We start from the raw sequence: 288,358 nt of genomic DNA, 5'->3' as shown, positions 1-288,358 counted from the left end.
CACTACCCTGATGTTGACAGTACTCCCCTCTCCCAGACCCGCTCTAGGGCCTGGCTTGCCTGGATTGAGACGATGATAACGTCTCACAAGTAGTGGAGCATGGATATCAGATGCGGAAACCCATGAGTTACTTTCAGGGCCATAACCTTTCCAGGAGATTAAGGGGGTCATTCTGACCCTGGCGGTAAAATCCGCCAGGGCCAACGACCGCGGGAGCACCGCCAACAGGCTGGCGGTGCTCCCTTGGGCATTCTGACCGCGGCGGTACAGCCGCGGTCAGAAACGGAAAACCGGCGGTGTACCGCCGGTTTTCCGCTGCCCTGGGGAATCCTCCATGGCAGCGCCGCCATGGGGATTCCGACCCCCATACCGCCATCCTGTTCCTGGCGGTTTTGGCCGCCAGGCACAGGATGGCGGTATGGGGTGTCGTGGGGCCCCTGGGGGCCCCTGCAGTGCCCATGCCAATGGCATGGGCACTGCAGGGGCCCCCGTAACAGGGCCCCACCAAGATTTTCAGTGTCTGCCATGCAGACACGGAAAATCGCGACGGGTGCAACTGCACCCGTCGCACCCCTTCCACTCCGCCGGCTCCATTCGGAGCCGGCATCCTCATGGAAGGGTGTTTCCCGCTGGGCTGGCGGGCGGCCTTCTGGCGGTCGCCCGCCAGCCCAGCGGGAAACCCAGAATACCCGCGGCGGTCTTTTGACCGCGCATCGGTATTCTGGCGGGCCCAGAATGACCCCCTAAGTACCATAGGTTACGCCCTCTCAGTTTGGAATCCAATACCTTCTTGACTTCGTATTCCACTTCCCCCTGTACTAGAACTGGAGCTGGATGAGGACGGACCTTCAGGACTGCCTTTTTCAGGAGGGAAGTGTGGAACACTGGATGAATACGTAATGACCTTTGTAATTGCAGTTTATAGGTCACGGGATTGATTTGCTGAAGGACAGTGTAGGGACCTATGAATTTGGGATTAAACATGTGCTTTTTCTTGAAGTCTATATGTCTTGTAGAAAGCCACACTTTATCAGCTGGTTGATACTGAGGTCCCTCACAATGTTTCTTGTCGTAATGCTTTTTGTATTTTTGTTTGGCTTTTTCTAAATGCTGTTGAATCAGTTTCTGGGTTTGGTGAAGGTGTTGAATGGTTTCCGACACAGCTGGTGTAAGAGAACTTTCTTGAGGGATCATGATGGGCAAGGTGTCAGGATGATAGCCAAACAAGCCAAAAAAGGGTGTAGCGCCAGTGGAGGTGTGAAATTAGTTATTGTAGGCTAACTCAGCTAACCAGAGCATTGATGTCCAAGAATGAAGTGCCTTCTCAGCGTAAGCACGCAGGTATTGCTTCAATGTCTAATTTAATCTCTCAGTTTCACCATCTGTTTGAGGATGATGGCTAGTAGATAGTGTGGACGTGACTTGAAGTGTTCTGCACCATGTTTTCCAGAAATTGGAGGCAAATCGCGACCCTCGATTGGAGAGAATCATTTTCGTCAGCCCGTGATAACGGACCACTCTATTCAGTAAGATGGTTGCCAGATCGCTGGCGGTGGGCAATTTCTTACAGGCAATGAAATGTCCATATTTCATGAGACTATCTACTACCACAAGGATTACTGAATGTTGTTGAACCACTGGTAGTCCTGTAATGAAGTCTAAAGAGATGTGTTCCCAAGGTCGACATGGAGTTGGGAGCGGATGCAACAACCCTTTCGGTTTTGAATGACTTGTCTTGATGTGAGCACAGATTTCGCAGTTGTTTACCATTGTTTTGACGTCTTTTGTAAGAGTAGGCCACCAAAATTTGCGCTGGATTAATTCAAGAGTTTTAGGAGTACCTGGATGACCTGCCGTAGGTATAACATGCAACCAATGAAATACTAACTTGGGAAGCTTGGTAGTGGACACGAACAAACGAGCGTCATGGAAAGGTAGTCCTTGCTTGATTGACCTTTTGGGATCTGCTTGAGCCAATGTCTGCCATTTCTCAATGGGGGAGGAAATACAGATGTCTTCAAAGAAATCTACAGTTTTTATGATGCATAGGACTTTGTCTGGAGCAATGATAGCTCTGGAGGGTTGGACTGTGGGCAACATGTTAGACTCTTGGCGGGACAAGGCGTCTGCTTTGCGATTGTCTTTACCAGGACGGGAAGTTACCACAAAATCAAATTTGGCAAAAAACAACATCCAGCGTAATTGCCGAGGAGTCAAAAGTCTGGCTGAACTCATGAACTGGAGATTGCGATGATCAGTATATACTGTGACAGTGTAGTTGGCACCCAACAAATGATGCTTCAATTCTTTAAATGCGTCACGAATCGCCAGAAGCTCTTTTTCAGCAATGACATAGTTCTGTTCGGCTTCGTTCAGCTTTCAAGACATGTAAGCTACAGGATGAAGTTGGCCAGTGTCTTTGCTTCATTGTGGCAAGACTGCACCAATTGCCACATCTGAGGCATCAGCTTCCACTATGAATGGACGATCCATATCAGGGTGAGTCAAGACTGGGGCAGTGGAAAAAGCTTCTTGCAAAGTTGAAAAGGCTTGATCAGCTTCTGGGGACCATACTCATTTTTCTTTCTTTCTCAATAACTTAGTGATTGGGGCCACTGTTTGTGAGAAATGGTTTATAAACCTGCGGTAAAAGTTTGCAAACCCCAGGAAACATTGTACATCTCGAACAGTCTTTGGAGTGGGCCAATCAGATACAGCTTGTACTTTCTTTTCTGCCATGACCATACCTTGAGGGGTAAGGATAACCCCTAAAAACTCAACTGTGGTAACATGAAACTCACACTTGGTTAGTTTGCATTATAAATGGTGCTTTCAAAGGGCTGCGAGAATTTTCTTGACATGTTGCACATGTTAGGTTTCATTGTCAGAGTAGATCAAGATGTCATCGATGTAGACTATTGCAAATATGTCGAGATACTCTCTAAGAACGTCATTCAGGAAAAATTGAAATGCTGCTGGAGCATTACACAGACCAAAAGGCATGACGGTGTATTCAAAGAGACCGAGGCCCTCATTACAACCCTGGTGGTCGGTGGTAAAGTGTCGGTAAAACCACCAACAGGCCGGCGGTAAAAAAAAATTTTTTATTATGACCGTGGCGGAAACCACCAACATAGACAGCCACTTTAACACTCTGACCGCCACGGCGGTACAAACAAACAGCATGGCGGTCACCGCCAACAGACAGGTGGAAGGCAATGTACCGCCCACACTATTATGACAGGCCAATCCGCCACCTTTTCCGGGGCGGATTCAACACGAACAAAAACACGGCGGAAACAGGACTTGGAAGGGGAAACACTCACCTCTACACATTCCACGAGGAACCAGGACGCCATGGAGCCTGTACTCCAAATACTCCCTGCGATTGTCTTCCTGCTCCTCTACCAGGAGCACGACGGACGGTGGCGACGACCACGGTGAGTACTGCACCTACGACACAGGGGAGGGGGGAGGGAAAAGAGAGTGACACACACAGGCAACACGCAACACCCCCACCCCCACCCTCACCCACAACTACACACACACCAATATATGCTGAAACATTACATTTACACCCCCAAGCCCCCCTGAAAGAACACAAAGACAAAAGGAAATGACCTGAACGATTGTAATCATGTAAAATCCATTAATCCAAAATTTATATACACTATAAACAAATATGTACACCAAAAATTAAAGTCCAGGTACTGAACCAATATAGTCCGTGGACCACTGGGCCCAAAATGCATGGGCGAAGCCCACACAAGATGCCCAATCGAAACGGAGAGAACACTGCAGGGGCATCAGATCGAAAAAAACACAGGCACCTCAGGGGGAAGGGAATGGGGGGCACCTCAGCCGGATGAGTGCACGACGCCAGCTCCACGAGGGGGCTCCATGCCCATTGATGTATCCTGAGGAGTGCAAAGCCACAGTCCCTCAATTCTCTCCAGTGGGTGGTTTGCTCACTGCTTTATCCTGGGGAGTGCAAAGCCACAGTCTCTCAAGTCTTTCCAGTGGGTGGTTTGCCCACTGCTTTATCCTGGGGAGTGCAAAGCCACAGTCTCTCAAGCCTCTCCAGTGGGTGGTTTGCCCACTGCTTTATCCTGAGGAGTGCAAAGCCAGTCTCTCAAGTCTCTCCAGTGGGTGGTTTGCCCACTGCTTTATCCTGGGGAGTGAAAAGCCACAGTCTCTCAAGTGGATAACACTCTCCACTGGTTCTGGAGGGGGCTTTGTGCCCAGAGTGCTTCATCCTGCCAAGGACAGAGGTAGTGGGTGCCTTTCTCCACTGGTTCTGGAGGGGGCTTTGTGCCCAGAGTGCTTCATCCTGCCAAGGACAGAGGTACTGGATGTGATACTCCACTGGTTCTGGAGGGGGCTTTGTACCCAGAGTGCTTCATTCTGCCAAGGACAGAGGTAGTGGATGCCTTTCTCCACTGGTTCTGGAGGGGGCTTTGTGCCCAGAGTGCTTCATCCTGCCAAGGACAGAGGTAGTGGATGTGATACTCCACTGGTTCTGGAGGGGGCTTTGTGCCCAGAGTGCTTCATCCTGCCAAGGACAGAGGTAGTGGATGCCTTTCTCCACTGGTTCTGGAGGGGCTTTGTGCCCAGAGTGCTTCTTCCTGCCAAGGACTGAGGTAGTGGATGCCTTTCTCCACTGGTTCTGGAGGGGGATTTGTGCCCAGAGTGCTTCATCCTGCCAAGGACAGAGGTAGTGGATGCCTTTCTCCACTGGTTCTGGAGGGGGCTTTGTGCCCGGAGTGCTTCATCCTGCCAAGGACTGAGGTAGTGGATGTGATACTCCACTGATTCTGGAGGGGGCTTTGTGCCCAGAGTGCTTCATCCTGCCAAGGACAGAGGTAGTGGATGCCTTTCTCCACTGGTTCTGGAGGGGGCTTTGTGCCCAGTGTGCTTCATCCTGCCAAGGACTGAGGTAGTGGATGTGACACTCCACTGACGGCGGTGCAACATGCAAGCTGGCCAGGCCCCTGGAACTGACCACCAGCCTCGTGCGAATGACCACTGGGAATGGCAGCCATGTCTGCGGTGGTGCCACTGGCTCAGGATGTGGCGTGGCCACTGGCGGTGCTGGCGGCGGGCTCAGTAGCGGCGATGCTTGCGGCGCTCATTGGCCAGCGGTGCTGGTGGGGGGCTCACTGACCTCGGTGCTGGCGAATGTATCCTGAGCGGCGGTGCTGGTGGGGGGCTCACTGACCTCAGTGCTGCCGACTGTGTCCTGAGCGGCGGTGCTGGTGGGGGGGGCTCACTGACCTTGGTGCTGGCGACGGTGTCATGAGCGGTGATGCTGGTGGCGGGCTCACTGACCTTGGTGCTGCTGAAGGGCACAGTGTCTGCGGTGCAGGTGAAGGGCTCAGTATCTTGGGTGCTGGCAGCGGTGCCCGTGGTGGCGGTGCCTGTGGCAGTGGCGGTCTTGTCCGCCGTGCAGGTTGGCGTGACGTTGACTTGCCTTTCTTTTTCAGGTCCTTTCCCACCTTGGATGGTGGTGCAGCTACCTTGCCACTCCCAACTGTTGTCCTGGCTGAGCCCTTGGTGGCAGGTGTTTTGGCCTTCTCCCTCTGGGATTTGGGCAACTTCTTCTGTTTTGGAGGTGGGGGAATGTCCTTGGCCTCGCTCCTTGGGACACTGGCAGCCCCGCTGCTTGGCGCACTCCAGAATCCAGTTACTGCTGGCACCACTGTGCCCAGTGATGTGGTGGCTGAGGTGCTGGGTTGGGACCTGGAAAGACAGGCCCTAGGGGACAGAAGGGGGTGGGGGAGGTGAAGGGAAGAGGTCAAGGTTTGACAGGAAAAGCTTTTTTAGACACACTGGGATGGGTAGATGGAGGGGGTTTGGAAGTGGAGGAAGAGTTAGTGGTTGTAGGAGGTGTTCATTTGCTGACTTTGGGTGAAGGTGCATGGGCTGTTGGGTGGGTGTGTGACTGCGTTTGTGTACTTTGGGAGGAGGGCTCACAGACACACTGGTAGAGGACACAGGGGATGTGTGAATGGTAGTGGGGGTGGTGATTGCACATGAGCGGTGTGTGGTGATGGGCGTGCTGGTGATGGAGGTAGTGGCTGAGGATGTAGTGCATGCAGGTGTGAGTGGAGACGTGACAGGGAGGGAGGAGGGAGACGTGGAGGAGGGGGACACAGTGGAGGCAGTGGATGTTGGTATGTGTGCATGGGTATAATGCTTGTGTGAGTGTCTGTGGGATGTGTGGTGCTTATGTTTGCCAGAGCTACCCTTGTGTGTTGAGATGTGTTCATGCTGGTCTGATGGTGTGCTTGGGATAGGCCGGAGGTACTGGGGATTGGGTCTGGGTGGAGGAAGTTGGAGGGGGGAGGTTGGGCACAGGGACAATGGCTGCCATCGGTGCTGAGGCCAGAGTCTGAAATACTCGCTGTTGGGCTGCCTGGCCAGAATGAATGCCTTCCAGGTATGCATTTGTCTTTTGCAACTGCCTCTCTACACCCTGGATGGCATTCAGAATGGTAGACTGCCCAACAATGAGGGATCTCAGAAGGTCAATGGCCTTCTCACTGAGGGCAGCAGGGCTGACTGGGGCAGGGGCTGAGGTGCCTGGGGCGAAGGACATGCCCACCCTCCTGGGTGAGCAGCCACGGGGCACACGCTGAGGGGCTGCTGGGAGGGCAGTGCTGGTAGGGGAGGTGGCGGCTGTACCTGTAGATGCGGGGGCACAGAGGGGCCCGCCACCGCAAGGGAGCCCCATCAAAGGAGGAGTCGGTGTCGCTGGCCTCTGCTCCAGTCCCCGCCGTGGAGCTCCCCTCGCCCTCCGTCCCACTGGTGAATTCTGACTCTGTAGTGTCGCCCTCCAGGGCCATGCGGGATGCAGCTCCCTCCTGCTCCGGTGGCACAGCTCCTCCGCCTGATGATGCTAATGTACACAAGAACAGGGAGACCACAAAAAGGTGGGGGAAAGAAAGTAGAAAGACATGTTCAGTACATGCAATACCACTACCATTGGCGGACACTACAGACACAGCTGCCCTCATGGAAGTCACAGGAGCCTGACTAGGTGTAGATGGCTCTTACTACTTGTGGGGTTGGGGTGCCACTTAGCCTGCCTCACAAAGGGTCCTTGCCTACAAGGCTCGCCGTAGCCTAGGGGAACCCACAGCCCACCTACCACACCCAGACACCTCCAATGCGCGCAGAGTCAGATGGATGTGACTGTACTCACCCCCTGGAGGCTGCTGTGATGCCCTCAAGCGCCCATCCAACTCCGGACACGTCACCGCCAGTGTCCGGAACATCAGGGGGGTCATGGTGCGACGGGCACCCCTCCCACATTGGGAGACCATCCCCAGCTGGGCCTCCGCCATCTTCTTGCTCCAGCGGCAAATGTCCTCCCATCTTTTATAGCAGTGGGTGCTCAGTCTGTGGTAGACCCCCAGGGCCCGGACGTCCTTGGCGATGGCACGCCAAATATCCTTCTTCTGGTGGGCGCTGACCTACAGGAATAGTACAGGGGAAAAGGTACAACATTAATCGTCCGGACCGTCACAGTCATTGGCCCACGTTCCCACCCTTGCCCTGACGCACATCACTCACCGTCGGATCATGCACGCCTCATCCCCCCCCATCTCCCATCCACACCACTCCAAACAGGCATTGCCCATAAAGCATGCTCACAGTGTACTCACCTGTTTGTCTGGAGGACCGTAGAGTAGCGTGTACTGGGGGAGGACCCCATCCACTAGTTTATCCAACTCCTCTGATGTGAAGGCAGGGGCCCTTTGCCGAGACACATGAGCCATTGTCGCTTCCAGACTGAGGTCACAGCACTACTTGCAGTGTAGGTCCTCTCCTGTTGAAGATCAGGTATCAAGTGAGTGAACAGAGATAAAATGGTGGTCATGTCTGCGGCGGTGCGTACCATCACCGCCGGCGTACATCGTTATTGGTTCCTGGGACCCATCGGTTCCAATGTTAACCAATGCAGGATTGCGCCGCGGTCTTCGACAGCCTACCGCTACAGTGTACAACGCCAGCGCAGTTACCTCACATCCCCTTGTCCCACATTACAGGTCAGGCAGCCGCCATTTCAGGGGGCCACATGGCATTATGTTTAAATGTGTCACACATATCTAGGCCGTGCATACACACTAAGACAGGCACATAGCGGATTGACAAATGTGTGCAATGAAGTTGTTGTTTTAGTACCTCAGTGTTGGCTGACGCTCTGCTCGCTGTTCTCATTCATAGAGCACGTCCGCTGGGGCAGGTGATGAGATGGCGGCATCCTCCGGTGTACAGACCACTGGTGGACCTGTCGACAATGGAAGAGCGACATGTGATTGTCACCTACAGACTTGATCGTGCCACAATCCAGGAACTGTGTGCCCAGTTGGAGCCAGACCTGATGTCAGCTATCCGCCATCCCACAGGAATCCCCCCTCTGGTGCAGGTCCTGTCAGTACTCCATTTCCTGGCAAGTGGGTCTTTTCAAACTATAATGGCCATAGCATCAGGGATGTCCCAGCCTATGTTCTCAAACGTGTTGTCCAGAGTGTTGTCTGCCCTGCTGAAACACATGCGCAGCTACATCGTTTTCCCTCAGGTGGAGGATTTACCTACAGTGAAAGGTGACTTCTATGCCCTGGGACATATCCCCAACATCATAGGTGCCATTGATGAGACACATGTGGCATTTGTACCCCCCCCCGCCGCAGGAGTGAACAGGTGTACAGAAACCGGAAGAGCTACCATTCGATGAATGTGCAGATGGTGTGTTTGGCCGACCAGTACATCTCCCATGTGAATGCCAAATTTCCTGGCTCAGTGACGCTTACATTCTGAGGAATAGCAGCATCCCTTATGTGATGGGGCAACTCCAGAGGCATGTGTGTGGCTAATAGGTGAGGACAAGGACCCTATACAGTGTCAATAGTTGTCTGGGTCTGGCGTTGTCCCTAATGGTTACTGTGTGTCTAACAGTTGTCCCTCGACATTTGCAGGTGACTCTGGCCACCCCAACCTGTCATGGTTACTGACCCCAGTGAGGAATCCCAGGACAAGGGCAGAGGAACGCTAGAATGAGGCACATGGGCGAACTAGGAGGGTTATAGAGAGGACCTTCGGCCTCCTGATGGCCAGGTTCCAGTGCCTCCATATGACAGGTGGTTCCCTATACTACTCACCAAAGAAGGTGTGCCAGATCATCGTGGCCTGCTGTATGCTGCACAACTTGGCTTTGTGACGACAGGTGCCTTTTCTGCAGGAGGATGGTCCAGAAGGAGGTCTTGTGGCAGCTGTAGAGCCTGTGGACAGTGAAGAAGAGGAGGCAGAAGAAGAGGACATAGACAACAGAAATACCGTGATCCAGCAATACTTCCAGTGAGACACAGGTAAGAAGACATCACTGCCTCCTACATCTGATAAAATTGTTTGACCTATCATCTGTCTGTCACATTCACCCAGTGTATGGACCCTAATTTGTCACTTTCCATTTCGATTTCACAGATGTGTGTCCCACTGTGTGACCTCTGCTATGTTACCTCATGGACTAGAGCTTTGTGACATACTTATGTTGACAATACAATGGACATTGCTATTTCCCTCAGTTATTGCAAATACACATTTGTGAAAGCACAGACTGACTCCAGATTGTTTTGTCATTCAAGGGTGTTTATTTAAGTGCTAAATAGTGGAGTGTGTTGTAAAATGGTCAGGGGTGAACGGTGGTGGAATGTCCATGGCAAAGTCCAGTTATTAGTCTCACAGGTGCATTGTTCAAAGGGGCATAGGGAGTGGAGCTAGGGCAGTTTTAAGATGGACAGGGTGACAAAGTGGGACAGAAGGATGACATTCAGGGTGGTCTCATTTCTTGGCAGGGGTCTTGGCATTGTTCTCTGTCTTTGTCCTGGATCTCAGGGACCGCTTGCCGGGTGGTTCTCCATCTGCAGGGGGTGGGGTGCTGGTGTCGTGGTCCTGTGGCGGTGCTTCCTGTCCACTAGCGCCGGCGGAGGTGGTGGGCAGTTCATCATCCAGGCTAGTGTCAGGGGCCCCTTGTTGTGCCACAGTGTCCCTCCTGGTGTTCACAAGGTCCTTCAGCACCCCTAAAATGGTGCCCAGGGTGGTTTTGATGGACTTGAGTTCCTCCCTGAACCCCAAATACTGTTCCTCCTGCAGCCGCTGGGTCTCCAGGAACTTGGCCAGTACCGTTGCCATCGTCTCCTGGGAATGATGGTATGCTCCCATGATGTTGGAGAGGGCCTCGTGGAGAGTGGGTTCCCTGGGCCTGTCCTCCCCCTGTCGCACAGCAGACCTTGCAGTTCCCCAGTTTTCCTGGGCCTCTGTCCCCTGAACCGTGTGTCCACTGCCACTGCCCCCAGGTCCATGCTGTTCTTGGGGTGGTGGGTTAGCCTGGGTTCCCTGTAGTGGTGGACACACTGCTGCTTGACGTGTCCTGGGGACAGAGGTATGGGCCCGCTGGGTGGGTGCTGTACTGGTGTTTCCTGAGGGGGGAGGCTCTGTGGTGGCCTGTGACTGTGTGAGGGGAACCGACTGTCCTGAGGTCCCAGATGGGCCGGGCTGGTCATCTAGATCCAGTTGGACAGAGCTGCTGTCATTACTGTGGGCCTCTTCTGTGGGGGGAGTGGACATGTCTGGAACCTCCTGTCCGGTGACGTTGGATAGGGGTCCTGCAGGGGTGTAAAGGCATGATTATTGCATCTGTGTGTGCCATGGTGTGCAATGGGTGGGTGACCCTGTACCCCAGTGCTTACATTCTTGTGTAGGACCTTGTGTGATAATTGTTTAGGGGTCTGTGTGGGTATGTGTGGTGGACATGCATTGGTGATGGGTGTCCATGCTTTGTTGTTGCATGCAGGGCTTGGTGTTGGGATGTGTGGTTTGTGATAGTGGAACATATGTGAGGAGTTAGAGTGATGGGGTGAGGGCGAGGGTGGGGGTATGTGATAGCATGCAGTAGGGTGGGGGATGAAGTGGTTAAAGATTTGACTTACCAGAGTCCATTCCTCCAGCTACTCCTGCGAGGCCCTCAGGATGCAGTATAGCCAAGACCTGCTCCTCCCATGTTGTTAGTTGTGGGGGAGGAGGTGGGGGTCCGCCGCCAGTCCTCCGAACCGCAATGTGGTGTCTTGAGACCACGGAACGCACCTTCCCCCGTAGGTCGTTCCACCTCTTCCTGATGTCATTCCGTGTTCTTGGGTGCTGTCCCACTGCATTGACCCTGTCCACAATTCTGCGCCATAGCTCCATCTTACTAGCTATGGAGGTGTGCTGCACCTGTGATCCGAATAGCTGTGGCTCTACCCGGATGATTTCCTCCACCATGACCCTGAGCTTCTCCTCAGAAAACCTGGGGTGTCTTTGCGGTGCCATGGAGTGGGGTGGGTGATGTGTGAGGTGGTATGTGTTGTGATGTGTGGGGTGATGTTTAGGGGTGTGTGGTGCTTTGTGCGTGGATGTGTATGAGTGATGGTGTTGTGTGCCTCTGTATGCTGGTGTGGTCTTTGCTTTGCTGTCTCTCTGCTTCTTCCAAATTTTTGGTAGCAAGGGTTTGTGGGTAATGTGGATGTGTGTTTTATATTGTATTGGGTGTGTGGGAGTGGTGTGGGTATGTGTATTAGGTGTGTGTATTTCGAATTGTCCAATGTGGTTGTGTTTTGTAAAAGTGTGTGTATTTTGAACACGGCGGTGTGTACGCCAATGGAATACCGCGGTTGAAAGACTGCTGCATGGATTCGTGGGTCGTGATAGTGTGGGCGTATTCCTGTTGGCGTGACGGTGGAGGTTTTGTTATCGCCAGTTTATCACTGACTTTTGGTGTGGCGGACTTGTGTGGGTGTCTAGATTTTGGTGGATTCTGAGCTGTGGGTCGTAATAGCTGTGGCGGAATTCCACGGCCGCGGCGGTGTGTTGGCGGTCTTCTGCACGGCGGTAAGCGGGATTTACCGCCAATGTTGTAATGAGGGCCCATATCTTGTCTTGAACGCAGTTTTCCATTCGTCGCCCTCTCTCGTTCTGACTAAATGGTAAGCACCTCGTAGATCGAGCTTAGTGTAGATTTGAGCTTTTTTTACTTGTTCCAGCAAGACAGGAATCAGGGGCAAGGGGTATTTATTCTTGATGGTGACCTTGTTCAAACCCCTATAGTCAATACAAACTCGAAGGTCCCCATTTGCCTTAGGGACAAAAAACAAAGGAGAGGCTGCAGGAGACTCGGAATGGCGGATGAAACCATTCTCCAAGAATTGATCTAGATACTTTCGTAAATGTTAATTTTCATGTTCTGACAAGGCATATTCACGACAGCTGGGGAGTATCGCACCTGGTATTAGATCAATTTGACAGTCATAAGGTCTATGAGGAGGCAAGGTTTCAGCTTCTTTGTCATCGAATACATCTTCATAGGATGAATATTGTCTGGGCTTTACTTCTTTCTCCGCTGTAGTGGTTATGTAAGAGTTGCAATCTTTGGTTACTTGAGACATCTGGAAGCATTTTTCTTTACATAGAACTGAAGAGAACACGACCTTCCGTTCTGCCCAATTAATCTCAGGATTGTGATGAGTTAACCAGGGTAAGCCAAGGATAATTCCATACTGAGGAGCATGGTTCATGTCAAGGATGAGTTTCTCTTTATGTATGGTTCTTTGGTTCTCCCCCTCACAGATCACCGACAAGGGGACAGTCTGAAGAGTTACTGGGCCTCCAGTCAAGAGTTTTCATTTACTGCTTGTATTATTTCTGGAGTCTTCTTCTCGATACATGGGATCCCCCATGCACAAACCAATTGGGCATCATCAAAGTTCCCGGTAGCCCCAGAATCTACGAGGGCCTTCTTGAAATAGTTATTTTTCTTTACTTGAACTTTTATGCCCAGATTGAGATGTCTAGACTGTGAAGGGTCAACGGTGACACCCAAGAGCAACCCTTCTTTACATCTTGGGTGATTTAGTTTTCCGGCTCGACTTGTGCATTGGCTGCAAGTTTCTGGACAGGACCTCGTTTGCTCTTTGGTTTGATTGGACACTCTTTGGCGAAATGACCCTTGCACCCGCAATAAAGACCTTGTCCATTCTTTCTACGTAGGTCCTTTTCGTCTTTGGTCAAAGGCCTCCTGATTGTTCCGATTTTCATAGGTTCTGGAGTTCTTTCTTTCTGGGTTCTTGATTTTCTATTATCGTGAACACGCCAGGAATATTTCTCAGTCGTTTTGCGTGTTCCCCTTCGTTCTGCTAAACGATGATCCAGTCTCAAAACGAGGTTTATTAGATCTTGACAGTCTGTAGGCTGCGGGTCTGTTTGAGCAAGGATGTCTTTTAACTCATCCTTGAGTCCTTTGTAGAACAAGGCTGCTTGCTTTTCTTCAGGCCAGGATGTCTTGGCTACCAGCCAAATAAAGTTAGCTAAGTAGGACACTAGATCCTGGTTACCTTTGTCGCAAGTCTAATAGTTCACGATCTGCCTACAATGTCACAGTTCTACGATCAAATACTCGTTCAAATCTACGAACCAAATTTCTCCAATTGTAAAGCAGGGGACTGTCTTTAAGCACAAGAGGAATTGCCCAGGTAGCTGCGTCCCCAGTCAGGTATGATAACAAGAAAGCCACCCTGGATTGGTCATCAGGGAAAGTGTGTGGTCGGCAGGTAAAATGTAATTCCACTTGAACCAGGAAAGATTGCGCTTTCCAGGGATCGTCTGAGAAACGTTCTGGAGGAGCTAGGGGAATGGCCGAAGGAACGTTGAGGGAAATGCTCATAGGAGGATTACCTCCAGAAGCTTGAGAAGAAGGACCAGGCCAAGACACACCTAAGGGATTTTGTTCCTTCTTCTCTACCCTTTCCTGTAACTGACTCACTCTCTCAGCTTGGCTGGCTGCTATATCTTTTGATGACACTACCTCTGCTTGGAGCTGCGTGATAACCTTGACTAGCTCGTCCAATGTGGCCATGCTGAGAACACACGCAAAAAAGGAGGATAATTAATTTGTGGGCTCACTATTCTGTCAGGGAGACCAGATCCTCGTGGTCTGCGAACGTTCCCAACATGTCCACCACTAGACAGCTCCAAGACTCTGATAGATAAAATCACAGAGACTGAGAGAGTCCAAGCGGGGGAAAAGGGGATTAGGAAGGGAAAAGCTGGGAAGGAGACCTGTAGGAAGCAAAAGGTTAAACCACACAATATCAAGATTATATCACATTGATTTTTACTAGACTACGATTCTAAGCATTGTCATACTGTAACCATGGATAACTTAAGAAAGGACTAATAACTAGGCCTCAAGACGTCTGGGTACCTGGAAAGGAATCAAGAATGGTTAATACAACTTCTCAATGAAACTTTTCATGAAATGCTACACATTGTCTAGGAATATAAGAACCTTCTAGAATTATGTTTTCAGAACAAACATGGTCTTTTTACATGAGGACAAAAAGTAATCTGAACATTTCCTGGAACACAATAGGAATTGTATTAAGGACTTAATATGCACATATAATGTAACATCTTCAATTTTAACCCCTAGTTTTAAATGGGGGAAATGAATCGCGCACATTGCCGATTTCAACAAGGATATGTAAATGCCATGAAATGATCGCGCACTCTGCAAGCGATCTAAAACATGAGTTTTAAATGCGGGAATGAATTGCGCATCTTGCCGCTTCGAATACCACCATGTAAAAGCCAAGGAATGGTCGCGCACAATGATTGTCAAGGTTTTAACGCAAGGAACGAATCGTGCATCTTGCCGATTCGAATGCCACCATGTAAATGCCAAGAAATGGTCACGCACAATGATTATCAAAGTTTTAATGCAAGGAATGAATTGCGCGTCTTGCCGATTCGAATGCCACCATGTAAATGCCAAGAAATGGTTGTTCACAATGAATATCAAGAGTTAAAAGCAAGGAATGAATTGCGCGTCTTGCCGATTCGAATGCCACCATGTAAATGCCAAGAAATGGTTGCGCACAATGATTATCAAGAGTTAAAATGCACGGAATGGATTGCGCGTCTTGCCGATTCAAATGCCACCATGTAAATGCCAAGAAATGGTCGCGCCTCCGGAACAGGAGCTCAGGAAATTGCTGCTGCTCTGCACCGGACCTCTGAATAGTGTGCACGTGGAGCTGGACTGGCTCCCTTATATAGAGTCTGGCTCAACCCACAAACCACACCCAGTCATGCAGAGAAAGCTTCTAGAAGGCCCTGGAAAGGGACCACACCCTGACACACTCTGAAATCCTGCAGCAATACATTGCAAATGAACAGTATTTACAAGCACCTTGAATATAAGTCTTCATGATTAAACTCTGCAATGCAAAAGGTTAAACAACAGCATATCAACATAATGCATGAATTACGTTATCTCATAAGTGTTGGGTTTTTGCATTCCAGTCGCCCGTAGAGCGCGCACTGCCCTGATGTTAACATAACCCCCACAGATCTCCTAGCAGACTGTAGTTGAAAGGGGAACTGGTGCACTTCAAAACCACTCTTTGAAGTTTCCCCCACTCCAAAGGCACATTTGGGTATTGTTGGTCTTTCTTTTGCTTATGCAGGGTCATCCCCAGTCTTTTTGCCTCCTGCCTCCTATTTTTTCTGACCTGTTGCTGTTGGCTTTTGAACTCTGAGCACTTTACCACTGCTAACCAGTGCTAAAGTGCATATGCTCTCTGTGTAAAATTGTATGTGATTGGTTTATCCATGATTGGCATATTTGATTTACTAGTAAGGCCCTAGTAAAGTGCACTAGAGGTGCCAGGGCCTGTAAATCAAATGCTACTAGTAGGCCTGCAGCACTGGTTGTGCCACCCACATAAGTAGCTCTGTAATAATGTCTCAGACCTGCCACTGCAGTGTCTGTGTGTGCAGTTTTAACTGTAAATCCGACTTCACAAGTGTACCCCCTTGCCAGGCCTAAACCATCCCTTTTCTTACATGCCAGACACCCCTAAGGTAGGCCCTAGGTAGCCCCAAGGGAAGGGTGCAGCGTATGGTTAAGGTAGGACATATAGTAATGGCGTTTATATGTCCTGACAGTGAAATATTGTTAAATTTGTTTTTCACTGTTGCAAGGCCTGTCCCTCTCATAGGTTAACATGGGGGCTACCTTTAAATCTGATTAAAGTGTAGATTCCCTTTGGGAGCGGATGGACATGTGGAGTTTGGGGTCTGTGAGCTCACAATTTAAAAATACATCTTTTAGTAAAGTTGATTTTGAGATTGTGTGTTTGAAAATGCCACTTTAAAAAGTGAGCATTTTCTTGCTTATACCATTTCTGTGACTCTGCCTGTTTGTGGATTCCCTGTCTGGGTCAGTTTGACAGATGGGCTGGTTGCACCTCACACTAGACAGTGACACAAAAGGAGCTGGTGTGTAGTCTGCATTTCCTGATGAGCCATCTGTGCTAGGAGGGAGGGGAAGAGTGGTCACTTACACCTGAAAGGGCTGTGTCTGCCCTCACACAATGCAGTCTCCAACCCCCTGGTGAGTGTCTGGGGCCTGGCCTGGGCAAGGCAGGATTTCACATTCCAAAGAGACTTTACTTTGAAGTAGGCCTACTTCAAATGAGAAATTGGGTATAAAAAGGGCACCCAAAACCACAGACTTTAGAAACACTTCTGGAACCAAGAGGAACCTCTGCCTGGAGAAGAGCTGAATAGCTGAGGAAGAAGAGCTGCCCTGCCTGTGACTGTGCTTTGTGGAGCTATCCTGCAGTTGCTGCTTCTGCCAGAGTAAGAGGGCAAAGACTGGACTTTGTGTGCCTTCCATCTTGAGAAGAAATCTCCAAGGGCTTGATCTAGAGCTTGCCTCCTGTTGTTTACAGTCTCAGGGACAGCAAAGACTTCTCTCTGCCAGCACCTGGAGTCTCTGTAGAGACTCCTACTCTGCCCTGTGGTGCCCATCCAGTTCCTTGGACCCTGAAAGGAGAAGCTGGCAGCCTAAAGACAAGGAAATCCACGCACAGAGCGCCGTGCGGGGAAAAGATTGACACGAATCCGATCTGCAGTTGAAAAAACGACACGCCGCCGGCTCCGCAGCTGAGAAACGACTCTCGCAGGAAACGCGGCCACAGAATCGACGCACGGAGCAGGAGAAACGACGCGCAGCATCGCTGCCGGAGGCTGGGAGATCACAACCTGCGCTGCGGGGTTTTCGGATCACCGTGCGGCTGGATTTCCGACTCACGTACCGCCGTGCAGAGTTATTATTGACAAGGTACATTTTCACGCTAGCAGCACTAGTTTGTGTTTAAAACTACTTAAAGACTCTTTTTGCATTTTTATTGATTACTTGACTTGTGTATGGTGGATTTTTGTCGTTTTGGTCATGTTTTGTTTAGATAAATATTTCCTATTTTTCTAAACCTGTGCTGTGTCATTTTGTAGTGTTTTTCACTAAGTTACTGTGTGTGTTGGTACAAATACTTTACACCTAGCACTCTGAAGTTAAGCCTACTCCTCTGCCAAGCTACCAAGGGGGTAAGCAGGGGTTAGCTGAGTGTGATTCTCTTTTACCCTGACTAGAGTGAGGGTCCTTGCTTGAACAGGGGGTAACCTGGCTGTCAACCAAAGACCCCATTTCTAACATTGGTGATCTGAGGGTGATTCTCTTTTACCCTGACTAGAGTGAGGGTCCTTGCTTGAACAGGGGGTAACCTGGCTGTCAACCAAAGACCCCATTTCTAACATTGGTGATCAGCGGTTGGGATTTGGGCTTGTATTTGTACTTGACATACAATGATTAAGTGTACACTACTGTTTGAGTTCAGACCACTACGTGACCACATACTACTTTTCTGGTGATCTTTTGCTTTTTCTCTTAAGGACTCCTTTTTTTTCTACTTGCATGATTTTGCTGATCCCTTGACTGATCCTTTTTACTTCATTGGGAACTTATTTTCTGCCTTTGGAACTTTGCACTTGTGACCATCATGTCTCAATCTGGAGATGCATCAGCTGGAGCTGTGTTTGAAATAGAGAAACTGAAGGAGTACTCAGTTGCTCAATTGAAACAGTTCCTTAAAGATCTTGACTGTCTCACTGAGAGCTCCACCAGGGAGGGGGAGCTCCAAAAGGTACAGAGGGCCTGGGTGACAGTCAGGAAGGCTGGAGGGCACACAGAGGAGGAGAATGTGGGTGGGGAAGTGCAGAGGATACACAGTGGTATAGTGGAGGTACCTGTTACGCCTGGGGGGAGGGTCCCCAGCAGGGGTAGCAGTGTGTCACCCAAGGGTCTGACTCCTGAAGAGTTACAGGACAGACAGGCAGAAATGGCTCGCCGGTTGAAGTTCAAGGAGTTGAGGATACAAAGGGAGAAGGAGTAGGAAGAAAGGAGGAGGGACTTAGAGATCAAAAAGAGGATTTGGGCTTATGAGCTTAAATTGAAAGAGCTGGAAGTCATGAGGGCTGAGTCCAGCTGGAATGGTGGCAGCAACAATTTTATATCCAGTGTTGCTGAAGAAGTGCACATGCCCAGAGATGTGGTGCATATTTAAAGGAGGGAGTTAACACACGCCAGGAGGTTCAGGGGTATGAGGTAGCTCCAGTGATGCACAGGGTCCCTGAGGTAGATTGGGGAACTGTCATGGGGAGTCATATTCCTACTGGTGGGAGGGACACTCTACTGACTCTAGGTGAGGGTGACAGGGAGAGGGGTTCTCCCCAGGTAGAAGTCCTGGTTATGGAGTGTGAAGACATCCCAGAAGAGTATGGGTTGAGGGTCAGGGACAGTCAGGTACTGTCCCACCAGTCTCAGGAGGGTGATGTGGGGTGCTTTTTCACAGCTGAGTCACTGAATGGTTGGGTGAAGGGTACTTTGGTTAATTCATGTGAGGGGCTGTGTGATGTAATTGCTGGAGAGCATATGTCTAGTCCTTATTTTCCAGAGCTACGCCAACACCAGGTGGAGTGTGGGTTCTCTGACCCCAGGGAGCTTACAATGGAGGCAGACTTCTGGGTGAGTACCAGAGGGTCTGAAGAGACATTTGGGGGTGCTCCTGACAGGAGTGGTCTAGGTGTTTCCCAACCAGGTGAGGTAGGGAAGGATTGTAGTTTCCCAGGTAGGTCCTAATGTAGTGGGATGGGTGAGGGACCCCATGTCCAGTCTCAGAGGAGAGGGAATGGGGATGGGTTGAGGCCCAAAGTGCCCAAGATCCGGTCCCACGTCCTGGAGGGTTCCATGAGGGAACACCAGGAGGGGAGCCTAGCCTGTGCCATAGGGCCATCTGTTGAGGGTGACCCCACAGTGTCAGGAGAACTTGGGGAGGAGGGGGGCGCTGTAGCCAGCGTCCCACCAGTTGTGGTGTCTGGCAGTACCACTCCTAGTGAGGGGGTGCAGAAGTCCAGACAGAGGGTTGAGAGGGGGTTGCGGACCCCAGTGGAGAACCTGGAGAGTCAGGGGTCAGCTCTGAGAGCAGAGCCCCCCAGGAATGACCTTGGTGAGACCATTTCTGGGTTGGGGGGAATCCAGACTCTGTCAGATGGGCAGAGGTCAGGAGACCTGCACCAGCCAGACTCTTGTGTGGCCCTCGGGGACGGTGTGTCCCTTGAGGGGGGTAAGTGTGCCCCCCTGGAAGTCCTGGTGCACCAGGCAATGGTTCAACCGCAGGGTGGTGACCTCTGGGTTGGATGACCAGGTTCAGAGGGTAACCTCTGGCCTGGTGGGGGGTAGTTATGCCCCCCCAGGAAGTCCTGGGTTGCCAGGCAGTGGTCCAGTCTGTGGGTACAGACCCTGGACTGGAGGATCAGGTGCAGGGGGTAAACCCTGACCTGAAGGGGAGGGCGGTTTGCCCAATCACTCCCCCTGGTGTGATTTCAAGGGGTACTCTCCCTGAGGGGTGGTGCAGAACCCTGAGAGTAGGGGCAGGGGAGAGAGAGACTCACCCCTGACCACAGTGCAATCTAAGGGTACAGAACCTGGATTGGAAGGCCAGGTTCAGGGTGTCCCCCCTGACCTGGAGGAAGGGGCTACTGCTAACAGTGCCCCTACCATGTTGTCTTCTGGGGGGGGCACTCCTTGTTGGGGGGTGCAGGACCCCAGAAGGGAGGGCAGGGAGAGGGAAGCCTCACCCCTGGTCCAACCTGAAGGTACAGACCCCAGGCTGGATGACCAGTTGCAGGTTTACATCACTGTACTGGTGGAAGAATTGTGCAGGACTGCTTATACAAGCACCCTGACAATTTTGGACTCTGGGGGTGCCGCTCCTGCAGGGTGGGTACAGAGCCCCAGAAGGAAGGACCAGGGTAAGGTTGTCATCCCTGACCTGGTGGAAGAGAGAGTGTCCAAAGGGTGCCAGGCACCTTGGGCTACCGCCCCCCACTCTCCACAGTCACAGTGGTTGGAGAGGCCTGAGGTCGGGCTCTCATCCCTGACAGTTGTCAGGGGTCCCTGTGGCTTGCTGTCCTGGTGGACAGAGTTGCCCATGGGGGGGACGGGACGAGAGTCACACCCCGGGGGTGGAGTGGGCAACACCACTGTGTTGGCCCTGGTGGTACTATCTGCCCATAGGGATACATCTGTGAGCAAAGTAAAGTTAGGTGCTGCACAGATGGTATCTGCAGATGTGGAGAAGGGTTCCCCATGGGTTAGCTTAGTGGGCCCTTAGAGTATGGACAGAGGGATACAACTGGAGTCAGGAAGGTGTAGAACTGGAACATGCCCCTGCTGTTGTGGGCCTGGGTCCTTGTTCTATCGCCCCAATCAGGGAAGTACATAAAGGTATTGATTGTTCTCCCCTGGCTTTAGGCTGGTAGGGGGTCGCGTTGGACTTTTTTTTGCTTATGCAGGGTCATCCCCAGTCTTTTTGCCTCCTATTTTTTCTGACCTGTTGGCTTTTGAACTCTGAGCACTTTACAACTGCTAACCAGTACTAAAGTGCAAATGCTCTCTGTGTAAAATTGTATGTAATTGGTTTATCCGTGATTGGCATATTTGATTTACTAGTAAGTCCCTAGTAAAGTGCACTAGAGGTGCCAGGGCCTGTAAATCAAATGCTACTAGTGGGCCTGCAGAACTGGTTGTGCCACCCACATAAGTAGCTCTGTAATCATGTCTGTGTGTGCAGTTTTAACTGTAAATTCGACTTGGCAAGTGTACCCACTTGCCAGGCCTAAACCTTCCCTTTACTTACATGTCAGACACCCCTAAGGTAGGCCCTAGGTAGCCCCAAGGGCAGGGTGCAGTGTATGGTTCAGGTAGGACATATTATAATGTGGTTTATATGTCCTGACAGTGAAATATTGTTAAATTCGTTTTTCACTGTTGCAAGGCCTGTCCCGCTCATAGGTTAACATGGGGGCTACCTTTAAATCTGATTAAAGTGTAGATTCCCTTTGGGAGCGGATGGACATGTGGAGTTTGGGGTCTGTGAGCTCACAATTTAAAAATACATCTTTTAGTAAAGTTGATTTTGAGATTGTGTGTTTGAAAATGCCACTTTTAGAAAGTGAGCATTTTCTTGCTTATACCATTTCAGTGACTCTGCTTGTTTGTGGATTCCCTGTCTGGGTCAGTTTGACAGATGGGCTGGTTGCACCTCACACTAGACAGTGACACAAAGGGAGCTGGGGTGTAGCCTGCATATCCTGATGAGCCATCTGTGCTAGGAGGGAGGGGAGGAGTGGTCATTCACACCTGAAAGGGCTGTGCCTGCCCTCACAAAATGCAGTCTCCAACCCCCTGGTGAGTGTCTGGGGCCTGGCCTGGGCAAGGCAGGATTTCACATTCCAAAGAGACTTTACTTTGAAGTAGGCCTACTTCAAAGGAGAAATTGGGTATAAAAAGGGCACCCAAAACCACAGACTTTAGAAACACTTCTGGAACCAAGAGGAACCTCTGCCTGGAGAAGAGCTAAATAGCTGAGGAAGAAGAGCTGCCCTGCCTGTGACTGTGCTTTGTGGAGCTATCCTGCAGTTGCTGCTTCTGCCAGAGTAAGAGGGCAAAGACTGGACTTTGTGTGCCTTCCATCTTGAGAAGAAATCTCCTAGGCCTTGATCTAGAGCTTGCCTCCTGTTGTTTGAAGTCTCAGGGACAGCAAAGACTTCTCTCTGTCAACACCTGGAGTCTCTGGAGAGACTCCTACTCTGCCCTGTGGTGCCCATCCAGTTCCTGGGACCCTGAAAGGAGAACCTGGCAGCCTAAAGACAAGGAATTCCACACACAGAGCGCAGTGCGGGGAAAAGATTGACGCAAATCCGATCTGTGGCTGAAAAAACGACGCACCGCCGGCTCCGCAGCTGAGAAACTACGCTTGCAGGAAACGCGACCAAAGAATCGACGCACGGAGCAGGAGAAACGACGTGCAGCATCCCTGACGGAGGATGGAAGATCACAACCTGCGCTGTGGGGTTTTCGGATCACTCTGCGGCTGGATTTCCGACTCACGTACCACCGTGCAGAGTTATTTTTGACGCACACCCACAAGTGCGGGGTTAATTTTTGACGCGCACCAGGTACATTTTCACACTAGCAGCGCTAGTGTGTGTTTAAAACTACTTAAAGACTCTTTTTGCATTTTTATTGATAACTTGACTTGTGTATGGTGGATTTTTGTCATTTTGGTATTGTTTTGTTTAGATAAATATTTCCTATTTTTCTAAAACTGTGTTGTCATTTTGTAGTGTTTTTCATTAAGTTACTGTGTGTGTTGGTACAAATACTTTACACCTAGCACTCTGAAGTTAAGCCTACTCCTCTGCCAAGCTACCAAGGGGGTAAGCAGGGGTTAGCTGAGGGTGATTCTCTTTTACCCTGACTAGAGTGAGGGTCCTTGCTTGAACAGGGGGTAACCTGGCTGTCAACCAAAGACCCCATTTCTAACAGGTATACATATACTGGGTCTGTGACCCTTTCAAATCATACAATTCTGGACCCACAACTGAACTCTGTCAGAAGGATTGCTGTGCTGCCCAAAGGACTCATCTGCACTGCTTCTCTGAAAGGACTGCTCTCCTGCTTGTTGCCCTGCTGCTCCCTGACTCTACTGGAAGGACTTCGCCTTCCCCCACAAGTGATCTCCAAGGACTTGGACTGAACTTGTCTACTGTTAAGAAGTATCAGGGCCATCGAAGACTTCACCAGAAAGAGAAAATCCACTGCACCGGAAAATCAATGCAAAGCCTGCAAAAATCAACGCAGCGCCTGTCTCACAACTGAAAAATCACTGCAGCACCTCCCGAATCGATGCAGCACCTGTTTTATCATTGCAGCATGCTTTGGATTTTCCATGCATTGTACCTGGGTGTCAAAATGTCCCCACACCGCAGTAAGGATCCAAGGCTGTGCACCTGGATATCGATGCATCACCTTGCCCGCGAGGAAAAAATCAACGCATCACCTTCACCGCACCAGGAAAATCAACACATCGCTTTACTTTCCGATGTATCACTTCCTCTGTGGCCCTCATTTTGGCGCATCCCAGGTACTTTGTGCTAAAAAGATACATTAATTGATTCCTATTGATTAAGACTTACCTAAACTTTTAAAAAGGGACAATTTGACGTATGCATATTGGATTCATCTCATATTGGTCTTATTTTATTCAGATAAATAGTATCTATTTTCCTAAACTGGTGTGGAGTACTTTTTGTGGTGTTTTCACTGTGTTACTGTATGGGTTATTACACAAATAGTTTACACATTTCCTTCCAAGCTAAGCCCGCCTGCTTTGTGCCAAGCTACCTGAGGGTGAGCACGGGATAATTTAGGTTGTGTTGTTACTTATCCTGAGTAGGATTGTGGTCCCTACTTGGCAGGGTACATAACTCTGCCAACTAGAGACCCAATTTCTAACACACACAGTATTCCTACAGGGAAAAAAGCCACACTCGTCCTCAAGCACCAAAGCCCGCATGTGGCTTAGCAGTCTTGTAGCCAATAATTTAGTAAATATATTAGCATCCACATTAAGCATAGAAAGGGGGCGACATGAGGAGACCTTCTTAGGACCTCTGACAGATTCAGGCATTGTAACTATGATTGCCTGTCTCATTGAATAAGGCAGTCTCCCCCTCTTCAATGCTTCCTGATAGACTACCAGTAGGCACTCCACCAAATAAGTAGCCTTCTTCTGATAAAGCTTGGCTGGCAAGTCATCCCCCCCCGGGCATTGGAGGTCTGAAATACATGAGTAGCCAGTACAATTTCATCTTTAGTAAGTGGTGCATCTGGCTGCATTTTATCTTCCTTGTATAGACTAGCCATCTGTATTGCTGCTAAGAACTCTGATATGACAGTGGCTGCGGCAATGTGAGGTGGCACAAACACCTTCTGTAGGTGTTAGCCAAAAAGATCAGTTATGCCCTGTTGAGACTAACCCTCCAGACCCACACAGTCCTTCAGTATTACCACTGAGGATTACTGGGTTTCAGAGTAGAGCAACATGGCCAGCATTCTGCTGGCTCTATCCCCTTCTGCGTATGGGAGCTTGTCTATGTGTGCTGTGCACAAATGTATCCAATCTATCCCACGTTTCCAGTAGTTACTTCTTAATTTCTTTCCATTCTCTCAGCTTCTCCTCCAATAGCCTCAGTTTTTGCTTGTGTAAATCTAACATATGGAGAAGCTGCATTTTTACCCCACAGGAGACTTTCATACATTCGCCCCTGAGGATCACTTTCAAAGCATCCCATTCTGTTGCTCGAGAGCCGCTACTCTCCCAGTTTCTGTTAAAACAGTGAGAGCTTCGGCCCTCATCCACCAAAGGAAGACACTTGGAACCCTCCTGTCGGTCCTAAAGGAAAACAAGAGCAGGGAGTGATCTGATATATAACGCGCCAAGTAGGGTATACCAACATTATCATGCATTAGTGTTTCAGTCACCAAGCAATAGTCTAGCCTACTGTAGTCCGAGCCGCAGGGGTATAACAGGAGTAAGCGCACTGCAGAGCATGATGTTCTCTCCATACATCTTGTAGGTTAATCATAACTTCTCTAATGGCCCTAGTCAGGCCAGGTTTCGTGTCATCCCTGGGAGGGTCACGGTCTAGCTCTCCATTATGCACATAGTTAAGGTCCCAAGCCATTATCTCTTCCAGGCCCAGGAGAACTGCTGCCACCCTCATTATCATGCATAGAAGTCACCATAATCAATATTTGAGGCATAAACGTTAATAATGCAGAGCAACCTGGAATCCAACATACCAGCCACTATCACAAAACAAACCTCTGGGTCCTGCACAACTATGGAGGCCACACATGGATTACCAGGAGACACCCACACCAGCACCCTCCACGCATAGTTAGAATAGGAGGTCTCAAAAATTTGACTTCGCCAATGATTGCGTAGTTGCCCCACAGAGTCTCCCTAGGTGTGCTTCTCTTAAAGTAGGACAATTGCAGTGCCATATCTTTTCAAACACTGATGTACTCTCCTCCTCTTTACCTGCTGCCCAAGGCCTCTCATATTCCAGATCACAACTTTCCAGATCTGATCCATCCATCATTTGATAGAGATAAAAACAGCCACCATTGCTCCCAGGGACCCCACCCACAGCTCGCATCAATGGCGTATACCCATTCATATCTGCACCCAATCAAGGTAGAGCTCCCCTCACAGCCCCCTAGAAACCACTGAACTAATAACCACAAACTCAACAGTTCTCTCCCAGGCAGTGTGTTCAAACAACTGAAGCCTAGCAGAAACAGGCTAAAACTCAAAGCCCACCAGCCCACCACTCCCATGCGGGCCTAAGCCTCAACCTTTACTGTGCTGTTCACTGAGAGTCTATCATCATGCTGGCTCAGCGAGGGAAGATGTAGTCGAGCTGCCCCCTTGGGATCGAAACCCTCTTTCTCTCTAACTATTTCTTTGCACATCCCCTGGCTGCCAGTTTAAACATGCGGACAGTAGGAAAGCATTGTTGACAAATACATGACCTCAGCAATTCCCCAATCCAAAAGTAAATAGCTTTTGTATCAATCAATCAATCAATCTGAATATTTGTAGAGCGCGCTACTCACCTGTGAGGGTCTCAAGGCGCTTTGAGGTGGGGGGGCTGCTACTTCTCGAACAGCCAGGTCTTGAGGAGACTCCTGAAGGTCTGTAAGTCCTTGGTCTGCTCTAGGTGGATGGGGAGGGTGTTCCAGGTCTTGGCCACGAGGTAGGAGAAGGATCTGCCGCCGGATGTTGTCCTGTGGATGCGTGGGACGGTGGCGAGGGCATGTTCGGCGGAGCGGAGCTGATGGTTCGGGTGTAGAAGGTGAGACGATTGTTGAGGTATGCTGGTCCGACGTTGTGGAGTGCTTTGTGGGCGTGGGTTAGGAGTTTGAATGTGATTGTTTTGTTTACGGGAAGCCAGTATAGGTTTCTCAGGTGGGGCTGTGGCGGGGATGTTGAGGATGAGGCGTGCAGATGCGTTCTGTATCCATTGCAGTCTTTCCTGGAGAGCTGCTGTGGTTCCGCGTAGAGAGCGTTGCCGTAGTCCAGTCTGCTGCTGACGAGGGCCTGGGTAACTGTTCTTCTGGTTTCGGTAGGGATCCACCTGTAGATTTTGTGGAGCATGCAAAGGGTGTTGACACAGGAGGACGAGACAGCGTTGACTTGTTGGGTCATGGAGAGCGAAGAGTCAAGGATGAAACCCAGGTTGCGGGCGTGGTTGGTGGGTGTTGGTGCAGCTCCCAGTGAGGGCGGCCACCAGGAGATGTCCCAAGCGGAGGGGGTGGGGCCGAGGATGAGGACCTCTGTCTTATCTGAATTAAGTTTTAGTCAATTGTTCTTCATCCAGTTGGCTACGGCCTTCATTCCCTCGTGGAAGTTGGTTTTGGCTGTGGCGGGGTCCTTGGTGAGGGAGAGGATCAGCTGGGTGTCATTGGCGTAAGAGAGGATGTTGAGGTTGTGAGATCGGATGATTTTGGGGAGCGGTGCCATGTAGACGTTGAAAAGTGTCGGGCTGAGGGAGGAGCCCTGTAATATACCGCTGTCGCGCCGCTGCACAGTAGGACGTGCCGGGCCCCCGCACTTTATTATGTTTGACGAGGCCCCAAATTGGCCATGGGGCATCGCTACAGAATTGGCGCGACGCGCCCCTGTTAGTTCCTGCCTCTCCCTTTTTACCCCACTTACCTCCTGTTTCTTTTTCTTTCTTTGTGTCTTCCTCGTTTCTTCCTGACTTTATGCTTTTCTTTCATACCCATGATTCCCTTCTATTTCCCAGCATGCCTTCCTTTTCCCTGCATGCCTTGGAGCCTTACTTAATATGGTGCCTTTCCCGTGGAATTCTACGTTGTGTTCCCAATCCAATATGGTGTCTTTTACTTCCTGCTGGTCACTTCCTGTTCTTTGGGTATATAAGGTGTGTGATTCCTGTCCTCTTTGTGCTGCAACACTTCCTTTGGGTGGTGAACTTCGCTCCTGTTCTTCTGCATCGGATCTTTGATTTTTCACTGCCTGTTCCAGCTTTTTTCTTTGTAATTTTTGCCTTTTTGCTCAGATTTATTTTTATCTTTTGTTTTTTTTGTTTCAGGAGTTCTTATTTGAGGTTTTTACCCTTTTGGGTTTTTTTCCCTCGGGGACTCCTTCTGAAGGGCACGGACTGCCTTTGGCGTTCCCTCCGTCAGCAGCACCGTGGTTACCAGAAAGGGTCACCCCTATTTGGGCCAAGGCAGAACCTATAAGAACAAGAACCTCGCCACATTTCCAGTGGGCCACAGACACAGACAACGAGTAGGTCATGACAGATTGCATCACCAAACGAACCAGACTTCGTCAAGCAGAATGGTAGATACTGCAACGGCGGCTGCAGACCCTAACCAGTCCCTACTCGTAACTATTCAGCAACAGGCCCAGGAACTGCAACAATTAAGAATTGAAAATGCGGCTCTACGACAAGCCTTGGCATCCCTGATTACTGATGTTCCTACTGTTTCTACTACTACTCCTCAGTTTTCAGGAGACCCAAATAAGCTGCAGGAATTTCTGGATGCTCTGGCTGTCTACTTTGCCTTCAGACCCACACACTTTTCACAAGATAAAACGAAAGTGGGTTATCTCATCAGTGCATTGTCAGGCCCTGCTTGGCCTGGGGAACTCCGAGAGTAGCCTCCAACGACCCGGTGTTGTCTGATTACTCAGCTTTTGTGAACAGATTCATACAAATGTTTGAACGCCCAGGATTGGACGCATCAGCTGAAGAAGCGCTCTGTGATATTTAACAAGGCACTCAAGATGTTCTCCAATTCATCACACGCTTCAGACAATTGGCTGCCGAGACAACATGGGTAGAGCGTACTCTGGTAACTCTTTTTCGCAGAGGGTTGCGAGAAGAAATTAAAGACGAATTAGTACACTCTACCAGAGTAGAAGATCTTCGAGGTCTGATGGATTTAGCTCTCTCTATAGAATACCATCTCCAAGAACGTTGTCTAGAGAAAAGAAAGAATCGTGGACCTTCCCAGTCAAGCACCTCACGTGTCTTGGTACATCGCCCTGAAGAACCTCGACCTATATCTAGAGAGATAGGAGGAGAACCTATGCAGTTAGATACTGCTTGTGGTCCACTCTCAACTAGCAAACGTGAAGACAGACGGAGAAGAGGATTGTGCCTTTATTGTGGTGCAGCTGGTCATCTGCTCCGTATTTGTCCAGTTCGTCCTATGAAGACCTCGGGAAAATGCTGCTACCCGTCCTCTGTGAGAAGGGAGGGGACGGGGTCTTCTGCAATACCTTCCATCAGTTCTTCCAAGGAAAATGCCACTATTCTATTTATGTTACCTGTTATCCTGCAATTACCTGATGGTCGTGAAGAAAGAACCCTGACGTTATTAGATTGTGGAGCTAGTGGCATTTATATGGATATGACCTGGGCTAAAACACTACAGATTCCAATACTGCCTAAAGATGTTCCAGAACAAGTGCATACTGTAGATGAATCCTTATTATCCTCCGTTCCTGTTATTAATACCACCTCGATTTTAGGTCTACACTTTGGGAAACATCAGGAACATGTCTCTTTTGATTTAATTTCCTTCCCCAATCATTCTATAATCCTAGGAATCCCATGGCTCATAAGACACAATCCGTATATTAACTGGGAAACCAGAACCATTTCTTTGTCTTCTCAGTTCTGTCACAATCATTGTAAAGCGTCGGACACCTATTGTTCTCCCAGAAAGATAATAACCTCAGAACCAAATATAGGACTTTCCATAAATTCAGTCCAGGAGGTACCAAGCCAATATTTGGAATTTCTAGACGTATTTCAAAAACCATCTAAGCCCATACTACCTCCACACAGAGACTATGATTGTGCCATTCCCCTGGAACCTGGAGCAATTGTTTCTTTTGGGAGAATGTATTCTCTCACTGAACCAGAAAGAAAGATTCTCAAGGATTATATTCAAGAAAATCTACAGAGTGGTTTTATTACACCATCTTCTTCTCCGGCAGGGGCTCCCCTCTTCTTTGTACCTAAAAAGACGAAATATCTTCGTCCCTCTATAGACTTCTGTGGATTAAATAACATCACCATAAAAGATCAATATCCACTACCCCTCATCAAAGACATTTTGGAGGCTGTCAGAGGGGCACAAAGATTCACAAAATTAGATCTTCGCAGAGCCTATCATCTCTTGCTCTTTAAGGAGGGAGTTGAGTAGAAGACTGCCTTTCGGACTCCTTTTGGACATTATGAATATAAGGTAATGCCTTTTGGCTTAACAAACGTCCCCTCAGTATTTCAAAGATATATGGATTCCATATTTTCCGACTTGTTAAATCACACTGTAGTAATTTATTTAGACAATATATTCCAGACGCCCTGAACTTCATCCCACACATGTTAAGCGTCTTAAATAGACTCAGGCAACATCAACTTTACTGTAAACCGGAGAAATGCGAATTTGACAAGACTGAGGTGAAGTATTTAGGCTATCATATCAGTCCAATTGGTATCTCTATAGATCCGGAAAAGGTTCAAGCCATTCTAGATTGGCCATCCCCTTCATCAATCAAGGAAACTCAATGTTTCTTAGGGCTGCCAACTTCTACCGTCAATTTATCCTGGACTTTGCGAAACAAACCAGTCAAATTACACAAACTCTCAAAAAAGAGAATCTGCTAAACAGGTTCATCTGGACAGACATGGCTGAGACTGCTTTTCAAACCCTAAAACAGGCCTTCACTGAAGCACCCATACTGAGACATCTGGACACCAATAAACAATTTATTGTTGTTCCGGATGCTTCCGAAAGAGCCATCGGGGTAGTTTTACTACAACAACAAGACGATGATGGTTTAGAACATCCGATCTTTTATCTATCCCATGTGCTCTCTGATTCTGAGCAAAATTATTCAGTAATGGAAAGGGAACTGTTGGCTCTAAAGACTGCCTGCCAAGAGTGGAGACAATTCCTCATCGGTTCCAAGGAACCTTTTGAAGTAAGAACGGACCATCAAAATCTGCAATGCTTACGCAATTTTCAGTGTTGAAACAGTCGACAGGCTCGTTGGGCCTTTTTCTTTAGTCAGTACGATTTCTATGTTACCTATATTCCAGGATCTCAAAACATTCTGGCCGATGCCCTATCTCGCCGTTATCCTGACAGTTCTAATACCCCGTCACAATATCTACTTGAACCAGACAAGATAATTGGTGTAATCTAGTCCTTCCTAGATGAAGTACGATCTGAATAATCAACCCTTTCAGAACAAGAACTAAAGGATCTGCGTCCCAAGATACGCAAACATAAAGGATACTACTATTACAAGGACACCTTATTTCTCCCTTCTAAAAAAGTGTAAGAAAAGGCACTTCAGATGTGTCATGATTCCCCAGTAGCTGGTCATCGGGTATTAAAGCCATGCAGGAATTACTTCTCCTCTCCTTTTGGTGGCCTACGTTGAAACAAGACGCCGAAAGATAAGTGAAATCTTGTCCTATGTGTGCCCAACTGAAAGTACCCCGTACTAGGCCCGCAGGACTACTTCAACCTTCACCAGTTCCACCAGCTCCTTGACACACGATATCAACTGACTTTATGTGCTTATTACCTCCATCAGCAGGAAACCGAGTTATAATGGTGACAGTAGATTCCTTTACTAAGATGGCTCATTTCCCCGCTTTGAAGAAATTACCCACCTCACAAGAATTGAGTCAGATCTTTATTCAACACATTTTTTGTCTCCATGGTCTCCCCCAAAGCATTGTGTCAAACAGGGGACCTCAATACATATCGCAGTTCTGGAAACTCTTTTGTAAGATCTTGAACATCAATGTAGCGTTATCATCTGGATTTCATCTCCAAACCAATGGGCAGACCGAACGTCTCAACCAGGGACTTGAGCAATATCTTTGTTGTTTCTGTAACTCCACTCAGAGTAACTGGAGCACTTATCTTCCCATTGCAGAGTTTTCTTACAATAATACTGCCCATAGTGCCTCCAAGGTAACTCCTTTTTTCTGTTCATATGGATTCCATCCCACTTCTTTTCCTACTACTCCTAAGACCTCCTCTACACTTCCCGCTACCACCTCTCTTTCCAAAAGACTACATAGAATTCAAAGACTGATTCGATCTCACCTATTAGTCACTAAACGATACATGAAAAGACTGGCTGATAAGAAACGCAGTTAGGCTCCAGCTTATCACGTCCAGGATAAGGTCTGGTTGTCTTCAAAATTTTTGCGCTTACATCTTTCCCAAAATAAGTTTAAGCCTCATTACTACGCACCCTTTTGTATTCTTCAGAAAATTAATCCTGTAACTTTCCGTCTCCGTTTACCTCGAACCTGGAAAATCCATCCAGTCTTTCATGTCTCTCAGTTAAAACCTTATACACCTGATCCTTTTTCCCAGCATTATACATGTCTTCCCCCTTTGTTGGTGGATAATGAACCTGAATATGTGACTCTCGTATATTCCGGAACCATCTTCAGTATCTTTTTCATTGGAAAGGCTATCCTCTTAGTGAATGTTCTTGGGAAGATGCCTCTTCTGTTCATGCCCCTCTTCTGATGCGTACATTTTTTTGGCTGTTTCTGCACAAACCAGAGGCTCCGGGGGGTGAACTACTGTCACGGCGCGAGCCGACCATTCGGCTCGGGACGCAGCGTGCAGCAGTTGGACGCGCCGTGCCCCTGCACTTTATTATCTTTGTGAAGGCCCCAAATTGGGCATTGGGCCTCGCTACAGAATTGGTGTGACGCGCCCCCATTAGCTCCTGCCTCTCCCCACTCTCTCTTTTTTCCCCACTTACCTCCTGTTTCTTTTTCTTTCTTTTCTGTCTTCCTCGTTTCTTCCTGACTTTATGCTTTTCTTTCATACCCATGATTCCCTTGTCTTTCCCAGCATGCCTTCCTTTTCCCTGCATGCCTTGGAGCCTTACTTAATATGGTGCCTCTATGTTATGTTCCCAATCCAATATGGTGTCTTTTATTTCCTGCCAGTCACTTCCTGTTCTTTGGGTATATAAGGTGTGGGATTCCTGTCCTCTTTGCGCTGCAACACTTCCTTTGGGTTGTGAACTTCGCTCCTGTTCTTCTGCGTCAGAAATTTGATTTTTCTGAGCCTGTTCCAGCTTTTTTCTTTGTCATGTGTGCCTTTTTGTTCAGATTTATTTTTACCTTCTGTTTTTTGTTTCAGGGGTTCCTATTTGAGGTTTTCCCCTTTTGGTTTTTTTTTCCCTCAGGGACTCCTTCTGGAGGGCATGGACTGCCTTTGGCGTTCCCTCCGTCAGCAGCACCGTGGCTACCAGAAGGGTCACCCGTATTTGAGCCAAGGCAGAACCTATAAGAACAAGAACCTCGCCACATTTCCAGTGGGCCACAGACACAGACAATGAGTAGGTCGTGACAGCCGCAGATGGTCTTGGTGGCTTCAGATAGGAATGGTGGGAGGTGGACTCTCTGTGTTCTGTTGGTGAGGAAGGACGTGATCCAGTCCAGGGCCTTGCCGCGGATCCCTGCGTCGTGGAGGCATGTGCGCAGGGTATGGTGGCAGACAGTGTAAAAGGCGGCAGAGAAGTCCAGGAGGATGAGGGCTGCTGTTTCACCTTTGTCCAGGAGGGTCCGGATGTCGTTGGTTGCAGCGATGAGGGTGGTCTCGGTGCTGTGATTGCTGCTAAAGCCGGATTGAGGTGTGTCCAGAGTGTTGCTTTCCTCCAGGTTGTGGGACAGTTGCCTGTTGACGATCTTCTCGAGTACCTTTGCAAGGAACGGGAGCAGGGAGAAGGGCCGGTAGTTTTTGAGGCCATTGGGGTCCGCCTTGGGTATAAGCCACACGTCTGTAGCTATTGCCCACTCTTCCACCCCAATTGTAAGACACACAAAATCCTAACCAACACCCAACTCACATCAATAGTTAAATCCAAGATCACACATTTCAGTCCCCATATACCTGATCACAATTGTGATACCCACTCAGGGATTCTAACACTTATAGTTTCACACAGAGAAAATAACTGGAAGACCTCGCTGTTTCCAGGGCAGTTCCAGTCTCAGGTTGGAAACACCCTCACCCCAGACAGCATAGCCCCAAGGCCCCCACACCCATACTATTGCAGGGGCTTTTGCTCTCCCCTCGATGCTGGTGGAGGGATTCCCCTGTATTTGGAACACAGTTGGAGTCCTCAAGAGTGCCATCAGGGCAGACCACTATCCGTCCCATATGCCTAGACCCAGACTGAGCCGCTGATCCGGCAGAGTTCCACTGTGATCTTGCAAGCCATTGTGGTGCAGTTGGGGTGTCATATTTCTGACCAGAAGAGGTCTTTCATTTCACTCCCCCCAGCATGTCTAACCATTCATTGAGTGCATGCGGGGACTCACAAAAGTTAACTTTACCGTTGTGTTGCACCCTGAGGCTTGCAGGAAATATCAATCCATATCTGAGACCAAGGTCTCGCAATCACTTTTTGGTGAACATGAAACTTTTGAGTAGCTCCTGCACCTGTCAGGTATAGTCCGGAAATATCATAATCTTCCATAATCTTCCCCCCCTCAAACATAGGCATGCCATGTCCACTTATATGTTGTAGTATAGAGTCTTGGTCTCTGTAATTGAGCAGCCTGACAATGAGGGCACATGGCGGTGCAAACGCACAATGGGCCCTTTCAGTGGTGAAAAATTTGGAAAGTTTCTAGGGTTTTAAGGCAGTAGTAATCCAATCTTCCAAAACTTGGTTCTGCGGATTGCCCCTCTGCCCTCTGTGGAAAACCAATAAAACATTATTTAATTCTGGGTGATCGCCCTTCAGCCTCCTCGATGAGGCCTTCCACCTGAGCAGTAGTACCACTGAGGTCTGTAATTGTTTTCCTTAACGCCTCCACCTCTCACTGTAGCTCAGTAGTGTGTCCCTCCGTCACCGTCACTCGTTCCAACGTATTCCTGAAGTCGGTGTGGAGCACTGTATCTATTTTAATTACCCTGGCCTCCTTAGAACTGGTAATGGCCACCATAAAGTCTGTCATCGTTGGAGGACTCTGAGCAGTTGGTGGGACCCTTTCAGCTGCTTGTTCCACAGTCCCCTTTGGAGGCACCGGGTGAGTATAATTATATATTTTGTTTGACGGTACAGCTTTACCGTGCTTGTCTTTCACCATTATGGATCCCAGATAGGCGCCGTGCCTCTGCCATCCCAGGTTGATGGTACCAGGGGTATGTGGCCAATGGGCACAGCTCCAGCCCAGGAGAAATACACGGCCTCCCCAGCACAAAGCTCATTTGAGTTCACAAGCATCCACAAAATCGCACCTTGCAGGAGACCCACTCAAGGCCTGCCAATGCTGGATAATGGCAATATGCATCAACTTGGGTAATCCTCCCCAAAGAGAGCTTCCAGGTTATCAACAAGTCTACAGTGCCACACCTGGGATGCAAGACCAGATCAGCCGCACCTCTTGTATCCCCTGACCAGTAGCAGGTCCCCAGGCAGTCACCAGAGGAGTCCAGACCCTGGGAATGTGTCACAAAAAAGGTGGTTGTGTGGGCAGGTCCCAACTGCCCCTAAGCATGGAAGAATCACTGCTCTCCAGCCCCATGGGTCCCAAATTGAATCAACCTCCTCTGTATCTCTGACCCTCCACACATTGTTCTTCAGCGCAATGATGGTGCCCCTGAAGCGCACATAGAGCTCCAGACCCCATTCCGGCCCAGGATGAGCAACGGCAGGCTGTGCAGCCGCTTCAGGACCTGCACTGCGCTATATCTTGCATTCACTGTTCCTCCAGGCACAAGTCCAGCCTGGGCCTCTGTAATACTGCACCCGTACTTTAGTCGGCACCCCTGGCCGCCGCAGAGGAAACAAAGGCCTGTCGGCCAGTCATGCGACCGAGGCCCCTCAGGCGGCACGGCCCCCACTCAGTGCGAGCTGTGATCCAACGGAGGATGTCGCTGACTCCTGCATCTGGGAGTGTCAAGGCCCTCACTAGGGGGTTGGGAGAGCAGCAGGCAAGGCAGGATTAGGTAGGATGATGTGGCGGACGGTGAGAGCTCACCGAAAACACATCTAGGCAGCCATCTTTTTAAGTTCCGCCCCTCTGGTTCATTTAAGTTAAAGAAAGAAAGTAGCTCTGGTGTTCTGCACAGCTCACCTTTAGGAATACCTTTATATTTAAAGACATCTTGCATCAAAAGGAGAAAAAGTATGATAAAGTCTGTAAGAGGTAAGTCTGTTGTTATGTGCACTATTGGGTAGCTTGGGTTTATATTATACATGAATAACATGATTTATTAAATTGAACGCAGGAAAAAGTTTTCTTCAGCACACATCACAAAGTCATATATGTCGACATCCTAATATGTAATAATGAAAAAGGAGGGAAAGTGAATTAAAACAATTGCCTAGGTTCACAGAGTTTAGTTAAGTAGAAAAGCTGGGATTAATCCTAAGCTTTTGGTTTCACATTGCACAGTTCAGACTCCAGATGTATATGGTTCGCTTCACCTACACTCATCTTGCCCTCAACCCCTGACTGCCACCCTGCTGGCATCAATGCGGCCCTCCATCACATCACTGACCAAACTTTATGGCCCTTGGAAAAATGTTAGCGAGTACACATGGACTAAAGAGTCTGTGCAAGCTTATTAAGAACAGTTGATGCAGGTTTTCTGGCGGCACAGTGGTGTTATAAATCCTGAAAGGGGAAATCTCAATATGTTTGGCCCTCATTACAACCCTGGCGGTAAATGCCACTTACCGCTGTGCAGAAGACCGCCAACATACCGCTGTGGCCGCGGAATTCCACTACAGCTATTACGACCCACAGCTCGGAATCCGCCATAATACAGACACCCACACAAGTCCGCCACACCAAAGGTCAGTGATAAACTGCTGATAACAAAACCGACACCGTCACGCCAACAGGAATTCACCCACACTATCACGACCCACGAATCAATACGGCGGTCTTTCAACCGCGGCAAACCATTGGCGGTACACACCACTGCGCTCAAAATACACACACATATACAAAACACAACCACATTGGACAATTCGAAATACACACACCTGATACACATACACACACCACTCCCACACACTCACAACACTATAAAACACACACCCTCATTACCCACAAACCCTTACTACCAGAAATTTGAAAGCAGGCCAGAGAGAGACACTACCTAAAACAACACCAGCATCCACAGACACACAACACCATCACTTACACAACATCCACGCACCTCAAACAACACACACCAACACATCCCCTCACACATTACCTCACACACCACCTCACACATCACCCACACCACATCATGGCACCTCAACGACACCCCAGGTTCTCTGAGGAGGAGCTCAGGTTCATGGTGGAGGAAATCGTCCGGGTAGAGCCACAGCTATTCGGATCACAGGTGCAGCACACCTCCATTGCAAGGAAGATGGAGCTATGGCGCAGAATTATCGACAGGGTCAACGCAGTGGGACAGCATCCAAGAACTAGGGATGACATCAGGAAGAGGTGGAATGACCTACGGGGGAAGGTGCGTTCCATGGTCTCCAGACACCAGATTGCTGTACAGAGGACTGGAGGTGGACCCCCACCTCCTCCCCAACAACTAACAACATGGGAGGAGCAAGTCTTGGCAATTATGCATCCTGAGGGCCTCGCAGGAGTAGCAGGAGGACTGGATTCTGGTAAGACATATCTTTATTGCCATATCCCCCACCCCACCTGCATGCCATCACATACCCACACCCTCACCCTCACCCCATCACACCTCGCATATGCCCCATGATCACAACCCAGCCATCCCAATACCAAGCCCTGCATGCAACACCAAAGCATGGACACCCATCACCAAAGCATGTCCACTACAGATACCCACACAGACCCCAAACCAACTATCACTCAAGGACCAAGCCAAGAATGCAAGCACTGGAGTACAGGGTCACTCACCCATTGCACACAATGGCACACACAGATGCAATAATCATGCCTTTACACCCCTACATGACCCCTACCCAACATCACCGGACAGGAGTTGCCAGACATAGCCAGTCCCCACACAGAAGAGACCCAAAGTGATGACAGCAGCTCTGCACAACTGGATCAAGATGACCAGCCTGGCCCATCATGGACCTCGGAACAGTCGGTTCCCCTGACACAGTCCCAAACCACCACTGAACCTCCCCCGCAGGAAACACCAGCACAGCACCCACCCAGCGGGCCCACCCCTCTGTCCCCAGGACACGTCAATCAGCAGAGTGTCCACCATTACAGGGAACCCAGGCAACCCCACTAACACAGGACGATCAGGGACCTGGCGGCAGTGGCAGTGGGCACACGATTCAGAGGATAGAGGCACAGGAAAACAGGGAAGCTGGGAGGACTGCTGTGCGACAGGGGGAGGACAGGCCCAGGGAACCCACTCTCCACGAGGCACTCTCCAACATCATGGGAGCTTACCATAATTCCCAGGAGACGATGGCAACGGTACTGGCCATGTTTCAGGAGACCCAGCGGCTGCAGGAGGAACACTATCTAGGGATCAGGGAGGACTTGAAGTCCATTAACAACACCCTAGTCACAATTGCAGGGGTGCTGCAATACCTTGTCAACACCAGGAGGGACACAGTGGCACAACAAGGGGCCCCTGACACTAGCCTGGACGATGAACAGCCCTCCACCTCCGCCGGCGCTAGTGGACAGAAGGCACCACCACAGGAACACAACATCAGCAACCCACCCCCTGCATATGGAGAACCACCCCGCAAACGGTCCCTGAGATCCAGGAACAAGACCGAGAACATTGCCAAGACCCCTGCCAGGAAATGAGACCCCCCTGAATGTCACCCTTCTGCCCCACTTATTCACCCTCTCCATACTTCAACTGCCATTGCTCCACTTCCTATGCCCCTTTGGACAATGCACATGTGAAACAAATAGACTGGAATCTGCCATGGACATTCCTCCACCATCCCCACAGCCCATTTTACAACACCCTCCACGTATTTGCACAGAAATAAACACACTTCAATTGCAAAACAATCTGGAGTCAGTCTGTGCTTTCACAAACGTGTAATTGCAATGACCATGGAATAAAGCAATGTCAATTTACTTGTGCACATAACCAATGTAACACAGCTGTAGGCCTGGAGGAAATATAGCAGAGGGCACAAAGTGGGACCCACATCTGTGAAATGGAAAGGCAAAGTGACAAGTCAGGGTCCATACACTGAGTGAAAATGACAGACTTATGCTAGCTCCAGAAATTGTATGAGATGTGGGAGGCAGTGATATCTTCTTACCTGTGTCTCACTGGAAGTATTGCACGATTATGTTGTTTCGGTTGTCGATATCCTCTTATTCTGCCTCCTCTTCTTCACTGTCCACAGGCTCCACAGCTGCCACAAGACCACCAGCTGGCCCATCCTCCTGCAGAAAAGGCACCTGGCGTCGCAAAGCCAGGTTGTGCAACACACAGCAGGCCACGATTATCTGGCACACCTTCTTCGGTGAGTAGTATAGGGAGCCACCTGTCAGATGGAGGCACCGGAATCTGGCCTTCAGGAGGCCGAAGGTGCGTTCGATCACCCTCCTAGTTCGCCCATGTGCCTCATTGTAGCGTTCCTCTGCCCTTGTCCTGGGATTCCTCACTGGGGTCAGTAGCCATGACAGGTTTGGGTATCCAGAGTCACCTGCAAATGTCGAGGGACAACTGTTAGACACACACTAACCCTTAGGGACAGCCCCATACCCAGACACCTATGTCAACTGTATTGGGACCTTGGCCTCACCTATTAGCCACACACGGTGCCTCTGGAGTTGGCCCATCACATAAGGGATGCTGCTATTCCTCAAAATGTAAGCGTCATACACAGAGCCAGGATACTTGGCGTTCACATGGGAGATGTACTGGTCTGCCAAACACACCATCTGCACATTCATAGAATGGTAGCTCTTCCGGTTTCTGTACACCTGTTCATTTCTGCGGGGCGTACAAATGCCACATGTGTACCATCAATGGCACCAATGATGTTGGGGATATGTCCCAGGGCATAAAAGTCACCTTTCACTGTGGGCAAATCCTCCACCTGAGGGAACACGATGTAGCTGCGCATGTGTTTCAGCAGGGCAGACAACACTCTGGACAACACGTTAGAGAACATTGGCTGGGACATCCCTGATGCCATGGCCACTGTTGTTTGAAAAGACCCACTTGCCAGGAAATGGAGTACAGACAGGACCTGCAGTAGAAGGGGGATTCCTGTGGGATGGCGGATATCTGACATCATGTCCAGCTCCAACTGGGCACACAGTCCCTGGATTGTTGCACGATCAAGTTGGTGTGTGACCAGGATGTGTCTCTCTTCCATTGTCAACAGGTCCCCCAGGGGTCTGTACACCAGAGGATGCCGCCATCTCATCACCTGCCCCAGCGGACGTGCCCTATGGAGGAGAACAGCAAGCAGAGAGTCATCCAACACTGAGGTATCACAATGTCTTATTTTCAGAAACATTATTAATCCGCAATGTGCCGGTATCTGTCTATATTCCCGCCCTAGATAGGTGTGACGCAGTTAACATCCATCCCATGTGGCCTTCTGAAATGGCGGCTGCCTGACCTGTAAGATGGGACAAGGGGATATGAGGTAACTGCGCTGGCGTTGTACACCGTCGTGGTGGGCGGTCGAAGACTGCATTGGTTAACATTGGGCCCCATGGGTCCCAGGAGCCAATGACGATGTACGCCGGCGGTGATGGTACGCACCACTGCGGATGTGACCGCCATTTTCTGTCTGTTCCCTCACTTGATACCTGACCTTCAACAGGAGAGGACCTACACTGCAAGTGCTGCTGTGACCTCAGTCTGGAAGCGAAGATGGCTCATGTGTCTGGGGAAAGGGCCCCTGCCTTCACTTCGGAGGAGTTGGACAAACTAGTGGATGGGGTCCTTCCCCAGTATATGCAACTGTACGGTCCTCCAGACAAACAGGTGAGTACACTGTGAGTATGTTGCATGGGCAATGCCTGTTTTGAGTGGTGTGGATGGAAGATACATGGGGGGGCTGAGGCCTGCATGTGCGGATGGTGAGTGTATGTGCGTCAGGGCAAGGGTAGGAACTGGGGGGCAATGAGTATGACGGTCCGGACGGGTAAGTAATTTCCTTTCCCCCTGTACTATTCCTCTAGGTCAGCGCCCACCAGAAGGAGGGTATTTGGCGTGCCATCGCCAAGGATGTCTGGACCTAGGGGGTCTACCACAGACGGAGCACCCACTGCTGGAAAAGATGGGAGGACCTGCGCTGCTGGAGTAAGAAGACGGCAGAGGCCCAGCTGGGGATGGCCTCCCAACGTGGGAGGGGTGCCCGTCGCACCATGACCCCCCTGATGTTCCAGATCCTGGCGGTGGCCTATCCGGAGTCAGATGGGCGCTTGAGGGCATCACAGCAGCCACAAGGGGGTGAGTACACTCTCATTCAGCTGACTCTGCGCGCATTACGAGGTGTCCGGGTGGGGGAGGAGGGCAGTGGGTTCCCATAGGCCAGGGCGAACTTGGTAGGCAAGGTCCTTTGTAAGGCAGGCTATGTGGCACCCCAACCCCACCAGTGGTAAGAGCCATCTACACCTAGTCAGGCTCCTGTGACTTCCAGGTGTCCAGCAATTGGTCTTAGGCCTCGTACCACATGGTCAGCTGAAATTTCTAGGAACTGTTAGTGCATGGCGTAGTGCAGAGGGCTGCTCCATGTGTGTTGTGTCCGCCAATGGTAGTGGTGTTGCATGCACTGAACATGTCTTTCTTCTGTCTTCCCCCCCTTTTTGTGGTCTCCCTGTTCTTGTGTGCAATAGCATCATCAGGCGGAGGAGCATTGGCACCGAAGAAGGAGAGAGCTGCAACCCACTTGGCCCTGGAGGGCGAAACAATGGAGTCTGAAGCCACCAGTGGGAAGGAGGACGAGGGGAGCTCCACGGCGGGGACAAGAGCAGACAGCAGTGACAGCGACTCCTCCTCTGATGGGAGCTCCTTGCGGTGGCGGGCACCTCTGTGCCCACCGCATCAACAGGTACAGCCGCCACCCCCCTACCAGCACCGCCCTCCCAGCAGCCCCTCAGCATGTGTCCCGTGCCCGCTCACCCAGGAGGGTAGGCATCTCCTTCACCCCAGGCACCTCAGGCCCTGCCCCAGTCAGCTCTGCTGTCCTCAGTGAGGAGGCTATTGACCTCCTGAGATCCCTCACTGTTGGGCAATCTACCATTGTGAATGCCCTCCAGGGTGTAGAGAGGCATTTGCAACAAACAAATGCATACCTAGAGGGCATTCATTCTGGGCAGGCAGCCCAACGGAGAGCATTTCAGGCTCTGGCCTCAGCACTGATGGCAGCCATTGTCCCTGTGTCTAGCCTCCCCCCTCCAACTTCCTCCACCCAGAACCAATCCCCTGTACCTCAGCCTATCCCAAGCACACCATCAGACCAACATGCACACTCATCAACACACAAGAGTGGCCCAGGCAAACATAAGCACAACACATCCCACAGGCACTCACACAAGCACCATCCCCATGCAGACACAGCAACATCCACTGCCTCCACTGTGTCCCCCTCCTCCACATCCTCCTCCTCCCTCCCTGGCTCGTCTCCACTCACACCTGCATGCATGTGGTGTGCATCCACCTGCATGCTCACCCACTGCCTCCATCACCAGCATGCCCATCACCATACACCGCTCATGTGCACTCACCACCCCCACTACCATTCACACATCCCCAGTGTCCTCTCCCAGTGTGTCAGTAAGCCCTCCTCCCAAAGTACACAAACGCAGGTACACACCCACCCAACAGTCATCCACCTCACAACAGCCTCCGGCCCAGGCACCTTCACCCAAATTCAGCAGACGTACACCTCCTACAACCACTACCTCTACCTCCACTCCCAAACCCCCTCCATCTTCCTGTCCCAGTGTGTCTAAAAACCTTTTCCTGGCAAACCTTGACCTCTTCCCTTCACCTCCCCCCCTGTCCTTCCCCTAGGGCCAGGCTTTCCAGGTCCCAGCCCAGCACCTCAGCCACCAAATCCCCAGGCACAGAGGTGCCAGCAACTGCGGGGTCATCGAGTGCACCACACATTAGGGCTGCCAGTGTGTCACATAGTGAGGGCAAGGACATTACGCCACCTGCCAAGGTGAAAAAGGTGCCCACATCCCGGAGGGAGAAGCCGAAAGTACCAGCCACAAAGGGCTCAGCAAAAAACAAAAGGGATAGTGGCAAGACAACTGAGGCACCATCAAAGCTGGGGAAGGGCCAAAAGCTGAGGAGCAGGTCAGGAGAGGGTATGGTGGCACCAACTGAGGGACAAGTGTCACACTTTCTGTCCACGACCACGCCAACCTGTACTGCGGCGAACACCGCTAGCTGCCCCGCCACCACAACCGCCACCTGCACCGCCACCTGCACCCCACGTCTACAGCCTCAACAACAGTCCCCAGCCTCTTCCCCAGTGGGCAGCTGTCCGAGGCTGCAGGAGACGTCCTGCTGTGTCCCTCAGCAGGTGCTGACCCATGCACCGCCGCCAGAACTGCCGCAAGCACCGCCGCAACAGACACCGCCGCAAGCACCGCCACCTGCACCGCCCCCGGCACGTCTACAGCATCAGCTACAGTCCCCAGCCTCTTCCCCAGTGGGCAGCCATCTGAGGCTGCAGGAGATGTCCTGCTGTGTCCCTCTGCAGGTGCTGACCCATACACAGCCGCCAGCACCGCCGCAACAGACACCGCCGCAAGCACCGCCACCGGCCCCGCAGCATCCTCGGGCACAGGCACCACCGCTGACATGGCTACCATCCCCACTGGTCAGTCGTCTGAGGCTGGAGGAGAGTTTCTGGACCCTGGGCAGCTTCTTTGAGACATTTCTTCCATCACTGTTTGCACCTGCAGGTGGACGGCACAGCCGCAGCAGTGTGGGGTATGTCACTGCCTCCATGGCGTATCATGTTACCTGAACCTTGCAAATCTCGTGGCACGCACACCCAGGTGAGGGAACTGTACCGGCCACACTGCACGTGGAGCACTCTGGGCACCAGGCCCCCTCCAGAACCAGTGGAGTATCACATCCACTACCTCAGTCCTTGGCAGGATGAAGCACTCTGGGCACCAGGCGCCTTCCAGAACCAGTGGAGTATCACATCCACTACCTCAGTCCTTGGCAGGATGAAGCACTCTGGGCACCAGTCCCCTCCAGAACCAGTGGAGAAAGGCATCCACTACCTCAGTCCTTGGCAGGATGAAGCACTCTGGGCACCAGGTCCCCTCCAGAACCAGTGGAGACTGTTATCGACTTGTGAGACTGTGGCTTTGCACTCCCCAGGATAAAGCAGTGGGCAAACCACCCACTTGAGAGACTTGAGAGACTGTGGCTTTGCACTCCCCAGGATAAAGCAGTGGGCAAACCACCCACTGGAGAGACTTGAGAGACTGTGGCTTTGCACTCCCCATTATAAAGCAGTGGGCAACCCACCCACTGGAGAGACTTGTGAGACTGTGGCTTTGCACTTCCCAGGATAAAGCAGTGGGCAAACCACCCACTTGAGAGACTTGAGAGACTGGGGCTTTGCACTCCCCAGGATAAAGCAGTGGGCAAACCACCCACTGGAGAGACTTGTGAGACTGTGGCTTTGCACTCCCCAGGATAAAGCAGTGGGCAAACCACCCACTGGAGAGACTTGAGAGACTGTGGCTTTGCACTCCCCAGGATACATCAATGGGCATGGAGCCCCCTCGTGCAGCAGTGGCGTTGTGCGTTCATCAGGCTGAGGTGCCCCCCTCCCCCTGAGGTGCCTGTATATTTTCGATCTGATGCCCCAGCAGTTTTCTCTCCGTTTCCAGTCAGGTATCATGTGTAGGCCTCGCCCATGCATTTTGGGCCCAGTGGTCCACGGACAATGATTAGTACCCTATCCGGACTTGTGTAGTTGGTGTACATATTTGTATATACTGAATTTTGACTAATGAATTTTTAATGATTACAATGGTTACAATCATTTCCTTTTGTCCTTGCATTCTTACAGGGGGGGGGCGTATATGTAATGTTGCTGCATGTATTTGTGTGTATGTTGTTGTGTGTGAGGGTGAGGGTGGGGGTGTTGCGTGTTGCATGTGTGTGTCACTCTCTTTCCTCCCCCACTCCCCTGTGTTGTAGGTGCAGTACTCACCGTGGTCGCCGTTGCCGCCGTTTGTACTCCTGGTAGAAGAGGAGGTAAACCAACATGGTCAGTATGTGTAGTTCGGGCTCCATGGCGTCCTGGTTCCCCGTTCGGTGTCGAGAGGTGAGTGTTTTTCCTTCTGTGTACTGTTTCCGCTGTGCTTTTGATAGCGTTGGTTGCGCCCCAGAAAAGGTGGCAGATAGGCCTCTTGTGATACATGGGTGGTACTTTTTCTCCCGCCTGTCTGTTGGCGGTGTCTGCCACGCTGTTTGTTTCTACCACCGTGGCGGTCGGAGTGTTAAAGTGGCTGTCTATGTTGCCCATTTCCGCCACGGTCGTAATCCCATGTTTTTTTCCGCCGGCCTGTTGGCGGTATTACCGCCGCTTTAACACTGACCACCAGGGTTGTAATGAGGGCCTGTATGAGTTATTGTGTGGTAACAGGCAGCAAACAGACAAAAAGATATGCCAAATCCACGTTATTTAATTCAGGTGCATTTATTAGATCCTGTTTTTTGAAGGATTCTTAAAGGTTGTAAGAAGAGACAGCCAACACGTGTTTCGCCCCTTGTGGTGCGTACACCTAGGGCTTTCTCAAGGCATTACGTTATTCATCAGAGTGTATTCAAATTTTAACAGTGGATAATCCGATTTTAAGAATCGGAAAGCCTCATAATGGACAAAAAAACAAAGTAGCGGCGTGCTGCTGTGGCGCCATATTGAATGCGGTCCAGTGTCCTTGTACGATGGGAAAATTGAGTTATGTTTCTGTATCGTCAACAGGGTGTCTCAGTGGAATACAAGGGTGACACATCAGGAGAGGTTCAGTTTCTGGCAGCGGGTTAGGTCTTGGCATCTGCTCCAGCAGAATGTCTGGGTGGACGTCTTTGACGGGGGGTTCTTCAACTACAAAGGGAGGGGTGTCTGAGGCATGTGGTTCCCCTGGCAGGGCCTCCAAATCCAGTAGCTGCTGAAGATGTAGATTGGGCTGATGTAAAGTTGCTATTGGAAGGGCCTGATGTTGTGAAGAGAAGGGCATCAGGGTGGTATTGATGTCCCTCTGCACCCTTGCAATGGTAGCCATGTGGGCATTTTGTGCCTGCCATTGCTACATGACAAGCACAAATTAAGCACTGGACCCACGGAAAAAACAAATGTACAATCAAAAGTGCAAGTGGTAATGAATAAACAGGCATAACTGAACATTTCCTAGCAGCATGCGATAACAACTTTAGCAATTTATTCAGGCTTACTGCAATTCATAAGGCCAGGTAATTTGTCCAATCTAAAATTCTAAAAAGCACTAAGGGTTTGATCAAAAAGCACTAAGTGTTTGATCAAATATTTAGCAGAAGTATGTTCAAAACCTGTGCAATTGCGCTACACTGCATAATGTCAACCATGAACCATCAAAGATCGTTTTAAGGAATGAAACAAAAGCATTTGTAATACACAGATTTCAAATACAGAATTGATTTGTATGCACAATAGATTTGATACGCTATTGCGATGGCTCTTGAATAAACTAAGCATATTACAAAGTAAATTCATAAGTCCAAGAATCTAGGGCCATTGAGTATCTGACCAGGCGTTAATTAGCAGTGAAAACATGTGCCACACGTTCACAAGAACCTGTGTGAAGGTGCCAAGGTGAGATCTGTTTAACAATTTTCCTTCTTCAACCCTGTAGTAACTCAAACATTTGTCATAAAGTACAAGAACATAATGGGCATTATAACCGATTGCAAGGAGCATTTACTCATCTTCTGTCGTGATTATGAATCCTACAATTATTTCTCGGCCTTAGCCAAAAACTTAGCAAATTGGCAAATAAGCGGGATGGAAGTGCCAGACAATCGTAAAATCAGAGCTTGATGGCACGTTCTCACCCCTGCTTCCAAGTAGGATCTCAACATGATTTTACGTAAGTTTAATAAAACTGAACCAATACTTACTATGTGAAGTAGTGTTTCCTCCAACTGCATTTGTCATTTGGCCAGGCTTTTATGTGGAGATCAAGAGATGTTTCACGAAGTCGAATTCATGCATTGTGCTGACTTTATCAAACTCGGTAATTACTGGGTTCGATAAAGTCCACAGCCTAGTTAAATTTCAGTAAGTCAAACCCCAAGGAATTTAACAGAAGGAAGCACCATGGCAATTACTGGGCGTGGTAAGCACCAACATCTACAAGTTATGTTATATCTTTAGGGCAAAATCTATCATCCCTATAAATTCTGAACCCCATGGTGTTAAATTTTATGTAGGTATGATAAATCCCACACACATCTCCAGGGCAATTGTAATCAGGGCCACAGTGAGACTTTATCTTGACCAGTCACATATGTTTTCTACTGGATCCAGTTGTAAAATAAGTGACTTTGGATAATGGACCGTGTGTGTGTAGCAGTAAAAGAAAGGATTATGAAAAATAGAAACTGAACTGGCAGACAATGGTAAACTGAAATCAACTGCAATTTAGACAGTGCTTAATTTGTAAATAAATGTGCCGGTGCTCAGAGTCCTCCTCTTAAACACGCGGCTGCTGCAATTAAATGTGCGAATACGGAACACTGAGGCGGCGTAACAATGAAGCCATATCTGGCCTCTTCAATCCATATAAAGCCACTCCCTGCCCCTTCAGGTCACTCTTTCAGCTTTCTACTTTCTCCCTTTGTGACACTTTGTAGTTTTTACCTTCCTCCTTCTTTCCCATATGTGTCTTTTGCTCGCAGCAAATGGTTGAGGCAGAAGAATAAGCTCCGGCCCTCAAGAATAAGTGCCGGTACTCAGAACCGGAAACAACAAGCACAAATTAAGCACTGAATTTAGATCACTGTGTTTCTTTTTAATACCGAAATTCAATATTCTGCCAACTGGATCCAGAAGAAGCTATGGAACCTACGAACTGTCTGAGAAGTTAAATACAGCTAACACAGCTAAAGTCTTCCGATGAACAGCAGGGGGCGGTGCCTCGCCACGTTGAATCAGACAGTCCCCTCATTTCCTTTTCGCCAATATTTTTACTTCCGTGTACAGAGCTGGTGTCGGTCCGAATATTAGATGATTTAACATTTGAGTTTGGAAAACAAGGCAAGAGAAGATAGAACAGGTAATCTGGCAAGGGAGGTACGTGCTTTCACCATTTGATTCTGATTCTAACAGTACAAGTACTTTCGATTTTTCTCTTCTCAGTTGTGCACATCTGAGTGTTACGCTTACTTTGGTCTTTCAGTTTCAGGATTGTGTTGTCTCTTTAGGGGTAGCCACAAAGCCAGAGATTACAGCGAAGGGAAGCATAGTTCTTTTTGTGTGCTGCCTTACAGTATGTGATGAAGTTCTACAATCGGTAACAAAGCGATGTGTTAATCTATTGATTTTATTCCATTTGTGAAGCAGATAGATCCCTCCTTGCAGCCGTGACACCCACCATTCAGCTTGTCGCTTTTGTGAGTCTTCCTGTGTAAACCAGCTTTGAAAATAACCGAGCTATGAAGATTTCCGTTAACACGATAGTGCTAAAACAAACTTTTTTTGTAGCCAGCAAGGTACTTTTAGGCAGTAACCTTCGAGGCTTCCGGTTATGCTCTCTCCTGACTAGTCCAGATGTTCGTTTGAGGAGGCCAAGAATCTGTTTTAGAAACTGATGTTTTTACTGGTCTGTTCTGAGCTACGTGTAGTCTCCAGTGGTAAGTGGGGCAGCCCACCCAGGTAGGAATAAGGCAGGGTCGGAATGGGACAGAACATTGGCCCGTGCACCAAAATATAAGCTGCCCCCATTAGCGAATTGGATAGCTAAAAAAGTGTCCCATGTTTGACATTGGGCAGTTTTGAAATTGTAAAGACGCAGTGTAAGCGTTTTGCAAGTTGAGGGATACTACGTCGATTTCAGTTTGATGCAAGTAACGTTGAAGTAAGTATCAAGCCGTTCAGGTAAGTTTTGAATCCAAGTTTTATTGTTACAAAGACACCCAAAACCAAGCGCGTCCGGCGTCAGCGGGTGAATCAAGCAACTGAGCATCGTCGGGTGAATCAAGCAACTGAGCATCGTTGCTTGATTCCGCTTAACCGCAACCTCCCGAACGAGGAATTGTGCATAAACGCATCTTGCTTCACGCTCTGGAGAACTTTTGTATACGTTTAAAAGAAACACTCTCGTGAACATACTCGAGTCTCACGCACAGGGCCCACAACTTCATTGTATTACATATAACAAACGTCTCCTTCAATATCAGAAAAAATCTACCTAGCAGACTGTAAAGAATGCCTACAATCAGCCCAAAAAGCGGCCCACACACTGGCCTGCCAGAGCAGCCCTTCGGGCACCGCCTAACACTATAGATCAGTCGGACCCTAGAGTAGGGTGCCAAGATAATTGCAGTGCTTAATTTGCAAATAAAAACTTGCTAGTGCCCAAAGCTCTCCTTTGAAACACGCAGCTGCTGCATTTAAATGTGCGAGCACAGAATACTGAGGCAGTGTAATCCTAAAGCCATCCCTGGCCTCTTTAATCTATTTACAGCCACTCCCTACTCCTTCCGCTCACTCTTGCCGCTTTCTGCTTTCTCCCTTCATGACGCTTTTTCATTTTTCTCTTCCTCAATTTTTCCCATATGTGTCTTTTGCTTGTATTAAATGCCTGCTCCAGACACTACGTTTTAGACCTCAAAAATAAGTGCCAATGCCCAGCTGCGGAAACCACCAGCTCAAATTATGCAGTGGATCAGTGGAGTGCCAAATTCGAGTAAAATAAGAATAATAAATAAAAAGGAAAGAAAAAATGGGGAGGGTACTGATTGCATGGTTCATTTATGGCGCCAGTTGCTGACAGATAGTTTGGCGTCACCCCTGATGGTAGGTCACCCATAATTTGTTCAGTGCCTCTCCTCTTAAGAGCAGATCTTCCTCAAAAATGGGGGCTCTGACTAAGGCTCATGTTGCTGAAGGGGACACCTTTTTGCTCTTCAGTATAATTTGTCACTTTGTTGTAAAATATAACTCAGTGTGGTTTAGTCTGGAGTGAAAATATGTAGATGGAAAAAAAAGTAATTGTGCATATCCTTGCACTGATATTCTCTTGTGCCTTTTAACAAAATAATTCACTTAGATTTTCTGAAACAGGTTGCGGCTTGTGTTTCATGGGATTCTTCACTTTGACACTGTTAAGCACAAGGCCTTGAGTAACACATGAATTCATGACATGACTACCATTCCAGTTGTTAAGTATGGCTGCCATAGTCATGTCCTCTGTTGTAAACTCAGTTGGCTTCCTGTCTTGGATTGTCAGGGGTCTTGGTAAACCTGACTGAAAAAGGAAAGTGCCAGAGTTTGCTAACAGCTGGTACAGTCAGAAAGTGAAGTTCCAGGGCATGCTTCTGGCGACAGTAAGCATTTGCCCATGGTGCCTCTTGGTTATACAATGCATACTTTGCTGGGACTACTTGCTATGTGTTCTAATCATCCACCAGTTGTTACCCACTATAACCCCTGGAATGGGTCGTGACAAGTCATGGTCACGTGTGGAGATGGTGACAGCTATCTAGGGAAGTGCTAACTGCGCAAGGAGGCACAAGGTTGTCTCGATTATAGTCTGCCAAGGTTGGGCAGAGGTTGTCCCATTCATAAATGATTGGGAATTTATGCAGTCTGCGTGTCTCCTCTTTATGTAGAGGAGCGCTTTTGCTGGCAGTGAAATGGTCAGCAGCTGTCATATATGAGAGCCTGTGACAGATTGCCAATGTAAAGTGATGACTCGCATTGGCAGTACCAGCAGTAAATCTTCACATTTTGTGCCTGCCTACCTTGTTCGACAAAAGCAAAAAGAACAGATGATGGATGGAATGCTTAACAAATCAAGCATTCACACCCAGTCACATTATTGGGTTTAATCCATCATTTGTTTGCTCACCATTCCACCATAGTTTGGACCCAGCATTAAGCAAATCAGCCTTGACTCTGCTCCCATAGGAACAGTCCAGCCTGTACTGACAGTGTCTCGAAAGAGCTTAATGCTTTACTCTCCAACAAGTCCCTGATTGTTGAGAGGCCAGGGTGTTGCCATCTAGCCATTGTCGATCTGCTCAGCGTTGGTGTCAGAGAAGCCAGCAATGTGAGGGAGGATATTGCATGAATACGAGGGAGAATGGCGATTCTGAGAGGTTTACTGTATAAAGAATCATGATTTTATTAAAGAAAAGGAAGCGAGCATTATGCATACACCTTTTATTTAATTCTTCTGAGCAGCAAACCATTTAAAGAAACCAATAGAACCTCAACAACATCACAATGAAAAATCTGAATGTTCAGGTCCATAAAAACAGTGTGCCCTCCATTTTCTTCCTCTTTTGTTTGAAATCTTCTTCATCTCCAGAATCCTCCCAAATTGAAAATCATCCTTTCTCACAAGTCTGCAAAAGGAAACCGAAACACGAACAAATAACTATCTTCCTTTTTTTTTTAAACATATAAAAACTGCTCACCAAAAAAACCTTCCTTTATTTTTATTCTTAAATACAATTCTAAAGTACACATAAAAAACACACTTCCCCCACTCCTTGGGAAAGGAAGGTGGGATAATGCTAGCCTCCTTGTCTTTAATAAAATCACGATTCTTTATACAGTAAACCTCTAAGAATCGCCATTTTATGTCAAGACAGGAGGCTAGCATTATGCATGTTTAAAGTCATACAACACACATTTCGAAACATGCTCTATATTTTTAAAATAAAATGTCCTACACATTTCTGCTGAAGACCAATCTGCAGCTTTCAGAATAAGATCCAGATTTTCTCCCAACATATAAACCTTACTTGCCATAGCTCCTCTCGCCGAATGTGCTGTGAATTTTTAAATATCTACACCAGCCTCCTTCATTGCACCTTTCACCCACCTTGCAATAGTAGCACTTGATACTCCTTTAAATGGTTTTACATAAAAATCAAAAGTTGCTCAATACCTGCTCCCCTTCTTTCTAACATTCTAGATTCATACTCCTTCATACAATGCACTACACACATTTTTGGACATCCATCAAAATATGGCAAAAAAATCGTACTAGACATTGTCTTAGTATGTTTACACACCTCAAACAGAACTCCAGTTGGTTGATAACATCTATGATTAACTTCCAAAGCCCTTACATCTGAAACCCTTCTGAATGATATTAGACAAAGTAAAGTAGCTATCTTCCAAGAAAGCTCTCTGTCACCCAAATATTTATTAACTGGGCACCTTTGAAATAAATCAAGGACAGTGAACATTCCAAAGTACTTGATACTTCGTAGTCGGTGGACGTTTCAATCGAATTCCCTTCATGACTTCACAGATCAAAGGACTCTGACGAATCGAAACTCTCTGACAAAGGACGTGACCTGCCGCAATAGCAGATCTGTAACAATCAATTGTTCTGTAAGACAAACCCCTATCAAACAATTCTGCTAAGAAATTTACTACTTGAACTCCATCCGCCTCCACGGTATCCAAATCCCTTTGTAAGCACCAACAAGACCAAACTTTCCAAATACTTCTATATCTCTTTTTTGTTCCTGGTGTCCACGACTCATCCAATAATCCTGCAGCTGAATCTGAAAGGCTTCTGAATCCTCCTGAATCCCTGAAATCCTCCAAACTAGAAGGTTCAATGAACCTGACTCCACTAAAGGATGTTCTTCTCCTTCCGCCCCTGACAAAAGACCTTTGCAACACCTTATTAAGATCTGAGAATCTACAATCATCTTCATAACTGTTGGAAACCAAGGCTGTGTTTTCCAAAAAGGAGTTACTAGAACTAACCGGCATCACTGACGCCTCACTTGCAATAAAACACTCTGTATCATCGAAAAAGGAGGAAAAGCATAACCTTTCATCCTCGACCAGTCCTGCACAAACGCATCCACTGCCATAGCACCCGGGTCGTGTCTCCAACTGACATACTTTTGCAACTGACAGGTTATCCTGGAAGCAAAGAGATCTACTTCCAAAGGGCCCATAGCAAGATTTATCTCCTTGAATAAATCCTCGTTTAATTTCCAATCGCTGAAATCCCTCATCTGACGTGAGTTCCAATCTGCTATCACATTTTGTACACCTGGCCAATACTCCGCTCTTAAACTTATTTTGTGCTCTAAACAAAAACCTCACAAATCATTTGCCAATTCTGCCAAATTCCTCTAACGAGCACCTCCCAATTTGTTTATATACGTCACCGCAGTAGCATTGTCCATCTTCAAAAGTACAGATTTCCCTTTCAAGACGTCCCTGAAACTCTGTAAAGCAAACATTCCTGCCTGCAACTCCAAACAATTTATATGCCTTTCTTTCTCGAAATAAGTCCACATTCCACCTGTCTCCAAACCCAGACAATGAGCACCCCAACCAAACTTGCTTGCATCTGTTTCTAATACAAAATCTGTTTTATGCCAAAAATCGCTCGACCATTCCATGCCTCCAAATTTTCCTTCCACCAAATTAACTCCTCTCTTGCCTCTTGTGAAATAGCTACCCGTACCATACCATAGACCTCTCCTTAAACCTAACAACTTTAAGTGCTGTAAAGCCCTGTAATGTAACGGGTCTGGAAAAATCACCTGAATGGACGAAGACAAAAGCCCAATCGCACGTGCTAGATCTCTCAGTCGCTTCTTGCTTCCTTAACAATGACTGTACTTCTTGTTTTATTTTCTTCACCTTCCTTGTTGGCAACGCTAATTGACATAAATTTGTGTCCACTATAAATCCCCAAAACTCTATCCTCCTCACAGGAATCCACACAGATTTCTCCAGATTTATAATGAAACCCAGATCTTCCAATAAATCCTTCACAAGACACAACTGTTCCTTCAAGATTCCTTCTTCCTGGTTCAAAATCAAAATATCGTCCAAACAAATTATCATTCTCACACCTCTTTCCCTGAGAAAGCCAACCACCGGTCTCAAGACTTTTGTAAAACACCATGGCGCCGAAGCCAGACCAAAAGGTAAGCTTTGAAACTGAGAAAACTGGCTCTTCCACCTGAACTGCAAAAACCTCTGACTGCATTGAGCCATCAGAATTGTAAAATATGTGTCCTTGAGATCCAATTTCACCATCCAATCCTGTTCCTGCAAAAGATGAATGCCTTCCATCTTGAAATGATTGTAAGTCACAAACTGATTCAGGTTCCTCAGGTTGATTACCTTTCTCCAACCCTTGTTTTTCTTTTCCACCAAAAACAAAGTGCTTATGAAACCCTTCTCTTGATCCCACAACTTCACAATCACATTATTTTCCAAAAACTGACTTATTTCCATACAAACGATCTCTTCCAAATCTTTCTGAAACACTAATTCTCTTGGCTCTATCACATGTACCGGCTCTTGATCGAACTCTATAACATAACCCTGAACCGTTTGCAAAATCCACGAATCCTAAGTAATTAATTCCCAGTTTTCTTTGAAATACTTCAACCTTCCTCTTACCCTTAAAGGGATAGAAGTAGAAATAGTCTTCATACTCACCCTGATTTTGCACCTGTCCCAGGTTTCCACCTCTCGTTCTCGAAGACCGAGCACGTCCCCTTCCTCTTTGAGGGTAAAATTGTGTACCTCCAAGGTTTCCTCTGAAATTATCTACCCCATGATATTGGGCTCTAAAATTTGCCCGGCGGGTAAGCTGTCCTCTCCTACCAGCCCTTCAATATAAATTATTATTTGAAAAAACTCTTTTCATTGATTAATGTGCTTTATCAAGACTAGTGAAAGTGCGTACATATTTTGTCAAAGGTTTCACCATGCCATCCCCGAATAAAAGACCACAAGCCTCTTCTGAAGATTCTTTGCTAGCTAAATCAGACAGCTTTGGGTTTATACACATCAAAATCGTTTTCCTCCTCTCCGCCAAAAGCCCTGCATTGGCATTACCAATAAAACAAATTGCTCTTTGACACCAACCCCGAAGAAGGTGCACATCCAGTTTTTTTCCCTTCAAATAAGCGTCCTCCACAGTATTAAAAATCCTTGCCAAAGGAGCCAAAACATCAACCAATTTATCCTGCACCTGTTTTAGGGATTTTTCCAAACCCTTTCTAGGGTCTCTTCCTAACTTAAACAAGTAAGTTATCATTTCTGGGTCCAAATTAGGAGTCAAACACACTTTAGCGTCAATCACGGGTCTAGAACATTTTGCCCTCATAACATTTCTCTCATCTTTCTCGAGAGGCTTACGAAGCCTATCTTTAATATAACTTGCCACATGTTCCATAGGCCACCACTCTTTCCCTTGAGGGTGCCTAATATTCTTGGGCTCAAACAATTTTTCTCCTAATGGATCCAGTAACTCATCACTACTACTCGCTCTAAAATTAATTCCCAGTTCGTCCTCTAGTTCATCCTTGTACTCCAGATCTAACACGTATTCGTCATCCTGCTCATTCATAAAATCTCCACTAAAACCTTCCTTTTCAGCATCAAGCTGACTCTCCATTGCACCGTTTAGGGTACCTTTCTTTTTTGAGCCTCTAAGGACTCCAATCTGTCCCAGAGCTTTCATCAAATGCCTCCTTTTATTCAAACATTTACCTCCTGGGCCTCTCAAACGGTCCTCATCCTCAGAAAGAGTATAAAACTCTTCCTCATCTACACCTTTTCTTTTGCCCAAGGCTAGCTTCACAGACTCCTGGACCACTGCCTTAACTTCTTCACAAACAATCTTACGAATTAAGTCCTCTTGAGAACCTCCCTTTTCCACATTGATCTCAGACATAGCTCTAAAAAAAAAATGTATATATATATATATATATCTATCTATATCCTACCACAATCAGTAACCTTTAAAATATATTTTCTAACAAGCCTGACCAAGAATAGTCTAAAAATAAAGTCTCAGTCGTAACAGTGCACCAATGGTGAATGGTTACTATGGAAACACCTAACAAACAGCAATCCGCTTTAGAAATAAGCTGAAATGCTTAATAATGGGGCCAACTCCCCTAAAGAAAACATAATCCAACAATCTTCCTCAAAGGAGAAATGACGTGCTCGTGCGTTTTCCCAGAACAAACTGCGCATTCAAAAAACAACCAGACGCACTGAACCGCAACTTAATCCGTAAACAATAGATGCGCTGAAACTACAGCGCATCTACTCATTAATGAAAAAATCAAACACGCTTGTTTGTCTTGTGAAACAGCGCGTCTATAAACACACTCGTTCACGGTCATTACACCCAGACGTACTCGCACCAAAAATAGACGCACTGAGAAAGCAGAGTGTCTAGTCGACAACACAGCAACTGACAGCGTTCATCTTAAATGAACGCTGTTGTGAAACTGACCTCTACTGGGAAAAAACAAAAAAGAAAGTCAATTTCCTCATTCTCAGCCACGAATAACACTCGCTCTCACACAAAAAACCTAAAACATATAACAAAATAAATACCTAACACCACACTACCCATAAATTGGGTAACAACAAAAACAATTATAACAAAACTGCTAACCAATAACCATAGAAGTATTCAATGTGCATATACTTATCCGCTCAGAAGCAGCAAACAAAAGAGGGAGAAAATGGAGGGCACACTGTTTATATGGACCTGAACATTCCGATTTTTCATTGTGATGTTGTTAAGGTTCTATTGGTTTCTTTCAATGGTTGCTGCTCAGAAGAAGTAAATAAAAGGTTTATGCATAATGCTAGCCTCCTGCCTTGACATAAAATCGGCTACATGATAGAGAAGATGCCAATGACAGCGTTGCGTGACCTTTTGCAAGCAAGAAAAGTCCCTTCGTGGTTTAGCGGGTTGGAGAGCCCAGTGGGCTAATGTAGTCATTTTGCTGAATGTTATGGTAATGCCTAGTACCCCCAAGTACAGTCGTGAGAGCCAGCGCAATAGCCACTGGGTTTGTGCCACCAAGCAATATAGTTTGAAGTCCGGTACTTAAGTTCCCACCTGGTCTGGTTTCCAAGTCAGGATCAACAGGGCCACCCATGGCCACCGCCTACTGCTTATCAGTTCTAGGAGCAGACCATCAATTGTCCCGAAGTACAATTTAGCCAAAATGCTTGGCAGGGTTGCGTAATAGTAAAGGAGCCAAGGGAGAAACACCATTTTCTTAAATGTAATCCTGTCCGCTGTGGTAAGAGGCAGAGATCGCTAAAACTAAAGGGCATATTTATGAGGGTCTTACGCAGCTGTTGCATCACTTTTAGTGATGCAGCAGCAGCTTTACCCTTTCAACCTTATATATGAGGCCACGCAAAGCCACTTTGCATGGCTTAGAATGGCCTCATAGAGATGGAGTAAGGCAAGGCAGCGTAAATCGCTGCGTTGCCTTACTCTGCACCAGGGAGGCATTCCATGGGTATTGCGTGGGTTTTCCCATGCAACACTGATGGATTCTGACATATCCCTAGAAAACCTGGGGATGCGCCAAAATCGTACGCCTCCTCAGGGGAGGTGCAATGAGGAGAAATATCTTCAATTCTCCTCGTTTTTTCCACTTTCTATGTGTGCTGCATTTTGAAGTACACATAGAAAAAGGAAAAAGCCTCTCTGGATTGTTTTTGTGGAGGAATGTGCCCCTTCCTGCGCAAACACAATCCTGCCAACAATGGATACACTCTAGCACCATGATGCAAGGGTGCCTGCGTTGGGGCTAGGCAGCCAAAAGTGTGCCAGCACAGTCGGAAGGGACAAGAATGCACTGTATCACATATATATGGCACATTCCTGCCCTTTCCTTTTGATGCAGGGCAGCTCAGCAAGATGACTTGCTGCGCTCCTCTGCGCTTAAATTTGAGAAATTTGGCCCAGAATTTGAGATTAAAGGGAACGAGTTGCTCTGCCGCTATTACCATTTATGACGTTGGCAGCAGTGTGGTAAGTCCTAACCCATAGTTATTTGAAACAGGTCCCCCTCCCAATTGGGAAGGGTTGTCGTGATGTTCCTCCACTTCGTGGAGGCACCGGATTGCTGCCATTATTGTACTTGATCCAGTTGAATGTGGGTGATTGGCGGACAGCTGTCGGACATTAGAATAGGCGCAGTAGTGTAAATAATCTTCACTCGCCCATGCAGCAAACTGCTTCTAGAATAAATCACCTATTGCAGTATGAAGGCGTCACCAGCTGGATTGGCCACTGTGAAATAACCTTTGTTTACTGACTTTCCGATCAGTCCATAGTGAAATTAGGGCTTTGTATACCTGTATATCCTGTGATCCACCATCAGTGGTGTTTTACAAGAGGCTCTGTTAATCTCTGTATTCGTTGTAAGATCAGGGTGCTATCGCCAAGACATTGAAATACCTACAGTCTCCTAGAATGCCTTTGAATTCTATTTACAGGATGTGCGCAAACCTAAGGAAGCTGGGATTCTAAAGTCATTAAGGTCTCCAATATCAATATTGATGTGAGCTCAAAACCTTGCAAAGGGAGCATTAGCTAGTCCCCTAATTCACATATCGAGATGTGCCAATCATTGCAGAGATTTTCAGAAGCTGTAGACAAATTCCTGGGTCAAAAAATCAGTGCCACAAAACGTATTTTGTGACACAGGTATGAATGGTGGTCGGAGAGCATGGCTGCTCTACAATCTGGTTGGCTATGAGTGTATTCTGAACAAAGAGTTGGGAATACATTTGGTTGTCCATAGTTCTTATGCCAATCCGTACGGTTTGCATTGTAATTCCCCGTAAAGTGATGTCAGTTTTATAGCTGAATTCGATTTAGCAATCATATAAAATCTTAAATCTGAAAGTGTGGGGTTAATCCTGGACAAGCCCATTACAATGGAGGTGCTGGCTGCTGTTGCTTCTTACTTGGTGACTACATAACAATTTCAGCTGATCGCCTCTTGCCATTTCACTAAAATTTCACCTCCTGTCTTTCAACTCACCTCCTGCTTCTTACCAGATTTCTCTTTGCATCCTACCCTTCCCTGTACCCTGTTCGACCTTCGCTTCCGCTGCTACATTCCCATGTTTTACACCTACTGCTGTATGTTCCCTGTAAACCTGTTTTATGATATTTACATTTGGTCACCTAAATTATGAAACAGGTCTTCCTGTTTCATAATTTAAGTGCTATCGGAGCTCTCTGCAGTCCTGTTGTTAGGAATTCGTTAAGATATACATAATGTGACTGGGTGTGCCCGAGGATTGCTACCCTCTCATCTCATACTTTTGTTTGGCTGTTTAGTGTATCATTATATATGTGTTCCATGCAGTGTTTGCACTGCAAAGCATGAAGGACTATTTTACATCGCAAAAGTAAACTGAATCATCACACATTACATTTTGTATCATGTACATGGCTGTATACAGAAACATATACTTTTATGTCTTGTTTTTTCACTGCAGCAGATTTTAGAGCGTGATTTAGAATTTAGCGAACAGGTTACTCCCAAAGACGTCAATTGACCAAAATGCCAGGGGTAGCGTAAGTGACATCCCATGACATTTCATCTTTACATTTACACACACACACATGCTCACACAACCACACATTCACTCATATGCTCACAATTTTTTACGTAAGCACACTCTCACCTACAAGCATCCACACAACATACATTTAAAAGTGTTTTTTACTTACCTCTGCTACCAAGAAGGGCCATATTCCAGTTAACTGTACATTGTTTTTTATTACACTAACAGTTAATAAAATATTATTCACTATTAGTGTAATACAAAAACTGATAGAAAACAAGGAAGTGGAGCCCCAAGCAAGTCCATAATAAGGAGATGCCACTGTGTTCCTGGTACTGATTTTGCCACCTCTGAGCCCCGGGTCGCAGATGCAGTGCCAGGGGTCGCTAGGGGCAAGCCAGGGGTTGCAACTGCATCCCCTGGACACCCCTCAATGACATCCATGGTTACCCCATCAAAACAGTGAAGGAGCAACCCATACGCTAAGTTCCAAATCAGGCCCTTGGTCTTGAGTCGCGAGTGAACCCTTGTATGACCCTTTCAGAGTAACCTCCAGGCTTTTGTAATTTTGCATCTGTTTATACTCCTATTGCCCACTTTCAATTTAACTGTCACAGGTGATCAACATGTACCCATATCGGAGGCATACATTATTCCCTATCTTGATGTAATTTCACAAGATGTACAGATAAATAAAATCTGAGTAGCTGTAATATCCATTCATGTTTTGGAAGCAGCACTGAAGTTGTTCACTTGATGCTCTGGGCATAATCACCTGATGTTGGGCCAATTTTATACCCCTTACTCTCCTTTTCTCCTCTGTCAGCACGTTCTGCAGACTCAACTTGACTTGTTAAACATCTTTTCGGTTGAAGTGCCACCATCTCATGGATGATGGCCCGTCAGACATTGCAGCGCCGGTCTGACGAGGAGTCAGCCCGATGATGATACCTAGCATCCTACTGTGATGCTTGAGGGCACTCCTACAATATCTTTTTCTCAGTCTACCTTTCGCCCTCTTTGACAATCCACCCTGGAACAGTGTACTCATTTCTATTATAGGTTCACGCACAGGGAGAAAGTACACTGGACCATTAATCTCCCAGTCCCTCTTGTGTTGACCAGATATTTCACTGACTTTTGACAGTACTGCAATTTCAAAGGTGACACTTTATGTCCGAACTTTCCCAAGTGATTTAACAGGGCAATCGAGTCGTACTTACACTCGTCCCTCATTTTGGATGCAATTAGTAAGTCATCAATGTATTGCACCGGAGTCGATTGGTACAGTAGTTCCAATGACTCCAGATTCTTTTTCAAGATCTGGGTGAACAGAGACGGTGACTCCGTGTACCCTTGAGGAATCCTGCACCAGCTGTAGACTCTGTCTAGGAATTTGAAACTAAAAAGAAACTGGCTATCCCCATGGAGAGGCACAGAAAAGAAAGCTTGTGACAAATCAACCAATGTGAACCACTCTGCATCGCATGGAATCTGAAACAAAATTACTGCTGGGTTCGGCACTACAGGACAACACTTGACCACCAGGTCATTCACTTTTCGCAAGTCTTGCACAATTTATACTTTCCCACAAGGCTTCTTTAGGCCCATTATCGGTGAATTACATGGACTGCTCAACACTTCCTCAAAACCCCTTGTTTCAGAAAATCTCCAATTATCTGCGCTACTTTCATCAGAACATCCTGTGCCATGTTATACTGTGGAGCTGCGGAAACACTACATTTGGCTTCAAAGTGATCTTAATCGGCTCCACTCCCTTGATCAAGCCCACTTCTTTACCTGTCAGGTCCCATACGTTCTCCTGTACTGTTCCCTGCAAGTCTGCATGCAATTCTTTCACAGTAAACATCGGGAAAAATTCAATCAACAAGTTCTCTTCATTAATTGTTTCAATCTCAGTTTCAGGAGCTTGTTCTTCCTCATCATCATTATTCGTCTGAACCTCTATTCCAGCAGTTGAACAACTAATCGAACATCTGGTCTTGCACAACAAGTCCCTTCCCAGTAGAGATACTAAACTTGAGTCACAGACTACAAACTTATGCAGTCCCTGGAAGTTGCCAATCTCAACCTGTACTGGATCTTTGATTGGATTTATCAACTCTCTGATCGCTACCCCTACAACCTGCACTGTTCTTCCTGAAAGAGGTAAATTCAGAACTTCTGCACTTCTTACTGTAGAGCGCGCAGCTCCTGTTTCCACTAGAAATGAAACCCTATGACCCATCACCTTTGCTTTCACAAAAGGTCCTCTCTGATCTACCTCTAGGGATGCTGCAAGCATGCATGGCTTCTCATCCGAACTCTCACACATCCATTCGTCGTTTATTTCATTCTCACTATGTAATGGGAATTGGTGCACAGTGTCATTATTTCTGTCTTGTCTCTGACCTGTGACCTGCTGAGTAAGCAGCATCTGTTGCTGTTCCATCGGGGCTTGAGGCATCTGCATTTGCTGTCTAGGTACCATAGGAACCTGCAGCTGCATTGATTGCAGCTGTGTCAATTGTACATGTGGCATTTGCATCTGCTGCATGGGTTGAAAGTTCTGCACTTGATTCATGTTATTCTGAAAATTTGGATTAAGTCCTCTCAGTCTAGGGACTTTCACAGTTTGAAATGTATTGATATCACCACTTTGCTTAACAAAACCATCCTGCACCATCATAGGACACTCCCGCTTCCAGTGTCCCACATTTCCGCAAAGTTGACATGGTAACATCTTTTTCATCCCTTGCACACATTCTGAACCACTACAGTACTCAAATCCGGACCACGATTCATATTGATTCCACGACCTCTACTTCTCAGTTTGAGGTTGGAACATGACAGTTCCCTGCTGCTGCGGTATCTGTTGCACTAAAGCTCTCTGCACTCCATTTTGAGCTGCCTTAATCTGCATCACCATCGCCTTCTCCTTCAGCTTTTTCTGCTTCAATTCAGTCTCATCACTACAGTATTTTGCATACTGCAATACCTCATCAATTGGCTTCACTTGCCAACACATCAAATGACTCTTAATCATCTGACCTATTTCAGGTCGCAATCCTTCCACGAACCTGAACACAAAGTGCAACATGTCTTTCGGCTCAATCGCTTCCTTACCACTGTTCTCCTTGAACGCCTTCAACAATCTTTCATAGTAAGTATGTATCGACTCCTTTACTTCTTACACTGTCCTGTCAATTCTCTGCCAATCAATATTTTTAGGCGAGATTCTCGTCTTCAGGAACTCAATCACCTTATAATAATGTTTCATCACTTCAGGTGATGGTGCACCTGTAATTCTGTCCCTTTCTGGTTCACTCGTCGGCCAATCCACTGCTCTCTTGCACTCAACCCACAAATCACCGGACACTGCTATCTCCAACAGAGTATACAAGTCTTCCCACAGACGTTTCGAAAGCTTCACAAATCTATCTGTTTATCTACTCAACCGGTTTATCTCTCAGTTTTGGATAATCATTTGTGAATGACAGAATATCACTCCTGTGCCAGGAAACATGAGCGAATTGCCCTCCCGGAATTTCCCTCATTGATAATATTTTTATTGGTTCTTTTTCTTTCTGAACACTTTCAGACCCTTCTTGTGAATCTCGTTTCCATTTATTCTTTTTCTTCACCCATCTGCCTTCCCACTTCTCTAGTGCTCCCCAAATCTGAGCACTCTACAATAGCTCTTTAAGATGCGCTTTCATCCCTGCTGACCGTCACTTGAGGTGGGGCAGTTAGAGCAGAACTAGTACTTGGACCCCCTTCATGTATCGCATATGGTGGAGGTCGGTCCCTCAACACCTGAGTAATAGGTCCTTTTCTTCTTCTTACCCCTTGACAAACTCTTATCACTCTTGCTAGTATCCTCTTTCTCTTTGACTCATCTTCCTCTGTGATAGCAGGAAACAACTTAATACCTTGCAATGTTGTCTTTCGCCACTTCTTCTGTTCCCAATCCCATCTTACATCTGCTAAATACTTCTCTACCTTCCTTATTCTCCTCTGGAATTTCATTTCTTACTGCTGTCTTGCAATGAGCTCCCAAACCGCTAATGCCTCAAACTGTGCTGGCCTCGGAAGTGGCTTTGTTTCATATAATTTCATTTGCAACTGATCCAAAATTCTCAAATTAAATGTCCCATGCTCTGGAAACGCTAAAGCTCCCTGTTTCTCTGTGAATTTGCACCACTGCTTTAACCATAGACATGATGCAACACCTCTCTCCTCCATCACAATATATGCTGGAGAATTTTCCGTTGGGGTCGGGTCCCCCACTGTCACCTTAATGTAGCTATCACCCTTCACGGCACTCCTAAACTCTTTGAAAAACTTCATCTTCTCTGTTGTTTTTATTTGATTCAATAAGGATATAACTTTTACTCCCAAGATTCCCTTCACCCGCTTTCTCAACCAATTGTCTCTTACGGACGGCTGCCAGTCCGCTTGAGACTCTTCTCACTAACCAACCTATCCCAGCGCTGCTCACTTTGATGTCACACTCACACACTGCAGCTGACAGAGTCTTGCGGCTCGTCCTCCTAATCTTCAACTCATGCGAAACTAATGCAAAAGTATTGTGAGCACTAACCAATATCCAAAACAAATCAGCTGGCTTACTACAGGAAGGTACACAATCGCTTCAGAGACTTTACGGATTTTCACTGATGGCCCTTTGTCTCATGCAGCTATTCCTTTTTCTCAGTCTCCCACATTCGCAAATAAAATTCGACCCGCAAATTTTACTCTCAACTGATCAATGGGTCTGTCCTGGTGCACATAGGACTTGCCAAATCTCAGTAAAAATTTTCTATTACTCAACTTACACACCGACTTGTTGACCAGGCCCGATCAACCTACTAAACCAGACAGATTACAACATATAACCAAGTGTCTCCTACACTTTCAATCTACTCAGGAGTCTTAGACCACGCAGGGTCCGTACATCACTAACAACCACATGGACAATTTTTTAGCACGAAGCGCCACATACAGCTGTAGTTCAACGACTTCCCTACTCTCACACTGCGGAGTACGCACACTCCTACTAAACCTCAAATGTAGTACACAGACTACCTACTTTCCTCACAATTCACATGCGGTCTGCATAAGCCTTTGGAAACGCAACCTACCACTTTCATACTATCACTAGAATGCCAAGAACATACCCAACTTACTAGCGGGATCCAGGACATGGGAAAGTCACTTCTGGTCTTAAGGGGACATCATCTTTGCTACAATTGCCATTTCAGAAAACAAAAATTCAAACCTCATAAAATGAATAACTAACCCTAATTCAAACTACCACCATAACCATCGGTCACCACATAACTAGTTCTCCAAGGAAACTAATCATCAAGCTGCTACCAAAAACTGCAAGCGCCTGGTCCTCAGTAAGTAAACTTACAAGGGGACGCGCATAGGTCGATGAACCTTTTGATTCGCATGAAGTATCCTAGCCATGTAGTAATCGATGACCATCAATAATCAATACACAAATCGACAACCATTAAGAAAAACATTAATCATCAGTGAATAGCATCAACAACTCATGAACAACCACAATTCAATTATATGTTTTATCAATGTTATTCCCCTATGTGTTACAATACTAAGTCACAAGGTTAATTTAAACTTTATTCAATTCACTCAAGATTAATTCATTAGTGACCACCAATAACATAAGCTAATACGAACTTGGGAAAACATATGTTCTAATGCCTCAACATAAGACAATAAAGAAGAATATGTTAACATGTGCAGCAGAGTTCAGAAAATCAGTCAATCAATCATTTGTCACTGTATATGTCAACGTCTCAGAATAGGAACCCTACCTAACCCAGATTAGCGTTGGCATGTGGGACTTCATGCGAAAACAATTTAGAACATGAAATTGAAAAAACATCTTACTATGAGAAAAACTATAAAACAGCGCAGTTGGTACCTAGAAAGAAAAGGCACAACAAGTCAATCAGTCACATTGTCATAGCTACCTATCCACGGTATGGATCAGCAACAAAGTCAGTCTTCGTCTTCAGGTCATCAATCGATCAGCAACGCATCAGGCTCTCAAGACCTTGAGCCCAGTGACAGAATCTCGAATCTCTTCTCCCCAATATTCACATCAATTTCGGAATAAGTTCTCTCCCCGATCAGTTCTCTCTCTAGCATCTGAAGTTTTCCCCCTTTGTGACGACATTATATTAAAGTTACCCAGCCTATCCCCCATTTCCTAATTGGTCAATTAGTCACCACATATGACGCTGTCCAATAATTTTTATTTTACAAATCTATGAATTCTAATAGTACGCTGTTCTCAGGGTGTCGATTGGTTCACTGTACAATGTCCTCTTCATCTGGCTCATCAGGTATCGAAAATGTTGCATCTTTTTTCCCCCCGTCAGTGTCTCTATTGTTTGAGTCCTGGGAAAGTACATCTTGTCTGCTTTACACTGAATTAGTTACGTACTCTAGTCCCTCATCTCCTGTCAGTTGGTTCATTGCAGAATATTCCAGCTAAGCAGATTTTATTAACACAAGTGGTTCAGGGTCAGTTCAACACATCAGCTTTCTACATTGCATGATTATTCAGCTTCTGCATGCGGCCTGGCAAAACTAGGCCACAACTTCAGCTAAATTAGCTCTACTGTATAGTGCAAAACATACGTTATATCTCTCAGTATGACATATTACTACATTATTATTACGCATTTTCAACATTTTCACATATTCCTAGTCATTTTTAGTATAATTCGTGAATTTTGGTAGCAACTCTCCGTGGGCACATTTTCAAACGTGCACAATATTTTTCTACATTCATTATTAATTTTCTTCTACACTTTATTATTATTATTCAAAATGCATAAACACTCAATTTTAATTAACATATCTGCTTCAGCACCTGATTGTTTTAAGAATGCTAACTGAATAAAATTGAAGTTATTAGCGCATTAAGAAATGTAGCATATTTTAATACCCATCCCATCTGTGAGGTGGCTGGTTTTGATTTATCAATTTTGTAATACAACTGCAGCAGTTCAACTTCAACAACTGACTTTGTCTAAGTTTCTGTTACAGGTCAGGGGGTATGGCCGGATGGCCGGCGTGCTTTGGTTAATGTGAAGTTCTAGCCCGGACAAGGCGCATAAGGAACCGGAGAATCAACCCAGCCCAGGGCCCTGGCACCTGATTATGGTGCACCAATGTGCACAAATTTGTGGAAAAGTTACTCTCCCTCTTTCTATATTGCACAGGAAGGAGAGGGCAGAGGTCAGGAAGCCAAAGGCACTACTAAGCTCAACAAAGCAGGGGCTAGATCCCCTAGAAAAAAATAAGTGAAGGTGGGCAGTGGTTTCATTGGCGGCGACATTCAAAAGTCTAATCAGGGCCCTTGGATTCAACAATTTAAAGACCCACATCTGGCTCGGGCACAGCATTGATGGCAGGATGTATGCCCCAGCCACCTGGGCGTGGGAAAGGGGCAAAGTGAAATGCGCACAGAAATGTTAACTCTCAGATGACCTCAGCGGTAATCTAACGATCAGAATCGTGATTCCAGCGCCCCCAAATCATAAAGCTGGCCAGAGAGCGGGCTGGCGTTAAACTATGTGAGTCCTGGGATGCCAATTGGCTGGACATGGAACACAAAACTCAAGCTCAGTGGGAGGTTGACTAGCATGGATAAAGGGATTGGTTAGCAAGCCGAGCCTAGAATCTGTAAGGGTGTACCTCAAAAATGGACTCATGCCAGAAGAGACGTGTACTTACTTGATCTTTTTATGAATGATAATTGCATAACATTCAAGTTATAAATGCATTATGGAATATAACATATTTTAGAATCCACCCTGCCTGCGAGCAGGCCGTTTTTAATATAAAATAATTGTACTAGTACAGCAGCCGTTATACTCCAGCAATGTGGCTGTGTCTAAGTTTGTGTACTGGAAATAGGATTCTCCCCTGAGTGGCTCAAGAGCTTGGGTGTACGTTTACATTCAATTTCTGCATTTTAAGGTAGGCGCTTTGAATACTACAGAATGCGTCAATGTGTGCATTAGTAAATGGCAGTGCGTTTGTAAATTGATGAGGCAGTGCACGGTTTACCTTTACTTCCATGCTAAACAGGACTCTTATTATAGTGTAGAGATGAGACATGTTTGGATATTGAACCATGGAGGTGAGCTTCCATGGCCCCACATGCGACAGACAGAGAGCTGGGTACCACTGCTCAGAATGCGTTACTCCATTCTGCTACGATTTGTCATTTTACCAGCCCTAGTTGCACAATCATGGCACATTACTCACAAGGGTTAGAAGTTGATAAAGCAGACAGAGCAGGTATACTTATGTCCACTGACCCGCTCACAGACTGTGCTCTTCAGAAAGCTTGGCTTTACCTTCTCTTTTCAGTCCATGCCAGACTGTCAATGTTAACCAGGCTTTACAGATTTGTTCTTTGTGGGGTTAATATTTGAAGTCTCAAAAATTAAACAGCTTCAGAACCTCAGGCCCATATTTATACTTTTATTAGCGCCGCATTTGCGTAATTTTTTGACGCAAATCAGCGCAAGCTTCCAAAATACAATTGTGGCCCATATTTATACTTTTTTAGCACTGCATTTGCGCTGCTTTTTGACACAAAAATGGTGCAAACTTACAAAGTACAATTGTATTTTTCAAGTTTGCGCCGCTTTTGCGGTAAAAAAATTACGCAAATGCGGCGCTAAGAAAGTATAAATATGGGCCTCAGTGTCTGATAGAGCTTCAGTGGATACAAGGGCTTCCCACTGTATTCCAGCTCATTCACCATTGTAGCCGCTCCGCTTCCTGATCTATATTTAAGCATCTCTCTTAACTTCTGGAATGCGATCAGGCATATCCATGAGAAGGGGAGTTTATTTCCTTTATTTATATAACAGACGTGTATTCTCAGTGCATACCCTCCTGATTTTCACAGCCAGTGCTTCTACAGCAGTGTCTCGACAGCCCTTTTAGCATTTCTGAGGTATTGACGCTCTTGGGGATGGCCATGGGCAAGAATGAAGATAGACACCTCCTGCGGAAGCTCTGTGGTCCTGCCCAGGGAAAAGCTGATACCAATAACTGACGGCAATCATTAGCGACTTCGGACCTTAACCTGCTGTCACAGGCACTGTGGCCCAGATTTACTAAGCCCTTGCATTGCCCCTGTCTCACATAATGCGATGCAAGGGCTTAAGAGAGAATTATCAAGTGACGCTGGAGTACTCCTGTGTTGGTTTTTGGGACTTACGTGGTACAAGTGTTGGCCTGCATTATGCAGATATTAATGTATGTGCGATGGGTGTTCCCACACAAATCCCAATGCAAAAGTAGCACAGTTGGATTTATAAACACATTACTGAGTAACACATCGTCATGCAGTGTAACACAGCAATGGAAATGTGCCAGAATGGTACACATGGCCAACGCAGGCGCACACATCAATGTAAGGCTATTTGTATGGGAAGACCCTCCACTTAATACACTCCGACAAGCTCATCTAAGCTGTGGAGGTAGTTATTTTGCAACTGGGAGTTGGTGAGGGATGACAACAGCGACATCAATGGAGGAAGGAGTGGATATTTGGACAAAGGATCACCATCATTGATGTCAGGGACGAGGGGTTGATTCAATTATATTGACAAGATGGAGAACATCCTGGAGTTGTTGGAGAAGATTACTGCAAGTCTTCAACCAGCAACAGGACACTCCAAGGCCGTCCCACCACATGTGATACTGATGGCAGTACTACACATTTTTGGGCTCTGGCTCTTTTCAGAAAACATCTTGTATGTTGGCTGGTATCTCACAGAATGCTTTTCCTGCGTTTCTGCCATTTGTGATGGATGCTGTCATAAAGCTAACTCCACAGTGCCTACAGTTTGCCAAGACCAGCCAACAACAATCCCCACCAAGAGTTTTAAAACATTGCAGGATTTCCTCTTGTTCGGGGAGAAACTAATTGCACCCGTGTGCAGTTGGTGCCACCTGCAGCTATTGCACATATTTTCTGCAATCGGAAATACAACTGTTCCATCAATGCACAGACAATTGTGCACCATAATGGAGTCTTCACCAATGTGGTAGGCACGTACCCAGGAAGTGCCCATGATTCCAGTATTTGTGGAACAATAAATGAGCGTTTCCAGCATGGAATATATGGTAATGGATTACTGATTGGTAAGTCTAATTGCCCAGCTATTTATTTGTATATGGTTGTGAAATACAACTGATAATATCCAAATATAGGATTCCGTAGTGTTCCATGTGAACATAGTGGGTGTAATTAAACCAAACAGATAACCAAGTGTGTATCATTAGTGGTCATATTTATTTATCTCTCATGCAAGCAGTCCAGCGACAAACGTTGCTGTAGTGTGTTGCTTTAAAGGGAGACAGGACATTTCCACTATATCTACAAAGTTATAGAGCATTTGTAGGCTCTCCTTGGGCTAGGGCACTGTGTGCAGCCTACCAACGACCCAGGTGTAAGGGTGTCTGTGTTACGTCCAGAAATATTTTGACCAGGAAGGGATATCTTCCTCCTCGAATAAAAACCTTAAAGGCATTTTCGTGTCTCCACTTGTGCTGCAAAATGTATTACAAGTTGAAAGAGAAAATAAATAGGAGTGCTAAAGGTGTTTAACATTGTGACAAGGCGGAAATGTTTTGGCCAGGAAAAGATAACTTCCTCCTCAAAACAATCCTTAATGGCATTTTCCTGTTTGGACATGTGCTGCAAAATGTAGTACACATTGAAAGAGGAAACAACTAGGAGCGCTTAGGTTGTTTCACATTGTTACGCCTGAGTCTGTGAGCCACACTATTTTCATAATTCCCATAGTTAGTAGATGCATTCAGAATGGCAATGTGCAAAAATCTTTGGCTTGGTGCATGGAAATGGCCATGGTCCATTCATGAAACACCTCCCAACCTGAAATGTTATGTAAAGCATCACAGGGTGCTGGCTTGCATTACATTTGTGTACAAACCCACTCAAGGCCACGCAAATGTGGCCTTTGATGGTTTTCTAAATACCACTGAAGTTTGCGTGTTATCTTGCTGTTACCTATGGAAACACAATGACAATGCAATGGGTTCTTTTGCACATAGTATGCCCTCATCTTTGTGGCTTTGTAATGCTAACTCATACACCCTTGTACCAATGTAACATTTCCTGTGTGTCATGGCGAACTATGTTCCTACTCATATAAGAAATGTCTACACGTAGACACATAAAGCATGCTATGGGCACATGTCTGTACGCGACTACAATTATTCAACCCTCAATATTTTAATTAAACAAGGTCCTACATTGGTTTACTCATAGTCTCTATATTGTATGTGTTACTTTACAACTATATCAGACATAACTGTAGTGCTGCAGTATGAAGAAGAGTAATCTAAGGAATATGCTGCATGAATAATAATGGTCCATGTTTGAAACATTAAAATGAAATGTTTTCTCCAATAACTTAATCTTTAAAGATATGTGTTTGGCTAGATGAAACCAAATACTATGTAGGTCTAACTCAGTTTGTCTCTGTCACTCCTACCAAAAGCCATAAAGGACTATGGGTATCATTCTGACCCCGGCGGTGAATGAAAATGTGGCGGTAGTACCGCCAACATGCTGGCGGTACATTCCACCACATTATGAGAACGGCGGGTTGGCTGCAGCTAACCCGCCACTCCTCCACTCAGACCGCCATGGCGGTATCAGCCATCGGGCCGGAGATGTCAATCTCCAGCCCGGCAGCCGGCATAGTACCACCGGCGGCATTATTAGCCTGCCAACCACCATGGTTTTCGTGGTGTTAGCAATGCCATGAAAACCATGGCGGTAGGCCCTACTGGTGACAGGGAATTCCTTCCCTGTCACCGGTAGGCAGCTCCTCCACCCCCCAAACACATACCTGACACACCCCACCCACTCTGATCCGCTCACTCACCCCCCCCATACATGCACACACTCACAGACATGCACCAGGCATGCAAACACGCAAAAAACACAACACACACAGATGCATTCACACACACATACACCCACTCAGACACACACACACAATAACGCCCACCCTCCCACCCTCCTCCCCTGTCGGAAGCCCGACTTAACTTTGTCAAGGAGGTCTTCCGTCAGGGAACAGAAAGGGGTGCTGCTACCGCCCGCTGCGCCCCACCAGCAGAACACCGCCAGGCCGTATCACAGGTCATGATATGGCTGGCTTCGTTCTACTGGCATGGCGGCGCTGGTGGTAGCAGCGCCAGCTTACCACCATCCGCCAGTATAATCAATGCCGGATTTCCGCCCTTTTTGTGGTGGAAGTCCGGCAGTGATCATAATATGGCAGACGAATGGTAGCTGCGGTGGCGGTATGTTGGCGGCTGTAGGCATTTTTTTATCGCCATTGTTATAAGCAGGGTCTATATGTCTTGTGACATACCACTAAGCAAAATCTGTGTAAAACATTGGATCAATATATCCTTAATTTGTAGAGATGCGTAACTTAGTCTAGGCCCATTCTGACATGCAACTATGGAAACTCAACATATGGTGAATGTACACTGTAAAACAGTGGCTAACTTACCTTATTCCCAACTATAATCAAACTACCATAAAAAAACTAAGAAAATGTTTAATAGTTTACGTCCACTGTTTCCACAACTATCATTTATTCAGCATGCACATGTAAGTTGTCAACTTTTCCCAATATGTTTTCCATCTCTCTCATCAGGTGATCAAGGCTATGGCCTATAGAAATGGTTAATGGCCCTGTTTTCCATAACAAACACTGAATAACAGAAAAAAAATCAGCTTTTAGAAGAACTCTCAATGTTGTGGAGCGAACCTTTGGAGTCTGGAAATGACATTTTAGATGTTTGGACCAATCTTGTGGGAGATGCTTGTAAACATCCCCAGTGGTCTGTACAATAATATTGGTGTGTGCAATTCTGCACAATATATGTTTAAAAACACATCCTCAATGGGACTCTGAATGACCAACACAATCAGAAGAGAAAGATGACCTATTTTCTCCTTCTCAACCTGCACTCATTGGAAAGCCACACAACAAGAAATAACGTGGTCACTATTTTTTTCAATTAGATTTATAAAAATGGTATTTAAATATGTGTCCTTATTTTACACAAGTCTAGTCTATAAACATGTATTTTCAGAAGAAATTCTAAGTACATTTGTTGTATTTTGTAAATTAAAAACATGAAATGTGCAAATGTTGTACAACAACCCTTACAGTTATCCATAAATCACTGAAATCACTTATCAGTATATCAAGAGTTTGAGTTGCAGTCCACTAGCAACGTCACACATCTGGAGTTTAATCTGTGACTGTATGATGGGCTGATTAGAGTAATTTAAGATGCATCAGTATAGTTATATATAAGATTCATCACGCATTCTAAAGCCATCAGAGTAGTACTGCAGATGTTGTCACAGTGCCATGATCCAAATAGGCTTTCTGCATCATCCATGCAGAATGTGTAGACCACAAACAAATCAAAAGAGGTGATGTTTGTTGGTGTATATGTCGAGTATCAATGAAATCTCTTAACACGCTTCCTGTGGTTCACAGAATATGACCGGTGCAAAGAATCAAGTTACTTTCCTCAAGAAAATATAATATGTAAAATATGTAGTAGTAGCCATGGGCTCATAGGGGCATGTAATTAGGTGATTATTAACATAGTTGTTGAGTTACTTAAGTGTTTGAATTCCAAAGCTACAAAAATGCTTAGATGTACTAAGCCATGCAAACCCTCTTTGTGTGGCTATGTGTGTGTTGTTAAGTCTAAACAAATGTTTCCCAAAGCAGGCTGCATCCGTGGGCTACCTGGCGTTGCGAAGGACTTCCATAGTGTGATTATGGGTGTACCTATGCATACACCTATTTACGTGTCCAAAATCATAGAGTGCCATACCATCAGCTGCAAATGATTTCACTATGTTTTTTTTGTATTTCTTTATTGCCATTTAGAAAGCAGTTACATACAATATGTCCGGAGCATTGATGGATAAGAGAACTCACATTGAAGTATTGATAACATTGTATCAAAACATTGTAATAACTGTTAAACTCAAAACCCCTAGATCAAGTCACTTCTTGGTTATTAAAGGATACAGCTTCCTTCTTCCTGTGTCCCCATTACTGTGTGTGATGCTGGTGCTGGTGTTATGTTTAACAAGAGTTTCAACAAGGCACTTTCACAAATCAGTATATCATTATTGTGGATCATGACGTCTGGACTTAAGAAAACATGGTAGCTTTATAGGACCTGTTTGTACTCAATTTGTACAAAATCCACAGCCCATTAAACCCACCCTACAACATATGTGACTAATTGTATGGGTCAGAGACTGTTATGTTATGCCCACAGTAGAAAGATGACAGTTGATGTTAACTCAGCTAAGGTAGGTAGGGCCAGGTTTCAGGGGTTTTGCCTGGCGCTAGCTCCTTGGTTGCTGCTTTTACCTTATCCACACAGTGTGGTTTGGATGTAGAACGTTGAACCATGTACAACTCCCGATAAAATACATGCAGGCTATAATTTATCTGTATCTGAGTGCTCATTGTCTGTCCAGTTGAGGATGCCAGTGCCATGATCGGCTTCCTGTCGTGCCTGCCTCGTTATGTTGCCTAGATGTGAAATGTCTAAAATCACATAGGCAAAGGTATTCCCATGTGTCGTTAAAGGTTTTTTTTATGTGGAACAGGTGAGATCTGATCCATTCCTGCTTTGATTCCGTAACATCTTGTTGCCTAATCTCCCTTTCCAATCTGAGGGTGTCCTATTGTAATGTTGTTCTCACCCCATAAGACATCTGCATGCCTGACCCACATAAGCAGACCTTAAATGCCTCCCCTTTGTTTCTAATGTCACCTGCCCTTCCTCTGTTATCTGAAAAGTACTGTTAAATATGCTTCTTAAATGTTTTGTGGTACACTTAAATGTTTTGCGGTACAAAGCATCAAGGAGAGCTCTGGTCTGAATTGTCCAAGTAGGAATCAACAAGGTCTATGGGACCCAGTGCAGATGCAGCAATACCAAATTGTGATCTGATGTTATTCTACAGAGGTGTTCCACATGCTGCATGGCACCCCACAGATGTGTCGAGCAGAGCATCACGTCTTCTCTGGAGTGTAGATCATGCACCGATAAGTAGTGTGTATTCCATGTCTGTTGGATGCAGCCCCCACCATAGTAAATGGGTTTCCATCAAGGCTACCTCTGAGTCAGTTTCAATGCAGTGTACACCATATGCCAAACCGGCTTAAACCATATCAAAGGACCATGCGCATAGTCGAATGACGTTGTGTAGAATACTTGACCCCTCCACCTCTTTTTAAGTTTTCTTCCCTCTTTTTTGTTTGTGTGTCTCCTGTAGACGTGCATCGTCAATATGTCTGTCATTGTAGTTAGGGGTAAATTCTGCATCTTTTAAACATGTTCCCAATCCCCCTAATGTTCCAGGCTAGTATCCCACATCCATTTGTAGTCATCTGTGGTGCTTAGTTTGATGTCGCCTATGTTTTCTGCCATCCTCACATAGGCCTGATGCGACACAAGCCCATGTGTTTAACAGATTGTAACTCACATACCCATTAGAAGGAATTTGCTCTGTTGCCATCATCTTCAATATTGAACGCAGCTGTGACACCCTGCCCTGGACTTGGTTAGAACTGGCTTAGCCCTACCTATATAACATGAACATCTTGACATTTAAGATGAACAGGTCAATCCTCCCAGGTTGAACTGTGGTGTGGAGATGTGTGGTGATAAGGTATGGGCTCACCTCCCAGAGCACACCAACTAGGAGCATTGCTGTTAAGAATAATGTCAAAGGGATAGACTTGAACACTTGTGTTCGTTGTGCTACCCCGGCGGGTCTGGCTCCCCACCAAGCAGTTGCCATGTAATTAGATTATGTCTTAATCTATCATGAAAAGCAGTGATGTACCAACTTGAGGGGAAAAGATATATAACAGAGTTATATCAGTTCCTCAGCAGACAGGAGTGTGATCTTTGGCAGTTGGTCTGCTACTTCATCCTCTGCACTGCACCCTTTGGAAGATAACTACTCCTCTTCCTCAGAGTCAGTTGTGTCAGATCCTTTTTTGTGCATCACTGTCCTCTCCCTTATTATCTTCTCTGTGGTCTCTTGTCATTCAGTGTCTTCCTGTACCGGCTTTAGTCACTCACATCATTTTGCCCTATCTCCTCCTGGATGTCAGTTACCTGGTACAAGGGAGTTGGACGCTTCTTTCTGCTATTTTGTCTGTCCATCCTCTGGCTTCTTGCGGATCTATGAAGAAATAAGAGTCCTTGCCATCTATCACCTTCAGTGTGGCTGGGAACATTAGAATAAACGTTCAAGTTCAGTATGCACAGGACCTGCTTAACCTCATAGGACATGTGCTGCTGGACAGCATGATGTAATCCAGGATTAGGAAGATTTTGCTGTTTAGAGGTTATTGTGGGCCATTTTCCTGCACTAGTTGCATTGAGGTGGCACGTATTTAGGAGACTGACCACAAGGGGTCTTGGGGTGTCCTCACGGCCAATGGATCCAGCTGCATCCTGCAAGGTAAACCAGTCTTTGACGAACAGTTTGATTGACGGACCCTCAAGTTTTTTTCAGGACGGCTAATATGTCTCAGGTTGTTCCATCTAGAGTGCTGCTCTGAGTTTTCTGCACCGTACTCCAAAAAGCAAATTTATTTTACCATACTGTAGACCTCCTGCTGCAGATCGCTCACAGCCAGCTGTACTTCATAGAGGGTAAGCTTGTTGTCTTTAATTTTGTCCAACAATCTATGCTGATCAGCAGCCAGAAGGGACAGATCAATAGCAATAGTGTAAAATGTAAGTTCAAGAGCCTCCCTATAGTCCTTGATAACACCGAGGATGGCATCCAATTTATCCTGTGAAGATACGTCAGATGATGCATAATCCCCACATAGGTGGGCACTTTTGCTCCTTGGGCATGGAAGTTGCCTCCTTTCCCCTCACTACCCTCCATAGATGCTCTCTACTTAGCACAGGTGCTGCGGTTCGCAAGTCTAACCTGTGAAGCACTGTTATCCACAGCCACAAGATAGTTTTCTTGCAGCAATCTGCAAGGCTCCGAACTGGGACTAAATCACAGCCAGCAATGAAACAACCACGGCCTCAGCTGTGCACCAACCTGTGCAATACTGATGCCGTTCCAGGAAGAGCATCAAGGCCTAAGACCCTTGGCAAAGATCGGTGTGTTTGCAGACCTGGGTAGGGGCCCCCTCATCGCAAGCGATATGTGTGGCCTGCTCCGCACAACCTCTCTAACTTGCAGTCCAGCACCAGGTTGGATGCCAAGGGAGCAAATCTATCATTACTGATTAGCAGCAGGCGACCGTTGGTGCTGCAGCAAGCCCAAAGAAGTTAGGGAGGGGCAGCGGAACTAAATTCAGGTTGCAGTAGGATTGCTCAGTAGGACTGCTTTGTGGCTCGGATGCTATAGAATTTTCACTGGTGGCCTAGGAGCTTGCAGGCATTGCTGCGTCTCTTCTACGTTGTCAGGCTACGTCCCCCATTGATGTTATTTCATAATCTTGAGAGTGAATTGCATGATGGGAAATCAAGAGTAGTAAAACCGAAAGACCAATCATAGCGGCGCAAGTAATGCATTATGGTTATACTATATTTAGGGTGGTACAGTAGGAGATGTCAGAATTTTTGAAAAGGATTTAACGGTTAGGGAATCAAATATAAATGCATACAGTGTGATTATAGAGTTGTGCTGAAAGTGAAGAGAGTGAAGTGCTTTAGTTAGTAAATTATCTTTTAAATGAAATTATCAACTGGGTAATTTTAACATTGATGTTACTGACTGTATAGAAAGAAAGTTGCACAACCAAACTCTCTCCAGGCAGTTGTTGCTGAGGCTCTTTATCAATGAAAAATGCTGCTACTAAAGAGGGAATGAGAATTAAAAACTATGGGCCTGATTTATACTTTTTTTGGGCTGCGTTTGCGTCATTTTTTGACGCAAAAGTGGAGCAAATTAACAAAATATAATTGAGGGCCATATTTATACTTTTTGACGCAAAACTGCGCCGAAGCAGTTTTGCGCCAAAAATGTTACCGCCGGCTAACGCCATTTATTTGCACCACTCGGGCGTCAAATTTATACTTTGATGCACAGTGGCGCAAACCACAGGTGTGAGTAATTTTTTTTACTCAAACTAATGTGGCACGTCGTAAAGAAAAACGATGTTAACACGGCGAAAATGACTGAGCGGGTTTACGATGTCGCAAACCAGAAACGCACTGTTTTTTTATGCAGTTGCATCAAAAAGCGGCGCAAACACACCAAAATGTGCTAAGGAGAGCCAAAATGGATCCCAGATGCTTGCACAGACCCCAGGAAGATGACAACAGACCAGGAACCAGCCAGGAGGACCCACACAAGACCCAGGACAGGGAGAAGAAGACAAAAAAGTGTTGCTTCTGTGCAGAGGAGCAGGAAATTCTGGTGAAAGAGGTGACAGAACACCAGCACCAACTGTTTGTCACCTCTAAATTGCCAATTAGTAGGAGAGAGGCAAGATCAACAGTGTGGCAGAAGTACAGAGAACAGTCATTGAGTGAAAGAAACGTTGGCATGACTGCAAGCACAGGACCAAGGAAAAGATAGACAGGAACAGGAAGGCAGCACTGCAGACTGGAGGTGATGGTCCAGCACCGCAGGAGGGCCTGGACCACATGGAGGAGATGGTGGCAGCCGTCATCCCTGAGGAGATCGTCACAGGGATTCAAGGACAGGACAGCGCAGACTACCAGGAGACAACACAGTAAGTCGCATAGGGAACTAAAATGCCTAATTGTTAACTGCAACTGGGGGGGGACATACCTACTACACAATGCATGTAAGTCATGATATTCAGGGAGTGTTATGGGTAAAGGGGCACGGTACGGGGGCATGGCCCGTTCAGAGGATACCTGGGGCACAGTACTACACTACACCAACATCCTTTGCATGGGGGTATGCTGCCATGCCAAGGATGTTGGAAAGGTAAAGCCAGACCAGGAGGGTAGGGTACAACGTAAAACTGGCATGCTGTCACACATCAGCCAGTATTCTCCCTACATGAACTAGGGCCCAATTAACAATCTCAGGCCATATCTGCAAGTGGAATTTAACATTGACAACAGTTGCCACTACCACCTCTGCTGTGTGTGCAGGTCTAGTAGCTAATGGCAGTAACGTCCCCATGGATCAAAAACCCAAATTAGAGGGTTCAGGATGACAACCTTATCAATCCCCTGAAATCAATACAAATATTCCAATCCTGTCAAATGTGATTGTCCATAGTTGCTACAAACATCAGCCATTGTCATAAACATTATGAGGTACACAGCACTAATGTGATACCCATGCTGCATATGTCAGGGTCCACCCTATGCCTGGGTCACAATAGCTCCAATGACACCATGCAACATCCCAAATATCATACTGCTCAGACAACAGCATTGAGGGGGAGGACATATGTAACTGGCTACAGAAATACACCCGCACAGTCAGAGGAGGAAATGGAACACTGCTAGGACCATCAGTGCAATCCAATGTAGCACACATTTCCCAACAGCAGCAGTACACACTACCAGTGCTGACACCCATATCATGCCATGCCAATGCAATACATAGTATATGCTAGGTCTCACCAACATATAGGTGGATGTGAAATATCTGAGACTGGGCCAGTTCCAGAATGTTAAGTGTGGTGCAAGTGCCATCAGATCACCCTAAGCCAGTGAAAGGCCTCACCATGAGAATGGAAGTAGACGGAGGGTTGGTAGGACAAGAAGGTGGAACTTCACAAATAGGCGAGAACCAACACCTAGAGGATGTGATGCTGACAAGTCACCAAACTGGCCACAATACATGTGACATGCAGGTGGGGCATAGGCCTGGGAGAATGCTAATATGAAAGACAGAAACAATGAACAGGAACCAGGATCACAATTTGAAACTAATAGGAAGGCAGGCACGTCACATTACAAATCCCACAACACAGACACACTAATTGTACCATATCTCATTGCAGAGGACGATGGCTCTCCTGCGGATATGCCTGTCCAGGACTACGCTGATGGCATGGATGACGAGCTGACAAACATCAGCCAGCAGACCCTCCAAGATGTCCTTGGAACCCTCCAGACCCCACCTTCAGTCACAAGGATGAGCACAGAACTAGCAACCATCACAGAGGACCCACCCACCACCCCAATTGTATGACCTGCCAGCTCCAACACAGCTGAGGACTCTGACGACACTGGCACCAGCTTTGAGAGAACTGTAGTTGGAGTACAGCGGGAGCTGGCCAAGGAGGTGAGGGTGGGGATGCAATATATGGCAGCCAGCCTAGAGGGGGTGCGTTTGTGCATGATGTCAACTGCAGAACAGGCAGCAGTCATGCAAGGGCAAACATCTATCTTGCAGGAACTTGAAAAAAGGTTGAAGGAAATCAGCACAGCTGTAAGAGAGTTGACACAACACCTACAACAATCCTGTCAACGCGTGCACAAATGCAATATTGAACCCCTCAGGGCCGACCTGGCTGCCTCCCACAGTGATGTGGCTGCTATACTGAAGAACCAGCAGCTCCTCCTTGCTGCAATACTGCCCTTAATAGCCCCACAGTTGGCAGCTACCGGGATGTCTGACTCCACGTCTTCAAACACTGAGGTGTGTTTTGCCCCTTCACCACCACCACCACCAAGGGCAGAGAAAACAACACACACATCAGAAGATGAAGACGTGGAACAGATCACCTTCACCCGTAAGAGTATCCGGTAGCACTAGTCCCTGCCACATGGCCACCTATTGCCAAGGTCTTGTGCTTTGTAACATGCCAGTCTTGCAACAACTGTACTCAAGTACTGTTCTTCAGCCCACTGTTTATCTTGTCACCCTGCCCTGTGATTGTCTCTCACTAACTCATTGGCAAATCCTGTCCCTCTGCACTGTCCAACACTTCACCCCAGCATGTCCAATGACATGTCCTTTTGCACTTGTGTAGGATCACAATGGACTGTGTCATACTAATGGACTCACAATCATGGACAATGTACATATAGCACTACAGCACTTTCCAATAAATAGCACTTACACAACAACTTTGTCTCTGTGTAATGTGACACATCAACCGTGAGGCAGATCAGTGATGTTTACCTCAGATCAATGATTATAGATTGTCGATACACCTGACCTGAAAGAATGTTGGCTGATAACTATTCACAGTGGTCTGGATTGTACCATCATTTTCCCTTCCTGAGGCTTAATTCTGAGGAAAATAGAAACTATCTTCCATAATGCTGTGTTGGACAGAATAACACTTCCTCAAGGGATGGCTAAGCCACAAATTATTGCCTTCAACTTTTTCTTCAAGCCAAAACTTACGTATATGACATTTGACCCAAATTTTACCTAACACACACCATACTGCATGAATGGATGTGTATGAGTTTATGTACAAATATATAATCAGGCTGAACATTGTAACAAATGATAGGTGTGAGTTATGTATACCATATTACATGAGAGCATATTACCACTCACCTTATAAGGATTCGCTTGGACATCAGGCTGCAGGCAGACTTAACACAGTGTCCTCAATACCAAATCTGGTAGCAAAGTATGTGACATTGAAAACATACATCAAAAATTATCAACACTTTGGGATCCATAGTAACCTTGAGTGGTGGGTGCAATGGATGGCAGAATCTTAGCAAAGTAGCTTTGGTGTAGCTGCCAATGTAACAGCTCAGTTGGGATTTGGATGCAGGATGGGACACAAAAGCTAATACTAAAGAGACACTGTTCACTCCTGCCAAGGCCCTGATCCCCAAGCATGTGACACAGCCTATTCTAACCTAACACTAAGCCCCCTAAAGTCACTAATGAAAAGAACCAGGAAAGAGGGGGGAGGGAATCATGGCTGAAGGTATATTGTTTACAGGTTTGTCCTCCGCAGGGTCTTTTTTATGGCACACACCCTCCTATTTACTTGTGCCACCTCCTACTGCAACCTTGTCACTTTTCTCAACATACGGTCCAAGTTAGATTGCATCCGCTGAAAATCTGCTGGGTCAATGACTGAAGCAGGGGTGGTCTGGGTGCCAGTTGAAGAAGTATGTCCCCTTGTCGGTGCCATGCCTGTAGGAGGAGGTGCAGGTGGTGCTGTGACAGGTCCTGGAGCAGTGGAGGTTGACGGTCCTGCAAAGGTGTCTGCTAAGGTTGGTGCCACCTGGGTGGTAGTGGTGGTGCTGGTTGTGGTGGCTGTGTTGGACACGGAAGGGCCCCCTTGTGCAAATGCCCTCCACACGCCGGAGGCTCTTTCATGGTGATAACGCCTTGCCATGTTGCGGAACCCAAACTCCACATCCAGAATGTGGCGGTAACGCATCGCCCTGCGCTGAAACTCCCAAATTTGGATGGAATTCATATTGGCAGCTGTTAAAACAAATATAAAACCAAATATTAGGTACTTCATTGTGTGATATGGCTCCAGAAGTAAATCACACAATACATCTAATGTACCAGAAACAGCCCATATCATCCTACAGATCACTGATTGTCCCTGAGGAAGTACATGCCAATGCAGCCTACACATGTCCTATAAAACAGCACAGCAATACTCTAAAAGATGGGTAACAACTTGAATGACCTATGCATCATTGTTCAGCCATTTGTCACGTAAACAAAATGCTGCAAGTCCTCCACCAGTGACAGGCCAACTAATGACTATCTTCTGGATGACAATCAAGGGCCACAAGATCTGCGAGTTGTAAATGGATTTGCCAGGATAGAATGCAGTTGCTAATCATGAGTGGGTATCCTAGGTTTGTACAAGTGACTTACAGATTTACATGTCTGTGTATTAAACTTGGATCATCAGTCCTAGGTACACTTTTCACAACCCTATGCCTGTGCCTGATAGGGGTGGTGGACAAGCAACAAATACTTTCATACATCAAGGACGCCCAGGAAGCTTTGGACAGCTGTACATGGGTTTGGGTAGTCCACCACAGATAAGGAGGATGTCCAACTAGGATACACCCAAACCTTGGACAATCCCATCCACACTTATGTTTGGAAATGCAGACAATTGCCAACATCATTTCCTACCAGTAACACATGACTTACAACAAGCAGATAGATGCAAGCACACATCTGGCCATGAGCTGCATGCACACCTAGGCCATTGTACTCAAGTGCCTCATACACGTAGCACAACATGTGGAGCTACATGCTGCTACGAAGTCAAACATATAGTCAAACATGTTCATTAGTGAATAAGGAAGCTGAAGTCTGTGGGTAAGACTTTGGCATCCCTATTCTGTGAGAATCAGGGTCTGACTTGCTGATTAAATCACAAATATGGTCCTCTGCTACATTTTCTGAATTTAAGTTTTATCCACAAAAGTCATCCCTATTCACATGGCTGTGCCTACAGGACTGCCCTACAATCCCAAATTATGACTATACGCTAATGATTGCCCAACTCAAAGATGGGAAAAAATTATACTCCACTCAAGCAACATATCCGATCATTGACCAGCCCATCACACCTTGCTATGTGTCCAACACACAGGAGTCAATCACACAACAGCAGCAAACACAACACAGAACAGAAATATCAACACTTACTGGAGATGTCTGGGTCCGCAAATCGAGCCACCTTTCCTATAGTGTAGGGGGCAGGTTCACGTGTAAAGCATGGAAGGGAGAAATGTGCTCAATGTCTGTGCACTGTACAACACTTCCAAATACGAAAACTATGTGTAAGATTAAATCAGAAAGTCAAGCCTCTTAGACCTGATGATACTTCATCTGACATACCACTGCAAACATGTACAGACCCGGGCACTCCAGTGAGTGATACACACATATCTGCACACATGCAGTAGCCCTAACTATCATGTGGTGGCAAACATGCTCCATCATTTGTTTGCAGACTCATTCATGGAGTGTATTCCTCTCATCATGTATAAACATGAGAGACATGCAAAGCCACTTTCCTGGAAGACTGCAATACCAGTCGCCCCAGACTGTGACTAAGACCAATGTAAAACACACAGGTACAATGTACAGAGGGCCAGGGACAGTTGTTACCCCTCAATTTGTATCATTTGCTTCATTTTATGTGCCACAGCTATGCCAGGTTGCACCAAACATTGAGATATGAACCCGTGTGCATTACTTTTGGCATCCATCCCTAATTTAATTGTGGCACAAAAAAGTCCACATATCAATCTAAGATGTTACCTGAGGTCAGCTATAATTTGTTACTTATGTGTCAGAATCCAGTTCAGACATGTATCAGATATAATTGAGGGACACATTATTTCTTGAAAATATCTGGATTTAAAACATGTCTTTCCTGGTACACTCACAGACCATGCATAAAACATATGTTAGAGCCACATTTGCATCATCTATTGATGTGAAGGCAGCACTAATTTACAGGCTCCTGTTGTGTTTTGTAAGTTAGTGCAGCTGTTGCGTCAACAAATGACAGTAATGTGTAGGAATTATTGTATAACTCACGGCAACTGTATGTTTAACTTGCATTCCACATGTCCAAAAACATTGCCTGCAGCATATGAACAAATCTGCTACTGTCACTACAGAGCATTTAAATGTGCACGTTACTCTGAATTGTACTCACCAACATGGCCACCAATCACAATCCCCAGGTGGTCCAGCAGGTCTTGCTCCCTGGCAACCAGCTCAGCCCAACGGTGTTTCAGATGGTGGTCGTAGCGCGGTGTGTTGTAGATTTGCTTGAGATGGTACAGGACCATGCCCCCCGGAGCCTCCTTGCCTCTGTGTGATACCCCTGTATTACACGCCCACCTGCTTCTATCATTAAGGGTAGGAAGTGGCACACCAGCCACATAAATCCCCCAGCTCCTCCCATCTTGCCAAGACGAGGCCTACCCAACATGCTTGAACAAAAAAGGGAATAAAGGAGTACAGAGGAGAATGAAGGGAAAGTAGGAGAGGGAAAAGTAAAAAAGAAATACAGAAAACAGCCCAACTATCCCCAAACTAACACTACCACAACAAACTCCCAATAGTACAAAGACAAATTTATACACCAGAAATGACAAATAATACACTTACTCAGGATACCACAGACACTTAGGAAACACAAAAAGACAATTTAAAGACCACACAGGAGACAAAATCACAAAATGCACAGAGAGACAGGTCAAAACACAGCCACACAGTCAGGAAATATCACAGACTGAAAAGTGAAAGTACACCCACTGTACCAATTCTGTAAACAGGATATCCTATTACATCACTTCTTGCCTCAAATGCGGGGCGTTTTTATTCTTATGCATCAAAAAATTATAACGCTTACAGTCTGTGCGTCATTTTTTTTCACGCACATGCTTAGAAATAACCCAGCATCCATATTTTCAAATATGTTTCATACTTAACCAATTACATGGGGTACACTGTGGAAATTACCGCTCAGGGCCAATGGATGTATCATGGCAATGAGCGTCATTTTTCGAGGTATATGCATCATTTTTGCTACATGTCCGTCTTTTTTGATGCGTATGCTTCAAAATTTCTGTCTTTGACTGGGTTTGGGTCATTTCTCATTTGTAATAGTACATGACAGGTGTGACAATACAGAGATAGGCTGATTGCACCTACATTGTGCATTCTGGTGTATGGGCACATGTGACAGATCATACTACTGCGGACCATGATTCCCTAGTTGTTGCACTATTCACTGACGCAATAGATGGCCAAACGTGTGGAATACAATTAGTTATTACCCAGTTTGGGCATGTTTTGCGTCAATAAAGAATAGCAAGGCTACGCAACTCAATACAGTAACTCAATGCCCATGTGTCAATGTGTGTGAATTGGCTCTTACCAATGTAGATGCCCGTGTGTGAACGTCACAAGACACGTTTTCTCAAATCTGCTTGTATGCATGTGGAGTCAGTATGGCCAACCATCAGATGCTATTCAGTGTGGAAATGTGTTTGTCATACACGTAGCAACAAATGCTGTGTGAACTTCCTAGGTTTTTTGGGACATAAGCATCACCAATGACAAACCATGCACAGGATATATAGAAGACGGTTGATCATGGCAATGTTCCAAGACTAAGCCATCACATGTCCTGCAATGTTGGATACTGCTTCCTAGGCACTTGTTTGTATACTACCCATGAGTCAGGCATTGGATAATGCTATGTGGGTACGGTGTTTGTGATACCGAGTCCCAAATACAATCCACAAATGTCATGTCACGCCACAGTTGGAGTCATATAAATGAGCCATGTTTCTCCTGTGGCAGTGGAGGACCAGCAGACCAAGCAGCATGTGTGCACATATTTCCAGTGGTAAATTGCACAAAGGTGTCCGGTTCAAGTGTGTGGGGCATGTGTAGCCTGAGTCATTATTGGGGTCCATGTTGTCACAGTTACGTGCAGGTCTAGTTATGAGTCTGTGGAGCCATTTCCTGCATTTACAAAGTATCCTTCACAGCTGAATTGAAGGAAAGCCGAAAAGGAATTGGGAACACAAATGGGGATAGTCCAGCTATGGCACTGCAAACGTGTTATGAGACTGACAACAGGGCAACCTTGGTGTGCTGACAAAGTTAATGGATCAGGAATTTTCAACCAGCAGGTTTACTCACAACATTTGTACATAGGGTGGCCTCTAAAATTCCCACTGCAGTCGGGAACATCAGTGCCTCTGTGCTGATTAATCTCACAGCTATTCACCATGCAAGCCCCATCAATATGTTGGGAGAAATGTGAATCAGCGTGTGGACTGTCAGGGTCCTAACATGTGTTCACATTTCATGCACATTATCTGACGTTGTTTGTTGTGCTGGAGGCACCATACCCAATCCATGCATACAGCCATGGTACACTGTCACTATTTGTCACTCATGCATACATGAAACCCAGACAAGGGATGGGCCATGAGTAGGCTATTTGAAGACAAGTTCCACCCATGATACGATAAGTAAACTGATTATGCTATGCAATGTATTTGAGCATTCATTGTAGACCTACCTGACACTATACCCCAGTAGGAAAGTGAGGGCTTGGAAAGCAACTATGTAACAAATGTAGCCACAGGGAACCTTTATGGTAACGCAAAGACAGGAACCAGTCAGGCTAACAGGATGCAGGGTCAATCCGGGACAAAAATTTAACAAAGCAAATACACAGTGAGCAGACTGAGACTGGTCAAAGCTGGAACAACACTGTGGAAGATGAAAACTGTGTTTATCCTGTGTGTTGGAACGTAACACAATAACCCAAGGCATGTGTTACACAAGTGATTTATACGGCAATGCATAACGGTGTTATACATAAAATGGCAGCTTCAATGCTGTTCTAGGCAGCTGCAAGGGCAGTGCATGTTCAAATGGCTGGACTGCATGGAGGTGCTCACAGGTGTGTACAGCGTCAGTCTCTCACAAGTCCTGTAGGTGAGAATCAAGTTCAAAGGGCCAACAGTACCTTTCACATGGGAAGCAATGTACAGGTGATTACAGGTCCTACAGACTACAAGGCAGTGCATTATTCAACCAGAAGTCCATGCAGACAGCAGAACAATGACTATGGCATACCATACTAAAGAGGGAAGCACACTGGATTCAGAATGTGAGTCTGGGTGTGTGTAGATGAGGGATTATCTGGGTACACATATTCCATTTCCAGGGCACTCTGAAGAAGGGTGGGGTGAGACAGGGAACATGGCAGTGGCAGGACTTAAGACCTGGGCTGGCATGTGTAGGGGATGTCTTGTGAGCAATGCTAGTCATACCTGGGGCACTCGTGCTATCCGTTTGCTGCTTATATGGAATTCTTGTCACACATACTCCTTGCAAAGATAGCTGATGTAACACTTACTGATGTCAAGGGTCTGGTCATACCTTCTTGTCACCAATGCAATAGCACATCCACTGCCTCATATATGAGGCATTTTGTTACCTTATTGACTGATGGTGTCTTAGTTGTGTGCCATATGCTGAAATGAACCATGTTGCCAACATGTATGTGTCAAATAGCTGTGCTCTTCTGCTATTGCCCTTCAAATGTGAAATGGACAGGATATATGTCATTTACAGTGTGTGTGAAGTTGGGTGCACATTCATACCCATCAAATATGATGTGGATTTTTCTGTATCCTAATCTGTATTTCTGCAATGCTCCATGAGGCTACACTCTGATTCTGATTGTTAGGGATAATGTTATGCAAAAACGATTACCCAGACCATGATGTAGTGAATAGTATAGGTATTTATTGACATATGGTAAGACAGTGGTGATGGATGAGTATAGTTAAAAGATATTTTGGACAATATGTTATTTCCGACGTAATCCTGCAGCTGTGTTTGGATGGTCCCCCTCATGTTGATGGACAGCATCCTCCTCTTCCTCCTCTTCAGGCATTTATGGGTCGGGTTCATATAGAGGAATGTTCCTTCTTACACATATGTTGGGCAGGATGGCACAGGTCAAAATGATTTTGCACACCATTTCAGGTGAGTATAGCAGGCTGCCTCTGGTGATGTCGAGGCACCTGAATCTTGACCTGAGGATGCCAAAGGTCCTCTCGACTATGGTGCGTGTCCTCCGATGTGCCTCATTATAGGCACGCTCTTATGCTGTGCTCGGGTTTGCAAATGGGGTCATGATCAATTGGCTGGATTCCATACCCCTGACCAGCTGAAAGAGAAAATGGGTGAGAACATGTTGATGTTGCTTGCACCATGATTATCACTTTGCATGGCAGTTGTTCTCTTGTGTTGTCTGTGACTCATCTGTGTTTGTGTTATTGTGTGGAATCCTAGGCTTCTAGGATGTACCATCAGCATTGGGTTGTTTCCTTATCTGAGCGGGTGTTTGGCTGATTGACCGGATGTCAGCAGTATATTTGTAGACTTGCAGTACATTGTGTACTCCCTTGCATTATGTCATGTGTAAGAGGTGTTCATGTGTCTTAACTGGGGGTGACATGATACTTCCATACACATAATCAATTCACAGTGGTGGTAACACGGTTGCATCTATATACCCTGGACATCCCATCCAATTTCACATATGCAATAGAATTAGTTAAACATCAGTGAGGCCCTTAGATTTGGCAATGTGACAATGTACAACACATCTCCGTACATTGTCAGCACTGATGTGTTGACAATTGACTATGCACAAATTTCACATGTGTGACAAATTCTCTGCAGACCTATTTCTCTGCCCTTGCCAAGTCGACTACGGTTCTAACATGTACCTATACTACTAAACATGTTCTAGTTCAGCTGGTTAACTTGGTTGTGAGGTTGTCATTTGGAGTGTCAGAAGGTCCGTATGCCTGTAGATCTGTTGTGTGTGTGTGAAATTGTCTCAATCCGTATGACTAGGAATGTGCACTTTCAATATTGTCACATCAGTATGTGTTCTTCACACAGTCCACCTGCTTATTGGTAGTGGGCAATGTGAGAGCAGGAGTGATGTGAGATATTAGTACAGCCTCAATGATTCTATGTCACCTTCATAGTAGTCATCATCATGCTATGTGTGTCATGGTGTTTGACCTGCAGCAAAACACATTACACACCCCTTACACAGTATGTATTGTTTGGAAGGGTGTTTGATTAAGTGTTATTAATGTGATATTGAAAGATTAATCTTCCAAGTTGTATTGCCAGTTGAGGCCATGTCATTGTCATTGTGTTGTTTTAAATTGTTCCCTGGTGTCTGTGGAGTGGCATCTGTTGTTATTTGGGTCTGTCATTTGTCCATAGGTGTGTATCCAAATGGGTCAGGATATCACACATGCTGTAGGAAGGTAGCCTCTTTCTAGCCTTGTTACCCGCACTTTTGGCCTGTTTGTGGGTATATGTCAGGGTGTTTTTACTGTCTCACTGGGATCCTGCTAGCCAGGGCCCAGTGATCATAGTGGAAACCCTATGTTGTCAGTGTGTTTGATATGTGTCACTGGGATCCTGCTAGCCAGGACCCCAGTGCTCATAGGTTTGTGGCCTATATGTATTCCCTGTGTGGTGCCTAACTGTATCACTGAGGCTTTGCTAACCAGAACCTCAGTGTTTATGCTCTCTCTGCTTTTAAAATTGTCACTGCAGGCTAGTGACTAATTTTACCAATTCTGATTGTCACACTGGAACACCCTTATAATTCCCTTGTATATGGTACCTAGGTACCCAGGGAATTGGGGTTCCATGAGATCCCTATGGGCTGCAGCATTTCTTTTGCCACCCATAGGGAGCTCAGACAATTCTTACACAGGATTGCCACTGCAGCCTGAGTGAAATAACGTCCACGTTATTTCACAGCCATTTTGCACTGCACTTAAGTAACTTATAAGTAACCTATATGTCTATCCCTCACTTGGTGAATATTAGGTGCAAAGTTACTTAGTGTGTGGGCACCCTGGCACTAGCCAAGGTGCCCCCACATTGTTCAGGGCAAATTCCCCGGACTTTGTGAGTGTGGAGACACCATTATAAGCGGTTGCACTACATATAGGTCAATACCTATATGTAGCGTCACAATGGTAACTCTGGACATGGCCATGTAACAAGTCTAGGATCATGGAATTGTCACCCCAATACCATTCTGCCATTGGGGGGACAATTCCATGCATCCCTGGGTCTCCAGCATAGAGCCCGGAAACTGCCAAACTAACTTTCCGGGGTCTCCTCTGCAGCTACCGCTGCTGCCAACCCCTCAGACAGGTTTCTGTCCCCCTGGGGCCTGGGCAGCCTGGTCCCAGGAAGGCAGAACAAAGGATTTCCTCTGAGAGAGGGTGTTACACCCTCTCCCTTTGGAAATAGGTGTCAAGGGCCTGGGGGAGTAGCCTCTCCTGGCCTCTGGAAATGCTTTGAAGGGCACAGATGGTGCCCTCCTTGCTAAGCCAGTCTATACTGGTTCAGGGATCCCCCCAGCCCCGCTCTGGCACGAAACTGGGCAAAGGAAAGGGGAGTGAGCACTCCCCTGACCAGCACCTCCCAGGGGAGGTGCCCAGACCTCCTCCAGTGTGTCCCAGACCTCTGCCATCTTGGATGCAGAGGTGTGAGGGCACAATGGACAGCTCTGAGTGGCCAGTGCCAGCAGGTGATGTCAGAGACCCCTCCTGATAGGTGCTTACCTTTCTCTGTAGCCAATCCTCCTCTGTGGGCTATTTAGGGTCTCTCCTATGGGTATCTCACCAGATAACAAATGCAAGAGCTCACCAGAGTTCCTCTGCACTTCCCTCTTCGACTTCTGCCAAGGATCGACCGCTGACTGCTCCAGGACGCCTGCATAACCGCAACAAAGTAGCAAGAAGACTACCAGCAACATTGTAGCGCCTCATCCTGCCGGCTTTCTCGACTGTTTCCTGGTGGTGCAATCTCTGAGGGATGTCTGCCTTCACCCTGCATTGGAAGCCAAGAAGAAATCTCCCGTGGGTCGACGGAATCTTCCCCCTGCTAACGCAGGCACCATTCATCTGCATCACTGGTCCTCTGGGTCCCATCTCACCCTGACGAGCGTGGTCCCTGGAACACAGGAGCTGGGTCCAAGTGTCTTCGACAGTCCAGTGGCCCTTCTGTCCAAATTTGGTAGAGGTAAGTCCTTGCCTCCCCACGCCAGACAGTAATCCTGTGTACTGCGTGAACTGCAGCTGCTCGGGCGTCTGTGCACTTTTACAAGACTTCCTTTGTGCACAGCCTAGCCCAGGTCCCCAGCACTCCATCCTGCATTGCCCAACTCGCTGAGTTGGACTCCGACGTCGTGGAACCCTCTTTTGTTGCTGAGTCGACCGTCATCCTCAGATCTTCTGAGTGCCTGTTCAGGTGCTTCTGTGGGTGCTGCCAGCTTCTGCATGGGCTCTCTGTGTTGCTGAGCGTCCCCTCTGTCTCCTCCTCCAAGGGTTAACCTCCTGGTCCTTCCTGGGCCCTGGCAGCACCCATAATCCTCAACCGCGACTCTTGCAGCTAGCAAGGCTTGTTTGCCGTCTTTCTGCATGGAAACAACTCTGCATCCTCCAGCACGCCGTGGGACATCTTCTGACCAAAGGAAAAGTTCCCGCCACCTTCCGTTGTTGCAGAATCTTTGGCTTCTTCCACCCGGAGGCAGCCCTTTTGCAGCTTCATCCGGGGTTTAGTGGGCTCCTGCCCCCCTGGACACTTGCATGACTCTTGGACTTGGTCCCCTTCCTTTACAGGTCCTCAGGTCCAGGAATCCGTCTTCAGTGTTTTGCAATCAGTTGTTGTCCTTGCAGAATCCCCTATCTCAACTTTACTGTCTTTCTGGGGTGGTAGGGTAACTTTACTCCTACTTTTCAGGATCTTGGGGTGGGGTATCTTGGACACCCTTAGTGTTTTTTTACACTCCCAGTGACCCTCTACACACTACACTAGGCCTGCGGTCCATTTGTGGTTCGCATTCCACTTTTGGAGTATATGGTTTGTGTTGCCCCAGGCCTATTTCTCCCTATTGAATTCTATTGTGTTCTACATTGTTTGCACTACTTTTCTAACTGTTACGTACCTGATTTTGGTTTGTGTGTATATATTTTGTGTATATTACTTACCTCCTAAGGGAGTATATCCTCTGAGATACTTTTGGCATATTGTCACTAAAATAAAGTACCTTTATTTTTAGTAACTCTGATTATTGTGTATTCTTATGATATAGTTCTAAGTGATATAAGGGGTATAGTAGGAGCTTTGCATGTCTCCTAGTTCAGCCTAAGCTGCTCTGCTATAGCTACCTCTTCTCAGCCTAAGCTGCTAGAACACCTCTAATCTACTAATAAGGGATAACTGGAACTGGCACAAGGTGTAAGTACCACAAGGTACCCACTATAAGTCAGGCCAGCCTCCTACATTGGTGGTGCAGCGGTGGGATAAGTACTTGTAACTGCTTTACCACTTTGTCATTGGTGCTTTTCATGAGAAAAACATATACCAAATATTTCAATATAAACACATTGAACCAAACAGTTTAACTCTTCTTCTCTAAAACTTTCTAAAAAGTTTCTGAAAAGTTCTGAAAACTTTTCAAAGGTTTCAAAAAGTTTTTTTTCCTCTGTACTTTCAAAAGTTCTAAAACGTTTTCTCTCTCTCCCCTAAACCTTTTCTATCATGTCTGCAGTAGAGCTCACTCCCAAAATTGTTCAGGCAACCTATGAGAGTTTAAACTTTAAATGTTTGAGGGGTCTCTGCATAGAAAGAGGTTTAAGCATTGGCAAGAATCCTACCAAATACTTTCTCTTTAACCTTCTCCTAGAAAGTGACCAGAACCAGTCTGGCCCATCCCAGGAACAGGAGGTAGGAAGGGAGGGTGCCCAGTCAGACTCAGAGCAGTTCCCTGAAGAGACTGGAGAGGGTTCATTCAAAGACCTGCCACCTAGCAGGCCACCTAGTGACAGTGGTAGTGGGAGGGGATCACATATTAGTAGGGCACCTTTCACTCCTAAAGGCCAGGTTACTAGGGTCCAGCCAGTTAGGGACAGGTCTCTCTCTGCCAATTCCCACATTTCCTCTGTATCTCACAATTCCCAAACCTCCCACCCTGAGGATAACTTAATGGAAAGGGAACTCAGAAAGCTGAGGTTGGAAGAGGCCAGGCTGAAGCTTAAACAGCAGCAGCTGGCCTTAGACGGGGAATCTCTGGATGTAGAGAGGAAAAGGCAGAGATTGGGGTTAGTTCCCCATGGTGGCAGCAGCATTGTTTTTGATAGCAATCCTGTTAGAGAGCAAGATTCCAGAAACCTGCATAAGATAGTCCCCCCTTACAAGGAGGGGGATGACATTAACAAGTGGTTTGCTGCCCCTGAGAGGGCCTGTATGGTACAGTTGGTCTCTCAAAGGCAGTGGGCTGCTATTTTGTGGCTATCTTTCACTGGCAAGGGTAGGGATAGGCTCCTTACTGTCAGAGAAAGTGATGCTAATAACTACAAAGTTTTGAAGGATGTACTCTTGGATGGATTTGGCTTAACCACTGAACAATACAGGATTAAGTTCAGAGACACCAGAAAAGAGACCTCTCAATACTGGACAGACTTTGTAGACTGTTCAGTGAAGGCCTTGGAGGGTTGGTTGCATGGCAGTAAGGTAACTGACTATGAAAGCCTGTATAATCTGATCCTGAGAGAGCATATTCTTAACAATTGTGTGTCTGATTTGGTGCACCAGTACTTGGTAGACTCAGATCTGACCTCTCCCCAAGAATTGGGAAAGAAGGCAGACAAATGGGTTAGAACAAGAGTGAACAGAAAAGTTCATACAGGAGGTGACAAGGATGGCAAGAAGAAAGATGGTGAGAAATCTCAGGATAAGCATGGGGATGAGGGTAAAGCTAAAGATCCTCTTCAAATCCTAAACACTCTTCAGGGGGTGGGGATAAATCATCTCCTTCCTCTTCTTCACAACCCACACACATTAAAAAGCATTGGTGCTATGTGTGTAAAAATAAAGGCCAGGGGATAAGTCCTGCCCAGGTAAACCCCCTGAGCCTACCACCACTAATACATCAAACTTTAGTGCCCCTAGCTGTAGTGGTAATAGTGGTGGGACTGCTGGCAACAGTCAAAATAAGGGTGTAGCTGGGTTCACTTATGGGTCCATCATAGAAACTGGGGTAGTCAGTCCCAAGACAGTTTCTGTCACACCTAGTGGCATTGGCCTTGCCACACTGGCTGCTTGTCCCCTTACAATGGATAAGTACAGGCAGACAGTTTCAATAAATGGTGTTGAGGCTCAGGCCTACAGGGACACAGGTGCCAGTATCACTTTGGTGACTGAAAACCTAGTGTCTCCTGCACAACATATCATTGGACAACAGTACACGATTATTGATATCCATAACTCCACTAAGTTCCTTCCCTTAGCTATAATTCAGTTTAGTTGGGGTGGAGTTACTGGCCCTAAGCAGGTGGTAGTATCACCTAGCTTACCTGTAGATTGTCTCTTAGGTAATGATCTAGAGGCCTCAGGTTGGGCTGAGGTAGAGTTTAATACCCATGCAGCCATGCTGGGTATCCCTGAGGAATTGCTTCCTCTCATTTCAGCTGAAATGAAAAAGCAAAGGACAGAAAAAGGTCTGAACACTCAGGATCCTTCTCCAACAACAGGTAAACAGGGCATCAAAGTATCCCCTACCCACCCTACCATTCAGGATACCATTCCTGTGGTGGGAGAAACCTCTCCTGGGGTGGCACCTGTACCAAGGGACTCATCCGCTAACATAGCTGTACTCCCTGAGGTAGAAATACCTCTCTGTGGGATAACTAATATTGGTGAGAAAAAGTGCACCATTTTAGTTAACATGGAGCATCCCTTCATTCCTCCCAGAGAAACTTTAGTGCAGCAACCCTGCACTGCCTCACAACACTTAGGACAGCAGCCCTGCCCTAGCGTGGAGCTCATAGGACAACATCCCTGCCCTGCTCCAACTCAAGAGAAACAGCAACCCTGTTCTCTCTTACAGCCATATGGACAAAGTTTTTGCCCAGCTATGGCTTTACTGAGACAGCATCCCTGTCTGGCATTCTCATCACTTGATATAGGTCCAGTGGACAATTCCCACTGCTCTAAACTAAAACTTACTAACAGGAACTCTGAGAATATAACTTCACATTGTTGGCTAGCTAAAAAAGTTCAAACAGGGTGGTTCACATCCCCACAGGGAAGTAACCATATAGTAGATGATAAAGGGAGTAACCAATCTATTGCAGAGCTACTCTCCAGTTATCACCACTTGGACAATAAAGACTCAACTGGCCAAGGTTAGCCTTATTGTCCTTCGTTTGGGGGGTTGTGTAGGAAGGTAGCCTCTTTCTAGCCTTGTTACCCCCACCTTTGGCCTGTTTGTGAGTATATGTCAGGGTGTTTTTACTGTCTCACTGGGATCTTGCTAGCCAGGGCCCAGTGCTCATAGTGGAAACCCTAAGTTGTCAGTGTGTTTGATATGTGTCACTGGGATCCTTCTAGCCAGGACCCCAGTGCTCATAGGTTTGTGGCCTATATGTGTTCCCTGTGTGGTGCCTAACTGTATCACTGAGGCTCTGCTAACCAGAACCTCAGTGTTTATGCTCTCTCTGCTTTTAAAATTGTCACTGCAGGCTAGTGACTAATTTTACCAATTCTGATTGGCACACTGGAACACCCTTATAATTCCCTTGTATATGGTACCTAGGTACCCAGGGTATTGAGGTTCCAGGAGATCCCTATGGGCTGCAGCATTTCTTTTGCCACCCATAGGGAGCTCAGACAATTCTTACACAGGACTGCCACTGCAGCCTGAGTGAAATAACATCCACGTTATTTCACAGCCATTTTACACTGCACTTAAGTAACTTATAAGTCACCTATATGTCTAACACTCACTTGGTGAAGGTTAGGTGCAAAGTTACTTAGTGTGTGGGCACCCTGGCACTAGCCAAGGTACCCCCACATTGTTCAGGGCAAATTCCCCGGACTTTGTGAGTGTGGGGACACCATTACACGCGTGCACTACATATAGGTCAATACCTAAATGTAGCGTCACAATGGTAACTCCGAACATGGCCATGTAACATGTCTAGGATCATGGAATTGTCACCCCAATACCATTCTGGTAATGGGGTGACAATTCCATGCATCCCCGGGTCTCCAGCATAGAGCCCGGGTACTGGCAAACTAACTTTCCGGGGTCTCCTCTGCAGCTACCGCTGCTGCCAACCCCTCAGACAGGTTTCTGCCCCCCTGGGGCCTGGGCAGCCTGGTCCCAGGAAGGCAGAACAAAGGATTTCCTCTGAGAGAGGGTGTTACACCCTCGCCCTTTGGAAATAGGTGTGAAGGGCCTGGGAGGAGGAGCCTCTCCTGGCCTCTGGAAATGCTTTGAAGGGCACAGATGGTGCCCTCCTTGCATAAGCCAGTCTACACCGGTTCAGGGATCCCCCCAGCCCTGCTCTGGCGCGAAACTGGGTAAAGGAAAGGGGAGTGACCACTCCCCTGACCAGCACCTCCCAGGGGAGGTGCCCAGAGCTCCTCCAGTGTGTCCCAGACCTCTGCCATCTTGGATGCAGAGGTGTGAGGGCACAATGGACAGCTCTGAGTGGCCAGTGCCAGCAGGTGACGTCTGAGACCCCTCCTGATAGGTGCTCTGTGGGTTATTTAGGGTCTCTCCTGTGGGTATCTCACCAGATAACGAATGCAAGAGCTCACCAGAGTTCCTCTGCACTTCCCTCTTCGACTTCTGCCAAGTATCGACCGCTGACTGCTCCAGGACACCTGCATAACCGCAACAAAGTAGCAAGAAGACTACCAGCAACATTGTAGCGCCTCATCCGGCCGGCTTTCTCGACTATTTCCTGGTGGTGCATGCTCTGAGGGCTGTCTGCCTTCACCCTGCACTGGAAGCCAAGAAGAAATCTCCCGTGGGTTGACGGAATATTCCCCCTGCTAACGCAGGTACCAAACTTCTGCATCACCGGTCCTCTGGGTCTCCTCTCATCCTGACAAGCGTGGTCCCTGGAACTCAGGAGCTGGGTCCAAGTGTCTTCGGCAGTCCAGTAGCCCTTCTGTCCAAATTTGGTGGAGGTAAGCCCTTGCCTCCCCACGCCAGACAGTAATCCTGTGTACTGCGTGAACTGCAGCTGCTTGGGCTTCTATGCACTTTTGCAAGACTTCCTTTTTGCACAGCCTAGCCCAGGTCCCCAGCACTCCGTCCTGCATTGCCCAACTCGCTGAGATGGACTCTGATGTTGTGGGATTCTCTTTTGTTGCTCTGAGTCGACCGTCATCCTCAGATCTTCTAAGTGCCTGTTCAGGTGCTGCTGTGGGTGCTGCCTGCTTCTGCATGGGCTCTCTGTGTTGCTGATCGTCCCCTCTGTCTCCTCCTCCAAGGGGCGACCTCCTGGTCCTTCCTGGGCCCTGGCAGCACCCAAAATCCTCAACCGCGACTCTTGCAGCTAGCAAGGCTTGTTCGCGGTCTTTCTGCGTGTATACAACTCTGCATCCTCCAGCACGCCGTGGGACATCTTCTGACAAAAGGAGAAGTTCCTGGCACCTTCTGTTGTTGCAGAATCTTCGGCTTCTTCCACCCAGAGGCAGCCCTTTTGCACCTTCATCCGGAGTTTAGTAGGCTCCTGCCCCCCCCGGACACTTGCGTGACTCTTGGACTTGGTCCCCTTCCTTTACAGGTCCTCAGGTCCAGGAATCCATCATCAGTGTTTTGCAGTCAGTTGTTGTCCTTGCAGAATCCCCTATCTCGACTTTACTGTCTTTCTGGGGTAGTAGGGTAACTTTACTCCTACTTTTCAGGGTCTTGGGGTGGGGTATCTTGGACACCATTAGTGTTTCCTTAAACTCCCAGTGACCCTCTACACACTACACTAGGCCTGGGGTCCATTCGTGGTTCGCATTACACTTTTGGAGTATATGGTTTGTGTTGCCCCTAGGCCTATTTCTCCCTATTGCATTATATTGTGTTCTACATTGTTTGCACTACTTTTCTAACTGTTACTTACCTGATTTTGCTTTGTGTGTATATATTTTGTGTATATTACTTACCTCCTAAGGGAGTATATCCTCTGAGATACTTTTGGCATATTGTCACTAAAATAAAGTACCTTTATTTTTAGTAACTCTGAGTATTGTGTTTTCTTATGATATAGTGCTAAGTGTTATAAGTGGTATAGTAGGAGCTTTGCATGTCTCCTAGTTCAGCCTAAGCTGCTCTGCTATAGCTACCTCTATCAGCCTAAGCTGCTAGAACACCTCTAATCTACTAATAAGGGATAACTGGACCTGGCACAAGGTGTAAGTACCACAAGGTACCCACTATAAGTCAGGCCAACCTCCTACACATGCCTAGCAGAGTCACAACCTCATTGTCTTCCTGGCCACGTGTCAATGTAGTGGTGTATGTGTTGTGTGTCCTACAGGGTTGCTGTGCTGTGTCTATATAAGTAGGTTTCTGTACTTACCAACAAGTAGGCCATTTCCATATTGCCCATCCTGAAAGTGTTGATTGATGGTGCAGTGGCAGAAGATGAATGAATTATGTACACTCCCAGGATACTTTGCCACGATGTTGGTGGTCAATCCCCGGTGATCGACAATGGCCTGCACATTGATGGAGTGTGTGTGCTTCCTGTTGCGGTATAGATGTTCGGTTGCAGCAGGTGGCACAAGGCGTACATGTGTGCAGTCAATGGCACCAAGCACGTGTGGGAAGCCGTTGATTTGATAGAAGCCCTGTTTGGTCTCCTGCTGCTGCTGCTGTGTGTTGGGGAAGCTCATTTTAACGCCTGCCCTGACCCAGGCGTTATTTTTTTACGCAAATCAGGCTGTGCGTCATTTTCTAACTCAGCCTCCCGGCCATGCAGGATTTTTGTGCGGTTGGATAAATATGGCGCACGGGTGTTTAAGTAATTTTTTGGACTGGAACGCCTACCTTGCGTGTCATTAACGCAAGGTGGTTTCCCGCATCCCGAAAATGACGCACACGGCGGAATTTTGGCATTCGGGGGCTCGGTGTCAAAGTTTAAATATGGGGTAAGGTTTGCGCCGAATGTGCGTCAAAATTCTTGACGCACATTCGGCGCAAACAGAGTATAAATATGCCCCTTAATTTTGTACGTTTTTCGCCGCTCTTGCTTCAAAAAAGAACACAAACACGGCGCTAAAAAAGTATAAATCTGGCCCTGTGTGTGACAATGTAAAAACATCAGTTTTTTCAGGACCTGCCAAAGATGAGTTAAGGATTAGGATATTGTTCAATTACTTAAATTAGGAGGCTCTCTGACCGAACTGAAAGTGAAATTACTAGCTATGCCGAAGAAATTTTTAAAATTGAACTAAGACCCATATTTATACTTTTTTGCGTCAAAAAGCGGTGCAAATACAGCGCTAAAAAAAGTATAAATATGGGCCTAAATTTGGTGGCCTCACACACATTGCAACTACACTTGTGCCAACATCTGGAGCACACAAATTTAATCTATACAAAGAATGCAAAATAGCCAATACCTCAGAGTAAACGCAGCAAATTATAAATGATTTAGTACACTATAGGTATTATTCGTTTAGGAGGACCACAGGGGAGAATTATCACTGCAGTTCTGTTTTATAAGGTTTGCCTCGTTGCCAGCTGTGCAAGTTGTTTACTAGAATGTTTCTAAAAATATATTTTTGAATGTTCATATATTTAAATGCTGATATAGTTTTTGGCTGTATAGCTGCTTGCACTCTCAGCTGGTATTCCAATTCCTTTTACATTCCAATTTATTTTCATTCAGTACTTGCTTTCATTTCGTTATTATTAGAGCACATTGAATCACTTGACAGTTGTCTTTTTGGAGGTTCTGTTCGAGACAGCTTGTTTTCTGCCATTTGCTTGGTTAGCTCATGGCGCTGGTATTTACATTGGTCGTATGCAAATCAGCGTGACTTACCCAGACTTGCCAACTCATACGATGCCACCGTGTGTCCATGATATCGGCTCCTCTCACACGATCACCTAGTGAGAAGCCCATTTCACACAGTGGAAGGAAAACAGCTGAAACCAGCTTTTCAGCTGCTTTTAGAGGCTCTGAGTAACTGGTGTCAATTAAGGAGTGTGAAAACACCCCAGGACATCAGCAGCAGCAGCCTCAGCAAGCTTCCTGCTTTTCTGACGTGTTAGTATATATCTGGACTTTTAACCACACCCACCACACGCCCATCACTATCACTCGTTCATGGGCTTGCCTTTCAAAAATCCTTTGTTTTCGTTGGTAACTGCTGTACGTTTGTCCCTCCTTAGAGCGGTTTTGTTACCGCCTTGGACATCGACCCTGTTACATGGTTAATTGCACTTTTGACGATAACTTTGACTGTGAGCAAACTTCTTTTTCCTTTAGTCTCTCTCCTTCCCGTTTACTGCAGCGCTTTGAATTGGCTTCCGTATGTCAACTGTTTTACTTTTTATTTTCAGTTTGTGTGGCAAGAAAAGTCCAGTTAGGAATTTACAACGCTAATAGCTCTAACTCAAGCAAACGCAAGACCCATTGCATTGCAAATGCTTGTTTTGTTTGTTTGCTTTTTGGAGTATGGGGCAATCGAGGGAGGAGGGGGCAGAAGTGCCTCTGACAGAAGCAGTTTTTTTTACAAGAGACCCCTCACTTTTCACAGCCATGTCCTACTTCAAACAGTGAAACATTTTAAGTTGGAAGGTCCGCTTACCGCTTGGCACCAAACAGATAGCTCTGATAATGCAGCAGTTGCTTAGTGTGTAGAGTGCATCCATGGGCCTCGTCATGCATTAGAGGAGATTGCTCTCGAAAAAGAGGACTTGGTGTAACTATTTGTTTGGGCCCATTGGTCTGGTGCTGTACACCTGAAACTGGCATTAGAACGGCCACCAGCCCCCTTGATTAGGTGTAGTGTGAAATGCATGTTGTCCCAAACCTTTAGACACTACTTTCTGTCACACACTCTGAACCCTTCAACAAGGTGGGTATATTTGTGGTTACTGGCTGGGGTAACTTTCTCAAGCTGTCTTGCCCCTGCCCCACTATGTTATTGAATGGGCTAGCAGTTAAACCCACTTGCAAGTGCTAATGCAGTAACACCTGAACAGGGAAAGGGAAGGGAAGAATAAGCAGGGCAGTTAAGATTAAGAGAAACATAAACCAGCCGGATTACACTTTAACAGGCAGGAACATTGGAAATGCTGTAAACCATGTATAGAGAACTTCTCTAACTTTCTGTTCAGCTATGTACCCAGCTACGTATTCATATTTGGAGTGCATAAAGCAGTATTTCTCTACGTAATCCAAAATGCAGTTCACAAACCTCTGACTGGTGTCTCTGCCTCTCCTATCGTTCGTGTATGGAGCAGAGATCTTCTCACAAGTAGGTAGAGGATTTAGTAGTAAATGTGTGAAGGACAAAGTTGAGTGTTTGGAAAATGGGGACTATTTGCTACAAAAGAGGTAATATAAAGGAAATTGAAGAAAGGGTTCAGAAAGGTACACGCAAATACAAAGCATACGGCTGCAGAAGAGTAAGTCAATTGCAATTCACAAAATACATATTTAAATCTGCTACAGTAGTACTACTGGCAAACAGCCATTACTTACAAATAGAAAAAAAAAAAATACATTAAATCACATTTTAAATTAAACCCAAAGTGTACTATTAAACGTTTTTTACAATTGTAAATGTAAATTTTTAAATATATGTAATGCCATTAGGTTCACATATATTGTAAATATATTAGTTTTTTCACATTTAAATCACCAATAAAATTGTTCATAGTTTGCATCCAAGATTGTGAAACATTCCACATAAATGATAATGTGAGGAATGAGTGGGGGAAACGAACATTAACGTTAAATTAATTTAATTAAGAAAAATAATTCATAAATACAAATGACATTAAAATGTAATAAAATAATATGTTATAGTGCAGGTGTGTTGTCCCTCGTTGCTGTGGTAGTCTAAGGTAAACAGGGGTAGGGAAATGTGTTTGAACGTTTTTTATATTACAAAATAAATAGTCTTAATTTTGTAAATGTTCTATCGCCAGCAATAGGCAGAGCGTTACTAATAGTAACTTTTCAGCTGTACATTGAGTTGTAGGAGTCTCCACTCCTTCATGTGGGTGTAAGATTGAAAGTCAACATCTAGGTAAAGACCTACCCATGGAAATTTGTGAAATCCACCCATGAGGAGACGTACACCTGTATGTGTATATATACATTTGAGGAGATCTACACATGGATACTTATCTTTGTGAAAAGAGTCCTTAATTTTTTCTTAACACTGGTTTATTTCTTATGGGTCACTGTGGTGCTTACTCAATGTGAAATGGTGAACTTTATACTAGAGCACAATCAAATCAAAATATGATTATAACTATTGTTCCAGAGTCAACAAAAGCTATAAGGATTCATTAAATTGCTGAGCTAATTGTGACTCATTTTTCTTTTAAAAGATTCTCTCTGCAGGGTCTCGTGTTATCGTCTTATCCTTTTGAATTATCTTGAATAGTTCTTTGGTACAATATTTACCATTTCTATAGAATAGTTTTATACTTTGAGGACACGTTGAGGATCAATCTGTGGAATTGCTGCCAGGTACATATAACTGATTCTCTCTGATTTTAGGTGCAAAACTCTACTGAGTCCTGCTGTCTTACCCATATTTTGCTTCAAATATGGGGTTAGAGATAGGAGTAGCAGAAGTCATGTGAATTAGTTTAAAAGGAGCTTTCCATGCTCCAATGGCAGTGTGAAAGGGACATCTGATTGCTGTGGAGGCAGGGTGTGTGTAGTGATTCCTGGGATGGAGGGTACAGAGACAAAAGCCTGCGATCATGCATGCCAAACATGAATAGCATTAGTCATAGTACAACTAATGGAAGCTTACCATTCCGAGATTGCGCCTGGGACTGCTGTGCTTCCTCTTCTGTTTCCCATATGGAAACTTTAGTACATAAGGAAGACCAAGCCCCTGAATACTTCATCCGGCAAGTAGCACGTTAGTGGCTATTCCACTAACAATTCTAGTTTACACCTGGTATTCCCCATTTTTTGCACATCCTTTATTTTCGCTCATTTCTTTGGTGGTAGTGTTTAATAGTTTTCCTTCACTTCCAGTGCTACTCCTCCAATTGTTCACCTTCCCGGCAACAGTGAAGTTCTTCCCACTTGTCATCTTCCTTGTTTACCTTGCCTCCTGTGATGCATACTTGGATGTGGCCCTAATTATGTTTAATGTTGGTAGGTGTATGCTGATATTTATATACTGCATGTACTATCTTTGTGTGTGCCATGCGCGCTGATATGAAAAATGTTTTGCTTTCTAACGGGATCCAGTCCAATGGAAAGGGCTAGGCAGGTCCAGTGTTTGTATCTTCCCTGCCAGTATTCCTTGTTTCCTCCTTCATAGTGGTAATCAGTGTATGTTTTTTTGATTGTATTCTGACTTTCATATGGCAGAAGGAAGTGACCATGACTGCAGGATTACTCTATGCAGGCACCATGGCCAAACTCCAGAAAAGGCTGCAACGCATCCAGAACGCCTTCGCACGCCTCATCCTGGACATCCCCCGCCACTGCCACAACACAGGCCACCTGAGAGACCTGCACTGGCTCTCCGTCAACAACAGAATCACCTTCAAACTCCTCACCCATGTTCACAAGGCACTGCACAACACCATACCAGAATACCTCAGACGGCTCTCCTTCTACACCCCAACCCAACAGCTCCACTCCGCCAACCTCTCCCTCGCAACCGTCCCACGCATCCGCAGAACAACAACCGGCGGCAGATCATTCCTGCACCTCACCACCAAGACGTGGAACACTCTTCTCACCCACCTGCGTCAGACCAAGGACCTCCTTACCTTCAGGAGACTTCTCAAGACTTGGCTGTTCGAGGAGTAGCAGCTCCCCCTCCCCCCAACGCCTTGAGACCCTCATGGGTGAGTAGTGCACTCTACAAATTCCTTGATTGATGGATTGATTGCTATCACATATGTTAACAGTATGTTGGCACATATTAGTATAGCAATGGCTGAAGCTAACCTATCTAATGAATGCTCAAACGTCCTGAGGCGATTGTCATTGCAAAGTTGGTTACACCTCTGCAATTTGTCTACACACGTACTTAACAACCTGTGAAATTTCATGGAAGACCAATCAAATGGCTACATTTCACTTTGACATAGTCTTGACAAGTTTAGCAACCCTTCTAATTAGATCTTTTGTAGCTCTGTGCTACTTTTGATGTATCTTTAGAAATGATTGTTCCAGTGCATGGAATTGTGCAGCATGTGGCGTACTTTCTCTTCCTCCATTTGGTCTGGATCATATGCTAGACCTTAGGGGCCTTAACTGAACAACTTTCCTTCTGCCTTTTTGTCTGGGTTCCGAGAGTTAATGGATGTGTGAGGATGAACTATAGTTCTCCTATTAGTTGCTTTATGAATCAGGTTTCTTTATTAGGAGTTACAGAGGCAAAAGCAAACACATGGAAAGCAGTAACGCCTACAACCTAGAGGCCGACTCAAAGCACTGAACGCTAACCGACATCCCCACCCTACCTATTTCCTGTCCCTCCCCTGGAATCCCATGCTGTTAAATGTACTAGGGCACACATTCTTTCACAGTGTTAATACCATGGTCGTTTAGACCCATCTAATCTTCTAACACATTGCATGCTTCCAGGCCTATGATTTTCTGCATGACATCAAGTACTTCTTTCCAGTTTTGCGTCAGTTTAGGTAAATGCCAGAGCAAATGGATGAGCGCGCCTGTGTTCCCACAGTTTCTTCAGCAAAGATATGGTCTTCTGGGGGACCATTTATGAATTCCATTGAGGGTGTAATACCAATATGAAACATTTGTCATTGTTTCTCTGCTGGTCACAGAGTATGCAGACGTGTGAACTCTACAGAATATATCTGCATACTCTTTATCTGTCAACTCCTGTCCCAATTTCCCCTCTCATCTCTTTTGACTCCCGATTTTGGTTCTTGGGGAGGTTGCCTGGAGCAAAGGATGTACATCTGAAAGCATACTTTTGTCATTTGTGTCAGCTAATAGCCACCCTATGTATGTTGTTAGAGGCCTAATAACTGCCTCTTTTGACACTTTGTTTGATATTTAGTGTCCAGTCTGGGCATAATTAAATTGCTCCATCTCCAGGAGGATCCAGTCTGTTTTGGATTGTTCAACGTATTAACTCCCTCCCCACCCACCAAGTCCGAATTGCTTTTGCACCCTGCTTTTTTGCCACTCTTGAAACTGGTTGGTGTAAAGTCTGGGTTGTCAGTGAATGGAGTAAGTGGGAAGGGAAAGACAGTGATGCTCTTTTACTTTGCCACTGAATCCCACAGCAGCATTGTGGCCCTGGCGACATGGAAGAGTGGAGGCCTCATGGTCTATCTCTTTTATAGAGCCACTCAGGTTTTAGAATATAGACTCCTGCAATTTGCTGGTTCATGAAGCACCATTGTTTCTCTGTTCGGTCTCCAGACCACTCTACCATGTGCTAGAGGCTTCCAGCCTTATAATATTGCGCAATGTTAGAGGTACCCAGGCCTCCAACCTGTGGATGTTGATAAGACAATACAAGGGGCATGTGGTTTTTTTTATCTTCCCAAATAAGAGTTAGTTTCTGGTTGGAACATTTGTTGCATGTTAGGGGGAGGCTGCATCAAGAGTGCTTTGGTACACAAACAATATCCATGGGACGCCGAACATTTTAGGAGCTGCAATGCGACCCAACCAGGATAGTCCCAGTTTCTCATGTCATTTTGGACTTTTCCATAGGAGTTCTCGATAATCTTAACTGTGCCTTGTATGGTACTAGCTATTTGAATCCCTAGGTATGGTACATTGTTGATGCTCCATGTGACTGGGTAGAGGAAGTGTAGGGCCTCGTGCTGGTGAGCCAGGGCAGTAAGATTAAGCATCTGTGACTTCTATATATTCAGGGGGAATCCAGAAATCTCACAAATGCCTGTATTTATTTTACCACTGCTGGTAAGGAGCATATGGACTTGCTCAGAGTTAGGATCACTCTATTGGTGTACGCGCAAATCTTGAGCACGTCTCTCCCAAATGAAATGCCCGAAATGCCCTTTACAGAATTATGTACTTTGACTCTCTGCACTAGGGGCTCCATATACAAGGCAAACAAGAGTGGATACAGGGGGCATCCCTGGTGCGTTCCTAGCTAAATAAGGAAGTGGGCAGAAAGAACACTCTTTACCCCTATTTGATCCTGTGGAGATGAATGCCCACATTGAATCCATCTTAGGAACCTGCCTCCAAATGCACAAAGGGTCTACTTCAGGTAGGGCCAGTGAACCCTGCTGAAAGCTTTTCTGTGTCATTGGTTAGTAGGACATCCAAGTTTAGCCCTATGGCCTTTATCTATCAGGTGTAGGAGTCTTGTATTCTCTAGATATTGCCTTTCTAGAATGAAGCCTGATTGGTCTGGATCAACCAGGCCCTGCATGTAGGGTTTGAATCATGATGGCAAGATGCTTGTCAATAATTTGACATTAACATCGATGAGTGTGATGAGCTGGTATGACCCACACTGTGAGGGATCTTAACCTGGTCTTGGCATCACTGCAATTGTGGCGGTGAGCATGGTAGGTGTCAAAGACCCCCTTACTAAGAATGAGTTATAAAGGTCCGTGAGGATGGGATCAGCACATGGCAAAATGCTTTGTAGAAATATAGTGAATACACATCCATTCCAGGTGCCTTATTAGGTTTTAGTCTAGCTACAGCAGATAAACCTAATTTTTTGTGATCAGTGCATCTGGTGATTACACTGGAGTAGCCATTAGCTTGGGTAAATTGGTGTAAGGCGCGAGTGTAAATGTTTGTTGTTTAAAATTGCCCTTTAGACAGGGTCACCCCAAATGTTTTGCCTTCCTCCTCCTCTTTATCTTAGCTTTAGGATTCTTAGCACTTTACCGCTGTTAACCAGTGCTAAAGTAACATTGGTGTATAAACAATAGGCATATTTAGTTTACTTGATAGTCCCTTGTAAAGTGGTATACCATATAACCAGGGCCTATAACCTGCAGCACTGATTGTGCCACCCACACACGTAGCCTTTCAAACCTGTCTCAGGCCTGCATTGCAGGGCCTGTGTGTGCAGTTCAGCACTTCTCCGACTTGGCTTTTCAAATCCCTTGTCAAGCCTTGAACTCCCTTTTTATTTCATATGTCACCCCTAAGGTAGGCCCCTGGTAGCCCATACCACAGAGTGCTGTGTAAGTAAAAGGTAGGACATTTACCAAGTTTTACCTGTCCTAGTAGTCAAGGCCTCACAAAGGTGTTTTTCACAACTGTGAGGCCTATTCCTCTCATATGTCACCATTGGAAATTCCTTAATACACTTCTAGGCTGTAATTCATGAGTAGTTACATCATGTTTCATATCTTTGGAATGGTAATGATAAATCCTCTTTAATCGTTAAGTTGGATTTAACAATGCTATTTTAGAAATGACACTTTTAGAAAGTGGGCAATTTCTCTGCTCTTACTGTTCTGTCTGCCTTGCGGCTTGTGTACAATACAGGTCAGGGGTAGGTGATAGCTACACTTTGTCAATTCCCAACAGACAGCCACAAACACTGGAAGGGTGGGTGTGACAGAGAACTCATCTGCACTCTGATAGCTGTTCCTGGACAGAGAGAGGGAGGGGGAGCTAACACTTACACTTCAACAGGTAATGGCATCTGGCCCACACACAGGACTGATTTCCCCTTACTGATAGTCTGGAGCCAGGGCTGGGATGGAAGGGGGACTTGTGCATTGCAAGTCCCCCTGCTTCAAAGGCACATTTGGGTATAAGTACTGTGGCTCTGACCCTACCAAGACAGATCACTACAGGACCTTTGAAGAACTAGGCCAGGAGTAAAGACTGATGTGCTATAAGGAGTGCCACTTTGCTTGACTGACTGTTCTGAGGGACCGCTTCACTGCTTTGCTGAGCTGCACCTTCTGCCTGTTGATCTCCACCTTGCTGAGGACAAGGACTTGACCCATCTCATTTGAACCCAGAATGACTCCAAGGGCTTTCTGGCTTGTCTCCTGTTCATCTGCAGTCTCAGGAAAATCAGAGACTGTCTGCAACTATGCTTAAACTGATGGGCTCTGCCACCTATGAGTCCTACTTTTGCCTGAGGTGCCTGGGCCTCAGATGTGGGTTTTGCAGCTGCTTTTGCAAGAATCAATGCATCCGGGCTGTTTGTGCTGCTCGGAACCGATGCAATGGCCATCGACGCAGTGTGAATTCAACGATGACATGGGACGTGACTGCGAGGTTCAGCGATGACGCAGTGCCGATCCGAGGACATCGCAGTGAGGCTCGATGCCAATGTATCTACCAGACTGAATGAATTGAAACCTACGTATTGAGTCTTCGAGGCCGTCGATTGCTCCATCCAATGTACTCTTTCAGTGGGCTCTGTATGAGTCCTTTAGCTGGCCTGCTCTCCATCGCGGTCGGCCTGAACTTTGGATTTACCCAGGTCTAGTACGAGCTCAAGTAACCTTTGAGTGCTATTGACTTCTAAGCACTGATTTTGGATTTAATCTTTAAAAAGTCATATGTTGACTTCTCCAGATTGGATGTTTGTCGTTTTGGTCTTGTTTTACTCAGATAAATATTCTCTATGTTCTAAACTTGTGTGGAGTCTTTTTGTGGTGTTTTTGTTGTGTTACTTTGTGTGTGTGTGTGCGCACAAATACTTTACACATTGCCTCTTTAGATAAACCTGACTGCTCTGTGCCAAGCTACCAGAGGGTGAGCACAGGTTATCTCTGGGTGTGTATCTAGCTTACTCTGACTAGGATTGTGGTCCCTATTTGGATTTGGTGCATACCTCTGCCAACTAGAGACCCACTTTCTAACAGTTGTCTGGCAGAGTCTGCGCCAAATACAGCTTTTTGTAAAATTGTCTGAATTCCGCTGATATGGGGTTCCTTCCTATAATTGTGGGACTGCTGCCATATTTTAGATGATTGACCCTATCTTTATTAATCTTCCCTCACAGTTTTTGTACTAGTAGCGTTCCCGTCTTAATTTTGCCCAGATAGTATTGTGCTTCAACTGGACCAATGCATATTCTGCTCTGCCTTGATCTAGAAGTCTGAATTGTGCATGGACTGCTATTAAAGAGTGCCAGTTCATAGGGGCACAGGTATACTTTTGTATCTGTTCTGATTCTTTGACTTCTAGCTCAATCTTGAAACACTTGTTCCTTAATTTCTTATTTTTACTGGTTGCATTGGCTATCAACTACCCCCTGAGCACAACATTTAGCGTATCCCATAGCGTGGGACCTCCTTGTACCTTTTTCTGATAGAAAGCATGTGATTACAGTTTGAAGGGCTGCCTTATTGCAATCCATCCCAATGAGAGCATTCCTCTGTCTTCATGGATGCTCTCATGTGAAGTCCTTTGAAGTTCTAAAAAGGCTATGTCTCTGAAGTTCTAGAGAGGTTATGCCTATGGAGATTAGTGCATGATCAGGCATTGCTATGGGGTGTATTTCCGTGGTCATTTTACCCTTGAGTACTGTTAGTGTCTTGAGCAAGTGATCAAGTCTTATGAGATACTGAATAATTGGTGTAATCTGAAGTGGTGGGATAGGGTTTCCTCCAAAAATCTATCATCCCAACCTCCCTAATCTATCCGAGCCCCCTTGCTGTAAGAGCAACCAACGACCCATATCTCTGGCACGGCTTATCTTGCTCATTATTCATATGATGTTAAAGCCCCCCTCCCAACTTCCCCAACTAATACTTGGGTCTATTTGGGTTCTGATGTATATCCGCTACTGCCCAGGTCAGAAAGGGTTCTTGACCTATATTAGGGATGCATATAGTAGCAACTGTGAATCCCTCACCCTTATCCTAAGCCTAAAACCCAGGACCCTCCCTCAAATCTCCCAACCCTGTCTCCCACTTTGCCAGCGAATCTGGAACAGATCAATAGACCTATCCCCTCATTTTTTTAACATAGCCACAGGAGACGTATTGCCTGAGAAACCACTTGGATCAGAATCTGTGCCAATCTTTGGCTACCAAATGTGTGTCCTAAATCAAGCATATGTTACATTTGGTCTCACGAACTATAGACAACACTGCAGTACGCTTCCCTGGGTTCTTTAATACCCCAGTGTTAAAACTGACTATTTTAACCTGCTCCATGCATAATTCTGACCTTTCGGAATAAAAGTGGATCAGATTTGACCATGCATATTATCACAGGTACACTGGACTCCACATACCTGTGCTTTCCTAGTGTGTATTGTCTCGGTGTACATTCCAGTGATTCAAATCTCCCCAATTCAGCAAAGGTCAAACATTGAAACAAGTAAAGAGAACTAAGGGACTTATTTACAAGCCCCTTGGACCGCCGTAGCATCACTTTTTGTAAGCTGCAATGGTGCAAGCAGTCCCTTTCAGAGCACCATATTTACAAACTGGCGCAATGGGACCATTGCTCTAGTTTATAAAGCCATGCATCACATTATACCTGCGCTAGGGATAATGTATGCAGGGTGGGCGTTCCCACGTTAAAAGCCACGCAGGACTGGTGCAGTGAAATTTACTACATTTTACTGCATTGTTCCGCAAATTCACTGCGTCAAAAATGTAACGCCTGCTCAGAGCCAGGCTTTTTAACATGGGAGTGTAACCGGGCGTCTATCGCCGCGGTTACTCTCTCTCCGACAGAGCCCGTAACACCATACCCCCGGGGCGGATGACGTCAGACGCGGACGGCGTCTCTTTTTGCCCTGAAATAGGCAACGGACAAGAAAACCTGTGTTCAAGGAAGCAGGAAGGAACCCTGCAAACACGGACCGAGAGGAAAGACACGCCGCTGCAAGGAAGATCCCAGGAAGCACGCGAAGCGAGTGAAAAGAAGCCGGAGAAAAGGGAAAGTCTCGGAGCGCCTCCCGCAAACGCCGAGGAGAAACCAGTATACCACGAAGGGGCCAGCCACGTCCCAGGAGGGGCGTGGCAATCACAGGTACGATCGTACCTAGCCTTGGTTTTCTTGCCGGCTTGGCTAAGGGGAGGGAAGCTGAGTGAAGGAAATACGGAGAGTAGGGAGGGGAGGTGCTGCAGCGAAGGGGAAATCTGCTGACCCCTAGCAACTAATCTCACTGCGAGGGAAATCTCTCTTAGCTAAAGGAAGATAAAAAGGGGGGGAAAGGAAACAGAAAGGTTCACGGGAAGGTGAAATGCACTACTGAGTGAAGTTACCCAAACACAAACCTACACCGTCCACTCCTCCCACCAGCCCTTTTAACCCTATTAAGTCCCCTACCTTACCTCTACACTTACCTGTTGTCCCGTTCTTCTTTTTGTTTTGGGGAAAAACCTGGGCTGTCGCCACGAGAGAGAAAACGGTGGCCTCCTTCTGCCAGGGGACGGGCTGCACTGGAACCTCGACCCAGAAACCTACAAGAGGGGAAAGAACCCGGATGAATACAATACCAAGCCAACCTGAAACATAAGAATCAAAGAGGACAACCTTAAATACATATCAATAAAACAATTATCCCCTAAGTCCTGAGCCTATAGAGTTATTCCAATATCCCTCCCCCCTGGAGGCAAAGAACCCATTACAGGGAGCCTTCCACATATTGCTGGAATAGCATCATTCTTTTGAGGTTAATCTAACAATGCGTCAGTTTAGTGCCACAGATGTGTCAGAATTTCTGACGCATCTGTGGAAATGTGTGCCATGGAGCGCTGCATCATTAATACAGCTCTTCTATGGCATCGTTAAGGGCTCCAGGGCTGGCGCAAGAACACCGGCACATCGATTCTGATGCAGCATTTGCTTGTAAATGAGGCCCTAAGTGTCAAACCAGTGATGACATGGAGTTTAGTCCTACCCAAAGGTGGGAATACTCTGGATGAAAAGGCGCCTTGATTGGAGACCCGGGGCATTGCGATGACTAGTATCCCTATGAGCAGCTGCTCTTCTATCTCAGTGTCCCATCAAAAGGGTTGTGCTAAAAGACCTAAACTTTCTCCTTTCGATCCTTCATGTCTCAGACAGGGCACTGTGTCTCTGTAGACCATGGGTACTCACAAACATTTTCACAGGGGCCATAATGTTTGTTCTGGGATGTGACTAGGGCAGCATTGATGCCAGCAGGGTGGTGGACACTAGTTAGCTGTAAGGTGAGCATAGGGGAAGCGAAGCGTATACATTTTGTGTCTGAACTGCACAATGTAAAACCAGTAATTTGGGATTAATTCTGGCTTCTCCTCTTAAAAGTGTGTGGTCTTAGGCACTTGTTTTATTTCAATTTCCATCCTTTTTCTTCATTATCACATGTGAAAGGTCGCAAAATACATGACTCCTGGCTGTGTGCTAAACCTTCTCCTTTGCTTGATTTAATAAAATGTAATGTTGGTCATGTATAATAGGAACCCAGGCCACCCAAAGAGGGGCACATAACTGACTTGCCTCTTAGTTCCCTATTGGCATTGTTGTCAGGGTGGGGTGAAGAATAAATGTTTCAGAAATCAAATTTGAAAACTATCACTTTAAATAAATACTTCTCAAGGCACGGATATAATCTGATGTGCTAAGGTCAAATGATTCTGCATGATAATGAAATACACTTTTTGAATTTTGAAAAGCCTTTAGTTTTATATTTTTACTGCAAGATAAAAATAAAAGTATTTCTCGAGTTAAGAATTGCACGACACCCTGATTACTTTCTTCCTTTAACTTCAATTAACCTTTAAAGAAGTGTTGCATGTTTATTTAACATTTTAACGTTACTGCTGAGCCAAGTAAACTGCAACCCAGTGCTGCTGTTGACAAGGGGGCAGGGGCCATATGTAAAGGTCAAGAGGGCCGCCTGAGTCCCCCGGGCCATACTTTGAGTATCACTGCTGTAGACTGTCCAACATAGCTTTTCTTACTTGTCCCGTGATAGAGGGATCCAGCCACATACTTTTGGGAGAGTGGCCCACCTTTTGCCAAATGAAGCATTGTGCGGATACTTTCTGCTGTTGAGGTTAATGTGAGCCACCCACATCTGGAACACCCAGTATCATGCGTGCCTCTGTCAGCAAGCGCATTTGATACAGGCATTCTTGCCAGCTGAAGATAATGGATGTCCCATCCGTACATGATATTTTGTTCTTTAAGGAAGGCGATAATAGGCTTAAAGTCTCTTCTGTGCTGAACGATCATTGTTGGGGGGGGTCTTGAAAAAGTGTAATTTTAGGTCCTTGAAATTAGACCATTTTCCTATGCTGCTGTGAAATGGTGTACACATGGTAGAAAAACAGGCACTCGATCTCTCATGGCTATGGCTCTCCCAACTCTGTGCAATCTGTTACTCTCAATTTCATTGCTGTTGTCCATGGACAAAGTATGACAGAAACGTTTTGGCACATAGAGCAGGATCTTTGGTCATTCAGCATTGGGTTGAATCCCTCATATTCTTATATTTTTTCTTCTGGAGCAGTTCTTTAAATCTTCGGCATGGGCTTGAAGATCTGTGTGTGCCTAGGTAGATGCTGCGTTTTCTTAACAGTTGTGCACCGCGTAATTGGGCTTTGTTTTTCTGCTGCTCCCGAACTCTTTTCAAATTTTGGTACTTATTGGGGGAAACTTTGTTATTTTATTTGGGGGGAACCCTGGTCTTTTAATTTTACTTTGAGGACTAGCACAGGTCTAGTTACTGCTCCTCGTTTTGTGATGGCCATCTTTTGGTGACACCAGGCATCATGGGTCTGCTCTCTAGCTCTCGAAAAGACAGCCCTATTTAAGGTGGCCAGGGAGCGGTCGTGCAGCACCTAGGTAGGGTGCTTCACAAAGTATATATTGATGTGTTTTCCTAATAGTTGTGCACTGCGTTATTGTGCTTTGTTTTTAAATTTTGGTACTTATTGGGAGAAATTTGTAATTTTATATGGGGGGAACCGGGCCTATTAATTTTACTTTGAGGACTAGCATGTGCCTAGTTGCTGCTGCTCATTTGGTAGCAAAGAGACGGCCCTATTTACGGTGGCCAGGGAGCGGACGCGCATCGGATGCGTGGAGCAGCGCACCAAAGGTAAGCCAGTCTGCGCCGTCTGCATCCAGCTGGGGCCAGGAATCCTGGTTCGTGGCAGCCAGAGGTAAGGTTATACGTTGCACAGCTTTTAAAGTCATTGCGACCAGTCGGTAACACAATCTGTCAGATTATTAACCCTTGGGAGAGCCCTCTGACATGCAAAACCTGCAACTTTGCCTGACCCGCTTTTATCAATTGTGAGGATGGCCACACTCCACACCACTTGGCTGTTAACCACTCAAGGATTGACGAGAAAGGTGGCCTGCAAACTAAGATATTTCATTTCTTTAGTTTGAATTGCCATTCTCTCCCCAAACACCAGCAACATTTATTAAATTTTCAATATGACTATAAGCAAGATGTGCTGTTTCTTACTGGGACCTGGCTGCACGCAGATTCCGTGCCAGACATAGTTGCGGCACTTCCCGCTAATTTTTCTCAAATCAGGATAGATAGACAAGATAGGGTAGGGAAAGGTATTGCCATCTTATATTAAAAGGATTATCAGTGTAAAATTGAAGAAGTTTTGGTCCCTGATTGTGAAGCTCTGATTTTTACACTTGCTCTTACTCATAATTTTACATTTTGTGGGGCCTTGATTTATCGTCCCCCTGGGTATGCTGGAAAGTGGTGTGCCTCCTTACCCAACTTATTGTCTCCTCATATCTTGAGAACTGCTAATTTCCCTTTACTTGGGGATACTATTCTTCAGCTCGATGTGAAGAACAACTTGAACGCCTCTGTCATTAAGGATCTGAGTATACTTAATTTGGTACTTTATCATTCTGGGCCCACTCATGTTGCGGGGCATCTCTTGGATCCTATTTTTTCCAATATAATAGTCCCTCCACTTCAACTTTGCTGGTCTGACCACTTTGCTGTGCCTTTTAAGGTCAAGGTCTCTTCCCATTGTCCTACAGCATGGTCCAACTCTAAATTGGAATTTAGGAATTGGTCCAAATTTGACATTTCAGCAGTAAATGAGCAGCTGTTCAGTACTAAGCCTATTCTACAACATCAGACCGATTTGGACCATGTCGCTATTCATCACTGGCTGAGGCTATTGGTGTCAACTTGCCAGCTACTGCCAAACACGCTGGTAGAATCCATCCCCCAGCTCCCTGGTTTACTGGTTTACTTAAACTAGAAAGGAATTGATACAAAGCATTGGAACGACTATGGAGGAAGTCATATGCTAATGAGGACAAGCTTAAATATAGGGAGTCTTTAAAAGTCTATCACACCCTCTGTAAGTCCACTCTACACAGAAAAGATAACTAATGCTTAGAATTGTCTGAAGACACTTTTTAAGGAGGTGAAAGAACTATCAGAAGCTAGTAATGTCTCTCCTGCTTTATCTGTCTCGCAGAGCCATTATCATGATCTAGCTCTTTTCTTTACCCAAAAAGTTGAAAACATTCACTCCCAGTTTGTTAGAGACTCTCTGAAAGTTGATCCCAACCTAGAAAGACAGGGTGTGTCTCCAAATTAAGCAAGTGGCCCATTCTAGATTTTGCATCTTTTCTAGCTGTCTTACAGTCCTTATTGGATCCTTTATCACCTGGACACGGCCTGTTTAACTATGTCACTGGAGCTTTTTAACTCTTGTTTGACGGAAGGGTTTGTATCTCAAAGGTGGAAGCATGCCGTGGTCCTTCCTCTTTTGAAAAAAGCTAATCTGGATCCTTCTAACCTTCAGCCCATCTCCTTGCTACCTGTCTTTTCTAAAGTCCTGGAAAAGCATGTTAATGCACAGCTCCTGCATTTGTTGAGGCCCATATTTTTTTCAATCCCTCACAGTCGGGCTTCGGGGCTGGACATAGCACTGAGTCCACCCTCGTGGGTGCTGCTGAACATCTAAGACAACACCTCGATGATGGTGGCACTGACCCACTCATTCTGCTTTCAACACGGTCTCCCATTCAATCCTGGTAGAAAGACTAGAGGCGTTAGGCCTTGAAGGCTCAGCACTAAGATGGCTTGTTTCATTTCTAAAAAACCATGGCCCAGATTTATGAAAAGTTTGCGCCACCTTTACGTAATTTTTTTAATGCAAAAGCAGTGCAAACCTACTGCCATATTAATATTTTGATGCTAGACCCATCTAGCCTCAAAATAACTGAGTTAGCGTCATTTTTTGGGTGCGCCAACCCACCTCGCGGAGTATTGCAACAATGATATGCAAGGTAGGCGTTCCCTTCCAAAAAATGACGCTAGCCCTCCAGCGCCATATTTACCCCTCTGATGGAAAAAAAGACGCACAAAAATGGAGCAGACCCAAAAAATGACGCAAAGGCCAATTTGCGTCAAAATTTAACACCTGGTCAGACCAGGCATTAAAAAGAGGCCCACACACCACCACTTAAGAAAAACACACAGAAGGAACATTGGCAACCTCCAGGACAGCATGGAACTGTTATTGCTCCAGCTTGGCACACCCCGCAGACGTCAGCGACGACAACAGGTCCCTCCACCACCACCGCAGCAACCCCAAACACCACCACAGCAGCCACAAAGGTAGCGCAGATGGCGGGAGAGGATCATTCGTCAGCGTACAACCATCCTTGGGCTCAGGGAACAAGATGTCATCAGGAATTACTGTCTGAACAGGGAGTCAATAGTGCGCCTGCTGCACTACATTGCGCCAGACATCATTCAAGGGTGGCAACTCCAACAAAGATACCATCCATGAGCAAACTCCTCGCTGTCCTCCATATCAAGATCTTTTCAGTCAACGGGTGCACAAGTGGCTGGTATCTCCAGCCATCCTTCTCGGTCTTCCTTCCAAAGGTTCTGGACGCAATCATATGCCTCACCCCCACCACATCTGCTTCCCTAATACCCAGCAACTGCAGCAGGAGACCAAGCAAGGTATCTAATTGCTGGGTTCCCACATGTGCTAAGTACAATGGACTGCATCCATGTCTAACTGGTGCCACCTGCAGAAACTGAACACCTATACAGGAACCGCAAGCACACCCATTCCATAAATGTGCAGGTCATTGTGGACCACTGTGGGCTCTTCTCAAACATCCTTGCCAAATATCCCGGCAGCATACATAATGCCTACATATTCCGGCATTCCACCATCAACGAGCGGTTCCAGGATGGGAAATATGGCAATGACCTACTCGTAGGTAAGCCACTATACCAATCAGTACACAGACAACACAGCTACCATGTAGGACAAACAAGACATACATAACACTAAACACACATAGGCCGAGGAACACAGATGTACAGGCAACAACACATATGCCACATGCCACACTACACCGCAATCATTGCACATCACACATATACACCCACATGTACGTAAAACAGTCTCAACCTGACTGGCACACCAGGTGAGGACAGGTGGAGCTATGTCCCCTTCGCATACAGAAGCTGGGCACTAACCACTACAAGTGTCAACTGGTTGACAACTAAATACAGATCCCACACACATTACACCTAATAATGTATAGCTCAGCAACGTGAATGGCATAGGCCATGTCAATGTAAAGAAAGTCACATATAGGCACAGCCCCACATCAGTCATGGGGTTCAAACCTCTGGCAGCACCAATATTAAATGCCACCCAAGTGTTGCCATGACCAACTACATATCACCTACACACACCTGACATACCTGTAGTGTGCACATTCACCTGTCTGCTGCATTGTGTTGCACATACAGGAATACATTACCTGCCATGAAAGACCATGGGGCAGAATGAAGAGAAGTTGGGCAGCACCCAGTCCAGTGCGACTTCACATGCGCCCCTTAGAACCACCTAACGCCACCATGTGTGTGCTGTATACAATAAACGGTCCACCATGGCGCAGAGTTTGTGCAATACTGTAAAGATCATGGATTCCATAGTAGGACTCTGTAGAAGTATAGAGGACATACATACCTGACCTTTCATGCACTGTGCATAGGGAACCATGTAACATAATGGTGTGCCAACTCCCACCACCTGCACTTTGCATGTGTTGAAAGTGTCTGTGATAAATCATGTTTAGGAACTTAGGAAATTCCACTATAGCAACTTTTGCTCCTCCTCTAATTATGTGAGTCACACCCTAGTACACTTGATGGCTCCGACAGCCATCCTCTGCCACAAAGAGTCATTATGTGTTGCACTGCATGCCTAGTACCACATGGTAACATGGAGGCCAGAGTTTGGCTTTGTAGGGCTAACATGGTGTCTCTACATATGACACCACCATGGTGCAAGGAGATGGAAGGCTCCACCAATAGTAGGACACTGGCACAAATATGGAGACCACAACACATATTTGCAATGGCTGAACCATCAGTCTGGATTGAATATTCCAATACCCAGATCCCTGAGCCACAACCCAAGTTTGTCATGTTCATCAACACAGACCTATGAAACCATTTTACAAAACAGGAACATACACTATACCTGAAGCCAGTCTAAGTCACCACTCCACCTAAAACTAACAACTGCCAAGGTACATACCAAACCACCATCAAGCATTACCAACACATCTTCTCTCATTCCTTTGCAGCAGACCAAGGTTACGGCATACAGCCATGGATGATGACTCCATTTGGCAATCCCACAACGGTGGAAGAGCTTGTGTATAATGAGGGCACAGAAGAACACAAAATATGGTGGAGAGGACATTTGGGCTTCTGAAGTCAAGGTTCAGGTGCCTGGCCCTGACAGGAGGAAGCCTGTTGTATGCCTCACCATTGGTATGTAAGATGATAATGGTATGTGCAATCTTGCATAATATATGTATACGGACCACTGTTTCCTGGGATGAACAGGTAGATGTCCCCAACGAGGAGGAGGATGACAATGGTGCAGCACATTTGGAGGGGCAACTACAAAACACTACTGCAGGAGTTTGCAGGAGGCTACAAATTGTACAGAACGTCTACACATAGTCACTGTACAAATATTATCACTTTGTAAATATCACCAATAAATTACTTGGCACTTGAATCTCCATGGGCTACTCATTCTCCACTACATATACCAATGGAATGTAACTCATACCTCAGAGAGCAGGAAAGAAACACACCATTTACAAGTATGGTTGCAACATAGTTTGTGATGTAAGAGGATCTAGTGCCTCCATGTCACACATCAGTGTCACATAACTCATGGGCATGTGGCTCTTGAAGGCCTAGATCCATTCACCACAAAATATAATGTGCCGCTAAGTGGCCAATGTGCAAATTCCTAGCAGTTTCCCCACATCATCAGTACGCCTGGCAGCATGCATGCAAGGGGGGCATACATATGGTAGGGGCTTTTATCAAATGGTGTTTAAGTGATGTAGAAATGCAAAAGTGTCACATCTCAGGCGGATTGCTGCTACCCCAGCACTGTACATGTGTGACAAGGGGGGACATCATTGGTAACTATGACCTTCATTTACTGTTCAGGGTTAGTAACCATAGTTAGAGCCAGAGCCTCCACTGTATGTCAAGGGCTTATGTCCTGGCACTTCCATTGGGCCCAACCCTGACACATGGTGTGCAGTACCTCACTTATGGCACACACACATTGGCTGTGGAGTGCGCTATGAGTTGCCAGACAAATGAATCAGCAATGGGTGCTGAACCACTATCCAAACATATGGCCCATTGTCAGGATTTAAGAATACAATGGTATCATGCACAACCAAATTAATGTCTGGGTGGATTGTAGGCAGAGTGTGTTCTACTCCCTATGTACATTCTATACACACTTGTCACACAAATCTGCTGTCTTGACACATGCCTACAGCAAATCCAGATATACATGTGAAGACTGATGTACAGGTGTATGGCCTAGAGAGCAAAGGGTTTGCAAGTACCAACAATGGTTGACATGTGTCAGCAAGGTAACCTAGTATAGTTTTTATTACACCATCACACAGCACATATCAATACACACCACTCATTTTCACTCACATGCCAGACCAAGAGAAAGTTACCAACAGTGACAAAATTCCCTAATATGTCTAGGTCTCCAACTTGCCGATCAGGGGTGGGATGTGCCAGTACGTCCAGCAATGCCCAAACATGTCACAGAACCATTCAAAAATGAATGGGAGTAGAAGTAGACAGATATGTTGCATGTGCCTAATAAAAAAAAGCAGCACTGAGATGATTTCACACACTAACATCATACACTCATGGTAAGAGTGACATAGGTTGTGGAATGCAGGAATAAATACATACCCATGTTCAACAAAGGATGTGGATGGACAGCTGAGAGATACCCACAGATACTTGGAGATATAACATGGGAGGTCACTTGGAGAGGACACAAGTGCTGTGGCAGGTGTAATGTTATGTGCATGTGGAAGTCATTTAATCTCACAAAGCCAGGCAATGGGACGGTAACTATCATGTAGCCAGTAGTAGATGTGTACATCTACAATTTACACAAGTCACACGTTGCATCCTGTCCATGTATGACCGGACAGTGTTGCTGTAGAAGATGATTACAAAGTGTAAGCAGCCTAAAGACTGGCAGCGATGTAGGACACAATGTATTCCTAACAAGTTATGCAGTAAAATGTGGAAAGGTACACACATAGACCAATACTGACTGTGCAACACATCAATGTCAACATGTGATCACCCATCATATGTACAGAGAGGATGGCTAGGTCAGTACATAACCCACTCATGTTTGCCACTACAATAACCCGTTAGTTGCCCATCGCATACCAACATGACAGGAGCAGTGACAGATGAAACCATCTGTCCCCCGGCACATTCCCATATTAGAAGTCACAACAGAGATACAACCCTTAGCCAAGCTGCCCATGGAAATTATACAGGACATAAAGCCATGTCAGTCAGACCATGCCATATGATGAGACATGCCCTACACATGCAAGTAGCCAGTCCTCGATATATGATAGGGGAAGGCTGACATCAAGTACCCCAGAGGAAAAATTATATCCCAGTCATTTTGATCTCAATTGTGCATGTGTCTGTCTGCAGGGGACAGTGCATTGCTCTAGATCCCCACCAGACACCCTAACACCACTGCGCAGGCTACATAGACTATTGACATTGTCAGGGCCTGATGCATGTGCACAGTGGACTGAGTAGTGTGGAACTATGTAAACCTGCACCTAAACATGCAACCATGGTCTGTGTGGGCATAAAGACTCCCACAGTAGTGATGATGAGTAGGCTGCCATCTTTGCCAGACTGTAGCACTGCTACACAGTGGTGTGCCATTCTATGTGACAGTCATAACAAACATGATGTGATCGATTGTGAGTACATAGTTGGTGGCATGCCCACATATGCCAGATATATCTGCACACATGTACCACTTAAATGTCACAGGCCTGGTAATGTGTATTCGAGTCTGAACAAAAGGCAACTTTCCACAAATGTAAGTGCATATGTATCACAAAATAATTGACCGAAAAAAATTACCTTTGCATGTGTTCCGACATACAGAAACACACGTGGCACTGATATGACTACACTGGCATTTTTCAAAGTTCAACATGTGTCCATGCAAGAAGATAGATATGTGAGGTATTATATCCCATGAGCACACTGATGTGGTCATATGCTACTGAAATGGCACTACACGTCTTTCCACACACACAGCACATACAACCTTCCATTGACACGTGTGTTTATCATCTCCTGCAACTGAGATCCATGGGGAACTATATGTCACACCTGTTGCACAGCATTATGAAGGCTAAACCTAAAAACACACCACAAAGTGGACACACATGCACACACACATTGCCAGGTGTTATGTGAATTCAACCCAGCCGTAGTCCAATGCATCCTCTGAGTACAATTTGTCATGGCTGTCCCATGCTTTACCATGTATTGGACATAGCCCATCATATCTACTGTGTTGTTGGTATAAGTACATTTGTATATCAGACATTCCAATGTAGTATACCCAAAAATATGTGTTGGAACACATATGCACACTCATAGTACACATGTGCTAACATGTATGTGTCGCGGCGTGGCGGACGGCTGCGCGAGCTGAGCATTTGGCTCGGGCGCGGCCGCTGTCCGTGGTGTCTGGGCATGCCGCAACCCTGCCATTCTTTACTTTTCTCGAGGCCCCAAATTGGGCATGGAGCATTGCCGAGTGACGGGCACAGCGCGCCCTCACTATTTTCCTGGACACCTCCTCCCACACCCCTCACTTACCTCATGAGTCTATCCTTTTTTCCTTTCTTCTTTTCCACCTGTATTTATGCACTTCTCCAGCTGCCATGGTTCTTTCTTCTTCCCAGCATGCCTTCTTTCTCCCTGCATGTCATAGGAACCGTTTTTAACATGGTGTCTTTCTCTATATGTTTCTATGGTTGATTCCCAATCAAATATGGTGCCTTTCTACTTCCTGTTGGTCACTTCCTGTTCTTGGGTATATAAGGTGAGTCATTCTTGTTCTCCTTGTACTGCAACACTTCCTTTGGTGGTGATCTTCCCTCCTGCTTCTTTCTTTGCCAGTTATATTTTTTCCCTAACCTGTTCCAGCTTTTATCAATACTATTTGTTGCCCTGTTGGAAAGATTTACCTTTTACTTTTTTTTCTTGTTCCAGGGAGTTCCTGCTTAGAGGTTTTTTCCCTTTTGGTTTTTTTCCCTCTGGGACTCCTTCAGGAGGGCAGGGACTGCTTTTGGCGTTCCCTCCGTCGGCAGCACTGTGGCTACCAGAAAGGGCCACCCCTACCTGGGTCAAGGCAGAACCTGCAAAAATCAAGACCTCTCCGCAGTTCCAGTGGGCCAAAAAAATAAATGACGAGTAGTCTGTGACAGTATGTGGGCACAGTCTAGCTACACATGCACATATGCACACGGTATCATTCATTGCATGCATCACACACATATATACAAAAATATAGGTAAAACACACCGATGTCACCGTCAAGATATGAGCAGACATGCACACACATGTAGCCATACCATGCTGACAACATAATTGCATAGCCCCTGTAACATGGTATGTGTATCTGGGTGCACTGGAAGCCTTTCTAAATAATTTCCATGCATTCCTATCTTGCGTCAAAATATTTTGAGACAAACGGCTAAATTCCATACTCTGCAAGCCCATAAAAATGACGCCTTGCACCTGCGCGTCAATCCCACAGCCACAGGCTTTGTTAGGCTGTATGGGAAGGAATACCATGCATGACCGTCATGCGTCAAATATTTAGACGCAAATGCCAAAACGTCATACTTAACTATGCAGTAAAATGACACTTGCCACCTGAGCGTCAATCGCAGGTCCACAGGTCTTGTCAGGCACAATAGGAAAAAATTGATGCATGACTGTCATGCGTCACAAAAAACGACGCATATCTGAAAATGTGCTCCATAGGCACATGAAGTGATGAAACAGGACATCCTGCCTGCATACATGGTACAGTGAGTTAACTTTCACTTCACAGTCTAATTGTCTGTGACTGTGTGAAGGTGTGTGGAGCTGGTGTTGTTGGTAGTGGATTGGAGTTTTTGGGGTGTTTTTGTGCGTGTCCTGTTGCTGTTGTGCCAAATATTATTTTTTAATCAGCCTTTTGTAGTGTTTTTGTACTGTATGGGAGGGTAAAGTACATGGCTGTGGGAAATATGATACATTTCCTATTGCCGTATTTCCTGCACTTTGAATGGCTGCTCAGAGCAGGTGTTAAAAGGGGGCATACCATTGTATAAGATGGGCCGCTATGTACTCAGCAGAATTCATGCTAATCTTTTGGTTGCTACTCCTGCTCAGTGCATCATTTGACAATAGCCAAATTTGGGACTGTATCCTGCAGCACTGACAGCTGCCCGTCACTGATTAGATTAGCCTCTGCTGTACCACACATATTAGTTGTACTGGTGCTCCCATCTTGGTACATTACCACTGACTTGGTTCTGACCCATACATGCCACATGTCAACTTCCAAGCATTTCTGTTCAATACATGTATTGGAGACTCTGTAAGTTGGTTGTAGCCCACAACACCATCATTCACCTTTTTCACATTAGGATCCTAGTGTGTGGCTTTGTGTCTGACAGTAATGCACTCATGTAAATATGTACTGTACTCATTGGCACGGCTTCACACAATGCATTCATTTAGCTGAGTTGATGAATCACAGTAAACATAGAAATGTTACATGTTAACAAGGCGCTTCATTTACAGGTTCAAGTGCATTTTCCAATGCTAAACAATGTCTAATTCACAGACCCCATGAGAATACCTTAGCCATTTGTTATACAATCAGAGTCCAGGAGTGAGGGACATGTAATGAGACATGGTTAGGAGAAGTGTGCATTTGTGAGGAGGTGTCCAAATTGCCAATAGGTAAGATTTGAGACAATGACACTTGCAATGACAGTACATAGCAGACAAGTCAACAATGGTTGAGTGAAGAGGGCACATGTCCTGCTGTAACAACACTGGCATGATCTTAAGCTCAGAACTATGGAGATACTGTCAATGTGGCACAGACTGGTGCCACTGGGTGGTTTTCCCTGAGAAGGTTGTTCCTTCCACATCTTCATCTTCATCCTCTGATGTGTGTGGTGCCTCCTGTTCCATGGGTAGTGCTGTTCTTGAGGTTGAAGGTGTCACACACACATCAGGGGATACAGATGTGGAGTCAAAGGTCTAGGCAGCTGCCATTTAATGGAACACATAAGCTTTCACTGCAGCAAGTAGGAACTGGTGATTTCTCAGCACTGCAGCAACATCACAGTGGTAGACAGCCATGTTTTCCCTGAGGGAGGCCACTTCCTGATGTATGGACTCCAGGGTATTCTGTATATCTCCCAGCCTGTTGTCTATCATGCTGCTGCGACTTTGGGAGGACAGTTGTTGAAGCCTCTGCCTCATGACAGCAACTATGTCAGCCAGGGACTGCTGGAGGCCATGGAGCAGGGAGTGGAGGCCTCTGATGGCAGCTGAGTTGTCCTTAATTGGACTGAGGGCCCCCTGTACTCCCTCTTGGCTGCCTGCCATGGTCTTCATCCCCACCCGCACAGGCTTGGCCAGCTTCCACTAGACTCCTACCACTGTCCTCTGGAAGGAGTTGTCTGGGTCCTCAGAGTCCAGGGCTGTGTCATGACTGGCTGTGTGTTGGTTCATGTGAAGACCCCGCAACGCTGTGTGTCCTCCCTGCGACTGGAGGTGGTGTCTGGAGGGAACCTAGGACATCCCGGAGAGTCTCTTTGTTGATGGTCAGCAACTGGTCATCCATGTCATCTATAAAATCCAGGACAGGCAGGTCAGCAGAAGGTAAGGCATCATCCTCTGCAATGGGATAGTGAAATGTCAATCTTGGATTGTGGTGGCTGTTGACATAGCACATAATTTACTTGCTGCTGTAGGGTTCAGTGACATGTTACAGACCCAAGGTTGTAGTTGTATATTCTGTGTAGCATTGTGCTTCACATATGGGGCAAGCTCACAAGGTATTTTGGGGCATATTTAGGAGCCCCTAGTGCCACCGGAGCATCATTTTTCATGACTCTCTGGTGCTGCAATGCCCTGTGCCGGATTTACGAGGTGTTGCTAAGCGACTTATTGTGGCTTAACACGACCTTGTAAAAAGGGCCCCTTCACACACTGCACATTGTGTGGCAGGGGCTTGCAATGGGTGTTGCTATGGGCATGCTACAGCAGCACCCATTGCATTTTGACAGTGCCTCAGATTTACGAGTTTTTTTTGAGCCAGAGTCATTGCCAAAATATAACGCCACTCCAGGTGCGGCGTTGGCATGGCACAACAAAGTTAAATGACATATTTTCTCTTCATTTTTAACTTTTTCTATGTGTGCTGCATTTTGCAACACACATAGACAGAGCTAATAGCCTTTTAAGAATGTTTTTGTGCAGAAAGGTGTCACTATGGTGCAGGGGTTGCTGTTGGCCCATATCAGCTAATTTAGCTCTGGCGCAAGGAGTAACACAGAGATGGCCCGTATTCTAGTAAATACTGGGTATCGCTGAGTTTTGGAAATGACGGTGCGGAACGCTGCCAAATTTGGGGAAGCGTGTCACACCATCATTTATCAATACATCTGGCCCTTTGTGCTTTGATCCCACACCTCCTACTTCCTTGCAGGCTGCTTGACCCTGCCGCTGACACCATGGTGGCATGTAATTAGCCTTCCTATTCACCATGATGGACATTGCCACAGTAGTGTAATTTGTGCTGTCACTCTTTTTGTTGCTGTGATGCATTGGCACCATGAATTGTGAGACTAGTGCAGCATACAATGCTTTTGTTACATTTTCATCTGCCTGTAGCAGGTCTCACACATGTGCTAATCGGAAGAGACAGTGCAACCATTATGGATTGTGTGCCCCATTCTATTGTCCCTCCCTAAATTTGAAACATTTCCTTGCACACAACATATCGACAACAGGCATGTATTGGTGTAAGGATGTTGAATGTGGATCAATGCATGCATTTTGTGACTTTGTTAATGTGGCACAAGGGGAATGTGCAGCTTGGTTCCACATGGTCTACTATTTGAATGATAATACAGTTGCATTACGGGCTAGTGACATTATGCTGGTAGCGCTACATTGATGCCACTTGTGGCAGTTCTTCCACATGCTGATGGTACCATTAAGCAGTACATCAAACATTTACACAACACACTCTATCTTGTCAGATGGTGTGATTGCAGCTACTTTTACAGTTGCACACACGATGTTCACAGACATGCCCAATGTGTTGTATGTGTTGAATTTTGTGGCCATTCCCAAATGACACATGGAGTTGTGTGAGAGTTGTTGTTGGTTACCCCGTGTGGTTTTTCGTTCCACAGATTGCACACTTTAGGCCTGATTTTTGCTCAAGTGGCACAGCTCAGTGCAGCTGCAATATGTGTTGCACAACGCTGCACCAGTTTTGAAACGCAGGGATGTGCCATGTTTGCTGAAATACGGTATATCCCTGCAATTCCCCCTGCGCATGCGCAAATTTGTTCTCCCTGCACCGACGCAGGCATTGCTGCAGCATGATGAAGGGGTGCCTGCGTTGAGGGGATAGATTGTTTATGTGCAGGGAGGTGTCCCTTTCTGTACAAGCTATTTTTGCAAGGATGCAGCACACATGAGAAGGGCAATGACACAAGGAGGAAGGGAAGCATTTTGCCCTGTTACGCCATCTTGACACCACCTCCTGGGTGGTATTGACTTTAGTCCCAGTCTCTAATGTACAAGTTGTGTTTGATCAGTGGCTATGACAATATGCAATGGGTGTTGTCGTGGCACAGCCACACTAATTGCATGTCACTTCCAGGTAATGTGCTGCATATTTACATGGTGGAGTATAGCCATAGTGAGTGGTTTATGTCCACGTTGTGTATATGTTGGAGTGCATTGCGCAACCAGAGCGTCAGTACCAGTGAGGCTTGGGTGGGGTTGCGGTGTTTTGATTCAGGGCCTAAGTGTCCTCATGCAACCCTTTAGCATGCTTTGTGTCCTACGTGCCTCCCCCTTCTGCCATTTGTGAGATTCCAGATATTCCCCGCCCCCCTGCAACTTACCCTTCATTTGTGGTAGTTCTTGGTAGTCTGCGCTGTCCTGTGATTCCATAGACCATCTCTTCCCGGATGACCACTGCAACCATCTTCTCCAGCTCATCCAGGTCCCCCTGTTGCGCAGGACTTCCACCTCCATTCTGCAGTGCTGCCCTTCGTTTTTTTGCCAGTTTCTCCTTAGTCCTGCGCTTGCAATCATGCCAGCACTTCTTGCAATCGGTGACAGTCATCTTTACCACTGCCTCACTGTTGACTTTGTCTACTATTGCCTGCCATATGGCGTCTCTCCTACCGACTGGCAATTTGAAGGTGATGAAGAGCTGGTGTTGGTGCTCCATCACCTCTCTGACCAGGATGTCATGCTCCTCCTCACCAAAGCGACACTTGCACTTACTCTTCTCCTGGGACTTTGCTGGACCCTCTTGGCTGGTACTTGGGTGATTGGGGTCTCCCTGGGGTATCTCCTGGCCTGCATTCTCCATCCTGTCTTTGCAAACGTTTTTTTTGCTGGTACTTTTTCTTTTAATGCTAATGCGGTTAGATATGGCGCTAACCTGTTTTGCGTCGAGTACATGCCGCAAAGCGGTCTAGCACCACTTCTGCAGCATTAGTGTCATTTTTTTCTTACAGCATGTCACAACAATGATTAGCATCATTTATTTTTATGCTAACCATTCCTTAGCGCCATTGTGCGTCATTTTTTCAATATGGCGCACGGATGGCGCTAGGGAATGACGGTAGCTCGCATGCAAAATTTTGATGCACAACTGGGCCCTGTGTTTCAGATTTTTTCCGGCTAATGTGAAATCTAAACCTCAAGCGCTGACCTCAGGAGTTCCTCAAGACTCTGGCCCTCATTCTGACCTTGGCGGGCGGCGGAGGCCGCCCGCCAAAGTCCCGCCGTCAGGTTACCGTTCCGCGGTCGAAAGACCGCGGCGGTAATTCTGACTTTCCCGCTGGGCTGGCGGGCGGTCGCCTTCAGACCGCCAGCCAGCCCAGCGGGAAAGAGGCTTCCACGATGAAGCCGGCTCGGAATCGAGCCGGCGGAGTGGAAGCTGTGCGACGGGTGCAGTTGCACCCGTCGCGTATTTCACTGTCTGCGCAGCAGACAGTGAAATACATGTAGGGGCCCTCTTACGGGGGCCCCTGCAATGCCCATGCCAGTGGCATGGGCACTGCAGGGGCCCCCAGGGGCCCCGCGACCCCCCCTACCGCCATCCGGATCTCGGCGGTCCGACCGCCGGGATCTGGATGGCGGTAGGGGGGGTCGGAATCCCCGCGGCGGTGCAGCAAGCTGCGCCGCCGCGGAGGATTCAATGGGGCCGCGGTACACTAGCGGGACCCCGCCAGTGGTGCCGGTCCGACCGCGGCTTTACCGCCGCGGTCGGAATCCCCATTGGAGCACCGCCGGCCTGTCGGCGGTGCTCCCGCGGTCCTCCGCCCTGGCGGTCAAAGACCGCCAGGGTCAGAATGACCACCTCTGTCTTAAGTCTCTTGCTATTTAACATCTATGTCCGCCCACTGGCAGACCTAATTGACAGTTGCGGGCTCACCCTTTTCTCATAAGTCGATAACACACAGATCATCTTTTCCTTGTCATCAAGACAGAGCCATGACCCATCGATCTTGAACCTGGGCTTGAGCAGAAACTTATGGTGGATAAATAAAAACTCTCCCAAGCTTAATGTGAAAAGACTGAGGTCATGGTTCCGGGCATGAACTCCTATATTTGGGCCCCTAGACATTGGCCAATATTTTTAGAGACTTTGCCCATCCCGTCCCCTAAGGTGAAAAACCTGGGCTTCCTTATTGATGATATATTGTCCATGAAACCACAGCTGACTAGTAACTGCCACCTGCTTTGCAGTCCTCAGTTGGCTGAAAAAGATGATTTGGCTAATTCCCCTTGTGGCTCAGAGGACTGTAATTCAGGCTTTAAATATATCCAGACTGGATTACGGCAATGTGCTCTACTTGGGTGCTGATAAGACTACAATACATTGTCTACAGATAGTCCAAAATGCTAGTGCCACGGAGCTCTTTCGTTTACCAAAATTGGCTTAAGTTTATTTTCTATTACAGGGGCTACATTGGCTCAGGATCAATAGGCGTATTGAGTTTAAGGACCTACGGGCTAAATGTTTCAAGGTTTGCATTAGGGAATAACAAATAGCGATTTTTAGCAAATCGCTAACTGGGATTTGCAAAATGTGATGTAGCAACACCATTGCAATTTTTTTTGTAATTTCTTTAAATTTACATTCGCAAATAGCGAGTACCAAATTGCGATTCAGTAAAATAGCGAATCGGTATTTGGAAATCACTAATTGTGATTTTTGTATTCTGGAGCAGCTTGATGACCTCACAACCAGGAAGTGAGTCAATGGATGCTGTTTCCAGAAGCCTTAGCCACACGAGCAGACAGAGAGACCCAGCACAGCACCAGGGAGGCACTCAGGAGAGTCAGCCAGGACCAGAAAATACTATGGCCACTGATGGGAATGGGAAGGACAAAGGAGCGAGAAAGTGCAAACTGAAATTCAGTGGGCAAGAATTGGAGGTGCTCACAGAAGAGGTGGTCAAGAACCATGACCAGTTATTTGGAAAACACTCACTACAAGTCCCAGAAATTGAGAAGAGAATAATGTGGACTGACATCCAGACCAAAATGTGCGCAGTGAGTGTTGCACAACGTTCCATCGAGGAGTTACGCTCGCACTGGTACAGCTTGCGTTCACGTGCCAAAGAGAGGGTAGCAAGCAGGCTGAAGGAGGCAAGGAGCACTAGAGGAGGACCACCCACCCAGACACCGTCCACCCCCATGGAAGACATGGTGGAGTCAACACTGCTGCCTGAAGCTGTAGTGGTGTCACTGACATTGACACCTTAGGCACACCCGGCACCAGCAAAGGTAAAGGTAGTAATGATTTGAATCACCATATGTGAATGTTCAAATGCCCCTTAGAAAATAGCAATGACACTATGCACAGTGATAAGTAGTCCATGCCACATATTACATGCAACACAACAATGCCTTATGGGAGTGGTAGTCCATACCCCTAAAGTGCATCTACTACATAAATAGCAAGATAGTGTAAAACTAAACAGATAAATAACACAACAGACAAATAGAAATACTATGCCAGGGAAAATGTTTATCATTTAAGTAACTGTGAGAGTACATATCCAAGAATGACCTGCTGTCCCTTGTTGTTGCAGATGTTCTGGGCCCTAATGCAGCAGAAAGTGGACATGGGGGGAATGACAAAAGTCAGCCACAGTCCGATTCAAACACCAGTGAGTCCATCATACAAGCACCAACTAGACCCAGGGCAAGAGTGCTACCCCTCCCTGAGTTTACCCTGGACTCCGATGAATTGGCAGAAGAAGTATCCACACCACCTTCAGAGGTTAGAAGCACTGACAGACAGCAGTCCCTGTCCCAGCATCAGTCCACTCCCCTCAGGAGGCGTCGCAAAGAAGGCAGACAGTGCCCAGAGGAAGGTGTTTGGTGGCTTTGAGGCATCCATGCTGAAAGTGCAGCACCTGCAACGTAAACACATGAGATCAATACACAGGCAGTTGGTGTCAATCTATCACAACATGGGATCAATGCACAGGCAGTTGGGGTCTATCGATGACAACATGGGATCAATGCACAGGCAGTTGGGGGACTATCGATGACAACATGGGATCAATGCACAAGCAGTTGGAGTCTGTCTCTCAATAACAACATGTGCAAGCTGCATGAGGGACAGCAAGCTGCAGCAGAACACTAAAGGGAGATGACAAATGCCATTAGGGAACTCTGCATTGTAATGCAGCAGGAGCATGTCACCCTCCGTAGGCGCCATCACCAATTGATGGGCAGTTAGGGTGGGTTCAGCAGATCTGTCAATCGGCTCACTACCACAGCTGCTTTAGTGTCACGACGTGCAGTGGGCATGCAAGTGGAGATGGCACATTGCAGTCGGGACATTGCACGAGGATTGGTGCAAATCACCAATGTATTGGAGACAATGCAGACATCCCGGAATGCTACAAACAGCGAACTGGATGGTGAGGATATTGAGGAACTCTCTAGCCTCAGCAGTGTCACAGCCCCTGTGATGGATCCTAGGTGTCGCAGTTCCAGACATAGTACTGTCTCTGAACCCGCACCAGGAGGTGCCACTGAGACCACTGAGCATTCAAGTGGAGTGCATGGACATAAAAAGTAAAGTGGAGAAGTACAGGGGGCTTGAATATCATGTAGCAATGCAGTGATACTATGATGTTAGTGTCACATTATAACTGGGAGCTTATTGTGTATACCGTATACCTATGTCCTATTCACACATATATTACCTGAAGTCAAGGCAATAAATGTGCTACCTACAGCAATAAGTGAAAGTAGGTGTGGGGTTACTTACATCAGAAATAGTTGCGCGTGATCTCAATACATCTTTCTCTGCCCTCTGGTGCACTGATTCTGTCTGCTGGGTGAAGAGGTGGCATCCTCATCTGAGTCAGGCTCTGTGGGTTCCACTGGTATGCCTCTCACCGTTGCGATGTTGTGCAACATAGCACATGTGGCCACGATTTTGCAGGTGTTTTCCAGACTGTATTGCAGTGCACCCCCACTCTTGTGCAGGCATCTAAAACAAATCTTCAGCAGGCCGAAGGTCCTCTTTATCGCACTACGTGTCCTCCTGTGTGCTGCATTGTACCTCCTTTCACTTGGCGTGGCAGGATTGAGATAGGGTGTTAAGATTAAGGACTGCACTGCATATGCACTGTCTCCTAGAATGACAAGAGAGTAAAATTAGTTATTGTTATCTGTGACATCACATAGACATTATGCAGCATTGTTAACTGTTACATTACCAAGTAGGTATCCTTCGCCAAACTCCTCAGCAAGAAATCTTGTTTGTATTCCACTTTGCCTAAAGATGTAGGAATCATGTGTGCTACCCGGGTATCTCTCCACAAGATCCTTTATTACATTGGAGGCATTGCATACAACTTATATGTTCATGGAATGTGTACTCTTTCTGTTCCGATAAACATACTCTGTGGCAGATGGTGGACAGATAGCTACATGTGCCCCATCAATGCAGCCAATGACATGTGGAAATTGGGCTTCCTGGTAGAAATCAAATTTGGCTTTCTGCAAATCCTGTGGGGTGTTGGGGAATTTTATGTGCAGATGGATTTTGGTTAACATGGCATTTAGGAATGCATTAAATAAGTGTGAAAGTGCACTTTGAGATACACCTCCAGCTGCTGCTATGACCCCTTGATAGCTTTTTGGGGCTAAGAGGTGCAAGGAGCATAATACCTGCACATGAGTGAGCATGGCATTAGTTCTGTGTGTGTTTCACTGCAGTAGGGGTTGTAAATCAGCTATCAAGTCAAGTATTATGGCTGAGTTTAACCTGTACTTACCAAATAATCTCCTCCTCTGTCTGTTCAAATAGGGTAATGTGCACTCTAAAAATGAGCTCCTGTCTCCTCCTCCCCCTCCTCAAACCTGCCAGGATCCTCATCCTCCTCGCCATGACATAGAGTGCAGCCATTGTGGAAAAGGGCTGATGCATTCTGGGCCTCTTTATATAGGCTGCACATGTTTACCACCTGATTTCAATTTGTGGTAAATTGCACATGCAAAAACCCATTTTGCAACTAATCACAATTTGCGAATGCTTGATACATTGAATTGCGATTCGGTATTTGTGAATCGAAGAGTGCAATTCCCATTATCCACTCACAATTTTAAGGAATCGCTATTTTACAGATTCCTTAAATTTGCACTGCGAATGCCTTTCATACATCCTGAAAGGTGATTTTGCATTCGCAAACGTTGGATTTTACCGATTCACACCGTTTGCGAATACAAAATTATTTGATAAATCTAGCCCTACGTTACATGTTCAGGGCCCAATAGGGCCTAGGGCCACGCTATATCCAGAAACTGGTGGTACCCTATCAGCCGATATGCTCCTTAAGATCTTTGAACCAAGTTCTGTTCATGGTACCAAGATTCCATCTAACTGTATGAAAGGATGCTCTTTTGTGTACCTAAGACCTAAACTTAGGAATTCCCTTCCTGAAGCCTTAAGAAATTGTAATTCACTTCTGGCCTTTCACAAAAGCTTGAAGACCTGGCTATTTTACCTTAATTTACTTATACACCCTACCTGCACCTATCCTGTGCCCAGAAACCCTTTTGGGTAGCTGTGCGGAGTACAAAATTAATAATAATAATAATATTTATAATAATAATAATATGTTGATCCTTTAGTAGGAGTATCACTTGTTGCAACATTTAAATTTCCTCTTCCCATACCACTCCTGTATCTTTCAGTGCCGAAGCCCTGATGCCTTATGTCTGTCAACTCGTGTTTTACTTTCTTGAGCTCATTTGTGAGCGCTTGCTTCTATTAGCTGCTTTATAGAAATAGTTATGTCTGGCTGTGTTATAAATAAATAAATCATACCAGTTCCCAAGTACAACATTATTACATGTTAAATCTTTTAAAGACACTTAGGGGGTGATTCTGACCGCGGCGGACGGTGGTCGCCGCCCGCCGAGCGGTTCCCGCCGAAAGACCGCGGCGGTCATTCTGGCTTTCCCACTGGGCTGGCGGGCGACCGCCGAAAGTCCGCCCGCCAGCCCAGCGGGAAACACCCTTCCCACGAGGAAGCCGGCTCAGAATGGAGCCGGCGGAGTGGGAAGGTGCGACGGGTGCAGTTGCACCCGTTGCGAATTTCAGTGTCTGCAAAGCAGACACTGAAATTCTTTGTGGGGCCCTCCTACGGGGGCCCCTGCAGTGCCCATGCCATTGGCATGGGCACTGCAGGGGCCCCCAGGGGCCCCACGACACCCCATACCGCCATCCTGTTCCTGGCGGGTGAACCGCCAGGAACAGGATGGCGGTATGGGCTGTCAGAATCCCCATGGCGGCGCAGCAAGATGCGCCGCCATGGCGGATTCCCATGGGCAGCGGAAAGTCGGCGGTATACCGCCGGCTTTCCGCTTCTGGCCGCGGCTGTACCGCCGCGGTCAGAATGCCCGGCGGAGCACCGCCAGTCTGTTGGCGGTGCTACCGCCAACCTCCGCCATGGCGGTAATTACCGCCAGGGTCAGGATGACCCCCTTAACTATGTTTGCTATACAACATGATTGACTATAAAAGTCATGAAGGTCACCCAGAGGTGCATGTAAACGGAGTAGAGCTAGTATAGATGTAACACATGGATTGCATTTCCCATAATACACTGTGACAGATAAGTAAAAAACAGCAAAGATTGCATGGACAAATAACATTGTAGTCCTAAAATCTACTTGTTTTTAATAGTATGTTAAATAATATTCTTAAAGAACTGTGTACCTGTGTACCCCAATAATATTTATTGCTAAGGTCACTTATGTGAGAATCTTAAATTTTAGGAAAACAAACTCTTATTATATATGTGTGGTTGCACTTACATTGCCGTGCTGTACCTGCTCAATGCATGAAGTTTGCAATCATTCTGTACTTCAGAATTATTATTTTTTTTGCCTTTTTGGGTGAAGTTTGCATTGCTGCTTGCATTGTAGCTGTGGTGTGCATGAGAGGTTAATTTGTCTGTTTGCCTCTTTGGCGGGACGAGAGGTAGAAGAGCAACGTTTTATTAAAAATTACTCCTACAAGAAGTTAGGATCATTGCTAAATGGCATCCCTGTGAGAAAAAGCAGACAATTTTTTCTCACTGTATTTGCATGGATCACTACTTTCTTATGAAGATGTGGTACAGTCTAGTTGAATGTTTACCAAACAGTTGAATAGACTACTGCATTCTGAAAAAGTGATGATTACTTTCAGATGTTTAACATATGTACGTGTATACATGTGTCTCCCAGTCGCTTGTCAATGTTTCCCTAAACTGCATTAAACTATCACTGTGAAGTAGTTGTTGCTTGCATGTTACTACTGTGCACATTTTGTCACCGGTTATATAGCGTTCCCAGGCAAGATTTCCCCTTTTATAACTTTAAATATCTTCTCCACTGCTAAACTGTTATTCTTGAATTTCCTGCAAGTCCCTGCTTCTTGTGCACTTCTGGTGACTGCTCAGTTATCTTCACATCTTGATTGAAGCAGGGAAGTGAGCCCTGCATACACAAAGGCAGATGAGGGCATCAATTATCAGAAGAAAGGATTTCATCAGCCCTACCCTCTTTTGCATTGATATATACTGGATTAAACTGAAGACCATGGCAGTGGGTACCTGAACAGATCACAGTTAAGGTCTGTATGCAACAAAATTAAAGGTTTGGTGGGTCCATGTTTCTCATTCGTATGAGCGCTTTAGTTGAACTTAAAGTAATCTGCCAATCTTTGTTTCATTAGTAGAGCAATATTTACGTTGTCAACAACATTAGTATGAATCAAAACGTATTTTTGTCTAAAACAGGTGATTTGTGGATCAAATCATCTAGAATAACCCATGATTTATTGGGTGTAGATGCTCACTCGAGTCAAATAAGAGACTCTGGTGGTCATTTTGACCCTGGCGGTACTAGACCGCCAGGGCTAAAATGACGGAAGCACCGCCAAAAAGCTGGCGGTGCTTCCTGGCCTATTTCGACCGCAGCGGAAGCGCTGCGGTCGCACCGCCGGGGCCGGCAGTATACCGCCAGATTTGCCCCTGCGGTGATAATCCGCCTGGGCAGCGCTGTTAGCAGCGCTGCCCAGGGGATTACGAGTCCCTGACCGCCAGCTTTTTCTGGCGGTCTGAACCGCCAGGAAAAGGCTGGCGGTACGGGGAGTCGTGGGGCCCCTGGGGGCCCCTGCACTGCCCATGCCACTGGCATGGGCAGTGCAGGGGCCCCCTGACAGGGCCCCATGCGGCTTTTCACTGTCTGCACAGCAGACAGTGAAAAGCGCGATGGGTGCAACTGCACCCGTCGCACGTCCGCAACACCGCCGGCTCCATTTGGAGCCGGCTCCCATGTTGCGGCCCACATCCCCGCTGGGCCGGCGGGCGGAAACTTGGTTTCCACCCGCCGGCCCAGCGGGGATGCCCAAATGGCCACCGCGGGAGTGCGGCCGCATTGGCGGCCGCCCGGCGCGCCAATGTTGTAATGAGGCCCTCTGTTTCTTATGATTAGTAGGTTTTTCCTTTCTGTTTGTATGAATGAGCCGATGCAGTGGTTTCCCTATTGTGGAAGAAATCCCACCGGTGAATTCTCTATTTTTCAGTAATTTTCGTTACCCCTTTATCTCTAAATCATTATGGTTTCTTGATTAACTTTTATTGAACACCATTTTCCACTTGATTCCAGTCGTGTTATACGTCCTTGCTTTGTAACCTTTGAACCGACATTCATTTTTCTTGATTTTCTACAATGTTATAATAAATATTTTATTGTTTTATATGAACTTGGTTTAGACCATACTATTCTTTATTTTTTAACCTCTGTTACTGTGTTTGATTGTTCCTCATACCACTTCATGCATTTAATCCTCATGCACATTTTCAGTGAGGACAAAATGCTTCCTCTTTAGTTTGGTTCCCTATGCAAGTGCACCTACATGCACACCTCGGCCTGGAGTTGGATGGGACTACCCACAAATAATTCACTGATAGCATATCCACAAGAGCTTACTCTTTCAACTTTAAAATCGTGTCCTATTGGAAAAAGTCGCTGTAACCCTGACACATCGAGGGCCATCAGTATACTCTATGTTATTCAGTCTATATATTGAACTGTTGAACTATATAGATCTGTAAGATGAGGACAATAAATGGGAATTTACCATTATGGACACAGAACACAGGGCCTCTTTTCTTCACTATATGCACACTTTGTAGTTGTCTATACAGCTGTGAGCATGTAATGTCTTCTCTCTTATTGAAACTTAATCACTCCAACAAAAGAATTCCTCTGCTTTAGCTAGGGAAGTTGCCCATTTCATTTCAACCAGTACTGGCCAACAACTGTAAACTACCTACCCTGGTTGCTTCAGATAAGTTTCATGACTTCATACTACACCCTTAACTCACCTTTCATTCTCACCTTCAGGGTGGTTTCTGCTGTAGAGTTGTGCCCCTCTGAAATTCCTACATCTTATCTAGAAAACATATTGAATACATTTCTTTTTCCTGAGATATGATCTCAGATCACAGGGCTTACCTTTCGAAAGCCCTTCAGCGCAATGGAAGTCTTTGGTGATTTTCACTGTAGGTCAGTGACACTGCTGGCGTCACAGTTTTTGGCACTTCAGGCTGCATCCCTGCATGAGTCTAGACATCGTTCACAGTCATAGATCCCACACTCATCACACAATAGGGTTGCATGCAAGCGCTGTAAGTGAGATTTGGCACCTTGCCCTCGTTAATGTGAGAGTGTTACTGCTAAACTTGTATTAGGTATATTGTGCTGAGACTCCTGGTCATGTTGATCTCCCCCACTGTGACATCCCAGACAGTGGCTGTTGGGTGCTGGCACTTTTTAAAGTGGAGATGTGATCCTGGATTTCAGCAGGGATGGATTGCGACAGAATTGAAATGGTGGTTTCATGTTGAAGGAGCTGGGCATATTCGCCCCAAATCATTTACACTGGCTGAGTGCAGTTTTTATCCCTGGAACGGACCAAATAATGTAACGGATTGTTAGGATACCGTGTTGTGCTCGTGATGGATACTTGGTCATGAGAGACATATGACAGACAACAGCTCTGATGAACTTGTAGGGCAGGACACCCAATCGACAAATCACGTGTTGGCAGAAGCGAAGAACCAATAACGATTGGACTCTTAGTAATAATGGACTTTGATATCTGATGAATAATTTCACAATTTAGTGGATGGCTTAAGTGTGCTTAAGACTTTGTTGTTGAAGTGGAGCTGCTCTACTGGTTCCCAGATGAAGTTGATCCAAAAGTCGTGCAGGGCTTTTGTTCCCTGGTAAAGTTGATCCAGGTAAACTCAGTTTTTGAGGGATTCAAGCACAAAGGGAGAAAGAAATATCTGCATATATTGTTCTGATTTGTGGAATACCAGAAAATGTAAAAAAAAAACATGAAATGCTATAAGTATGTTACAAACAGTTTGTGCATGTCAACGGTTTAGTTCCTGTTAATATTTCACATATTTTTCTAAATCTTGTATTCCCTAAGAGTGTTAGCTTTTGCCATCATGTGTGTTTCTGTGTTTTTTTCCTGCATACCTTGAACTGAGTCCAACCAGGTGTTTATGAGGGCTATGAGTGAGAGGTCTGGTGCTGTGGCTGAAGGCAGTGCTAGTTTCCCACAGTGCCTGTCAGTGGGTTGGTCTCTCTGCAAAGTAATCAGAACAGTGGCATTCTGGTTACAACTGAAGGTCTGAGTAAATGTGTGTGAAGGGAGTACACAGCTGTCAAAATATTGACAAGGTGAAAGTTAAAGAAAATAAAGTACTTAGTGAGTGCAGTGTGTGAGTAAGATGGGTGGAAGCGCATTCAGGAGAGAGTAAAAAGTGTTTGCTGAAGAGGAAAGAGGTGAGGTTTAAGATATGTAGATGAACGGGATGCAGAGAGAAAAGGGCATACACTTGTAACATAAAGTGCACATAACTGAAGATGAATACTCCCTCCATTGGTCTCAATAATACTTAATTCGCAGTCTCACAATTTTAGAATTGAAACATTTTCAAAACCAATTATTTGCAACAAAATCAATATCCTAAACAGCTAGCAACCATTAACAAAGCAAATAGACCTCGCAGGGTTTTGCTGCATATCAGTTGTTGTGTTATATATCTGGATGCAGAAGCAGAACGCTCAAAGAGAAACCAAAATACCAGTTGGGAGGCACACTATTGGAGTCACAGACAGTTTACATGCTTAAGTCACACCCTTTTTGAAGACTACCACTTTTTTCTTCCCACTTAAAGCCCTGCTTGCACATATTTCTATATGACTGATTGCAGCCAGCAGCTGCGAGTGATTCCTCAGGCCTGGTTAGATAATTTCCTTTCAATGATGCAAGACACAGGACAAGCAAACACTTTAAAGGGCGTGAAGTTGTCACACACTGTACAATTTGCACACTACAGTAACTGTTGAGTGTAATAATGGAGTACGGTACGGGGCAGTTTTTGATGTGTTTAAATATTTAAAGACAGCATGTTTAAAACTGCTTTAAAAAGCTTCTTGCTTTCTCACTAAATTCTTAATTAAAACGTGCTTTCAAATGCATCACCTGCCAATCTTTTTTTAAATTTTTCCGCATTTGTCCATCAATCTTGCTTGCTTCACTTGCTGCATAAAAGTCATAGCAACCTTTTACGCTTCACCACTTTGAAGTATCACTAGCTGCCACTGCTCATGTTGCCATTAGATAGCCTTCTTTACAAGGCCAAATTCCTCTCATTCCCTCAATGACTTCACACAAGTGATGCAGCATCTTGTCCTCTCCCACATCGATGGTGGTAATGCCATTTAGATAGTTCTCCCAAAAACAGCATCCCATCCTAGAAAGTCTTTGCACCACACACAGGTCGTCATCACTACACAAAGAAATCAGATGATAATATTCCAAGGGTCAGTTGGCTGACCTCCTGTGTGGCTACAGGTATACAGAAATCTGAAAGAGGCCTTTTCCTGGAAGTTTCCAGATGACCAGTGACAACTCAACTTGGACTGAACTTTGCCCTGGGCCTCTGTGTGACACAATGAGAGACTCTATATGTGCTCCTCTGAGCTCTTCTGTCCCATAGAAGTGTAATTCTGTGTTTGTTAGGGAGCCAGAAGAACGTTTAGAAACTCAGAAAAACTTTTCCTCCAAAACTTCTTGAGGACCTAAGGGGAAAAATGATTGGACCAGCAGCCCCACAGCATCAGATTGAATTTCAGCTTTGTCCTGGTCAAGGCTCCATACAGCTCCAAAAAACGACTGAGTCCCATTCTGTATCAGGAGTTTAGAAATTTCAGCAAGAAATCTCCAAAGCTTCATAGCTTCAGGGGATCAACCTGGTTCAAGTATCGGTCTTCAGATCCAAACTTTTTGCTCTCCAGACTGTAACCTGGACCAGTCCACTAGACGTAACCAACCAGGACTCCATCATGTCGTCCTCAGATCAACCAGATCGAACTGTAAGCAAAATAGTTTTGAAACCATCATAAACCACAGTTTAATCTGTACTTCTAGGTCACATCCCATTTGGAATGTAACACTCCAAGACTTGTTTAAACTTTATTGGTCCTCGGTGTGGTACAGCTTCACTCCTTACACACAATAGTTGTAGACACATATCCAGGAGCAGGGGCGCAACCAGACCTGAACTTTGGAGGGCTAGTACATCAGATGGCAGTGGTGGGGCTATCACTTCACATAATGTGGGAAGAGATATTCTCAGATATAGTATAAGAGCACACATAGCCAATATGTCAGCCTTTAGTGTGCTAACACATGGAAACAGCATTCATACATGCCTCTATTTTCATGCATTGACACATTAAAGCCAGATTCACTGCCTTTGCCAATAATTTCTACTCAGACACTAAGCACTGCTGGAACTTTGAGAGTATCCACCAGATCTGAGTATCAGATGTCTGCAAGATGTTTCGTACCAAGCAAATCTTGTGCTTGTGCGTATGTCTGACACACAGAAAAGAAAGCCTTATTGTGAAGTGTCTTTTCTTACTGGAAGCAAATGAGACACATAATAAACAAATGCTTCACGGAACAAATATATTTCTATGAGGAAATAAACACAAGAAAGTACTCCGTCAGACACCGAGGAGACTTATATGAACCCTATTACAGGGGTGGAGCATTTACTGGGATAAAGAAAACTGTATAGGGCTTCTTTGTGAATTTCTCAAAATGAGGGGTGTTAACAAAAAGCCCAAAAGGAAGGGACATTCACAGAGCGGAATAATATCACAATATAAAAACATGTCTGAGTTTATGTTGTTCTAGCAGCAGAATGTTGTATGTTATGTACCTCTTCCTCTACAATATATTTTCTCAATCCTTTCTCTATCATTCTCATCCTGTCTCCAACCTTTTCCTCTGGATTCCCTATCATAGACAGGCCATGTCAGAGACTAACCTGGGTGAGAGACCTGTGGTAGTCCCACTGATTAAAAGCTGGTCACTGGCATCTTAGCCCTCACAGAAGTACAGATTTTACATTGTATTAAATAATATTGAAAGCGCAGAACTGTGCCTGTGAACAGGCTCAATACAATGAACCAACATGAATCATGCTGTGCAGGGGCTGAGCTTTTTGTATACAGTTACCCTGCTCTGGTTCAGTGGAAGAAATAAACTGTCTGTAAAGAAACTCAACAGAATATCTTTAGGAGCTCAGCTCCACCTGTGCATAAACTCAGTTCTGTCTATGCAGGGGCTCAGCACTATGTATGCAGGAACTCAAGTGTGGCGCTCCAACCAGAGATGGTGACTTTGGAACTAGGATATGAAGTTCGAGTCTCATCGTCAGCTCAACCTGTGATCCTGGACAAATCACTTAATCTCCTGTGCCTAAAAAAAGAAGTTGACATAGAATAGTAAAAGGCAGGGGCAGCACCAGCTGACTACAAAAGTGGGTCAGCTTGAGATACAGCAAGGTCCACGAGTTGCGCACCCCAGATGTGTTTCAATTAGACCTTTGAAATGTGTCTGTGTGTTTGATTTGGCGATAGGCATCCTTTTCACCATTATTTCCAACCACCAACTACCACTTGCAGAGATGGTAAGGAGGCCAAATAGGTAAACCACACAAGGGAAATGCAGATTTGGGGCACACCATGCTGCTGCACCAGAAAGCTTTGGTGGATGCAGTGCCCGGTGCTGTCCATGCACAGTTACATATTGTTCCTCTCTGTCAGTCTATTATATGTTCAGCTACCAAATACCCAGGGCAAAAGGCACACACAGCATTTTATGAAGTGGACTCTGAGACATAAGCACCCAGCAGCCTGCGACAAGGCACAGTGGAATTTTGAGCCCAACATGTGTCCCTAATGTGGTGCACATGCCCTGCCCTACCTAAATTGAGCTATGTAGTAATAGTGAGGTAGACTAGCACAGTGACAGATAGTTCTCCTCTGCTGCCTGTGTACAGATGTTTAGAGTAAAATGCATGACTGTTAAATTAACTGTGTGACATGATGTTATTGTTACACCATCTCTGTGATACAAATACTGCCTGATAGGCCAAGGCTGGCCTTTTTTCTGAGATAGAACAGGCAGTAAGGAGCATTTTACCCAGGGACTGCCTAAGGAACCATTTTTAAAAAGTCCCTGTCCCCACTCATAAGTGCTGGTGCCACCTACCATGAGTCACCAAAATAAACTGCTGCCCGGACCCCTATTTGCCAATATCACTTTGCACACTGTTGGGACCAGATTTAATAAGGACTTGCGTTGCCCTGACGACGCAAGTCATCGCAAATCAACACAACACAAGACCTTTTTTGGTATTTACTAAGCCATGCTGTGTGGTTTAATAAATCCAAACTAATGCATTCCATGGGAGGAATATGGGCATTCCCACGCATCTACCAGTGGATTTTGACACAATCCCAGATTTACAAAGGTCTGTGAACCGGGATTGCGCCAAAATGGTGGTCTTCCCTGTCCTAGGCTTAACAAGGAGAAATATTATAATTTTTCCTCGTTACTTCCTTTTTGTATGTGTTCTGCTTTTTGCAGCACACTTACAAAGAGGAAAATACTTTTAAGGATGGTTTTTATACAGGAAGGTATCCTGTTACAGTGGGCTAGGTGATAAGAAGGACTCTGAGGCACGAGTGGGTGAAAGTGGTAATTTATGTATAATTCCTGAATAATGTCAAATTTATGAGTTGGTGTGTCCTTATCCCGTAATGTGTCTCTCTTGTCTTCTCTTCCCAGCTCCCCTCTTGACCGGCGACGATCCTCTGTCAGATTCCCAAAACGTACCGGAAAGGAACGAAAGGGAAGGTAAGTCAGGGTATGGAGTTACACAGAGCATAAGAGCGTTAAACTAGAAGAGAGAGAGAGAGAGAGAGACCCGAGTGCGTGTGTGGTAAGGCCAGAACAAGATGGTGTAAATACAGTCACCTTTTTTTGTGTCTTCACCAGGTAGAATGACTTGTCTTTAAGGGCTCAAAAGGGTATTACTAGATTCACTGTTACTACTGCCTCTACTGTCCTTTTCCCTGTCTTTCCCATCTCTTCCCTGCCCCCTCCCCGCTGCTCCCCTCTCAGCTCCCTCCTCACCGTCCCTACCCTCCTCCCCTCTGTCCCAACTCTACTGTTTTTCAATAAGCTGTCCTTTAAAAAAGGACCGTACCTTGCTCAGCCACGCCCCTCCTAGGACGTGGCGGTTTCTGCGCGTCTCCTCGAGTCTTCGTTCCTCCACGGGGTCCGCTGCCTCCCTGGGAACATCGATGTTCCCAGCTCTTCTCTCGGTTTGTTCCGCTGCACCGTCCGCCGTCTCCACAGGTTTCTCCGCGTCCTCCTCCTCCTCCACACCTCCCGGTAGTCCTTTCACTCTTTTTACAACCCCCGGGATCCGGAAATCCGGGGTCATCGGGTAAGCGCCGTCCTTCCTTGTCACCACGGCAACGGGGAACGCTCTCCTCCGTAGCGCGCGAACAGCGCCAGTCGGAGGAGTCGATAGCCGCGTTTGAAGACAACCGGCTACACACCCCATCCCAAGATCGGGACTGATAGAGTACCGCAGGATCCGGAAAGCGGGACAGGAAGTCGGCCGGGCCTTGTTGAGAGCCTGGAATATGCCGGATCTGAAAGGAAAAGGGTTGGAGTTCCATAAACCAGCGAAGCACCCGGGAGTTGGAGTCTTTATGTGGAGCCAACCAAGTTAAGGGGGCATGGTCGGTGAACAGTACAAAAGGGCGACCTAGAAGGTAATATTTCAGACTATCCACTGCCCACTTAATAGCCAAGCATTCCCGCTAAATAATGGGATAGTTACTCTCCCGGGTAAGCAACTTCCTACTGGTGTACACAATAGGGTGGTCATGTCCCTCCTCGTCGGGTTGAGTGAGAACAGCCCCTATCCCTACATTGGAAGCATCCGTATACAGATGGAACGTTTTGGAAAAATCAGGACATCGCAAGAGTGGCTCCGAAGTGAGGGAATTCTTCAGCTGGTGGAAACTAGACAACTGTGAATCAGACAAGGGAGGTAATTTCGACGGGTATTGTTTCTTAAGGAGATCAGTGAGGGGAGCGGCTAGCGTTGAATATTGGGGAATAAAACGACGATAATACCCTACGAGACCCAAAAAGGAGCGAAGCCCTTTCTTGGTCGTGGGTATTGGTACCTGTAGGATAGCCTCAACTTTATTTTTTTGTGGACGTAGTTGACCATCTCCTATGAAGTACCCTAGATATGCAATGTGATTGTTCCCTAGGTTGCATTTCTTAGGATTGGCCGTGAGGCCTGCCTTATGCAAGGTGTGGAAAATATTATGTAAGTGTTGTAGATGTTCTTCCCATGTATTACTGAATATTACAATATCGTCTAGATATGCTGCCGCAAAAGATTGGAATGGTCTTAACAGGTGGTCCATTAATCGTTGGAACGTGGCAGGAGCCCCGTGTAGACCGAAAGGAACAACTGTAAAGTGATAGAGCCCTGACTGAGTGGAAAAAGCTGTTTTCTCTTTATCTGCGGGTGCGAGTGGGATTTGCCAATACCCCTTTGTTAGGTCTAGGGTTGACATGTATTGAGCTTTCCCCAACTTCTCTAGTAAGTCGTCAACCTGGGGTATGGGATAGGTGTCAAATAAGGATATTTCGTTAAGTCCACCATTGGCTAGTTGAAGGCTCAATAACTTTTAGTTTTAGCATCTTTTGTACTTCCTCTTCAATAAGGTGTCTACGGGCCTCAGGAATACGGTAGGGTCGTAATCGTATCGTTTTTCCCTCAGGGGTCCTGATATGGTGCTGAATTATCTTGGTTCTTCCGGGGCTTTCTGAAAAGAACTGTTGATGTGTTTTTAATAAGCCCCAAGCTGGGTTTTCTGCTCTTCTGTAAGATTGATATTGATATGGGGTGTTTCCCTTCTCTCGCTCAGATTTGTAGGAAATAATTCCATTCCTAGAGTTGTCTCAGGGGTTACCAAAAACCCCATAGCTGCTTTTGTGGGAGTCTCATTGGGTTCTTCCCATTTTTTTAACAAGTTGACGTGATATATCTGTGTTCTTTTGGGGTGTCGGGAGAGTTCGATCAGGTATGTGACCGCGGAAATGGGTTTTAAAATAGTGTATGGGCCCTGCCACCTGGCTAAGAGTTTGTTTTCAGAACAGGGCCTTAATATCAGGACTTTATCGTTTGGTTGAAAGGAACGGGTTCTTGTTCCTTGATCGTAATATTTCTTTTGAGTGCTTTGGGCTTTTTCTAAGTGTCTTCGGACATCCTCCCATACAGACTGTAGCTGAGTTTTCAACTTGTTTACATATTCTAACAGGGGTTTCGCCTCCCCCCCCTCATCTTCCCACAGTTCTGATGCCATGTCTATTAGGTTGCGGGGTTGTCTCCCAAAGACCAGTTCAAAGGGGCTGTGTCCGGTGGAAGCCTGCTCGTGGGTCCTTATAGCATAGAGGACTTCAGGGAGTTTCTGGTCCCAATCTCTTCCTGACTCAGAGACAGTCTTTCGGAGTAGGGTCTTGATAGTACGATTGTAGCGTTCGACTAGGCCATCCGTTTGGAAATGATAAACCGAGGTTTTTAATTGCTTGATCCCAAGGATCTTACAGATATGATTTATTAGGGCGGACATAAAAGGTGTTCCCTGGTCCGTCAGGATTTCCTGAGGAAACCCCACTCTAGAAAAGAAAGTGATCATCTCTTGGGCCACTGCCTTAGTGGTCATGCTAGTGAGGGGAATGGCTTCGGGATATCTCGTAGCATAATCAACTAAGACTAGTATATATGTGTATCCCTTGGTGGAGGGTAATAGGGGTCCCACCAGATCCATACCGACCCGAGAGAAGGGAATATCGATAATAGGAAGTGGTTGAAGAGGTGCTTTCCTGTGGGGTCCTGGATCTATCAGTTGACACCGAGGGCACTGGGCACAGTATTGTCTGAGTTGGGCATAGACCCCGGGCCAATAAAATCTTCTTAGTAGGTATTCCTCTGTCTTTTCCCTGCCATAGTGTCCCCCCCCTGGTTGGTTGTGTGCCAAAAAAAGGACCTGGACACGGTATGGTTCTGGTACTACTAGTTGTTTCTTTTCAATATTGTTAGTTTTGACGACCCTATATAGGAGTTTCTTTTGGATCAGAAAGTATGGACCCACCTCATTCGTGGATTCGGATTTTGCGGTCCTCCATGCATGACATAGCGTTGGGTCTTCTCGCTGACTAGCTCGAAATGACTGTGAAGGAGTGGTTGTACTGGCCACCACTTTCTCTGACCTTCCCTTGTCCCGTGGCCAGATATTTTTGTTTTGCCTGTCTCTTTTCTCGTCTTGTCAGTCTGATACGACATGGGTTATTTTCGATGTTGCTGTTATAAAAGGGTGCTTCTGTCCACCAGTCGGTGGACAGGGTGCGAAATTTAACCCTGTCTAGAAGTTCAGAGAACCTTATATAGTCTGTCCCCAGAATACACTCTTCTACTAATCGGTCCATGACCCCAACCGGCAGGAGATCTTGATGCTCTTCTCATTCTACTTGTACGAGTACCAAAGGGTAGTTGTTTTTGTCCCCGTGGATGCAACAGATGGACACCCATTGGTTGGTAGTTTGCTCTGAGAAATTTAATATATCTGCTCGTACCACCGATTGACTGCACCCTATGAGACTATGAGGGCCAGGATAACCCTACCATTTATTTTAATGGTTTGTTTGTACTTGGGATTACCTTTACCGGTACACAAGACCCTTCCCCTAGTGACCCCGATTTCCATGGGTTCCGCTCTTTCTCCTTTCCTTGGGCACAGTCTGGCTATGTGGCCCCACTCCCCACAGCTGTAACATTGTGGTTGTTGCATGGGAGGGAGATCTCCACTGCGGCTAGGCCCTGTTTCTTCTGGAGATCTTCGGGGAAACGATTTGAAGGGTATAATAGTCGGTTTGGTTGTTATCTTAGGGCTGGGGTTCTTGAAATCGGCTGACCTATGGTAGGCACAAGCTTAATCCACCGCCATGTCTGTGTTCACATTTGGGTGTTGTCTTATCCAACTCCGAGTAGATGAGGGAAGAGATTCCAGATATTGTTCCAATATTACTGCCTTGATTACATCCTCCCTCTCCGTTCCCAGGGGTCCTAACCATTTTAATCCGAGGTCTTTGACTCTAAAATAGAAGGTTCTGGGATCCTCGCTCTGTCCCCACTTGATCTTCCGAAATCTCAATCTGTAATATTCGGAGTCATGGCCTACCCGTTCTGATATACTCCGTTTGATCTCTTTATAGGGCGTGGTACCTCCCGGGTTGGCGGCTTGCTAAGCCGTTTGTAGAATGCCGGTCAAAAGCGGTGCAATGTACTGACCCCAACGCTCTTCTGGCCACTGGGCAGAGGAGGCCACCCGTTCAAAGTTCGTGAAGAACGCGTCTGGATCTTCCCCGTCTTGGAACTTCTGGAGGACAGAGCTAGGGACATTGGGGTGCACTTTACTCGCGGCGATGGTATCCGTTAGCTTCTGTAGTGCCGTCTCGTGCACTAATTGATTATTAGCCATGATGGTGGCTTGGCTCTTAAGTGCACTTTGTAAGGCTTCCCGATCTTCCTTCGGCTCTCTCTGGTGTGCCTCCCATACTAGCTGAAGGTGCCTTTGGCCCTCTGCTAGTTGCTGGATCATGTCCTCCAGGGTGGGCTTTTCCCCCATGCTTTCCTTCGTATCACCTTTCAAGATCCCACTTCTGACACCATTGTTACAGTGGGCTAGGTGATAAGAAGGACTCTGAGGCATGAGTGGGTGAAAGTGGTAATTTATTTATAATTCCTGAATAATGTCAAATTTATGAGTTGGTGTGTCCTTGTCCCGTAATGTGTCTCTCTTGTCTTCTCTTCCCAGCTCCCCTCTTGACCGGCGACGATCCTCTGTCAGACTCCCAAAACGTACCGGAAAGGAACAAAAGGGAAGGTAAGTCAGGTAAGAGAGAGAGAGAGAGAGAGAGAGAGACCCGAGTGCGTGTGTGGTAAGGCCAGAACAAGATGGTGTAAATACAGTCACCCTTTTTGTGTCTTCACCAGGTAGAATGACTTGTCTTTAAGGGCTCAAAAGGGTATTACTAGATTCACTGTTACTACTGCCTCTACTGTCCTTTTCCCTCTCTTTCCCATCTCTTCCCTGCCCCCTCCCCGCTGCTCCCCTCTCAGCTCCCTCTTCACCGTCCCTACCCTCCTCCCCTCTGTCCCAACTCTTCTGTTTTTCAATAAGCTGTCCTTTAAAAAAGGACCGTACCTTGCTCAGCCACGCCCCTCCTAGGACGTGGCGGTTTCTGCGCGTCTCCTCGAGTCTTCGTTCCTCCACGGGGTCCGCTGCCTCCCTGGGAACATCGATGTTCCCAGCTCTTCTCTCGGTTTGTTCCGCTGCACCGTCCGCCGTCTCCACAGGTTTCTCCGCGTCCTCCTCCTCCTCCACACCTCCCGGTAGTCCTTTCACTCTTTTTACAACCCCCGGGATCCGGAAATCCGGGGTCATCGGGTAAGCGCCGTCCTTCCTTGTCACCACGGCAACGGGGAACGCTCTCCTCCGTAGCGCGCGAACAGCGCCAGTCGGAGGAGTCGATAGCCGCGTTTGAAGACAACCGGCTACATATCCCTTCTTGCACAACCACAATCCTGCTCGTAACACAGACCCATTGCACCATGGCTCAAGGGTGATTGTGTTAGTGCTGATAACGCGTCCCAACTTTGATAATTTACTTACAAGGGGACTCGTTTAGGCCAATGAACTTTTTGACCCTGATTGGAGACTCCTCACAACGAGATATCTATTTAACATCTCAATTGATAGATCAATAATCAAATCGATATTCACAATAACTAATCAATCAAACTAATCAATAACACTTACTGAGAATGAAACACACCATGACCTTCCAGCCATGAATAACCACACAAATCTAGTAAGATTTGGATATTTATTCCCTATTAGTTACAATCTACCAGCATATTCATTAATCTCAATATCAATAAGCACATCAACAAAACTACGATACGGCAACTCAAGTAAGACTTTATCTAAGCAAAGATCATGAGCATTAGGAAAAAGCACGACGTCAACATGAATCAACTTTAGCAGAGTATCATTAGTGCATTATTCAACAAAGCAAAGATTCAGTCATTTGTCTATTTGCACCCGATATTAGTGAACTCCTTAACTAACTTCTGATTAGCATCAGCATGTTGGGCTGCATGCAAAACAATTTAGCAACATGAATTTGGAAAACATCTACTATGGTCGCTATCAAAAGAGCAGTTGGTACCTAGAAAGAAAAGGCAAACAGACAATTACAATTTATCATCAGATAGTTGCCCATCCAAATGGGGCGGCATACAGTGTCAGTCTTCGTCCTCAGGACATCAGTCAATTGGCCATCAGCCAGGATAAGCAGGTAAGTCTCAGCAGGGTATAGCAAAAGGCTCTTCCCTCATAAGGAGGAGAAGTGCATATCAGGCAAGGGGTAAGGTGAGGATGGTTTAAGAGTAAAGACAAAGGGGGTCATTTTGACCTCGGCGGTCTTTTTTGAAGACCGCCGAGGGACCGCCGTGCGGAAGACCGCCATTGGTGGCGATTTGACGCTCTGCCTATTATGACCGTTGGCAGCTCTCCGTCCTTTTACGGACGGAGAGCCGCCAACAGCCATACTGGCGGGAGGCGGGGAAGTGGAGGTTGCTCCACCTCCACCGCCACGCCAACAGAACACCGCCCAGCGAATCACGTCCTGTGATTCGCCGTGGCAGTGTTCTGTTGGCGGTGTGGTGTCGGTGGAGCTGCCCCCATGGCTCCCGTCCCCTCCCGGAGGATCGTTGGACCAGGTAAGTCGATCGTCTGTGAGGGGCAGGGGGTGGGGGGTGTTGTGTGGGTGCATGGGGGTGTGCGTGTGTGTATGTAGAGGGGGTGTGTGAGTGCGTGTATGCCTGCGCGGGTGTTGTGTGTATGGGAATGAGTGCGTGTATGTCTGTGGGTATGTCTGCATGGATGTGTGCGTGTATGTTTGAATGTGGGTGTGCATGTATGACTGTGTGTGTGGATGTAGGCATGTATGTCGGCGTGTGTGCGTGTAAGTATGTAGATGGTGCCTGCGTGCGTGTCGTGTGGGTATGGGTGAAGTGATGTTGGGGGTCGGGGTGGGGAGGGGGGCCCTGCCACCTTTGGGGGGTGGCAGGGGTGGTGGGGGGTAGGGGAGGGAGTCAGGGTGGGGGCAGGGGGTGGGGGAGACCCCTATCATTGCCAGGGAAGGAATTCCCTGACACTGATAGTGCTTACCGCCATGGATTTCATGGCGGTTCGAACTGCTGGAAATCCACGGCGGTAAGCCGGGTCCAAATACCGCCGGCGGTATAGTGACGGCCGCCAGGCTGGAGACCCAGGTCTCCAGCCCGGCGGGCGGAACGGAGAACCGGCGGATGACCATGGCGGTAACCGCCATGGTCATAATTCCACAGAGTAAGACCGCCAGCCTGTTGGCGGTCTTACCGCCGGTTCTCCGCCTTCCGCCAGGGTTGTAATGACCCCCAAAGTCTCTCAGAAAGGCAAAGGGTGATGAAGAATGTCTCGATAATGGCAGGATAATGGCTAAGAACGGCAAAGTAATGGCTCGCTGGAATGCCCACTAATGGCTGATTTCTCCTTGTGTAACTTTGTTATATCAAAGTTGTCGAACAAGTTGGGCAATATTTGGTGCATCGTTATCTCTGTCCAATAATCCGTCGCACACCTTACTAGAATTTTCACCTAAAACAGTTCTCATGCAGTTTATTGGCTCCTGTGATTGACGTCTTCAACGGGTAGAATGTCAGATAAGAAAAGTTACACTTGTCGCTCCAGTCAGTAGTTTCATTGTCTTTTACCAGTTTAGGCGACCTTGCACCTGTTGCGAATTACAATGTTGCATTCAGCAAGAATGTTTCCTTGAGCAAGTCGGGTCCCATGAGAAAGAATTTACTACGGTTACACACATCTCTCTAACTTCTGGAAAAGTACAGCGTCGTGTCCTTCAGGGAAGCAGGACATTGCACATTAGAAAACACAGTTATTATGAGACCGGGCAGCTAGGCCCAGACCCTTGCTAACTAAGGCCTAGTGAGTAATTTAGCAAAACCTTAATACATAACTCTTAATGCTAATACAAAATCATAAATGAATACATTATTAATTAATTTATTAGTCAGTTTCATTAGTCATTGTATACATTGGTGGCCACTCCCCGTGGGCACATTTCAAACGCGGGCATTGGTATTACATTTATGTGGTTTCATTAGACATTACATTGCAAGCTTTTCATTGTTAATATTGATTATAAAAGTCACACTCCAACAGTGCCACGCAGCCACAAGTGCTCCAGTGCTGGCAGACAGCAGAAATATGACATATATTTGTAAATATGGTGCATTTCTGCTCTCTCTCTTTCATGCAGTGCAAAGCAGCAAGTTGTCTTGTTGCGTTGCTTGAAAAAATAGTAAATCTGTCCCTTAGTTTTTATCCCTTATTGGAATTTTTAGAAGCAAAACCATGAGAAACGCAATCACCCCCACAAGTACCTCCCCCCCAAATGTAAAATACTTTTGATAAAATATTCTGGACTTCCTAATGGACACTGAATCATTTCAATGCAATACCATTGAGAAATAAAATAAAAAAAGTTCTCTCCTTTTTTGTGTTCATACAGCACTTGCTACCCCTTGTCATGTGTAGCAAGTGCTATATAAATGCAATTACATGCAATATAATTTGTGATTTGTGCCTTTTTTGTTTAGATGTACTCAAGCTAACAGTTGGTTGGGAACGCCATTTAGATTGCCTTTTAGTTGCAGATGCTGCCTTGGTCATCACAGTGTTAATGGGCAATCATTGTCTTGCTTTTCAAACAATGAGAAATGCTAAATAAAGCACACAGCCTTGAAGTGCAAGAGCCCACACCATGGGGCCCATGACTTAGCATAGATAGTATCATTGGTGACCTCCACCCCTTCTTTGAAGACACTTACAGAAGCTGAACATCTCTTTTTAAAGAAAGGAAAATGTTTCTCCAGGCGTTCTCTGAGACAAGCACCCACGAGCTGAAGCCCAGGCTATGGCACATGAGGAAGAAGGCTGAAGCCCTTTTAGCCCAATGGGCATTGTGCTGCTGCCCAGGAGTGTGAATACACTTGGTGCTACCGCTGGGCAGAAGAGCCTGAACAGAAGCAGCACCCTGCAGCTTGGCATTTTGTGCTGTGCAGTTTCTCAGATCCCATACAAGGTGTTCTAGAGTAATGTTGTGAGAGCCCACTAAAGAGATGCTCAGATAGACACGAGTATTGGAACAAAGGGGGAAAGATCACCAGCTAAAAACAGATAAAACGGTGTGAATCCTTGTGATATATCCCTACAAATATGTAGATGAAAACGTAATATTAAGTAGGCAAACAATTGAAAAATCGGGGGAACAAAGCTAACAATTTAAAAACTAAGGGCCAGATGTATGAAGATTTTGCTTTGCGAGTCCCTAATAGCGAATTTTAAGAAATCGCTATTTCCGGCACGCAAAATGTGATGTACCAAAATTGCGAGTCGGAAATAGCGATTTCTTAAAAATCGCTAATGCAATTTGCGAGGTCCAAATACCGAATCGCAAACAAAATTGCGATTCGGTATTTGAAAATCGCAAATTGCAAAAATGGTTACCCGGCACAGCCTGATGACATCACAAGCAGGAAGTGAGTCAGCCCATGCTGTTTCCGGGTACCAGACCCACAGGAGCAGTCAGAGAGTCACAGACCAGCCCCAGGTAGCAAGTGTGGGAGCAAGCCAGGACCTAACACCAACATGGCCAATGCTGGCAATGGGAAGGAGAAGGGAGAGAGGAAGAGGAAGCTGAAATTCAGTGAGCAAGAATTGGAGGTGCTCACTGAGGAGGTGGTCACGAGCCATGACCGGCTCTTTGGGAAGAGCTCACTCCAGGTACCAGAGAGTGAGAAGCAGAAGCTTTGGGCTGACATCCAGACCAAAATATGCGCAGTGGGGGTTGCGCAGCGCTCGGTGGAAGAGATATGCAAGAGGTGGTATGACCTGCGTTCCCATGCCAAGGAGAGGGTGGCCAACAGGCTAAAGGAGGCAAGGAGCACAGGAGGCGGACCATCCACCCAGACACCCTCCACCCCCATGGAAGGCCTGGTGGAGTCCACACTGCTTCCAGAAGTTGTCAGTGGGGTCACTGACATTGACACTTCCGGCACACCCAGCACCTAGCACCAGTAAAGGTAAGTCCAATAATGATGTGTATCCCCATATGTGCATGTACAAATGCCCCTTAGGAAATAGCAATTAGTGCAAAGCATTGTGATAAGTAGTCCATTCCACATCTTACATGCGGCACAACAATGCCTTATGGGAGTGGTAGTCCACAACCCTGAGTTGAAAATAGCACATAGATAGCAATTAAGTATACTGACACACAGAAGAACAAAATACACAATTCATAGTGATACGATGTAAGTGTACATTTATTGCCATTGTGCAACATTTGGTGATACATACATAAATGACATGCTGCACATTGTCGTTGCAGATGGCTCAGGCCCAGCAGCAGCAGAATGTGCCAATGTGGGGGATGAAGAAACACAGCCACTGTCCGACTCAAACACCAGCGAGTCATTGTGTATAGCACCAATCAGACGCAGGGCAAGGGTGTTACCTCTCCATGAGTTGAACCTGGACTCCGATGAAATGCCAATGAAGGCCACACACCACCCCCAGAAGCTAGATCCACAGGAAGGCAGCAGTCCCTGCCCCAGCGTCACTCAACTCTCCGCAGGAGGCCTCACGATGCAGGCACACAGCACACAGATGAAGGTGAGGGTCCATCAATCTTTGGTGACCTTGAAGCGTCCATGCTCAAAGTGCAGCATCTGCAATGCAAAAACATGAGGGCAATGCACAGGCAGTTGCAGTCAAACAATGCCAATATGGGGGGACTGCACAAGCAGTTGGAGTCTCTGAATGCAAACATCTGCAAGCTGCATGAGGGACAGCAAACAGCTGCAGATAACACCATGGAACTGACAAATGCCATTAAGGAACTCTGTACTGAGATCAGGCATGAGGGTGTGAGCCACCGCAGGCGCGAACGGCAATTCATGGGAATGTTTAATGGCTTTTGCAGATCCGTAAATCGTCTTGCTACATCAACTGCCCTGATATCACGGCGTGCTGTGGCCACACAGGTGGAGACATAGCAGTCGGGACGTTGCACAGGGATTGGTGCAAATAACCAACGTTCTGGATGCTATGCTGACAGCACGCAGTGCTACACCCAGCGAACTGGGTGGTGGGGATACTGAGGAGTCATCTAGCCTCAGCAGTCTTGCAGTCCCCGTGATGGATCCTAGGCATCGCAGTGCCAGGTACAGTACTGCCTGTGAGCCTGATACAAGAGGTGCAGGCGAGGTCACTGCGCACTCAAGTGGAATGCGTGGTCGTAAGAAGTGACATTGCGGGCTACGGGGGACTACCTTCACGTGTAGCAATACAGTAAAACTATGATGATAATAGTGTGACACTGTTAATGGCTCATGTCTGCCTCATGTGTAATGCTTTGTCCTAATGACACATATGTTACCTGTAGTCAAGGTAATAAAGGTGCTAACTACCGGAATACATGTCATTGAGGTGGTGTTGTCATGACTTACATCTGAAATGGTTGTGCGTGATGTCAGCACGCCTTTGCCTGCCCTCTGCTGCACTGGTCCTGTCTGCTGGCTGTAGGGGTGGTATGGGATCATCATCCTCATCTGAGTCTGGCTCTGATATTTCCACAGGTATGCCCCTGGTGGTAGCTATATTGTGCAAGATCGCACATGGGGCCACTATTCTACAGGTCGTGTCTGGGCTGTACTGAAGTGCCCCTCCACTTTTGTGGATGCGCCGGAAGCAACTCTTCAGAATTGTATCTCCGCTCTGCTGGTGTTGCAGGATTTAGGTAGGGCATCATCATGTAGGTGCGCACCTCATAGGAACTGTCTACTGGATGGAACAGAGGGTATAATGAGTAGCTGTGCCATCTGACGTCACACTGCCATCAATGCAACATTGTAAATTTGGAAATTACCTAGTAGATATCCTTCACCAAATTCCCCAGCTAGCAGTCTTGTGTGAATCCCGCTGTGGCGAAAGATGTACGAATCATATGTGCTCCCTGGGTATCTGGCCACGCGATCAGTTATGATGTAGGAGGCATTGCATATCACCTGTATGTTCATTGAATGTTGTTTTTTACGGTTGCAGTACACATACTCTGTGGTCGATGGTGGACAGATTGCAACATGTGTCCCATCCATGGCGCCTAGGACATGGGGGAACTGTGCTATCTGGTAGAAATCGATTTGTGTCTGCTGTATTTCCTGCGGGGTGTTGGTGAATCTGATGTACTAGTGTATCCTGCTCAGCATGGCATTTAGAAATGCATTGAAAAATCTAGAGAGGGCGCTCTGTGATACCCCTCCAGCTGCTGCAATGACCCCTTGATAGCTCCCTGAGGCAAGTAGATGCAGGGAGCATCATACCTGCTCATGGGTGGGTATGCTATTGGTCCTGTGTTGTGTGCTGCAGTATGAGTTGTAGCTCAGCTATCAGGTCAAGTATCATGGCTGAGTTCAACCTGTACTTATCAAAAATGTCCTCCTCAGTCTGGTCAAAAAGGATAATGCGCACTCTGAAAATTCGCTCCTGTCTCGTCCTCCCTCTCCTCACACCTGCCAAGATCCTCATTCTCCTCGCCATCACGTAGAGTGCAGCCATTGTGGAAAAGAGGCTGAGGCATTCTGGCCCTCTTTATATAGGTTGCAGCTGGTTACCACCTGGTTTCAATCCGTGGTAAATTGCATGTGCAAAAGGCCAGTCTGTGAATATTCGCAATTTGTGATTTTTGGATGCATCGCATTGCGACATGGTTTTGCGTGTCGCAATCTGCGTATCGAAATTTGCGACAAGAAATAACGAATCTGTATTCGCTAGTCGCTATTCGGGCTCGCAATTTGCGAGATGCAAATAGCGATTCGGTTTTTCATGTCGCAAATTGCGATACGCAGATTGCGACACGCAAAACCATGTTGCTTCGCTAAAAATCGAAATTTTTTGCGATTCCTTGTTTTTGGCCTGCGAATGCCCTTCATACATCGCAAAACATGTTTTTGCATTCGCAAACAGCCGATTTCTGCGATTCACACCGTTTACGAATGCAAAAACGTTTGATACATCTGGCCCTAAATGCCTATTCCGAACATTAGTAATCACAGTTGTCCTCTTTGCAACTTATAATGTCCCTTTATTCTTTTTAAGATCCAGTGTACCTACATTCGTTTTTAGGGTCGAGCCTGCGTTGCATGTGCTCGTGCATGCGTATCGCAGCGAGACGTTTTAGGGTTTAGAAAAGGGCTCGGAGCCCTGTCGACGTCACGTCAGTGTTTTTCATTGGTTCGTGGGCTTGCCTAATAAAATCTGCTTGCTTTCATTAGTCGAAGACATGCATACGTCATGCCTTTTCCGGTGGCTAGCCCTCCTCGAGCGCATCGACCAAGTACAGAAAACATGCGAGGCTCGCTGTTTTCTGTCCGGCTCGTGGACTACTTTTTCCCTAATTTACTAGCGCGATTTTGCTTGGCAGAAGTCGAGCGCTTTACATAGTTAATTGCACTTTTTCGGGTTACATACATAAATGCACTTTTGCCGATAGGTGAAAAGTCGGGTTAGGAGTTTACAACGCTATCAGCTCTAACATGAGCAAACGCGAGACCCGTTGAATTGCAAATGCTTGTTTTTACTGCATGTGAACGATAGCATACTTTGCAGTGGTTGTCTTTTAATCTTGTGTGTTGCAATTTTAGCCAGTTGGTCTTATGTTGATATTCTGATAGATGAAAGATTGATGACGGAAATGCTGAAATATCATTGAAACTCTGATTTCTACTCCAGACGCTTGTTTAAAATGTAGATTATTCATCCTTAGAAATATGTTTTTTGATTGATTATACTTGTTTTTTTATTTAGGTTGACATCACGATGGAATAAGTTAAATTGTGATGGGTCGTTGTAATTCCAAAGAAAAACATCTGCCTCCTAACAACACGAGTGAAGAGATGGCAGAAGAGAACACGGGTGCAAAAGAAATGAAAGGAGAAAGTGGATCTGATGTAATTTCTAAGACGTTGGAAGAAGTTCCTGAGGTTACTGTGAACAGCACCAATGAAATATTGTGGTGCGATGATGATAACGATATGTTTTACAAGTTTGTAATTTTACACAGCGAAAGTGATATTGAAGAAGCCATCAGAATTCAGCTCATGCTACAAAACCAATTTCACATTGTGCCCGGGATTATTTTAGCTGAAATGCCATGTGGCCGTCATAGGTTACAAACTTTGGAGGATGCTGTGAATGGATCCGCTTGGACCATAATCCTGTTAACAGAAAATTTACTGAAAGAGACTTGGTGCGAGTACCAGTCCTATACATGTCTAATGAACTCCATTAACAAACAGCACAAGTACAACTCTGTCATTCCGTTAAGGCCAGCGAACAATGGGCTTTCTAGGGCGAAGACTCCATTTGTCCTGCAAGCAATTAATGCTCTGGAGGAGGGGGCCCCAGCATTTGCCCAGCAAGTGGAAAACATCTTCCGGGAAACGGTATACGAAAAACAGAAAGAGTTATGGAAGAAAGAAAGGTGGAATCAAATGAGCTGGAGTGGGAACTGAAAGAGGTTGTACAGCTCTGCGCCTTTCTCCTCACCATGGCAGTGCTTAATTTGTGCTTGTTGTTTCCGGTGCTAAGCACCAGCACTTGTTTTTGAGGGCCGGTGCTTAGTTTTCTGCCTCAAGCAATTACTGCGAGCAAAAGACACATATGGGAAAGACAGAGGAAGAGAAAAACGAAAAAGAGTCACAATGGGAGAAAGCAGAAAGCTGCAGGAGTGAGCTGAACGGGCAGGGAGTGTCTTTAAATGAATTGAAGAGGCCCGAGATGGCTTCAGAATTACGCTGCCTCAGTATTCAGTGCTTGCACATTTAAACACAGCAGCCGTGTGCTTCAGAGGAGGGCTTTGGGCTCTGGCACGTCGTTATTTACAAATTAAGCACTGCACCATGGCCCAATGAACCGAATATCAGGTCACTCCTTGACTAAGGAATGGGCCTGCTAAACAGATACATTGCTATTGTTACCAGATGTGTCCCGTGCACGTGGCACCTGACTGCAAGATACACACATTTTAGGGTTTTACATTTTTTTCAGTGTGCAATATGTGCAACCCTGTATATGTAATTGTAATGGTAAAAATAACTTTTTATGTACCGCTCAGTACCTCAGTTTTGACATTCCTTAGTGCTGTAGACAATAGATGTCACTAGCACCCGATTTAGCAGTGTTGTCTAGTTATGTAGAGCCAAAGACAGATGGCACACTGACACCTGTCAGATATAGTGTTTTTATAAGTTCCCCATGCCACATTATTTATTACTACAATATCCGTTTTTTATATAGTGTGGAAATGTAGACCTTTTCTCCAAATATCAGCTTATAAAGTCTGAAAATAAACTAATTTGTGCTCAAGTCAATTGTGGTATAAATGTATTAACTCAACCAAAGCAAAAGCTTGTAGTTTAGTAGAGTAGGCCCACACAAGAGAGTTACTTCCAGGTAGCTAAAGAGCTACCAGTAGCTCACAAGCTACTCGGAGAAGCCTGATCTAAGCACCTCCAGAGCTTGAAACCACACTTCAGAGAAGGCATTTTCATTTTCTCCACAGAGGCAGAAGATGCCTGTAGAGACCAAGGAAATCCTTGTCCTTGTTCCTAAGAAAGTAGAGGTTTCACAGAAAGTCATGGGTATTATGGAGATTGTAATTGTCACACACAACCACTGCAATATGCAGGAGGCTGCTGCTGCTTGAATTTGACCCCAGACAAGAAGCTAACATACCTGCAATTAGTGAGTGAAATATTGAACGCTAACAAATGTGAAATATCACACAACATATAACCAGAATTGACATATGGCACATTTGATTCATATCTTCCCACCATACTATTAACTAATATCGAATCCAGGGCTGTTGTATATTCATGTCTGATATTTTAAGCACAGCATCTTAAATTGTGAGTAGTGGTTTTAGTAGGAGAGGAGCTGATAGTATTTGTCACCTGAATTATGCCTGTTCATAAGTGTTCTTGAATTTGATAGAACTATAAAAGTTCTTCAGTCCCAGTATAGAATAGTATCAAGTGAATTACAATGGGAGTAAGGTCAACTGGCAAGGTCCTGTGATAGTCAAGTATAGGAAAAAAAGGATGTGTTCAATTACACCATTGGGGCGCATTAGTATTGATAAGTGGTGGTCATAGTACAAGATAAGAGGTGGTTCTTCAATACGGAATGTGGCTACATCGACAACATTCCTCTGAGAGATAAGTGCCTGGATCTATCACACTATCAGTTTTTTTGTCAAGGTTATTTCAATGTTCGTGGTATTGGCAAAATTACATAACAGGTGTCTGTGGAAAGTATTTTTATTAGCAGATTTTGCATTTGTTGGCTGTAACTTCTGAAGTGTTTGATCACAGTACCCTAAAGTGTCTTTAATTTTTCCAGTTTTATTTCTGTTATAATATGTTTGTATAACAATTTTAAATACTGTAGTCACCATTTCCCACCAACAAATTAAAATAACACTAACACAAAACTCTTCTGGGAATGCAAATACCACTGCAAAAACCGAGAAATAGGTAGTCAGTTGAGTTCTGCTTAAAAATATCAAAAGGTTTGCAATCATAATTTAAAACTGCTAGGAAAATTTCAAAGATCAGTAGGGACGTGGTTTAAAAAAGACAATATGATATATAGTTGATGCCTACTCATAATATGATGTATGTCATTAAACATATTTTGAACAGCAACTGAAACTTACCTCCTCAGTAGAAGCACCCCTAGTGATTCAGGAGTGTTTTCTTCGAGTGATTCTAGAGTGTTTTACTATAGCGGAAGTGTGCCACCTCCACATACTCCCATTTAGCCATGTACGAATTTGCCACAAGTTTCACTATGATTTAAGAAGAAAAAAATCTTTTAAACCTTGTGTGGTCCCTCGGGGACCCATGCACTAAGGTAATAGTACCCTGTCCACTTTTCGTGTTTTTTCTTTTTGAGACTCAGTTGGAGCCAAGTCTCAAATTGGCTGCCAACATTTCCTGGTTGAAGTGTTGACAGCCAATCAGATTTGTGCACAATATTGGGAGTATTTGCAAAGCCTTCACACCTCCAGATATACAAATTTTGTTTTTCTTTTAATATTTCAAATACTACAGAACAGATTTACACCAAATAACAAAAAGCACTTTTTCTGGACCAAGAGTTACCTTCCAGCCAAATTTGGTGTAATTCCATCGAGCCATTCGGGATGTAGTGGTGTCTAAAATCTCTATGGGAATTAAAACGGGAAATGCACTTTTTTGACCACACCTTTTCCTCGGCCCTCACTTGACGGATCACCCTGAAACTTCCCATTCAAAACAAGATTCTTGGACACATTGGAAAATTTGGTGAAGATTCGTCAAACAGTGCCAAAGATATAGGCCAGTCAAAAACACTTTTTCTGTGGAAACATGGTTGTAACTATAACTACCTAGTGGTGAGCGCCACTAGGTAATATATATATATTCACTTAAAAATAAAAGGTTACAGGAACATCATAGTTAGGAAATAGAATTTTTTTAAAAATAGAAATTGACTGAAAAAAGCCAAAGGTTACAGGGACGTTATCATTAGGCTCAGATTTCACTCATAGAAAACCATAGAAATTCTGCAATTATAGTTACCTGGGGTAACTATAACTTACGACCCCTCAATGACATAACAAATTACATCACTCATGACAAGGGCAGTGACATCATTGATGACATCATGGGTGACATCTCAATTGACATAACTGATGACATCACTGATGACATTGTCCAGTGAATGTGTTTCAAAAACGTTTGAGAGTTAAAGATAGATACAAAGCTACTGGATAAGTTAAATTGCTATTCTTTCTTTACTACTGATGAGTGATACTGTTTGTAACATATATCATGTGAGTGGCTGTGTAAGTGTCTGAATCATCTGTGTGTGAGTGGCTGTGTGAGTGACTGTATGGGTGGGTGAATGGGTGTGTGAGTAGCTGTTTGGTGAGTCGGTGTGTGTGTGGCTGTATGGGTGACTAAGCAATGATGTAATCAGTGACATCATCAGTGATGTCACTGACCATGTCATAAGTGATGTAATATGTGAGGTAATAAGCAGTGCATTGCGGGGTCATGAGTTATAGTTAGCTCAGGTAACTATAACTGCTGAATTTCTATGGCTTTGTATGAGTGAAAACTATAACATCCCTGTAATTTCTGTTTTTTTTAAATTCTATTTCCTAACTATAATGTCCATGTAACCTTTGTTTTTTTGTGAATTTCTATGTTTCTTTATATTTTATTTCCTAATATAACGTCCCAGTAATCTTTGTTTTTTTCAGTGCATTTCTATGTTTGTATACTCTGTACCTAACTATAACCTCCCTCTATTAGTTAATGCACTGCAGAGGTTGCTGTCTGTAATCAGAGAGCCGCAGAATTGAAGCTTGGTTGGAGAATAGTGACTTTTGTATATTTAGTACTAATAGGCCTCAGCCTGTGACAGAAAGCACTGTGACTAATTCATTATTTTAAAGGTGCATTACACACAATATAAAGTAGGGTGCTACAAAATGTGCAACAATGTTTAAGATACACAAAGCTCTTTCAAAATTTAGATTTTACCAATACTCAGACTGTACATGGTGCAATCATTTATATAACTGTCCTTTAAAAGCAGACATTTGACAGTTCAGCTGGTAACCCCCTTGTAATACCAGTCATGAATAACACATCTGTGTCATAAGGGAAAGTTTGAGTGGTTCCATCAATCAAAGCCAACACCAATTTCTGAGCAGCGTTTACATTTGCAGATTACGACTTGTGCACATTTACAATTTTTTCAGACAAGCTGCCACCCCTGCAAGAATGGTTGTTTAATTGTGTGCCCGTCCCTCGGTCTCACAACACTTACATTGCAGGTAGAGCAATCCACTCACAAAATTAACCGTCACAGGATAATTATCTTTTCACAAGAAGTAAGAGAACTGTGTGAGTATTTAAGTGAGTCTGTGAGTGGTGCGTGAGTGCCCTAGTAGGTCTGTGAGTGGGTGAATGAGCGTCTGTGTGGGTGTGTGAGTAAGTGCATGGGTTTCCAAGTGGGCCTTTGGGTGGGTCTGTAAGTGACTGCTTGAACCTCTGAGTGGGTCTGTGAGTGGGTGTAAGAAAGTGTGAGTGCATCAGTGACTGAGTGAGTGTGTGAATGTTTTTTTGTTTTTTCACCAATATTCACGAATGTGCTGTGATGTTACATGGTGGCGCGCTGAGCATCACGATGCATTTTGCAAATATTGTACGTGGGGAAAAAATGCTTTTCGACATGTTGTACGCATAAGATGTCCCACAAACATCGCTATATGCCACCCATGAGGTCAGGGTACCACTACCGTGACCCGTTATACCACTTCTGATGTTTAGTTTCAGCCCTGGGGACCGTGTCCCATTATTTAAAATGGTGGCTGCAACTTTCTGGTCAGGATGCAGCCAGCCAATAACAGCATTCCTGTTGGTGAGCGCATTTGTGATTCGTCACAAAATAGTTGTGAAGTATTTGCGCACCTAGATATACAAATTAGTTTTTCCTTTAATATCTCAAAAACTACTGAACAGATGTGCACCAAATAACAAAAAGGGTTCTTTCTCGACCAAGAGCTAACTTTCTGCCAAATTTGGTGTAAATTCATATAGCAGTTCAGGCTGTAGTCGTGTCTAAAATCTCTATGGGAATTGACATGGGAAACACACTTTTTTGACAAGACCCAACTTGACACTTTCTTTAAAGGTTGCTAAAGATATAGCCAAGTCAAAAAATGATTTTGCTATGGAAACTAAGGGCCTGATCACAAGTTTGGCGGTCGGTCCTCAGACCGCCGCCCACTAAACAAAAAATGCAGACCACCAGAAGCACGGTGGCCTTGTAGCTAAGTGGGCTGACTCTAGCGCCATCAGCACCACAGCCAACCGCCGAGCCTATCAGAAACACAGAGTCGCTTTGGTGGTCTCCTCACAGCAGTTAGCTAATGGCAGTCGACCTCCGCGGTACACGCCCACCAAAGTAACAGATAAGTGCACATTGGATGAATTCAAAAACAACACAGCTGACACACATTGCTCCAGTGGACACACATCCAAAGCGCACTATAAAACACACCCCTTCACAGACCACAATCCTTTGTATTTCCACAGGGAGCCGAATAACCAACCACCATTTTTTGAATTTTCATAGATTAGGCACCCCTTTTTTCACCATCCCATAGAACACCCTGCACACTCTTGTGTCCGTTCAATCCCTATTGCACTTCCCCTGTTAAGTAAATCCATGTCACCCACTTTTTATTGTCCACCATGTAAGGTTCCAAAAATCCCCGTTTTCAGAAGATGTGTTGAGAGTCATGGTGGATTAAATCAGTAGAGCCACAATTGTTTTGAGCCTAAGTCCAGCACACTCCTCTCAGTAGGAAAATGGAAATGGAAATGTGGATAGTCGACAAAGTGAATGCTGTATGCACCACCCTGCGCACAAAGGACATCAGAAAGAGGTGGAGTGACCTCAGGAGCAAGGTCCATTCCCTGGTCTCCAGGAAGCAGCTGGAGGCCAAGAAGACTGTTGGCGGCCCTCCCAGTACCCCATTTTAACTCTTTCCCTGGAAGGAGAAGGTCTTGGCCACCTGCCTCCTGAGGGCTTGACAGAAATACCTAGGGGAGTGGAGTATGGTGAGTTACAACACAAAAACTGTCACTAACCTGCAATGTCATGCATGCTCACAGCTCAGCCTTTGGCACTGTCTTGTTTATGTACCTCACCAACATTCAATACCCTGGGTATTTAAGTTTTAAAGCTGTCATTGTGTATTATTGGACCCATCATCACAGCTTTCAAGGCCCACCACATGCCATATGTCCAAATGGTGCCTGTAAATCTCACAATACCAAAAACACAATCCATGACTCAAGATATGTTCCAACATGTAAATGTTTGCTCAGTCCTAAATGCAGCCTGCGTATATGTAATACCCAACATTTGTCAAGTGTTGGGAAGTAGAGGGAGTGGTCTGACTGGAAAGCTCAATAGGCCCTGTGTCTGTAACTCCAACCACCAGCCCAGTGGTCACTTGGCCCAATACATCTGTTAGTGAACTCCCACATGATGAGTGCTCTCTTGGGAGGATGCCATTTGTATAGTGTGTGTATTAGAGGGAATTACCTCACTACAACTCCCAGGAGGCACTGTTTCACTAACTCCAAACACCAGCCAGTGGTCATCCGGCCGAATACATCTGTTAGTGAACTCCCACATGAAGTGTACTCACCTGGGAGGATACCAGGTGAGTGTGTGTAGTAGAGGGAATGACCTGACTGCAACTCCCAGGAGGCACTGTTTCACTAACTACAAATACCAGTGCAGTGGTCACTTGGCCCAATACATCTGTTAATGAACTCCCACATTACGTGTACTCATCTGGGAGGACGCCATTTCTATAGTGTGTTTAGTCGAGGGAGTGACCTCACTGCAACTCCCAGGAGGCACTGTTTCACTAGCTCCAAACACCCGCCCAGTGGTCTTTTGGCCGAATACATCCGTTAGTGAACTCCCACAAGAAGTGTACTCACCTGGGAGGATACCATTTGTATAGTGTGTGTAGTAGAGGGATTGACCTGACTGCAACTCCCAGGAGGCACTGTTTCAATAACTACAAATACCAGCACAGTGGTCACTTGGCCTAATACATGTGTTAGTGAACTGCCACATGACGTGTACTCACCTGGGAGGATACCATTTGTATAGAGTGTGTAGTAGAGGGAGTCACCTGACTGAAACTCCCATGAGGCACTGTTTCACTAACTCCAAACACCAGCCCAGTGGTCACTTGGCCCAATAAAACTCTTTGTAATCTCCCTAATGCTCTTCACTCACCTGGGGGGATACCATTTATGTAATGTGGGTAATAAAGAGAGTGACCTGAGTTCAACTCCCAATAGGCCCTGTGTCTGTAACTCCAACCACCAGCCCAGTGGTTACTTGGCCCAATACATCTGTTAGTTAACTCCCACATGCCGTGTACTCACCTGGGAGGATACCATTTGTATAGTGTGTGTAGTAGAGGGAGTGACCTGACTGCAACTCCCAGAAGGCACTGTTTCACGAGCTATAAACACCAGCCCAGTGGTCACTTGGCCCACTACATCTGTTAGTGAATTCCCACATGAAGTGTACTCACCTGGGAGGATACCATTTATATAGAATGTGTAGTAGAGGGAGTGACCTGACTAAAACTCCCAGGAAGCACTGTTTCACTAATTCCAAACACCAGCCCAGAGGTCATTTGGCCCACTAAACCTGTTCGTAATCCCCCTAATGATCTTCACTCACTTGGGAGGATACCATGTATGTAGCGTGTGTAGTAAAGAGAGTTACCTGACTTCAACTCCTATTAGGCCCTGTGTCTGTAACACCAACCACCAGCCCAGTGGTCACTTGGCTCAATACATCTGTTAGTGAACTCCCACATGACATGTACTCACCTCGGAGGACACCATTTGTATAGTGTGTGTAGTAGAGGGAGTGACTGACTTCAACTCCCAGTAGGCACTGTTTCACTAACTAGAGACACCAGCTCAGTGGTCTTTTGGCCCAATACATCTGTTAGTGAACTCCCACATGAAGTGTACTCGTCTGGAGGATACCATTGGTATAGTGTGTGTAGTAGAGGGAGTGACCTGACTGCTCTTCCAAGGAGGCGCTGTTTCACTAACTCAAAACACCAGCCCAGTGGTCACTTGGCCCAATACACCTGTTTGTAATCTGACAAATGCTCTTCACTCACCTGGGAGGATATCAGTGTGTGTGGCAGAGGGAGTAACGTGACTGAAACTCCCAGGAGGCCTTGTGTCTGTAATTCCAAACACCAGCCCAGTGTGCATTTGTTCAAACACCCTTGTTTGGTAACTCTCAATTGAAGTTTACTCACCTGGGAGTGAGTAAGATACAGATAATGCTCAACTCAGAGACGTGTCTGTCTACCCAGCTCCATTTTGACCTGCTAACCAAAGATTAAACTATTGAGGACAGGAATGACACCTTACCCAGTGGGTACAACAACTATTCCTAAGGCCTCAAGTTGCATCACCAGATTGGTATTGACTGTGCACATAATGACGCCAGTCACATATACAACTAAGTCCTGGGTTTATCTGCATTCCACTCAACTAGGCCTCCAAATGGCCAAAGCCATATGTTGCCTCTCCACTGTGTTGACTTCACTAGTGGTAAGATGTCTTTTTCAGTCTATCTTCCCAAGTGCAACCGATCTGCACATCTCATCAGCTCCTTGAGTCAAATCAACACTTCGGACACTGAGGTTCCAGGAGCAGGTGGAGAGGGCACCCTTTGTCAAGGGCACAGGCTCGTGGGGGTAGGGTACGTGGGAGGCATGCTGTGGGCCAGCGGAGTGTGGCCACTGGGGCTGCTGTCGGCCAGGACACCATCAGCCACGTCTTGGGGGTCCATCAGGAGTCCCAAGGCGTGATGGTCCAGGTATTGACCGAACTCCGGGAAATCAAGCACCTACAGGGGGGAATGCATAGGGACATGTTTCAACAAATGGAGGCCCACAATCCTAACATAACCTCCCTAATAGGGGTGCTGAGGGACATTCAGACAACCATGAGCAGGGCTTTTGAAACCAATCTTCCCCTTTCTTTGGCTCCTCAATCTCAGGCCCATGTACATCAGTGCCAGCCGCAGCAAGGGAGGCCGTGCTGATGAAACAACCAGCCACAGACACCCATGCCTCTGTAGTAGCTGATCTCCCCCTGCCCAAGCGGGATGGCCAGCAAAGAATCCAGGTGGTGTAGATGGCACGACACCCACCACTGCCAGCTAGAATCCTCTTCCTTAAAGTCCTCCTTTATGTGTCACACATTCACTCTGTGGACCGATCCTGACCCACCTTCCATTTCCAATGGGAGAAGTACTCTGGGCTTTGGATTACCTGTGGTGTGACTCCTTCACTTCACTTTTATTTACATTTCTGTCCCAATTTTATGTTATACTTGTGCACTGAAATAAATACACCTGTCACAAACTCATTGTCTGCTGTCTCTAATTTCACATTTTGCCATGTAGATATGTCAGACCATGAGAACCATACGATGATGATCCACTTGTTCAAGATGGGATATGTTGCATTCATACAGTGTCCAGCTCAGGATTACAACCATCCCACACAAACACATACATACAAGTGTCTGGTCAAACTAAACATTTTATTACAGTGTTCAGCAGTTTGGATGTCAATATGTCTGAACTTTTGAAAATCATAAATGCTTGGCTTACACTGAGTAAGTTAACCTATTTACAGGTACAGACCACAGAACAAAGGGATTTGCCAGACACTGTCCTAAAGTATAGGAAAACATTGAAGTGGTTGATGCCACAAGCCTAAGCCTTATCACATGCCACACCAAAGTAATCCATCATCACATAATACAAGATTCGGACAGATGGCAGCACAGCAGTTGCTGTTCAGAGGGTCATTATAATCCAGTGCTCATGCATCTGGTGGTATGACACAAACATAAGTCGGTGTTTTGGCACTGGCACAGTGGCCAACAATGATGAAGCATCTACAGCTACATACAGGTTATACAAAAAGAGTGTTTAGCCAATGTGAAGGGGAACTTGGTCATCGCCTAGGTCTAGATATTTACTGACCACATGATTACGCATGTCATGCATCAGGCCCACCACAGGACACAAAACAAGTCTAATGGACACTTCTAAACTTACATCCAAGCACTCTGTAAGCTGTCTCGGCACAGGTCTTCTACACCCAAGCTCTGTGAACTACGTTAGCTGGAACAATCCAGGTCCACTTCATATGTCAGAACAGCATCACATACCTGCCAATGTCACAACTCTGAAATGCCCACATGAAGATGTCTTGGTGAAGATACCTGTACAAAAAAACAAAACAAGGAGTATAAGCATTAAACCATACATATTGCACAGGTCACTTAGCAAGCATCTGGAAATCAAAGTACATTGCAAGAAACCTGACACAAACAAAACAATAACAACAAGGTGGGGATGTGTCTAATTCTCACTCATCAATCAGCTTTTGGCTGACTTGTGCAGAGTATCAGCTCGTTAACAGTTCAAAAACACTCAACTCCACACATTCTGACAACTACAGTAGATTGTACAGTCACAGTCATGGCTACACATGACATACTTACACTCATGAGAAGGATATGTGGATGAGATCTTCTTGCAAGTCTACCGCTGTCATCTTCATTTGGCATTTCAGGACTCTCACCCGGTGGCACTGCAGGCTCCCCCTCCTCTGGGATGTACAGGATATTCCTCCGCAGGACATTGTTGTGAAGAATGCAGCATGCCACAGTGATCTGACTCACTTTTCCGAGTGAGTAGATGAGGGCTCCACCAGTCATGTTCAGACAGTGAAATCTGGCCTTCAGGAGTCCAGAAGCCTGCTCCACTGCCCACAGTGTTCTTCCATGGGCCTCATTGAAGCGTACTTCGCCTGGTGTAGTTGGATTCTTCAGCGTCATCAATAACCAAGAACGGTGTGGATATGCTGAGTCTCCTGTTAAGGAATGGGACATAAGTGCAACAATGAGTCACTGACTTCATGATTGTAGCTCACACACAATCAGGAAAGACGTGACTAGCCAGGCCCCATCTGGTTGAAGTTGTGACATCAGCTCGGGTATGGTCCTGCTCCGCATTATAAAGGAATCCAGGGAAACAGACACAGGCATTTGAGATGTAGAGATCTGCCAAACGAACAACTTGCACGTTGATGGAATGGAAGTTTTCCCTGTTGCAGTAGACTTGTTTAGTGGCCTGCGGTGGCACCAAGCCAAGCCAACATGTGTGCCCTCAATAGCTCACACCACGTGTGGGAAGCGGGCAAAACCATAGAAGTCAGTCTTCACTTTAGCTAAATCCTCACGTCAGGGTAACCTGATATAGCTGTCAGTGTGTTTTCAACATTGCTGAGAGGAAATCACTCAACACTAGACTGAACATACGTTGGGACATACCCCCAGATGGGGCCACTGTAGGTTAGAAGGCGCCTGTGGTCAGGAAGTGCAGTACTGCCAGGAGTTGAATAATGGGTGGTATGCTGTATGGATTACTGTCACCTGGCATCAGATCTGGCCCCAACTGATGGCATACATTCACTATTGTTTGCTTATTCAAATGGTAGAGCTGGATAATGTGGCATTCCTCCATGGCGCGAAGGTCTGGTAATGGAAATGGACAGTAGACAGGAGGTTGTCGCATCCTCCTTCTCTCAGGGTACCTATGTGTGAATAGACATGATCTAGAACATTAATCACTGTGTCCACACCAGCATACATGATCCATACCAACAGAATTATGACAAAGCATTTCTGACTAAAAATACATTACATTACAACTAGTACACATCACAGCTGTCAACTACACAAGGGTCCAATGGTACCACCATGGTTGTGAACAGGTGTCCACAGCATGTATTTGGGCGACAACCAACTATCTGCTACTCAAGAGCCCCTCGAAATGTGACAGTCTTTTCCTATAGCCAAAAATACTGTCAGCAGTGGTGGACAGTGCACCGCCGTCATATGCCATCTGTGCCATGCAACAAACTACACTGGTGGTTGTGTAGTAGGACCTACACAACAGGACAGATTTAGGATGTGTTTGATGATCCTACACATATATTGTTGGTCTGATGCATTTTACAGGGCCAAATACAGTATTTCAAAGTGCCAAAATGGCGGATGCCTGACCTACTTCACTGGACATCAGGAACTGCCGCTTCCGCCGGTGGAAGTCATCCACACGGTGGGCGGTTCTAACCGTGGCTGACACAGCCATAGGCTAACGTTGTTGCCTGTGATGGTCGTGGGCCAATGGCATTGTCCGTCTGGGGTGATGACCGCGTGCATGGCATACGTGTACACTGCGTTTTGCAGAATCAGTCACTTGACTCCTAACATGGCTGCCAGCAACACCTCCACCACTTCAGCTGCTGTGTGCCACCTCTGGGAGCAATTATGCCATGGTCAGCAGGTGAACGGAACCCTGCCTTCTCTCCAGAGGAGCTCGAGAGGCTTGTGGACGAGATCCTTCTCCTTTATGGTCAGCTGTATGGCTCAATAAAGGAGCAGGTAGGTACCTCATAGGCAAAATTGATTCTGTTCAACACCATCCTTTCCCTCCTCACAGGCTACAGTGTGCCCCAGTGTGCCAGTAAGACTTCTTGTTTTCCTGTTGCAGTTTCTGTGGCATCAAAGGGATGTACATGGTGCAGGTACTGGTGAACAGTACTATGGTAGTCATTACAACCCTGGCGGACGGTGTTAAAGCGGCGGTAAGACCGCCAACAGGCCGGCGGTAAAAAGTTTGGAATTACGACCGTGGCGGAAACCGCCAACAAAGACAGCCACTTTAACACTCTGACCGCCACGGCGATACAAACAAACAGCGCGGCGGTCACCGCCAACAGACAGGCAGGAGACAATGTACCGCCCACACTATTATGACAGGCCAATCCGCCACCTTTTCCGGGGCGGATTCACTGCGGATAAAAACACGGCGGAAACAGGCATTTCAAAGGGAAAAAGCTCACCTCTACACACTCCACGAGGAACGACAACACCATGGAGCTGGACCTCCATATTCTTCCTGCGCTAGTCTTCCTGCTCCTGTACCAGGAGCACCAAAGCCTGCGGCGAAGACCACGGTGAGTACTGCACCTACGACATAGGGGAGGGGGAGGCAAAAAACAGGGACACTCAAACGCAACACCCCAACCCCCACCCCACCCTCACCCACTACAACACACACACCAATGCATATCCAAACATTACAGTAACACCCCCCTAAGCCCCCTGGAAGAATGCAAAGACAAAAGGAAATGAGTGTAACCATTGTAATATATAAAAATTCAGTAAGCAAATATATACATATATACACTATTAACAAAATATACACCACGAAAAGTAGTCCAGGTATTGCACCATTCATAGTCCGTGGACCACTGGGCCCAAAATGCATGGGCGAGGCCCACACAAGATACCCGAACATTACGGAGAGAACACTGCAGGGGCATCAGATAGAAATACAACAGGCACCTCAGGGGGAAGGGAAGGGGGGGCACCTCAGCCGGATGAGTGCACTACGCCAGATCCACGAGGGGGCTCCATGCCCATTGATGTATCCTGGGGAGTGCAAAGCCACAGTCTCTCAAGTCTCTCCAGTGGGTGGTTTGCCCACTGCTGTATCCTGGGGAGTGCAAAGCCACAGTCTCTCAAGTCTCTCCAGTGGGTGGGTTGCCCGCTGTACCATCCTGGGGAGTGCAAAGCCACAGTCACTCAAGTCTCTCCAGTGGGTGGTTTGCCCACTGCTGTATCCTGGAGAGTGCAAAGCCACAGTCTCTCAAGTCTCTCCAGTGGGTGGGTTGCCCACTGTACCATCCTGGGGAGTGCAAAGCCACAGTCTCTCAAGTCTCTCCAGTGGGTGGTTTGCCCACTGCTGTATCCTGGGGAGTGCAAAGCCACAGTCTCTCAAGTCTCTCTAGTGGGTGGTTTGCCCACTGCTGTATCCTGGGGAGTGCAAAGCCACAGTCTCTCAAGTCTCTCCAGTGGGTGGTTTGCCCACTGTACCATCCTGGGGAGTGCAAAGCCACAGTCTCTCAAGTCTCTCCAGTGGGTGGTTTGCCCACTGCTGTATCCTGGGAAGTGCAAAGCCACAGTCTATCAAGTCTCTCCAGTGGGTGGGTTGCCCACTGTACCATCCTGGGAGTGCAAAGCCACAGTCTCTCAAGTCTCTAGAGTGGGTGGTTTGCCCACTGCTGTATCCTGGGGAGTGCAAAGCCACAGTCTCTCAAGTCTCTCCAGTGGGTGGGTTGCCCACTGCTGTATCCTGGGGAGTGCAAAGCCACAGTCTCTCAAGTGGATAACAGTCTCCACTGGTTCTGGAGGGGGACTGGTGCCCAGAGTGCTTCATCCTGTGCAGGACAGACGGAGTGGATGCATGTCTCCACTGGTTCTGGAGGGGGACTGGTGCCCAGAGTGCTTCATCCTGTGCAGGACAGATGGAGTGGATGCAAGTCTCCACTGGTTCTGGAGGGGGACTGGTGCCCAGAGTGCTTCATCCTGTGCAGGACAGACGGAGTGGATGCATGTCTCCACTGGTTCTGGAGGGGGACTGGTGCCCAGAGTGCATCACTCACCCCGTGATGGTCCCTGTTGCGTCACTGCCCCTGCTGCTCATGGGCTAGCAGTGCTTGAGTTGGCGGTGCTTGCCCTGTTCAGTGGTGCTTGATTTGGCGGTCCTTGCCCTGTTCAGCGGTGCTTGCCCTGTTCAGCGGTGCTTGATTTGGCGGTCCTTGCCCTGTTCAGCGGTGCTTGAGTTGGCGGTCCTTGCCCTGTTCAGCGGTGCTTGATTTGGCGGTCCTTGCCCTGTTCAGCAGTGCTTGAGTTGGCGGTCCTTGCCCTGTTCAGCGGTGCTTGAGTTGGCGGTCCTTGCCCTGTTCAGCGGTGCTTGCCCTGTTCAGCGGTGCTTGACTTGGCGGTCCTTGCCCTGTTCAGCGGTGCTTGCCCTGTTCAGCGGTGCTTGATTTGGCGGTCCTTGCCCTGTTCAGCGGTGCTTGAGTTGGCGGTCTTTGCCCTATTCAACGGTGCTTGCCCTGTTCAGCGGTGCTTGACTTGGCGGTCCTTCATTGCCCAGCTGGGCTGGGGCTGGAGGTCCTTCATTGGTCAGCTGGGCTGTGGCTGGAGGGGTCCTCCTGGTCTGCTGGGCTGTGGCTGGCGGGGTCCTCCTGGTCAGCTGGGCTGTGGCTGGCGGGGCCCTCCTGGGCAGCTGGACTGTGGCTTGCCGGGCCCTCCTGGGCAGCTGGGCTGTGGCTGGCGGGCCCTCCTGGGCAGCTGGGCTGTGGCTTGCGGGGTCCTCCTGGGCAGCGACGATGGGGCTGGCGGTGGCGTCCTGGGCAGTGACGATGGGGCTGGTGGTGGCATCCTGGGCAGCGACGATGGGGCTGGCGGTGGTGTCCTGGCCAGCGGGGATGATGGCGGTCTTCTCCGCCGTGCTGCTCCTCCCAGACTTTGCGGGTTTCTTCTGCCCCTTCCCCACCTTGGGAGGAGTCACAGCTGAGTCCACACTCCTCCCGGGACCCCTGTGAGCGGCTTGGGTGGCTGGAGTCTTCCCCCTCTCCTGCCGGGCACTGGCCAACTTCTGGTGCTTCACAGGGGGGTGACTGGCTGTGCTCTGGCTCCGTGATACACTGGCTGGCCTGCTGGCCGGTGCACTCCACATACCTGTGACAACAGGCACCACTGGTCCCGGTGATTTTGTGGCTGAGGTGCTAGTACGGGACCTATGAGTTGGACGGGGGTGGTGGGAAATAGGTTAAGGGTGGACAGGAAAAGTTGTTTGGAGACACTGGGATGGGTAGCTGGAGGGGGTTTGGGAGTGGAGGAAGAGGTGGTGGTTGTAGTAGGTGTAACTTTTGTGGCTTTGGGTGCAGGTGCATGCGCTGGAGGCTGTCGTGAGATGGATGTATGTTGGGTGGGTGTGTGCCTGCGTTTGTGTATCTTGGGAGGGGGCGTCACAGACACACTGGGAGAGGACACAGGGGACGTGTGAATGGTAGTGGGGGTGGTGACTGCACGTGAGCGGGGTGTGGTTGTGGGTGTGCTGGTGCAGGACGTAGTGGCTGTAGTGGTAGTGCATGCAGGTGTGAATGTAGACGAGACTGGGAGGGAGGAGGGAGACGAGGAGGAGGGGGACACAGTGGAGGCAGTGGATGTTGGTGTGTCTGTATGTGTGTGATGCTTGCGTGAGTGCCTGTGGGATGTGTGGTGCTTATGTTTGCCTGAGCTTCCCTTGTGTGGTGAGGTGTGTGCAGGCTGGTCTGATGGTGTGCTTGGGATAGGCAGAGGTACAGGGGATTGGGTCTGGGTGGAAGAAGTTGGAGGGGGGAGGCTAGACACAGGGACAATGGCTGCCATCAGTGCTGAACGGTTCGATGAAGAGCAGCCTGACCAGAATGAATGCCCTCCAGGAATGCATCTGTGTGTTGCAACTCCCTTTCTACACCCTGGATGGCATTCAAAATGGTAGACTGCCCAACAGTGAGTGACCTGAGGAGGTCAATGGACTCCTCACTGAGGGCAGCAGAGGTGACAGGGGCAGGGGCTGAGGTGCCTGGGGCGAAGGTGATGCCCACCCTCCTGGGTGAGCGGGCACGGGGCACACGCTGAGGGGCTGCTGGGAGGGCGGTGCTGGTAGGGGGGGTGGCGGCTGTACCTGTAGTAGTGGGGGGCACAGATGTTGCCGCCACCACAAGGGAGCTCCCATCGGAGGACGAGTCCGTGTCGCTGGTTTCAGCACCTGTTACCGCTGTGGTGCTCCCCTCGCCCTCCGTCCCACTGGTGTATTCAGAGTCCATAGTGTGGCCCTCCATGGCCATGTGGGACGCAGCTCCCTCATGCTCTGGTGCCACTGCTCCTCCGACTGATGATGCTAATGCACACAAGAACAGGGAGACCGCAAAAAAGGGGGGGGGGGACAGAAGAAAGACAGGTTGAGTGCATGGCTTACCGTTACCGTTGGCGGACAAGACAGACACAGCAGCCCCCTGCACTACGTCGCGCTGTTGGGCTGTACAGTGCAATTTATGGGAAATGGCCTACAAGGCTATGGACGACATCTGCACACATAGATGACACAGGTGCATGAATAGCTGTACTTGGCACTCTACAGAGGTGGGGTGGGGGGCCACAGGGCCATGCCTTACGAAGGGGCCTAGCCTACGGAACTCACCCTGGCCTAGGGAAACCCACAGCCCTCCTCCGTCACCCAGACCCCTCCACTGCACGCATAGTCAGCTGAATGAGAGTGTACTCACCCCCTTGTGTCTGCTGTGATGCCCTCAAGCGCCCATCCAACTCCGGGTAGGCCACCGCCAGGATCCGGAACATCAGAGGAGTCATGGTTCAACGGGCACCCCTCCCACGTTGGGAGGCCATCCCCAGCTGAGCCTCCACCATCTTCTTGCTCCAGCGGCGAATGTCCTCCCATCTCTTCCGGCAGTGGGTGCTCCGTCTGTGGTGGACCCCCAGGTTCCGGACGTCCTTGGCGATGGCACGCCAAATATCCTTCTTCTGGTGGGCGCTGACCTACATGAAATGTACAGGGGAAGAAGAGAAGTCATTACCAACTGCGCCGTCAAAGTGAGTGGCCCCCATCCCTACCCTTGCCATGTGGCACATGCACCCACCGTCTTTCATGCACTCAGAACTCTGCCCCCTTCCTTCTTACAACCAGCCCTCTCCACACAGGCATGGCCCATACAACATGCCCTCTGTGTACTTACCTGTTGGTCTGGAGGACCGTAGAGTATCGTGTACTGGGGGAGGACCCCATCCACGAGCTTCTCCAACTCCTCCGATGTGAAGGCAGGGGCCCTTTCCCCAGATGCACGAGCCATTGTCTCTTCCACACCGAGGTCACAGCAGCACTTGCAGTGTAGGTCCTCTCCTGTCGAAGATCAGGTATCGAGTGATTCAACAGCTAGAAAATGGCGGTCACGTCCGCGGCGGTGCGTACCATCACCGCCAGCGTACATCGTCATTGGCTCCTGGGACCCATAGGGTCCAAAGTTAACCAATGCAGCATTGCGCCGTGGTCTTCGACCGCCTACCGCGATGGTGTACAACGCCAGCGCAGTTACCTCACATCCCATTGTCCCACTTTAGAGGTCGGCAGCCGCCATTTCAGGGGCCCACATGGCCTAATTACCAACTGCGTCACACATACCTAGGCCCACTCTCAACACACATACAGGCCAGATTTTGTGTATGAATCGTGTTCTGTGTAGACTGTGGGTACATACCTCTGACTTGTTTGACTGTCTGGTCGCTGTTGTCCTTCATAGGCACCGTCCGCTGGGACATGTGAGGAGATGGCGGAATTCTCCGGTGTACCGACCGCTGGTGGACCTGTCGACAATGGAGGAAAGAAATCTGATAATCACCTACAGGTTTGACCGTGCCACAATCCAGGAACTGTGTACCCAGTTGGAGCCTGACCTGATGTCAGCAATCCGCCATCCCATAGGAATCCCCCCTCAAGTGCAGGTGCTATCAGTGCTCCATTTCTTTGCAAGTGGGTCTTTTCAAACAACTGTGGCCATGGCATCAGGGATGTCCCATCCTATGTTTTCCAACGTATTGTCCAGAGTGTTGTCTGCCCTGCTGAAACACATGCGGAGCTACATCGTTTTCCCTCAGGTGGAGGACTTGCCTACAGTGAAAGGTGACTTCTATGCCCTTGGACATATCCCCAACATCATAGGTTCCATTGATGGGACACATGTGGCTTTGGTCCCCCCCCCCCACAGGAGTGAACAGGTGTACAGGAACCGGAAGAGTTATCATTCGATAAATGTACAGATGGTATGTTTGGCTGACCAGTACATCTCCCATGTGAATGCCATCTTCCCTGGCTCAGTGCATGACGCCTACATCATGCGGAATAGCAGCATCCCTTATGTGATGGGTCAACTCCAGAGGCACCGTGTGTGGCTATTAGGTGACTCTGGTTACCCCAACCTGTCATGGCTACTGACCCCAGTGAGGAATCCCAGGACAAGGGCAGAGGAACGGTACAATGAGGCCCATGGGCGTACTAGGAGGGTGATCGAGAGGACCTTCGGCCTCCTGAAGGCCAGGTTCCGCTGCCTCCATATGACAGGTGGATCCCTATTCTACTCACCAAAGAAGGTGTGCCAGATCATCGTGGCCTGCTGTATGCTTCATAACTTGGCTTTGCGACGACAGGTGCCTTTTCTGCAGGAGGATGGTCCAGATGGCGGTGTTGTGGCAGCTGTGGAGCCTGTGGACAGTGATGAGGAGGACGCAGAGGAAGAAGACATTGACAACAGGGACTCAGTCATCCAGCAATATTTCCAGTGAAACACAGGTGAGAATACATTCCTGCCTACTACAAGTACTTTTACACTTCTACCTCTATCATGTCTGTCGATTTCACCCAGTGTATGGTCACTGAGTTGTCACTTTCCCTTACGGTTTCACAGGTGTGGGTCCCAACGTGTGTCATCTGCTTAGATTCCTTATGGACTAGAGCTGTGTGACATAGGTATGTTGACATTCCTATTTCCTGGAAATTTTGTCACTGTAATTGCAAATACACTATTTCAAAATCACAGACAGACTCCAGATCTTTTGGTTCTTTAGGTGTGTTTATTTACATACAAATTATTGGAGGGGAAAGTTAAATGGTGAGGGGTGATGGCGGAGGAGTGTCCATGGCAGAGTCCAGTCTATTTGTCTCATAGGTGCATTGCCCATATGGGCATAGGAAGTGGAGCTGGGGCAGTTTCAATATGGACAGGGGGACAAAGTGGGACAGTAGGATGATAATCAGGGTAGTCTCATTTCTTGGCGGGGGTCTTGGCATCGTGCTCTGTCTTGTTCCTGGATCTCAGGGACCGTTTGCGGGGTGGTTCTCCGTCTGCAGGGGGTGGGGTGCTGGTGTGGTGGTCCTGTGGCGGTGCCTCCTGTCCACTAGTGCCGGCGGAGGTGGTGGGCAGTTCATCGTCCATGCTAGTGTCAGGGGCCCCTTGGAGTGCCACAGTGTCCCTCCTGGTGTTGAGTATTTCCTTCAGCACCCCTATGATGGTGCCCAGGGCGGAGCTGATGGTTCTGAGTTCCTACCTGAACCCCAAATACTGTTCCTCCTGCATGCACTGGGTCTCCTGAAACTTGGCCAGGACCGTTGCCATCGTCTCCTGGGAGTGGTGGTATGCTCCCATGATGGAGGAGAGGGCCTCATGGAGAGTGGGTTCCCTTGGCCTGTCCGCCCCCTGTCGCACAGCAGCCCTCCCAATTCCCCTGTCGCACAGCAGCCCTCCCAATTCCCCTGTGTTCCTGTGCCTCCGTCCCCTGGACCGTGTGCCCACTACCACTGCCCCCAGGTCCCTGTTGTTGTTGGGGTGGTGGGTTATCCTGGGTTCCCTGTAGTGGTGGACACACAGCTGATTGATGTGTCCTGGGGATGGAGGTATGGGCCTGCTGGGTGCTGTGCTGGTGTTACCAGAGTGGGGGAAGGTCTGTGGTGGCCTGTGCCTGTGTGAGGGGAACCGACTGTCCCGAGGCCCACAATGATCCGGTCTGGTCATCTAGATCCAGTTGGACAGAGCTGCTGTCATCACTGTGGGCCTCTTCTGTGGGTGGGGTGGAGATGTGTGGACCCTCCTGTCTGGTGACGTTGGGTAGTGGTCCTGCAGGGGTGGAAAAGCATGATTATTGCATCTGTGTGTGTCATGGTGTGCAATGGGTGGGTGAGCGTGTACCCCAGTGCTTGCATTCCTCTGTTGGGGCTTGTGTGATGATGGTTTAGGGGTGTGTATGGGTATGTGCAGTGGGCATGCTTTAGTGATGGGTGTCCATGCGTTGGTGTTGCATGCAGGGCTTGGTGTTGGGATGTGTGGTTTGTGATATTGGTACATTTGTGAGGAGTTGGAGTGATAGGGGAGGGGGCGAGGGTGGGGGTATGTGATAGCATGCAGGTAGGGTTGGGGATATGGTAGTTAAAGGTTTGACTTACCGGAGTCCATTCCTCCACCGACTCCTGCGAGGCCCTCAGGATGCAGAATCGCCAAGACCTGCTCTTCCCATGTTGTTAGTTGTGGGTGAGGAGGTGGGGGTCCGCCGCCAGTCCACTGAACCGCCTGGTGGTGTCTTGAGACCACGGAACGCACCTTCCCCCGTAGGTCGTTCCACCTCTTCCTGATGTCGTCCCGATTTCTTGGGTGTTGTCCCACTGCGTTGACCCTGTCGACTATTCTTCGCCATAGCTCCATCTTCCTTGCAATTGAGGTGTGCTGCACCTGTGCTCCAAATAGCTGTGGCTCTACCCGGTCGATTTCCTCCACCATGACCCTGAGCTCCTCCTCCGAAAACCTGGGGTGTCTTTGCTGTGCCATGGGGTGGTGTAGGTGATGTGTGGGGTGGTGTGTGTGGTGATAAGTGTGGTGATATGTAGTGGTGTTTTGTGCGTGGAAGTTGTGTGGGTGATGGTGTTGAGTGCCTGTGGATGCTAGTTTGTGGATGGTGGTGTCTCTCTCTGGCCTTCTTTCTGAATTTTTTGTTGTGGGGGTTTGTGGGTGATGTGGGTGTGTGTTTTATATTGTAATGGGTGTGTGGGAGTGGTGTGTGTATGTGTATCAGGTGTGTGTATTTCAAATTGTCCAATGTGGCGGTGTTTTGTATGTGTGTGTGTATTTTGAGCGCGGCGGTGTGTACCGCCAATGGAATACCGCGGTTCCGCGTGGATTCGTGTGTCATGATAGTGTGGGCGTATTTCTGTTGGCGTGACGGTGGAGGTTTTGTTATCGCCAGTTTATCACTGACCTTTGGTGTGGCGGACTTGTGTGGGTGTCTGAATTTTGTTGGATTTCGAGATGTGGGTCATAAAAGCTGTGCTGGAATTCCGCGGCCGCGGCGGTGTGTTGGCGGTCTTCTGCACGGCGGTAGGCACCTTTTACCGCCAATGTTGTAATGACCCCCTATATGTTTTGGACATTCACATTGTGTTGTGTGATGTTTTTTTAGGCCCTCGATCCTCCTTGTGTTGAATGTACATTTCTTTCCATACTAGGACATTTCTTTGTTTATGATGTTTGTAAATGTTAGATAACATGTATGTGCATGACAGCATGAGCTGTGTATGCATCTTGTCTGAGTCATTTGAGGAACTTTTAAGCAAAGTGTATTGTGCTACAAATCTTTCACCCTACATCTGGCATTGCCAAACTATTGTCTGGAAGGCATATCATGACTCACTGTGCCCTTCAGGTTGCCACAGAAGCCACATTGCTGATGGCCACATGAGGTATTGTCATGCATGTAAGTGATGGAAATGTGAGTGTCATGTAGGTACTGTATGCTCATCCTGCAGAGACCAGTGCCTGTCAAATGTATCTCCCAGTATGGGACAGACTCCAGGCTGTGGGAGAGTCACTGTGGCTTTGCAACTGTGGCACTGAGCCCACTCCCTACAGATACTGTCATGGCCAATATGAGGCTCTAGTGGCAAAACTTGCCCTGAATATCTCCGTCCATTGACTAGATTTGGAATGGGTACTGAGGTAAATCCCTGAACTAGTCCATATGTGCATTTTGTATCATTGACAATGTGTGTATTCGACTCATGACAAGTCCCTTCCTCCCACAGCTCTGTTGTCCTCCTCACATAAGTCATATTTGTCCAGTACAGACAACTGACAAACCCACAGTGCAGATGGTGTATAGATTCCAGGGAGGCCATGCCATGTGACTCAGTAGCTTGGTTACATAGCACAAACTGAACCAAACATACCTTTGTATGTTGGATGCCATCTCTGTAGGTTTGCCACTTATGTTCAAAGGTGTGCTCTGTGGTACAGGTACATACCACAGAAACCCACCCTGAAGTGGCATGAATCAGCGTTTGGTAGGCACATGTCCACTGTTAGAAATTGGGTCTTTGGTTGGCAGTCAGGTTATCCCCTGTCAAAGCAAAGACCCTCACTCTAGTCTAGGTAAAGGAGAATCACACTCAGTTAACCCCAGCTCGTCCCCTTGGTAGCTTGGCACGAGCAGGCAGGCTTAACTCCAAAAGCAATGTGAAAAGTACTTGTACAAACACATACAGTCATACAGTGAACCACTACAAAATGACACAACATAGGTTTAGAAAAATAGGTAATATTTATCTAAACAAAACAAGACCAAAACAACAAAATTCCAACATACACAAGTCAAGATATGAATTTTCAAAAGAATAAGAATCTTAGGCCCTCATTACAACCATAGCGGTTGGTGATAAAGCGGCGGTAATAACACCAACAGTCCGGCAGTAAAAAAAAAGGAATTATGACCACGGCCGAAACCGCTCAGACAGACAGCCACTTTAAAACACCGGCCGCCACGGTGATAGCAACAAGCACCACAGCAGTAACCGCAAACAGCCAGGCGGAAGACAATATACCACCCACTGTTTTAAGACAGGCCTATCCGCCACATTTTCCAGGGCGCTACCAACTAAAAAAAGCACGGTGGAAACAGAACACAGAAGTCAAAGGACTCACCTCTGGACACTCAGGGAACAACCACGACGCCATGGAGCCCGAGTTGCATATTTTCCCCATGCTAGTCTACCTCTTCCTGCATTATGAACATCAATGCCGGTGAAGACGACCACAGTGAGTACTGCCGCCTAGCACACTAGGGAGGGGGGAGGAAAAAGAGAGTGACACACACACGCAACACCCCCACCCCCAACACCATATACACAACCAGATGCAGTAACATTACATATTCACTCCCTACCCCTCAGGAATAATGCAATGGCAAAAGGATTGGAAGAAAGTGACTGTAATACGATAAAATAACATGAATAAGTGCATCAAAATACAAACGTGTATACATATTTACAAATGGAGGGACACTGCCCAGTCCTCAATGTCCGTGGGCCACAGAGCCACATCACATGGGCCAAGACCCACCTCACTCCTGCAACAACATGGAGAGAACACTGCAGGGGCATCAGGTCAAAAATACACAGGCACCTCAGGGGGACGGGGAATGTGGGGGCACCTCAGCCGGAAGATGGTACAACGCCACTGGTCCTGGAGGGGGCTACATGCCCATCACTCTGTCCTGGGGAGTGCAAGGCCACAGTCTCTCAAGTGGGTGGTTTGCCCACTGCTTGGTCTTGGGGAGTGCAAGGCCACAGTCTCTCAAGTGGGTGGTTTGCCCACTGCTTGGTCCTGGGGACTGGAAGGCCACAGTCTCTCAAGTGGGTAGATTGCCCACTGCTTAGTCCTGGGGAGTGCAAGGCCACAGTCTCTCAAGTGGATGACTTCTCCACTGGTTCTGGAGGGGGCCTTGTGCCCAGTATGCTTCATCCTGGGAAGGATGGGGTGAGTGGATGGCTTATTCCACTGGTTCTGGAGGGGGCCTTGTGCCCAGTGTGCTTCATCCTGGGAAGGATGGGGTGAGTGGATGGCTTCTTTCACTGGTTCTGGAGGGGGCATTGTGCCCTGTGATGCAGATTTTGGGGAGTGCAAGGTCACAGTCTCTCACCTGGTTGTCACACCTACAGGATTTGCAGGGTCCAGGACACACAACAGCCCATTGAGGCAGGACTACACACTGCCCGCCAGCGGTGACGGTTGCTCACTGGTAGCAGTGGCGGGGCTGGTGTCGGGGCTGGCAGTGGTGCTGGTGGCGGTGCTGGTGGCGGTGCTGGCAGTGGAGTGGGAGGCTCCAGCCCATCCCCTGCAGCCTCGGTTGGCTGCTCACTGGGGTTGCTGCTGCTGTCAGTGGTGCTGGTGGTGGTGCTGGCAGTGGTGGGAGGAGGCTCCAGCCCTTCCTCTGCAGCCTCGGACGGCTGCCCACTGGGGCTGCTGCTGCTGGCAGTGGTGCTGGTGGTGGTGCTGGCAGTGGTTGGGGGAGGCTCCAGCCCTTCCCCTGCAGGCTCGGACAGCTGCCCACTGGTGCTGCTTCTTCTGGCAGTGGTGCTGATGGCGGGGCTAGCAGTGGGGGGTGGCTCCAGCCCTTCCCCTGCAGCCTCAGACGGCTGAACTGCCATGGTTGGTGGTGGGGGCTCTGAATGAGTCCAGCACCAGGCCTCCTGTCCTTCCTGCCTGCAGGTGCTGGCCCCTTGCCCTTCACTTTTGCAGCTGGTGGTGCCTCCTTGCCCTTCCCTTTCGCAGCTGGTGGTGCCTCCTTGCCCTTCACTTTTGCAGCTGGTGGTGCCTCCTTGCCCTTCTCTTTCGCAGCTGGTGGTGCCTCATTGCCCTTTACTTTTGAAGCTGGTGGTGCCTCCTTGCCCTTCCTTGATGCACCTGGTGCATGCACACTTCCAGTACTGCTGACTGGTTCCCGGGATCCTCTCCCACCTGCATTAGCTCTCGACACTACTGTGGCCGTAGACCGGGTGGCTGTTGTGAGGTGGATGGCTGTTGGGTGTCTGAGTGCTTGCGTTTGTGTACTTTGGGAGGAGGGGGCAAAGACACAGTGGGAGAGGACACAGGAGACGTGTGCATAGACGTGGGGGTGGTGACTGCTAGTGAGGGCCTTGTAGTGATAGGCATGCTGGTGATGGAGGTAGTGGATGGGGATGTAGTGCATGCAGGTGTGTGTGTAGATGCTACTGGGAGGGAGGTGGACGAGGAGGAGGAGGGGGACACAGTGGAGGCAGTGGATGTTGGTATGTCTGCATCTGGATGGTGTTTGTGTGAGTGCCTGTGGGATGATGTGTGGTGCTTGTGTTTGCATGAACCACTCCTGTGTGTTGTCCTGGGTGCATGCTGGTCTGCCTGTGTGCTTGGGATAGGTTGGAATTGAGGGAAATGGGACTGGGTAGAGGAAGTTGGAGGGGGAGGCTAGGAATAGCCGGATTGATCTCTGTTGGGCCGTCATGCCAGAGTGAATGCCCTCCAGGAATGCATTTGTTTGTTGCAAATGGGCTGCCAGCCCCCTGATGGCATTCACAATGGTTGACTGCCCAACAGAGATGGCTCTCAGGAGGTCAATAACCTCCTCACTCAGGGCAGCAGGGCTAATTGGGGCAGGGCGAAGGAGATGCCCACCCTCCTGGGTGAGGGGGCACGGGAAACTCGCTGAAGGGCTGGTGGGAGGGCGGTGCTGGTATGAGGGTGGTGGTCGTGCCTGTAGTTGGGGTGGGCACCACCAAGGAGCTTCCATCGGAGGAGGTATCACTGTCCGAACTGTCCACTCCTGTCTCTGCCGGGGTGCTCCCCTCGATCCCACTGGTGCCCTCACCATCGGTGAATTCGGCCTCAGCTCCTCTGCCAGATGATTCTAATGCACAGAAGGACAGGGTGACAAAACAAAAAGGGGGGGAGAGACAAAAGATACACTTGGTCAATGGCTGCTACAACACCGCCATTGGCGTACACGACAGACACACACACAGGGAACAGCCCTACGCATTAGGCAATGCACTACCAGTCACAATGCTAGTCACCAACCCATGGACAGTAATACCTAACGCCACTAACAGCATACGTGAGACCCACAGACCCCTGCCCAGTAGTGGATGCCTACTAGCTTGGTTGGAGGTGGTTCACATCATACCCTGCCCAACATGGGAACTACCCTGCAATGTCCGGCCTGGCCTAGGGGCACCCACAGGCCCACATCCCTCACCCGGAGACCACCCCACCATGTGCAAGTAGTAGATTTGGGAACTGTACTCACCCCCTTGTGGCTGCTGTGATGCCCTCAAGCGCCCATCCAGCTCCGGATAGGCCACCGCCATTATGCGGGCCATCAGGGGGGTCAGGGTTCGACGGGCACCCCTTCCTCGTTGGGAGGCCATCCCCAGCTGGGCCTCCGCCGGCCTCCTTGCCCAGCGTCTCAGGTCCTCCCACCATTTCTGACAGTGGGTGCTCCACCTGCCATAGACCCCCAAGGTCCGCATTTCCTTGTCGATGGCATGCAATATACCCTTTTTCTGATGGGCGCTGACCTGCAGAAAAATACACATAGAAAAAAGGTATCAGTCAGAGCGTCCGGCCTTTTACACTCATGTCCCACCATAGCCCTCCCATCCAGTTACGCACAGACATTGCCCACCATACATGCAGCACGCTGCCTAGGACCCTTCCACCAACCCCCCCACTTACACGAGGCCCTCACACACAGCACTCCATGCATTCATGCCCCATGCATCGTGCTCACAGTGTACTCACCTGTTGGTCTGGAGGCCCATACAGCATTCGGTACTGGGGTGGGACCCCATCCACCAGTCTCTCCACCGCTGCAGCGGTGAAGGCCTTTCCCCAGTGACACAAGCCATGGTCAGTTCCAGACACAGGTCACAGCAGCACTTGCAGTCTAAGTCCTCTCCTGTTGAAGGTCGAGTAGCAAGTGAGTGAACAGATAGATGGCGGTCACGTCCGCGGGGGTGTATACCGTCACCGCAGGCGTACATCACCATTGGCTATTGTAACCCATAGGGCCCAATGGGATCCAATGAGGAGTTGCACAGCGGTTTTCGACCGCCTCTCACAACGTCAGCGGAATTACCTCATTTCCACATGTCACTCCATACAGGACAGGCGGACACCATTTCAGGGGGGAGGGTAGGCCATGGCACCTAACTGCGTCACAGTACACATATGCACCATTTGGGACTATACAACAATCTTGTGTTACAGTCACAACATGCACTGCAGTCTAGTGTTTTGAAATATGGGAGACTGACCGCCACTCACGGTTTACCCCCTATATTGCAACCGCTGCGGATGAATCGGAGATGGAGACATCCCCCCGTGTACAGGCTCCTGGTGGACGTGGCAGCAATGGAGGACAGGTACATTATCCTCACCAATAGACTGAACAGGGCCACAATCACAGAGCTGTGTGCCCAATTGGAACCTGACCTGATATCTGCTATCCATCAGCCCACCGGGATCCCCTCTCTTGTGCAAGTCCTCTCTGTGCTCCATTTTCTCAATAGTGCCGACCAGATGTTGTCTGCCCTGAATAAACACATGCGCAGCTACATTGTTTTCCCCCAGGTGGAGGATTTGGCCACAGTGAAAGCTGACTTCTATGCAATGGGACATATCCCCAACATAATTGGGGCTATTGATGGTACACATCTTACATTTGTTCCCCCCCCCCCACCCCTGGAGAAATGAACAGGTGTTCAGAAATCTAAAGAGCTTTCACTCCATGAATGGGCAGATAGTGTGCCTGGCAGACTAGTACATCTCCCATGTCAATGCAAAGTATCCTGGATCTGTGCATGATGCCTTTATCCTGAGGAATAGCAGCATCCCATATGTGATGGCTCAACTCCAGAGGCACCAGGTGTGGCTAGTAGGTGAGCCCTGGTTCCCACCCAGTGGATGTTGGTGTATGGGTATGGTGTGGGTCCTAAGGGTTAGTGTGCGTCTAACAGTTGTCCCTCGATATTTGCATGTGACTCTGGTTACCCCAACCACTCATGGCTACTGACCCCTGTGAGGATTCCCAGGACAAGGGCAGAGGAACGTTACAATGAGGCACATGGGCGAACAAGAAGAATAATAGAAAGGACAATCGGCCTCCTGAAGGCCAGGTTTCGTTGCCTCCATCTAACAGGTGGATCCCTGTACTACTCACCCCAGAAAGGTGTGCCAGCTTATCGTGGCATGCTGCATGTTGCACAACCTTGCCTTATGTCGCCAGGTGCCTTTTCTGCAAGAGGATGAGGATGGAGATGGGCGTGTGGCAGCAGTGGACCCTGTGGACAGTGAAGATGAGGAGGCAGAGGATAAGGATGAGGACAACAGAAGTGCTATTATAAGACAGTACTTCCAATGACACACAGGTAAGACACGGTAATTACACTTTACGTTGACAGTTTTGTATTTGACATTGTCACTGGCAGGCTGATTTTCCAAATTCTATGCCCACTTACTGTACCCTTTAGCATCTCTATTTTCAGATATTTGTGTCCCACTATCACTCCTGGTGTGTTGACTGCAGCCAACTGCAGGTCATTCCTATGTATACAATACTGTACAGTTATATTGCAGTGTTTAAAGCTTGTTAAACGAATACATGGTTAAATGAATTTACAGACTCCATACATGTATTTTTTCAAATGGTGTTTATTTAAGTGCTAATGATTAGAGGGGATGTGCAATGGGCTGGGGTGATGATGGAGGAAAGTCCAGGTTGTAGTCCAGTCTATTTGTATCACAGATGCATTGTCCAAGGGGGCATAGGAAGGGGAGCAATGGCAGTTCAAGGTGGACAGGGTGACAGGACAGAGTGGGACACAAGGGTGACATTCAGGAGAGTCTTACTTCCTGGCAGGGTCTTGGCAATGTTCTCTGGCTTCTGCCTGGATCATAGGGACCGTTTGCGGGGTGGTTCTCCTTCTGCAGTGGGTGGGGTGCTGGTGGCCTGTTGGTCCTGTGGCGGGGCCACGTGTCCACTAGCAGCAGCAGAGGTGGAAGGCTGTTCCTCTGTTTGGCTAGTGTCAGGGGCCCTGTGGTGTGCCACTGCCTCCCTCATAGTGTTGGCCATGTCAGCCAGCACCCCTGCAATGGTGGCCAGGGTGGTGCTTATGGACTTCAAGTCCTCCCTGATCCCTAGGTACTGTCCCTCCTGAAGCCGCTGGGTCTCCTGCAACTTGCCCAGTATCTGGCCCATCGTCTCCTGGGAATGGTGGTATGCTCCCAGGATGTTGGTAAGTGCCTCCTGGAGAGTTGATTCCCTGGGCCTGTCCTCCCCATGTTGCACAGCAGTCCTCCCAGCTTCCCTGTTGTCCTGTGCCTCTGTCCCCTGAACCGTGTGCCCACTGCCACTGACCGCAGGTCCCTGATCGTCCTGTGTTTATGGGGTGGCCTGGGGTCCCTGTAGTGGTGAACACACTGCTGAACGACGTGTCCTGGGGACAGAGGTATGGGCCCGCTGGGTGGGTACTAAGCTGGTGTTTCCTGAGGGGGGACGCTCTGTGGTGGTATGGGACCGTGCCTGGGTAACCAACTGTCAGGGGATCCCTGATGGGCCAGGTTGGTCATTCAGATCCAGGCGTCCAGAGCTGCTGTCATCACTGTGGGCCTCTTCTGGGAGTGGACTGAAAGTTGCTGGCACCTCCTCTCCGGTGACGTTGGGTGGGGGACCTGTTAGGATGTAAATGCAGTGTTATTGTTTCTGTGTGTGTCATCTTGTGCATGGGTGTGTTGCCCTGTATGGCTGTTATTGCCCTGCCAGCTTTGCCTTGTGTGAGTAGTGATTTGGGGGGACTAGGTGATTGTATCTAGTGTGCATGCTTTAGTGATGGGTGTCCAGGCAGGTCTGTGAAGGGTGTCCATGCATTGGTGTTGCATGCAGGGCTTGGTATTGGGATGAGTGTGTTGTGATGGTGGGGTATGTGGGAGGTGGTGAAGTGATGGGAGTGAGGGTAGGGGTGGGGGTTTGTGTTGGCATGCAGGGAGGGGGGGTGATAGTAATAGAGATTTGACTTACCAGACTCCAGTCCTCCTCCTACTCCTGCCAGGCCCTCAGGATACATGATTGCCAAGACTTGCTCCTCCCATGTTGTTAGTTGTGAGGGAGGAGGTGGGGGTCCACCGCCAGTTCTCTGTACAGCTATTTGGTGTCTTGCTGCTGTGGAACGTACCTTGCCCTGTACGTCGTTCCACCTCTTCCTGATGTCATCCCTTGTTCTGGGGTGCTGTCCCACGGTGTTGACCCTATCCGCGATGTTGACCCTATCCATGATTCTCCGCCATAGCTCCATCTTTCTTGCAATGGACGTCTGCTGCAACTGTGATCCGAATAGCTGTGGTTCTACCCGGATGATTTCCTCCACCATGAACCTTAGCTCCTCCTCAGAGAACCTGGGGTGTTGTTGCGGTGCCATGGGAGTAGTGTAAGTGGTGTGGGTGAGGGTGTGTGGGGTGCTGTGTTGGGGTGAGTGATGTGGGGTGCATGGATGGTGTATAGGTGATGGTGGTGTGTGTCTGTGGTCTTGTCTGTGGTCTTGCTATCTCTCTTGTGGCACTTGTTTGCATTGGTAAAGGGTTGTGGGTAATGTGGGTGTGTGTTTTATAGTGGTGTAGGTGTGTGGTTGTGGTGTGTGTATGTGTGTCAGGTGTGTGTTATTTAAATTGTCCAATGTGGTGCTGTTTTGTTTGAGTGTGTGTATTTTGAGCGCAGCGGTATGTACGCCAATGGTTTAGCGCCACTGAATGTCTGCTGCGGTGATTCGTGGGTCATAATGCTGTGGGCGTAGTTCTGTTGGAGTAGCGGTGTGGGTTTTGGTACCACCAGTTTATCACTGATCTTTGGGCTGGCGGAATTGTGTGTGTGGCTGTATAGTGACGGATTGGTATGTGTGGGTCATAATATGGGTGGCAGTAATCTGCTGCTGGAGCGGTATGTTGGCGGCAGTCAGCATGGCGGTAAGTGGGATGTACCGCCAAGGTCATAATGAGGGCCTTATTCCTTAGAAAACAGTGAAAATGCTGTTGTTACACAAAGTACCTGATTAGCGTCAAAAATAAAGCCGCATGGGCGAGTGTGCGTCAGAAAAGTCAGTGATGTATCGATTCCTTACTCTGCTGTTGTCACACAAAGTACCTGATTAGTGTAAAAAATAAAGCCGCACAGGCGAACGTGCATCAGAAAAGTCAGCAATGCGTTGATTCCTTACTCCCAAGTGAGACCGTGTGTAATTTCCTTCTCCAGTCAGGTCGGCGATGCTTGGTTTTTCTCCCTCACAAGCGAGCGATGTGTCGATTTCCGGTTGGGGCACCTCGGATCCTCGCAGAGTAGGGTTGACTTGGACACCAAGGGACGATACGTGAAAAATCCAGTTGCATGGTGTTAGAAAACTGCGCTGCGTGGGGTTTGTGTTGTTATCAGCCTCTGTAAGCAGGTGTTGCACGTCGTTTCTCCAGTCGTGATGCGTCGATCTCTCAGCCACGATGCAGGTGGAACATCAATTTCAGCCGCAAAGCCAGAGGCACATCGTTTATCAGCGACGTCGTGGAAGGTGTGTCGTAAATTTCCTCGCACAGCGTTCTGTGAGTGGATTTTCAGTTCTTGTCTGCCAGCCTCATCTCTTAAGGGCCCAGGGACTGGATAGGGCATCACTTGGGAGGGCATGAGTCTCAGCAAAGAGTCCAGGTGCTGGCAGGGGAAGACTTTGATGGCCCTGAGACTTCAACAACAGGAGGCAAGCTCAGTTCAAGCCCTTGGATATTCTTCTCAAGCAGGAATGCACAACAAAGTCAAGTCTTTGGGCCTGATTCTAACTTTGGAGGACGGTGTTAAACCGTCCCAAAAGTGGCGGATATACCACCTACCGTATTACGAGTTCCATAGGATATAATGGACTCGTAATACGGTAGGTGGTATATCCGCCACTTTTGGGACGGTTTAACACCGTCCTCCAAAGTTAGAATCAGGCCCTTTGTCCTCTTTCACAGGCAGAAGCAGCAACTGCAGGATAGCCCAAAAAAGCACAGTCACAGGCAGGGGCAGCACTTTTCCTCAGCTCTTCAGCTCTTCTCCTTGGCAGAGGTTCCTCTTAATTCCAGAAGTGATCTAATTTTCAGGGGTTTTGGGTCCACTGCTTATACTCCTTTCTGCCTTTGAAGTAGGCCTACCTCAAAGAGAAGTCACTGTTGTTTTCAAAATCCTGCCTTGCCCAGGCCAGGCTCCAGACGCACGCCAGGGGATTGGAGACTGCATTGTGTGAGGGCAGGCACAGCCCTTTCAGGTGTAAGTGACCACTCCTCCCCTCCCCTCCAGCCCAGATGGCCCATCAGGATATGCAGGCTACACCCCAGCTCCCTTTGTGTCACCGTCTAGAAGAGAGGTGCAAACTGCCCAACTGTCAAACTGACCCAGACAGGGAAATCCACAAACAGGCAGAGCCACAGAATGGTTTAAGCAAGAAAATGCCTACTTTCTAAAAGTGGCATTTTCAAACACACAGTCTAAAAACAACGTTTGCCAAAAGATGTATGTTTAAACTGTGAGTTCAGAGACCCTAAACTCCATATTTCTATCCGCTCCCAAAGGGAATCTGTGTTTTAATGATATTGGAAGGCAGCCCCTGTGTTAACCTATGAGACAGATAGGCCTTACAACAGTGAAAAATGAATTTGGCAGTATTTTTTCTGTTAGGACACATAAAACACTTCAGTATATGTACTACCTTAAACATATACTGCACCCTGCCCATGGGGCCACCTATGGCCTAGCTTAGGGGTGCCTTACATGTAAGAAAAGGGAAGGTTTAGGCCTGGCAAGTAGGTAACCTTGCCATGTCGAAATGGCAGTTTACAACTGTACGTACAGACACTGCAGTGGCAGGCCTGAGCCATGTTTACAGGGCTACTCATGTGGGTGGCACAACCAGTGCTGCAGGCCCACTAGTAGCATTTGGTTTACAGACCCTGGGCCCCTCTAATGCACTGTACTAGAGACTTACTAGTAAATCAAATAGGCCAATCATGGACCGCCAATTACGCTTACATTTTACATAGGATCATTTGCACTTTAGCACTGAATAGCAGTGGTAAAGTGCCCAGCGTAACAAAAACAGCAAAAACAGAGCCCAGCCCACATCAACAACCTGGGAAATAGAGGCAAAAAGGTTAGGGGAGACCACGCCAAGGATGCCAAGTCTAACATCCACACATGCATAGGGTAGTGACTTTCAGTACCCACTATGTATGGCCCATTCTGTTGCTGGTGTATTTGCTTCCTTGACTTGCACTTCCACATTATGCAGATAGGCAAGTCACTTGGCTCTCCTATTGTTTGTCCCTGAGATACATCTAGGGCCAGTACCTGTGCAAATGTTGTTTGAGGGCATGTGCAAAGTGAAATGTGTCCCAAGGCAGAATCCTTCTACGAACGCTCCTGATGCCCTCATTCCTATTGAGGAGATATTGTTTGCATTGTGAGCTTTGGAAATTTGTCTCACAAAATATTGTGTATCTCATTGACCTTAATTTGTGTTGCATCGGTGATGTTATCAATCATGTCTTTTAAAATGTAATGAGTGATGTAATATGTGATGTTATACACAGTGCATGATAGGGGTGCTTGTTATGATTTGTTTACTGAACTATAACTGGCAAATTTCAGTGATTATTAGGATTTGTTGTGTAACCATGACTGCACTTTAACTGAGTTTTTTTCAGTGAATTTTAGAGATTTTTTTAAAACACGCATTATGGTGTTATGAGCAAACCTGACTATAACTTCATTTTAACCTTTTTAATACATGTATTTGTTTTTTTATCATATTCAACGTGGAGGTGCTTTTTTGCACCCCAACCTAAGGTAAATTCTAACCATAGCTGCATGCACATATATTGTGACTCGGGATTGTGTATGCGGAATTATTCCCAAACCTACACTAATAGCTTATCTGCACAGCACATTTGTTTCAAATGCACATAGAATGGGTATTCCACAGGGCCTCATAAGTCAGCACCAACGTTAACAGCCAGCATTTGACTATGCGCAGTGGAGGGTGGAGTGCAGGGAGTGACCTATGGCCAGTGGCAGCAACCCATCCTTTGTAGGCTTCTAATGTCCACAGTAGATGGACTTTCAGGGCCATATTTATACTTTTTGATGCAAAACTGTGCGAACACAGTTTTGCGTCAAAAACTTTAACGCCGGCTAGCGCCATTTCTTTGCGCCACCCGGGTGTCAAATTTATACTTTAACACACCGTGGCGCAAAGCACGGGTTAGAGTAATTTTTTTTTACTCTAACCATCGCTCCACGTCATAAAGCAAAACGAAATTAACGCAGAGAAAATTACTCTAATTCGGTTTACGACGTCGCAAACTGGATACACGCCATTTTTCCCCACAATAGCATCAAAAAGCGGCACAAACGCAGCAAACAATGCTAAGGAGTCCCAAAATGGATCCCGGAAGCCAGGAGAGACCCCAGGGAGACCCCAATCGACCAGGAACCAGCCATGAGGACACAGACAAGACCCAGGAGAGGGAGAAGAAGGAAAGGAAGTGTTGTTTCAGTGCAGAGGAGCAGGAAATACTGGTCAGAGAGGTGACGGACCACCAGCATCAATTTTTTGTCAGCTCAAAATTGCCAATTGGGAGGAGAGAGGCAACTTGGCAACAAATTGTCGACAAGATCAACAGTGTGGCAGAGGTCCGTAGAACAGTGACGGAGTGCAAGAAACGCTGGCATGACTGCAATTGCAGGACCAAGGAAAAAATGGCAAGGAACAGGAAGGCAGCATTGCAGACTGGAGGTGGGAGTCCAGCACCACATGAGGCCCTGGACCAGATGGAGGAGATGGTGGCAGCCATCATCCCAGAGGAGATCATCACAGGAATTCAAGGACAGGACAGCGCAGACTACCAGGAAACAACACGGATGCAGGGTAAGTTGCATGGGGGACAAAAATGCCTAAATGTTAACTGCAAGCAGGGGGAGGTACATACCTACTACACAATGCATGTCAGCCATGGAAATCAGGCAGTGGAAAGGCCAAAGGTGCATGGGACGGGTGCATGGGCTGTGCAGGGGAAACCAGGGGCACAGCACAACACTACACCAACAACCTTTGCATGGGGGTACTCTGCCATGCCAAGGCTGTTGGAAAGGCAAAGACAGTCCAGGAGGGTAGGGTAGAATGTAAAACTGGGCTGCTGTCACAGGACAGCTGGTATTGTCACAACATGAACTAGGGCTCAATTTCCAGTCTCAGGCCATATCCGCAAGTTGCATTTACCATTGACAACAGTTGCCACTACCACCTGTGCTGTGTGTGCTGGTCAAGTAGCAAATAAGTAGCAAATGGCAGTTAGATGCCCATTGATCAAACACACCCAAAATAGAGGGTTCAGGATGAAAATGTTATCAATACCCTGTAATTTCTAGTAAAGTGTAAATCCTGTCAAATGTTCATTTCTGTAGGTGCAATAAACATCATGTATTGTTACTTACATTATGAAGTACACAGCAGTAATGTCATACCCATGCTGCCCATTCCAGGGTCCACCCCGTGCCTGTGTTACAATAGCTGCAATGCCATCTTGCAACATCTCAACTGTCATACTGCTAAGACAACAGCATTGAGGGGGAGGACATATGTGTCTAGCTAGTGAAACACACCCGCACAGTCATAAGAGGAAATGGAACACTGACAGGCCCATCAGTTCAATGCAATGTAGCACACATTGGCAAACATCAACATGTCACACTACCAATGCTGACACCTGCATTGTGCCATGCCAATGCTATACATAGTATGTGCTTGGTCTCAGCAACTTATAGGTGTATGTGAAATATCATAGACTGGGTCAGTCCTGTATTGTTAAGTGTGGTGCTAGTGGCATCAGAACACCCACAGCCATTGCAAGGCCTCACCATGCTAATGGAAGTAGAGGGAGGGTTGAGTAGGACAAGAAGGTGGCAAAACACAATTTGGACATAACCTAGAGGATGTGACGCAGACAATTCCCCAAACTGCCCACACTACATGTGACATGCAGGTGGGGCATAGGCCTGCGAGAATGCTAATGTTAATGACAGGAACAATGAACAGGAACCAAGATTACAATGTCCCACTAATAGGAAGTCAGTGACGTCACATTACAACTGCCACAACACAGACACACTAATTGTACAATATCTCATTGCAGAGGACGATAGCTCTCCCGTGAATATGCCTGTCCTGGTCTTCCCTGATAACATGGATGATGAGCTGACAACCATTAGCCAGCAAACCCTCCAAGATGTCCTTGGAACCCTCCAGACCCCACCTTTAGTCGCAAGTAGGAGAACAGATGTAGCAGCCATCACAGAGGGACCACCCACCACCCCAATAGTACGACCTGCCAGGTCCAACCCAGCTGAGGACTCTGATGGCACTGGTACCACCTTTGAGAGGACAGTAATGGGAGTACAGTGGAAGCTGGCCAAGGTGATGTGGGTGGGGATGCAAAATATGGCAGCCAGCCTTTAGGGGATGATGCGCATGTGCATGATGTCATCTGCAGAACAGTCAGCAGCCATGCAAGTGCAACAATCCCTACTGCAAGGACTACAACAATGTGTGAAGGATTTCACCACAGTAGTTAGGGAGTTGCCACAACACCTGGCATCCCAAACATTTCACTGCGTGCACTACTGCAATCTTGACCCCCTCAGGGCCGACCTGGCTGCCTACCACAGCGATGTAGCTGCTATACTCAAGAACCAGCAGCTCCTCCTTGCTGCAGTAATGCCCTTAATATCCCCACAGTTGGCAGCAACCGGGAATTCTGAGTCCACTTCTTCAAACACTGAAGTGTGTGTTGCCCTTTCAAACCCACCACCACCAAGGGCAGAGGAGACGACACACACATCAGAAGATGAAGACGTGGAACAGATCACTTTCACCTGTAGGAGTACCCGGTAGCACCAGTCCATGCCACATGGGCACTGATTTCCTATGTCCTGTGCTTGTAAACATGCCAGTCTTGCTACAGTTGGTAACATGCACTATTCTCCAGCATACTGTTTACCTTACCACTATGCACAGCAATTGTCTGTCACTACCTCATTGGCAATTCATGTTCCTCTGCACTGAATGACACTTCACCACAGCATGTCCAATGACATGTCCCTCACCATTGCACTTGTGTTGCGTCACAATAGAAGGCGTCACACTAATGGACTTACAATCCTGGACTATGTAAATATTGCACTACAACACTTTAAAATAAATAGCACTTACACAACCACTTTGTCTCTGTGTAATGTGACACATCAACTGTGTAGGAGGTTTGTGATGCATGTAACATGTCAATGGCCACAGAATGTCAATACAACAGTGTAGAAAGAATGTGAGCTGATAACTATGCACAAGGGTCTGGATTTTATCATCATCTGTGCTTCCTTAGGCTTATTTCTGAAGTTAAAAGATCACAAACAGTATAATGCTGTGTAGAACTGAATATGTCTGGTCCAAAGTATGTACAAGATGAAACTCAATGTGGCCCACATTCCCTTCAAGACAATCATTATGTATGTAACGTCTGACTCTTAACTTTAATCACACACACACCATACAGCAGGAATGGATGTGTATGAGTGTATGGACAATTACGTAACCTGGGAGTACAATGTAAGAAATCATGGGGGTGATTTATGTATACTGAACTTCATAAGATTATGACATCACTCAGCTTATCAGGGTTCACATGAACATTAGGCTGCAGGCAGACGTCCCACAGTGCCCAAGATTCCAACCCAGGACTCAAACGATGACAGATTTAAAATCATACCAACCTTTACAACCCATTGGGAACCATGGTTACCTTGAGTGGTGGGTGCAATGGATGGCATAGAGAAGTAGCTTTGTTGTAGCTGCCAATGTGACAGCTCATTTGGAAGTGGGAATAACCATGTCAAGAATGGGATTAGGATGCAGGATGGAACACAAATGCAAATACAAAACTGACACAGTACATTCATGCAAAGGCCCTGATCCCCAAGCATATGACACATACTGTAAAGGAGTACATAAAACTTTATTATATCAGTATGAAAGGAAACTTAAACTATTGGAAACACCTAAACTAACCTAACCTATCCTAACTATACATTACCCACAACTGGCCCTAACTACCCTAAGCTAAACTTACTTATCACATGTAACTAAACACTCTAAACATCAACCCCCCACCGCACCTTATATGACGGGACACGTGTAGGACAACATATACTAACCTAAACACATACTAACTTATCCTAAACAAATATATATTTTTTGTATTTTTTATTTTATAATTTTTTTATACACATAAAGCCCAACATCATCCCCCACCCACCCACCCACCTACAAACAAACATGTAATACTATATCACCCCCCAGGCCCCAACCCACTTATCCTAACTAAACTAACAGCCTACTCTAACCTAACACTAAGCCCCCTAAACCCACTAAAGAAAAGAATGAGGAAAGAGGAGGGAGGGGACGGAATTATGGGTGGGGATCAACAAGTCACAAATTGGCCCACCTCAGAATTTTCCTAATCCCCCGCAGTCTCCTGCTATTGCGGGCCACCTCCTGCTGCAGCCTGTCCATCCGACGCAACATACGTTGCATGTCACGTTGTAGTGTCCTGAACTTGGTCATGTCCAATACTGCAGCTGGAGCCGTCTGGGTAGCACTTGTTGAAGCTGGTGCTGGTGCCGTGGTTGGAGGGGGAGGTGCAGAAGGTGCTGCATGTGGGCCTTATGCTGACTGCTGGAGTGGCTATCATCCCTGGGGCCACTGTGGTCTGAGCTGTGCTGGTGGTGGCAGTTGTGGGCAATGCTGGCCCTCCTTGGCTAAATGCCCTTCATGCCCCTGTGTCTCTCTCATGACGATATCTCCTTGCCATATTGTGGAACCCAGCCTCCACATCGAGTATGTGGCGGTACCGCACTGCCCGCCTCTAAAATTCCTGTCATGTTGGCAGCTGTAAAAATAGGGACAGGCAAACATTAGTGACATCATTGTGTGATACATGTACAGATAATATTCTAACACTTCATCAAAAATAGAGCATGCAGTCCAAATCACAGTACAGATGACAGAATGTCCCTGAGGAATGACATGCCGACGCAGCCTACCCATCAACTATCTAACAGCACAGCAATGCACAACAAGGTGTGTACTTAATTAAATGATCTGTGCATATGTGCACTGCTATTAGTCACATAACAAATGCTGCAAGTACAAAACATGTGCCGGGCCGACTAATCACTATCTTCTGGATCAAATTCAAGGCACACGAGACCTGTGATTTGTATATGGAACTGCCAGGACGGTATGCAGTTGGTAAACATAAGGGGGCATTGTAGTTTGGAACACATGAATGCTTGAATTACATGTTTGTCATCTACACTGTGACCATCACACCTATCTACACATATTTTCTACCCCTAACCCTGTGCCTCCGGGGGGATGGACATGCAACACATACTTTCAAACATCAAGGACAACCACAAAGCTTTGGACAGCTGTACATGAGTTTAGTCAGTCCACCACAGGTAAGGAGGCCTGCCAACTAGGATTGAGTCAACCATTGGACAATCACATCTACATGAATTTTTCATTTTGTGGACAATTGTCAACATCATTAGATCTCACTGACACATTTCCAAAATCAAGCACATTGATGCAAGTACCCATCTGGCCTTGACCTGCATGCACGCCTATGCCATTTCACTCAAGTGCCACGTAAATGGAGTACAACATGTGGAGCTAGATGCTGCGGGACAGTCACCCATACAGTTCTACATGTTCATTACTTAACAGGGATGTGCAAGTCTCTGTGTACAACTTATGCATCACTAGTCTGTGTGAATTAGGGTATGACTTGCTGACTAAATTATGACACTGGCCACCTCCAAATAAATGTTTGCCATACATGTGGCAACAAATCACCTTGTTTACCTACCCATGCCTATTGCACAGCACTCGACTCCCAATATATGACTCTCTGCCGCTGAATGTCTATCTCTTCCATGGAACAATATGTCAACCTCCAGTCAAGTCATATATCAGATCACGTGCCAGCACATCATATCTTGAAATGAGTCCAACACACAGGAGTCTATCACACACCAGCTGCAAACACATTACAAGACAAACATATTAACACTTACTGGATACGTCTGGGTCTGCAAATAGAGCCACTTCACCCATTGTGTAGGGGGCTGGTCCACCTGTAAAACATGGATGGGTGATATGTGCTCAATGTCTGCTCACTGTGCAAAAGTTGGAACAACAAATCACTGTGTGTGACATTTTATATGATAGAGCTGAACATCAGGCATGTACACACCCCAACAGACATACCACTGCAAACATGCATTGACACTGTCACTCCAGTGAATGATAGACACACATATGCACACATGCACTGGCCCTAACAATCATGTGGTGCCAAACATGAATACTCAATTTTGTGCTTAATTCCTTCCAGAGGGTACTCCATTTCATCATTTGTAATTGGGAGACACATGCTATGCCACATTCCTGGTGCACTGCAATACCAGTAACTCAGATATTGTGGCTTGTGCATCAAGGGACAATGAGTAACTGTATGATGCTCATGTGGGTTGATTTGCGTTCACAAATTATTGTGCTTTCAGTGGTCCATAAAAGGTGTGCCAGTGTTGTATGTAGGTTACATATGCCACATTGGCAGTATACCCTGAGCCATATATGCCCGCTATGACAACATGATGGCACGGATCCTGTGTGTTACTTGATGACAATGTTACGCTAAACATGGATTGGCCACTTTTCTGATTCAAAACAACAAAAAGATGTATGCTGACAGTGTCTTAGTTGATCATCCTTGACAGAATGCATGGGCACAGGTGTAGTCATTGCACCTGAAATGTGTTACTCTGGGCCCCTGTGTACCTATATCAGTTATTGTAAATCACACTTTGGCAGAATCAGCAACTTAGAATTGCCAAGTTGGGTGATCAGTGGTACTACAACCGAACTGACACTGTCCGCTAATAAAAACATGGGTTAGCAAATGTCCTACTTCTGCAATCATGATGAGGTAGGTCTCTATTTGAAAGCACCTTGGGAATGGCGGCACTCACAGGAATGCTGGCCTGCTGATCTTAGCAGGCCACCATGTCTGTGACAGCCTTCATACTGAGAAGTTAACATTTGTACAAATGCTGCACTATATCAGCAGGGGTGTACCAAAAGTAAAATAACAACCTATTTCATCACTAAAATAGTATAATGGAAGCAGTCAGTGGTCCCTTGCACAACATCATACTGAAAAATAGTTTGTGACCATGCATTTACAAAGAGCAGGGATCCCATGATGGCCCATTCACTTTACAAAATAGTTAGGCACAAAAGTGACACAGATGGTAACTGCACTAGCTCAGTACCAGCAATTGTGCCCAAGCCAAAAATATTGTTGGGCCCTGCTACTCAATGATAGGATTTAAACGCCTACTCCGAAAAGCCACGAGTTGAACCTGTTTTGTGCTACTGCAGTCTGGTAGCATCCTTGCCCATGTGGGTTTGCCCATGTGAAAGATTATCTGTCCAGACGTAAACACACAGAAACAGTGAACTTTGGGCCAGATGTGCAATTTTTTTTGTGTTGCATTTGCTTCATTTGTTTATGCTACAGCTATGGAAATTAGCAAAATATATTTGACTGTAGCAAGTGTGCTATACTTTTGCGTCCAGAAATTACGTGAATGCAGCACAAACAAAGTAGAAATATGGGCCTAAGATATTAGCGGAGGTTATGAAGAGCTTGGTACGTATGGCCATGAATACTGTTCAGACATGGTTCCACAAAACTGGGGACTACATTGTTTCCATGTATTACTGTGTGAAATACATCCCATTCCTGGTACACTCACAGGCCCTGATTCATAATTTTGTTTGTGCTGCATTACCATCATCTATTGACGCAAAAGCGGCACTAAATTACAAAATATATTTGTCTTTTGTAAGTTTGCGCGTCTTTCGCATCGACAAATGACGGTAATGCATTGCAAAAATTTTATAAATCAGGGTCGCAGTTTGTTCACCTTACATTCCACATGTCCACAAACATTGCATCCAGCATGTCACAAAATCTGCTACTGTCACTCCAGAGCATTGTACTGTACACATTAGTAAATTTTGTACTCACCAACAGGACCACCAATCACCACACCCAGGTGGTCTAGCAGGTCCTGCTCTTGGGCCACCAGGTCAGCCCAGCGATGCTTCTGCTGGCAGTTGTGGCACTGGCTTTTGAATATGCGCTGCAGGTGGAACAGCACCTTTGCCCACCTGAGCCTTCTTGCCTCCGTGTGATACCCCTGTATCAGCCGGCCCCCAGCCTCCAACATGAGGGGGAGAAAGTGGCACACCAGCCACACAAATGCCCCTAGCTCCTCCTCACCCATTCGCCCCAGACGTGGCCTTCCCAACATCTCAACAAAATTAGGAAAGAAAAGGGTAAAGAGGGAAAAACAGGGAAAGGAGGTAGGAGAAGGAAACTTAACTAACCCACAGACAGCCCAACAATACCCCAACTAACAATACCCACAGACTCCCAACAGTACAAAGACAAATCTAATTACAATAAATGACAAAAACAACACTTACACAGGATACCACAGACACTTACAAAACACCAAAATACAATATCAATAGCACACAGGAGACTCATTCACAATATGCACAGAAACAAGTCAAGACACAGCCATACAGTCTAGAATAATCACAGACTGCAAAGTGAAAGTGAAAGTACACCCACTGTACCATTTCTGCAAACAGGATATCCTATTACATCACTTCCTGTCTCAATTGCGGGCCGTTTTTTTATACTGCGTGTAATTTTATGACGCTTACAGGGTTTGTGTCAATATTTTTTTACGCATATGCCTGAAAATTCCCTCGCATTCAAGGATCAATGCATTTTAAATGGATAATCGCATTCCTGGGGTGAGTTGGTGGAATTAACGCTAGGGACCAATTGATGAATAATTTGTGTCAGCCTCATTTTTTAACGCATATGCGTTATATTTTGACGCATATGCATCTTTTTTTACGCGTTTACATCAAAAAATCTGTCTTAAACTGGGTTTGAGTTATTTTTCAATTTTGAACATGCATGCAGCCTATAACTATATAAAGATACGATGGTATGACTTGCAGTGTGTGTGCTAGTGTTTGGGCACATGTGGCAGACCATACTACTGCGGCCCATAATACTCCTGTTGTTGTGCAGGATTAGCTCTCTTAACTGACTCAACAGCAACACAAACTTTGGAATTAAAATAAGAATTTTCTAGTTTGAGCAGGTGTTGCATCAATAGACGACAGCAAGGCCACGCTACTAAACATAGAGACTCATGGCCTGTGTGTTTATGTGTGTGAATTGTCTGTTCAAATTATTGTTGTGCCTCTGTGGGAACGGCATGCAAAACATTTGGCGTAATGTGCATGTATGAATGTGTTATAAATGGGCATAGCCATCAGATGCCATTCATTGAGGTACATCAGTCATGATATGTGTTTGTAATATCTGTTGCATCTTATGCTGTGTGTACTTGCTTGATATTGGGGACAAAACATTTCCCATGACTAACTATACACAGGAAAGATCGAGGACGGTTGATAATGGCTATGTCAGATATGTTACCCCTCACATGTAATGAAATGTTGGATACCACTTCATGGTCACTTGTGTGTATACTACCCATGAGTCAGGCATTTGAACATGCTAGGTAGGTACAGTGTTTGTGACTCAGAGTCTCAAATCCAATCCTAAAATTGTTATGTACACCACAGTTTGAGTCATGTAAATGACCTATGTTTCTCCTGTGGCTGTGGAGGACCAGTAAGCCATGCAGCATGTGTTCACATATTTCCAGCGGTTCATTGCACAAAGGTGTCCAGTTCAAGTGTGTGGCCATGTGTACCCTGTGTCAGTATTGGCCTCCATGTTGTCACAGTTACGTGCAGGTGTACTCATGAGTCTATGGAGCCAACCCTTGAAGTATCCTTCAAAGCAGATTTGACCAAAAGCCAAAGATCAACTAACGGCACTCATGGGGATAGTCCAGCTATGGCACAGCAGAACTATTAGAAGGCTGATGACAGAGCAACCTTGGTGTGCTCAAATACGTTATGGATCAGTAAGAGGAAACAGGCAGGTTTCATCACAACATTTGTACACAGGGTTTGCTCTAAAATTCCCACTGCAACAGTGAACATCAATGACTCTGTGCTGATTAATCTCACAGCTAGTCACCACGCAAGCCCCATCAAAAGGTGGCAGCAGAAGTGAATCTGTGTCTGGACCGTCAGGGCAAAAACATGTTTTGTCCTTACATACACATTAGCAAACCTTGTTTGTTGTGCTGGAGGCAAAGTACCAAATCAATGCATACAGCCATAGCACACTGTCACTGTTTGCCACTAATGAATACATGCAAAACCAGACAAGGGATGGGGGCTGGATTAAGCCATTTGAATACATGTCCCAGAACAGAATACAATAAGTAAACTGATTAAACTATACTATATATTTGAGGATTCATCGTAGACCTACCAGACACAATACCCCAGGAGGAAACAGAGGGCATGGAAAGCAACAATGAGACAAATGTAGCCACAGGGAACCTCTATGGTTAACGCAAAGACTGGAACCAGTCTGGCTAACAGGATGCAGGCCCTGTCAGTAACAAACATGAACAAGGCAAATACACAGTGAGCAGACTCTGACTGGGAAAAGCAGTCACAACACTGTGGGAACAAAGAACAGTTTCTGCTGTGGTCTGCACTGTTACACAATCCCCCAAAGGCTCTGGTACACAAGTGATTTGTACGCCAATGCACAACAAGGAGATTCAGAAAATGGCAGCTTCTAAGCAGTTCCAGGCAGCAGCAAGGGCAGGGCAGGTTCAAATGGCTGGTATGCATAGAAGTGCTCACAGGTGTGTGCAGCGTCAGTCTCTCACAAGTCCTGGAGTTGAGAATCATGTTCAAAGGGCCAACTGGACCTTTCACATGGGAAACAATGGACAGCTGATCACAGGTCTTACCGACTACCAGGCAGTGCATTAGCGGACCAGAAGTCCATGCAGACTGATGAACTATGACTATGGCATACCATACTGAAGAGGGAAACACACAGGAGTCAGAATGGGAGTCTGGGTGAGGGTAGATGAAGATTCTCAGGGTACAGATAGTCCATTTACAGCGCCACCTAGAGAAGGGTGGGGAGAGACTTAAAACATGGCAGTGGCAGGACCTGTTACCTGGGATGGACTGCGGAGGGCATGTCTTGTGACCAATGCTTGTCATACTTGGGGTACTCGTGCTATCCATTTTCAGCTTAGATTGACGTCTTGTCACACATGCTCCTTGCAGTGATAGCTGATGTCACACTTACTGCTGTAAAGAGTCTGATCATACATTCCTGTTACCAATGCAATTGCACATCCACTGCCTCATGTATGATGCACTTTTTTACCTTATGATTGATGGTGTCTTATTTGGGTGTCATATGCTGCAATGGACCATGTTGGCAACATGGATGTGTCTCATAGCTGTGGTCCTCTGATATTGCCCTTCAAATGTAAATTAGGCAGGCAATATGTCATTGTTGGAAAATGGATTATTGGTAAGGGCAGGTAGGTACCTACACTTAGCAATAGGCCACTAACCTCCACTTAGGTCCAGTTAGGTCTCAGTAAATTAACCCCAGCTCAACCCTTGGTAGCTTGGCAACGAGCGTCAAGCCTTAACTTAGGAGACAGAGTGTAAAGCATTCAAATATCACAAAACAGTAATTACATAAAACACAGGAAACAGTTTAAAAATCCAAAACCAATTTATCAAAATAGATTATATTTTTATCTTTAAAATGACACCAAAACGAATAAAATCAGATAAGGGGAACCGGAGATATGAATTTTTAAAGAATTATTATTTTTTTAGCGCCTAGAAACAAAAAGCGCCAATCGGGTCATCTGGTTGCACCTCGACCGGGGCAAAGTCAAAGTTTCAGGCCGACCGCGATGGAGCCCTGCTCGGCTCCAGGCCGCGGGAGGCCTCAGTTAAAAGTTTACCTTCACACTTAGGGGGTCATTCCAGCCTTGGCGGGCGGCGGGAGCCGCCTGCCAAGCGGGAACCGCCAGAAGACCGTACCGCGGTCAAAAGACCGCGGCGGTCATTCTGGGTTTCCCACTGGGCTGGCGGGCGACCGCCAAAAGGCTGCCCGCCAGCCCAGTGGGAAACACCCTTCCACGATGAAGCCGGCTCCGAATGGAGCCGGCGGAGTGGAAGGGGTGCGACGGGTGCAATAGCACCCGTCGCGAATTTCAGTGTCTGCTAAGCAGACACTGAAATTCAAAGTGGGGCCCTCTTGCGGGGGCCCCTGCAGTGCCCATGCCATTGGCATGGGCACTGCAGGGGCCCCCAGGGGCCCCATGACACCCCATACCGCCATCCTGTTCCTGGCGGCCGAAACCGCCAGGAACAGGATGGCGGTCGGAATCCCCATGGCGGCGCAGCAAGCTGCGCCGCCATGGAGGATTCCCATGGGCAGCGGAAAGTCGGCGGTACACCGCTGACTTTCCGTTTCTGGCCGCGGCTGTACCGCCGCGGTCAGAATGCCCAAAGGAGCACCGCCAGCCTGTTGCCGGTGCTCCCGCAGACCCCGAAAAACCGCCAGGGTCGGAATCACCCCCTTAGTCTCTTTTTCAAAGATTTTCTTCAGCGGGACGAACCTGCCAGTCCAATCCGACCTCCTGGAGCCCTTCTCCTGATACGCGATGCTGGAATCCTCGGTGGAGATTTTTACCTTCGGACTTAGTCGTTTTTTCGAGGTGAAAATCCTTCGACCGGGGTAAACCTGGATCTTGATCCGACGTCCATGGAGCCCTCCTCGGATACGCTGGCTGGGAGGTCCCGGTCAACTTTTTACCTTCGGACTTAGTCTCTTTTTCTGAGATTTTCTTTACCGGGACGAGACAGCAAATCAGGCCGGGTCGCGGTTGAGGCAAGCCGGCTAGAGTTGCCGCGGCGGGTCGGTCCCTCTATGGAGCTTTTTTACAAAAGTTCTCCAAACTTCTCCAAACCTCTGGGGCTTCTCCCAGATGTCCTTTTAAGGTTCTTTTGAGGTCCACAGCTCACCCCAAGGGTCCAGAAGTTCTGAGATGGTCCTTGGTGGGTGTGGACAACAACTCCCAGAATGCACCTGGCGCAAACTCCTTTTTGGCCAGTGGACAGTGGTCAGCTGGTCGCTTTCTTCAGGAGTTGGTGCAGGGGACTCTGGTTAGCAATTTTTCACCTGTAGCAAACAGGGAGTCCCTCCTTGAACCAGTTGAAGCCAGGCAAAGTCCTTCTTGTGGTGAAGCCCAGGTGTGCAGCTGGTGCAGTCCTTCTGAGTGCAGGTTCCAGGTGCAGGCCAGGGGTCCAGCAGGGCAGTCCTTCTTCTTCTGTAGTTCTTCCTTGTTGGCTGTGGTAGGGAACTGAGGTGTGGGTGCAGGTCTGCCAGTTTTATCCTTGCTCCTGGGTGAAAAGCAGGGGGGTCCTGGTTCTCCAATCAGGTGCAGGTTCCTTTCCCCTGTGATGACCACTTCCTGGGAAAAGTGTGGCAAAAATCTATCCCAGGAGGCAACATTCTCCAAAAATCCATCATGGCTGAATCTGATTTTTGGAGGTTACATCTGGCTGAGCCCACCCACTGGTGTGGCTAAAAATCATAAACGCACCCCTCTCCTGCCCTCTCCTAATCTAATCAAGGGGGCACCTAGTTGTCTGGGGTTGCAGGATGTGGGGGTGTTGCTGGTTGCTCCAAATGTCCTTCTCTGCCTTTGAAGACCAGTTTGGCAGCCCTCCCCCTTCCTGCCTCACCATCTGCTGAGGGGAGATTCCTTCCCACAGGCACATTCCTTTGTGTGAAGCCAGGCCACTTCACACCTCATCAAGGCAGCTTGGCCAAACTGCTAGAGGCTGGCCAATCAGAGCACAGCAGCAAAAACAATGCAGGGCTGAAATTGGCAACTTTTCAGGTAAAGTTTAAAACTCTTTACCTGAACAAGTTATATTAAATCCCACAACTGGAAGTTGTGGGATTTATTACAACAATTAATTTGATACCAAATTCTTGGTATGCATAATTTAAGGATACTTTAAAAATTAAAATAAAGTCTCCCCATTCTAGCCTATGAAGGCCATTTACTACAATGAGGGAAAAACGAATTTGGCTGTTTTTACCTCACCAGGGCTTATAAAACTATTTTTATAAAGTCCCTGCTTATAGTTACATGGCACCCAGCCCTAGGGGCACATAGGGCACACCTTAGGGGTGACTTATATGTAAAAATAAGGTAGTTTAAGACTTTGGAATTACTTTTAATTCCAAAGTCGAATTTGCATATAACTTTAATTTAAAAGCAGCCAGCAAGGCAGGCCTGCCTTTAAAATGACACTGGGCACCTCAGCAGTGCACCTATGGGTGCACCGCCTATGCTGTGGTCCCTAAACCTACATGCCCTACCATATACTAGGGACTTATAGGTAGGTTAACTTAGCCAATTATAACTAGCCTAATTTGCATATCCATTTTACACAGAGCACAGGCCCTTGGACTGGTTAGCAGTACCCAGGGCACCATCAGAGTCAGGAAAACACCAGCAAAAACTGGAAAATGGGGGCAAAAAGTTAGGGGGCCTCTGCAATCAGCCCTGTTTTCCCACACAAGCCCCCCCCCCCAGCCCACACGCCCAGGAGACTCACCCCAACCCTGGGAGAGTCTTCCTGGCTTGTTAGGCGAGGAAGACAGTGAAGAAAACTGGCTGTCCCTTTGCAGGGCCTACTCTGCCTTACATCCTCCTGTCATGGTCACTCCCTCTGGGTAGTGAACCCAACCCAACAGTGAAAGGACCCATCTCAAACTGACACTTCCCTCTAGGGGGGTCTTCCTCCTCTCTCTCTGCCAACTTGGGTAGTGAGGTGCCCACCTCCCCTACTCCTAACTTTGCTAGGGCAACACCTAGCTTACCCAAAGAGGTCACCCAACACTTGAGCAACCCCACCATGACCAACAGGGTCAGGGGGCCTACTTTGCTATTGGCCCTGGGGTCTGCCTCCCAGGCCAAGTACAGTGCTGCCAGGAAGGCTAGCACCCAGCAGAGGCTACTGACAGCTGTCAGAACCCAGAACCACACCCTAAGCTCTCCACTGACAGGTGGCTGAGCTGCTTTAGGGGCAACTGTGGGGTCCTGGCACCCCTCTTGCTGTCTAGAGTGGGGGGCTACCACCTCCTGTGGCAGACACCCTCCTTCCACTCTCCCTTCTGTCAGTGCAGGGGCAACACCCTGCATCTGGACAGCTGCCTGACTACTCAGGACTTCCTTGGGGTCAGGTGAGGCCTCACCATTGCCAATTCTGGGCTCCCCCCCTACTGGGGCAGAAGGCCTTTGGCTCCCTGGAACTCTCTTTAAGAGTGGCCTACCCTTCCTTTTCTTCTTTCCTTTTCTTGGGGACCCCTGTCTCCTAACTGTAGGGACTGACTCCCAGGACTTTGGGTTGGGGGACGCCCTGGGCGACCGCCCCATCTGGGACCAGACTCACCTCTGGGAGGTCATTGCCCAGGATACAATCTAGGGGGAGGTCAGCACTGACTACCACCCTAAACCAGTCAAGGATACCCTCCCTCTCTAGGGGCACTATCACTACAGGTTTGGAGGTGACCTCCCCTGTGGCTATCCTGACTTTCCTTGTCTCTCCTGGGACATACATGTCTGGGGTCACTAACCGGTCACTCACTATAGTGTGACTGGCACAGGTGTCTCTCAGGCCAGTGGTAGGGATCCCATTCACCCGAATGGGGTGGAAGTGCCTACTCCCACCCTCAGGGATCACCAGCTTACCATCTGGCCCTGTCTCCCAGCTCAATGCTAGGAGGACTTCATCATCTGAGGAGTCCTCCTCCATGGCTACACTGGACAGCCCAGTGCTAACCACCTTCTTTGGACAGGCTGCATCTCCTCTGAAGTGACCTGTCTGCTGACAGTCAAAGCAAGCCTTACTGTCCAAGAGCTTTTTTAACCCTGGGTCTCCCTGTCTCTGCTTGTCAGAGTGGGAGTGGGATTTACTCTCCTCCTTCTTAGGGTTCTGGGGTACAGAGGGAGTTTCTGTGGTGGGCTTACCACCTCCCTCCTTAGGTTTTTGGGGACCTGACTCCCCCTTCTTGGAGTCTCCCACCTGGGACTTGACAACCACCCTGGTTCTCAACCACTCATCAGCTGCCTCCCCTAGCTCTCTAGGGTTGGTCAGCTTAGAGTCCACTAGATGCTGGCGTAACCTTTCTTGGGTACAATTGGTCAAGATGTGCTCTCTCATGATCAGATTGTATAACCCCTCATAAGTATTTACGTTGTTACCAATAATCCAGCCCTCTAGTGCCTTAAGTGAGGTGTCTACAAAGTCAACCCAAGACTGGGTACTGACCTTCTGGGTGTCCCTGAACTTCATTCTATACTGCTCTGGGGTTAGACCAAACTTCTTGGCTAAGCACCTCTTCATACTAGGGTATGAATCTGCCTCCTCCCCCCTTAAGGTCAGAAGCCTATCCCTCCCTGAGTTGGGGACCAACTCCCATAAAAGTTACCCCCAGTAATGAGGCCTAACCCTTCTCATTTGGAGTGCCCTCTCAAAGGCCTCCAACCACTTGTTTATATCATCCCCCTCTACATAAGCAGAAACCACCCCCTTGGGTAATCTGGGGCAAAAAAAAACACCCGTGGACCCCTCAACTTCTCTGTCGCTGCCACCATCTCTTTTCTCTCTCTTTGCCCACTTTTTCTTTTCTAGGGCCAGCTTCTCTGCCTCCAAAGCTATAAATGCTAGCTGGGCCTCCAGCTCTCTTTCTCTGAGGGACAGGTTCTCTCCTCCTGAAGGGACCCCCTTCCCCCAACTAGCTTTGGGTCTGCCCCTAGTGACTGTGTGTAATGAGGACCGGTCTTCCTCATCCTCACTTAGGCTCAGATGCCCTCCCTCCCCTGAGTGGTTAGAGCTAGCATCCCCCCCTACTTCTCCCTCCTCTGGAGCTTCCTCTGCGTCAACCTCTTGGGCCTCAGCCCATGCTGTCAGGGATTTGATCAGGACATGCTTCCTGAGGTCAGTGGTTGCAGGCAACCCTCTTTCAGTACACAACCCCCTAAGCTGGACTACTGTCAGTGTGGGTAGGCTACCCAGATCAAGCTCCATGGTTCCCTAGTTTTGTGTCAAGAAAAACTTTTTGCAAAAATTGGAAACAAGAATTTAGATAAATCACAAAAATTCAATAATTTAAATTAATCCAAATTAAAAATGAAAAACAATTTTTGCACTAGGACAATTTAAAGGATTTTTAATTTGTTTTACTTAAAACTGTAACGTGATACTGAACACAAGTACAGGATCCCACCACTGCTCACCAAAAATGTTGGAAAATGGGTTATTGGTAAGGGCAGGTAGGTACCTACACTTAGCAATAGGCCACTAACCTCCACTTAGGTCCAGTTAGGTCTCAGTAAATTAACCCCAGCTCAACCCTTGGTAGCTTGGCAACGAGCGTCAAGCCTTAACTTAGGAGACAGAGTGTAAAGCATTCAAATATCACAAAACAGTAATTACATAAAATACAGGAAACAGTTTAAAAATCCAAAACCAATTTATCAAAATAGATTATATTTTTATCTTTAAAATGACACCAAAACGAATAAAATCAGATAAGGGGAACCGGAGATATGAATTTTTAAAGAATTATTATTTTTTTAGCGCCTAGAAACAAAAAGCGCCAATCAGATCATCTGGTTGCACCTCGACCGGGGCAAAGTCAAAGTTTCAGGCCGACCGCAATGGAACCCTGCTCGGCTACAGGCCGCGGGAGGCCTCGGTTAAAAGTTTACCTTCACACTTAGGCGGTCGGGAACCGCCAATCGGCCGCCATGCGGCCAAAAGACTGCTGCCAGCATTCCAACACTCCCGCTGGGCCGGCGGGCGCTAACCAAGTTAGCCCCCGCCGGCCCAGCGGGAATGAGGCCGCAACACAGAAGCCGGCTCCGAATGGAGCCGGCGGTGTTGCGGCCGTGCGACGGGTGCAGTTGCACCCGTCGCGCTTTTCTCTGTCTGCTAGGCAGACAGTGAAAAGCTGGCCAGGGCCCTGTTAGGGGACACCTGCACTGCCCATGCCAGTTGCATGGGCAGTGCAGGGGCCCCCAGGGTCCCCAGGACACCCCTTACCGCCAGCTTCTTCCTGGCGGTGAAAACCGCCAGAAACAGGCTGGCGGTAAGGGGGTCAGAATCCCCAGGGGAGCGCTGCTTGCAGCGCTGCCCTGGCGGATTCGCCCAGCCGGGGGCAAAAACGGCGGGAAACCGCCGGCCCCGGTTTTCCGACCGCGGCTTTACCGCCGCGGTCAGAATGGGCTTGGAAGCACCGCCAGCCTGTTGGCGGTGCTTCCGTCATTCTGCGCCCTGGCGGCCCAAGACCGCCAGGGTCAGAATGACCCCCTTAGTCTCTTTTTCAAAGATTTTGTTCAGCGGGACGAACCTGCCAGTCCAATCCGACCTCCTGGAGCCCTTCTCCGGATACGCGCTGCTGGAATCCTCGGTGGAGATTTTTACCTTCGGACTTAGTCGTTTTTTCGAGGTGAAAATCCTTCGACCGGGGTAAACATGGATCTTGATCCGACGTCCATGGAGCCCTCCTCGGATACGCTGGCTGGGAGGTCCCAGTCAACTTTTTACCTTCGGACTTAGTCTCTTTTTCTGAGATTTTCTTTACCGGGACGAACCAGCAAATCAGGCCGGGTCGCGGTTGAGGCAAGCCGGCTAGAGTTGCCACGGAGGGTCGGTCCCTCTATGGAGCTTTTTTACAAAAGTTCTCCAAACTTCTCCAAACTTCTGGGGCTTCTCCCAGATGTCCTTTTAAGGTTCTTTTGAGGTCCACAGCTCACCCCAAGGGTCCAGAAGTTCTGAGATGGTCCTTGGTGGGTGTGGACTACAACTCCCAGAATGCACCTGGCGCAAACTCCTTTTTGGCCAGTGGACAGTGGTCAGCTGGTCGCTTTCTTCAGGAGTTGGTGCAGGGGACTCTGGTTAGCAATTTTTCACCTGTAGCAAACAGGGAGTCCCTCCTTGAACCAGTTGAAGCCAGGCAAAGTCCTTCTTGTGGTGAAGCCCAGGTGTGCAGCTGGTGCAGTCCTTCTGAGTGCAGGTTCCAGGTACAGGCCAGGGGTGCAGCAGGGCAGTCCTTCTTCTTCTGTAGTTCTTCCTTGTTGGCTGTGGTAGGGAACTGAGGTGTGGGTGCAGGTCTGCCAGTTTTATCCTTGCTCCTGGGTGAAAAGCAGGGGGGTCCTGGTTCTCCAATCAGGTGCAGGTTCCTTCCCCCTGTGATGACCACTTCCTGGGAAGTGTGGCAAAAATCAATCCCAGGAGGCAACATTCTCCAAAAATCCATCATGGCTGAATCTGATTTTTGGAGGTTACATCTGGCTGAGCCCACCCACTGGTGTGGCTAAAAATCATAAACGCACCCCTCTCCTGCCCTCTCCTAATCTAATCAAGGGGGCACCTAGTTGTCTGGGGTTGCGGGATGTGGGGGTGTTGCTGGTTGCTCCAAATGTCCTTCTCTGTCTTTGAAGACCAGTTTGGCAGCCCTCCCCCTTCCTGCCTCACCATCTGCTGAGGGGAGATATCTTCCCACAGCCACATTCCTTTGTGTGAAGCCAGGCCACTTCACACCTCATCAAGGTAGCTTGGCCAAGCTGCTAGAGGCTGGCCAATCAGAGCACAGCAGCAAAAAGAATGCAGGGCTGAAATTGGCAACTTTTCAGGTAAAGTTTAAAACTCTTTACCTGAACAAGTTATATTAAATCCCACAACTGGAAGTTGTGGGATTTATTGCAACAATTAATTTGATACCAAATTCTTGGTATGCATCATTTAAGGACACTTTAAAAATTAAAATAAAGTCTCCCCATTCTAGCCTATGAAGGCCATTTACTACAATGAGGGAAAGACAAATTTGGCTGTTTTTACCTCACCAGGGCTTATAAAACTATTTTTATAAAGTCCCTGCTTATAGTTACATGGCACCCAGCCCTAGGGGCACATAGGGCACACCTTAGGGTTGACTTATATGTAAAAATAAGGTAGTTTAAGACTTTGGAACTACTTTTAATTCCAAAGTCGAATTTGCATATAACTTTAATTTAAAAGCAGCCAGCAAGGCAGGCCTGCCTTTAAAATGACACTGGGCACCTCAGCAGTGCACCTATGGGTGCACCACCTATGCTGTGGTCCCTAAACCTACATGCCCTACCATATACTAGGGACTTATAGGTAGGTTAACTTAGCCAATTATAACTAGCCTAATTTGCATATCCATTTTACACAGAGCACAGGCCCGGGGACTGGTTAGCAGTACCCAGGGCACCATCAGAGTCAGGAAAACACCAGCAAAAAGTGGAAAATGGGGGCAAAAAGTTAGGGGGCCTCTGCAATCAGCCCTGTTTTCCCATAGTCATTAACACTGTGCTGTACATTCATACCCATCAAATGTGATGTGGCTTTTGCGGTATGCAAATTTGTATTTCTGTAATGCTCCATGAGGCAAAACTCTGGTTATGATTCCTAGAGATCATGTGATGCATAACTAATTACCCAGAGCATAATTGAGTGATGAAGTGAGGTGTTTAATTACATATGATAACAAAGTGGTGATGGTGACTATAGTTAGAAGAAGTTTTGTACGATCTGTTGTCTGCGACGCAATCCTGCAGGTGTGTTTGGACGTTCCCCCTCATTTTACCGGACAGCATCCTCCTCCTCCTCCTCCTCCTCTTCAGGCATTTGTTGATCTGGTTCATAGAGGGGAATGTTCCTCCTCATAGAAATGTTGTGCAGGATGGCACAGGTCAAAATTATCTTGCAGACCATTTCAGGGGAATATAGGAGGCTGCCTCCGGTGATGTCCAGGAACCTGAATCTGGACTTCAGGATGCCAAAAGTCCGCTCAACTATGGTGCGTGTCCTACGATGTCCCTCATTATAGGCACGCTCTGCTGCCGTGCTTGGGTTGGCAATTGGGGTCATGATCCATGGCTGGATCCCGTAACCCTGATCAGCTGAAAGAGAAAATGAGGGAAAGTATTTTGTTCTTGGTTGCACCGTGATTGTCGTCTGTGACTCATCTATGTTTGTGGTATTGCATGGGATCCTAGGCTTCTGTGATGTTCTTTCTGCACTGGGTTGTTTGACTAGCAAAACTGGTGTTTGGCTGATTGACATGATTTCTGTGGTATATTTAGAAACTTGCTGATCACTGTGTATCTCCCATGCATTATGTAATGAGTAAGAAGTGTCTGTGTGCCTTCACTGGAGATGACATGATACTTCCACACACACAATAGATTCCACTGTGGTGGAAACATGGTTGTACTATATGGCCTGAACATCCCATCCAATTCAACATATGTAATTGCAGGTGAAATGCAACAGTGAGGGACTTTGATTTGGCTAGGTGACAATGCACAACACATCTCCATGATGGCAGCAATGAAGTGTTCACAATGGACAATGTACAATTATCCCATGTGTGACAAGTTCTATGCAAACCTATTTTTGTTCCCTCACCGAGTTGGCTCATGTGCAAAAGTGCGCCTACACTACTGAACTTGCTCCAGGTAAGCTGGCTAACTTGTTTGTGGGGGTGAAATTTTTAGTGTAGGAAGGTCCATCTCCCTGTACATCTGTTATGTATATGGGGCATTGTCTCAATCCTTATGTGTAGCAGTGTGCACTTTGCATTAGTGTCACATCCACATGTTTTCATAGCACAGTCCACTTCCTTATTGCTAGCTGGCAATGTCACCCCAAGAGTGATGTGAGATGTTGGTACTGCCTCATTAATTCCATGTCACCTTCATTAGAGTCAGCGTCATCATGCTATGTGTCTCATGGTGTTTGACCTGCAGCAAAAAACATTACACACCTCTTACACAGGACGTATTGCTTGGAAGGGTGTGGGATTGACTGTAGCCTTATGTGATATTGAAAGGTTCATCTTCCAAGTTGTACTGCCAGTTACGGCCATGTCATTGTCACTGTGTGGTATTAAATTGGTCCCGTGTGGCTCTAGAGTGGCATCTATTGTTATTTGCATCTGCCATTTGTCCATAGGTGTGTATCCCATTGGGTCAAGATATCAAACATGACTACAAGTGTCACACCTCAGTGTCTTCCTGGCCACGTGTCAATGTAATGGTGTATGTGTGTAAATTATTAGGTTTCTGTACTTACCAACAAGTAGGCCATTGCCATATCGTCCATTCTGGAAGTGCTGATTGATGGTGCTGTGGCAGAAGATGAATGAATCATGTACACTCCCAGGATACTTGCCATGATGTTGATGAACAATACACGGTGATCCACAATGTTCTGCACATTGATGGAGTGTGTGTGCTTCCTGTTGCGGTATAGGTGCTCAGTTGCAGGTGGTACAACCCGGACATGTGTGCAGTCAATGGCACCAAGCTCGTGCGTGAAGCCATTCATTTGATAAAATCCCTGTTTGGTCATCAAGTACCGTGGGAAGGAAGGAAAAGAATGAGGGCTGTTAGATCCCGGCAACCAGTAGTTTGAAAAGAGCCACTTGCCAACATGTGCAGGACAGCTAGCAGCTTGGTCTCCGGTATAATGATGTGGGGTGTCTGCAAGCTGGCTGGCAACTGTGGCTCAATGTGGCGCAGCAGCTGCTGTATGGCTTGCCGGTTTAGTCTGTACCTCTGGATGATGTCATGTTCCCTGAGGCCCTGAAGGGTTGTCCTGTTCCTGAATATCCTCTCCTGCCTTCTGCGTTGCCTTTGGGGTCCATGTTGGTGTGGTGGTAGCTGCTGCTGTAGCTCCTGTGCTTTGCGTCTTTGAGCATGCTGCATGAGTAGCACCTCCATGTCTTCCTTTTTGAGCAATGATGTTGCTTGTGTGAGTTTTCTTTAAGTAGTGGTGTGTTTTCCCCATTTATCACCTGCCCTGACCCATGCATTAAAATTTGGCACAAATCAGGATTTGCGTCATTTTCCGGCTCCGCCTACCAGATGTGTGCCATTTTTGCCCCGTTGGATAAATATGGCGCACGGGTGTTTAAGTATTGTTTTGGATGGGAACGCCTACCTTGCATCTCATTGACACAAGGCGGTTTCACGCATCCAGAAAATGGCGCACACCAGGATATTTTGACGTTTGACGGGTCTAGCGTCAAAGTATAAATATGATGTTAAGTTTGCCCCGGATTAGCGTAAAAAAAATATAACGCTAATCCGGCACAAAGGGAGTATAAATATGGGCCTCAGTGTCTGCATTGAGGGTGAGACAAATGGTCTGAAAGTTGTACTGACCTCCGTTATTCATGGCCTTTAACAGTATACAGCATGGTTCAGCTGCAAGGTCATACGCAGCCAAATCCCTTCAGTCCGTAAAGTTTGCCACAGAGTTGGTATGCCAAGTGAGTGGTAGCTTGGCAGTACTACCTTAGACCATGCCTTCAGGTCATGTACCGTCCTGAAACTTACACCAACTGGTGTACTGGGTGAGTGGTAGTAGTGCTCAGCACTTGAGTTATAAAAATGTAAGTGCCAGAACACAAGATATTTCTTACGAGTACTCCGTAATTACCATACCTATTGTCTGTGCCAGCACTGCCAAACACTATCACACAATGCAAGTGTGACCTCTATGTCAGGTTGCCTGGCGATGTAAATATGGCCTGGACTCGTTGGATTATTTTAAGGTTATTGCATCCCTTCTTAATAAGCGCTGCTAAAAAAATATACAGACATCGCCACCATGTAGTAGACTGTCATAAATAAGAAATTAAGCACAGGTAGCTCCTCCTCACTCAAAGATCTCCTTTGGTTCTTTTCGTCCCCACCTTCCAACACTTGTGTACTTTCGCTGCTCTTTCCTCCTCACTCTCCTCAGGACCCCCTGTTAACTTGCCATACTGTTCTTATTTACACAAAATGCTGGCTCCATATTTACCCGTCTCACTTTTGCATTCTCTTGTATTTACTCTTTTACACCCTTTGCTGGTACCCTTGTTATCTTCTCCCTTCTTGTATTTTCTCCTTTTTTCTGATGCGCCTCCCTCTGTCTTCCCATCTTTGCAGTAGACGTGGGCAAGCCAAAAAAATTAGCATGAGGGCCAAGGGTCTGGCTTGACTCTAAGAGACTGTGCGCAAGCCAAGCCTCTATAATTTGGGGCATGAAAATCATCCAATAAAAGTCATATTAAAATGGGATAACGTCACTTCAAAATTCAAACTACATTTCATTAAAACACTGAAGCATTTCACCTTGGCACATCAGAATATATTGCCAATCTGAGAGGCATTTATTAAAAGATACGTTTTCAACATGTATAAATGTGTATTGATGTGCTTCACCCTGACGAAAATGCCACTGGTGCAGTAAGACGCAAGTCATCTGTATTTGGCATCCTAATGTGGCCTAGATTCTTATTATCGTGAAGAACAATTATAGTGCATTAAATAAAAAACAAGAGGTTTTTGAAAATCGCATATCCTGAATTCACATACTAGAAGGTGTTCTCATAAGTGACAATGAGGCTCGGTGAAATAAAATATTTGTCACGGATCACGCAATTTGGTGAAGAGAGGAAGCCGGGATTGATCCCAGGTTTTCTTGTTCCACATTGTGCAGTTCAGCCTCTAAACGGGTATCCCTGTCTCCCTCCCAATTATACATCAAAGGTCCCTGTCTTGTGTTTAATTCTTGGTGCATGAGATCAGAATGTGGGTAGTAGGCTGAAACCACAGAAGGGCTCGGCTACTTTTGGGCTTGAGGATTCAAGAAATTCAAGAGAACCTCGAGCTGAGTCTGGCCTGAGTTTTTAGTAGCTTGCTACCTCTACTTTGCAGTCCTTCCTAACTTTTTTCTCTTGACCCTTCTCTTGCCCCCCTTACACTTGATTTCTAACTCTCTTGCACACTCTATGCTTGATCTAAATTTACTCATCTCACCTTGCTTGCTTTTATATTTCATCTTTGAGACACTTTACGTGTTCCTTTATTAACTCCTATTTACGTTATTCCCTTTACAGTGGGCACTTATTCTCTTCTACATCTCTCCCCTTACATTTCATATTCTCGGTCGCAGTATATGCTGGCTCAATCAATCAGTCATTCACGTTTCTTCTACAATGCGGCTAATCACCCATTTTTTTGTCCCAAGGTGTTGGGAAGGGGGGTGGTGAGAGGTGGAGAGTTCAGTGGCTCAGTCGAATGCTGGATGGCTGGTTCGGTCGAAGAGCCAGGTCTTGAGGTCCTTTCTGAATTGAGGGAGAGAGGGAGAATGCCTGAGATGAAGAGAGTTCCATCTCTTCGTGGCAAGGTAGGGCAAGAATCTTCCTCCATCTGTCGTCCTGCAGATCTGTGGGATGGCGGCCAGGGCCAGGTGAGCAGAACAGATTTGTCTGGTGGGCATGTGGAAGGCGAGCGAGGGTTGAGGTATGCCGGTTCAATGTTGTGGAGGGCTTTGTAGACATGCTTGAAGAGCTTGAAGGTTATTCTTTTGTTGATTGGGAGCCAGTGGAGGAATCTCAGGTGCCCAGAGATGTGGCTGTTTTGTGGGATGTCCAAGATGAGTCTGGTGGCGGTGTTCTGGATTCTTTGCATCTTCCTTTGCAGCTTCTGGTTGGTGCCTGCATAGAATGCGTTCCCACAGTCGAGCTGGCTCCTATATTTACTCTTCTCACCCTTTGCTGATTCCTGTATTCCCTTTTTCTCAATCAATGCTAGCTCCTTTATGTTTCTCCAGTACTCTACATTCCCTTCCCGCTGACCTCTTACCATTTCTACCTCATGTCCCCGTCTCTTCTCTACCCTTCTGTTTTCCCACCACCTGTTCATGTTCCCTTACCCTATCTTTTACTTGCTTCTCTAATACTTCTCCTTGCTCCCTTCCTCTTAACCTCCCTCATTGTTGCTTCCCTCCCCTCATTTCTTCCCCCCCAACTTCCCTTTAGTTTCCCACCCAACTACTCAATGTTTATTCACATTTATTGTAGGAAGACCATCACTGTTGTGGTACTATGTAAAGTACATCATGCCAATGGGCTATAGGACACTGTAAATAAATAAATAACTATGCATTTTGGTTTTTAGATATTTCATAAATTCACATTTAAACGTCGGCCCCTATGTATTTCAGGCTTAAAAACTCATTAGTAGTTCTGTTTTATGAGTACCTGTGGAAAAAGGTTTTGGAAAACACATTTTACAAATAGAGGAAAAAACGGGAGAATTTGCCAAACAGAGTTGGAAGTAATAACACTATTGCACATTACACTCATAACGTCTGTCATGCCATTCCAGAATTGTCAGAAAACATGGTTTACTTGTACCTTTTCCACCTTGCTACATAAAACACTAAAGTCACTAATGTAGATTTAGGGGTTCATTGCGAGTTTGGGGGTTCCATGACCGCCATGTCTGCGGCAATGGTCATTCCGCCAACGTGCCAGCGGAGAAGACCACCAAATTACAACCATAGCAGTCTTCCCAACAGAAGACAGCCAAACTACTGCCAGTACCGCCAGTGCTGTCATGTCGCCACAGATGGCGGTAACTACCTTCAGGCTGGCGGACACCATGTTCCGCTGGACACAGTACGAGGCTTCACACCGCCGAGGTTGCCGCTGCGGTCGCACCACCACAAAAACCCTGGCAGAAACCAATTCTATAAAAGGAGACGCTCACTTTCAGGAACACATACCAGCCTGCAGCTGCCAGGGAACCTGAACTGGAAGCTCTCCCACTGCTCCTGCTTGCACAACAACTCTGGAACCAGTGATGGTGACACAGACAACAACCGTGAGTACACACACCTACCTGACACTGTAGGGAAAATCCAAAGTACACACATTCACACAACATACACATCCCGGGTGGCAGGCAACGGCAACACATACACGTATCCACACACCCATATGCACATACAGACACACCTACATACACACATGCACACCCACACTACACACACGCATACCCATACTACACACACCACGGCCAACACACACGTGTAATACACACACCAACTCCCAGATACACCACACCGGCACAGACGAGCACAACAATATACAATACCACCAATTAACACAATGACAACACAACCGTAAATATACAAATGCTATGTAAAGCAATTTCTGTACACACCTCCACATTACACCACATACATACTACAACCCCTAACAACACCTGACAACCAAGATACACAATCACACAGCCATACAACGGCATGTACGTCATATCATGCTAACACAACAGACAATGCATCTGACCTATCCATCACCATACACGCGCACACACAACAACCATACAAGGACACATAACACCACCATAACACATCTCAACACAAAAAATACACAATTTATCCACATACATGCATGTACCAAACACAAACATATCCTACACACAATACACAGCCATCCCAGAGGGACAAAAGCCAGGGCCACATACACACATGCAAGCCAGACACTACAGCTAACACAACCCACATACACACATCACACACAAACAAACCAAAGGCACCAAATACAATACAGCCATGTGGAAAAAAGGCAAGACAAGTATGTGACCATCAAAGCCAACAACAGGTTAGGCCAGATGTATTCAAATCTATGGGTAGGGAATATAAATATTAACTATATACAAAAATCAGCCCATTGGGCAGTCCAATGTCCACAGTGCCAAAGGCCCAAATAGCACCTCTGTGTGCCTCTACTTGACTCCTGACTGCCAAATGACCTCCACAGGGTAGGGGCATCAAGGGGGCAGGCAGGCACCTCATGGGTTTGAGGGGGTGGAGTGAGGGCTTGGGCTTGGGAGGGGGGGTCATTGGGCTTGGGATTTGGAGGGATCAACATTTCGGCAGGGGGGACATGGGTACTAGGAAGGGAGGACTTAAAGGTGGAAGGGCTGGACTTGGGGAGGGATACAGACTGTTTGAGGGTATCACGGGGTGGGAGAGGAGTAGGGAACAGGGAAAACTCAAAGAGGAAATGCTTTTTAGATACACAGGGCAGTCATGGTAAAAAGGTTTGGGAGTGGAGGTAGTGGGAGTGGTTGTAGGAGGTGTTGGTGTGGATGTCGTGGGTGCAAGTGTGTGCAATGAATGCTTGTGTGTGCTGGGTATCTGTTGGTTGGGTGACTGTGGGCGTTTATGTGTCTTGAGAGGATTGGGGAAGGAGGTTCTGGGAGATGCCATGCTGGATGTGTGACTATGTCTTCAGGAATGGTAGATGTGCTGCATGCTGGTGTGTCGGTAGTTGTGGAGGGTGAGGATGTGGTGACTGGGGTGGATGTCTGCAGGTCTGCTATTGTGCTGACTGTGGGTAAGATAGGAGGTGTGGCTGGATCTGTCAATGCTGGTGTGGTGGCTGCAGGTGTGTCTGGTTTAGTGTCTGTGAAGGAGGGGGTGGCGAGGGAGTCGGTGCAGCTAGTGGATGTTGGTGTGTCTGCAGGTGGGTGTTGTTTGTGTGCATGCTGGTGGTGGGTCTTGTGGTGATTGTGTTTGACAGTGGTACTTTTGGCTGTTGAGGTGGATGCATGCTTGTGTGTCTGTGTGCTTTGGCTAGGTTTGGGAAGAGGGGTTTGGGTTTGGGTAGAGGTAGGTGGAGGCGGGGTGGCAGACAAAGGGTGACTGGCTGCCATCAGTGTGGAGGCCAGAGCCTGAAAGGATCTCTGTAGGCCAGCCAGTGCACCATGAATGCCCTCCAGGAATGCATTGATGTGCTGGACGTGAGCTGCCAGTCCCTGTATAGCATTCACAATGGTCAACTGATCCACAGAGATGGACCTCAGTCGCTACTCACCCCCCTGTGGCTGCTGTGACGTCCTTAAATGCCCCTCCACCTCAGGGTAGGCCACCGCCAAAATTGTGGGCCATTAGGGGGATCAGGGTCCGATGGGCACCCCTCCCTTGTTGGGCGGACATCCCCAGCTGTGTCTCTGCACTCTTCCGGGCCCAGTGTCTCAGGTCCTTCGACCGCTTACGACAATGGGTGCTCTGCTGGCTATGGACCCCCAAGGTCCGCACTTCCTTGGTGATGGCACGCCAGATCCCTTTCTTCTAATGGGCGTTCATCTGCATGGATGACACAAACAGAAGGAGAAAGTAATGTACACTGGCAACATACTAACAGGAGAGGCCTTTACACATCAGACTCACCAAGTGCCCACACATACCCATCCTCACTGTCCACACACCTTCACTTCATGCCCTCTGCATGCATCTATACTCCCTCACCGATACACTTACCCCATTCACCGTCACACACACCCCTATCACACATTACCATGTGATTGGGCTCCCCTGCTCCTCTGGTGCCCCTTATAGCTGTTCATACAGGGGTAGGACCCTGTCTACAAGCTTCTCCAGCTCTTCTGGGGCGTGGCATGATGGGTCCCAGAGACAGCACACAGCAGCTCAGGTGGTGGAGGTGTTGCTGGCAACAGTGTCAGGAGTCAAGTGATGAAGGCTGCAGAAAATGGCTGTCATGGCCGCCACATACAGGACCGTCACTACCGGCGGTCATCACCATTGGCCCTAATCCCCCATAGGCAGCAATGTTAACCAATGACAAGTTTCACGGCGACCGGTCACCGCCATGACAACATACGCTGGAGGACTTAGGTCACTGCTATCTGTCCAGTGCTGCAGGACAGGTGGCTGCCATTTTGTGCACATCTCATGCATTGATGTGCCTACTTAAGTGTGCCAACCACATATTAGGACTAGGGCCATATGAACAAATATCAGGTTTTGCAACTCGCAATTTGTGAGTCTTAGCGTCTCACAATTAGTCGCAAAACCTGATGTACAACAGTGTCAATGACACTGTTTGCAACTCCCAATGGGGTTCCAAATGACCTACCTAAGAAATTTTTATGAGGTAGGTCACAATTTGCAACCCCATTGGAAATCGATGCACTGTTAAAATTTCTCATATCTAACAAGTGTACCCACTGAAGTTTCATTGAATCAAATCTCCAATGTTCAGACCAGTAATCAGCAATGTGTGCTGCGTTCTGTACTCATGTCATTCAACCTACTGACTGTGGTAACTATACATGCGCCTCTGCTACCTATGACGTGAGGCTTTTATATTCACTAGCCATTATCGACTTATTTGAGAATTGAGAGTTGTGAATGGCAGATGCCAGCTACAGTACATAATTATGAATATTCAGTGACTGGTGTTGTATAGGCAATCTCTGGGGGACCCTGGTTAGGAGGTTATCTGTACGGGGATGACCTCTATATGCTGCATATGTGCTTTGTGTGGGTCCATGCCTTCCATCCTGATGGTAACTTCTTTCATTGTCTTTTTTCAGGTTTGCATGCTGACTATACTCTTGTGTGGGTCAGGATTTTGGACTGTCTAACTTGTCCTGGAACATATTTGTTGTACTGTTTCTCATGCTGAGGAGGCCTCCCTCTCCTGTGCATTACACTGCCTGTTGGATGTAGGTGTGCATTACCATCTCACATATTGCAATCATGACTTTTGTTAATGTTGTAATGAAGACACATATACAGTATCTGTGTTCTATGGTGTTTATTGTGAATATTCTGAAAATGTGAAAAACATATATGGTGCAAACATTGTCCAAGAGGTGATGAGTGTGGTCATGGTAGATGGAATCATCAGAGTAGGTGGTACAGCAGTTGGGTGCACAGGTTCGGTGTGCAATTGCCTATGGGGAAATGGAGTAATGTCATTGTATAGTCAACAGGGTGCAGTGGCACACAAGGGAGACATCCATTTTTTTTTGGGGGGGGGGTTCTTCAGCTACAGACGGAGAGGGGTGTCTGAAGGCTGTGGTTCCCCTGGCAGGGCCTCCATTCTGCTGGCTACCGCTGATGTGGATGGGCCTGATGATATGTTGCTACTGGAAGGGGTCTGCTGGTGGGTAGAGGAAGCACACAGGGTTGTGTTGATATCTCTCAGCACCTCTTCAATGGAGGCCATGGTGGCATTGTTGGCCTGCCACTGCTGCATAACCTCCTGGTGGTATTCCCTTTGCAGCCTTTGGTTTCCCCCCCAACATTGTTTTTATTCTGGCCCATCCTGTCCTGGGATTGTTGCTCCCAGGACTTGGGAGATGGTAGCCTGGTCAGTAGAGCTCCTTGGGGTCCCCATCTTCTGGCCCACTGCTTCCCTCCCACACCCCATGCCAGCATGTACCTGTGCCCTGTCATGGTGTGCCCACTTCCAGTGTATGCAGGACCTTCATTGTCTGGGGTGTGAGTGGTCGACTCAGGTCCATGTACTGTGGGGCATACAATAGTTTGATCTGTCCTTCGGACACAGGTTTGGGGATGAAGGATAGGCTGTGATGTTGAGGCAACAGGTTTTGAGGAGATTGATGTAGGCAGGGTGAGGCAGGGAGTGGTAGACTGACCAGGTGTCCCAGGTGGGCCAGTGTGCAGAAATCCAGGTGCGGTGTCATCACTGGGACCCTTCATCATGTGGTGGGCTGGCAGTCTCTGGTATCCTCTCCATGGTGGCACTGGCAGGAGTACCTGTGGATGGAGTGAGAGAGGGAGTTACATATTGAAGATGTGTTTGGTTAACTCTTTCTCGTATGCATACAGTGGCTTTGGATGATTTCCCACAATGACAAGGACAGATGCTGCACAGCATACCATTGGTGGTAGATTGTGGTCTGTGACATATGTACCATACTCCATTTAGGTTGGTGTCATTCAGGTTTAGTACATCTGGCTATGTGGATGTGTACTGGTACAGACTGATAGTTCACATGACTGTTATACGCTGTTAGCAAGTGACTAATCAGGCTTGGTAGTTGTGAGTGGTAGAAGGCTGGACATAGCAGCATGGTGCCCCAGTGGGTGGAGGGTATGGGAGTATGCAAGGTTAGATTTGCTGTCTGTGCATGCTGTGCATATGCATGGAGCCTTCCATCTGACATACCGTGCCATGTCGGCTGACTTTCTTGGTTGTGGATCCTGATTAGTGGCCAATTGGATTAGTCACAGTGCTGCAGCTATGTTTAGCCTGGTTTGGCACTGTGTTGTTCCATTGCATTGATGTCATTGCCATGTTGTGGTCCTCAGTGGTTACATCTAGTTGGTATGTGTAGTCCATTAGGCATATTTGCATGGGATGTGATGTGATGTCCACATTCCAGGTATTCAGGTAGATGGGCTTGTGCACTGTGGGAGTCGTAGTGTTAGTATTAGCCCATGCTAGGCAGGCCTTCACTAAGGGCTGTGTGGGCATTTGAGCTGGGTGGAGGTGTGGCATGCAGGAGAGGGGCATTAGGTGGATAGGTCGAATGTGTAGTGGGACATGCAGTATATTGGGGAATATTTGGGAGGTGAGGAAGTATGCAGTACACAATAATAGTTTGACATAGAAACTGTGTTTACTTACCAGAGTCCAGTCCGCCAGGTATTCTAGTCAGGCCCTCTGGATGTGGATGTTCAAGACCTTCTCCTCCCAAGATGTGAACTGTGGAGGAGGAGGTCCGGGCCCACCGGCAGTCTTGTGCACGGCAATCTGGTGTTGTGATGCCATGGAACGTACCTTCCCCGTTGATCATTCCACCTCTTATTAATGTCCTCCCTTGTGCGTGGATGATGACTGCCTACTGAGTTGATCCTGTTGACCCTGTCGACTATTCTCTGCCACAACTGCCTTTTCCATGGCAATCGAGGTTTGCTGGACCTGTGCTCCAAACAGTTGTGGTTCTACCCTAACGATTTCATCCACCATGACCCTCAACTCGTCGTCTGTGAACAGTGGGTGCTTTTGTGGTGACATGGTAGTGGTTGTGTTGTAGGGTATTGTTGTGTGTGTAAGGGTGCAGTGTAAGGTAAGTGGTGGGGTGTAGGTGGTGCGTAGTGGGTGATGGATGCTTGTGATGTGTTTGTGTGGTTGTTAGGTGTGTTTTGTGTTGATAGCGCCGTTGTGTTGTGTGTGCTGGATAGGATGTGTGTCTGTGCCTATGGTGTGACGGTGCTATACAAGTGTATTTGCCTGCTCTGTGTGTGTTTGTGTGTGTGTGTGTGTGTGTGTGTGCTTCACTTTTGTCGGAAAGGATTGTGGGTTCTGTTGGGGTGTGTTATATAGTGCAGTGAGTCAGTGTGTCTGGTGTATGTATGTGTGTCAGGTGTGAGACATTCAAACTATTAAATGTGGTGTTGTGTTCTGACAGTGGTGTATTCTGAGCATGGCGGTTTACACTGCCAATAATTTTCTGCAGTGGAAGAACCACTGTGCTGATTTGTGGCTCTTAATCTGGTGGGTAGAAATGTGTCAGTGTGGCGGTGCTGGTGGTGGAACCGCCTCTTTCCTGCCCTCCAGTATCCTGGCGATGTTGGATTTGTGGCTGTTTTTTGGCTTTCTTCACAGTGTGAGTCCTAATGCAGAGGTGGAATTCCTACCAATATGGCGGTCTTTTGGCGGCCGCCAACGCAGCGGTCTTGCCAAAAGACTGCCAAACTCGTAATGAAGCCCTTAGGTCTACTTAGAATCAAAGGGACATAAGCTCTGGGCAACAAAGTCAGAAATGCATCTTCAACTCTGTCTTTTGGTGTATATCATTAACCCTAGATCATGCTGTATTGTTTCAACTCCCTTGCGTAAGATATCGGCGGTTTAGGAGTAAATGTTTGCTTTTGCTTGTGCATTCCTTAATGGAGGCGGTTCAGAATACTGTGTTGTTTCATAAGTCTCCCTTGCACGACCATGTACCCAGGTAGCTAAGTGCTATTTAGTTCCCATATCTCTGATGTATACAGCCTCAGTTTGAATCCTGGCATTGCAAATCGAGAATTCTCAATGAAGCCAGCTCAGCATCTGAGATCCCCACTGCTCTATTTCTTCTCAAGGTCCTTTTCTGTTCTTCTTCAGAGAAACCCAGGTGCCTGTTGATACCATTATCTAAAGTTTCAATTTCAGTCACACATTTGTTGCTCCAGCTGTCTACCGGAAGAAAAGGTATAAAAGTTGGAAAAACTGAAGAATAGCTAGCATTAGATGCTTGATTGCCAGGTGAGGCGAAGCTCTGTCCAAAAAAGTTTGCTTATATTTGCTTAATAAACATGTGTTATACTTACAGTGGGCTCAAAGCAATATTTTTTCGTCACAGAACATTGTGCCTTGGGCCAGGAACTGTCTATTTTTTACTTGAGTTGGGAAGAGAGCTGGACCGGACTACACATGACGACCCCAGGTGCTGAAGGTAAGGGAGAAATTATCCACGGGTGTTGGGGTGCAGCATGGCCCAGCACCTGACCCACTGATCAGGTTGAACAGTAATCGCACAGGTAAATTAATTGGTGAGTTCTAAACATCCTTATTTTCCGACTGCTCTGCTTGTTGATTTGGTTGCTTTGGGAGATCTGAGTAGTAGAGGACATATCAGACTCAGTGGGTGGATAGGTGTGGGAGGAGTCCCAGGAGATACAGACTAGTGAGTGTGTTTTCCACAGTAAAGAGTGTGAAGGCTTTAGAAATAGTGCAGAAAGGGGAAGATAGGCAAAAGTGCCAGGACCCTAGCAGAGACCCTATGGAGATGAATGTGTGTGCAAAAGAGGCTCACTTATCCAGCTACCCCAGTTCATAATCCAGCCTCATGGTCTTAACTGGAAAACAGCCAAAAGCAAAAGTGTTAGTCTTTGTGAGTTAAGGATACTTTTCTACCTCCTTCCACAAGATTAGTTAGAAGAAATTAACTAGGGTTCCCTCCTTTCCTTTCTTACATTTCCCTCCCTTCCTCCGTGTGACGAGACGCAGTACAGGCTTGCAGACGCCTTTGTGCATGTGCGAGTGTGAAATAGAAATGGGAAGCTAAGAAATCTAAGCAAGAAGAGCCCCCGGCTGAGGAGACTCCTACTCCCACCCTTGCTATGTACAACCAGTATGGGAAAAGGATATTTAAGACTGGGTGGGACTCACTAGTGATGACAGAAAAAGATCCTTTCTGGATGAATGTACCATCCTTTGAACTAGAACGTTTAAACAATTTGAGAAAATGATGGAAAGATCCCAAAATAGAATAGACCAGTACAGTTCAATAGCCAGTATATGTGTATGAATTGGTATGAAGAAGGTACCAAAGGTATGCACTGATCTCAGGCCAATGGAATGAAGCAGACCCACAACAGGCTCCAGTACAAATAAGTCAGAATAAGGGCAGAGTTAGGTTATGTGCCCCCATTGCTCCTCCTCTGTCTTGCTTATTCCCCCAAGTCACTGAAACACCTAAAAAAGATGAGGAAAATAAGAAGGAGGATGCCCTGGATGTTCTAAATTTCCCCACAGCAGAGGGAGAAACTGAGGGTGCACCTGTGGCAATGCCTGCAAGAAGAGCAGCACCAGAAGCACAACAGGTGAGAGGAGCAAAAAAAATAAAGGGAAAGGGAAGGTGGTGAGACAAGCAGCAGACATCAAAGAGCTAGAAGTTGGTGCACAAGTGAAGGCAACTCACTACCCTGCACCCTCACTCCAGATCCCGAGTCAGTTCTATTCTCACTAAGCACAGGATGGAGTGATCTCAAAGCCCATCTACTACTGGAGACAGCATGAGACACACTGTAGGACGTATAGCAAACTGTAGGATGTATAGCCCAAGAGTGAGAAAGAAACAACTACAATGATTGGCGGTCCTCATCTTCCAATGATGTTGGAGACGAAGAACCTCACATGGCCTCCCCTGATGATCTCCCTTTGCAAGATTACCCCATCCATGGGGACAGAGTAACTGCCCATGCCTGTTACTGATTTGATCAAAATAAAGGAGCAGTCCCCCACAACAAATTCTGTGAAGATTTGCAAATAGTTTATGAAGTGTGTAAGTCATATTGGGCTGATGTGAATCAGTTTTTGAAATTGGTTGTGCCAAGTGAAGTAAGCGACCAGCTGATAGAAAAGAATGACTGACCCTGACAGGTCCCTTAGGATGCTATAGCTTTAACATCCACAGAGGAGAGGTTATTGAATGGTGTAGTGCAAGTGAGCCCAGTCAAGACAGACTGGACAAACTTGTTTAACTATAAACTAAACATAGCAGATTATTTGGATAGGCTAAAGTATGTTTTAACATTACTCAGACATAGCCCATCCTAGACAGCAAACAAAGGAATCTTTTGGTGCTGGGCTTCCACCTTGTTGCACCCCGTCCCCATAGCTGCTCATCTTCTTGTGACATCAGAGAAAGACTGCACCTTGTCTGCTGCAGTTCATGGCAAGATGTGAGAAAGATATGAAATCTTATCATTGTCCATTTTCCGTATCACTTTGGTCCGCTGCCTTGCTTTGGATCCTACCTCTTTGATGCCCACTTTCCAAGAGGGTGAGCCCCATGATTGTGTTTTGGTCACTGAACACTTGACTTAACCATGTATTGACTTACTGGATGCACAATACCTGCCTATTTGGCTGATGGTTCCTGTATTAGATATGCTCAGCTTTGAATCCTGCCTACCTGAAGCCCACCTCCCAAGAGGGCAAGTCCTATGATTGCCTTCTGGTCACAGAACACTAAATCGAACAGAATTGTAAAAAGGACCTCAAAGGAGTGTGGAGGGATGGCATTAGGAGAGTTGTAGCACAAGATTCTTGCTCTCTAACTTGACCTGGTTGTATCATGTCATTGGCCATGTCAGAAGGTATGGTACAATTGTTGCTGCTGTAACCCATTGGGTTATGCCCTTTTTTCCTTCTGTTGTCCAAACCTATTGCCACTCCTGTGTCACCTGCCAAGACACAAATAATACAATAAAGAGGGATCAGTCCACCCACATTGCCCAAGTACCTCCTTTGGGCCCTTTGCCCATTTGCAGTTAACTTTATTCAGATGCCACAAGTTGCTATTATTATGTACCCAGAATTGTGTGTGTGTTCTTGGCAGGGGGCTGAAGCTTATCTGTGTGTGCCTGTTGATGTCATTACAATAGCCAAGAAGCTGTTTATGTATTTCGTCTCCTGGAAGTGAGTGTCATACGAAGCTGTGAACTTGAGAGATTCCAGTGTGAAGAAACACAGGAAGTGTAGCAAGCAGTTCAGCATATATGAGAAGCATTGAATATAAAGGAACACAAACATCTTAGTAATTCAATGTATCTGAAAACTTTTAAGTGTGAACAAACACTAGAAGCCTGAAACTAAGGGGCTGATTTAGAGTTCGGGAAATTGGTTACTCCATCACAAACGTGACAGTATCCCCTGTGCCTCATCACGAGTAACAAATTGATGTAATTCACTTGTAATATGGCACACAAGATATTTGTCACTTTGGGATGGGGTAACTCATCCTCCGAACTCTATTTTGGGCCCTTAGTCCAAAGTAGAATTTAATGGCCATCTGGGCCTGTCTCTTTTCTTCAACTCTGTTGTTGTGTATTTTAATATTTAGCAACTTAGGGCCTGATTTATATACTTTGGTGAATGGGTTACATTGTCACAAATGTTTTGAATATCCCATTGTGACGGGCTGGATCCTGATCGCCAGCACATGGCCCTGTCTTGTGCTGACTCTGCCTCTGGCGCCCTCGACCTTGCAAACCTCTCGTCCCGTGATTGGTGGAACGATCGATGGTGGCGGGCCGCCGGGAGGTCAAAACTGCCACTGGCAGAACATGCATTAGTCAGAGGTTTGGAAGAGGAAGATGGACGACCACAGGAGGAGGAAGACGAACGAATACAGGAGGAGGAAGACAAACGAACACAGGAGGAGGAAGACGAATGGACACAGGAGGAGAGAGACGGTGCAAACCAGACCGGACGAGGGAGAAGGAGAGTGGTGTCAGCCCAGGAAACGGAGACATCCGAAGGCGCCGGACGAACATAGCAAAGACAGGCAACCGGGAGGACGGAACGTTCCAGCCCGCCACGCTTCTGGAGAAGCGTGGCTGTTCCCTGTGCGTGGGACCACGTCCCTGTGAAGAACGAGTGAGAGAGTGAGAGAGAAGGGGAGGGAGGGGTTTGAAAGAAAGGCACGGGCACCGAGGGGGGACGACAAAAAAACACCATCAATCACAATAAAGCACAGTATTTAGCGTATTTCACACCAAAGGCACTGCGCACAAGATCAATACCGGCAAAATAAAGAAAAGAGGCACAAAGCAATAGAACAAGGCAAAACGAAGTACAAGAGGACCGCGCCTAGACATAAATAAAAACAGAGAAGGGACAGATAACGAAACTCTGAGAGAGAGGCAAGGAGAAAAGGCAGGAAGAGAGACAAATTAAGACTAAACCAAAAGAGACCCTGACCACTTACCGTATTTATTTTGTTCTCTCCACATGTGCTTCCCGGGGACACCTGTGAGACAAAGAGACAGAGGGAGAAAAGAGTGAAGAACGAATCACAAGAGAAATAGCCATCCCGCCCACCGTACCCGAAGACAAGATGAGAAGAAACTTACCTGTACTTTAACTCGCCAATTGCCAAATTGAATCAATAAAAACTCTTGTATATAGGACAAGCGAGTTCTGAGTGATCCCTTCATGCCAACCCGGTTACAAGTGGTGTCAGAAGTGGGACTCGAAGGGACATCCGCCACCATGGAAGAGAAGGCAACCATGGCCGACGTAATAGCCCAATTGGCTAAAGGACAACGGCATCTCCAGTTGATATGGGATCAACAGATGAAAGAAGCGAAAGAGGAACGTGAGGCGTTGCAAACTGCTCTTAAGAGCCAAGCAACTATTATGGCCAACAACCAGTTGGTGCATGAAACAGCCTTGGGAAAATTAACCAACACCATCGCTCATACCAAAGTACACCCCAATGTACCGAGTAGTGTGTTGCAACGTTATCAGGAGCAGGAAGATCCTGACTCTTTCTTCACAAACTTTGAGAGGGTAGCCAGTACAGCTAATTGGCCTGAGGAAAAATGGGGCCAGTATATCGCCCCTCTTCTCACCGGTCACCTGCAGTCTACTTACCAAGCCATCAATCCAAGTGGGACCCTTCCTTATTGAGAAATCAAGAAAACCATTTTAGAACGAGTGGGTTTAGATAGCGAAAGCTATCGCTCCAGATTCCGACAAATGAAATGGCAACACCAGGAGAACCTCTGCACCTTATATTACAGAGTCCAACACGCCGCTGGAAGATGGTTACATCCTTCGGAAAAGTCCAGGGAAGAAATGTTTGACGTCATAGTCTTAGAGCAATACCTGGATGCCTTACCATCTACCACCCGCAACTGGGTACGGCAACATCCCGGTCTAACTAATGAAACGGCTGTGGATCTAGCCTGTGCATATCATAGAGGTCCGGACTTCAGTGCTACCATAAGGTGAGCCCCTCCACCTCCTGTCCGACCGGTCATAACTAGGAATGTCACTCATCGGCCAGTAGGGATCCATGGCCCTGACCGTACCCAACTCACGGGCCCGGTGGCATCCGGGCACCCAGGCTCCGGACCACAGTGCTATAACTGCTCAGAGTGGGGATATATAGCCAGGTATTGCTCGCAAAAGAAAGAGGCAGAAGAACCCATGGAGATAGGTCTGACAAGAGGGCGAGTGTTCTGGACCGGAGGGACAAAACCAAAATATACCCTCCCCATCATCATCAATGACGTAGAAAGAATAGCTCTAATTGACTCAGGTTGTAGCCAGAGCGTGATCAGGGGGGATCTGGTGCTGCCAGGCCAGAAAGATACAGAAACCCAAGTCCTCATCGCCTGTGTACATGGCGATCAACGATATTACCCCCTTGCCACTATAAGGTTGAAGTGGAGAGACCGAACCGAGAACCTACAGGTCGGGGTACTCTCCAAATTAGATGAGGACATTATCCTAGGGACAGATTATGAGGGTTTTCCCTCTTTACTAGAGAAAGCCAGGAAAGAGCACCTTCTGAGGGACTGTTGGAAGGAGGCACCCAGTGGGGTGGTTCTGGAGGAATACAAACCCGTACGGAATAAACTCAGTAGGAGACAAAAGAGGGAGCATCAGCGTTCTTATGCTCTGAATAACCCCCCCCCCAAGATGAACCTATAGTCACCGGGAAGGTTTGCACGGTCACAGGTGATTTCCAGCAGAGTCAGAATGAGGATCCCTCATTGAAACACGCATGGCAACAGGCAGTATCCGGGGCAGTACAAGGGCTAGGTCCCAGATTCCTGATACGTAATAATTTATTGTACCGGAAACCCACCACCACAAGGGGAAATGAACTACAATTAGTTGTGCCTAGAAGTCACCGCCAACAGGTGTGACAGTTAGCACATTAGGATAATGGGGAAGGACACTTGGGGAGTGAGAAAACCGAGGAAGCAGTGCTTAGACGATTCTACTGGCCTGGGGTTTATGGAAAGATTCGTAAACATTGTTCCGAGTGTCCCAAATGCCAACTATACAACCCCTCCCCTCAAAGACCCGTTCCCCTCCAACCTCTTCCGGTTATCGATATTCCCTTTACCAGAGTCGGGATGGATATCATTGGTCCTCTCACCCCTTCCACTCGGGGTAGACAATGGGAGTCATTCCAACCTTGACGTTAAAAGGCAGATACCGCTGTCAGAAGACCGCCAACATACGGCCGCGATAAACCGCCACGGTCATTCTGACCCACAACACGCAAACCGCCAAAATACAGACATCCACAAAAGTCCGCCACACCAAAGGCCAGCGAGAAACTGGCGATAACCAAACCGACACTGTCACACCAACAGAAATACGCCCACACTATCACGACCCACGAATCCACGCGGCGGTCTTTCAACCGTGGTATTCTATTGGTGGTACACACCGCCACGCTCAAAATACACACACATTTACAAACACAGCCACATTGGACAATTCAAAATACACACACCTGATACACATACAAACACCACTCCCACACACCCAATTAAATATAAAACACACACCCACATCACCCACAAACCTCCACTCCTAGAGAATCGGGACCACGCATAGAGAAATAGAGATCCGAGCACCCAGATGCGCATATTACCATCACCCAGCAATATTACCACGCACTTCACACAACACACCAATACACATCACCACACTTAGCACCACACAATCCACCCCACACATCACCCACACCACCCCATGGCACCGCAAAGACACCCCAGGTTTTCTGAGGATGAACTCAGGGTCATGGTGGAGGAAATCGTACGGGTAGAGCCACAGCTCTTCGGAACACAGGTGCAGCACACCTCCATTGCCAGGAAGATGGAGCTATGGAGCAGAATAGTCGACAGGGTCAACGCGGTGGAACAGCACCCAAGAAATAGGGATGACATCAGGAAGCGGTGGAACGACCTACGGGGGAAGGTGCGTTCAACGGTATCCAGGTACAACATCGCGGTTCAGCGGACTGGCGGCGGACCACCACCTCCTCCCCCAGAATTTACAACATGGGAGGAGCAGGTCTTGGCGATCCTTCATCCTGAGGGCCTCGCAGGAGTATCTGGAGGAATGGACTCTGGTAAGTCTCATCTTCACTACTTCATCCCCCCCACCCCACCAGCATGCCAACTCATACCCCCACCCTCACCCTCACCACATCACACCTACTCCTTGCAAATGTCTCACCATCACAACCCACCCATCCCAACCCCAAGCCCTGCATGCGACCACAAAGCATGGACACCCATCACCAAAGCATGCCCACTGCACATCCCCATCTCCCCCCAAACCTCCGTCACAAAAGCCCCCACACAGGAATGCAAGCACTGGGGTACACGGGCACCCACCCATTGCACACTATGGCACACACAGATGCAATAATCATGGTTTTATACCCCTGCAGGACCCGAACGCCACGTCACCGCGCAGGAGGGTCCACAAATGTCCACTCCACCCCCAGAAGAGGCCCACAGTGATGACAGCACCTCTGTCGACCTGGATCTAGATGACCAGCCCGGCCCATCGGTGACCTCGGGACAGTCGGTTCCCCTCAGACAGCCACAGGCCACAGCAGACCTTCCCCCCTCTGGGAACACCAGCACAGCACCCACCCAGCGGGCCCATCCCTCTGTCCCCAGGACACGTCAATCAGCGGTGTGTCCACCACTACAGGGCACCCAGGTTAACCCACCACCCCAACAACAACAGGGACCTGGGGGCAGTGGTAGTGGGCACACGGTCCAGGGGACAGAGGCACAGGGAAACAGGGGAACTGGGAGGGCTGCTGTGCGACAGGGGGGGGACAGGCCCAGGGAACCCACTCTCCACGAGGCCCTCTCCTCCATCATGGGAGCCTACCATCATTCCCAGGAGACGATGGCAACGGTACTGGCCAGGTTTCAGGAGATCCAGCTCCTGCAGGAGGAACAGTATTTGGGGTTCAGGGAGGAACTACGAACCATCAGTTCTGCCCTGGGCACCATTGTAGGGGCTCTGAATCTGGTAGTCACCATATTGCGGGACACTGTGGCACCACAAAGGGCCCCTGACACTAGCATGGACCAAGAACTGTCTACCACCTCTGCCGGCGCTAGTGGACAGGAGGCCCCGCCACAGGACCAACAGGCCACCAGCACCCCACCCCCTGCAGAAGGAGAACCACCCCGCAAGCGGTCCCTGAGATCCAGGAAGAAGACAGAGTAAGATGCCAAGACCCCCGCCAGGAAAGGATACCTCCCTGATTGTCATCCCACTGTCCCACATTGTCACCCTGTCCATCCTTAAACTGCCCCTGCTACACTTTCCACAGGCATTTGGACAATGCACCTGTGATACAAATAGTCTGGACTCTGCCATGGACATTCCTCCACCATCACCACTCACCGATTAGCAACCACCCACCAATATAGAGCACTGTAATAAACACAGTTATTGCACAAAACAATCAGGAGTCTGGCTGTGATTTTGAACAAATGTATTAGACATTACCGTGCCAAAATGCTTATTTACATTGTGATGCCAACATACCAATGTCACACAGCTGTAGTCCATGGGGAAACAAAGCAGATGTCACACAGTGGGGCCCACATCTCTGAAATCGGAAGGGAAAGTCACAACTCAGTTACCATACACTGGGTGAAAAGGACAGACAGTAGAGAGGTAGTAGTGTTTAAGTATATGTAATATGCCGGTGTGTATTCTTACCTGTGTGTCATTGGAAATACTGCTGTATTACTGTGTTCCTGTTGTCTATGTCGTCTTCTTCGGCTTCCTCGTCTTCACTCTCCACAGGCTCCACAGCTGCTACAACACCACCATCTGGACCATCCTCCTGCAGAAAAGGCACCTGTCGTCGCAAAGCCAGGTTGTGAAGCATACAGCAGGCCACGATGATCTGGCACACCTTCTTTGGTGAGTAGAATAGGGATCCACCTGTCATATGGAGGCAGCGGAACCTGGCCTTCAGGAGGCTGAAGGTCCGCTCGATCACCCTCCTAGTTCGCCCATGGGCCTCATTGTACCATACTCTGCCCTTGTCCTGGGATTCCTCACTGGGGTCAGTAGCCATGACAGGTTGGGGTAACCAGAGTCACCAATTAGCCACACACGGTGCCTCTGGAGTTGAGCCATCACGTAAGGGATGCTGCTATTTCGCATGATGTACGCGTCATGCACTGAGCCAGGGAACTTGGCATTAACATGGGAGATCTACTGGTCTGCCAAACACACCATCTGCACATTCATCGAATGATAACTCTTCCTGTTTCTGTACACCTGTTCACTCCTGTGGGGGGGAACCAAAGCCACATGGGTCCCATCAATGGCACCTATGATGTTGGGGATATGTCCAAGGGCATAGAAATCACCCTTCACTGTAGGCAAATCCCCCACCTCAGGGAAAACGATGTAGCTGCGCATGTGTTTCAGCAGGGCAGACAACACTCTGGACAACACCTTGGAAAACATAGGCTGGGACATCCCTGATGATATGGCCACTGTTGTTTGAAATGACCCACTTGCTAGGAAATGGAGCACTGACAGCACCTGCACTAGAGGGGGGATCCCTGTGGGTTGGCGGATTTGTGACATCAGGTCTGGCTCCAGCTGGGCACACAGTTCATGAATAGTGGCTCGGTCAAGCCTGTATGTCAGTATGACATGTCTTTCCTCCATTGTCGACAGGTCCACCAGCGGTCTGTACACCAGAGGATTCCTCCATCTCCTCACATGTCCCAGCGGACGGTGCCTATGAAGGACAACAGCGAGCACAGAGTCAATCAACCCACAGGTACGCAACCACAGCTTGCACATAACACGATTCTCAATCTATTGAATGGTTTGTATGGGTGTTGATGCAAGGCCTAGTTATGTGTGACGCAGTAAAAAGTAAGCCATGTGGGCCCTTGAAATGGCGGCTGCCTGACCTGTGAAGTGCGACAATGGGATGTGAGGTAAATGCGCTGGCGTGGCACACCGTGGCGGTAGGTGGTCGAAGACCGTGGCGCAAAGTAGCATTGGTTAACATTGAACCCTATGGGTCTCAGGAGCCAATGACGATGTGCGCTGGCGGTCGCGGTACGCACCGCCGCGGGCGTGACTGCCATTTTCTATCTGCTTAATCACTCGATACCTGATCTTCGACAGGAGAGGACCTACACTGCAAGTGCTGCTGTGACCTCGGTCTGGAAGAGACAATGGCTCATGCGACTGGGGAAAGGGCCCCTGCCTTCACTGCTCAGGAGTTGGATAAACTTGTGGATGGGGTCCTCCCCCAGTACGCGCTACTCTACGGTCCTCCAGACAAACAGGTAAATACACTGGCAGCATGCTTTATGGGCTATGCCTGTGTTGAGTAGGGTGGATGAAAGATGGTGGGGAGGGGAGCGATTGAGGCATGCATCAAACGACGGTGAGAGCATGTGCCACATGGCAAGGGTAGGGATGGGGGGGCCACTCACATTGAGGGTGCAGAAGGTGATGACTATTCTTCTCCCCCTGTACATTTCACATAGGTCAGCGCCCACCAGAAGATCGATATTTGGAGTGCCATCGCCAAGGACGTCCGGACCCTGGGGGTCCACCACAGACGGGGCACCCACTGCCGGAAGAGATGGGAGGACATCCGCCGCTGGAGCAGGAAGACGGCGGAGGCTCAGCTGGGGATGGCCTCCCAACGTGGGAGGGGTGCCAGTCGGACTTTGACCCCCCTGATGTCCCGGATCCTGGCAGTGGCCTACCCCGATTTGGATGGGCACGTGAGTACATCACAGCAGACACAAGGGGGTGAGTATACTCTCATTCTGTTGACTTTGCGCGCAGTGGAGGTGTTTGGGTGGGGGAGGAGGGCTGTGGGTATCCCTAGGCCAGGGCGATTTCTGTAGGCTACGCCCCTCCGTAAGGCATGTCCCTGTGCCCCCGCCCCCCACCTCTGTAGGGTGCCAAGTACAGCTATTCATGGCCCTGTGTCATCTATGTGTGGAGATGTGGTCCATAGGCTTGTAGGCCATGTCCCATGGATTGAGTAGACGACCCCAAGTGCGCGGCATAGTGCAGGGGGCTTCTGTGTCTGTCCTGTCCACCAACGGTGTCGCCAATGCATGCACTCAACATGTCTTTATTCTCCCACCCCCCTTTTTTGTGGTCTTCCTGTTCATGTGTGCATTAGCATCATCAGGCGGAGGAGAAGTGGCATCGGAGCACGAGGGAGCTGCATCCCACATGGCCATGGAGGGCCACGCAACGGACTCCGAATTCACCAGTGGGACAGAGGGCGAGGTGAGCTCCACAGCGGGGACTCGGGCAGACATCAGTGACACTGACTCGTCCTCTGAAGGGAGCTCCCTTGTGGTGGCGGCAACATCTGTGCCCCCCGCAACAACAGGTACAGCCGCCACCCACCGCACCAGCACCGCCCTCCCAGCAGCCCCTCAGCGTTTGGCCCGTGCTCGCTCACCCAGGAAGGTGGGCATCTCCTTCGCCCCAGTCACCGCTGCCCTCAGTGAGGAGGTCATTGACCTCCTGAGGACGATCACTGTTGGGCAGTCTACCATTTTGAATGCCATCCAGGGTGTAGAAAGGGAGGTGCACCAGAGTAATGCATACCTGGAGGGCATTCATTCTGGTCAGGCTGCCCTTCAGCGATCGTTCCAGACTCTGGCCTCAGCACTGATGGCAGCCATTGTCCCTGTCTCTAGCCTCCCCCCTCCAACTTCCTCCACCCATACCCTATCACCTGTACCTCTGCCTATCCAAGACACACCATCAGACCAGCCTGCACACACCTCAACACCCAAGGGAAGCTCAGCCAGACATAAGCACCACACATCACACAGGCATTCACACAAGCAACATCCACATACAGACATACCAACACCCACAGCCTCCACTGTGTCCCCCTCCTCCTCGTCTCCCTCCACCCTCCCTGTCACGTCTCCACTCACACCTGCATGCACAACATCTTCAGCCACTACGTCCCTCAGCAGCACACGCACCAGAACCCCCCGCACACGTGCAGTCACCACCCCCACTGCCATTTACACGTCCCCTGTGTCCTCTCCCAGTGTGTCTGTGACCCCCTCTTCCAAGATACACAAACGCAGGCAGCCACCCACCCAACAGCCATCCACCTCACGACAGCCTCCAGCCCAAGCACCTGCACCCAAAGACACCAGACTTACAACTCCTACAACCACAACCTCTTCCTCCACTCCCATACCCACTACACCTACCCGTCCCACTGCTCCTAAAAAGCTTTTCCTGTCTAAATTCAACCTCTTTCCACCAACTCCCCCACCCCGTCCATGTCATAGGACTACAGTCAGCACCTCAGCCACGACAAAACCGGCCCCTGTCATCACAGTCTGCCATGGACAGTGGAGTGCCCCACCTTCCAGGGCAGCCAGTTTGGTGCGAAGCCAAGGCACGGGCAGCCCACCCCAGGAGAAACATCCCAAGATAGGCAGTGGCCGGCGTGAGAGGGTGAAAACACCAGGGACTAAAACCCCTACCATGGCTCCGGCAGGAAGTGTAGAGACAGCTGGCACACAGCCCAAGGTGGGGAAGGGCCACAGGCGATCAGGGAAGCCTGGGAAGGGCAGCACGCCTGACAACACCGCCATCAGCCCAGCTGGCCAGGAGGGCCCCGCCAGCCCCATCCCAGGTGGGCAGGAGGCCACCAACAGGCCCGGCACAGCTGCCCAGGAGGGCCCCGCCAGCCACAGGACAGATGGCCAGGAGGGCCCCGCCAGCCACAGGACAGGTGGCAAATGACCTCCCCGCCATGGCCGGAACCGCTGAACTGGTCCCTTTATCTCAAGCACCGCTGCACTGGGCACCGCCGTCTCAAGCACCGCTGCACTGGGCACCACCGTCTCAAGTACCGCTGAACTGGGCCCTTCATCTCAAGTACCGCTGAACTGGGCACCGCCGTCTCAAGCACCGCTGCACTGGGCACCGCCGTCTCAAGCACCGCTGCACTGGGCACCGCCGTCTCAAGCACCGCTGCACTGGGCCCTTCATCTCAAGCACTGCTGCACTGGGCACCGCCGTCTCAAGTACCGCTGAACTGGGCACCGCCGTCTCAAGTACCGCTGAACTGGGCACCGCCGTCTCAAGCACCGCTGCACTGGGCACCACCGTCTCAAGTACCGCTGCACTGGGCCCTTCATCTCAAGTACCGCTGAACTGGGCACCGCCGTCTCAAGCACCGCTTCACTGGGCCCTTCATCTCAAGCACCGCTGCACTGGGCACCGCCGTCTCAAGCACTGCTGCACTGGGCCCTTCATCTCAAGTACCGCGGAACTGGGCACCGCCGTCTCAAGCACCGCTGCACTGGGCCCTTCATCTCAAGCACCGCTGCACTGGGCCCTTCATCTCAAGCACCGCTGCACTGGGCCCTTCATCTCAAGTACCGCTGAACTGGGCACCGCCGTCTCAAGCACTGCTGCACTGGGCACCGCCGTCTCAAGCGCCGCTGCACTGGGCCCTTCATCTCAAGCACCGCTGCTCTGGGCACCGCCGTCTCAAGTACCGCTGAACTGGGCACCGCCGTCTCAAGTACCGCTGCACTGGGCCCTTCATCTCAAGCACCGCTGCACTGGGAACCGCCGTCTCAAGTACCGCTGCACTGGGCCCTTCATCTCAAGTACCGCTGAACTGGGCACCGCCGTCTCAAGCACCGCTGCACTGGGCACCACCGTCTCAAGTACCGCTGCACTGGGCCCTTCATCTCAAGTACCGCTGAACTGGGCACCGCTGTCTCAAGTACCGCTGCACTGGGCCCTTCATCTCAAGTACCGCTGCACTGGGCACCGCCGTCTCAAGTACCGCTGCACTGGGCCCTTCATCTCGAGCACCGCTGCACTGGGCACCGCCGTCTCAAGCACCGCTGCACTGGGCCCTTCATCTCAAGCACCACTGCACTGGGCACCGCCGTCTCAAGTACCGCTGCACTGGGCCCTTCATCTCAAGCACCGCTGGCCCAGGAGCGGCAGGGGCTGGCCCGCATCTGTGTCGGGCAGGGCTGCACGAGGCACTCTGGGCACCAGGCCCTCTCCAGAACCAGTGGAGACTGTTATCCACTTGAGAGACTGTGGCTTTGCACTCCCCAGGATGTAACAGTGGGCAGCCCACCCACTGTCTGGACTTGTGAGACTGTGGCTTTGCACTCCCCAGGATGTAACAGTGGGCAGCCCACCCTCTGTCTGGACTTGTGAGACTGTGGCTTTGCACTCCCCAGGATGTAACAGTGGGCAGCCCACCCACTGTCCGGACTTGAGAGACTGTGGCTTTGCACTCCCCAGGATTGAACAGTGGCCATGGAGGCCCCTTGTGGATCTGGCATCGTGCACTCATCTGGCTGAGGTGCCCCCCCTTCCCTTCCCCCTGAGGTGCCTGTAGTTTTGCTATCTGATGCCCCTGCAGTGTTCTCTCCGTTGGAGTCAGGTATCCTGTGTGGGCTTTGCCCATGTGATTTGGGCCCAGTGGTCCACGAACAATGCCTGATACAATGCTCGGACTTGTACATTTATGTATATAAGAGTTTTTGATGTGTATATATATTTTTGGGCAGTAATACAATATATTCCAATGTTTAGAATCATTTCCTTTTGTATTTGCATTCTTCCGCGGGGTTTGGGGGTGTCACTCTGATGTGTTGCTATGCATTGATGTGTGTGTTGTAGTGGGTGAGGGTGAGGGTGGGTGTGTCGCGTATGTGTGTACCCGTAATATTTTCCCCTCCACCCTCCCCTGTGTCGTAGGTGCAGTACTCACCGTTGTCTTCTGCGCCGGCGTTCGTGCTCCTGGTAGAGGAGCAGGAAGACTATCGCTGGGGGTATGTGGAGTTCGGGTTCCATGCTGTCCTGATTCCTCGTGGGGTGTATGGAGGTGAGCGTTTTCCCTTCGAAATGGCTGTTTCCGCCGTGTTTTTATCGGCGGGGCTACCGCCCCGGAAAAGGTGGCGGATTGGTAGGTTGTGATACAGTGGGCGGTACATTGTCTCCCGCCTGTCTGTTGGCGGTGACCGCCGCGCTGTTTATTTGTACCGCCATGGCGGGCAGTGTGTTGATGTGACGGTCTCTGTTGGCGGTTTCCGCCAGGGTCGGAATTCAATTTTTTTTCCCGCCAGCCTGTTGGCGGTTTTGCCGCCACTTTAACACCGACCGCCAAGGTTGGAATGACCCCCAATATGTCTTAGTATTGTGGATTATGCCACCCAATATCCGGAAGCCATTGCACTCCCTAGTATGCATACTAAAGCCATCTCCCAGGCAATGATAGAGTTTTTTTCAAGGGTGGGCTTCCCGAAAGAAATATTGACTGACCAAGGGACTCCTTTCATGTCCAGACTGATGACTGAAGTGTGACGATTGTTAGGGGTAAAACAAATTCGTACCTCAGTATATCACCCCCAAACAGATGGGCTAGTGGAAAGATACAATAAGACCATTAAATCTCTTCTAAGAAAAAGCATATCTGAGGCGGGTAAGGATTGGGAAAAGAAACTCCCTTTGGTGCTATACGCTATCCGTACTCACGTACAGGCCTCTTTAGGTCATAGCCCCTTTGACCGACAACCTCGTACATTGCTGGACATGTTAGCAGAACAGTGGGAGGACACTGAAGAAGAGATTAAAGATTTGTTAACATATACCCGAGATTTAAGAGAAAATCTTCATACGGTATGGGAGGAAGCCCACACTGCTTTACGTGAGGCACAGAACAAGCAGAAGCAAATATATGACACCAGAAGCGCGGTTCGGACGTTAGCCGTAGGGGATAAAGTACTGGTCTTACTCCCTAGCACTAAGAACAAATTATTGGCTCGATGGCAGGGTCCATTTGACGTGATTGCCCAGATTAACCCCACCACTCATAAACTGGCCATACCCCAAAGCGGCGGAAGGGAACAGATATACCATATCAACCTTCTAAAAAAAATGGTTAGCTCCCACCGGCGGGCAATCCATCAACTACATTAACTCCGATGTTAATGAAGACATCCCTTATCCCTTCCTCCCAAACCAAGAGATGTCCAACCCGGCAAAACCATGGATCAACCCCGCTCTTACCGGGTCGCATTTTAGCCAGTTAACCCACTTGGTAAACCTGAACCAAGACGTATTTTCCAAATACCCGGGAAGAACCACATTAGTCCAGCATCCCATTCGACTCAAAGTGAACACTGTTTCCCGACAGAGGCAATACCGCATCCCAGAAGCCAAACAGAAGATTATAGAGAAAGAAGTCCAGGCCATGTTAGAGGCCGGTATCATAGAACCCTCGGCCAGTCCTTGGTGCTCGCCAGTTGTATTGGTTCCCAAGCCAGACGGCAGTACCAGGTTTTGTGTAGACTATAGAGGGGTCAATAACCTAACCTACTTTGATGCCTATGCCATGCCTAGAATTGATGAGCTGGTTGAGAGATTAGGCCAAACCAGATACTTATCCACGCTGGATCTCACGAAGGGTTATTGGCAAATACCCTTGAGAGGGGAGGATAAAGAAAAAACAGCCTTTGCCACCCCTTTGGGATTGTACCACTTCACCGTCCTCCCCTTTGGGCTCCACGGGGCCCCTGCCACCTTCCAAAGACTCATGGATAAGATCTTACGACCATACAGGCAGTATGCGGCAACCTATCTTGATGACATCGTTATATATAGCAAATCATGGTCAGAACATATGGCGCTCCTAGATGTAATTTTACGTGCCCTGAGGAAAGCCCAGTTAACCGCCAATCCAGAGAAATGTCAACTGGGGCTATCTAGTATTAAATACTTAGGATACATTGTAGGGGGTGGTAAGATTAGTCCCCAAGTAGAGAAGCTAGAAGCCATTTCCCAAATGACATTCCCAAAGAAGAAAAAATATATCAGGGCTTTCTTGGGTTTAGTTGGCTATTATAGACGCTTTATTCCCCATTTTTCCACGATGGCAGAACCCCTTACTAACTTGCTACAAAATACGTGTCCCAATACCCTTGGTCCCCCTTCAGTATCTGAGTTACGTAGTTTTGACAGTCTAAAGACCGCTCTCACTTCTGCACCAGTGCTATGTTGCCCTGATTTCCGTAAACCCTTTGTGTTATTGACTGATGCCTCTGAGGTGGGGCTTGGGGCTGTACTGTCCCAACCGCAGGAGGATGGAACCTTACACCCCCTCTTCTACATCAGCCGGAAACTTCTACCACGGGAAAAGCATTATCCGGCTATAGAGAATGAATGTTTGGCAATTAAATGGGCCATCGAATCACTCAGGTACTATCTGTCTGGCCGGACCTTTACCCTGGTTACTGATCACGCTCCTCTCACCTGGCTCGCCCGCAATAAGGACACTAATTCCTGGGTTCTCTGCTGGTTCCTTTCCTTACAGCCTTTTTCGTTTCAGATTCAACATCTCCTGGGTAAACAAATGGTGACTGCGGATTTTCTCTCCCGGTATCCGGCATCTGAGCGTCCCGACCAGCCGCTTTCTAGGGGGAGTGTATGTGACGGGCTGGATCCTGATTGCCCGCACATGGCCCTGTCTTGTGCTGCCTCTGCCTCTGGCGCCCTCGACCTTGCAAACCTCTTGTCAATCAATCAATCAATCAAAAACATTTGTAAAGCGCACTACAAACCCGTTAGGGTTTCAAGGCGCTGAGAATGGGGGAAGGGGAGGGTGCTGCTGCTACTGGTCGAAGAGCCAGGTCTTAAGGAGTCTCCTAAGGGTGAGAAGGTCCTGGGTCTGTCGCAGGGAGGTCGGGAGGGTGTTCCAGGTCTTGGCGGCAAGGTAGGAGCAGGATCTGCCACCGGAGGTCTTGCGCTGGATGCGGGGAACGATGGCGAGGGCGAGGTTGGCAGAGCGGAGTTGGCGGGGGGCGTAGAAGTTGAGTCTGTTGTTCAGGTAGGCTGGTCCGGCGTTGTGGAGTGCCTTGTGAGCGTGGGTGATGAGCTTGAAGGTGATCCTCTTGTCCACGGGGAGCCAGTGGAGGTCTCTCAGGTGGTGGGAGATGTGGCAGCGGCGGGGTACGTCGAGGACCAGCCGGGCGGAGGCGTTTTGGATGCGTTGGAGGCGTCGAATGTCTTTTGCTGGGATGCCTGTGTAGAGTGCGTTGCCGTAGTCTAGCCTGCTGCTGACGAGGGCCTGGGTCACCGTTCTTCTGGTTTCCGTCGGGATCCATTTGTAGATTCTACGGAGCATGCAGAGGGTGTTGTAGCAGGAGGAGGAAACTGCGTTGACCTGCTTGGACATGGTGAGGGCGGAGTCGAGGACGAATCCCAGGTTGCGTGCATGGTTGGCTGGCGTTGGCGGGGCTCTCAGCGAGGTGGGCCACCAGGAGTCGTCCCAGGCGGAGGGGATGCGTCCGAGGATGAGGACCTCCGTCTTGTCAGAGTTTAACTTCAGGCAGCTGTGTCTCATCCACTTGTTGGCTTTGGCGGTGTGAGGGTCTTTGGTGAGGGAGAGGATGAGCTGGGTGTCGTCGGCGTAAGAGATAATGTTGAGGTTGTGCCGACGGGCCAGTTGTGCGAGGGGGGCCATGTAGATGTTAAACAGCGTCAGGCTCAGTGAGGAGCCTTGGGGTACGCCGCAGATGATGTTGGTGGCTTCGGAGCGGAAGGGAGGGAGGCGGACTCTCTGGGTTCTGCCGGAGAGGAAAGAGGAGATCCAGTTGAGGGCTTTTTCTTGTATTCCAGCTTCGTGGAGGCGTGTTAGCAGGGTGCGATGGCAGACTGTGTCGAAGGCTGCGGATAGGTCCAGGAGGATGAGGGCTGATGTTTCGCCGTTGTCCATTTGCTGTCTGATGTCATCTGTGGCGACGAGGAGTGCTGTCTCAGTGCTGTGGTTGCGTCTGAAGCCGGACTGGGAGGGGTCCAGGATGGAGTTGTCCTCGAGGTGGTGGGAGAGCTGGGCGTTGATGATCTTCTCGGTGACCTTCGCCGGGAAGGGGAGCAGGGAAATCGGTCTGAAGTTTTTGAGGTCGTTGGGGTCTGCCTTGGGCTTCTTAAGGAGGGCGTGGATTTCGGCGTGTTTCCGGCTTTCTGGGAAAGTTGCGGTTTCGAAGGACAAGTTGATGACTTTTCGAAGTTGGGGGGCGATGGTAGAGTCGGCTTTGTTGTAAACGTGGTGGGGGCATGGGTCTGAAGGGGATCCTGAGTGGATGGAGTTCATGATCTTGCGTGTTTCAGTGTCGTCTACGTGGGTCCAGGCTGTTAAGCAGTTGGTGCGGGTGGAGTTGTCCGGGGTGGGGTCAGCCGGAGGTGTGGTGTTGAGGCTGTCGTGGATGTCGGCGATCTTCTGATAAAAAAAGGTGGACAGGGCGTCGCAGAGATCCTGGGATGGTGGGATGTCGTTGATGTTGGCGCTGGGGTTGGAGAGCTCTTTCACGATGCAGAAGAGTTCTTTGCTGTCGTGTGCATTGTTGTTCAGGCGTTCTGTGAAGTGAGAACGTTTGGCGAGTCCCATTCGCTGGTGGTGTTTGCGGGTGGCCTCCTTGTGGTCTGAAAGGCTGTCGGGTGTGTGTTCGAGGAGCCATTTCTTCTTTAGTTTCTGGCAGATGCGTTTGGAGGTAAGGAGTTCGTCAGTGAACCAGGCGGCTTTTTTTCTTTCTTGGTTGTTGGTGGACCTCTTGAGTGGTGCGAGGGTGTTGGCGCAGTCGTTGATCCACCGTCGTAGGTTGAGTGCGGCGGTGTCTGGGTCGGTGGAGTCGGTGGGTGGGTTGTGGGTGAGGGTGCTGGTCAGCTGGTCCTCAGTGACTTTGCTCCAGCGGCGGTGTGTTGGTTGTTGGGTGCGGTGGTGCTCGGTGTGTTTCTTGAATGTGAAGTGGATGCAGTGGTGGTCGGTCCAATGGAGTTCGGTGGTGTGGTTAAAGGTGACGTGGTTGCTAGCGGAGAAGATCGGGTCAAGCGGGCTGCAGGGATGCAGCGGCGGGGAAATGCGGCAAAGGGGAGCGCACAAGGGGCAAAAGCAGTCACAAAAAGTCAAAAAGCACAAATGTAAGCAAATGGGGCAAAAAGGCAGATTAGAGCAAGGCACAGAATACAGTCACAAATACAGTGAGAGCGGCACAATGCACACGAGTCTAGCGACGCAAATGGAGCAAAAAGGCAGATTAAAGCAAGGCACAGAATACAGTCACAAATACAGTGAAACGGCACAATGCACACAAGTCTAGTGACGCAAATGGGGCAAAAAGGCAGATTAAAGCAAGGCACAGAATACAGAATACAGTCACAACTACGGTGAAAGTGGCACAATGCACACGACTCTTACCAGAAGCCCACTAGACGGGCCTCGAACACGCTAGCAGCAGCGTGGGCGGGGGTCAGGGACACGGACACAGCAAGGTGGTGCTGCGGACGTGGGGGAGCGAGCTCTTGACCGAAAACAGGTCCCGTGATTGGTGGAACGATCGATGGTGGCGGGCCGCTGGGATGTCAAAACTGCCACTGGCAGAACGTGCATTGGTCGGAGGTTTGGAAGAGGAAGACGAACGACCACAGGAGGAGGAAGACGAACGAATACAGGAGGAGGAAGACGAACGAACACAGGAGGAGGAAGATGAACGGCCACAGGAGGAGAGAGATGGTGCAAACCAGACCGGACGAGGGAAAAGGAGAGCGGTGTCAGCCCTGGAAACGGAGACATCCAAAGGCGCCGGACGAACACAGCGAAGACAGGCAACCAGGAGGACGGAACGTTCCAGCCCGCCACGCTTCTGGAGAAGCGTGGCTGTTCCAGGTGCGTGGGACCACGTCCCTGTGAAGAACGAGTGAGAGAGTGAGAGAGAAGGGGAGGGAGGGGGTTGAATGAAAGGCACGGGCACCGAGAGAGGGGGGAAACAAAAAAACACCATCAATCACAATAAAGCACAGTATTTAGCGTATTTCACACCAAAGGCACCGCGCACAAGATCGATACGGGCAAAATAAAGAAAAGAGGCATGAAGCAATAGAACAAGTCAAAACGAAGTACAAGAGGACCGCGCCTAGACATAAATAAAAACAGAGAAGGGACAGATAATGAAACTCTGAGAGAGAGGCAAGGAGAAAAGACAGGACGAGAGACAAATTTGACTAAACCAAAAGAGACCCTGACCACTTACCGTATTTATTTTGTTCTCTCCACATGTGTTTCCTGGGGACACCTGTGAGACAAAGAGACAGAGGGAGAAAAGAGTGAAGAACGAATCACAAGAGAAACAGCCATCCCACCCACCGTACCCGAAGACAAGATGAGAAGAAACTTACCTGCACTTTAACTCACCAATTGCCAAATTGAATCAATAAAAACTCTTGTATATAGGACAAGCGAGTTCTGAGTGATCCCTCCGTGCCAATCCAGTTACACCCATCAGCCTTATTGCAAGGGTCATAGGATATAATGCTATCTGCAAGGACTGTGATGGAGTAACGCATCTGTCAAACTCTAAAATCAGTGGTTCCCAAATTTTTCAGAACCACAACTCTCTTTTTAGAACAACATTTGTGACCCACCTACCTTTAATGGACATAAGGAGGGAGTTTTTTTAATGTAACTAAAGCATCGTGTGGTAACGCATTGTCATTTGCAGAAAGCAGATTTTCCATTGTAATGGCCACTAGCTTTGCAGCAACATATAGTTTCCTTGATTAAACTATATAGCATACACCACTGAGATGATAATGTGTGGAAATGGGTTTTCTATGACTATTTATCATTTGTGAATCACCAATTAAAGTTGATTTATTTGTTCCAATCCTTTTAAAATCTGTATCCAGCACACTTCAGCGTTACAAAAACCGTGGACTTCATGTTTTTTGCTTTCCTGACTGTTGATGCATGCAGTTCATTTACTGATATTCTACATTTTGTGTGTTGCAAAAATATGACATATTACGATTATCACGTAATTCACTTAAAAATTCCTCTCACTTTCCAGTCAGAGAAAGACATGTAAACACCAATTCCATGTTGGAACAATAAGCATCAACTTGCCAGAAGACATAGCCTGACGTTTAATCTCTGTCGTTAAAGCACTGAAAAGGTGACAAGATAGAGAATTTAAAGGCATCTTTTTTATTGGTTTCACTTTCCCAACACACCGAAAATCACCTTGCAACCCACATTTTGGGAAATACTGTTCTAAATTATGCCCCTTAGTAACAGAGACGAGAGACTTGTAAGAAGTAACTTCTAATTAGAAAGTGAAAGAGATCAAGCCCTACAGAACACAGTCCGGGCGTGACTAGAAGATAGAATAGGGAAAATTGGAATACATGTGCTAACGCGTCCCTTTATGATAATTTATTACACATGAGGACTCGTTTTAGGCCAATGAATCTTTTGACCCAGTTGAGAGACACCTTAGGACGAGATAGCTAATCAACATGTCAATCAATATGTCAATAATGTCATCAATATTTATCAACACAATGCATTTCACTTTAGTCAATGACATTTAATTGACTCAAAACAACACCATGACCTTTCAGTCATGAATAACCACGCCAGTTTAGTATAATTTTAGTAATATTGTTCCCTACTAGTTACAATACTACTAGCATGTTTATTAATCTCAAAATCAATAAGCACAATAGCATAGTCACAATATGGCAACTCTGATAAGACTTTATCAAAGCAAGAATCAAAAACATCAGAAAATAACACGGCTTGAACATAAACTATCTTTAGCAGAGTATTGTCAACAAAGCATTGGTTCAGTCATTTGTCTATTTGCGTCAGTCTAGTGAACCCCTCACCTAACCTCGAATTAGCATTGGCATGTGGGGCTTCATGCAAAACAGTTTAGTAACACCAGTTTGGAAAACATCTAACTATGGTTCCTGTCAAAAGAAAAGCAGTTGGTACCTAGAAAGGAAAAGCAAACAGACGATCACAATTTCATTGTCATATAGTTACCCTCCAAGGATTGGGTCAGCACTCAGGTTCAGTCTTCGTCTTCCGGAAATCAGTTGATTCGCCATCAGTCAGGAACTCAGCTCTCAGGTAAGTAAGGGGCACTTCCCTCATAAGGAGGTAAAGTGTAAATGGGTAATCTAAGGGCTAGGATGGTTCTAGATAAGTCAGCCAGTCACTAATAAAAGTGACAAAGTTTCTGGATCATAAAATATATCATCAGCATGTCCCCCTCTTCTAGTCTCCTACTCCCTAGTTCTAATTCACTTCCTGGTGACAGGGGTTTTTATCCCCTTTTTGTTGTACAGTCCCCTAAAATTTGGTTGGACAAAAGTTGCACCCCACTATCTTTAACCAATTAGAAAACACATTATGTCATTAAATCTTTCACCCTGCATTAGTTCTCAGGCAGTTTATTGGTCCACATTATTGACGTCTTCAGAGGTAGAATGTCCGGTATGATTTCATCCTTTTGTAATTCTTTGCACATCTTCGGTCAGTAGCTCCATTGTCTGTACCAGTTTGGTCGAACTTGTATTTAATATTAGTCTATACTGTTGCATTTAGCTAGTACATTTCTACAAGCAATATGAATGTTCATGAGAACGGATCTACTAGAGTTACATTCAGATTCTAGTTTGAAGGAAAAAAATCAAGAGTTCATGTCCTTTAGCGAGTCAGCACACTGCACGTTAGAAAAACACATTTAACATGAGAGCCAGGCAGCTAGGCCTCGACTCACGCTAACTAAGGCCTAAAAGATTTATTAGCAAGAATCTAATACATTTAGCCTTTCAACATTAACGTAAAATCACAATTTAATAAAACATTTCACTATTATTAGTCAGTTTCATTAGTCCCCGTATAAATTGGCGGCCACTCCGCGTGGTCACATTTCAAGTGCACTTTTTAGCAAAACATGTTAATACAGTTTCTATGTGGCATTATTATACATTAGTTCATAAACATCTCATGTTAATATAGATTATATAAGCTGCTCTTTCAGTCCCTCCTCTGATGACATCACACAAACCTTTCCCTTTCAACCTTTCACTTTAAATTTTTCACTTTGTGCATGATGCGCATTTCAACATCTTGCCCTTTGTGTGAACTCTCCCAAATTTCATTAAACATTTTCTTCATTTCTTTTACTTCGTTTTGTCCAGTTTCTTTTAATTCTTTCATTAATTTTGCACGCTCCCCATAAACCCAATAAACAGATCAAGACAATTATTAGTCCCCCTAATATTTTTGCAAGAACCCCGTTCCAAATATTACAAATATTACTAAACCATCTCCTTATTTTGGCAATTCCCTTTCAAACTTTCTCCCAAACTCCAGGTTCCTTCAGTTCCTTTAAATCTGCACTATCTCTCGTTAGGTTAGTAGGCATACCTCTAATCTTTTTACTATTATCAGGAATGAATGAGCAACAATGACGCTCTTTAAGCATCTTACAGACTCTGCCGCTCTTTGCTAAAAGACTGTCTAAAGCAAGCCGATTTTGAAGAGTCATAGCTCTTTCCGTAGCAAGTTTAGTATCCTTTAGGAGTATAGCCCCTGTGAAGTTTGTCAGCATGTTATCCACAATAATAGACAACTTTCAAATCTTTATGGAGTTTAAGATAACCCCTACTGAAGGAATTATGGCTCCAAATATGTCACCAACGACAGCAGCCGCTGTCTCTCTCTTTTGTCTAGCATGTTGTAATTCAGACATCTTAGGTATTTGATTTAAGTCGTCAATCTGGTAAATCTTTGGGAAAATTATCCCCAAATAACATGTCCCATGCCATCCCTCAGGGAGACGGTAATAAGCATTAAGCCCACAGACATAATAGATCCCAGGGTTCGCTGGATCCTGTCCATTTAACAAGAACCTCCATTTACTCTGAAACAAAAACACATGCCTGCATTCACTCGTTCCCACAAATAAAGTGTCATGCTCAAATTTCGGCATATATATACAAAGCCTACCTACATGTAATGCATCTATAGCTAATTTGCCCTGCGTCTTTATTGCAGTGTAAGCATAATCATTAGCATATGTGCGTTTCTCTAATCCCTTTTCTAGTCTTTCTGTCAGCGCTTTGCGTTTATCATCAGTGTGATCTAAAAACCTTTTCTCTACAGGCGTTAATAAGCAGGTCAGATTGCTGCGGTGCGCATAAGCTGTCCCAAATGTTAGTGTTGGCTCAAAGAATCCTCTAACTAATTTTATACTATGCTCTTTAGCTAGCTTGTTTAGAAACTCAATCACAGGTACAAAGGAAAACACTACATCTAAATTAGAGTAAAAATATTGCACATGTTCCTGGTCATAGAATCTTGTTAGCAGCAAACTACAGCTTATCCCGTAGGTTAGTGGCAGGCTATGGTAGGTGACCCCTTCTTGTACTGATGAAGGAATCTTTGTGCACATATAACAGTTTCTCGCATCCATTGTATCAACATACTCGTTCAGCAAGCGATAGAAGACATTAGTAGAAAGTTCCCCCTTTCGAATTAGTTCCCTCATGCAAATATTTTGTATCTTACTCAAACTTTTCCCCCGGTGTTAGTGTAGCAGTCTCAGGTTTTGAAGTATTGTTAGTCACTTTCTTATCCAACCATGGCATTCCCACAATCACACCTACGATAATTATTGCACACACAATACCTAAGATAACACTTAAACAACCACACATCCTACCTTTCTTACTCTTAGTGTAAGCCATGATCTGTAAAGAGTCAGATAGCAGAAAAATTCAAAACAAACAATCAACTTGAGGACGATTTAAAAGCTCTTTTTTTTTTTTTTTCTTAATGCAAAGTCTCTCTTTCTCTCTGCGTGTATTTACAGCCTTTCACTCACCCCAGGACCCTATTGTCAGATCAGGTTAGCAGCTTGTCATAATCGGTTTTCCAAAGTCAATTCAGGTTATCAATGTCACATCCGGTAATTTTATCAGTCTCCTTTTCTCAGCTTTTCAGCTTTCAATTTCAATAAAAATTTTAACACAGTCTCTTTCTCTGTTTGAATTCAGGTACCGTAGTATTGGCCTGGTACCTCTCGATCAAAACAGAACGCTAAGAATTCCTGTTGCCATTCAGATGTCGTTGCATATGCCCATTCAGGACCTGCGTACCTTCTGTTCGCGACTCTTTCTTTTCAGTCTGCGTTCGCTTTGCAACTCTCCTTCATTAAGATCCTCCTTTCTAGTTGTATCAATTTCTTCCTCTATTGTTTCACCTGGAACGAACTTTTCTCTTGCAGCTTGTTTCTTTGGCCAGTTATCACCTTGATGCGTTTTCTTCCTGCTTGGCTTTTCAGGACGCTGAACAGCACCCTCCTCTTGTGCTATGGTGTTTTCTCTTGACGGACCTGCAATCGACTCAGGAGGAATCCGTGTGCCTTGACCGCCCTCTGCTCTCTCTCCCTCGTCTTCAGGGTCTGTAACAGGTTCAAGTTCTAACCCGTATCCGTCTACTTCTGGGAGAACTTCTCCTTGACTTAGTTCTCCTGTTGCCTCTACTGAGATAGACTCATTGTCACCTCTCTTGAACTCGTTTACTGTTTGAGGGACTAAGCCATCCTCAGTGGGCTCTCCTTCAGTCTCAGTTTCCCTTTGAGTATTCTCCGCCCCTGAGACTTCCTTCTCTAGAATTTCTGAGTCGGAAACCTCAAGTTCCTCATCAGTCGGACATGTCACCTTCTTTGTGTGACTGGCATGTATACAGTTTGGAACACCTGCACATTTCACAGCAGTGATTGTTGTCAGTATTACTTGATATGGCCCCTTCCAGCGCAGCTCCAAACACAACTTCCTCACGTGTTTCTTGACAACTGCCCAATCACTGGCTTGCAGGGTGTGATCTGGATCACTGATCGGTGGCAACGTGTTAGCCTCCACCTGGTGGGAAATAGAGCGGACCACATCAGCCAGACCCTTGCAGTAGTCCAACACCATATCATCTGTGATATTCACAAGAGCATTTGCAAGTACTGCGGGCAACCTCATAGCTCTGCCCATGAGTATCTCATGGGGGGATAGTCCTTTCTTCTTATCAGGTGTGTTTCTCATTGACATCAGCACTAAGGGCAATGCATCTGGCCACTTCATATTGGTAGCTGCGCACATTTTTGCCATTCTCGACTTCAGGGTACCATTCATCTGTTCCACTAATCCTGATGCTTCAGGGTGGTAACTACAATGCAGCTTTTGCTCAATGTCTAATGCAGCACATAAGAGCTTAATCACCTAATTGTCGAAGTGTCTGCCCCTATCTGATTCTAAAGAGACCGGAAATCCGAACCGTGGTATTAATTCTCTGAGCAACAGCTTTGCTACTGTGAGACTGTCATTCCTACGTGTAGGGCATGCTTAAATCCAGTGACTGAAAACACACACAATCACCAACACGTACATCAAGCCTCCACACACAGGCATTTCAATTAAATCCATTTGCATCTTGCTAAACGGACCTCCAGCTCTCCCTATGTGGCTCAAAGTCACCACAGTCCCTTTTCCTGTATTCATCTGTTGACAGATGATGCACCTGTGACAGGTAACCTCTGCAGCTTGTCTAAATTGTGGATTAAACCAATCAATTTTGAATAATCTGATCATTGCGTCTCTCCCAAGATGTGCCTACCCATGATACAGTCTTGCAAACTGGGATAAAAGACTGTTTGGCAAAACCAGCTTCCCGTCCTCTGAGACCCACAAGTCGTCAGCTCTCTGTACACATTGCATTCTCTGCCAGGAACGTTTTTCCTCTCTGCTAGCACGGCCCTGCAGTGATTTTAACTCATCTAGCGTATCAACCACCCTTAATGCAAAGTTCAAACATGTTTCATTCTCAGTTTCCGGTAACAATTCCCATTGAACGATATACAGTTCAATGCGCAAAATCTTGCAACTTGATCTGCATAACCGTTTCCCATTGACACAAAGGGGGTCATTCCGACCCTGGCGGTCATAGAACGCCAGGGCCGGGGACCGCGGATGCACCGCCAACAGGCTGGCGGTGCATCCAGGCCAATTCTGACCGCGGCGGTAAAGCCGCGGTCAGAAAAGGGAAACCGGCGGTTTCCCGCCGGTTTTCCCCTGGCCTGAGGAATCCTCCATGGCGGCGCTGCAGGCAGCGCCGCCATGGGGATTCCGACCCTCTTCCCGCCAGCCTGGTTCTGGTGGTTTTGACCGCCAGAACCTTGCTGGCGGGAACGGGTGTCGTGGGGCCCCTGGGGGCCCCTGCAGTGCCCATGCCAATGGCATGGGCACTGCAGGGGCCCCCTAACAGGGCCCCACAAAGATTTTCAGTGTCTGCATAGCAGACACTGAAAATCACGATGGGTGCAACTGCACCCGTCGCACCCTTTCCACTCCGCCGGCTCCATTCGGAGCCGGCATCCTCGTGGAAGGGGGTTTCCCGCTGGGCGGGCGGCCTTCTGGCGGTCGCCCGCCGGCCCAGCGGGAAACTCAGAATTACCGCGGCGCTCTTTTGACCGCGCTGCGGTATTCTGTCGGGGGAACTTTGGCGGGCGCCCCCAAAGTCTTGTGACTTAACATGAGCATTGCATTTCACCAAGGCAATTTCAAGAGGTAACTGAATCGCATGCAACAAATCCTTAATTTGTTTGCAATTTTTCACTGGTGAGTCAGAAGAGGTCACGAAACCCCTCTGTGACCATAATTGGCCCAAATCATGTACAATTACAAATCCGTATCTGCTGTCAGTATAAATAGTGACTTTCAAGTTTTCAGCTGCGTGGCATGCCTTAGTAAGGGCAATTAATTCAGCCGCTTGTGCAAAGTATACTATTTCGAGCCACGAAGCTTCTAGAATACCGGTGATTGTACACACAGCATAACCAGCTCTCAGTATTCTGACTGAGTCTCTCAAACATGATCCATCAACAAATATAGGGGGTTATTCTAACTTTGGAGGAGTGTTAATCCGTCCCAAAAGTGACGGTAAAGTGACGGATATACCACCAGCCATATTACGAGTTCCATAGGATATAATGGACTCGTAATACGGCTGGTGGTAAATCCGTCACTTTTCCGTCTCTTTTGGGACGGATTAACACCTCCTCCAAAGTTAGAATAACCCCCATAATGTAGTCATTTCCTTCTAACTGTGTGTTCTTGATGTCAGGTCTGGGTTTAAAACATAGTTCTGTTACCTCAAGACAGTCATGTTCCACTTCCTCTGTATTACTAATTTCAGCATTTTCAACAGGAAGTAGAGTTACCGGGTTCAGTATTGTACACCTCTTCAAAGAAACATTCGGAGACCCCAGTATAATGGTCTCATATCTCGTTAACCTAGCATTTGTCATATGCTGAGTCTTAGTTCGGGTTAACAGAATTTCAACTGAGTGGGAAACCATTACTGTTAGGGGATGTCCCATCACTATGCCTTCATACTATGTGAGGCTCTGACCAACTGCTGCAACTGCGCACAAACAACCCGGTAAGGCTGCTGCGACTGGGTCCAAAGTAGCTGAAAAATATGCTACTGTGCGGTTTGCACCTCCATGGACCTGTGTTAAGACAGACAAAGAACAAGCATCACGTTCATGACAAAACAGTAGGAAAGGCTTCGTATAATCAGGCATACCTAAAGCTGGTGCCCTACACATGCACTCTCTCAATTCCATGAATGCCTCGAGCTCTTCTTCGGATAGAATTATGGTATACGGGTCATCCTTAACTTCCTTGTCTGTCAGTTTTATCAATGGCTTAGAGATAATCGAAAAGTTGGGAATCCACTGACGACAGTAGCCCACCATTCCCAAAAACATCCTGACATCTCTCTTTGTTGTTGGGGGATTCATCTGCAGTATAGCCGTCACCCTTTCCTTTGATAATCTCCTGGACCCTTTCTCAATCAAGTGCCCTAAGTACTTCACCTCTTTCTGACAATACTGCAGTTTCTTTGGGGTCACTTTATGTCCGTTCTTTCCTATGTGGTTCAATAAGGCAATTGTGTCATACCTACAGTCGTCTTTTGTTCGGGGCGCAATGAGCGCGTCATCAATGTCCTGTACCAAAGTCGAACTGAAAGGCAGTTCTAATGACTCCAAGTCCTTCTTCAATATCTGATTGAAGATAGATGGTGACTCAGAAAGCCCTTGAGGAATTCTGTACAAACTGTACACCTTGTCCAGGAATTTGAAACTGAAGAGAAATTGGCTGTCCTCATGAAGAGGCACCGAAAAGAACGCTTGTGACAGATCCACAACTGTAAACCACTCTGCATCACACAGAACCTGAAACATGATTACTGCTGGATTTGGCAATATGGGGCAACTTTTTACCACAACATTGTTTATTTTCCTCAAATCCGGCACAATTCGAACCTTCCCACAAGGCTTTTTCAGACCCATTATTGGTGAATTACATGGGCTGCTCATCACTTCTTTCAGAATCCTTGTTTTACAAAGTCCGCAATTATCTAACACTTGAATAAGGACATCTTGTGCCATGTGGTATTGCGGCACCTGGGGAAACACTGCATTTGGCTTTACTTGTACTTTAACCGGTTCTACTCCTTTTATCAGTCCCACTTCTTTTCCTGTCAGGTCCCGCACTTTCTCTGTCACTGTTCCTTGCAACTCAGCTGGTAAGTCTGACACTGTAAGCATCGGGAATAGAGTTATGAGGGGGTGTTCTTCATTTGCAGTCTCTGTCTCTGATTCTGAAAACTGCCCATCATCCCCCTCATCATCACTGTTTGTTTGCACCTCAATCCCTTCATTAGAACAGGTAATCAAACATTTCGTCTTGCACAGTAAGTCTCCTCCCAGTAAGGACACAGGACTAGAATCGCAGACTACAAACTTATGAAGTCCCTGAAAGTTTCCAATCTCAACTGGAACTGTAATCGGGTTCGTCAAGTACTGGTTTGCTACTCCTACTACCCTTATGGTATGCCCTGAAAGTGGCAATTTCAGGACCTCTGCACTTCTGACTGTAGAGCGTGTAGCTCCTGTATCGACTAGGAATAAAACCTTGTGACCCATCACCTTTCCCTCTACCTAGGGTCCCCTCTGATCTACTTCTAGGGACCTTGCAAGCCTGCACTCCTCATTGTCTGAACTATCATCCGACCATTCATCGTTTATTCCATCCTCACCACGCAATGGGAACTGCTGCACTGTGTTATTTTGACTCATCAATTGGCCTGTGACCTGCTGAGGAAGCATCACTTGTTGCTGTCCCATTGGAGCTAATGGTAATTGCATTTGCTGTCTAGGTACCACGGGAACCTGCTGTTGTATTTGCTGAATTTGTGCTGATTGAACACGCAGCATTTGTATCTGCTGCATGGGCTGTAACCCCTGCATCTGAACCATGTTATTCTCGAAGTTCTGATTTTGACCTCTCAATTTTGGACCCCTCACATTTTGAAATGTACCGACATCAGTGCTTTGTTGAACGACACCATCATGCACCACATTTAGGCATTCCCGCTTCCAATGCCCCACGCACCCCCACGCGTGACATGGTGACACCTTTTTCATCCCCTGAACATCATTTTGAACCACAACAGTTTTCAAGTCTGGACCGCGATTCACAAAACCCCGACCTCAGCCTCTTGGCTGTGCCTGAAACATGCCATTCCCTTGCAGTTGCTGCTGTACCATCTGCTGGATTCCATTCCCATGCATACCTGCCTGCGCTGCCTTAATCTGTATCACCATCACTTTCTCCTTAAACTTTCTCTACTTTAGCTCAATCTCATCACTGCAGTATTTGGCATACTGCAACACCTCATCAATCAGCTTTGCCTGCCAACAAATCAAATGATTCTTAATCATCTGGCTAACCTCTGGTCTCAGTCCTTCAACAAATCTGAACACAAGATGGTTCATATCTTTCGGCTCAATAGTCTCAGTGCCACTGTAATGCTTGAACGCTTTCAACAACCTCTCATAATAAGCATGGATTGACTCTTTGACCTCCTGCGAGGTCCGATCTATTTTCTGCCAGTCAGTCACTTTCGGCGACACTTTTTGCTTCAAAAACTCAATCACTTTATGATAGTACTTCATCACCTCCTCAGATGGTGCTCCAGTCACCTTATCCCTTGCTGGTTCCTGCGTCGGCCAGTCCACACCTCTCTTGCATTCCAGCCATAAGTCAGGTGGAACGATAATCTCAAACAGGGTATTCAAGTCCTCCCAGAGACACTTTGCAAGCTTCACAAATCTGTCTGTGTGCTGATACCACTCTATCGGTTTCTCCCTCAACCTGGGATAGTCATTTGTAAATGACAGAATGTTTCCTCTAGACCACAGTACATGAACTAGAACCCCTCCAGCTGTTTCTCTCATTGGTAACATTTTTACTGTCCCAGTGTCCGGTGAGGCTTTAGCCTGATTTGATTCCGGACTGTCACTTTTCTCCTTATCTCTTTTCTTTGCCCATCTGCCTTCCCATTTTTCTAATGCTCCCCAGATTTGCGCACTTTGTGGTATTTCTTTAAGATGCGCTTTCATTCCAGTAGATCTCATGTGGTCAAAGTCTTTAGAATCGAAGTCTAATCTGTAGCTCCTTTTCAAATGTTTAGTATTCTAAATGTCAATGTTGTATTTATCTGCCAGGTTCGCCAACCTCTGGTGCACCTTGCCCACTTCCTTAGTGATTTTGGGACACAGGTACCTCAATTCTGCCTCTGTGTATGACTCTAATCTGTTTACCCCCATTGTCCCTTCCACTAGTTTGGCAGCTTCCACGCCCAGTCTTACAAAGTTCAAATATTCATCCCTTTCTGGCTTTTCTGCAGTCAGTGCAGTATTTTGTGAAGGATGAGTCTTTTCTAACCACTCTTTCAATTGTTGTACAGAAAAACCTTGCAGTGAAATATTCCCTGCATGCATCATTGCCGACTGAGAGGTATTTGTATTTATTGTCTGAGGGGGTTAGCACACCTAGCCCTGCTTGCCTCATTGCCTCCAAAGGTGTTTCAATCGGACTAAGGTCTAGCAAGGACCTGGGTCCTTCAGCTAATTGCTCTCTTGGTGCCATTAATTGAGGAGTTCCTATGGACCCTCCTCTTATTGCCTCTTGGGTCATCACTCCCTGATCAAACATACCAGGCTTACCCTGCGCATACAATGGTACCGGGGGACAAACCGTAATTGGCAATGATATGGCAGCTGGTGTCTGACCTGGTCCCAAACCCCGTGGAGCAGTAACTCCCAAAGCTTGACTCACTATGGCTGGTGCAGGTACTAACGGAGGTCCTGCCGCTGGACTATAACCCGGAATCATTTGTTGCTGCTGCTGGGGCAGCAATTGCGGAGTTGGCTCAATCTGTACTAACCTCGATTTGGTGTATATCGGATCAGGCGGCACCATCAGACTCGTAGTAGTCTCTAGTACTGGGACGTCTGGATAGATCCTCTGTATCTGTGGCGGAGGTTGCAACTGTATCTGCATGTCTGGCGCAGTGGGTACACTGACACCACTTTGTGTCAAAACCGTATCACTAGTCTGCACTGTATTTGTAACTCCCTTATCCTGCGTCGGGTTACCAGGACCCGCACTAGTGCTCGGGCATTGTCATCCATTGCTTAAGGTGGCGGGCGATCATGCAACAACTGGTTAAGAAACTCTTCATCATCTGAGTCGTCTTCCTCTATCCAAGACCTCTTAGTCTCTTTTGATTTGCTAGAGCCCTTATCTGTCTTACAAGTGGCTTTCTTTCCCTGTGTCTTGTCTTCTTGTGTTCTCGCTGGAAACAATTTGAGTCCGTCAACTATTCCCCTTCTCCACATTTTGCTCTCATTGTCCCATCTAGCCTCGGCTAAAGTCTTCTCTGCCCTTTTCATTCGCCTCTCAAATTTCTGCTGTCTTTATCGTATAGCCATTAAATCCCAGACTGCTAATGTCTCATACTGAGCTGGCCTCGGAGGTGGCTTTTGTACACTTAACATCCACCTCAAATTCTCTAAAATTCTCGTATTGAACGTTCCGTGCTCTGGAAATGCCAAACATCCCTCCTTCTCTGTTAATTTGCGCCACTGTTTCATCCATAAGCACGGCGCGACTTCCTTTTCCTCCATTACTATATAAGCTGGAGTACCCTCAGGCGGTGTAGGCTCCCCCTCACTCGCTATAATGTATGCGTCTCCTTTCAGAGCACTCCTAAAAGCTTTAAGAAAATTCATTGTTGCGTCCTTCTGATTCTGTTTTAAACTAATCAGGAAGTGACTTTAATTCCCAGGACACTCTTCACCCACCTTTCTCAACCTATTGCCTCTCACGGACGGCTGCCAATCTGTGCGCGACCCCTCTCGGCAACTGACCTATCCCAGCGCGGTACCACTGACGTCACACTCACACACACTGCAGCTGACCAAGTCTTGCGGCTTGTCCTCTTCACTCTGGATTCATACCAAACTAATACGATATATTACGAGCACTTTTAACAACAAAGACCCAAATTTGCCGGTTTACTACAGGAAGGGTAACACAATCGCTTCAGAACTTTACAGAGATTTCACTTGAAGCCTCGGCCGCTACTCTCTCCTTCTCAGCTCCCGCATACGCAAGCAGAATTCGACCCGTAAATCCTACTCTCGACTTGTCAATGGTTTGTTCTAGTGCACTATAGAACTTGCCAAATCTCCATCGAAGGTTTCACTTACACAATTGACTCACACTCGACTTGTCAACTACGCCCGATTGACCTATTAAACCGCACAAATTACAACATAAACCCAAGTGTCTCCTACACTTGTCAATATACCCCGGAGTCTTAGACCACGACGGGTCCGTACATTACCAACCAACCATGTGGATAATTTTTTGAGCACAAAGCACCACACTCATATGAAGTACGCCGACTTCCCTACTCTCATACTCTGGAGTACGCCCACTCCTACTAAAACAACATTACCTGGCCTAAACACACATAACTTCACAAATCACCTGCAACATGCATAAGCTGAGCAAGCGAAAATTCTACACCACACATGCTAAGACGGCGAGAACATTCCCAACTCACTTAGGCAGGCTCCGAGATCCCGGGAAAGTCATTAGGAATTTAAAAACACATCATATCTCCAATTTGCATTATCTCAGAAAAACAGTCTAAACAATAATTTTCCGTCCTAGGGCCCCAAAGGGACAAACCGTCGCTCTGCTACCAGAACTGCTAACGCGTCCCTTTATGATAATTTATTACACATCAGGACTCGTTTTAGGCCAATTAATCTTTTGACCCAGTTGAGAGACACCTTAGGACGAGATAGCTAATCAACATGTCAATCAATATGTCAATAATGTCATCAATATTTATCACAACAATGCATTTCACTTTAGTCAATGACATTTAATTGACTCAAAACAACACCATGACCTTTCAGTCATGAATAACCACACCAGTTTAATATAATTTTAGTAATATTTATTCCCTGTTAGTTACAATACTACTAGCATGTTTATTAATCTCAAAACCAATAAGCACAATAGCATAGTCACAATATGGCAACTCTGATAAGACTTCATCAAAGCAAAAATCACAAACATCAGAACATAACACGGCGTGAACATAAACTATCTTTAGCAGAGTATCGTCAACAAAGCTTTGGTTCAGTCATTTGTCTATTTGCGTCAGTCTGGTGAACCCCTCACCTAACCTCGAATTAGCATTGGCATGTGGGGCTTCATGCAAAACAGTTTAGTAAAACCAATTTGGAAAACATCTAACTATGGCTCCTGTCAAAAGAAAAGCAGTTGGTACCCAGAAAGGAGAAGCAAACAGACAATCACAATTTCATTGTCATATAGTTACCCTCCAAGGTTTGGGTCAGCACTTAGGTTCGGTCTTTGTCTTCAGGACATCAGTTGATTCGCCATCAGTCAGGAGCTCAGCTCTCAGGTAAGTAAGGGGCACTTCCCTCATAAGGAGGTAAAGTGTAAATGGGTAATCTAAGGGCAAGGATGGTTCCAGATAAGTCAGCCAGTCACTAATCAAAGTGACAACGTTTCTGGATCATAAAATATATCATCAGCATTTCCCCCTCTACTAGTCTCCTACTCCCTAGTTCTAATTCACTTCCTGGTGACAGGGGTATTTATCCCCTTTTTGTTGTACATTCCCCTAAAATTTGGTTGGACAAAAGTTGCACCCCACTATCTTTAACCAATTACAAAACACATTATATCATTATATTTTCACCCCACATTAGTTCTCAGGCAGTTTATTGGTCCATATGATTGACGTCTTCAGAGGTAGAATGTCCGGTATGATTTCATCCTTTTGTAATTCTTTGCACATCTTCGGTCAGTAGCTCCATTGTCTGTACCGGTTTGGTCGACCTTGTATTTAATATTAGTCTATACTGTTGCATTTAGCTAGTACATTTCTACAAGCAATATGAATTTCTATGAGAACGGATCTACTATAGTTACATTCAGCTTCTAGTTTGAAGGAAACAAAACAAGAGTTCATGTCCTTTAGCGAGTCAGCACACTGCACGTTAGAAAAACACATTTAATATGGAGCCAGGCAGCTAGGCCTCAACTCATGCTAACTAAGGCCTAAAAGATTTATTTGCAAGAATCTAATACATTTAGCCTTCCAACATTAACGTAAAATCACAATTTAATAAAACATTTCATCATTATTAGTCAGTTTCATTAGTCCCCGTACATATTGGAGGCCACTCCCCGTGGTCACATTTCAAGTGCACTTTTTAGCAAAACATGTTAATACAGTTTCAATGTGCAATTATTATACATTAGTTCATAAACATCTCATGTTAATATAGATTATATAAACTGCTCTCTCACATGTATATTTAAAGAGGTCCTAAAAGATATTCCTAATTTTGTGTTTTGTTTAGAGTTGCAGTAGAATGTCAGAATTGAGGAAATAGCACAGAGACAGAATTCTGGTTTAGAGGTATGCTAGGCACATCTGGACAAAGGACTGGGATAATGAGGATTTGTATACATCAAACACCCTACTGGTAAAATTGTCCCTTTCCCTTAGGAGATGGCTACTCAAAACGTCAGTCCTGTACAGAGAAGGAACGCAAAGTACAACTTGGTCTCATCACCCGTGGTGAAGCCAGAGTTTTTCTCTCTTCCCAGGCCTCTTTCATCTGATTTGTTCTGACTGAGACCTGTTTCTCCTAGCCTGTTCAGGCTATTCAAAGCAGAGATGTATGACCATGTGCTAATGTTTACGTATTTGAAATGTTTGGGCATATTGTGTACCGTACATTAATGCCACATACAGCTTTGTGTATGTGGCATAGGAGCTATGATTTCAGCATACCTTAAAAGTTTTGTTTCACAAAAAGATCCTGATTTGCACATGTAAAGCTAATGGATAGATATGTTCAGTGTTAGTCCATTATAACTGGTCCATAGCCTCTCTTTCCTGCTACTAAGCTACGGTTACCATGGCATCAAGTGACAGTACTAGAAACCACTGCTGCAAGCTGTTAATGAAGAGCGTTGTGTCTCAGATGCACACAGTCAGACTTCTCAATCTGTAGGTCTAGGTCTATACCCTTGTTAGTTGCGTTTTTTACAAATGGAGTCTGTGGTGTGCTGACATTGTCAGAAGCAGAAAGTTTAGCTGAGGATTTTTGAGAAAAAGGAAAGAGGGTACAGAAAATTGGTCGTCATAAAGGTAACTTTATTCTACTCTTACATTCTGCTCTCTATTTCTCAGTGTGTGGGAAACCTCCATAGCATGGGGACAACAAGGTGACAATAACGAAAGCAAAAACGATTTCAAAACTCATATAAATTGTTGCTTCCTCTCAAGGTGATGAACAAGGGCATTGTACTTCCAGAATCCATTTATGATGGCCATATTTGACAGAAACCTGGCCAGTGAGCGAAATAGATTCCCCGTTAGCTGTGAAGGCATTTCCAATGCAAGACATATCATCTGTAACAAGAAGAAATGGGAGATGAGTACGGTTATCCACTTTGCAATCATTCAATGTGGATGTGTTTGCTTCTGTATCATTTTAGGTGATAAATAAGCTGGTTACAAAGGCACAAATATTTGTTTCTGTCCTGACAAAATCTGAGAATGGATGTAGCACCTATATAGAGCAGCACCTCATTAATCAAGGAAATATGAGAGCACTGGTCCACAATTTCATCATCTTGGTGAAGTTTAGTCAGCATCTCTACAACAAAGGAAGGATAAGGTCAAAGTAAAACCGTCTCCCTGTGAAACACAGAGTATTTCACTGAAGCACCTAGGCCTTACAGCTGACTAGTGTGCTTTGCAAATGTGACGGGGTAAGGCTTTCCTACATAAAATTAACTTTATGTTACAAGAGAGCAATGCTTCAAAATGCAAGTACATAGATTCATATCCCATATAACTGCTAACCTTCTAGAAGGACATATGTTGAACAGGTCAGTCAGATGACATTTGATGGACTTGTTGAAGGAAGATCTTTCACTTCTGTGTGGGTACTGCCTACTCTGCTCAGGTGCATTACATGACATTGTCTACAGCATATGTAAGAAGATGGATGCCCTTGAAAAAGTCCAATACCAGGACCTCCAGAACCTGGTTTCATATTGGGACCGGGTGAGAAATTGTTGGACATCCAGTTTAATATAGACGATGACTGGCTGAATAGTAGTGGCTGCTAAAGTTGCGCAGCGTATCAACTGCAAGTACCATCCGAACAAAGGCATCACTGGTGATTTATATACAATACACATAATGGATAGAAGGACAAAGCAGCATTCCAGTGAAGCAACCTGTTACAGAGCGAGTGGGAACATCAGGGTCTTGTGAAACTCGTTAAGGTTTCTTGGCAACTTTTAAGGTACATACAGCAAATTTGGTTATCTCTACTTTCACCTGTCAATAGGTCAAAGCAAAAGAAGAGGAGGTGCTTGCTGCAGCTCTGGGGCAAGCGGCTGTTGACTAACTGAGAAGTTTGTACATGACTGAAACAAATTTATACAGCTGCAATTCTTCATCCATTTGTTGAGAGATCTAAAGGAATCGTGTTAAATATAGAAAATATTTGGCTTGGATTTAGGTTTCTTATTTGAAGGCCAAATGCTTTAAAAATAGGTGCCAGGGTTTGGAGATACCCATGTTGATGGCTTTATCAGGTATGTCCTTAAGGTCTTTGGAAATAAGAAGCCTTTGCTTAGCCACCGCCCCACCAAGTTTGAGCATAAACTTATGCTGCACCTAGACATGTTTGTAGAGCAAGTAGACATTCCTACCCAATGTGTGCCAAAGATGCAATCCATAGCACACAGTGATTACGCTGGCATTAGATTGTGCAAGAGAAAGACCAGATGGCTACTGCTTCTTCTTTTCTTAATTTTTGAGACTTTTGGTCACCTTGCCAATGTGAAATGGGGAGAGCCTACCCATCAGGTAGACCATCAACATAGATTGAACTGTTAGTTAACAGAAACAATTATGCTGTCATCTTTGGACCTTATGGTTGTCCAGATACCTTAGAAGTGCAGGAACTGAATTGCATCTTTCGAAATAATTGTACATGCCTCAGGGATTGATGCTTCATTTGCTGGGGCAATTTCTCTGATGACATCACTGAGTACTTTTACCAAGAAAAAGAGGTATTCATTTGTCAGATGTTCTTCCTTGGGTTCACTGGCACAAGTAACATCGGGCATCAGGTCAATTTTTGGTCAGTATTGGAGTCATCCAAAATTGTTATTTTGTAAAGGCAGCCAGTGGCAGTATGCGCCAAAGCCTCACTTTGAGGAAACTGCCAGAGAGGAAAAAGAACGGTTATTATCACCAGCAGATGGATTGAAACCTGGGTGGTCCATGCAGGGGGAACAGGGAGTTGAAGCCACTTGTTTCCAACTGGAAGCTTCTCAGGTGCAGATGAAAACAATCACTGGCACAATCTGGAAAGGTCAAACACCCAGCTGGATTGACATGAGTCTCTGGACTTAAGTTTATCTTTGGAATAAAGTATCAAATACCTGGAACAAAACACAGCACGCTTTTGAAGATGCCATCTGAGGTATCCATAATTTGCATCTCAGGGTACTCCGAGTTATCCTTAAAGTGCCACATGTACAAAGCATTTTTGAGGTCTCAAATGGCCCAATTACCAAAAAGAGGCCATTTTCGACTACAAAAAAAAAAAAAATATTTTTTTATGTACAAACACCAAACTGTGATTCTTCAGTCTGGGTTTGTGAATCAGTATTTGGAAGGAGCTTGTTTAGGATGTCCCTTCAAAATAATGATTACCTGTAGTATGTATTAATTAATAAATTTTTTACTGACAACTGAAAGGTAGCAGTAATCATTAGCCTCGTTGAAAATGTAAAAACAAATATATTTTAAGAGCAGACTGCGGTGATCTTCAAAAACTACCTTTAAATGTTTGAATTGTTTTCTTTTCAAACATCTAGTTTTCCTTAATGGAAAACGGACTGTATTTCAATTAAAAGCAATCACAGACATGGGGATCTGCTGACCCCAGCATGCTACCATCCCTTTGATGGCTATCTTTCTTAATGGGTGACAAACTGCAACCTACCTAATTAATATTCATGAGGTAGGTCGATTTGCAAGCCTCTAGGAATCACTGATTTTAATTTAAAACTATCATACATTAGGAATAGCGATTTCATTATGTGATTCGCAGAAAATCACGATTAGGAGAAATCCTTATTCCAAATGTTAGTTCATCTGGTCCAAAGTTCCAAATGGAGTTATTATCTCCAGTTAGGGACAGGCAACTAAGATGACTGTGCCCGTGTGGTGGTAAGGATGGAGTATAGGAGCTTTCTTGCTCTTAATGATGTGTTTAAGACCCAATCAGACAGTTGTTGCCCTCAAGAATATGATGATAATGGGAGGAGAGTTGAATCCTGTGTGTGTGGTTCCCAGGCAGGTGTCCTGCCCAAGCATTAACCCTAAACCTCTTTGGACCTGATAATAGACCTCCACACTGAAACCTGGCTACCGGTGAAACTGGGCACAGGGACACACCTCTCAAAGTGGATACCCACCACCAAGTTGTTAAAACAGGGTTGTGCACTGGCCCCCCACACTGTTCAACCTGTACTCAGCCGATCTGAAGTTTGGGATGTTGAAATAATCACTGGCAAGATGAGGTGCATATGAAAATTCTTGGAGTAAAATCAGGGGAGCTCCTCCAGACTCTCTCAACTATCACTTATGGCAGGAACTCCAACGGATGAAAGACTCACTGGGGAACACAGGGCTCACTGATTTATGGGGGATACAAACTTCACATAGAATTTTTCAAAAAGTAGTTTGGAGGTCAATTAGGGTCCGTTCCTTAGTAGAGGACGAAGCAACCATCTCAAGGAGGGCTAATGCCTGAATGATACTGAACACTTACACAACCTTAGCACCACAGACATATCTTGGCCTGGGCTTCTTGGGGCACGCTAGAGAGCAGTTTTTAAGGTTCTTACCTTGCACACCAAACTTAGCCCCTTGGCTGAGAAACCCAGCAAATTCGACCTGTTGTCTGTGTGCCGCCGGCATAGAAGATCTTCAGCACCTGCTGTGTACCTGTGAAAAACTTGCACCTGAAAGGAAAGTACTTTTTCAAAAAAACTATTTAATGAAAGGGGTATATGAACAAGGAGACAAGCTGTGTTGACTTGTTTCGCCTCAGGGGACTTACAGCTAAACTGTTGACTGGCAAAATTTATTAAGAAGCAACAGGAGCCAACATGACAACAATGGCAACCTGTTTTAGCTAAAAAAAAATTATGTGCTTTCACCTCATTCAACATTTTTTCAGTTGCAAACAGAGCCATTAAGATATGTAATCATGTTAGAATAAACTCAAACAAAACAAGGACATTGGCTCCCTTTGCTACCAACTGTCCGTTGCAATCAAGAATGGGTTTGTTACGGGTTGGACGGTTTTTAGAACCCCTCAAACCAACAATGGAAAATGAGATCTCACGCTAATTTACAATCTGATCAGGTGTTTTTTTACAATGTTTAATGCACTATCACCAGACTTATTTATTTGTGTATATGGGTTTATTACAATGGTTTTAAGTAACTATGCAAAGAAAGAATCCATCTATGTTGCCATCAAGACAATCAGCTGGTGTCAGTGGTTGGTGGTACCAGCACTTCACAGTGCCTCTGTGACTTCCTTAATTTCCTGTGCACGAAGGAGTGAGAGAAGTTGTTAAGTATTAGTTAAGAATTTGGGGGCATATTTATGTAGGTTTGTGATGCCCTTGTGCCATACATGGTTGTGCAAGGGCAATGCAAAACCTAAGTCAGATTTATCAAGCCAAGCAATGGCAGTTTGCGTGGGCCTACATGGCGTCAGATAGCTAAAGTAACTCAATCCAGTGCAAATCGAAGAGTTGCTTTACTCTACCCCAGGGAGGGGTTCCATGGGTGGAGTTTGGGTGTTCCCACGCATCCACCCATGGATTTTGGCGCATTCCCAGATTTACCACTACTTGCAGACCTGGGAAAGTGTCAAAATGCTACACCTCCCCAGGGGAGGTCTAACTGTAGTAAGGAGGTCAACAGAAGGTAAGTAACATTCATGTTTATTGGTAGGTAAGGAGAAGGGCAAGTACAGGTCTCCACTGCACAGAGTCTCCCACCAACTGTCATCACATAGTTCCATAGTGGAACCATGTCTATGTCAGAATATGCACCCTGTGTAACCCAGTAACCCAACACCACACACCTCCCCCCTTTACAGAAAGAAAATTAAAAAAATAAGATAAAACAATTAGGCTGAATAATAATATATATAGTAAAGAAGGACATACTTCTTTTGAAAAGCAGTTAACAGCATGACCAGGTGTAACATTGTGCAACAATGTAATGCTATCACAAATATAAACTCATAGTTATCCTGGTATTACATTACGTGGAAGTGCAAATAACATTACCAAAATAACTCAAAGGCTACTGTTACCCAACTACAAAATCTTTTAACCTCCCTAGAAGTGTAACAGTTCTTACTGAGATAGTAGTTTTAGCCGCATTGAGGTGTGAATCAGGAACCACATTGTGGTGAGAATTATGTTCCTTGCACCAACCTCACTGGAAGATGCACGTGCAACTTATGACGGGCTTCCAATACTTGCATTTAATGGTAGATTAGGAGAAGCAGATGTGAAACAGCCATTTGGTGGAGAGCAATTACCATACGCCTCACTTTCTCCTTCTTCCCACAACAGTTGCTTAGTTCTGTTCAAACCACAGCAATTCCAAGACTAAATTGTGTTACATTTTGTGAGTTTGCCAAAATGCCAAACCTTCCCATTGCTTAACTTGGTTGAACTGGAGTACACATTATTCACTTTATATGGTTGGGAAAAATGACTGTCTCCTTTCCTTACTCCATTGTCCAGTTTGACACACACACACACAATCAGCATCCTTAAGAGACACTTCATTTAAACAATTTCTCTTGTCATAATACTCCTTGTAAGTTATACATGCATTTCCTAGATTGGTTCTGACCACCTCGGGAGACCGCTTGCTCTGATACTCTTAAGACATCCAAAAAGAATGATCCCTTGTGAATGGCTCATGTCCCCTCAATATTTTAAAAGGGCTGTAACCTGTTACAGTGGGAGTGATTTTGTATGCCCACACTAGATTGTGCAGTTCTACTTCCCACGTCTTACCAGCATTGATGGACGCCTGAATGCTGCCCATGATTACTCTATTGAATCTTTCTATGGCACCATTGCTGGCAGGGTGATATATGGGTGTCTTCTTCACTTTTACTCCATTCCTAACCAAGAAATTAGTAAACTTCTCAGCAGTGAACTGTGGGACATTGCCACTTAGAAATGGCTTGGGATTTCCTTCCCTCAAGAATGTTTTCTCAAGGAAGGACACTACACGTTGCATAAACATACTCACACACTTCTAACTCTGGCCATTTGGAACACATATCACATAGTATAATGATGTTTTTGGGGACTCCTTTACTGTACAAATTGGTCCCAAAATATCAATCAACAAGTCTTCCAAAGGATTAGAGGGTATTCCACTCACACCTAGAGGAGGTCTAAGAACTGTATGAATCTTATCCGCATTGGCACAAAGGACATAGGACCCTGGCGGCCGGCGGTATGTTGGCGGTAACACCGCCAACAGGCTGGCGGTGTTCCGCCAGCAATTATGATCGTGGCGGAAAAGCCACGGCCATACCGCCGGCCCCTCCACTTTGCCGCCAGGATTCCGCCTGGCGGTCATAATCCCCAGTGAAGCGGTGCATGCACCGCTGCCCTGGGGATTATGAGTCCCTGACCGCCGGCCTGTCCATGGCGGTACACACTGCATTGGAAAGGCCGGCGGTAAGGGGACTTGGGGTGCCCCTGGGGGCCCCTGCACTGCACATGCACTTGGCATGGGCAGTGCAGGGGCCCCCAGGCATAGCCCCGTCGTGCATTTCACTGCCCGAATTTCGGGCAGTGAAATGCGCGACGGGTGCTACTGCACCCGCTGCACATCATCATTGCCGCCGGCTCTATTACGAGCCGGCTGCAATGTTGATGTGACATTTCCGCTGGGCCAGCGGACGGTAGCACTGTTACCGTCTGCTGGCCCAGCGGAAATGTCATAATAGGGAGACAGAAATACCGCCGGCAATGGCGGTATTCTGTCTCCCGCGGCCTCGGCGGTCTTTTGAAAAGACCGCCGAGGTCGTAATGACCCCCATAATTCCTTACATATGTTTCCATACCTGAGTCAATTCCTGGTCACCAGTAAGGAAGTTTTACTAGTTGTTTGGACTTCCCTATTCCTAGATGACCTTCATGTGTGAAACCAAGAATTTTAACATGAAGAGTTTGTGGTGGATGTAGGAAGGTGCCACTTTTTGACATGGTCACCCCCATCCTTTCCTGGTATCTGGTGCAATTGTGACTAAATGTGCAGTGGGTTCCTGCTAACCAGGTCCCTAATGCCAGATCTCTTTCCCTAAAACCGTACAATTGGCCCCCAATTGGCAATACCTTTGTCCCAGCTGTAAGTCCCTAGTAAATGTTTCCCCTGGTCCCTAGGGCAAGGGCACCAAAGAGGGTCCCCAAGAGCTGCAGCATGTATTGTGCCACCCTCAGGGACCCCTCACTTAGCACATGCAGACTGCTATTGCAGGCTGCGTGTCTTGGTGCAGCTAAAAGTGAAAACATGACATGGCACACAGCCTATGTGCCATGTTCTCAACACTGCATGCAATATATGTAAGTCACCCTACAGCAGGCCTTACAGCCCTAAGGCAGGGTGGATTATATTATAAGTGAGGACATAACTGTAAGAGGAGATATGCCCCTACTATGTCTTTGTCGATTCTTAGGCGTAGTGAGTGAACAGGGAAGACATTTTAAGTACATGTGCTGGACACTGGTCACGACAAGTTCCCCAGCTGCATGATGGCTTCACTGAGACTAGGGATGTTTGGTATCAAGCATCTCATATTAATAAATGCTCACTGATTCCAGTGATGGATTTATTAATACACACACCAAGAGGGCACCTTAGAGGTGCCCCCTGAAAACCTACCAACTACCAGAATGCAGACTAACTAGTTTCAACCAGCCTGCCACCACTAGACACGATTCTGAGTTCCAATGTTGAGAGCCTTTACTCTCAGGTGGACAGAAACAAAGCCTGCTCTGGGAGAGGTGTTTACACACGCCACCCAACAGAATGACCTGCAAATCTGCATTCCAAGGCAGGGGGCTTCAAAGAAGCCCTCCGCCCTTGGTAGGCAGTTCTGGCTTCACTCAAAAGAGACCCCATTGCCCTAAGGCCCATTTGGCACCTGGACAGATGGGAAATTTAATATTCAGACGTGCATCCACCCCTCAGGTCTTTCCACCCCTAAGGTGAGCTGCCTGATGTGGGCACAATATTTAGAAATCTGCCATCTGGGTGTTGGCAGATTTAGGAACTCTGGTTACGCCCACTTCCCACAGGAGGTGGTCATAAAGGGGATGCAGTGACCCCAGGGGTAAGAAGCCCATTGGCTATTACCCTACACTCCCCGGAATTAAAAACATATGGATTGCAGCTCAGAAGCCTGGCATTAAGGAAAGACAATTGGCCCAGGGGAAACGCATCATTGTTGTAACTCCCACTCCGGCCTCAGAGGCTGTCACCAAGAAGAGTGTTCTTAACAAGAAAGCCTTACATCCAAGATGAATACAGTGGGCCACTTTCCTGACAGCTACTGATAAAGACTATGGGCCTCATTATGGTCACAGTTGGACTGCGGCCAAAGTCCAGCCGCCAACACCGCCAGGCTGCCGCCATACACCAGCCTGTCTATTGTGGTTTACACTGCCATGGAAAGGCTGGTGGATTCCACTGGCAAAATTACGGACAGTGGAATGCGCCACGGGTGCCGCTGCCCTCGCCGCACCGCCACATTGCAGCTGGCTGCAAACGCCCGCCAGCCCCACGGGGAACTCCTAATAGGGCTGGCGGGGTTCAGGCCACACAGGCAGCCTGATAGTGGGAAGAGTTTGGCGGGCGGCAGATGCCGCCCGCCAAACTCATAATGAGGCCCTATGTCTTTGACCCAACTTTGCAGACTTAAGAATTCCTTCAATACGAGCAGGACCCAGTGAAATTTTGCCTCTTGAGCAGTATGATTTTATGATCTATACTGATGGTTCAGCTCAGCCTGCGATTGGCACCAAACAGTAATATTCTGTTGCTTGTGCAGTGGTATGCAGTGTCATGAAAAATTGTGAATTCCAGTCAATAAAAACGTTTACACAGTCCCTAAGTGATTGTACTGCCCAGCTGGCTGAATTAAAAGCACTGATTCTGGCACTGGAGCAAATGGATCCTGAATTCCCATACCAATAGTATTACTGTGTCCAGCCTTACACTGAAATCTTGCATTGTGGTGCCTGAATGGATTCAGAGACTCCAAAGAGAATAATATCAAGTATAAATTGCTTTGGTGAAAAGTGGCACATCTTAAAGGTTGCTTGCCTTGGGCTCAAGTAATTCTTACATTGAATCATCAATGTGTTGGTATACGTGTTCCAGGGAATTCACCTGGCTGATGAAGCGGCAAAAGCAGTGATCCATACTGCTGTAGTAACTGCAATTATTTGTTCTCACATGAGGGTGGATGATGACAGCATGGCTGCAGGCACTGTTTCATGCAGTGGCATTACCTAAAAAAATATTCCTATCTATTAAGTGCTCAAAACATTCCCTTTCACCACATTCCTGGCGTGGGTGATTGAGTAACACCCAACCAGGAGCACAGACTAGAACTAATCATAGCCACACATGAGGGGTTGGCATCTGCACATACTGGTGTGACGGAAACAGTTTTTCTAGTTTATGAATGCTATTGGTGGCATGGTCAGTACAAGTATACAAAAGAATATGTCGTCAGGTGTGACATTTGTCACCAAATTAAAAGATCCACCACTGCACGTCCACCACAGACACCCCTCTTACTTTCAAATATACTCCTCCAGTGTGCGTGTATTTAGATAACTGCAAACCTTTAAATTCTGATGTTTTGTTTAAATTAATTCTACTAGCCGTAGATTCATGTTCTTTATTCCTATGGATGTAGCCTCGGCGATCACCTGGTGCTCAAACTGTTATGAAAGATTTGCAAGTCTTTGTGGAGACACGCTGTAGCAGAATTCCAGGACCAGGGATCTGCGTTTGCCTCTAAGGCTTACAGAGATACCAAGGGAACCCTGGGAACTGCTGTGCATTATTCCTCTCCCTATAATCCAGAGGGAAATTCAATAGTGGAAAGGAAGAACTGTGTCAAAGCAGTCCTTAACAGCAAGAGTATTAGGTTCAGGTCATAGTAGGATCCATCACTTGTTTGGAGACAAGACATCTTTGAATAATGTGCCTAGAAAATCTTTGGGAGGCTGGACCCCCTGTCAGATCCTTTTTGGCATCAAGATGTATGTTCCAGATCTTGATAATCCTGCCACCGTGACTGCAGACATCCCTTTTGACATCAATGAGCTTTTCACTGTCTTACAGGAATCACAAGACTTCTGTGACAAGAGGTCAAATTAAATTACTAAATGTTCTGCCACTGATTAAGTGAAGGAGCAACCAGGATGTTCCATCTGGATTCCAAAAGTTGGGGCTCTAGTCCAAGAGAAGATTATCAATAAGAGGTAATTTGGCCCATCGTACTGAGCACCAGTGATAACGCGTCCCAACTTTGATAATTTAATTACAAGGGGACTCGTTTTAGGCCAATGAACCTTTTGACCCTGATTGGAGACTCCTCAGGATGAGGTATCTATTTAACATCTCAAATGATAGATCAATAATCTAATCAATCTTCACAATAACTAATCAATAACATGTAATAAGAACGAGAAACACCCTGACCTTTCAACCATGAATAACCACACAAATCTAGTGAGAATTTAGATATTTATTCCGTATTGGTTACAATCTACTAGCATATTCATTAGTCTCAATATCAGTAAGCACATCAACAAAACTACGATTTGACAACTCGAATAAGACTTTATCAAAGCAAAGATCATGAACATTAGAACAAAGCACGACGTCAACATGAATCAACTTTAGCAGAGTATCATTAGTACATTATTCAACAAAGCAAAGATTCAGTAATTTGTCTATTTGTAGCCGATATTAGTGAACTCCTTAACTAAACTCTGATTAGCATCAGCATGTTGGGCTTCATGCAAAACAATTTAGCAACGTGAATTTGGAAAACATCTAACTATGGTCTCTGTCAAAAGAGCAGTTAGTACCTAGAAAGAAAAGGAAAACAGACAAGTACCATATATCATCAGATAGTTAACCCTCCAAATGGGGCGGCATACAGTGTCAGTCTTCATCCTCAGGACATCAGTTGATTCGCCATCAGTTAGGATAAGCAGGTAAGTCTCAGCAGGGTATAACAAGAAGCACTTCCCTCATAAGGAGGAAAAGTGCATCTCAGGAAAAGGGTAAGGCGAAGGATGGTTTAAGAGTAAAAGACAAAGGGGGTCATTCTGACCCTGGCGGTCAGTGTTAAAGCGGCGGCCAACCCGCCAACAGGCTGGCGGTCCAAAAAATGGAATTCTGACCCTGGCGGGAACCGCCAACACAGGCCGCCGTTTTAACACTCCGACCGCCACGGCGGCACAAACAAACAGGGCGGCGGTCACCGCCAGCAGCCAGGCAGCAGACAATGTACCGCCCACCCTATCACGACTCACCAATCCGCCACCTTTTCCGGGGCGGGAGCCCCGCCGATAAAAACACAGCGGAAACAGACATTTCCAATGGAAAACGTTCACCTCGACACACTCCACGCGGAATCGGAACAGCATGGAACCGGAACTCCACATCCTCCCAGCCATTGCCTTCCTGCTCATCTTTTGATCACGAAGGTCGCCGCAGACGACAACGGTGAGTACTGCACCTACAACACAGGGGAGGGGGGAGGAGGAAAGGTTACGGGCACACACATACGCCACCCACCCACCCCCACCCTCACCCCCACCGAAATACCTACACACCAATGCAGATTAAAAAGTCAGAGTGACACCCCCAAACCCCCAAAACAAAAATGCAAAGACAAAAGGCAATGATTGTAAAAATAGAACTATATTATAGCAATAATGAAGTATAGCGAACTTAGCAATATATACAGAATTATTACACATCTAGAACTATATATATACAAGTAGCAAAAGTCCAGCACATTTTTGCAAAGTTCAAATGTCCGTGGGCCAATGTGCAGCAACACATGGGCAAAGCCCACACACGAGATCGAGTCCATTGGAGAGAACACTGCTGAGGCATCACAATAATAAAATACTGGCACCTCAAGGGGAAGGAAAGGGGGGGCACCTCAGCCACATGAGTCCACGACGCCAGATCCACGAAGGGCCTCCATGCCCACAGTGCCATCCTGGGGAGTGCAAAGCCACAGTCCATCAGGTGGATTACAGAGTCCACTGGTCATGGAGGAGGCATGGTGGGCAGAGTGCCTCGTGAAGCCCTGCCCGACACAGAACCGGGCATGCCAATGGGCCAGCGGTGCTTGTCAGGAGGGCCCAGCGGAGCGGTGCTTGACAGGAGGGCCCAGCGGAGCGGTGCTTGACAGGAGGGCCCTGTTCAGCGGTGCTTGACAGGAGGGCCCAGCGGAGCGGTGCTTGACAGGAGGGCCCAGCGGAGCGGTGCTTGACAGGAGGGCCCAGCGGAGCGGTGCTTATCACGGCGGGCCCTGTTCAGCGGTGCTTCTCACGGCGGGGCCCTGTTCAGCGGTGCTTCTCACGGCGGGCCCTGTTCAGCGGTGCTTCTCACGGCGGGGCCCTGTTCAGCGGTGCTTCTCACGGCGGGGCCCTGTTCAGCGGTGCCTGTCTTGGCGGGGCCCTGTTCAGCGGTGTTTCTCACGGCGGGGCCCTGTTCAGCGGTGTTTCTCACGGCGGGGCCCTGTTCAGCGGTGCCTGTCTTGGCGGGGCCCTGTTCAGCGGTGCTTCTCACGGTGGGGCCCTGTTCAGCGGTGCTTCTCACGGCGGGGCCCTGTTCAGCGGTGCCTGTCTTGGCTGGGCCCTGTTCAGCGGTGCTTCTCACGGCGGGGCCCTGTTCAGCGGTGCTTCTCACGGCGGGGCCCTGTTCAGCGGTGCTTCTCACGGCGGGCCCTGTTCAGCGGTGCTTCTCACGGCGGGGCCCTGTTCAGCGGTGCCTGTCTTGGTGGGCCCTGTTCAGCGGTGCTTCTCACGGCGGGGCCCTGTTCAGCGGTGCTTCTCACGGCGGGCCTGTTCAGCGGTGCCTGTCTTGTGTTTCGAGTGAACCACACCTGGCCAATACTTCCCGCTCAGTCAGCATCGGACCTTTCCGTTGCTGGGCCCTCCTGTGATGGAGTCCTGGGGCCCTGGGTCTCCTCCGATACCCCCGGAATGGGGCTGGTGGGGCCCTCATGGCCAGGTCGGCTGCTCCCTGCCTTCGGCGCTTTACTGCCCTTGCCCTCCTTGGCAGACTCTCCGTGGCCCTTGGCTCCCTTACCCGATGTGGCAGGTGACGGTGCAAGGCTACCCTCCTTGGGGGCAGGCGTATCAGGCCTCTTGCGCCTGCCCTTCAGTTTTTTGCTCCTCTTCCCAGGGGGGGGGGGCTGGCTGTGCCTTTGCTGCTGGCCGATGTCCCTGCCCAAGGAAAGGGCGGACTCCAAAAACCAGGCACGACGTTCTTGGGAGTTGCTGGGCTGGTGGTGGCTGAGGTGTTTTTGGAACTCTTACGAGATGGAGGGGGTGGGTCAGGTGAGGAAAAGATGTTCACTTTAGAGAGGAATAGTTTTTTAGGAGCAATGGGAAGGGTAGCTGGAGTGGATATGGGAGTGGAGGAAGAGGATGTGGTTGTAGGAGAGTCAAGTCTGGTGTCTTTGGGTGCAGGTGCTTGGGCTGGAGGCTGACGTGAGGTGGCTGGCTGTTGGTTGGGTGCCTGCCTGTGTTTGTGTGGGTTGGAAGCGGGGGTGACAGACACACTGGGAGAGGACACAGGGGACGTGTACATGGCAGTGGGGGTGGTGACTGCACGTGTGCGGACTGGGCTGGAGGGTGTGCTGGTGATGGGTGTACTGGCTGATGGTGGTGTGCATGCAGGTGTGAGTGTAGACGTCACAGGGAGGGAGGAGGGAGACGAGGAGGTGGGGGACACAGAGGAGGTAGTGGCTGTTGGCATGTCTGCATCTGTATGTTGCTTGTGTGAATGCTTGTGTGTTCTGTGGTGCTTATGTCTGGATGAGCTTCCCTTGGGTGTTGAGGTGTGTGCAGGCTGGTCTGTAGGTGTGGATGGGATAGGCAGAGGAACAGGGGAGTGGGACTGGGTGGAGGGAGTTAGAAGAGGGAGGCTGGAGACAGGGACAATCGCTGCCGTCAGTGCTGAGGCCAGAGCGTTGAACGATCGCTGCTGGGCAGCCTGACCCGAATGAAGGCCCTCCAGGTATGCATTGCTTTGATGCACCTCCCTCTCCACACCCTGGATGGCATTCAAAAGGGTAGACTGCCCAACAATGATGGTCCTCAGGAGATCAATGACCTCCTCACTGAGGGCAGCAGGGGTGACTGGGGCAGGGCCTGAGGTGCCTGGGGCGAAGGAGATGGCCGCCTTCCTGGCCGTGCGGGCACGGGCCGAAGGCCGAGGGGCTGCTGGGAGGGCGGAGCTGGTGCGCTGGGTGGCGGCTGTACCTGTAGTTTCGGTGGGCACGGATGTTGCTGCCACCGCAAGGGAGCTCCCATCCGAGGACGTGTCGGTGTCACTGACGTCTGCACGAGTCCCCGTGGTGGAGCCCCCCTCGCCCTCCGTCTCACTGGTCATGTCGGAGTCCGTTGCAAGGCCATCCGGGGCCATGTGAGATGCAGCTCCCTCTTGCGCCGATGCCACTTCTCCTCCGCCTGATGATGCTAATGCACACATTGACAGAAAAACAAAGAAAATTGGGGGGGGGGTGGAGAAATAAAGACAAGTTGAGTGCATGCATTGGGGACACCGTTGGCGGAGAGGACAGACACAGAAGCCCCCTGCACTACGCTGCACACTTGGGGTACACTACTCATTCACTGGGACATGCCCTACAAGCCTATGGGTGACAACTGCCCACACAGAATACACAGGTCCATGAATAGCGTTACTAGGCACCCTACAGAGATGGGGGGCGGGGGCACAGGACCATACCTCACGGAGGGGCCTAGCCTACAGAAATCGCCCTGGCCTAGGGATACCCACAGCCCTCCTCCCCCACCCAGGCACCTCCACTGCGCGCAAATATAGCTGAATGTGCTGGTACTCACCCCCTTGTGTCTGCTGTGATGTCCTCAAGCACCCATCTAAATCGGGGTAGGCCACCGCCAGGATCCGGGACATCAGGGGGGTCAAGGTACGACTGGCACCCCTCCTAGGTTGGAAGGCCATCCCCAGCAGAGCCTCGGCGGTCTTCCTGCTCCCGCGGCGGATGTCCTCCCACCTCTTGCGGCAGTGGGTGCCCCGTCTGTTGTGGACCCCCAGGGCCCGGACGTCCTTGGCGATGGCACGCCAAATATCGATCTTCTGATGGGCGCTGACCTATGTGACATGTACAGGGGGGGAAAAGAAACATCATCACTTTTCTGCATGCTCGATGTGAGTGGCCCCCCCTCCCCAAACTTGCCATGTGGCACATGCTCTCATCTGTCGTGCCATGCATTCGTAATTCGCTCCCCTCCCCTCCATCGTACATCCACCCCAATCATCACAGGCATTGGCCACTATGCATTGGCCCCCGTGTACTCACCTGTTGGTCTGGAGGACCGTAGAGTAGCGCATACTGGGGGAGGACCCCGTCCACGAGCTTCTCCAACTCTTCGGAACTGAAGGCGGGGGCCCTTTCCCCAGTCGCAGCAGCCATTGTCACTTCCAGACCGAGGTCACAGCAGCACTTGCAGTATAGGTCCTCTCCTGTTGATGCTCAGGTCTCATGTGATTAAGCAGAGAGAAAATGGCGGTCACGCCCGCGGCGGTGCGTACCGCGGCGGTGCGTACCGCGACCGCCGGCGCACATCGTCATTGGCTCCTGAAACCCATAGGGTTCAATGTTAACCAATGCTGCTTTGCGCCGCGGTCTCCGACCGCCTACCGCCACGGCGTGCCACGCCAGCGCAATGACCTCACTTCACATTGTCACACTTCACAGGTCAGGCAGCCGCCATTTCAAGGGCCCACATGGCTTAATTCCTACTGCGTCACACATGGCTAGGCCTTACATCGACACTCATACAAGCCATTCAATCCAGAGAGATTTGTGTACTGTGCAGGCTGTGGGAACTTACCTGTGGGTTGATTGACTCTGTGCTCCATGTTGTCCTTCCTAGGCACCGTCCGCTGGGACTTGCGAGGAGACGGAGGAATGTTCCCGTGTACAGACCGCTGGTGGACCTGTCGACAATGGAAGAACAACATGTCATACTCACCTACAGACTCAACACTGCCACTATACAGGAACTGTGTGCCCCGCTGGAGCCAGACCTGATGTCACCCATCCGCCAACCCACAGGGATTCCGCCTCTAGTGCAGGTGCTGTCAGTACTCCATTTTATGGCTAGTGGATCATTTGAAACTACAGTGGCCATTTCATCTGGGATGTCTCAGCCTATGTTTTCAAAGGTATTGTCCAGAGTGTTGTCTGCCCTGATGAAATACATGCGGAGCTACATCATATTCCCTGAGGTGGGTGACTTGCCTACAGTGAAGGGTGATTTCTATGCCCTTGGACACATTCCCAATATCATTGGTGCCATTGATGGTACCCATGTGGCTTTGGTCCCCCCCAAAGACAATGAGCAGGTGTACAAGAACCGAAAAAGTTATCATTCGATGAATGTCCAGGTGGTCTGTTTGGCTGACCAGTACATCTCCCATTTAAATGCCAAGTTTCCAGGGTCAGTGCATGACGCGTACGTCATGCGAAATAGCAGCATCCCTTATGTGATGGAACAGCTACAGAGACAGCGTGTGTGGCTAATTGGTGACTCTGGTTACCCCAACCTGCCTTGGCTATTGACCCCAGTGAGGAATCCCAGGACAAGGGCAGAGGAACGGTACAATGAGGCCCATGGGCGTACTAGGAGGGTGATCGAGCGGACCTTCGGCCTCCTGAAGGCCAAGTTTAGGTGCCTGCATATGACAGGTGGATCCCTAATGTACTCACCAAAGAAGGTGTGTCATATCATCGTGGCCTGCTGCATGCTTCACAACCTGGCTTTGCGACGCCAGGTGCCTTTCCTGCAGGAGGATGGTCCAGATGGTGGTGTTGTGGCCGCTGTGGAGCCTGCGGAGAGTGAAGAGGAGGAAGATGAAGAGGACGACACAGACAACAGGGACAGAGTGATACTGCAGTATTTCCAGTAACGCACGGGTAAGAATCTACTCCTGCATTTTATTATATCTGTAACAGTACTGGCTCTCTACTGTCTGACCTGTCACCCCAATGTATGGTAACTTAGTTGTGAATTTGCCTTCCTATTTCAGTGATCTGGTCCCCACGGAGTGCCCTCTGGTTTATTTCCCCATGGACTACCGCTGTGTGACACTGGTATGTTGTCATCACATTGTAATTGGACATTTTTGGTTGATTATATCGAATACATTTGGTTTAAAAAAATAAATAGCAGACTCCAGATGGTTTTTGTGCAATAATTGTGTTTATTGAAGTGCAAAAATTGGTGTATAGTTAAAAAAGGGTGATGGGTGATGGTGGAGGCATGTCCATGGCAGAGTCCAGAGTCTCGTTCGCACAGGTGCATTGTCCATATGCCTGTGGAAGGTGGAGCAGGGGCAGTTCAAGGTTGGACAGGGTGAACAAGTGGGACAGTGGGATGTCATCCGGGTGGATCCGTGCATGGCGGGGGTCTTGACATCCTACTCTGTCTTCTTCCTAGGTCTCAGGCCTTTCTTGTGGGGTGGTTCATGTTCTGCAGGGGGTGGGGTCCGGGTGGCCCGTTGCTGTTGTGTCGGGGCCTCCTGACCACTAGCGCCGGCGGAGGTGGTGGGCTGTTCTTCCTCCATGCTAGTGGCAGGGGCCCTTTGGGGGGCCACATGGTCCCGCAATGTGGTGACAATCTGGTTGAGTGCCACCACGATTGTACCCATTGCGGAACTGATGCTGCGCAGTTCTTCCCGGAACCCCATGTACTGGCCCTTCTGCATGGCCTGGATCTCCTGGAACCTGGCCAGGACCGTCGCCATCGTCTCTTGGGAGTGGTGGTACGCTCCCATGATGGTGGTGAGGGCCTCTTGGACAGTGGGTTCCCTAGGCCTGTCCTCCCTCTGTCGCACAGCAGCCCTCCCAGTTCCCCTTTGTTCCTGGGCCTCTGTCCCCTGGCCGGTGTGCCCACTACCACTGCCCCCAGGTCCCTGTTGTTGTTGGGGTGGTGGGTTGCCCTGGGTGCCCTGTAGTGGTAGACACACCGCTGCTTGACCTGTCCTGGAGACAGAGGCATGAGCCCGCTGGGTGGGTGCTGTGCTGGGGTTTCCAGAGGGGGGTAGGTCTGCTGTGGCCTGTGGCTGCCTGAGGGGAACCGACTGTCTAGAGGTCCCCGATGGTCCGGGCTGGTCATCAGGTTCTAGGTCGACAGAGCTGCTGTCATCACTGGGGGCCTGTTCTGGGGGTGGGATGGACATTTCTGGACCCTCTGGGCCGGTGTGTTGGCGTTCGGGCCCTGCAGGGGTAAAAGAGTATGGTTATTGCTTCTGTGTGTGCCATGGCGTGCGATTTGTGGGTGCCCTTGTCCCCCAGTGCTGGCATTCCCTTGTGGGAGGAGTTGTGAGGGTGGTTTGGGGGGGGGGGATGGGTATGTGCAGTGGTCATGCTTAGGTGATGGGTGTCCATGGTTTGTGTTGGCATTCAGGGGTTGGTGTTGGTTTGGGTGGGTTGTGCTGGTGAGACATTAGCAGGGAGGATATGTGCTGGGGGGTTGGGGGTGAGGGTGAGGGTGTGGGTTGGCAGGCTGGTGGTTGGGGGGGGGGGAAGTAGTTGAGATTAGGCTCACCAGAGTCCATTCCTCCGCCTACTCCAGCGAGGCCCTCAGGATGCAGGATGTTCAAGACCTCTTGCTCCCATGCTGTGAATTCGGGTGGAGTGGGTGGGGGTCCGCCGCCAGTCTTCTGCACAGCGATGTTGTGTCTTGACACCATCGCCCGCACCTTCCCCCGTAGGTCGTTCCAGCGCTTTCGGATGTCTTCCTGATTTCTGGGATGCTGTCCCACAGCGTTGACCCTGTCGACGATCCTTTGCCATAGCTCCGCCTTCCTGGCTATTGTGGTGTGCTGCACCTGTGTGCCGAAGAGCTGGGGCTCTACCCTGATTATTTCCTCCACCATGACCCTGAGTTCTTGGTCCGAGAACCTAGGGTGTCTTTGGGGTGCCATAGGGTGGTGTGGATGAGGTGTGGGGTGGTGTTTGTGGTGATGAGTGTAGTGGTGTTTTGTGCGTAGATGTAGTGTGGGGGATGATGTTGGGTTCCTGTGTGTGTTGTGGTTTGCGTTCCCTGTGCTCTCTCTCTCTGTATTGCGCCTTGTCTCTGAATTTCGATTTGTGGGGGTTTGTGGGTGATGTGGGTGTGTGTTTTATATCGTATTGATTGTGTGGGAGTGGTGTTTGTATGTGTATCAGGTATGTGTATTTGTAATTGTCCAATGTGGCAGTGTTTTGTAGATGTGTGTGTATTTTGACCGCGGCGGTGTGTACCGCCAATGGGATACCGCGGTTGAAAGACCGCCGCGTGGATTCATGGGTCGTAATGGCATGGGCGTATTTCTGTTGGCGTGGCGGTGGAGGCTTGGTCATCTCCAGTTTATCGCTGACCGCTGATGTGGCGGCCTTCAGTGGAGGTCGGGTTTTTGGCGGTTTAACAGTTGTGGGTCAGAATGACCCTGGCGGGTTACCGCGGCCGTCTTCTGACCGGCGGTAACTGCCTTTTACCGCCGAGGTCAGAATGACCCCCAAAGTCTCTCAGAAAGGCAAATGGTGATGAAGAATGTCTTGATAATGGCAGGATAAGAATGGCAGAATAATGGCTCAGTAATGGCTAGAAAAAATGGCTAAGAATGACAGAGTAATGGCTGGCTTCTCCTTGTGTCACGTTGTTATATTAAAGTTGTCAGACAAGTCCCTAATTTCCCATTGGGCAATATTTGGTGCATCATTATCTCGGTCCAATAATCCGTCGCACACCTTACTAGAATTTTCACCCAAGACAGTTCTCATGCAGTTTATTGGCTCCTGTGATTGACATCTTCAATGGGTAGAATGCCAGGTAAGAAAAGTTACACTTGTTGCTCCAGTCAGTAGTTCCATTGTCTTTTACCAGTTTAGGCGACCTTGCACCTGTTGCGAATTACACTGTTGCACTCGGCAAGAATGTCTCCTTGAGCAAGCCGGGTCCCATGAGAAAGAATTTACTACGGTTACACACATCTCTCTAGCTTCTGGAAAAGTGCAGTGTTGTGTCCTTCAGGGAAGCAGCACACTGCACGTTAGAAAACACAGTTAATATGAGACCGGGCAGCTAGGCCCAGACCCTTGCTAACTAAGGCCTAGTGAGTAATTTAGCAAAACCTTAATACATAACTCTTACTGCTAATACAAAATCATACATGAATACATCATTAATTCATTATTAGTCAGTTCCATTAGTCATCGGATACATTGGTGGCCACTCCCCGTGGGCACATTTCAAACGTGTGCATTAGTATTGCATTTATGCGGTTTCATTAGACATTACATGGCAAGCTTTTCATTGTTCATATTGATTATAAAAGTCACACTCCAACAATCCTCCTCTGATGACTCTTGTCATCACTCAAACCTTCCTTCACAATTTATTCACCTTCTGAATTCCTTCATCTTAATTTCTTCCCCCATTTTTGTTGCGTCTAATTTCTCTCAGAACAATTTCTCCCTTTTCTTTTCTTCCCTCCTCTGATTCTTTTTCACCCTTTTCAATTTAAATATTTTACTAATTTTGCATGACAACCATAATCCAAATAAGCAAGTCAAGACAATTAATATTCCCTGTATTATTTTTGCCAATATCCCATGCCAAATGTTACTAAACCAGCTTCCCACTTTAGCAAGTCCCTTTCCAACCTTTTCCCAAACACCTGGTTCTTTCAGTTCCTTCAAATCTGAACTATCTCTTGTCAGGTTAGTATGCATACTTCTAATTTCATTACTATTGTCAGGTATATGCTCTCAACAATGTCGCTCATTAAGCATCTTACAGACTCCGCCATATTTCGCTAAAAGAATGTCTAAAGCAAGCATGTTTTGAAGGGACAGAGCCCTTTCCACAGCAAGTTCAGTATCCATCAGGAGTATAGCTCCTGTAAAATTTTTCAACATGTTATCCACAATAGTAGACAACTTTCAAATCTTTATGGAGTTCAAGATAACTCCCACTGAAGGAATTATTGCTCCAAATATGTCTCCTACTACACCAGCAGTAGTCTCTCTTCTTTGTCTAGTATGATGTAATTCAGACAATTTCGGAAACTTTTTCAAATCCTCTAACTGATATATCTTTGAGACAACTATCCCCAAATAACATGCCCCATACCATCCCTTTGGAAGACGGTAATAAGCATTAAGTCCACATATATAATAGATCCCAGGGATCGCTGGATCCTGCCCATTTAACATGAACGTCCACTTACTCTGAAACAAAAACACATGCTTACATTCACTCATTCCCACAAACACATTGTCATAGTATGACTTTGGTCACGTTATGCAAGGCTTGCCTACATGTAGTGCATCTAAAGCTAATTTCCCTTGTTCCCTATTTGCACTATAGCTCTCACTATTTACAAAAGCTCGCTGCTGCAATCCTTTCTCCAACTTCCCCTTCAATGCCCTTCTTCTATCTTCCGTGTGATCTAGAAAGCTTTTCTCTACAGGTGTAAGCAAACATGTCAGATTATTGCTGTGTGCTTAAGATGTACTAATTGCTAATGTCGCCTCAAAGAACCCTTTAACTAACTTAATGTTATAGTATTTCTCTACACTATTCAGATCCTCTATGATAGGCACATAAGAAAACACAAGATCATTATTAGAATAAAAGTACTGGATCTCTTCTTGATTATAGAATCGGGTTAGTAACAAACTACAGCTTAGTCCATAAGTTAAAGGCAAACTATGGTAGGTAATTCCCTCTTGTACTGAAACAGGAATTTGTGTACACACATAACAATCTTTCGCATCCATTGTGTCAACATACTCACTCAGAAAGCAATAGAAAACATTAGTAGATAGTTCCCTTTTACGTTAGTTACCTCATGCAAATATTTTGTATCCTGCTCAAACCTCTCCCAAGGTGTTAGTGTAGCGGTCTCAGGAATTGTAGCATTGTTAGTTTCACTCTTATCCACCATAGGCATTCCCAAAATCAGAACTACAATGAATATCACACATACAACACCCAAAGCAACACCCAAACATTTACAACGCCTACTTCCCCTATTATCATCTCTAGTGTTAGCCATGATCTGTAAAGAATCAGAAGGTAAAGTGCTACAAGTGCCAACAACAACCAACTGAGGACGGTTTAACACTTTTTTTTTTCCTTTTCAGCAAGTTAAAGCAAGCGAAAGTCTTTCTGCAGCAATTGTTTACAGATTCCACATTCTGTCCCAGGATCCTTGTAAAATTCCGATTAGCAGCTTGTCAAAATCATTTTTAACGTCAATTCAGGTTAACAGTGTCACATCCAGTAATTTATTAGTCTCTTTTCTCAGTTCTCTTTAACTCAATTTTTTTTCTTCACCTTAGCACAGTCTCTTTCTCTAGCCAGACTCAGGTACCATAGTATTGACATGGAACTTCCCGATCAAAACAGAACGCCAAGAACTCTTGCTGCCACTCAGCTGACGTTGTGTATGCCCATTCAGGACCTGCGCACCTTTTGTTTGCTACTCTCTTTCTTTTCAACTTGCGATCGCCCTGCAACTCTCCTTCACTCAGATCTTCCTTCCTTGTCGTATCAACTTCTTCCTCTATTGTATCATCGACAACCACCTTCCCTTTTGTCACTTGCGATTCTGGCCACTTATCTCCTTTCAGCGTCTCTCTGGTCTTTGATCTTCCTTGTGGCAGCTCGTTGCCCTCCTCTGACTCTATTATGTTTTCTCTTGATGGACCTGCAATTTGCTCAGGAGGAGTCTGAACACTTTGACTCTCTTCAGACGCAACTCCTTCGCCTTCTGGGTCTGTCAGGGGCTCTACTTCAATACCGCATCTGTCTGCTTCTGGGAAAACCTCTCTCTGAGTCGGTCCTCCTGGCGCCTCAGTTGAGATAGGCCCACCATCACCCCTCTGGGTCTCGTCTCTTATTGGAGTGACCAAGCCGTCCTCAACGGGCTCTCCTTCTGTCTCAGTTCCCCTTTGATTACTCTCCGGCCCTAAGTCTTCCTTTTCCGGAGCTGTTATTTTCAACAATTCAATTTCCTCATCAGTTGGACATGTCACCCTTTTCATGTGACTGGCGTGGATCCAGTTTGGAATTCCCGCACACTTCACAGCAGTAGTAGTTGTCAGTATTACTTGATATGGCCCCTTCCAACGTGGCTCCAAACACGACTTCCTCACATGTTTATTGATTACAACCCAGTCACCAGATAGTGACCTGGATCATTTATTGGTGGCAGTGTGGTAGCTTCCACCTGGTGAGAGAAAGATTAGACCACGTCAGCCAGACCCTTGCAGTAGTCCAACACCATATCATCCGTGATATTCACAAGAGCATTTGCAGGCACTGCGGACAGTCTCATAGCTCGGCCCATGAGAATTTCATGAGGAGACAGTCCTGTCTTCTTGTTAGGTATATTTCTCATTGACAATAGCACTAAGGGGAACGCATCAGGCCATTTCAAAT

The 288,358-nt window shown here is 47.2% G+C and overlaps 1 protein-coding gene across 6 annotated transcripts; it reads left to right on the top strand.

The window, feature by feature from the left end:
• Positions 1-47,584: 47,584 nt before the first annotated feature.
• On the top strand, positions 47,585-226,922 carry TICAM2 (TIR domain containing adaptor molecule 2). 6 transcript variants are annotated; one of them, XM_069226543.1, is made up of 5 exons: positions 47,606-47,708; positions 143,051-143,119; positions 148,174-148,242; positions 153,878-154,161; positions 157,354-160,208. In XM_069226543.1, exon 5 carries the CDS (start codon positions 157,386-157,388, stop codon positions 158,058-158,060), a length of 675 nt encoding a protein of 224 aa, XP_069082644.1. In that variant the 5' UTR covers positions 47,606-47,708; positions 143,051-143,119; positions 148,174-148,242; positions 153,878-154,161; positions 157,354-157,385; the 3' UTR covers positions 158,061-160,208. The 6 variants fall into 6 exon arrangements, 5 of the variants coding, with proteins under 5 accessions (XP_069082671.1, XP_069082644.1, XP_069082653.1 ...); XM_069226552.1 differs by having other exon boundaries at positions 148,174-148,251; XM_069226570.1 differs by lacking the exon at positions 153,878-154,161 and having other exon boundaries at positions 47,585-47,691.
• The last annotated feature ends 61,436 nt before the right edge of the window (positions 226,923-288,358 follow it).

Source organism: Pleurodeles waltl, chromosome 1_1 (assembly GCF_031143425.1).
Source record: "Pleurodeles waltl isolate 20211129_DDA chromosome 1_1, aPleWal1.hap1.20221129, whole genome shotgun sequence".
Lineage (NCBI taxonomy): Eukaryota > Metazoa > Chordata > Amphibia > Caudata > Salamandridae > Pleurodeles > Pleurodeles waltl.
This window is presented reverse-complemented; position numbering and strand designations above follow the sequence as displayed.

Excerpts from the sequence above, each read along its gene's own strand:
- TICAM2 (XM_069226570.1), top strand. The coding sequence starts at position 157,386 with ATGGGTCGTTGTAATTCCAAAGAAAAACATCTGCCTCCTAACAACACG.